Source organism: Thalassophryne amazonica, chromosome 2, assembly GCF_902500255.1.
Source record: "Thalassophryne amazonica chromosome 2, fThaAma1.1, whole genome shotgun sequence".
In the NCBI taxonomy this organism is placed as follows: Eukaryota; Metazoa; Chordata; class Actinopteri; order Batrachoidiformes; family Batrachoididae; genus Thalassophryne; species Thalassophryne amazonica.
In genome coordinates this window covers 64105588-64370323 of record NC_047104.1, presented here as the reverse complement: position 1 = coordinate 64370323, position 264736 = coordinate 64105588, and the positions used below count along the sequence as shown (strand labels likewise).

The 264736-nt window shown below is 41.2% G+C and overlaps 2 protein-coding genes and 3 long non-coding RNA genes across 6 annotated transcripts; 2 read left to right on the top strand and 3 right to left on the bottom strand.

The window, feature by feature from the left end:
- Positions 1-30422: 30422 nt before the first annotated feature.
- On the bottom strand, positions 30423-172765 carry fam214a (family with sequence similarity 214 member A). The gene is made up of 12 exons (XM_034186815.1): positions 171887-172765; positions 81526-81710; positions 66449-66645; positions 65225-65350; positions 62177-64043; positions 61596-61721; positions 60792-60880; positions 58155-58251; positions 57796-57954; positions 47163-47231; positions 33009-33208; positions 30423-31319 (listed from the first exon to the last, which is right to left on the bottom strand). Exons 1-12 carry the CDS (start codon positions 171915-171917, stop codon positions 31166-31168), a joined length of 3300 nt encoding a protein of 1099 aa, XP_034042706.1. The 5' UTR covers positions 171918-172765; the 3' UTR covers positions 30423-31165.
- LOC117525011 lies at positions 57618-67530 on the top strand. Its single transcript, XR_004564937.1, has 3 exons — positions 57618-57629; positions 62135-62137; positions 67378-67530. It is a non-coding gene; the product is annotated as an uncharacterized LOC117525011 (long non-coding RNA).
- Positions 108577-115803, bottom strand: LOC117525006. Its single transcript, XR_004564935.1, has 3 exons — positions 115794-115803; positions 111251-111254; positions 108577-108880 (listed from the first exon to the last, which is right to left on the bottom strand). It is a non-coding gene; the product is annotated as an uncharacterized LOC117525006 (long non-coding RNA).
- Positions 172766-214248: 41483 nt separating the features above from the next.
- On the top strand, positions 214249-230082 carry LOC117524991. Its single transcript, XR_004564930.1, has 3 exons — positions 214249-214260; positions 224940-224946; positions 229946-230082. It is a non-coding gene; the product is annotated as an uncharacterized LOC117524991 (long non-coding RNA).
- Positions 230083-234637: 4555 nt separating this feature from the next.
- onecut1 (one cut homeobox 1) lies at positions 234638-243342 on the bottom strand. Of its 2 annotated transcripts, none has more exons than XM_034186789.1 (2): positions 241555-243342; positions 234638-235395 (listed from the first exon to the last, which is right to left on the bottom strand). In XM_034186789.1, exons 1-2 carry the CDS (start codon positions 242624-242626, stop codon positions 235106-235108), a joined length of 1362 nt encoding a protein of 453 aa, XP_034042680.1. In that variant the 5' UTR covers positions 242627-243342; the 3' UTR covers positions 234638-235105. The 2 variants fall into 2 exon arrangements, with proteins under 2 accessions (XP_034042680.1, XP_034042688.1); XM_034186797.1 differs by having other exon boundaries at positions 241570-243342.
- Positions 243343-264736: the final 21394 nt, after the last annotated feature.

Genomic DNA, 264736 nt, shown 5'->3' with positions numbered 1-264736 from the left:
GCCACTAGATTATCACCTCCCCCCTGACAGATCCTCTCTACTTGAAGGTGGAGCTAAAAGAGGGCTAGACAATCGAGACTCGTTCCAGAACCACCACCACGAGCGAGTAGGAGGTGATGGAACTTGGAAAGAAAAATGATCTCAAACTCAGCTTCAGTTACAGGAAAACCTGTGGCATGACTGATAACACTGTGGATAATTAATATTTTTGTACGACATATGACGCTCGTATACACTACAGAATGTGTACAACATTTTTAATTTTAAAACGTGGGTAGTCAGGCATTCGGAAAACCAACTCAAGTGTCCTGCCCGCATTTAGAAGAACACCAGCAGCTAAAACGGAAAATACTGGCGCTTTAAGCATCACAGAGAGGCTACTGTATCAATGTCGTGACAGCTAGCTAGGGTATTAGTTAGCATGAGGTACTCAGTCCCACACCCGAAACAGAAGCTTTGTAACAGCTGAGAAGGTACGGAAGCTATTTTTGAAGGCAAAGTTCGAACTGGTAACACAAACCAACAAAGCAAGCAACACTCATGCTCGTTTTTTATTAACATGTCCCTAACAAGGAGTGGGAGGAATGACCATGCTATGCTAACAAGAAAACTAACACCCCAAAAACTTACTTTCTCTTCTGCCGGGTGTCTCCTCGACAGTTGTGTTTCGTCGATTTCCTCCGACATCTGTGGATTACTGTTATCTAATTATTCAGAAGAACGTTTCTGCCTGAACCAGTCTGCACTGACTGACTGCGTCTGAGCGCGCGCCCACCGCCTCCCACACAAGAAACTACGTCACCGCGCGCGCCCTGAAAGCGATCAATGTAGGAAATACGTGCGCGCGACACAAATCCAGATTTAAATCTTCAGATTTGCAGGCTGACGGATGCCACGCTGTTATCAGACGGCTGATTTAACATAAAAATGTCTAAAATAAAATTAATAAAATGTACAAATGTGATTATTATTACAATAAATGTTATTCTTGTTCAGCTGATTTACATTAGGTTTTTTTTCTTTCTATATTCTCATTTATTTAATGTTTGTAATTTGCTGTCTTTTTTGTGCTATTCATAAAGCCGTACTTTAGTCCTGTTGAGAGTCAGTATTATAAAGTATACGCTGCATTATTCCGAGCCAGAATCATTCGCACTTGACTCATTGTCGTGATTTGGTGATTAGGTTTGATTTTAGAATCTTGTTCACTTTTTTATTTTAATGTTTCTATATTCAAGTTGCTTTGTTCTTTATTTTCTCTGTTCTATAAAGTGTCTTTTAGCACTGTGTGAAGCGCTATATAAATATAATGTATTATTGTTATTGCTATTATATTGTCGTGATTTGGTGATTAGGTTTGATTTTAGAATCTTGTTCACTTTTTTATTTCAATGTTTCTATATTCAAGTTGCTTTGTTCTTTATTTTCTCTGTTCTATAAAGTGTCTTTTAGCACTGTGTGAAGCGCTATATAAATATAATGTATTATTGTTATTGCTATTATATTGTCGTGATTTGGTGATTAGGTTTGATTTTAGAATCTTGTTCACTTTTTTATTTTAATGTTTCTATATTCAAGTTGCTTTGTTCTTTATTTTCTCTGTTCTATAAAGTGTCTTTTAGCACTGTGTGAAGCGCTATATAAATATAATGTATTATTGTTATTGCTATTATATTGTCGTGATTTGGTGATTAGGTTTGATTTTAGAATCTTGTTCACTTTTTATTTTAATGTTTCTATATTCAAGTTGCTTTGTTCTTTATTTTCTCTGTTCTATAAAGTCTCTTTTAGCACTGTGTGAAGCGCTATATAAATATAATGTATTATTGTTATTGCTATTATATTGTCGTGATTTGGTGATTAGGTTTGATTTTAGAATCTTGTTCACTTTTTTATTTTAATGTTTCTATATTCAAGTTGCTTTGTTCTTTATTTTCTCTGTTCTATAAAGTGTCTTTTAGCACTGTGTGAAGCGCTATATAAATATAATGTATTATTGTTATTGCTATTATATTGTCGTGATTTGGTGATTAGGTTTGATTTTAGAATCTTGTTCACTTTTTTATTTTAATGTTTCTATATTCAAGTTGCTTTGTTCTTTATTTTCTCTGTTCTATAAAGTGTCTTTTAGCACTGTGTGACGCGCTATATAAATATAATGTATTATTGTTATTGCTATTATATTGTAGTGATTTGGTGATTAGGTTTGATTTTAGAATCTTGTTCACTTTTTATTTTAATGTTTCTATATTCAAGTTGCTTTGTTCTTTATTTTCTCTGTTCTATAAAGTGTCTTTTAGCACTGTGTGAAGCGCTATATAAATATAATGTATTATTGTTATTGCTATTATATTGTCGTGATTTGGTGATTAGGTTTGATTTTAGAATCTTGTTCACTTTTTATTTTAATGTTTCTATATTCAAGTTGCTTTGTTCTTTATTTTCTCTGTTCTATAAAGTCTCTTTTAGCACTGTGTGAAGCGCTATATAAATATAATGTATTATTGTTATTGCTATTATATTGTCGTGATTTGGTGATTAGGTTTGATTTTAGAATCTTGTTCACTTTTTTATTTTAATGTTTCTATATTCAAGTTGCTTTGTTCTTTATTTTCTCTGTTCTATAAAGTGTCTTTTAGCACTGTGTGAAGCGCTATATAAATATAATGTATTATTGTTATTGCTATTATATTGTCGTTATTTGGTGATTAGGTTTGATTTTAGAATCTTGTTCACTTTTTATTTTAATGTTTCTATATTCAAGTTGCTTTGTTCTTTATTTTCTCTGTTCTATAAAGTGTCTTTTAGCACTGTGTGAAGCGCTATATAAATATAATGTATTATTGTTACTTGCTATTATATTGTAGTGATTTGGTGATTAGGTTTGATTTTAGAATCTTGTTCACTTTTTTATTTTAACGTTTCTATATTCAAGTTGCTTTGTTCTTTATTTTCTCTGTTCTATAAAGTGTCTTTTAGCACTGTGTGAAGCGCTATATAAATATAATGTATTATTGTTATTGCTATTATATTGTCGTGATTTGGTGATTAGGTTTGATTTTAGAATCTTGTTCACTTTTTTATTTTAATGTTTCTATATTCAAGTTGCTTTGTTCTTTATTTTCTCTGTTCTATAAAGTGTCTTTTAGCACTGTGTGAAGCGCTATATAAATATAATGTATTATTGTTATTGCTATTATATTGTCGTGATTTGGTGATTAGGTTTGATTTTAGAATCTTGTTCACTTTTTTATTTTAATGTTTCTATATTCAAGTTGCTTTGTTCTTTATTTTCTCTGTTCTATAAAGTGTCTTTTAGCACTGTGTGAAGCGCTATATAAATATAATGTATTATTGTTATTGCTATTATATTGTCGTGATTTGGTGATTAGGTTTGATTTTAGAATCTTGTTCACTTTTTTATTTTAATGTTTCTATATTCAAGTTGCTTTGTTCTTTATTTTCTCTGTTCTATAAAGTGTCTTTTAGCACTGTGTGAAGCGCTATATAAATATAATGTATTATTGTTATTGCTATTATATTGTCGTGATTTGGTGATTAGGTTTGATTTTAGAATCTTGTTCACTTTTTTATTTTAATGTTTCTATATTCAAGTTGCTTTGTTCTTTATTTTCTCTGTTCTATAAAGTGTCTTTTAGCACTGTGTGAAGCGCTATATAAATATAATGTATTATTGTTATTGCTATTATATTGTCGTGATTTGGTGATTAGGTTTGATTTTAGAATCTTGTTCACTTTTTTATTTCAATGTTTCTATATTCAAGTTGCTTTGTTCTTTATTTTCTCTGTTCTATAAAGTGTCTTTTAGCACTGTGTGACGCGCTATATAAATATAATGTATTATTGTTATTGCTATTATATTGTAGTGATTTGGTGATTAGGTTTGATTTTAGAATCTTGTTCACTTTTTTATTTTAATGTTTCTATATTCAAGTTGCTTTGTTCTTTATTTTCTCTGTTCTATAAAGTGTCTTTTAGCACTGTGTGAAGCGCTATATAAATATAATGTATTATTGTTATTGCTATTATATTGTCGTGATTTGGTGATTAGGTTTGATTTTAGAATCTTGTTCACTTTTTATTTTAATGTTTCTATATTCAAGTTGCTTTGTTCTTTATTTTCTCTGTTCTATAAAGTCTCTTTTAGCACTGTGTGAAGCGCTATATAAATATAATGTATTATTGTTACTGCTATTATATTGTCGTGATTTGGTGATTAGGTTTGATTTTAGAATCTTGTTCACTTTTTTATTTTAATGTTTCTATATTCAAGTTGCTTTGTTCTTTATTTTCTCTGTTCTATAAAGTGTCTTTTAGCACTGTGTGAAGCGCTATATAAATATAATGTATTATTGTTATTGCTATTATATTGTCGTGATTTGGTGATTAGGTTTGATTTTAGAATCTTGTTCACTTTTTTATTTTAATGTTTCTATATTCAAGTTGCTTTGTTCTTTATTTTCTCTGTTCTATAAAGTGTCTTTTAGCACTGTGTGAAGCGCTATATAAATATAATGTATTATTGTTATTGCTATTATATTGTAGTGATTTGGTGATTAGGTTTGATTTTAGAATCTTGTTCACTTTTTTATTTTAATGTTTCTATATTCAAGTTGCTTTGTTCTTTATTTTCTCTGTTCTATAAAGTGTCTTTTAGCACTGTGTGAAGCGCTATATAAATATAATGTATTATTGTTATTGCTATTATATTGTCGTGATTTGGTGATTAGGTTTGATTTTAGAATCTTGTTCACTTTTTTATTTTAATGTTTCTATATTCAAGTTGCTTTGTTCTTTATTTTCTCTGTTCTATAAAGTGTCTTTTAGCACTGTGTGAAGCGCTATATAAATATAATGTATTATTGTTATTGCTATTATATTGTCGTGATTTGGTGATTAGGTTTGATTTTAGAATCTTGTTCACTTTTTTATTTTAATGTTTCTATATTCAAGTTGCTTTGTTCTTTATTTTCTCTGTTCTATAAAGTGTCTTTTAGCACTGTGTGAAGCGCTATATAAATATAATGTATTATTGTTATTGCTATTATATTGTCGTGATTTGGTGATTAGGTTTGATTTTAGAATCTTGTTCACTTTTTTATTTTAATGTTTCTATATTCAAGTTGCTTTGTTCTTTATTTTCTCTGTTCTATAAAGTCTCTTTTAGCACTGTGTGAAGCGCTATATAAATATAATGTATTATTGTTATTGCTATTATATTGTCGTGATTTGGTGATTAGGTTTGATTTTAGAATCTTGTTCACTTTTTTATTTTAATGTTTCTATATTCAAGTTGCTTTGTTCTTTATTTTCTCTGTTCTATAAAGTGTCTTTTAGCACTGTGTGAAGCGCTATATAAATATAATGTATTATTGTTATTGCTATTATATTGTCGTGATTTGGTGATTAGGTTTGATTTTAGAATCTTGTTCACTTTTATTTTAATGTTTCTATATTCAAGTTGCTTTGTTCTTTATTTTCTCTGTTCTATAAAGTGTCTTTTAGCACTGTGTGAAGCGCTATATAAATATAATGTATTATTGTTACTGCTATTATATTGTCGTGATTTGGTGATTAGGTTTGATTTTAGAATCTTGTTCACTTTTTTATTTTAATGTTTCTATATTCAAGTTGCTTTGTTCTTTATTTTCTCTGTTCTATAAAGTCTCTTTTAGCAATGTGTGAAGCGCTATATAAATATAATGTATTATTGTTATTGCTATTATATTGTCGTGATTTGGTGATTAGGTTTGATTTTAGAATCTTGTTCACTTTTTTATTTTAATGTTTCTATATTCAAGTTGCTTTGTTCTTTATTTTCTCTGTTCTATAAAGTGTCTTTTAGCACTGTGTGAAGCGCTATATAAATATAATGTATTATTGTTATTGCTATTATATTGTAGTGATTTGGTGATTAGGTTTGATTTTAGAATCTTGTTCACTTTTTTATTTTAATGTTTCTATATTCAAGTTGCTTTGTTCTTTATTTTCTCTGTTCTATAAAGTGTCTTTTAGCACTGTGTGAAGCGCTATATAAATATAATGTATTATTGTTATTGCTATTATATTGTCGTGATTTGGTGATTAGGTTTGATTTTAGAATCTTGTTCACTTTTTTATTTTAATGTTTCTATATTCAAGTTGCTTTGTTCTTTATTTTCTCTGTTCTATAAAGTCTCTTTTAGCACTGTGTGAAGCGCTATATAAATATAATGTATTATTGTTATTGCTATTATATTGTCGTGATTTGGTGATTAGGTTTGATTTTAGAATCTTGTTCACTTTTTTATTTTAATGTTTCTATATTCAAGTTGCTTTGTTCTTTATTTTCTCTGTTCTATAAAGTGTCTTTTAGCACTGTGTGAAGCGCTATATAAATATAATGTATTATTGTTATTGCTATTATATTGTCGTGATTTGGTGATTAGGTTTGATTTTAGAATCTTGTTCACTTTTTTATTTTAATGTTTCTATATTCAAGTTGCTTTGTTCTTTATTTTCTCTGTTCTATAAAGTGTCTTTTAGCACTGTGTGGAGCACTATATAAATATAATGTATTATTGTTATTGCTATTATATTGTCGTGATTTGGTGATTAGGTTTGATTTTAGAATCTTGTTCACTTTTTTATTTTAATGTTTCTATATTCAAGTTGCTTTGTTCTTTATTTTCTCTGTTCTATAAAGTGTCTTTTAGCACTGTGTGAAGCGCTATATAAATATAATGTATTATTGTTATTGCTATTATATTGTCGTGATTTGGTGATTAGGTTTGATTTTAGAATCTTGTTCACTTTTTTATTTTAATGTTTCTATATTCAAGTTGCTTTGTTCTTTATTTTCTCTGTTCTATAAAGTGTCTTTTAGCACTGTGTGAAGCGCTATATAAATATAATGTATTATTGTTATTGCTATTATATTGTCGTGATTTGGTGATTAGGTTTGATTTTAGAATCTTGTTCACTTTTTTATTTCAATGTTTCTATATTCAAGTTGCTTTGTTCTTTATTTTCTCTGTTCTATAAAGTGTCTTTTAGCACTGTGTGAAGCGCTATATAAATATAATGTATTATTGTTATTGCTATTATATTGTCGTGATTTGGTGATTAGGTTTGATTTTAGAATCTTGTTCACTTTTTTATTTTAATGTTTCTATATTCAAGTTGCTTTGTTCTTTATTTTCTCTGTTCTATAAAGTCTCTTTTAGCACTGTGTGAAGCGCTATATAAATATAATGTATTATTGTTATTGCTATTATATTGTCGTGATTTGGTGATTAGGTTTGATTTTAGAATCTTGTTCACTTTTTTATTTTAATGTTTCTATATTCAAGTTGCTTTGTTCTTTATTTTCTCTGTTCTATAAAGTGTCTTTTAGCACTGTGTGAAGCGCTATATAAATATAATGTATTATTGTTATTGCTATTATATTGTCGTGATTTGGTGATTAGGTTTGATTTTAGAATCTTGTTCACTTTTTATTTTAATGTTTCTATATTCAAGTTGCTTTGTTCTTTATTTTCTCTGTTCTATAAAGTGTCTTTTAGCACTGTGTGAAGCGCTATATAAATATAATGTATTATTGTTATTGCTATTATATTGTCGTGATTTGGTGATTAGGTTTGATTTTAGAATCTTGTTCACTTTTTTATTTTAATGTTTCTATATTCAAGTTGCTTTGTTCTTTATTTTCTCTGTTCTATAAAGTGTCTTTTAGCACTGTGTGACGCGCTATATAAATATAATGTATTATTGTTACTGCTATTATATTGTCGTGATTTGGTGATTATGTTTGATTTTAGAAACTTGTTCACTTTTTTATTTTAATGTTTCTATATTCAAGTTGCTTTGTTCTTTATTTTCTCTGTTCTATAAAGTGTCTTTTAGCACTGTGTGAAGCGCTATATAAATATAATGTATTATTGTTACTGCTATTATATTGTAGTGATTTGGTGATTAGGTTTGATTTTAGAATCTTGTTCACTTTTTTATTTTAATGTTTCTATATTCAAGTTGCTTTGTTCTTTATTTTCTCTGTTCTATAAAGTGTCTTTTAGCACTGTGTGAAGCGCTATATAAATATAATGTATTATTGTTATTGCTATTATATTGTCGTGATTTGGTGATTAGGTTTGATTTTAGAATCTTGTTCACTTTTTTATTTTAATGTTTCTATATTCAAGTTGCTTTGTTCTTTATTTTCTCTGTTCTATAAAGTGTCTTTTAGCACTGTGTGAAGCGCTATATAAATATAATGTATTATTGTTATTGCTATTATATTGTAGTGATTTGGTGATTAGGTTTGATTTTAGAATCTTGTTCACTTTTTTATTTTAATGTTTCTATATTCAAGTTGCTTTGTTCTTTATTTTCTCTGTTCTATAAAGTGTCTTTTAGCACTGTGTGAAGCGCTATATAAATATAATGTATTATTGTTATTGCTATTATATTGTCGTGATTTGGTGATTAGGTTTGATTTTAGAATCTTGTTCACTTTTTTATTTTAATGTTTCTATATTCAAGTTGCTTTGTTCTTTATTTTCTCTGTTCTATAAAGTGTCTTTTAGCACTGTGTGAAGCGCTATATAAATATAATGTATTATTGTTATTGCTATTATATTGTCGTGATTTGGTGATTAGGTTTGATTTTAGAATCTTGTTCACTTTTTTATTTAATGTTTCTATATTCAAGTTGCTTTGTTCTTTATTTTCTCTGTTCTATAAAGTGTCTTTTAGCACTGTGTGAAGCGCTATATAAATATAATGTATTATTGTTATTGCTATTATATTGTAGTGATTTCGTGATTAGGTTTGATTTTAGAATCTTGTTCACTTTTTATTTTAATGTTTCTATATTCAAGTTGCTTTGTTCTTTATTTTCTCTGTTCTATAAAGTGTCTTTTAGCACTGTGTGAAGCGCTATATAAATATAATGTATTATTGTTATTGCTATTATATTGTCGTGATTTGGTGATTAGGTTTGATTTTAGAATCTTGTTCACTTTTTTATTTCAATGTTTCTATATTCAAGTTGCTTTGTTCTTTATTTTCTCTGTTCTATAAAGTCTCTTTTAGCAATGTGTGAAGCGCTATATAAATATAATGTATTATTGTTATTGCTATTATATTGTCGTGATTTGGTGATTAGGTTTGATTTTAGAATCTTGTTCACTTTTTTATTTTAATGTTTCTATATTCAAGTTGCTTTGTTCTTTATTTTCTCTGTTCTATAAAGTCTCTTTTAGCAATGTGTGAAGCGCTATATAAATATAATGTATTATTGTTATTGCTATTATATTGTCGTGATTTGGTGATTAGGTTTGATTTTAGAATCTTGTTCACTTTTTTATTTTAATGTTTCTATATTCAAGTTGCTTTGTTCTTTATTTTCTCTGTTCTATAAAGTGTCTTTTAGCACTGTGTGAAGCGCTATATAAATATAATGTATTATTGTTATTGCTATTATATTGTCGTGATTTGGTGATTAGGTTTGATTTTAGAATCTTGTTCACTTTTTTATTTTAATGTTTCTATATTCAAGTTGCTTTGTTCTTTATTTTCTCTGTTCTATAAAGTGTCTTTTAGCACTGTGTGAAGCACTATATAAATATAATGTATTATTGTTATTGCTATTATATTGTAGTGATTTGGTGATTACGTTTGATTTTAGAATCTTGTTCACTTTATTTTAATGTTTCTATATTCAAGTTGCTTTGTTCTTTATTTTCTCTGTTCTATAAAGTCTCTTTTAGCACTGTGTGAAGCGCTATATAAATATAATGTATTATTGTTACTGCTATTATATTGTCGTGATTTGGTGATTAGGTTTGATTTTAGAATCTTGTTCACTTTTTTATTTTAATGTTTCTATATTCAAGTTGCTTTGTTCTTTATTTTCTCTGTTCTATAAAGTGTCTTTTAGCACTGTGTGAAGCGCTATATAAATATAATGTATTATTGTTATTGCTATTATATTGTCGTGATTTGGTGATTAGGTTTGATTTTAGAATCTTGTTCACTTTTTATTTTAATGTTTCTATATTCAAGTTGCTTTGTTCTTTATTTTCTCTGTTCTATAAAGTGTCTTTTAGCACTGTGTGACGCGCTATATAAATATAATGTATTATTGTTACTGCTATTATATTGTAGTGATTTGGTGATTATGTTTGATTTTAGAATCTTGTTCACTTTTTTATTTTAATGTTTCTATATTCAAGTTGCTTTGTTCTTTATTTTCTCTGTTCTATAAAGTGTCTTTTAGCACTGTGTGAAGCGCTATATAAATATAATGTATTATTGTTACTGCTATTATATTGTAGTGATTTGGTGATTAGGTTTGATTTTAGAATCTTGTTCACTTTTTTATTTTAATGTTTCTATATTCAAGTTGCTTTGTTCTTTATTTTCTCTGTTCTATAAAGTGTCTTTTAGCACTGTGTGAAGCGCTATATAAATATAATGTATTATTGTTATTGCTATTATATTGTCGTGATTTGGTGATTAGGTTTGATTTTAGAATCTTGTTCACTTTTTTATTTTAATGTTTCTATATTCAAGTTGCTTTGTTCTTTATTTTCTCTGTTCTATAAAGTGTCTTTTAGCACTGTGTGAAGCGCTATATAAATATAATGTATTATTGTTATTGCTATTATATTGTCGTGATTTGGTGATTAGGTTTGATTTTAGAATCTTGTTCACTTTTTTATTTTAATGTTTCTATATTCAAGTTGCTTTGTTCTTTATTTTCTCTGTTCTATAAAGTGTCTTTTAGCACTGTGTGAAGCGCTATATAAATATAATGTATTATTGTTATTGCTATTATATTGTCGTGATTTGGTGATTAGGTTTGATTTTAGAATCTTGTTCACTTTTTTATTTCAATGTTTCTATATTCAAGTTGCTTTGTTCTTTATTTTCTCTGTTCTATAAAGTGTCTTTTAGCACTGTGTGAAGCGCTATATAAATATAATGTATTATTGTTACTGCTATTATATTGTCGTGATTTGGTGATTAGGTTTGATTTTAGAATCTTGTTCACTTTTTATTTTAATGTTTCTATATTCAAGTTGCTTTGTTCTTTATTTTCTCTGTTCTATAAAGTCTCTTTTAGCACTGTGTGAAGCGCTATATAAATATAATGTATTATTGTTACTGCTATTATATTGTCGTGATTTGGTGATTAGGTTTGATTTTAGAATCTTGTTCACTTTTTTATTTTAATGTTTCTATATTCAAGTTGCTTTGTTCTTTATTTTCTCTGTTCTATAAAGTGTCTTTTAGCACTGTGTGAAGCGCTATATAAATATAATGTATTATTGTTATTGCTATTATATTGTCGTGATTTGGTGATTAGGTTTGATTTTAGAATCTTGTTCACTTTTTATTTTAATGTTTCTATATTCAAGTTGCTTTGTTCTTTATTTTCTCTGTTCTATAAAGTGTCTTTTAGCACTGTGTGACGCGCTATATAAATATAATGTATTATTGTTACTTGCTATTATATTGTCGTGATTTGGTGATTAGGTTTGATTTTAGAATCTTGTTCACTTTTTTATTTTAATGTTTCTATATTCAAGTTGCTTTGTTCTTTATTTTCTCTGTTCTATAAAGTGTCTTTTAGCACTGTGTGAAGCGCTATATAAATATAATGTATTATTGTTACTGCTATTATATTGTAGTGATTTGGTGATTGTTTGATTTTAGAAACTTGTTCACTTTTTTATTTTAATGTTTCTATATTCAAGTTGCTTTGTTCTTTATTTTCTCTGTTCTATAAAGTGTCTTTTAGCACTGTGTGAAGCGCTATATAAATATAATGTATTATTGTTATTGCTATTATATTGTAGTGATTTGGTGATTAGGTTTGATTTTAGAATCTTGTTCACTTTTTTATTTTAATGTTTCTATATTCAAGTTGCTTTGTTCTTTATTTTCTCTGTTCTATAAAGTCTCTTTTAGCACTGTGTGAAGCGCTATATAAATATAATGTATTATTGTTATTGCTATTATATTGTCGTGATTTGGTGATTAGGTTTGATTTTAGAATCTTGTTCACTTTTTTATTTCAATGTTTCTATATTCAAGTTGCTTTGTTCTTTATTTTCTCTGTTCTATAAAGTGTCTTTTAGCACTGTGTGACGCGCTATATAAATATAATGTATTATTGTTATTGCTATTATATTGTAGTGATTTGGTGATTAGGTTTGATTTTAGAATCTTGTTCACTTTTTTATTTTAATGTTTCTATATTCAAGTTGCTTTGTTCTTTATTTTCTCTGTTCTATAAAGTGTCTTTTAGCACTGTGTGAAGCGCTATATAAATATAATGTATTATTGTTATTGCTATTATATTGTCGTGATTTGGTGATTAGGTTTGATTTTAGAATCTTGTTCACTTTTTTAATGTTTCTATATTCAAGTTGCTTTGTTCTTTATTTTCTCTGTTCTATAAAGTCTCTTTTAGCAATGTGTGAAGCGCTATATAAATATAATGTATTATTGTTATTGCTATTATATTGTCGTGATTTGGTGATTAGGTTTGATTTTAGAATCTTGTTCACTTTTTTATTTTAATGTTTCTATATTCAAGTTGCTTTGTTCTTTATTTTCTCTGTTCTATAAAGTGTCTTTTAGCACTGTGTGACGCGCTATATAAATATAATGTATTATTGTTACTGCTATTATATTGTCGTGATTTGGTGATTAAGTTTGATATTAGAATCTTGTTCACTTTTTTATTTTAATGTTTCTATATTCACGTTGCTTTGTTCTTTATTTTCTCTGTTCTATAAAGTGTCTTTTAGCACTGTGTGACGCGCTATATAAATATAATGTATTATTGTTACTGCTATTATATTGTAGTGATTTGGTGATTATGTTTGATTTTAGAATCTTGTTCACTTTTTTATTTTAATGTTTCTATATTCAAGTTGCTTTGTTCTTTATTTTCTCTGTTCTATAAAGTGTCTTTTAGCACTGTGTGAAGCGCTATATAAATATAATGTATTATTGTTATTGCTATTATATTGTAGTGATTTGGTGATTAGGTTTGATTTTAGAATCTTGTTCACTTTTTTATTTTAATGTTTCTATATTCAAGTTGCTTTGTTCTTTATTTTCTCTGTTCTATAAAGTCTCTTTTAGCACTGTGTGAAGCGCTATATAAATATAATGTATTATTGTTACTGCTATTATATTGTCGTGATTTGGTGATTAGGTTTGATTTTAGAATCTTGTTCACTTTTTTATTTTAATGTTTCTATATTCAAGTTGCTTTGTTCTTTATTTTCTCTGTTCTATAAAGTGTCTTTTAGCACTGTGTGAAGCGCTATATAAATATAATGTATTATTGTTATTGCTATTATATTGTCGTTATTTGGTGATTAGGTTTGATTTTAGAATCTTGTTCACTTTTATTTTAATGTTTCTATATTCAAGTTGCTTTGTTCTTTATTTTCTCTGTTCTATAAAGTGTCTTTTAGCACTGTGTGACGCGCTATATAAATATAATGTATTATTGTTACTGCTATTATATTGTTGTGATTTGGTGATTATGTTTGATTTTAGAAACTTGTTCACTTTTTTATTTTAATGTTTCTATATTAAAGTTGCTTTGTTCTTTATTTTCTCTGTTCTATAAAGTGTCTTTTAGCACTGTGTGAAGCGCTATATAAATATAATGTATTATTGTTACTGCTATTATATTGTCGTGATTTGGTGATTAGGTTTGATTTTAGAATCTTGTTCACTTTTTTATTTTAATGTTTCTATATTCAAGTTGCTTTGTTCTTTATTTTCTCTGTTCTATAAAGTGTCTTTTAGCACTGTGTGAAGCGCTATATAAATATAATGTATTATTGTTATTGCTATTATATTGTCGTGATTTGGTGATTAGGTTTGATTTTAGAATCTTGTTCACTTTTATTTTAATGTTTCTATATTCAAGTTGCTTTGTTCTTTATTTTCTCTGTTCTATAAAGTCTCTTTTAGCACTGTGTGAAGCGCTATATAAATATAATGTATTATTGTTATTGCTATTATATTGTCGTGATTTGGTGATTAGGTTTGATTTTAGAATCTTGTTCACTTTTTTATTTTAATGTTTCTATATTCAAGTTGCTTTGTTCTTTATTTTCTCTGTTCTATAAAGCGTCTTAGCACTGTGTGAAGCGCTATATAAATATAATGTATTATTGTTATTGCTATTATATTGTAGTGATTTGGTGATTAGGTTTGATTTTAGAATCTTGTTCACTTTTTTATTTTAATGTTTCTATATTCAAGTTGCTTTGTTCTTTATTTTCTCTGTTCTATAAAGTCTCTTTTAGCACTGTGTGAAGCGCTATATAAATATAATGTATTATTGTTACTGCTATTATATTGTCGTGATTTGGTGATTAGGTTTGATTTTAGAATCTTGTTCACTTTTTTATTTTAATGTTTCTATATTCAAGTTGCTTTGTTCTTTATTTTCTCTGTTCTATAAAGTCTCTTTTAGCACTGTGTGAAGCGCTATATAAATATAATGTATTATTGTTATTGCTATTATATTGTCGTGATTTGGTGATTAGGTTTGATTTTAGAATCTTGTTCACTTTTTTATTTTAATGTTTCTATATTCAAGTTGCTTTGTTCTTTATTTTCTCTGTTCTATAAAGTCTCTTTTAGCACTGTGTGAAGCGCTATATAAATATAATGTATTATTGTTATTGCTATTATAATAAGGGTGCTGAGAGCTGCAGAGGGTGAAGCTTCAACATAACAGCTCCAAAGGTGTCAACAGTCACACACATATGGTCCAAGAGGAGACTGGAACGGAGGATGTTTTACTGCACCATATTGCCAAACTCGCATCTCGACCTGCAGAAAGGGAGCACGAGAAAGAAGCTCTGCCAAACAGTCCTCTTTCGGGGCTTTTAGCTGGAACACTTTCACGAGCAAGTTTGTAGATGTGTAAATATGGTTTGGGGCGGGGACGTGATGTTTTTGTGTTAATTTGACAATTTTCATTTACATTACATTTATTCTCTCTGCTTTGTACAGCCTTGGAACTCTCTCTTTCTGTCTTTGACCTGATATTTAGTATATTGATACAGAATAATAGTAGTGCTATGTGACTAAAAAGATTAATCCAGGTTTTGAGTATATTTACCTCCGCCAAAGAGGTTATGTTTTCGGTCGCGTTTGTTTGTCTGTCTGTTTGTCAGCAGGATAACTCAAAAAGTTTTGAACAGATTTTGATGAAATTTTGTGGAGTGGTTGGAAATGTCAAAAGGAACAAGTGATTACATTTTAGTGGTGATCCGGATCACCATCCGGATCCAGGAATGTTTTAAAGGATTCTTCACCATTGCGGGATAGGGGGAATTTTGACATTCTAGTTTCTAACTCCACAAAAACAAGGCAGAAAGGCTTGAAAAAAATTAGGGTGTAACATAGTCAAATGTTCTATCAAACAACAAAGATTGGTGATGATTGGATCCGGATTCCAGATCTGGTGATCCAGAATATGCAAAAATATAGGGAAAATAGAAAATGTGTCAGTGTGAGGTGACAAATGAAGCTAGAGATGCACAAATAACACCAAATTGTAGCTGAATCTGTACTGATTCAGTAAGGTGTCATCAGATTTGATGTAGCTTCAAATGTTATGGAGCTAGATCCAGAAGAAAACCGCCATTACCGAAAAATCGTTTTTATACAATAACCTTTGAACTAATAAAGATACAAAAGTGATTCCAAGTTCTAGTGGTATGTTTTCATGGTCAAGGATGTCAAATATAAAGGAAAGAAAAGTGTATGTATCATAGTTTTGGTTGTAACACTGAATTGTTGACTAGATCACTGTGCCAAGGAGGGAATCTCTTTAGGGTCAGTGACCCTATGGCCTTGTTTAGAGAAGTGTTTCATAAATGTTAAAAAAAAATTCATATATTTGCAGTTTAGTTGAATAATAAATTGAATTTTGTCTCTTGTTTTTGTCTATAAGCACATGCAATATCAATATCAGTGCTCAGATGACAGTAGCTTCTGGGAAAGGTGCAAGTTGCAATAAACTGTGATGCCTAGCGCTAAGGATACATGCTATCCAGTCACAGCAGATGAAACTTTTTTACTACTGAGCAAACATTGTTAGACTTTTTTAGGTTCAATGATTCCACGGCGTGTAGATGTTATGGCGTCAGTGACCCCATGGCCTTGGCGGAGGATTGCACTCTCTGAGTGCTTCTAGTTCTTATTGTTACATGGAAACAAGGTACCAGTAGATTCAGTAGATTCTCACAAATCCAACAACACCAAGCAGTCATGATATGCACACTCTTAAGGCTATGAAATTGGGCTATTAGTAAAAAAGTAGAAAAGGGGGTGTTCACAATAATAGTAGTGTGGCATTCAGTCAGTGAGTTCGTCAATTTTGTGGAACAAACAGGTGTGAATCAGGTGTCCCCTATTTAAGGATGAAGCCAGCACCTGTTGAACATGCTTTTCTCTTTGAAAGCCTGAGGAAAATAGGGACATTCAAGACATTGTTCAGAAGAACAGCGTAGTTTGATTAAAAAGTTGATTGGAGAGGGGAAAACTTATACGCAGGTGCAAAAAATTATAGGCTGTTCATCTATAATGATCTCCAATGCTTTAAAATGGGTAAAAAAAAAAAAAAAAAAAACGAATGGAAGAAAATGGAAAACATCCATCAAAATGGATAGAAGAATAACTAGAATGGCAAAGGCTCACCCATTGATCAGCTCCAGGATGATCAAAGACAATCTGGAGTTACCTGTAAGTGCTGTGACAGTTAGAAGATGCCTGTGTGAAGCTAATTTATTTGCAAGAATCCCCCACAAAGTCCCTCTGTTAAATAAAAGACATGTGCAGAAGAGGTTACAATTTGCCAAAGAACACATCAACTGCCCTAAAGAGAAATGAGGAATATTTTGTGGACTGATGAGAGTAAAATTGTTCTTTTTGGGTCCAAGGACCACAGACAGTTTGTGAGACGACCCCCAAACTCCAAATTCAAGCCACAGTTCACAGTGAAGCATGGTGGTGCAAGCATCATGATATGGGCATGTTTCTCCTACTATGGTGTTGGGCCTATATATCGCATACCAGGTATCATGGATCAGTTTGGATATGTCAAAATACTTGAAGAGGTCATGATGCCTTATGCTGAAGAGGACATGCCCTTGAAATGGGTGTTTCAACAAGACAATGACCCCAAGCACACTAGTAAACGAGCAAAATCATGGTTCCAAACCAACAAAATTAATGCCTCACAGATATGAAGAAATCATGAAAAACTGTGGTTATACAACTAAATACTAGTTTAGTGATTCACAGGATTGCTAAAAAAGCAGTTTGAACATAATAGTTTTGAGTTTATAGCATCAGCAGCAGATGCTACTATTATTGTGAACACCCCCTTTTCTACTTTTTTTTACTAATAGCCCAATTTCATAGCCTTAAGATTGTGCATATCATGAATGCTTGGTCTTGTTGGATTTGTGAGAATCTACTGAATCTACTGGTACCTTGTTTCCCATGTAACAATAAGAAATATACTCAAAACCTGGATTAATCTTTTTAGTCAAATAGCACTACTATTATTCTGAACACTATTGTGTATATATATGAATTATATTGATACTCTATGATTTATATATATTAGAATTTTCTCTGATACAGTGGGGCCAAAAAGTACTTAGTCAGCCCCTGATTGTGCAAGTTCTCCTACTTAGAAAGATGAGAGAGGTCTGTAATTTTCAACATAGGTACACTTCAACTATGAGAGACAAAATTAGAACAAAAACAAAAAAAATCCAGGAAATCACACTGTAGGATTTTTAAAGAATTTATTTGTAAATTATGGTGGAATATAAGTATTTGGTCACCCACAAACAAGCAAGATTTCTGACTCTCACAGACCTGTAACTTCTTCTTTAAGAAGCTCTTCTGTCCTCCAGTTGCTACCTGTATTAATGGCACCTGTTTGAACTTGTTATCTGTATAAAAGACACCTGTCCACAGCCTCAAACAGACTCCGAACTCAACCATGGCCCAGACCAAAGAGCTGTCAAAGAGCACCAGGAAGAAAACTGTAGATGTGCACCAGGCTGAGAAGAGTGAATCTACAATAGTCAAGCAGGATGGTGTGAATAAATCAACAGTGGGAGCAATTGTAAGAAAATAGAAGACATACAAGACCACTGATAATCTCCCTCGATCTGGGGCTCCATGCAAGAGCTCATCCCGTGGGGTCAAAATGATCATGAAAATGGTGAGCAAAAATCCCAGAACTACACGGAGGGACCTGATGAATGACCTGCAGAGAGCTGGGACCAAAGTAACAAAGGCTACACACTACGCAGAGAGGGACTCAAATCCTGCAGTGCCAGGCGTGTCCCCCTGCTTAAGCCAGTACATGTCCAGGCCCATCTGAAGTTTGCCAGAGAGCATATGGATGATCCAGAAGAGGATTGGGAGAATATCATGTGGTCAGATGAAACCAAAATAGAACTTTTTATAGTAAAAACTCGTCATGTTTGGAGGAAGACGAATGCTGAGTTGCATTCCAAGAACACCATACCTACTGTGAAGCATGGGGGTGGAAACATCATGCTTTGGGGCTGTTTTTCTGCAAAGGGGACAGGACGACTGATCTGTGTTAAGGGAAGAATAAACGCGGCCATGTATCATGAGATTTTAAGCCCAAACCTGGAGTGGCCTAGCCAGTCTCCAGACCTCAATCCCATAGAAAATTTGTGGAGGGAGTTGAAAGTCTGTATTGCCCAGTGACATCCCCAAAACATCACTGCTGTAGAGGAGAGGAATGGGCCAAAATACCAGCTACAGTGTGCGCAAACCTGGTGAAGACTTACAGGAAACGTTTGACTTCTGTCATTGCCAACAAAGATTATGTTATAAAGTATAGAGTTGAACTTTTGTTATTGACCCTCACTTTGAAGTTATCCAGCCGGACTCTAACTTGACTCGTCAGAGAAAAGTGCAGCGTTTGGAGCTGTGCGAACAGAATGGAGGATGATTCTCCTTTCTTGGCTGCAACAAGACAAGAGGCCCAGTTTGTAACTTTAATCTGCACAGAAGTGGCTCACGATTGACATTTTTAAACGGCTTTGAAAGGGGTTAAGAAGCGGACTTGTCGCTTCTGAAAAGCAGTGAAGCAATGAACCAATGAAGCAGTGGGTCGGAGCACTGTTGCTTCAAGAATAGCCACTGCAGAAGCGGTTGATTACAGACCCACTACAGGGTCTGCAATGATCATTTTCCCGATAAAACACCCTCAAAAGCAACAGCCGCTCTGAAGGCCCGATAAGGGAATCCTTAAGCAAAAAGGCTATTGATGTCGGAGGATCGAATAATTTCTTAACGATTCTTGAAAAGAACTGGTTCTCGATACCCGTCCCTTGCACCGCCACCCCCTCCCTGTTGAAGAACTCTGGCGGCGCCTCACAGCTTGAAAACCACTGCCCTAGAGCAAGCACACAGGCAACAGTGGTATGGAAAAACTCCCTCTGATAATTTGCGTTAAAAACTTCAAGCAGACCAGACTCAAAGGGGTGACCCTCTGCTTGGGCCATGGTACAAATACACTTGACAATACAAACATACAGGAAATTTTGTGAGTGCATGCTGGTGTGCAGGACGGGAGGCTTGCAGAAGAAGACACTCACTCCCACTTCTGGATGGAGTTGCACATCAAACAGAGAGAAAAAAAATAGAATCAGGCATCAGAAAGACAACAAAGAAGGTATAATTTGTCAGCATTAAGCAACAAGAAAGACAGAATAAATAATAAGGTGATCGCCAGCCACTAGCTGTGGAACAGTGAGACTGTAGAGGATCTACAGACATGTTTTTAAAAAATCGGACTAGGATGTGTTCAAGCCTGCCACAAACAGTCTGGAGTACACAGATGTTGTGACTTCATATATTAGCTTCTGTGAGGACTGCTGCATTCCATTATGAACCACGGTAAGGTATAACAATGACAAGCCCTGGTTCAGTCCTAAATTCAGACAGTTGATACAGAATGGGGAGGCTTACAAGAGCGGGGACAAAACCAGGTTTAAATACCCTATGTACAGGGTTGGGAAGGCAGACAGAGAAGCTAAATGGCTGTACTCTGAGAAACACCAGCATCAGTTCTCAGCCAGCCACTCCACTTCTGCATGGAAAGGTCTCAGACAGATCACCAACTACATACCAAACCTCCCCCACTCTACCAAGGACACTTGTTTAGCAAATCAATTTAATGAGTTTTACTGCAGATTTGAAAGGCAATGGGGCAGTCTTAAGGTGCCCTGACACTTGCACGACTTTGATCCGTGCACTTGCATGCACGTCATCGTGACGATCCCACCTGCTGTGGTCCCAGCTGGACGCCATGATTTGTTCCACCGGCTACCACGCGCTCTGCGCTGGATGCTGCATACATAAAATAATTATTTTGTAGTGGATTAATCATTTTCTCTCAAGTTGGCTGCTGAAAACAGCTCTAATTGCTTCCTGAATCACAGAGGACCGCTCCAACCAGAGCTGTTCGCATGTGCGAGCCAAACGAGCTGGAGTAAGCATTTGGAGCCATTTAAAAACAATTATGTCATATTTACATTGTTATGGCTTGGTCAAACAGTTGCATGTTCTTTCCTTCTTGTGTGCAGCTGTAAAAGTATGTTCGTTCAGACGAGCTGTGCGCTGATGCAACCACTCGCTCTGTTCAATTCTTTTTTACACGACTTGACGGGCTGTACAGTGTTGGTGAGCAGATCGCGCCACGTTGCACGACATTTATGTGTGAAATTTTTTTTTTTTAACATATCAAAATTCTCTTAGCTCAATTGCACGTGTCGGCGCCCCTCTCACATTCAGTTTACACCCGTTAATGACGAGTTTACTCTCCTGCATGACACAGTGCCTGCATCAAAGTTGTGCAAGTGTCAGGGCACCTTTACCACCAACTCCAATGACAACCAACAGTTCCAACCCACCACCCCACTCTCCATTCATGAGGGAGATGTCAACAAACTCTTCAAAAGACAAAACCCACGCAAAGCAGCCAGACCTGACTGTCTTCCCATCCATGCTGAAGAACTGTGCAGTCCCAAATGTCCCTGGTGTTAAGACATCTTCAGCACCTCACTGTTTGACTTCACTTCTTACAGAAGTATTTTTTTCTTTTTATTGTTGTTTATGTACCAATGACACCAGATCAAATCTCTTGTATGTGAATTCAATTCTGATTCTGCTCTGGAAAGTATTCACAGCGCTTCACTTTTTTTTTTCACATTTTGATATGTTATAGCCTTATTCCAAAATTAAGCAAATTCATTTTTCCCCTCAAAATTATACTCACAACGCCCCATAATTACAACATGAAAAACTCTTTGCTCAATATTTCAATGATTCACCTTTGGCAGCGATTACAGCCTCAAGTCTTCTTGAATATGATGCAACAAGCTTGGTGCACCTATCTTTGGTCAGTTTTGCCCATTCCTCTTTGCAGCTCCTCTTAAGCTCCATCAGACTGGATGGGAAGCGTCAGTGCACGGAGTCACTTTCTGATCTCTCCAGAGATGTTCAGTCGGATTCAAGTCTGGGTTCTGGCTGGGAAACTCAGGGACATTCACAGAGTTGTCCTGAAGCTACTCCTTTGATATCTTGGCTGTGTGCTTAGAGTCACTGGCCCGATGAACAGTTGCCCCAGTCTGATGTCAAGAGCACTCTGAAGCAGGTTTTCATCCAGAATGTCTGTACATTGCTGCATTCATCTTTTCCTTAACCCAACTAGTCTCCCAGTTCCTGCCACTGAAAAACATCCCCACAGCATGATGCTGTCACCACCATGCTTCACTGTAGGGATGGTGCCTGGTTTCCTCCAAACATGACACCTGGCATTCATACCAAAGAGTTCAATCTTTGTCTCATCAGACCAGAGGATTTTGTTTCTCATGGGCTGAGAGTCCTTCGGGTGCCTTTTAGCAAACTCCAGGTGGGCTGCTATCTGCCTTTTACTAAGGAGTGGCTTCCATCTGGCCACTCTACCACACAGGTCTGATTGGTGGTTTGCTGCAGAGATGGTTATCCTTCTGGAAGGTTCTCCTCTCTCCACGGAGGAATGCTGGAGCTCTGACAGAGTCACCATCGGGTTCTGGATCACCTCTCTAAGTGCCTTCTCCCCTGATTGCTCAGTTTAGATGGGCTCAAGGAAGAGTCCTGGTGGATCCGAACTTCTAAGATTTACGGATGATGGAGGCCACTCTGAAATATTTGTGTACCCTTTCTCATATTTGTACCTCGAGACAATCCTATCACAGAGGTCTACAGACAGTTCCTTTGAATTCATGCTTGGTTTGTGCTCTGACATGCACTTTTTCATATTGTCATTATGTTCTATTGCATGTAGAGTTGGGGGGAAAAATAATTTCATAAGGCTGCAACATAAAATAATGTGGACAAAGTGCTGTGAATATTTTCCAGTTGCACTGTACCTTTGTATTGGTCAAGCATTTGGTACCAGTATGGATCAAACATGGGAGATTGTGTACCAATCAAGAATGTGGTCATTCCATTTTGGAGAGAACTGATCCAACATTAAGACCTCACAGAACCGTACATTATTGCAAAATTTTATGAAAATTATCATTTTGTATAGCACTTGCGTAGCACTCTGATGCCTATACTTGTGACTGTACATGTGCCACTTCAGTTAAGTCACTGCCAAATATTTCAGCCAACATAGTAAGCTAGAAGTTTGTAGAAACAGGTTGCCTTCCTCACACACTTCCCTACAGCAATAAATATTACTTTTATTATTCTAACTTCCCAGATTGACATTTTGAAATTACCATTTTTTTCTGTCCAACTTAAACTCAAAATATATCCCATGTGCAATGATACAAAACAACAGCCTGAAGGGAATCATATTGTCTTTTTTTTCCATGACAAATGGCTAAAACCATCACGATTAAAGCCCCTTTCACACCGGGCCTACATAGAGTTGCATAATGCGGCATACAGACTACGTAGCTCTACACCGATCTTTATCAGATATACGGTGAGGAAAATAAGTATTTGAACACCCTGCGATTTTGCAAGTTCTGCCACTTAGAAATCATGGAGGGGTCTGAAATTTTCATCTTAGGTGCCATAAATGTATGATTTTTAAAATAATTTAATTGTATGTTACTGCTGCAAATAAGTATTTGAACACCTGTGAAAATCAATGTTAATATTTGGTACAGGAGCCTTTGTTTGCAGTTACAGAGGTCAAACGTTTCCTGTAGTTTTTCACCAGGTTTGCACACACTGCAGCAGGGATTTTGGCCCACTCCTCCATACAGATCTTCTCTAGATCTTTCAGGTTTGGAGTTTCAGCTCCCTCCAAAGCTTTTCTATTGAGTTCGAGTCTGGAGACTGGCCAGGCCATCCAGGACCTTGAAATGCTTCTTACAGAGCCCCTCCTTAGTTGCCTTGGCTGTGTGTTTGGGGGTCATTGTCATGCAAGAAGAAAATTTCAGACCCCTCCATGATTTCTAAGTGGGAGAACTTGCAAAATGGCAGGATGTTCAAATACTTATTTTCCTCACTGTACGTAGATGTTCTGCTGTCCTATGGGGCAGTATGCTGAGGGATGCAAAGGGGGTATGCAAGACGGACACAAAAAATTAAACATGTTGAATTTTTTCTGCGTCGAGCACTGAACTCAGAAAGTACACCATTTTTAAGCAAGTCTGCGGAACACTGCGCTACTACATGCAAGTCTGCACAACACTGTGAGACTGTATGCAAATCTGCACAACTGTACACATCCAAAAACTGACTGCATGCATCCAGAGTGAATCAGCTGGAGGACAACAGGTACAGCAAGTGTGTGTGGCTGCATAAAGCCCAGGTTACACAGACGGTTTTGTCGGCGGGCAGTACGTAGACCAAAGTTCGCGGTAGTTCCGGCTGTTTTTGCGGTGGAAAGGGGTGGAGCATTTCTCCGGCGTTTTGAGCGCCGTACTAGCCGCAAATGCGCGGATAAAACGCCGCTAAATCCGCCGAATAAAGCGGCGTTTTGACGCCGTAGCATCCGGCACACGTCAGGCAACGGGGGTTAATACCCAGTTCTATCCTTTACAATTGCAGGTTAAGGCGGTGTTCTGCTGCCGCCGATAATGCCCTGTGTACCGCTGGATTTATCCAGGCAAATCCTGCGTTACTCCAGGAACGTTTGCATATAGGCACCGCCCCCAGAGTATAATAGGCTGAAGCAGCTGTCAATGCAGGGGGAGGGAGCTCATCTCTCAGCCTTTTATTCTCCTTCCTTTTTCCCTCCTCAACGTGTTGCTCATCTCCACTACAGGGCTCTCCTCTGCTTCTGAACCAGACCTCTTGGTAAGTCCTTGCCGCTGCCAATTTACTTTTAGGAGGCATACTGGAGCTTCTCTGCAAAAATATCTGGAGCTGGCCGCGAGTGAGAGGCCTGCATGCAGCGCGCTAGCGTTTTGACCGCCGCCTATCGGCCGTTTGGAATGCCGTTAACCGGGAGGTGGCGTTTAGAACGACGTACTGTCTGCTAGCGCCGCTGTTTTGTCTGCCTCTGTCGCTGGTTAAAACGCCTTTGAGGACGCCGATGTGGGCTCTATCACCGTTTTACACGCCGTTGGTTAGGGATACAAGGCCGGCCGCCAATTACGGCGGTGTAAACTGCGGCACTACAGGAAGGAGCAGGATGACACGGCGATTAAAAAGTATCAAACGCCATTGTCCGCGTTGTCTCCGTCGTCACACAAATTCTCTGGGAGCGCTCCCGGAATTATTCGACATGTTGAATAATTTTTTCGACGATTCCCGGTAAAGCCGGAACTAAGCCACGCCCCCTAGTGCCGGCGTTGACAACGGCGTTTGATCCTTAAGACGGCCAAAAACTCTTCCGGGACACTTCCGGGAGCTCTTACCGTCTATGTGTAAACGGGGCTTAATCCATGCAGCGCCTGTGCATGCTTACAGCAGGTAATCAAACTGGCTGAACGAGCCGTTGCATGTGCATGAGCCGGTCTACGCAGGGATGCATCCGTTTACATGCACTTCTTTCAATTCTTAAATTGGATTTCTTTTGAAATCCAGAGAACAGAAACAGCCTGTCCTGAGAGAGAGAGAGAGAGAGAGAGAGAGAGAGAGAGAGAGAGAGAGAGAGAGAGAGAGAGAGAACAAGAAACGGGATGTTTAAGTATGCTTGTGAGTTTAAATGACAATATTTTCTACCTTTTTTGGGGGGGGGCACAACGTATTTTGAACTTTGCGATCTAATGTTCCGAGCCCTGACGAGGCAACAGCTTGTGTCCCGCTGTACATGTGGAAATGTGAGTGCTATTTTCTTTTGTACCGTTTTGAGAACGGAGCGCATTTCCACAATGGCCAAAAAACCCCCCCTAAAAGTAGGCAGGAGTGGACTGTGAGAGGGAGAAAAATAGCGGCGAGGACTACATATGTGGCAGCAAGCATACAGTAAGCAACTGTAAGCAAGACTAGGAACGCAACCATACGCCATCATACACCAGTCTACACAGGGACTACATCAAATATGCGCAATTTTCCAACGTACTCCATAAGCCCCTTTCACACTGGGCCAACAGAGTTGCCTCATGTGGCGTCATGATGACGCTAAAGTTATGCAGCTTAATGCCGCAACACGCTGAGGGTGACGTGAAATGGACACAAAAAATTAAAAGTTAAATTTTTTAAACATGGTTAATTTTTTTCACGGATCTTCAGCGTAGAGCACTGGATGCAGAAAGAAAGTTTTCTCGCAAGTTGAGGCAACGTAACGGTACTTAACGTGACTGGATGCCACAACCCACACAATACCATGCTACCCGACGCCTATTTATGATCCCTGCTGTGCTCCATTGTTCCCGAGCTATAAATCATGCAGGATTGTTGTTGAACTTTTTATACCATAACACAATGCAGTAAAACTATACCGCCCAAAGAGCACATGTGAACAATTAAAAGACAAAAATCCTCATTGCAACCTGGCTGCAGCTCCTCATTGCTCTCACCTTCTCACGACTGTGTTAAATAAAGTCCATAACTCCTGCTCACAGACCAATCGCCAGCGAGAGGACATGTCCACTCACGGAGGACATCTCCACATCCACTCATGGACGGGTCACGCATGCTATCGCTGGTTGCAGCTCCGCGGTCACAGGAAGAATGATAAACTAGAACAGAAATCAGAGTACACACCTGCAGCACTGCACAAGAAGAAACTAGAAATCAGAGTGCATACCTGGTCATTACAGCCTGGCTGCAGCTCATCAGCGCTCTAACCTCCTCAAGCTTCTCCCCCACCCGCTGCGCGGAACTGACAGACATTCCTACATTATTAAATATGTAGCATATGCAACTGTATGCAAGACCAGTGCAAAAGGGGCTTTAGTGACCTGATACACTGTATTTTATTGCAGCTGTCACCAAACAGACAGCTTGTGGTACGGCTCTCCAGGAAGCATGTTTTTTTTTTTTGGTTGGGAAAACACAAGCTTCAGGTATCATGCTACTTTTGTGTCATGAAATATTGGGTCACTTTTAAGGAAAATGTGTTGGCTAGTGCTCAATTTCCCCCTTTAAGACCCTACAAATGTTTGTGGCTTCTGGATTTTGAAAAAAAGTATAACTAAACAAGTAAAAACAACAAAAATCCTATTTAGAGTACAATAGTCCCCCTCATTAGTGGACGCCTCTCATGAGTGGCCACCCCTCAAATGCAGCCAGCAGCCCACTCAAAAGAATGAAAATTCTCTCAATAGCAGCCATTCCATGGAAATTCCCCACCGGGTTTTCACCACAGAAGTTGCATCAAAACTCTCCCGCAAACGCAAGCTTGCGAGATTACTCCAGTAAACAAAAGAACAAAGAAAAATGGCTCCTGTTGGCAAAACATCCATATCTCAGAAAAGAAAAGCTAACATTAGATGGTAAAAGTAATTTGTTTGAATGAGAAAGGAAGTGGTTCCTGAAAGTTAGCTGTTAATTTCAGTTTTGGTAAAACAGATCGACATTCATAAAAATGCTGTAGATGCACTACAGGAAGAAACTCTTGCACCATGTGTTGATGGTAATGCCTGACGTTTCCAAGGCATCAGATGTTGCCAGGAAAGTTAAAGATTTTATGTGCTTCGTTTTGTGGACTGATCTTGTTTTGATTTTGCATCATTTTTGTGACTTTAAAGGCTACAATTCTTGTGCTGTGAGGTTTTGAACTTAGACTGAGTGGAAGACATGGTTTATCTCTGACTGTACAGTAGTCAATAAATCTGACGTTTTCCCCCACATACTTCATGCTTGTAGCAATATGTTACCCTGTACTGTACTGCACGCATGCTGGATTTTGCTCCCCTTCAACAGAGGCCACCCCTCTGATGTGGCCACTTTTAGTCTGCAGTACCGGTGGCCTTAATAACGTATGTTGTGTTCACTGTTAGCTGGTCAGAAATGGAATAACTTTGTAGTTTTATCGGTTGATTCTGGACATCTGAACCATCTTCAAAGTCTCACAAGTCGATGAGTGTGCATAGTCTTGTGTCTTCCAGGTTGGTTTAAGCAAAATTTTGAGCCATGACTCACTTTAGACTTCTGTGACACATACTGTGAACAAAGAGTGCGAGTGAGTGACTGGACGAGGGGCATGGTCAGCATCAGTGCCTTCTCATTTATAACAGCCACAAAAAACGATTTTTAATGGGATCCCCCGCTACCAACCTAAATATGTTTGTAATACATATATTAACCTGATTAGACTGCACATAATACAACCCCTTTGATTATTATCAATCAATCAATTTTATTTATATAGCACCAAATCACAACAAACAGTTGCCCCAAGGCGCTTTATATTGTAAGGCAAGGCCATACAATAATTACGTAAAACCCCCAACGGTCAAAACGACCCCCTGTGAGCAAGCACTTGGCGACAGTGGGAAGGAAAAACTCCCTTTTAACAGGAAGAAACCTCCAGCAGAACCAGGCTCAGGGAGGGGCAGTCTTCTGCTGGGACTGGTTGGGGCTGAGGGAGAGAACCAGGAAAAAGACATGCTGTGGAGGGGGAAAAAAAAAAGAGAAAGAAACACTCAGTGCATCATGGGAACCCCCCAGCAGTCTAAGTCTATAGCAGCATAACTAAGGGATGGTTCAGGGTCACCTGATCCAGCCCTAACTAGAAGCTTTAGCAAAAAGGAACGTTTTAAGCCTAATCTTAAAAGTAGAGAGGGTGTCTGTCTCCCTGATCTGAATTGGGAGCTGGTTCCACAGGAGAGGAGCCTGAAAGCTGAAGGCTCTGCCTCCCATTCTACTCTTACAAACCCTAGGAACTACAAGTAAGCCTGCAGTCTGAGAGCGAAGCGCTCTATTGGGGTGATATGGTACTATGAGGTCCCTAAGATAAGATGGGACCTGATTATTCAAAACCTTATAAGTAAGAAGAAGAATTTTAAATTCTATTCTAGAATTAACAGGAAGCCAATGAAGAGAGGCCAATATGGGTGAGATATGCTCTCTCCTTCTAGTCCCCGTTAGTACTCTAGCTGCAGCATTTTGAATTAACTGAAGGCTTTTCAGGGAACTTTTAGGACAACCTGATAATAATGAATTACAATAGTCCAGCCTAGAGGAAATAAATGCATGAATTAGTTTTTCAGCATCACTCTGAGACAAGACCTTTCTAATTTTAGAGATATTGCGTAAATGCAAAAAAGCAGTCCTACATATTTGTTTAATATGCGCATTGAATGACATATCCTGATCAAAAATGACTCCAAGATTTCTCACAGTATTACTAGAGGTCAGGGTAATGCCATCCAGAGTAAGGATCTGGTTAGACACCATGTTTCTAAGATTTGTGGGGCCAAGTACACTTGTGGGGCCACTTCAGTTTTATCTGAGTTTAAAAGCAGGAAATTAGAGGTCATCCATGTCTTTATGTCTGTAAGACAATCCTGCAGTTTAGCTAATTGGTGTGTGTCCTCTGGCTTCATGGATAGATAAAGCTGGGTATCATCTGCGTAACAATGAAAATTTAAGCAATGCCGTCTAATAATACTGCCTAAGGGAAACATGTATAAAGTGAATAAAATTGGTCCTAGCACAGAACCTTGTGGAACTCCATAATTAACCTTAGTCTGTGAAGAAGATTCCCCATTTACATGAACAAATTGTAATCTATTAGATAAATATGATTCAAACCACCGCAACGCAGTGCCTTTAATACCTATGGCATGCTCTAATCTCTGTAATAAAGTTTTATGGTCAACAGTATCAAAAGCAGCACTGAGGTCTAACAGAACAAGCACAGAGATGAGTCCACTGTCTGAGGCCATAAGAAGATCATTTGTAACCTTCACTAATGCTGTTTCTGTACTATGATGAATTCTAAAACCTGACTGAAACTCTTCAAATAGACCATTCCTCTGCAGATGATCAGTTAGCTGTTTTACAACTACCCTTTCAAGAATTTTTGAGAGAAAAGGAAGGTTGGAGATTGGCCTATAATTAGCTAAGATTATTAGATGACACACTCAGAATTAGAATACTTGGCTTGATTTCCAACAGTAAACATTTGTTCCCCAAAAATACTTCTATACCTGTGTCACTTTTGTTACTGGAATTACAATCAATCATGACAATGTCACTACTTTGAGCTTTTCCTCATATCTTCGATAGCAGTGATGTTCATTTCATACAAATCTGAATAAATGTCATTATCAAACAGCAAAACATGCTACCAAATTACACCAACTGACAAAATGGATGTCTGGATGCTACCAGAAATGTATTGCCTACCAGCCTGAGCACCCCAGAAAAACAGAATGTAAACATTAACAGCAACCAACCATATCAAACTCTGATGATGAGTGATGAGTTGCTGCACCCCCATGAGAAAGTCTGAATGAGAGATTAAACAGATGGAGAGGACTTCAAATTAGCTTTAGAAGATATATAGATGTATTTTTCAGATTTGAATATTCATGTCAAAAATACTATGATATACAGTTTTCACTACATCCTCTTAGCATACAGATGCCACAAGTAGTAAGTGAAATATTACATTAAATATTAAATAAACAGATGGTTAAGTAAACTGAAAGTGAATATTTAAATGCTAAACTAAGGTTACTCTTTCTATTGCAACACTTCCAATAAAGTGGTTCTGTAACAGTACAAAAGTATTAGAATATTACTATCTTTTTATTTAATTTCCAGTTGTGATGGAGAAAGAGGGATGGGGGGTCCACAGTGCAGCCCTGATGTCCTGCTGTGATGTTCTCACTTGAATGTGGCTCGATTGCGTGTTTGTCGTCTTTACTGATCCATATTTTTTTGTTGTTGGTTTTTTTGGGCATGAGGATGGTGCTGTAACAGTCTCTCACCCAGTGAGCTTCCATATTCACACCTGTTCCCATCTCAGAAATCACAGGGTTAAAGTTTACTTCACTCTCAGTCCAATGCTTACTGCTCATTCTACACCCCCCCCCCACCCAAAAAAAAAAACTAAAAGTGTTTTACACTAAAACAGCCTTGTATTGCTTGCATAAATTTGAAATGTTACAAATTCTCATTAAGACAATTAGATGCCCATCTCATATTTTGATTTAGAGTGAACTAACCCAGTCCGATCAATGAATTTAATCTGTACCTGATTCACGAGAACATTGCTGTTCCCTACTCTCCTGCCTGGAAGTTCTGGAACAGGGAAAAAATGAAACAAATCTAAAATAAAACACACACAACAGCAATGAAGATCGGAAGGGGGGTTTGGGGCGGGGGTTAGTCATCAAATCTTTAAGTCTTTCTTGATCATGAACTGCATGAACGGAATCCTTCAACTCTGACCAAATCTCTTGGATACACAGTCATACAAAGATTCCATTTATGACTTCTGACAGACTTTTAGTCCATCCTTTATTTTGGGTGACAGAATAAAGTCAAATTTTTGGAGTACAGGGCAGGAGAGTCTTGCTGCCTGCTTGTCCTTAAAGCCATTTTTCCTCCCACTTGAACAGAAGCCACAGACAGTCCATCGCTGGCATTGGTGTGTGGTTTTAGCTTCAGTAGTGGGCTGCTGGGTAAGGGAGGGTGTCGGGCCTCAGCAGCGGGGAGAGAATGGAGGGTCAACAGGGGACTCTGTGAAGGACTGGAGCTCATAGGCAGCACCACTGTCCACCTCCATGGACTTCCTGGAAAAAAGCAAACGGATATCCCGATGGAGGTAGATCTTCCCAGATTTAGAGCTCTGGAACCTAAATGTAGAGACACAAATGACGGAAGAAGAAAGTTACAATCATGTTGTGTTTTAACAATGATATTCTAAGACAGTCAATACGGTGGTCACAACAAATGAAGGCAACACCAGCAATAGGAAAAAAACACAAATGCACAAAAACTTAAAAAACTGGAAGCTGCATCAAAAACACACACAACGCAACCAAATGCAGAAATGTTCTGCAAAGCTTCACAGCACAATGGAAGCTGTGACAACACAATGGATGCACTCAAAACACAAACAGTGGCTTTCTGCCTGGAGGACTATAACTGATGGATCATTCTGTGTATCGTGGAGCTGTACTCATTATCGCTACATGGTTGGCAGAGCAGAGTAAGTTATTTACTTTTTATGATTCTACTCTTACGTTAACTATATTTTCTAGTTTTGTTGTTCTACGTATTTGCATTGAACTGAAGAATAGACGTTAATTGAAGTCCTCTGGACAGAAATTTCTGTTTGTGCTGTGAGTACTCCTACTGTGTTCAGAGTGCTTACATTGTGTACTTCTGTTGTGTTGTGAAACTTTTCAAAGCATTTGTGATCACAACCATTAGCTATTCTTATTCAGCACTGCTCAGGTTTTAATATTTTACTCACAAAACAACTTCTAAGGGCAAACGTCCCACACCAACACCACTTTCTCACAACCAACACAAGATCTGCACTATTTATCACTTGGTTTCACCAACTCATCCGGCAGTCTTCATGGTACATGTTATGCAATTATTACTGTTATAATTATAATTATCAACTTTTCATCCTTACACCTGGATACATCATGTTTACAATCATACACAAATGTGATTGGTATTTCATGTTTCAGTTTATTGTTGTTATGGTGGAGCAGAATTGCCTCATAGCAATTAGATATAATATAAAAGATAGATAATATAGAAAAAATATATCAAAGTACTCATAAATATACATCACATGTAAGAGAACAATGTAAATCTGCTGGGAGGGGGGACGGGCAAGAGTGCTCTGAGATCACAATATTTGCTTCTGGCAAATGATTTGGTATAAGTGCTTACTACATTCTGATAACATTTCAAGGTATGTGACAGTTTATTCCAGAATGCAGACACCAACTCATGAACCTGGCACTGTCCAAATTTGTTAATCCAGGGCCATAACTCTGCCAAACTGTGTCAATGTTGTGCATTGACACATTTTGTTACAATACTCTTATTACCAAACTATAACAAGTAATTGTACCAAGTTTCCTGAAATCCCTAATAAAACTATGAGAGAAGTTGATTTTCAGAATGCGGGCACCCACTCATGAGTCTAGATTTCATAATCAAGGGCCATAACTCCAGTAAAATGGGCCCAACCTGAACAATATGCTAATATGCGTATTACCAACTTTTACCAAGTTTCATGAAATTCCTCCTAAAAGTGTGAGAGGAGTTGATTTCAGAATGTAGGCACCCACTCATGAAACTGACAGAGTCTAGACTTGTTAATCAATGGCCATAATTCTGGTAAAATGGGCCCAACTCAAACCAAACAGACGGACCAGACTTTGGGCCTTCGGCCAGCAGGGGATTAAAAACCCCAGCTGAAAAACGACTAAATAATACATTAATTTCTCGTGTACAAGAGGAAAGCCTCAGAAAATGATTGGAAAATCTATGACATAATAAAATAATCACTGTCTCACCTCAGATGAACAAGGTAGCGCAAGGTGCGCCCCTGGCCCAAGGTGAGGGGCTTCCTGTTGGTCTGACTGTTTGTGTCACGGCGGACGGGAACGGAGAAGGTCCTCTGACGTAAAAACGTCTGGTGGCCAGCTGGCATGGCTCGTAGGTCATACATCACAACAAACATCTTCACCACAGTCTTGTTAGGGTTGAATAAGGTCTGACCGGCAGAAGCAGAGAACATGGAAGGATTTATATATTTACATTCCAAACTTTATGAAACTTTACTGAAAACCCATCTTCATTAATCTTGACCACCTAAATGGAATACACACAAAGGAACCACAAACAATAACATAAGTGCCTTGTTGCTTGCCGTCTTCTCACGCCCACTGGGTTTTCAGGGATCCTCAGAAGTAAAGTACAGTGACGCAAATGAAGCCTGGTTCACACTGAAAGATTTTAAAATTGTCTGTAGGGTTCCAATACCTGAGAGACCACACACATGAAGATAAGAAATCATAGATCTGAACAGTTTTGGTCGTACAGTGTGTGGTGTGCAGCCACATGGTAAAGAAAACACACTACACACAAACAGATTTCACACACGAACATTCCCAGGTCAGACGGGAAATGTTGCAAAATCTCTCAAGATTAAACGTAACTTCAGAGAAAACAAACATGGTGGATGAGGAAGACGCAACAGAGAAAAGTTTGTGGCCTTTTCTAACGGAGAAAAAAAATGTACAAAAAGAAAAGGTGCTGGTTAAAGGAGTGGAGACAGCGTGACCATGATACTTTCTGGTAAGCCATAACATCCATTTAGATTTTGGATTCCGCACCTCACTTTCTGATTAGTTACACGTCACAATTTATTTTTCGTGCATTTGTTGTGTTTGTGAATGCAAACAGTGAGCCGTTACCTGAGTTAAACTGTGACTTTTAATTCTGTGATATACTGCTTTTATTAAAAATGATGGCTGTGTTTAAGATTTTAAATTTTTTTGTGCATTCATTTTGTGTGATGTTTACAGAAGCGACAAGTGAGCCATTTCTGTAACAGTTTATAAATGTAATACAGAGATAAACTGTGACTATTAATACTGTGATTTCCTGCTTTTGATTTTTTCCTTATTCCATGTGCAGTTGGAGGACTGCTGTACACAGAGAGCTCAGCAGGGGTAAATTCCAGGAACGGTTTAATGAATTGTTGTCTGAAATTAAAAAAAATTCTGAAACATTCAAAACATGCTGAATATGCACAGCTTTTGCATTTAGCCTTTCTTATTTCTTGCCTCCTCTCAGTGCCTGAAGTCCCATTAAGGTAGGGAACAACTTTTCCAACTTTAATTAGGCATTGTGCAATTTGAGTTGTTCGTTGTTGTGTTGTTACAGGCCAGTAACTAAGCCTACTTGTGCTTATTCTTTGCACATTTACTTCAATAATGCATTATTATTGTTAAAATTTTATTTTTGTGCCAGGAAATTGTGTGATTATATTGGTGCACAATAAGTTGCAGCTACGCTATGGTGTTCAATATGGCTTGGTAGATCTCGATACCCTGTCATCTTTAAAAGTAGATCTCTGTTCAAAAAAGGTTGGGCACCCCTGCACTACACCGTCATGGTTTAAAATCCTGCATGGTACACCAGGTCCCCCTGCTCAAGCCAGCACATGTTCAGGCCCATTTGAAGTTTACCAGGGACCATCTGGCTGATCCAGAGGAGGCATGGGAGAAAGTCATGTGGTCAGATGAGACCAAAATAGAGCTTTTTGGTATCAACTCCATTCACCGTGTTTGGAGGATGAGAACAACCCCAAGAACACCGTCCCAACTGTGAAGCATGGAGGGTGGAAACATAATTTTTGGGGTGCTTTTCTGAAAAGGGGACAGGACGACTGTACCATGTTGAAGGGAGGATGGATGGGGTCATGTATCGCGAGATTTTGGCAACCTCCTTCTCTCAGTAAGAGCACTGAAGATGGGTCGTGGGTGGGTCTTCCAGCATGACAATGAACTGAAACACACAGCCAGGACAAATAAAGAGTGGCTTTGTAAGAAGTATTTCAAGGTACTGGAGTGACCAACCAGTCTCCAAACCTGAACTCAATAGAAAATCTTTGGAGGGAGCTGAAACTCCAAACCTGAAAGATTTATGTGGAGGAATGGGCCAAAATCCCTGCTGCAGTGTGCAAACTTGGTCAAGAACGACAGGAAACATCTGACCTCTGTAATTGCAACCAAAGTTTTCTGTATCAAATATTAAGGTCTGTTTTTTTTCTATTGTATCAAATACTCATTTCATGCAATAAAATGCAAATTAATTATTTAAAAGTCATACAATGTGATTTTCTAAATTTTTTTTAAGATTGTCTCTCACAGTTTAAGTGTACCTACGATAAAAATTAATCAATCAACCAATCAATCAATTTTATTTATATAGCACCAAATCACAACAAACGGTTGCCCCAAGGCGCTTCATATTGTAAGGCAAGGCCATACAATAATTTTGTAAAAACCCCAACGGTCAAAACGACCCCCTGTGAGCAAGCACTTGGCGACAGTGGGAAGGAAAAACTCCCTTTTAACAGGAAGAAACCTCCAGCAGAACCAGGCTCAGGGAGGGGCAGTCTTCTGCTAGGACTGGTTGGGGCTGAGGGAGAGAACCAGGAAAAAGACATGCTGTGGAGGGGAGCAGAGACCAATCACTAATGAATAAATGCAGAGTGGTGCATACACAGCAAAAAGAGAAAGAAACAGTGCATCATGGGAACCCTCCAGCAGTCTAAGTCTATAGCAGCATAACTAAGGGATGGTTCAGGGTCACCTGATCCAGCCCTAACTATAAGCTTTAGCAAAAAGGAAAGTTTTAAGCCTAATCTTAAAAGTAGAGAGGGTGTCTGTCTCCCTGATCTGAATTGGGAGCTGGTTCCACAGGAGAGGAGCCTGAAAGCTGAAGGCTCTGCCTCCCATTCTACTCTTACAAACCCTAGGAACTACAAGTAAGCCTGCAGTCTCAGAGCGACGCGCTCTATTGGGGTGATATGGTACTATGAGGTCCCTAAGATAAGATGGGACCTGATTATTCAAAACCTTATAAGTAAGAAGAAGAATTTTAAATTCTATTCTAGAATTAACAGGAAGCCAATGAAGAGAGGCCAATATGGGTGAGATATGCTCTCTCCTTCTAGTCCCCGCTAGTCCTCTAGCTGCAGCATTTTGAATTAACTGAAGGCTTTTCGGGGAACTTTTAGGACAACCTGATAATGAATTACAATAGTCCAGCCTAGAGGAAATAAATGCATGAATTAGTTTTTCAGCATCACTCTGAGACAAGACCGTTCTAATTTTAGAGATATTGCGTAAATGCAAAAAAGCAGTCCTACATATTTGTTTAATATGTGCATTGAATAACATATCCTGATCAAAAATGACTCCAAGATTTCTCACAGTATTACTAGAGGTCAGGGTAATGCCATCCAGAGTAAGGATCTGAATTACATTTCTTTTACAGATCAAATTACAGATCTCTACTTTCTTTGTCGGTGGGAAAACTTGCAAAATCGACAGTGGATCAAATACTTATTTGCCTCACTGTACCTGCTCTGGAAGATGGACTTATCTCGCCACAGGAAAAGCCCCAGAGAATCCCCTTTCACGTAAAGGCATTGGACCCTCATAACTGAGTTCCTGCAGTGGAAACGAGCCTAAAGAAACTCTGTACCACTTAAACCATGAAAATACTTTTGCTTCCATAAGGAACATTAACATTTAACAGTGGTGTTTATGACACATACACAATTGTTAATTTTTTTCAACAGGAAAAACACAAAAAATTCAAAGTTTATGGACTAAACATGTTTAGAAGAAGAGTCTTTATTGTCAGTGCGCACACGCACACACACACACGAGGTCTATTAGATAATAAACCGACCCTTTTATTTATTTTTTTTTAACTATATGGATTTGAATGACGTGCGATTACACCAATCATGCTTGAACCCTAGTGCGCAGTTTTTTCAAGCGTGTCGGTGACGTAATTTCCCTGTGGGCAGGCCTTGAGTGAGATGTGGTCCCGCCTTCTCGGCTGAATTCCTTTGTTTCACATGCTGCTCGAGACGGCGCACGTTGCTTTATCAAAAATTTTTCTGTACCTGTGAGGAATATCCTAGTGGACACTATTCGAGAAATTAAGCTGGTTTTCGGTGAAAAGTTTAACGGCTGATGAGAGATTATGGGGTGTTTCTGTCGCTGTAAGGACTTCCCACGGAGCAGGACGTCGTGCAGCGCTTCCAGGCGCCGTCGTCGGCCTGTTTCGACCTGAAAACATCCTAATTTAAGGCTTAATTCACCCAGGACGTCGTGAGAGAACAGAGAAGATTCAGAAGAGGCCGGCATGAGGACTTTATGCGGACATTCCACTGTTTAAGGACTTTTTTAATGAAAGACGTGCGCGCAAATTCGCCGAGTCGTTTCCGTGACGACTCGGCAAATCTGTGTGCACCGCGACAGGAAAAATACCTCCATGTTGAAAACCATTTGTAAAATTTAGGCGGCTTTTGATGGCTTTCAACAAGTGAGTAACTGAGAAATTGTTTAACAGCTTGGGCATGTTCCAACTTGCCCATTAAGGTTTCCAACGGAGGAGTTTTTCCTGTCGCGACCCCCCGCTGTCGGGTCCGGCCCAACATGCGACTCTGCCCGCACGTTCTTTCATTACAAAATGTCCGTTAACAATGGAATGTCCGAATAAACTCATGCCGACTTCTTCTGAAAGTTCTCTGACGACTTACTGGGTCCACAGAGCCTGAAATGTGGAAGTTTTCAACTTGAAACGGCGAGACGCTGCCGCCTCGAAGCGCAGATCGCCGTCAGGCGCCGTGGGCCGTCCTTACGGCGACACTACCAGACCAAAATCTCTCATCAGACGTTAAAATTTTTACCGAAAACCAGCTGAATTTATCAAATGGTGTCCACTCAGTTGTGCCTTACAGTTTTGAAAAAATTTTGATCAAACAAAGCAGCAGTCTCTGAGCCATTCCTAAACAATGAAAAAAAAAAATCGACGAGAGGGTGGGCGACTCCTCACTCAAAGACTGCCCACAGGCGAATGACGTAACCGACAGGTGTGAAAAAACTCTCACACGCCCACGAGGGTTCAAGCATGTCTGATGTAATCACACGTGATTCAAATCCATATGGTTTTTGAAAAAAATAATAAGGTCGGACACTTTTCTAACAGACCTCGTATATATATATATACATACACACACACACGCGCACACACACACACAGGGTGGGCCACTAAAATGAAATAAGAACTTATTCGAAAATTTTATTTACAGACTTGTAACAGAAGCATCAAATTAAGTTTTGATCAAAATGGTTTCCCACTTTGTCTCTTGTTTTCCGCAAAGTTCAATAATTGATGACATGTTCAATCCACGCTCCTCTTCTTTGGATTATAGCCGCAACACGCACACTGAAGTTTGTGATGACATTGCAACACATCTCAAGAGGGATTCTCCGAATTTCCTGCGGATGTTGGTCTTCAAGGCCTCAATGGTCTGTGGGTTGTTGTAGTACACTCTCTAATTGTTCGAATTAAAAAAGTGGTAACATTTTATTAGCCCACCCTGTGTGTGTGTGTGTATATGTGCGCGCGCACGCACGCACACACACACACCGAAATTTGTCCTCTGCATTAGTTACAGTTACACAATCCAGCCACTAGGAGCAGTGGGCAGCCACAGTCCAGCGCCTGGGGACCAGATGTAGAGATGCTGCCTTGGTCAGGGGCAGCGAAAGGAGCATACTTTAAATAAATATGTTTTTGTTTGTGGGAGGAAACCAGAATACCCGGAGGAAACCCATGCACACACGGAGAAAACATGCAAACTCCACACAGAAAGGGTGAGAAGCGATCCCACAACCTTCTTGCTGTGAGGCACCATTGGTAACCACAAAAATTACCGTGCCGCCACTAGTATCACAATCTGGAAAAAACAGTGAGGTCATGGTGTGGTGTGCAGGGGTAACATGCCTCAGACTAAAAATAATAATTTCACTTACATTTAGACTTGGATTGGCACTGTGCATTTAACTGAGACAGGGATGAGAACTGGCAAAGAAAAAAAACTCGGCAGGGGCCGGGGTCGGCGTAGGCCCCCAGCAGGATCCAGGGGCAGTGTCCCTGGTGGGGGCCCACAGGCTCTGAGCATTTTAGAGGCATTTCAGGGCCACTAGAGAGACCTAAATTCATTAATTTCCATTTTATATTTTTTGCATGTTGGGATATATGGAAGCCTGACTGTAATAACAGAATCTGTCTTTGTAGACCTTCTTTCAGTGATACCTGCCTCGTGCTATATACTTACTATAAATGCCATAGCATTGGACATTTATCACTGAACTTGCCAAAACTATTCTTCAAGTGTCTTTCCTTAACCTGCAATTAACTCTGAAATACACTACAATTTCACCCAAGTATGTGTACATCATTAAAACCTATAAAAAAATTAAAACAATATTAAAACAATTAATATTAATTAATATTAAAACAACATTTGTGGTATGAAGCAGTGACTTTATTAATATTTACATGAAAAAAAGTATGCTTACAAATTATTGCTCCACAATAAATTCCTAAATCACACCATGTGAGTTTGACTACTTATGTCAGTCAGCAGGAAAACCCCACAGGCACATACAGCATAGCAACATTAAAAAAACACACATCCTGTGCACCAGCTGTACCACAGTGTATGAAATTCACCAAAAAATAAATAAAATAAAAAAATAAAAAATTGATGCAGCACAATTTCAGCATGCAGGCAAAATATGTCTCCTCATTTTTGAAAGGTTTATCTGTTAGAGAGTAAAAACTGAAGGAAACCAATTGTAAGGCCTGAAATAAGTTTATGGAGGAAGTATTTTAGTCATAAGGTCAAGTTATAGGGCAAAGAGTTGGCTTTTCAAATACATGAAAGACACTGGTGGGGGTCACAAATATAAACAGGGCTGTGAAATAAAATTTTGAAATAGGAGGAAAATTTGCAGGGGGTCTAGGAGGCATAGGCCCCCAGGAGCCGGAGTCTTGGGCCCCCAGGAGCCGGAGTCTTGGGCCCCGTGGGATCCCAAAAACCAAATTAATTTTTTATCTAATGATACATTTTCAGCATCTCCTGGAACAAAAAGTCTAAAAATGAGTGCATATTTAAATGACACCGTATTCAACCTTTCATTTGAACTGTCAATGATAATGTTGAAATAACAGAATATGATGTGGAAGTAGGACCTGGAATGATTTTCCTTTTAATTGTAAACCAAATTATGTATTAACTCAGAGCAATTAAACTACATGAAATTCATGAAGACTGAAAAGACTGTTACAGCATTTCAAAAAACCACAGCTAAAGCTCGGATGATATTTTGAAAATCGTGGCAAAATATCAATAACAAACCTTATAGTAAAAAGCCATATATTCTTGTGTAAATTCCTGTAAATCCACTCAAGAACAAGAAGAAGAATTCATGGACAACCACCTGTAGTTCGCTCTTCTTTTACAGCACAAGATTTCCTGGATTACTTTGAGAAGAAAACAGAAGACATTAGGTTAAACATACCCCAGCATGCCTTAACCCAGCCACTACACACTACTATTGAGGTGGGCGCCGTTACTGAGGTATTACCTAGATTTACAGAATTTAAGAGCATCTCACTAGGCATGCTGATGAAACTCGTAATGTCAACAAAAAGGACAACCTGTTTATTTGATCCTATACCAACAAAACTGTTTAAGGACCTGTGGCCCACTCTTGGGCCGATTGTGCTGGAAATTATTAATCTTTCTTTAACTTCTGGATCTGTTCCTAAATGTTTCAAATCTGCAGTGATTAAACCGTTACTTAAGAAACCTAATCTTGACCCTAGTGTATTGACAAACTATCGGCCGATATCAAATCTATCATTTTGCTATAAAATTCTGGAAAAAGTGGTGTCACGGCAGCTCGTAGACTATCTTACTGAGAATACATGAAATTTGGGGTTCCACAGGGGGCCGTCTTAGGCCCCCTGCTTTTCTCCCTTTATATAGCACCCCTTGGGCACATATTGTGGCGCTTTGGGATTACCTTTCAATGCTATGCTAATGATACTCAGTTACACATGCCGATAACTGCTGGTAATCTCATTCACATAAAATCCTTAGAAGATTGCCTTGCATCAGTGAGAAGTTGGATGTCAAGAAACTTCCTACATTTTTTTTCCATTAAATTTTAATTGAGGGCAGAATTTATCATACATTGACATATCAATAATACAATGAAAATAACTATTAGCCCTTTTTTTCCCCAAATAGATCAATTCACTGTACGTACTTAACAGTTTTACGTTTTAAACATACGAGGTCTATTAGAAAAGTATCCGACCTTATTATTTTTTTTCAAAAACCATATGGATTTGAATCACGTGTGATTACATCAGACATGCTTGAACCCTCGTGGGCATGCGAGAGTTTTTTCACGCCTGTCGGTTACGTCATGCGCCGATCTGCGCTTCGAGGCGGCAGCGTCTCACCGTTTCAAGTTGAAAACTTCCACAGGCTCTGTTGATCCATGAAGTCTTCAGAGAACAGAGAACTTTCAGAAGAAGTCGGCATGAGGAGTTTATTCGGACATTCCATTGTTAACGGACATTTTGTAATGAAAGAACGTGCGGGCAGAGTCGCATGTCGGGCCGGACCCGACCGCTGGGGGTCGCGATAGGAAAAACACCTCCGTTGGAAACCTTAACGGTAAGTTGGAACATGCCCAAGCTGTTAAACAATTTCTCAGTTACTCACTTGTTGAAAGCCATCAAAAGCCGCCTGAATTTTACAAATGGTTTTCAACACGGAAACGACTCGGCGAATTTGCGCGCACGTCTTTCATTACAAAATGTCCTTGGAATGTCCGCATAAAGTCCTCATGCCGGCCTCTTCTAAATCTTCTCTGTTCTCTCACGACGTCCTGGGTGAATTAAGCCTTAAATTAGGATGTTTTCAGGTCAAAACAGGCCGACGACGGCGCCTGGAAGCGCTGCACGACGTCCTGTTCTGTGGGAAGTCCTTACAGTAACAGAAACACCCCATAATCTCTCATCAGCCATTAAACTTTTCACCAAAAACCAGCTTAATTTCTCAAATAGTGTCCACTCGGATATTCCTCACAGGTCCAGAAAAAAATGTTGATAAAGCAACGCGCTGTCTCGAGCAGCGTGTGAAACAAAGGAATTCAGCCGAGAGGGCGGGACCACATCTCACTCAAGGCCTGCCCACAGGGAAATGACGTCACCGACGCGTGAAAAAACTCACGCATGCGCACGAGGGTTCAAGCATGATTGGTGTAATCGCACGTCATTCAAATCCATATAGTTAAAAAAAAATTATAAAAGGGTCGGTTTATTATCTAATAGACCTTGTACAAAGCAAAAAAACAAAAAAACAAAAATAGAAATTAAAATTACAAAAACGGGAACAATAACAGATACAATGCAATGGTTTCAGCAATAGCCTTCAGTTAAAGTCGGATATAAATGGGGTAATAAATTCTATAAAGGCTTTCCAGTATTTGGAAAATTTATCAAATTCAAGCTTAAAAGAAAAGGACAATTTTTCCATAACATAAATATCATGGACAGCATTCATCCACTCCTCCAGGGTGGGGGCAGTATCATTTAACCACTTCCGTGTAATACTTTTCTTTTCCGCTGCCAACAGTATATTATACATGTATTTCTTCCATTGTTCTACCACTTCAACTGGTCTTTTCCCAAGATACAGCGTTTCAAAATTGTGTGGTAATTTGAAAGAGATTATTTTTCCCACACTGCCCCCAACCAGTTGCCAAAAGGACGAAATCTTCGGATATCCCCAGAATATATGGTAATGATCGGCCCGATCAATCAATCAATCAATCAATCAATTGTATTTATATAGCGCCAAATCACAACAAACAGTTGCCCCAAGGTGCTTTATATTGTAAGGCAAGGCCATACAATAATTTCGTAAAAAACCCCAACGGTCAAAACGACCCCCTGTGAGCAAGCACTTGGCGACAGTGGGAAGGAAAAACTCCCTTTTAACAGGAAGAAACCTCCAGCAGAACCAGGCTCAGGGAGGGGCAGTCTTCTGCTGGGACTAGTTGGGGCTGAGGGAGAGAACCAGGAAAAAGACATGCTGTGGAGGGGAGCAGAGATCAATCACTAATGATTAAATGCAGAGTGGTGCATACAGAGCAAAAAGAGAAAGAAACACTCAGTGCATCATGGGAACCCTCCAGCAGTCTAAGTCTATAGCAGCATAACTAAGGGATGGTTCAGGGTCACCTGATCCAGCCCTAACTATAAGCTTTAGCAAAAAGGAAAGATTTAAGCCTAATCTTAAAAGTAGAGAGGGTGTCTGTCTCCCTGATCTGAATTGGGAGCTGGTTCCACAGGAGAGGAGCCTGAAAGCTGAAGGCTCTGCCTCCCATTCTACTCTTACAAACCCTAGGAACTACAAGTAAGCCTGCAGTCTGAGAGTGAAGCGCTCTATTGGGGTGATATGGTACTATGAGGTCCCTAAGATAAGATGGGACCTGATTATTCAAAACCTTATAAGTAAGAAGAAGAATTTTAAATTCTATTCTAGAATTAACAGGAAGCCAATGAAGAGAGGCCAATATGGGTGAGATATGCTCTCTCCTTCTAGTCCCCGTTAGTACTCTAGCTGCAGCATTTTGAATTAACTAAAGGCTTTTCAGGGAACTTTTAGGACAACCTGATAATAATGAATTACAGTAGTCCAGCCTAGAGGAAATAAATGCATAAATTAGTTTTTCAGCATCACTCTGAGACAAGACCTTTCTAATTTTAGAGATATTGCGTAAATGCAAAAAAGCAGTCCTACATATTTGTTTAATATGTGCTTTGAATGACATATCCTGATCAAAAATGACTCCAAGATTTCTCACAGTATTACTAGAGGTCAGGGTAATGCCACCCAGAGTAAGGATCTGGTTAGACACCATGTTTCTAAGATTTGTGGGGCCAAGTACAATAACTTTAGTTTTATCTGAGTTTAAAAGCAGGAAATTAGAGGTCATCCATGTCTTTATGTCTGTAAGACAATCCTGCAGTTTAGCTAATTGGTGTGTGTCCTCTGGCTTCATGGATAGATAAAGCTGGGTATCATCTGCGTAACAATGAAAATTTAAGCAATGCCGTCTAATAATACTGCCTAAGGGAAGCATGTATAAAGTGAATAAAATTGGTCCTAGCACGGAACCTTGTGGAACTCCATAATTAACCTTAGTCTGTGAAGAAGATTCCCCATTTACATGAACAAATTGTAATCTATTAGATAAATATGATTCAAACCACTGCAGTGCAGTGCCTTTAATACCTATGGCATGCTCTAATCTCTGTAATAAAATTTTATGGTCAACAGTATTAAAAGCAGCACTGAGGTCTAACAGAACAAGCACAGAGATGAGTCCACTGTCTGAGGCCATAAGAAGATCATTTGTAACCTTCACTAACGCTGTTTCTGTACTATGATGAATTCTAAAACCTGACTGAAACTCTTCAAATAGACCATTCCTCTGCAGATGATCAGTTAGCTGTTTTACAACTACCCTTTCAAGAATTTTTGAGAGAAAAGGAAGGTTGGAGATTGGCCTATAATTAGCTAAGATAGCTGGGTCAAGTGATGGCTTTTTAAGTAATGGTTTAATTACTGCCACCTTAAAAGCCTGTGGTACATAGCCAACTAATAAAGATAGATTGATCATATTTAAGATCGAAGCATTAAATAATGGTAGGGCTTCCTTGAGCAGCCTGGTAGGAATGGGGTCTAATAGACATGTTGATGGTTTGGATGAAGTAACTAATGAAAATAACTCAGACAGAACAATCTGAGAGAAAGAGTCTAACCAAATACCGGCATCACTGAAAGCAGCCAAAGATAACGATACGTCTTTGGGATGGTTATGAGTCATTTTTTCTCTAATAGTTAAACTTTTATTAGCAAAGAAAGTCATGAAGTCATTACTAGTTAAAGTTAAAGGAATACTCGGCTCAATAGAGCTCTGACTCTTTGTCAGCCTGGCTACAGTGCTGAAAAGAAACCTGGGGTTGTTCTTATTTTCTTAAATTAGTGATGAGTAGTAAGATGTCCTAGCTTTACGGAGGGCTTTTTTATAGAGCAACAGACTCTTTTTCCAGGCTAAGTGAAGATCTTCTAAATTAGTGAGACGCCATTTCCTCTCCAACTTACGGGTTATCTGCTTTAAGCTGCGAGTTTGTGAGTTATACCACGGAGTCAGGCACTTCTGATTTAAAGCTCTCTTTTCAGAGGAGCTACAGCATCCAAAGTTGTCTTCAATGAGGATGTAAAACTACTGACGAGATACTCTATCTCACTTACAGAGTTTAGGTAGCTACTCTGCACTGTGTTGGTATATGGCATTAGAGAACATAAAGAAGGAATCATATCCTTAAACCTAGTTACAGCGCTTTCTGAAAGACTTCTAGTGTAATGAAACTTATTCCCCACTGCTGGGTAGTCCATCAGAGTAAATGTAAATGTTATTAAGAAATGATCAGACAGAAGGGAGTTTTCAGGGAATACTGTTAAGTCTTCAATTTCCATACCATAAGTCAGAACAAGATCTAAGATATGATTAAAGTGGTGGGTGGACTCATTTACATTTTGAGCAAAGCCAATTGAGTCTAATAATAGATTAAATGCAGTGTTGAGGCTGTCATTCTCAGCATCTGTGTGGATGTTAAAATCGCCCACTATAATTATCTTATCTGAGCTAAGCACTAAGTCAGACAAAAGGTCTGAAAATTCACAGAGAAACTCACAGTAATGACCAGGTGGACGATAGATAATAACAAATAAAACTGGTTTTTGGGACTTCCAATTTGGATGGACAAGACTAAGAGTCAAGCTTTCAAATGAATTAAAGCTCTGTCTGGGTTTTTGATTAATTAATAAGCTGGAATGGAAGATTGCTGCTAATCCTCCGCCTTGGCCCATGCTACGAGCATTCTGGCAGTTAGTGTGACTCGGGGGTGTTGACTCATTTAAACTAACATATTCATCCAGGAAACCAGGTTTCTGTAAGGCAGAATAAATCAATATGTTGATCAATTATTATATCATTTACTAACAGGGACTTAGAAGAGAGAGACCTAATGTTTAATAGACCACATTTAACTGTTTTAGTTTGTGGTGCAGTTGAAGGTGCTATATTATTTTTAATTTTTTTATATTATTATCTTGCTTTTGTCCACATCCACCTCCCACTCCAAACATGTCCATTTAAACTTTTTTTTTTTTAAAACACCACCATGGATGTCTTTAAAGTGGCCTTTATCCTCACTGTAATTTTGGCCATGTTACAGATGCAGCTCAACAAAACCAAACTTGCATAAAACCAAAATGTCCACATCCGGGTACTTTCAGTGACTTTAGATATTACAGAGATCCTGATTGGCTAAAAGTTCACTGTTGTAGAAAAAGTGACCAATTACTTTGCGTGTTTTAGCTTGCAGTTTCAGCAATGTGGTTCCCATGCATGAGGAAAGGTTTAACAAGCACAGCTGGCCCCACGGCCCTCCCTCCTCCCAATTTTTCCTCAACGGATTTACGCTGATCTCAGAAATGGCCCAGAAATGCAAAAAAGTCAGAAATCCGCGGATCCACTGAGAATTCTCGCTTGTACAGTGCTTGTATGTAGAGACGCTGCCTTGGTCAGGGGCAGAGATAGGAGCAGACCCTAAATAAACATGTTTTTGATTGTAGTTACATCACTTATAACCATTCTTTGAAGCTTTTGGTCAGCAAAAGCAGTCGAGTAACATTTTGATTTAATCTTTGCTCTGCCATTTTAACCATCAGTAACAATGAGCTTTTGTCCAGTTTGAGATCTTTCCCACAAGGCCATTTTTGCTGTTGTTAGTGAAAAAATAAAGACTTGCCAAAAAGACGTCCTTGTACTCTGCATCTAACATGACAAGTTTGCCAGTATGTCCACTAGGGGTCTCCCACTCATTTTGTTACTTAAGAGGATTTGGCTCTTTGTTCTCATCAAGTTTTTGTTACACCTTTACAGAATAGCATTTGAAAGAAAAAGCAATCTCACCACTTGAATGGTTCCTGATGGAGGTACGCGGTAGCCTCTCTTCCCCAGAGATTCCAGGTTTATAACACCCTGTGAGAAGGCACATAATGGCAACAATGTCACAGCTCCACACACGTGATAAAGCTCGGGGGTTTCCTGCTGCCTGTCGCACATACAAACAGTGACATAATTTGTGTAATTTTCCCTTTGTACACAACCATGATTAAAAATTAACCCAATCAAAGATGTACTTGTGGTGAAGATTTTCAGCTTTAATTCAAGGGGAGATAACAAAAATAACAACAACATAACTTTAACCATTTAAGAGTTAAAAGCAACTGAGCACACAAGCCCTCCACTTTCAAAGACCATAAGTAGTTGGACAACCAACGAGCAGCTTCATGGCCAGGTGTGCCTCCCTTCCTTGTTGATCTACAGCCCCTTTCACATTGGCGTATTCGTAGAGCTGCTCATTGCGGCGTTGTGTTTCATTTAAATACACCCGAAATACGCGCATACTCAGCCTTTTTCAGTGTTCGTTTTATACTTGCAGCTGCGTGTGTTTGCATTTTAATGTGTGCACACAGTTGCGTGTACCATGCTGCTATTAAACCAGTTCAGTGCTATTTTTTAACATTATACACCACACACAGAGAGAGAGAGAGAGAGAGAGAGAGAGAGAGAGAGAGAGAGAGAGAGAGAGAGAGAGAGAGAGAGAGAGAGAGAGAGAGAGAGAGAGAGAGAGAGAGAGAGAGAGAGAGAGAGAGAGAGAGAGAGAGAGAGAGAGAGAGAGAGAGAGAGAGAGAGAGAGAGAGAGAGAGAGAGAGAGAGAGAGAGAGAGAGAGAGAGAGAGAGAGAGATCGTTCTCCAGCTGACGCACTCAGTTCTTGGTTTTGTACAGGAGCGCAGTGTTGTACAGACTTGCATGCAGTAACGCTGTGCTGCGCAGACCTGCTTCAAACTGTGTCCAGCGCTCTACATCGAAGAAAATGAAACATGTTTAATTTCTTCAGTCCTACGTGCATAGCCCTCAACATACTGCTGCGTATGGAGCAAAAACTCCATGTAGAGCTGCTAAAAGTGGGTGTAGAGCTGCTCAACTCAGCGTAGACGATACGCTGAGTTGAGCAGCTCTACGAATACGCCAATGTGAAAGGGGCTTAAGGCAAGTGAAACAGATTTGGTAGTTGTTCACTGGAACTCTCAACATGAGGTCAAAAGAGGTGTGAAGGAGGCCAAAAATAGGCTGGGGGGGAGATTAACAAACCCATCTGCCAAAATGCTGAAACATAAACGTGGCCAAATCAACAACACCACATTTTTAAAAACAAGGAATGTACTGCTCAGCTGAAGGCCTTTTCACACCGCACCGGGTCTGCGTAGAGTTGCATTGTGCTGTATATCTATTATACAGGATTAGCTGAGTATGTTGCGCGCGTGGGTGGGTGGGGGTGGGCTTCAGTTCAGCAGAGTCCAGCGGGATGAATAAAATCTGGTAGTGCAAGTACAGTGGGGTAAAAAAGTATGTAGTCAGTCCCTGATTGTGCAAGTTCTCCTAGTTAGTAAGATGAGAGAGGTCTGTAATTTTCAACATAGGTACACTTCAACTGTGAGAGAAAAATGAAAAAAGAAAAAAAAAAAAATCCAGGAAATCACACTGTAGAATTTTAAAAGAATTTATTTATAAATTATGGTGGAAAATAAATATTTGGTCAATAACAAAAGTTCAAGTTAATATTTTGTAACAATCTTTGTTGGCAATGACAGAAGTCAAATGTTTCCTGTAAGTCTTCACCAGGTTTGCACACAATGAAGCTGGTATTTTGGCCCATTCCTCCATGCAGATCTCCTCTAGAGCAGTGATGTTTTGGGGCTGTCGCTGGGCAACACGGACTTTCAACTCCCTCAACAAATATTCTATGGGGTTGAGGTCTGGAGACTGGCTTGGTCACTCCAGGACCTTGAAATGCTTTTCACGGAGCCACTCCTTCATTGCCCGAGCGGTGTGTTTGGGATCATTGTCATGCTGGAAGACCCAGCCACATTCCATCTTCAATGCTCTCACTGATGGAAGGAGGTTTTGGCTTAAAATTTCATGATACATGGCCATGTTCATTCTTCTCTTAACACGGATCAGTCGTCCTGTCCCCTTTGCAGACAAACATCCATATGCTCTCTGGCAAACTTCAGGCGGGCCTGGAAATGTACTGGCTTAAGCAGGGGGACACGCCTGGCACTGCAGGATGTGAGTCCCTCTGTGCGTAGTGTGTAGCCTTTGTTACTTTGGTCCCAGCTCTCTGCAGGTCATTAATCAGGTCCCTCTGTGTAGTTCTGGGATTTTTGTTCACCGTTCTCATGATCATTTTGACCCCACAGGATGACATCTTGCATGGAGCCCCAGATCGAGGGAGATTATCAATGGTCTTGTTTGTCTTCCATTTTCTTACAATTGCTCCCACAGTTGATTTATTCACACCAACCTGCTTGACTATTGTAGATTCACTCTTCCCAGTCTGGTGCACATCTACAATTTTCTTCCTGGTGTCCTTCGACAGCTCTTTGGTCTTGGTCATGGTTGAATTTGGAGTCAAACTGTTTGAGGCTGTGGATAGGTGTCTTTTATACAGATAACGAGTTCCAACAGAACAATAGTGTTCAGAATAATAGTAGTGCTATGTGACTAAAAAGATTAATCCAGGTTTTGAGTATATTTCTTATTGTTATATGGGAAACAGGGTACCAGTAGATTCAGTAGATTCTCACAAATCCAACAAGACCAAGCATTCATGATATGCACTCTCTTAAGGCTATGAAATTGGGCTATTAGTAAAAAAAAAGTAGAAAAGGGGGTGTTCACAATAATACTAGCATCTGCTGTTGACGCTACAAACTCAAAACTATTATTTTCAAACTGCTTTTTTAGCAATGCTGTGAATCACTAAACTAGCATTTAGTTGTATAACCACAGTTTTTCATAATTTCTTCACATCTGCGAGGCATTAATTTTGTTGGTTTGGAACCAAGACTTTGCTCATTTACTAGTCTGCTTGGGGTCATTGTTTTGTTGAAACACCCATTTCAAGGGCATGTCCACTTCAGCATAAGGCAACATGACCTCTTCAAGTATTTTGACATATCCAAACTGATCCATGATACCTGGTATGCGATATATAGGCCCAACACCATAGCAGGAGAAACATGCCCATATCATGATGCTTGCACCACCATGCTTCACTGTCTTCACTGTGAACTGTGGCTTGAATTCAGAGTTTTTGGGTTGACTCACAAACTGTCTGTGGCCCTTGGACCCAAAGAGAACAATTTTACTCTCATCAGTCCACAAAATATTCCTCATTTCTCTTTAGGCCAGTTGATGTGTTCTTTGGCAAATTGTAACCTCTTCTGCATGTCTTTTATTTAACAGAGGGACTTTGTTGGGGATTTTTGCAAATAAATTAGCTTCACACAGGCGTCTTCTAACTGTCACAGCACTTACAGGTAACTCCAGACTGTCTTTGATCAATGGGTGAGCCTTTGCCATTCTGGTTATTCTTCTATCCATTTTGATGGTTGTTTTCCATTTTCTTTCACGCGTCTGTGGTTTTTTGTCCATTTTAAAGCATTGGAGATCATTGTAGATGAACAGCCTGTAATTTTTTTGCACCTGCATATAAGTTTTCCCCTCTCCAATCAACTTTTTAATCAAACTACGCTGTTCTTCTGAACAATGTCTTGAACGTCCCATTTTCCTCAGCCTTTCAAAGAGAAAAGCATGTTCAACAGGTGCTGGCTTCATCCTTAAATAGGGGACACCTGATTCACACCTGTTTGTTCCACAAAATTGACAAACTCGCCACACTACTATTATTGTGAACACCCCCTTTTCTACTTTTTTTTTATTATTATTACTAATAGCCCAATTTCATAGCCTTAAGAGTGTGCATATCATGAATGCTTGGTCTTGTTGGATTTGTGAGAATCTACTGGTACCTTTTTCCCATGTAACAATAAGAAATATACTCAAAACCTGGATTAATCTTTTTGGTCACATAGCACTACTATTATTCTGAACAATACTGTTGGTAACAGGTGGAGGACAGAAGAGCTTCTTAAAGAAGACATTACAGGTCAGTGAGAGCCAGAAATATTGCTTGTTTTTGGTTAACCAAATACTTATTTTCCACCATAATTTACAAATAAATTCCTTAAAAATCCTACACTTGCATACAGTAGCAGAGCATTGCATAGACTTGCACAGAGCACTGCGTCCAGTGCTCTACGCAAGTCTGCAAAAATGTCAGTGAAAAAAATGTAACGTTTAATTTTTTTGCGTCAATTTCGCGGACCCCTTTGCGTCCCTCAGCCTATTGCCACATAGGGGTGCATAACCTAGGCGTAGGGCTGCATATGCACGGCGTAGTCAGTACACCGCATTACACAACTGTTGGGAAAGTATAGTGACACGGACCCACAACAGGGGGCGCAAATGAACGGTCAATAGATGAGCCAAAATATAACAATTTAATGTTGTGAATGTGCACAACGAACATACAGACAATCTCAGAATATCACAACAGTCAATACACAAAGGTGACGTGTGGGCAGGCTCGAGGATAGAAGACGTCTGTCCTGAGGAGAGCCGGAACCACACGATTTCCGCCGCCCCAGAACCTGGTGAATACTGGAGCCGCCAAGTCCCGAATTCCCAGGTGATCACCATCCACGACTGTCGGATCTGGTACTGCTGGCGAAGAACAAAGACAGTCAAGTGTGGGTGTGTGTACACCCAGTAACAATAACGGTGGGAATGCCACCTCCACCTCTCACTCAATAACTTGCAGAGTACTGAAGATTCCTCAGGGAAAAGAGTGCCTTCTAGCGCTCTCTCAGCTTCCACTGACAGCGGTACCGGTACTCCTGCAAACACTCACAATATACAAACAATATTGCAAAACGGCTGAGGATATTACCTCCAATGAAGTATGATATCTCGGCAACGAGGTGGAGATGACATCTGGTCTTTATGGAGTGAGATGATGTTGAGTAGATGGGTGACAGCTGTCAAGAGGTAATGAGCGACAGCTGTCACCCCCGGCTGTGTCCATGGCGGCAGCGCCCTCTCGTGCCTGAAGCCCGCACTTCGGGCAGAGCGCCCACTGGTGGTGGGCCAGCAGTACCTCCTCTTCTGGCGGCCCACACACAACAACAACTCTACGTTGACCCAGTGTGAAAGGAGCTTAAGCAACACCAAAGGGCTTTGAAGCCCACAGGGGACAACTAAAAGTGTATGATCAGGGATTTCTTCCCTTGATGAAGCAAGCTCTGGCTGAGTATAAATGGTAAATGGACTGCATCACACAGCACTTTTCCATCTGCATCAGACGCTCAAAGCACTTTACAAATATGCCTCGCATTCACCCATTCACACAGACACACTCACACACCAATGTGAGGGTGCTAACATGCGAAGTGCTCAATACACACCGGGTCCATTTTGGAATAAGGCAATAAGATAACAAAATGTGCAAAAAGTGAGGGACTGCGTGTAAAAATGACTGGAATGCAGTATTTTTTGTCAGACCCACAGACTGTCTATATCAGTGATTCTCAACCGGGGTGCCGCGGGGTGCCGCGTGATCGATCATCAGGGGTGCCGTGGGCAATTATCAAATATCACCATTATCGGGTGTATGTGCTGTAATAGTGTGGCAAATGGTGTAATGCTCTTTTATTCCAGTAGATGGCAGCAAAGCGCGCAGGAGCGCTGAGCCGTGTGCCGACAAGGAGGCGTGATCACCATTTTAATTCCGGGCAAGTTAGTGATTTGTGTGCATAGAAGTTCACTTAGTCTCGTCAAGAAACAGGTGGAATATGCCGGAAAGCTGTGCATGTTGGCAAAGTCACAAACGGAGGAACAAGGGAGACAATATTTCCTTCCATAAGTAAGTGCTTTTGGTTACTGTTGTCACTTTGACCGTGATATTTGGATGATAAACAGCTGTATGTCTCCTGCTGTACCTGTGTCGCCCGATGACACGGATCATTAATTTCACTTATGTCTAGTTGATATTTTCCACTGCTAGACCAATTTCTAGTTAAAATACTTGTCGTTAGAGACTAAAAATTGTTCGACAAGACTGGGGAGTTTTTTTTTTTTTTGCACCTTAAAATAATGAGATTAATAACCTGCGCTGTGCTGCCACACACACAGAGATGTGCACACACACACCGCTGACTTCATGAATGAAACTCGGTCAATAAAGGATAATTGTGTAAAAATATAATATATATAAATGTAATGGTTTTAGGAGCCGCGCTGCGTTGAACACAGCAGCAGCGCAGCTTATCAGTGCAGATCCGTGTAACTTTCAACACTAATATTTGTGAATGTGTGTGTGTGTCAGAGTAAGTTTAATACTTTCCTGACATAATTTAATGTAATTTAATTTTACTGGCTCGATATCCAGGACAAAATGGCATTTTAACACGTATTTTGCAAGCATTTTTCTGAGTGTGTTCAGTCGCGAATCTCCATTGAAAATGCTTTAACATCCATGTACTTTGTCAATATTTTGCCCGGTTAGGAGGCGTCATGTCGCTGTCCATGAAGGGACCTTTCCGTTTAGTGTGCAGCATTGGGACTGCGCTCTCTAGTTCTTATATACAGCTCCATGACTATAGTATACTATGTTACGTCATATCTGTACCGCACGTGTTGCTAACGTGCTAACGCACGGTGTAGACACAGTCGAGTTAGTGGTGCGTGACACGTGACACATGACAGTGGTGTGCCGCAGGATTTTGTAAATATAAAAAGGGTGCCGTGGCTCAAAAAAGGTTGAAAATCACTGGTCTATATACTGGACAAAGCCTGCTTGATTTCACACAGGTTTTCTTTAGACCTGGAAGAGCCAATATGAAGCCCATATCTAAGCGTTGTCACATTGGCAGCACGTATTCTGCTTAAAGCCTGGGTCCCACAGAATAATGAAGGATGAATAATGAGCCATGTAGCATGTTTTCTTTGCTACGAGAGGGTTTCTTCAACTATCGTGGGAGTTTTGTGGCTCTTAGAGGTAGTATCTTCAGTTAACGAGGCTTCTCTCTAAGAATGGCGCTAATTTCAAGAAGCTTAAAATTTAGCAACAGCAGCGTGGCGCAGTTTGTGTACGAGCTACTGCGATGACTTAGAGGCATTTGCGTGGTGCTTACGAGGCTGCTAAAAGCCCATTATCCGTGCGCCTGGCAGCTACGCAGGACCTGAGAGGCTATATTTGGAGTGTCTGCCCTCCTGTGCACACAATTCCACTTGCTCTGTGCGCTGGATGCTGTATATAAAATAATTATTTTGTAGCAGATTAATCATTTTCTGCCAAACCTTGGATGCTGAAAACACCTCTAATCGCTTCTGGAATCAAAGAGGATTGTTTCATCTGGACGCTTTTTTCCCCTCTCTCTCCTGCTCCATGTGGAATGTATTTTGAACAGCTTAAGATAATTATTTTTAATGTTTTTATAGCTTGATGAAACAGTTCCTAGCTGTAAAAGTATGTCTATAGTTGATTTAATATCTTTTTAATGGCTCACATGAGCTCCGCTGTATGTGTGCACTGCGCACTGAGGCAGTGACTCATCACGCTCCAAAGGGGCATTTAGACAGAACGTCAGCTCACAAAAGAGTGACTTTTCAGTCAATATTGGACGAACACAAAGTTAAAATTTGGATAACTGCGTGAAAGTGGATGTGTGTTTAAAGCCACGGAAGAAATAACTTCAGTGAAGCTGCTAAAAGCAGAGCAGAGCTGTGCAGCCACACAGAAGGATAGCGCACAAAAGACCGATTTTGAAGACATAACACAAAGTTAAAAGTTGTATCACGGTGGCTTGTAAGCTGTGGAAGAAATATATATATATATATATATATATATATATATATATACACTCAACAAAAATATAAACGCAACACTTTTGGTTTTGCTCCCATTTTGTATGAGATGAACTCAAAGATCTAAAACTTTTTCCACATACACAATATCACCATTTCCCTCAAATATTGTTCACAAACCAGTCTAAATCTGTGATAGTGAGCACTTCTCCTTTGCTGAGATAATCCATCCCACCTCACAGGTGTGCCATACCAAGATGCTGATTAGACACCATGATTAGTGCACAGGTGTGCCTTAGACTGCCCACAATAAAAGGCCACTCTGAAAGGTGCAGTTTTATCACACAGCACAATGCCACAGATGTCGCAAGATTTGAGGGAGCGTGCAATTGGCATGCTGACAGCAGGAATGTCAACCAGAGCTGTTGCTCGTGTATTGAATGTTCATTTCTCTACCATAAGCCGTCTCCAAGGCGTTTCAGAGAATTTGGCAGTACATCCAACCAGCCTCACAACCGCAGACCACGTGTAACCACACCAGCCCAGTACCTCCACATCCAGCATGTTCACCTCCAAGATCGTCTGAGACCAGCCACTCGGACAGCTGCTGAAACAATCGGTTTGCATAACCAAAGAATTTCTGCACAAACTGTCAGAAACCGTCTCAGGGAAGCTCATCTGCATGCTCGTCGTCCTCATCGGGGTCTCGACCTGACTCCAGTTGGTCGTCGTAACCGAATTGAGTGGGCAAATGCTCACATTCGCTGGCATTTGGCACGTTGGAGAGGTGTTCTCTTCACAGATGATGCGAAGGAGATGTGTTGCACTGCATGAGGCAAATGGTGGTCACACCAGATACTGACTGGTATCCCCCCCAATAAAACAAAACTGCACCTTTCACAGTGGCCTTTTATTGTGGACAGTCTAAGGCACACCTGTGCACTAATCATGGCGTCTAATCAGCATCTTGATATGGCACACCTGTGAGGTGGGATGGATTATCTCAGCAAAGGAGAAGTGCTCACTATCACAGATTTCGACTGGTTTGTGAACAATATTTGAGGGAAATGGTGATATTGTGTATGTGGAAAAAGTTTTAGATCTTTGAGTTCATCTCATACAAAATGGGAGCAAAACCAAAAGTGTTGCGTTTATATTTTTGTTGAGTATATATATATATAAAGTGATCCACAGGTGTATATAATTAAAGCGTTCACCTCATTCTGTATGGAGAACGGCACCGTGTGCAAAAAAGCAATTTTGCAGAAATAAACAGACAAACACAACGTTTAAAGTGGGATCACGGTGTAAAAATGACTGTGTTTAAGGCCAGGGAAAAAATAAAGCCAACAAGCCACGGATGGAAAAGAAGCCAGTGAGAAGGAGCACAGAGGCGGCTGTCCAAACGGACAAACAATGTTTAAAGTGGGATCATGGTGTGTGTGTTTAAAGCCAGGAAAAACAAAACAGGTGGACAGCAGCCTGGTGCACAGCGCACATCCAAAGGACTGTACTGGAGCGTCTATTTTGGACTGCATTTAAAAAATGTGACATCTTTAAATGCTGCTGTGAATGTGTGAATTGAAAACCCAGACTTTAAAGGGACCACAGGGCTGGAGGTTTGGACCAAACCCATCATGCGCCAACATTGCGTTATCACGGTGCTACGTGGCTTAGTGTGGCTGATGTGAGCCATTCGAGGCTCTAATGACAGGTCGGTCGTGGCTCACTAGAGGCTGCTACGTGGCACATCCGAGGTACAGAGAAGCACACAGAGGCACCTTCATAGTGGATACGTGACAGATGAAAACATGGGTCATTCTTCAAATAATCGCTGACACACCCATGCGTGACTCATTATTCATGGCTTATTATTCGGTGGGACCCAGGCTTAAGTCATGGCAATAAATGGATAAAGAGGTGGAGCATGGCATATGATGAAAGAAGCCCGGACACTCCCCTATCTTTGAGTCCAAACCAGCTAAGCTAACAGGCTAACCTTAGCTTTGGTGTTTAATAAATCTTATTTTTGGGGACTGCACGGTGGATTTTAAAAGTTATGAGCAGATTATGTTCTTAGTAACCATCCATTATGGGACCTAATGGCTCAAGCTACTAATAGCTACTAAAAGTGATAACGTCAAGAATTTCACTCAGTGTGGACACTGCAGCAGGCACATCCCAGATGATCCACTAGGACATTATTATTTGTAATACGGTGCTCAAAACAATAAACACAGCCCTCCACAACAATGACCACACCCCAATTATATATGACATCATGGCTTTTAATGTTTTAAATTATGTTACAATAAATACATAACTTCATCCATTGTACAGTTGTCACAGTGGGGAAAACTATCTATAAAGACCAAAACCGCTTTTTGGTACCAGGTTGTAAACTCGTTTATTTCTGCTCCAAAGTTGGATATATTAACATGGACTAGAATAGGAACCTGCTCGCTTTTGGAGCCAGCTTCAAGCGGCCAGTGAAGGAACTGCAACTTTTTTGTTTCTGGGAGGGCTTCATCTGAGACCATCAAAGCTTACTGCTTGGTCAAACCTCTTGAACTAAAGCTGAAAGTCTGTGCTTCAATCACATTGTGATTGCCTCAATTCAACTCAACTATTGTGGCATACAGAGGAAAAAATATTTAAAAAAATGGTGTCACTGCATGTTCAAATTCAAAGCATCCTTCATGCAGTCAAGCGCAAGAATGAATGGAATCATTCATTAAGTGAAAAAAATACTTCAAGAAATAAAACTACCATGTACGGTGATGGAGCGTTGTCATCTGAGATGCTGTAGAAGGACACATCAACAGGTAAGGTGAGGTGACTCGGACAGAAGGATCCACTGGCTCCGACCTCTGCTGTGAAACCCTCCACTGTCCCTAGAGGCTCCAGTCGGTAGTTCAGCACACACTCCTACAGACGGTGATAATTAAGATTTTTTCATTTCACACATGAACTGTAGTATACATATTTCATCCAGAGCCGAATCTAAACTTTCAAACCCTAAAAACTTTAGCTACTTCCTCTGAGTGTTCTGTTAATGTGCTTGACTGCAGCAGGAAAAATAAAAAACCCAACATCTTAATCTGAATGAAATGACTAGTGTGTATTACCTCAAAATTTCCCAGCAGACTGAGACTGGCGGGTGGTGCACTGGCACTGAACAGCTCTTGCAACTCATCCGTGTTTCCATCTCTCTTCGGACACACCCTGAGGGGCAAACTTGGTTAACTTGTTCAAATGAGTAACACATGAAAAGCCACAACCTATAAATTAGCGCTTAATTCTTAAATTACCTTTGAAACACAATTTTTAACAGACTGAAAGCATGATCAGTAGGCAGTTAAATTGTTATAAACACCGGTAAAACACACTGAAATGTTGGCACACAAACCATATATAAAGTGGCTGTCAAAAAACAACAACAAAAACAAAAACAATGGGTCCAAAAACACAGAATAATCAGGCTCCACCATGCCCTTTAAACCTTACACTGTCAATAGCAGCTTTGTAAACATGAAGAAGACAACACAGTTTGGCCGTGTGAATGGGAACTTTGCAGTTAAAGAATATGCAGATGGAACTGTTGATAGGAACATGTTCTATGGCATATCTGCAGGGATATTTTTTGTAGCACCTGAGTTTGTGAAGTCTGAAATACCATCTCAACTAAAAGCAAGGTGTTATATTCACTAAGCACTTGCACAGCACCTCTCTGATGCTGCCAGTGTCACTAAAATTGCACTCTCGATCAGGTGGTGAGACAGCGTCACGGTTGATTTCGTCAGGCACGGCTTTATGAAGCTGAGCATGTGCCGTGGTTTTAATCGGTTATGCGTGCAGCTTCAAATCCCAGTGGAAGGTTTTCAGGAGTGGTGCATTTGTTTACTGTTTGATTTGGACTTTGTGCTTCTACCATGCGTGAGTGGTCTATGTAATCATAATTCGGGTGTAATTTAATGATATTTAATGTTATTCTTATTATTGATGTGACATACAATCCATAGGCAGCACAGCGTGTTTTAGTTTGAAAACTGACCAGATTTGTGATGCTATTCACATGTCTGCTTGCTATGTGACATCAAACAATTATATGTGCAATTAATGATTACAAATTATACAAAGCACGTAGTTAATAAGATTTTTTTAATTGCCTGACACCACCACAGCAATATATACATTTAGATTTTACAAACACACGCACGTGTTTATCAGAATTTGGCTGGAGGCAATCATAAAATTCACTATGAAATCTAATCTTTTGAACCATCTGCTCCATCCCACTTTGCCTTCCTACATCTGTTAGCTGTAAAGAAGTGCAATGAATCTGTGTGTACATGAAACCACATAATGTTTTTCTATTTATCTAACATGATATGTGCAATCCTCAGAGCAGTCGCAATACAGCAGACATTCAGCAGGAAAGAGAGGGAGGAATCGTCAGTGGATTAAAGAATAGCACAGATGATTATCTGGAGAGAGGAGACAATTATGGCAAAAATGGTCTTGTGGAACCACACAATTCTATTCGCTGCTTGGGATGCAATTCATGACTGACCAAAGCAGGACGGTGGTATAAATATGCGTGAGTGCACAAAAAACAAAAAAAAAAGTTTTTATATCCCAGTCTATGAAGTTTTAAGAACTATTTTGTCTGTGGGGTGGACAGAAAAACAAAATAATACAAGCCGCCCTGGGCCCGGTTTCATACAGCGGTCTCATCTTTTCGTCTATTAAACTTGCTTGGTTGACTAAGGTTAGACACCCAACATTAGTCTAATCTCCGTTTTACATAGACAGCTAAACTTGTAGATTATCCGTCTAACGTTAGTCGATGATTTTCACTGGCATAAGTGGCCTCGCGAGTGCCGTTGCCAAGGAATGCCTCCAATGCATGAGAGTTTTGTTTACTTCCAGGTTGGTTATCTGCTACAACCATGGTTGAATCTGCCGCACCAGAAGAGAAGTGCTCCCGGAAAAAGACCCCTACCTTCTCCAAAGTGAAGGAAGCTCTCCTTTTGGAAGACTACAAGCAACGTAGGGGTGCTGTTGAGTGTGATAAAAGAACAACATTGGCCCTGGTGTGCCAAAAGACGGACTTGAGAGAAGATAGCAGTGTCCCTCAATAAGTAGCTGGACAAATCACCTAATGTGCAGGATAAGTGCCAAACTAACATCCCTCACGATTCGGCACATGGTCGACTTGGAGACGTGGATGGTGTTGCAGATAACCTGCTGAAAGGTCCCACAGGCTTAAAACCTCAGCACAATCAAATCCTGAAGAAGGGCTGGGAGGGCACTGTTCCTTCTTGTTTAGTGGATGATTACTGGAGCTATCATGTCCACGATGAAGAGGATTGTAGGCGGATGGAAGCGGTATCACTGTTGAACCTCGGCATCCGTAAACATCTCCAATGGATTATTCTGGTCCCGGAACACCCGCTCCTGCCACAAAGCTCTCCTTCTTTCCTGCTCCATCAAGTGGTGGAACATGATATCCACCATTTTTGAGGTAAGACATTGAAGTTTTGTCGACTAAAATAAGATTAGCCTCCTTTGTAGCTGGCTAAAAACTTTAGTCGGCTAAAGTGAAACTTCAGCCGACAAAGCGCTTTGAGCAACGACTAACGTCAAAAGATTAGCCGACTCAGTGAGTTTAGCCAACAAAACAAGATTAGACTGCTTCATGAAACCGGGCCCTGATTAAGTACAATCAAAGCAAAAATGTTCCTAGATCAGAAAATGCATACCTTTTCCCTGAGGCCCAAGGCAAACCCTTACAGCCAGTCAAAGAGGTGTCCAGGTCAAAGAACCCCGTCTGATTTTTCCTCTGAGGAACCTGCAGCACACATATGGGTCACAGTTACCCTCAGCAAAAAACAGACTACAACCAGTCAAAAAATTAAGATGGTTACTTCTTAAAATCACAATCTTTAATATTCTACACCCATCAAGAAATTTAAAGGTTTGCACATTTTTTGGGGAGGGAGAGGCTGCTGAAAAATTCTCTAAACCTGACATGAGAGTTTTTAAAGCTACACTGTATAGGATTTAGTGTCATCTAGTCTCACCACTAGATGACACTAAATCCCTGATATATACACTGACCCTGTATAATTTTGAGATATACAGCAAGTTTATGATGGAGGTAATGTTTTGAGAGACATGAAAGCCCCCCAAATAAATGAATAAACATAGCTTTTCTTTTTTGTGTTGTGTATGTCATAGATGGTCATCTATGAACACTGTTTGTAGAGGCAGGAAATTATACTGAGCAAGATACAATCACTCTAAATAGAATCAAGGCTGATGAGACATACATAAGTCACATCTTATCCGCCTGCATGTGCGCAATAACCATCCTGAAATATTTATTTGTGCAGTGGCAAAAACAGCTGACAGATATGCAGCATTCACAGGATCACTGCCTGAAAATCCTGTGACTCATGGTTTAGATGGCTGGAAATAAAAGCTCGTGAGTGTGGTGTTATGACCAACCACTACATGGACACTGTCAGTGCCTGTTGGTGAGAGTGTGCGTGTGTTTTTCTTACAGGGCTCGAGAGCAGAGGCAGGCCAGTACACGGGTGGAAGGCCTTGGTTGCTGTAGCGTCGAAAGAGTAGCGATTTTGTTTTTTCCAGCTGTTGCAAGGACGCAGGGGTGAAGAACTCTGATCTCGCTGGAGCAAAAAGATGGAAAGTGACTGGATAGTCTGCACATAAACCAGTATCACTGCCATTTATCCATTCACACAGTGCCTTACTTTTATTACATATTCACTGTTTCCCACAAGAAATTCAATAAAGTTAAACAGAGTGTAAAAACAACCAGGCGACTTCAAAACAAATCAATCTGAAAATGTGTGATGTCTGCTATATACTGGTTTTTCAGTAAAAATGGGTCTCAGTTTTGAGTTTAACTTTGCCACAAAGGGGGAAAAATATTTTTGAACAGTGTCATTTGTTATATGTAACATTTAGCATGCCATTGCTACGTGTGTAAGTGTTGCAACACAAAGTAAAATATCCCCAGTTTATTCCAAGAGCACCGACATGACCAAAATGGCTTTGACTAATAAGCATATAGAAACAGAAAGTACATAATATGTTAGTCTTAAAAATACTAGTCGCTTACCAGTGCAGTAGCAGGGGGTATCATGTCTGGACTAGGGGTACTGGAGTTGCTAGAACCCTGTGGTGCCTGGTTCTCATCCTGTGTGGATGTGGACTGTGCCGGTGCACAGGTCTGTATCTGAACCTGGGACTGAAGCTGATGCTGACGTTTGCCATGTCTGTAATGTACGTTACTGTCCCGGGTGGGGCTACTAGTCCTACTGCAGATATGAGAATTCTTGGGGCTGTTCTCAAGGACCGGGGTTGTAGGAGGGGTTTCGTGGCTGCTGGGTGACTGGATTCTGCACTTGTCCAGCGTTAGAGTTCGTAAACACTGGCCAGCCTGGGTGTGGGGCTGGCCTTTGAATGAGGAGTATTCAAGTGTAAAGTGAGCACCATTTTGGGCCCGGGGAGGAGGATGACATTCAGGCCCCAGGTCAACTCGGGGCCGGTCTGTGCAAACTGGCATTTGTGTGGCAGCGGTGTGCATGCCTCGATGAGGTTCATTGCTGGGTACATGGCCATTCGTGTAGCCATTGGAGGCAGTGTGTGATGTTTGTGAGATGTGCGTGGTGTGAGAGTATGTGCGGACCGTGTGCGTGACTGTGGTAGTGTGCGTTTGGTGCAAGGCACTGCTGCTTCTGCTGTGCCGAGGAGACAGTGGGGGGACAGACAGTCTTTCCTGAATCAGTCGAGTAATGTCTTGTACTGCCTGGGCAAGAAGGGAGTTGTCTTTCTCCCTCTCTTTTTCTTTCTCCATCTGCCTGCTTCTGTCCATCTCTTCATGTCTATCTTCTTCTCTGTCTCTCATCTCATTCAGAGTCAGCTTCCTGCAGGCTGTGGGCTTAGGGGATGAGCTCTCCCTTTTGCTGAAAGAAGTCTCAGTCACAGGTGTGTTGAAGGGGGTAGACCCCACACGATCTACAGAATCATACAGTGGTATTTCTGCCTCTTTGGTCTTACTGATATTTACGTCATCATGGTTACTGCCCCACATGGCTTTAGGGGGGTTTTCAGGAGCAAACAGGCCAGGTGGGAGAGGTGGTGCTGTTGGATCACAGAAGTTGAGCCTCTGTGCAATGCGGGCAATAACTTCCTGTCTCTCCTGCAGTAGAGAACCAATCAGGGGGTTTGTTTCTGTTGAACTTGGCCTGGGGGAGGAACAGCGAGGTGGATCAGCCACAGAGAAATTCTTGAAGGCCCTCAGCTGGTCTGTGATGGGTCCCTTTGTCCTCTCACTGGTGTTGGTGCTACACTTGTAGTCTTCAACCCGTACAGAGTCAGGTGACCCATTGATGGCCGAGTACAGCCACTTGCCAGTCTTACTTGTAGGTAGAGGAGAGGGGGAGTTTGAGCGGGAGGGTGTGGGGGAGTGGTTGGACCTGTGGAAAAGCGGGGAGCCCTGACGATGGGAATTATTGACCTTTGGAAGCTCTCCATTCTGGTACATGTGACCATGATTGTCAGCTAGCTCCTGACTCTTCTTGCCAAACGGAGGTGGCACAACAGTGTTGGGAAGGCTATTAATAGGAATATTGTTTATTGGAAGATTAGGGATTGGCAACCCATTCAACAGAAGGCCAGACATGGAATTGGAGTTTTTACTGTAGAATGGCAGTAGGTTGTCTTTGTTGGGGTCCTGGCTCTTCTTCAGGGTGGGCAGGCCACCATGGCTGTTTAAGTTTGGGCTGAGGTTAACGGTCTTTGTGTATAGCGGTGGGAGGCCAGTATGGATGCTGCATGCCAGAGTGGGGTAGGTGGGCTGCCGTGGGAGTGACTGGACTTGAACCTGCAGTGCAACACTCTGTGATACATTGGGAACTGGGAATATATGTTCTGAAGGAGGCTGAGAAAACTGCCACACCAATTCCTCATCAGCAGCACTGATCCTGTTTGAGAAGAGTGAAGCAGGATAGGACACCATTTAAAAAACTTTTTCAGCAAGGACAACTGGAAATCACTCAGATATAGCACACCTCCTTCAAGTTCCAAAACTCCATTTATATTCTCCCATAGAGTTCTATGCTATTTGTAGTTAGGAGAAACAGGGGGAGGTGATGGTCTAGGGGAGGTGATGGTCTAGTGGCTAAGGTATTGGGCTTGAGTCCAGAAGATCATGGGTTCAAATCCCCACCTGAGTGGAAAAATCACTAAGGTCCCCTATTGCTCCTGGTGTGTAGTGAGCGCCTTGTATGGCAGCACCCTGACATCGGGGTGAATGTGAGGCATAATTGTAAAGCGCTTTGAGCGTCTGATTCAGATGGAAAAGCACTATATAAATGCAGTCCATTTACCATTTAACAGCTCCCCCAGTGAGAGTTCAGCACACGTACAGCACATGTAAATCAACTGACACAGTTACACAAATATTAACTAAAAAATGGTCCTGATCCACACGTGTATTAAAATCTGACTCTCCCTAAACATAAGCCGGACCAGCGACTTCACTGAAATGTGTTTGCATCTTTTCAATGTAGCTGACAGTCAAACAAACCAACAAATAAGGTTGAAAACAATACATTCTTGGCAGATAAATGTAAGAACACTCACTGCATATCGGTGCCAAGGTTTTTTTTTTATATTTCTTCTTTTCACTTTTAATAGTTTTTTCTTTGCACTTCTACATGAAACTTGAGCAAACCAATTTTTCATATTCCATATTTTCAAAAATTAAGTACCCCTTTCTTTCAGCATCAAATGTCTGCTCTCGTGTAACATCAGCAAAAAGTAGGCTTATTAACAGCTGCTTGATTTGAATAGCACCAGGAGTGATGGCCTACTTATGACTCCTCTGCTGCATCTGACATACTCCTACAAAGCTACGCAAATTGCCTCTCTCTCTCCCTCCCTCTCTCTCTGGTGATAGTTATTTCTCAGGTTATAAAATTATTTTACTAACTTAAATTTATAAATGACATTTGAGACTTCTACATCTATTCTACAGTGTGCACATAAATGTACATCTAACACTAATATAACTTTAGAGAACCATTCTTTAAAATATGTGGAAGCAGCATGACTTAAAAAAACCATCAAGTTGTTTAAATATGAAGCAAGTGTTATGTCTGACCTGTACAGGATGTTTCTGGGTACAATGCCATGGGAGGCACTGAGCCAGGCACTGAGCTGTGAGAAGAAAACATAGGAACGAATAGCCAACAGCAATGTCTTCTCCTCAATGAATCGGTCCCCACTTCTATCAAACACAAAGTTAAGAGATGGAAAGGCGTCAAGAAAAAAAGAGGTCAAGGATGTGGTTTGGGTTTTTTTTTCTTTTGCTCCTATAAAACTGGGCCAGATTGCTGGGCTAATTAAGCTGAGAATAGAGGTATTTATCTACCACACTATTTTACTTTCTGCTTACAAGCGGAAGTATTTTCAAAACAATGGTGCACAGCAGTGTTTTATATTATGTAAAAAATAATTATTGCGTGAAATTACAGTAAATTTGGAAAAGTAGACAACAATCAACTGAAGACAGTTTTTTTAAGCCTACAGTTTCCCTGGTATAAAATTTGCTTGCATTTACCTGTTATCCTTGAACAATTTATTGTAGAAAAATCTGTGATCTATGCAAGCTATATATGTTAGACATGGGTATAGTGAAGAAAGTCAAAAAGTAAACTGGATAAGGGGAGGTGTTTGTATGTTTGAGAATACAGCATACTGTACTGAAAATAGACCTCTTAAACAGCCTCTTAAGCCATAGGGCCAATTTCACCTAAATCACATACCCATACATTATGATTTATTTCTCAGCTTGTACAAGGTCAAAAATGCAAAACTTTGGATCAGCTAAAAGACAGGTCCTAGAGGATGTTGTGGATGCAAAAAAAATTGAAAGTAAATAATACTTGGTAGGAGTAAATGAGTTTTTTTTTTGCCCAAAAAAATGAATTCAGATTTATGTCTTTATTTGCTTGGTGTTTCAGCTGTGGTTAGCTGATATGTGACTGAAGTGGATATTTTTGTAGAGGAGACTTCGCTTGACATTTGGATATATAATAAGTGTATGCTGGTGTCAGCATTGGTTAGTTATGAGCGTTCAAACGTTCCAAAAGGGGGCAAGTCCCCAAATTTGGGGATTCTCGGGTTGTTACAATTTTTCAACAAAACTTGATGAAAACTGACTTCCTGTAGTGCCCACATTCAATATTTACACTGACACATTTTTGGAGACAATTTTGCCCAAAGCTACGTACAGGTCAGGGAAAAATATAAGTCAGATGAATTCAGAGATTCAACTGAAAACAGTGACCACTGTAACAGATTTGCTTGTGCGTGTGTGTCTTACTGTCTTGGAACAGGCTGCAGGGTCCACCTCTCCAACAGCAGAGCATCTTGTTTGATGACCGGGTCACTGATGGGGTCACTTGGGGGGCACTCATCACCATAGCAACAGTCTGGCAGGAGCATAACCTCAATCATGATGGGGATGCTGTTCTTCCAAAGGAGGACAACCTCTGAACGAGTTCGCCTGGCCTGTCGACACTGGACAAACACACAAAGGTGGGGATTATTGTTCCTTTGTTGATGTCAACATTACGACCTTGAACCAAGCCACAAGAGTGAAAATAACTTCAATTTGCGATTGATTTTACAGTGAATGATACAGAAACTTATATGGCTATCATATCCCAGTTACACAACTTCTGATGCTTAGTAGCTACATTTATTTTTGCAATTTATCACTTTGGATTGACAACAAGCTATAAATGAGACAGAAGGACATATGACATGTTTACATAAATAGTATCACACATCAGGGGTGGAACAATATACTAGCTGTACAACGATACATTTATTGCAATTCAATACATAACACAGCATGTAATTACTTCACTGTTCATAGCAATTCGGGGACCTTTCTGCATAGAGAAATGTGAGGCAAATGTAGTGGGCACCTTGCATGGCAACAGCCTGGCATCAGGGTGAATGTGAGGCACTGATGTGTAAAACGCTTTGAGTGTATGATGCAGATGGAAAAGCGCTATATAAATGCAGTCCACTTACCATTTAACTTATGTTCTTGTCAAAAGCTTATGTACGCACGCACGCCCTCCTGCAGACACTGTTAAAGCGTAACTATTGCTTATGATTGATTGAGGGGCTTTAATGAATATGTACAAATTATACACAAGACAATAGGACCTTAATTAATGTAAATAATAATAAATGTTTAATCAATCTATATTTATTTATTTATTTATTAAGTTGGTCAAGAAAAACAACGTTCCACTTTTTCAAGGTGCTTCTTCATTTTTTGGTTCCTTTAGGGGTAAAAATAAATTGAGTAAAATTTTATGAGATTTGAAAAATAACCACTGATGCCAGGCCCCCGTTTTTAGTGACGTGCGAGTGACATTTTGAGTTACAAACTGGATAAATTAGTTCATTAGTGACATTATTGGAAGATTTATTTACATCTGTCTCAGGTCAAATTTTGAGGTATTCACCGTCAACATGGACTTCCTCATCAAAGACCCCTCAAAGTGGGATGATGACCCATCATTCCAGTAGTCTACAGCAGGTCCTGGATAACACTGCTGCTGTCAATGATTTTAATGAGCGAGGAGTTGCACTTATCCAGGATTATAATCAGATCCTAACGAAGGATGAACAGCAGCGCCAATATCTGCTGCAAGTTTTTGAGTGGCATTGATGTCAGTTTCCGAAGGTGAAGAAAGTCGGAACTGAACACCACTCCCTGTGCACCTATTTTCACCAAATAGGTGGACAGTAAATGGACTGTATTTATATAGCATCAGACGCTCAAAGCGCTTTACAAATAATGCCTCACATTCACACCGATGTCAGGGTGGTGCCGTACAAGCAGTGGTGGGCACAGATAACCAAAAAATTAACTTCGATAACAGATAATCAGATAACTTAAAAGTTATCTTTGATAAACCGATAAACCACCCAAAAATATATCGGAAGTTACAGATAACCAATAAATTCCAGTATTGTCTCTGGTACACTTACAACTACTAACAAGCTGATTTTGAGTTTTAACACCACGATCGCTTTTGGAAGCATTGACCCTCTGGGGTCGACGCCATCGTAAACGATGGCTAAGACCAAGCTTTACTACATTATAACAAGCTTTTGAATGATATGAGATAGAAACTTTTTTTTTTTTTGCTGAAAAGTTAACTCCACGGACTTTCGATCCACCGTCGGCCATCTTTGTACTCCTCATAGAAGCTGTGTGATGACATGCGCAATGTGAGTGTCCAATCGGAATTGCTTCACCGTCACATGGTTTTCCAAAATCCAATTGTAGGGCAGATTTACCTCACATGAAAAGCCAAAGATCATTTTCGGGAGTGATATGTTACTGGTTGGCCCGTTTGAATAGCCCCCTGGGTGCTCCAATGAGTACATACTATTAGTACATACTCAGTGTGCCCTGCACCATTACGCACAGCGATCAGTGAAAGCAGGAGCAGACAGAGAGCCTCTGATGACAATCTCACGTGCTCAAACAAAGAGTGTGTAACTATCAGGATTGCTCCACTAGTTTGCATGTGAATGTTACTGGATAACTGTTTCGTTCTCTGCGTAAAGCACTGTTTACCATATCAATGGACAACAAAACGCATACACCATTTTGTATATATTGTTCAAAATGTGCATTTGTGTTTATTGTTTGAACCTTTTTGTTGTTCAGTCTTTCACGCAAGACCTCAAATTACCTTTATAAAGTGTCAAAACAGTTGTTTATTATAGTTTGCTGTGTATTTTGAATAAATGTGTGGAAAATCACTTTTCGCTTTATTTTTTCCTTGCCTATTCTTGATTGTAAACCTTTATTACACGTATAAAACACAACAAAACATATTCTGAAAGCACAGGTTGTCCTGAAAAAGAGAGACATAAAACTTGATTGTGGGATGCAGGGAGAACTGTTAACAGCAATAATAAAACATTTATGACAGGTGAGTGAACTGTCCAAAATATGCCCTCGGACCTCAGAGGGTTAAAAGGGACAACAGACCCAAGCAATGAGTCAGCACTTCTGTCTTTGAGCGTCCTGCCCCCTGCTGGAAGCTCCTGTTTACTACATGGCTTCCAGCATAGACGCAAGAAGAGGAGAGCTATGAAGCTGTGATGATGCAATGATGCCGTGAGGCGGAGGACGTCTTGGAAAATAAAGCAATGCTGAGTTATGGTTTGGCGTATAAATAAAATGAATACTGACAGAATAACTGTCAATTCTGTCATTTGTACAAAGTTAAAATATAACATATATCTTTTAATGTTGAATAATGCACTAATTCTGAAGTTTTGTAACAAACACAGACAGATCACAAAGGATTCTGGGTAAAATGTGCCTCGGCTAACACTGATTGGTTTGACTCATACATTATGTAAACCAACACGTTAATGTGAGGTGTGTCCTGTGTTGGTGTTTACAGATAAATGTGCTTTTGTAAAACATTCCATTTTTTATTTGTAAAAAAAAAAAAAAAGCCAAGTTGTAATTAGATAACTGATATAACCTGTGTCAAAAATAAACAATAGAACACTGTCATGATCTACTGGTGCCAGATGTTCAGTACTTAAGCTGGGTTTACACTGTGCGAGTTTTGGCCCTTTTTCAGATGATTTTTCATTCGTGCGAGAATTTTTTGGATCGCACCGAGTTTCAGGTTAATCGCGCGTCCTGCATCATTTAGTATACATGGAGTAACGAGCTGCGTTTAACATCTCACGACCACCTTCTGATCGGCGATCGTATGGTCAAATGAAAATCAAACCTGTTTGATATCATTCTGGTCAGCTGTCGTGAGGGTATCCTGCTGCTGAAGACCTACAAGCATCCAACTGCTCACACTGTGCCTGTGCAAACATCGCAGACCTGTCTTGTAATGTTTTTTTTTTTGTTGTTTTGTTTTTAAACTTTGATGTCTCCCATCGAGAGTTTTTGTAAATTAAGTTTGAAAAAAAGCTTACCTTTTGCTTCTGGAAACACCAGTCCGACGTGTAGTTTTTGAACGTACAATGTGTGTGAGAACATAAATCGTGCGCTCTGAACTTTTACACCGTGCGGTTCTGTGGTACAGTTTGAACTGAAACCGAGTACAGTGATTAAAAATATCATACAGTGTCTCCCCAGCTTCAGGACAAATACTGCCATGAACACTACAGGCTAGTAGATGGCAGTAGAGACCGTGAAAACTTGCCAAAACAAAATTCCAGATAATCCGTGTCTGCTACACTTAAGATGCGTGGAATTTAACAAACGCAAACACAACAACGTCTATAAACCCAGAGAATATATTCATGACAGTTTTAGGCACTAGAGTTTAATGCTGTTGTCGTGGAGCCTGAACAGAGTGTCTGAAATGTATTTGTCCTGTCGTGAATGTACTGAGATTACCCTATCCTACCCATAATGCACTGCTGGGCACAGCATGTGCTCACTAAAACCTTAACAATTAGCACATTACTTAAAAACTAAAACATATATCTCATATTTTCACTTTATAAAACTTCAGACATGACAATAATTTTAAATAACTTGTCCGAAATTAGTTTGGTTAAAATTTGAACCATAAGTTAAAAATGTATGCCTCTGGATGACTTGGGTGATATTGCCAGTGTATCAGTATGGTGTTAAAGGAAATTAATTTTTTTTTTTTTTTTTTTTGTGACCAGATCTCCTTTGCCTGCAGGGGATAGAGCAGTTTCTCCTAGAAGCAGCTTTGTTCTGTTTGCAGAGGGAAGAACTATACATCTGCTATGAAACTTTTAACAGGTAGGTGCTCAACTGATTTTAAATTTTAAAAATGTTTGTAGCTGTTTACTATGTTAACGGCCTAAAAATTATTGGACGAAAATTTATCGGAAGATAATTAGCAGAGAGGATGCAGGTTTTCTTTGCAGCCACCCACTCCACCAGGTGATTTCATTGATTAACTGATTCCATCTGGTCAAAGTGACGTGACAAGGAACGTTCAGTAGTTGCGCAAAACACACCATGGTCTCCGTGGTTGCCGTGAAGTATAGAGCTGCACCTGACAGACGCAGATCAGTCTCTGAGGCTGAAGAAAACTCAAATGATGCAGGCAAAACACAAACAATGCACAAAAGATGCCATGACCGCCTAATGAATGGTGAATGATTGGGGCTGTTTGCTGTGATTTTTATGAAGAAAGTTCATTGTATGAAGCACTGTTATAAAGTACAAAATGAATTCCTTGTCAGCTGACGTATGCCGAGTTGGTCAAAAAGTTTTGTGCATGTTCAAATGTTTGAGTGGAGATTAAGTGGAAAGCTTTGTTTTGTTCTTTTCCTCCAGCTGGTTCATTGTGGGCTACTGAAAGCTCCAGTGTCAATTCAGCACAAGCTGACATGCAGAGCAGCTTCTGAAGTAATCTATACTCTGATTACGGTTGTGATGACAACCTGTAATGTTAACTAACTAAAGCCCTGGTCCCACTGAATAATGAATGATGAATAATGAGCCATGTAGCATTTTTTGTTTTTGTTTCAAGTTTTTCAATAAACGTGGGAGAATAGTGGCTCTTAAGCCCCTTTCACATTGGCGTATTGATAGAGCTGGGGACTGTGGTGTTGTGTTTCATTTAAATACCGCCAAAATGCGCGCGTACTCAGCCTTTTTCCATGTTCGTTTCATATTGCAGCTGCGTGTGTTTGGTTTTTAATGTGTGCACACAGTCGTGTCTACCTTGCCGCTATTTAAAACCAGTTCACTCCTCCCGGCTGTGCAGAACACATCAATGCACTTGGAAAACAGTGGACTGTATCAGGAGATTTTTATAGTTATGTAGCCAAAGCTGCTAATTTCTCCCTCTGTGGAAGACAGAGAGCAAGCAAGCGACCTGCTGTTTCTGGATTTCTCAGTTGAGGTTCGATTCCCTGTTCTGAACACACAGGTGCTGTGGGCTGTGTGATCATGTTTTCAGCTGATTCCTCTGGTTGCACGCAATCAGTTTTTCGTTGTGTACAGGAGCGCCGTGCTGTACAGACTTCCATGCAGTAACGCTGTGCTGCGCAGACCTGCAAAAAAACTGCGTCCAGCGCTCTATGCCGAAGAAAATTAAACATGTTTAACTTCTTCCCTCCTACACACGTAGCCTTCAACATACTGCTGTGCAGGGAGAAAAAACAACGCAGAGCTGCTAAAAGTGGGTGTAGAGCTGCTCAACTCGGCATAGACGATACGCTGCAATGAGCAGCTCTATGAATACGCCAATGTGAAAGGGGCTTTTGTAGCAGAATATTTGGCTAACGAGGCTCATCTCTGAGCATGGTGCTAATTTCGAGAAGTTTAAACTTTAGCAAAAACAGCATGGGGAAGTTTGCGTAAAGGGTACTATGAGAACAAACGAGGATGTTAGAGGCATGTTAGTGGTGAGGACAAGGCTGTTAGAAGCCCATTATCTGGGTACTTGGTGGCCACGAGGACAGGACAGGCTATTTTGGACAGTCTATTTTGGTTCGACACACTTGCGTACTTCGTTGTGACGATCTCACCCGCTTTGTATGCTGGATGCTGTATATAAAATAATTATTTTGTAGCTGATTAATCATTTTCACTCAGAGTTTGGATGTTGAAAACGCCTATAATCGCTTCCGGAATCACAGAGGACTGTTTCATCTGCAGCTTTTCTGTCTGTCTCCCTCGTTTTTGTCCGATAACACTATGTAACACAATTTTTGTTCCTGGGTTCTAAGTGTTATATTTCAACTGCTTATGTCTAAAGTCTATGGAAAAATGACTACATTCAGCACAAACTTTGATTAAATTTTTTTTTTACGTTCTAGAAAGTTCTAAAAGTTTCTTGAAATTTCTAGATAATTCTGGAAACTTCTAGAAAATTCTGGACAGTTCTAGCAGTTAAAGAATATTCTAGAAGACTACTCAGTAGTAGTGAAGGCGAATCGAGAATATTCTTGAAAACAGACAAATTTCAAAATATCATTGTCCTGATCACAGAAGCAAAGTTTCTGTGGAATAACAGCTATTTTCTATTTATTTAAGGCATAAGAGGTTAGGACACTGTGTACCCAGGAACAAAACAAAAATAAAAATTTGTTACATAGTGTAATGTTTAGACCGTTAACGTGGTAAACAAAGCTGAACAGCTACAAACATTTACAAAATTTAAAATCAGTTGAGCACCTACCTGTTAAATGTTTTGTAGCAGATGTGTACAGTCACTTGCCCAGTTCCGGATCATTGCCAGTTCCAGATCACTGCTGTAGTTTTTGCCGCGCCGTTTCTCATAATCAGCACGAATCAGCTAATACTTGGTACCAATGGAAAGATTGATGTTTTGTCTACAAACGACCACAAGTTCGACTGGATCCAGCCATCCTTGTGACCAGCAGAGGAATCAAAACATCCTGGTGTCTGTGGTGTGCGCACTTTTTCTGACTCACTCATTCCTGCAAGTTTTAAAGTAACGATCTCTAAAACGTAGCAAAGGTGAGTTAGCCGTTCGGTGTTTTTGGTTCTAGAGTGGGAAAATACTTACTTACTTGGGTAGAAATTGTCAGTGTGTTATGTCTTGCTGTTTAATTGCTGCGCGCATTTATCTCTGACGCAAAAATTTGCCGGTTGCGGATCACTGAAGCAGCAGCCTCATGTCTGTAGTTGTGAGCCTTGTGGACTTTGAGGGTCATCTCAACATCATGAATGGGCATGAATGTGAGGGCTTTTACTTTTTAATTCGGGAGAAATCTCACCTCCACACTTCATTTTTTGCTCGTAAAAACGTATAACGGCGCTTTTCGAAACAAAGTAAATTCTCATTTAATAAGTGTAATTTATATCATTTTGTGTTCAAAACACATTCTCAGGCACAGTGTGTATCATTCTACATTAGAAGTGCTCCAGCCAGATGCCAGGAATGCCCCCAAAGTGAGGCAGAGTGTCATGATCCAGAACTGGCAAAAGTGATCCATTTCTGGCGAATGTTTGCACCACACATAATGTGGCTTCACACTTTAAGTAGAAGCGCTACTCCACCTAGACTTTTTCAGTTAAATAACATCCAAATACCCAATACAACAATACACAATTAAAGGACATTCAGTTGCATTATGGCTCCGTATAGCGGGACTTTAAAAAAGGTGATCCGGAACTGGGCAACCGTCTGTAGTTATACTCTCTGCAAACAGAGGAGAGCTGCTTCTAGAAGAAACCGCTCTATCCTGGTCACAAAAAAGAAAAAACAAACAAACCTCATTTCTTTTAACCCCATACTGATAAGCGGGCGATATCACCCAAGTCATCCAGAGGCATACATTTGAAACTTATGGTTCAAACTTTAACCAAACTAATTTCGGTAATTTTCGGGTAATCTCAGTGCGTTCATGACAGGAGAAATGCATTTCAGACACTCTGATCAGGCTCCACAGACAACAGCATTAAACTCTAGCGCCTAAAACTCTCGTGAATATATTCTCTGGGTTTTGTTTTGGCAAGTTTTCACTGTCTCTACTGCCATCTACTGGCCAGTAGTGTTCATGGCAGTATTCGCCATGAAGCTGGGAAGAGACTGTATGATATTTTTAATCACTGTACTCGGTTTCAGTTCAAACTGTACCACAGAACCGCATGGTGTAAAAGTTCAGAGCGCACAATTTATGTTCTCACACACATTGTACGTTCAAAAACCACACGTCGGACTCGTGTTTCCAGAAGCAAAACGTAAACAGAAGCTTTTTTTTCAAACTTAATTTACATTTCTTATTTTTTTTTTTTTTTTTACAAAAACTCACAATGGGAGACATCAAAGTAAAAAAAACAAAAAAAAACAAAAAACATTACAAGACAGGTCTGCGGTGTTTGCACAGGCACAGTGCTAGAGGTTGGACTCTTGTAGAGCTTCAGCAGCGGGATACCCTCACGACGGCCGACCAGAAAATCAAACAGGTTTGATTTTCATCTGACCATACGATCGCCGATCAGAAGGTGGTCATGAGATGTTAAACGCAGCTCGTTACTCCATGTATACTAAACGATGCAGGACGCGCAATTAACCTGAAATTTTCACGCACATGCTCCGAAAATTTCCGGACTACAAGCTGCTACTTTTTTTATATGTTTTGAACACTGCGGCTTAAACCATGATGTAGCTAATTTATGGATTTTACAGGCTTTCATGTAATTTACTCATAAGTCCAAATACATCCGTCAATGCTGTCCACTGATTGGCTGAAAGCTGCAGTCTATCATGCGGACTAAATTCACAGACAGAGTAAATAAAATGTCTTACCTGTTTATTTCAGTGGAATTCATCATCATAGGATCCTGAAGAAAAATAATCCACACAAAGCCTCCTGAGTTTGGAAAACATCTGAAAATATTTTAATTCCTTGTGTGGCTGAAAAAAGTTCTCTGTGACTTCACCACTTTGTGTCAGTTCCTCCGTCAGAATGCAGATCACGGTTTCAGGGATGGAGGTTGGTGAGTTTCAGTCCTTGGTGTGGATGTTCAGGCCGATGGGAGACAGGCTCGGTCTGCTGCAGGTGTAACCCATTTGTGGAAAGTCTGTGGTGCTACATACGGAACCTCCGCTCTGCTTCTCGTTAATGGCTCAGTTAGCACAGGCTTCAGGCTATTCTTTGTGAATGTGAGGAAATTATCCCATGATCCACAAAGAAAAAAAATCTGCCCTCACATTCTCAAAAAAAGGCTTTTAGTCCTCACACACATAAACAAAGTTAGGGACAGTTTCAGTTCTGTTCCTGGTGTTGTATATTTTGTAGTGCTTAAGTCCACAGGTTGCATTTCAGTGAGATGTCTGGCAGTGTCATGTTTGTTAAGAAACACACGATTAATGTTAAAGGACAATTGGCTGTAATCAAAAAGTGATGTTATATGATTTAAGTGAAATGTGTAAATAAAAACAAAGCTAATAATATTGGTAGCAGTCACAGTCAAAAAGTAAGGAACAGCTGATGAATAAAACATGTTTTCAAAATCATCAGAAAGCTGTAATGGCATCATTAAGTATTTGTATCGGTACTCAGTATTGAAGAGTACACAAATGTATGTACTCATACTTGTACTCAGTCTGAAAAAAAAAGTAGTATCGGTGCATCCCTACATATGAGAATCATATAAGATTTTTTTTTTTTTTTTTTTTTTTTACAGAAACAGCTGTCTCGGACCATATTCCACTATCTTGGATGATTGTGTTCACACAAACAACCAAGTGACGGTACGTTACCTATTCACTCTGATTAGCAGTTGCCGTGCTGCGTCACTCAATATCAGCATCAAATAGACTGCAGGTCTGTTTTGGCCATGCCTCGCTGGCGGCAGAGCGACCACTGTTTCTTGCCACTGCAAAACACCCACTCTCATTAAAAATGAATGGCAAGTCGTCGCTTTGCCTCTGTCTCTTGCTATCGCTTGTAGCTAATGTAATAGCAGCTTTACTGTGCATCTGTTCTGTGGAACAGTCTGCCTGTTGAGATAAAACTGTCTCAAGTCAACTTGACACTTGCACAAGTTTTGACTCCACACTGCTGTGCAATTCATCGTGCCAATACATATCATTAGATGGTACATTTGAAAAGCCATCTTGACACTTGCACAAATTTGATCCCCGCACTGGCATGCAATTTTGCGTGATAATGAGTAAACTCATTGTAAACAGTTGTAAACTCTGCGTAAACTGTGCGAGGCTCTCTGCGCAATGACACGCAGTGTTTGTGAATAGGTTGTGCAATGTTCACAGCTAGTTCATGCAAGTGGCATGAAATTTATGAATGCCAGAAATTTTGAACATTTCAAATATTCTTTGCACACTGGCATGCAGCTGCACACAGTTCACGCAGTTTACAACAGTTTACATATTGGCACGCAAAGTGTCAAGGTGGCTATACTCTTGACTAGGGATGGGTATCGAGAACCGGTTCCTTTCGGGTATCGTTAAGAAATGATTCGATCCACTGACATCAATAAGCTTTGTGCTTAAAGGAGACCTGCATTGAAAAAAAATGCAGTCAGATTTTTTGAACAAAAAATGACTTACATTTACACATGATATCCTTCTGAATGTAGTAAAGTAAATCTGCAAGCCCAGATCTGTCATTCAACGGAGAAATCATTTGAAAATGACAAATTTACAGCTAACATTTAGCCCTCCGCAAATTGTCCCTCTCATCATGGACGCTGCCGAGACGTCACGGACAAGACCCTCTCCCAGCATGCATTGCGCCAATTGTAATTTGTGGATTTACGTCAGTTTGCATCTACACCTTTTTATTGTCTTATACGGAAGGATCTACTTTTTTTAAAACTTCATATTGTCTTGCGGCACGTTTGGTGAGTACACATTTCTTTTATTTGTGCTTGAAAATTATTTTGGGGGACTTTTTCATACGCCCGTTTGATTGAGTGGTGTAGCAATGAAAATCTACTGTCTTTCGCCTCCGGTACCATCGCGGGATATGGAGGCGAGACCCGCAAAGAATCCCAGTCATTAAAAATATATAAACCTCTCTCAGCGTCCATGGAGCTCTGCGGCTCCGATTGCCGAGAGGTGCGGTGCTGTGGATTTTGCCGCAAGAAGTCTGTCCTTGCAGCAACAGGTGTACCGGCCGCTTCGCATTAAAACAGTGAGTGTAATCTCAGGACTTGTGCCAAGTGTGCTGCAGGTCCATTCAGTAGACAGAGAGGCAATGCCGGTGTTGTGCGCTGAATCTGGCACAAAACCAGAGCCCAGTTTTTCACAGGTTGTGCTCACGTTCACGTGCAATCTGACTGACTGAGGATTACACTGACCGCATGTGCTTATGGCCCAGTGTCAGGGGAGTGCTGCGCTCCTGACACTGGGAAAGATCCAAAACTTGTAAAGATGTGAAAAAATAATTAACCAGGAAAACAGAAAGGGATACACTAAATCTGACAATCTGCATGATGGCGCAGTGACACTGTGCCATTGCTTAGGGAGAGCCCTGGACTATTGGTGTTGTTTAAAACGCATACGTACTTTTTATCAGATTACTCGATAAAATAATTGCTAGAATACTCTATTTCAAAAATATTCTATAGCTGCAGCGCTACATCCAAGAATTAACCAGGACCCACTCTGCTTAGCTTCCCAGACCCGACAGGATTAGGCACACTTGGAGCAGACTGGTTGCAAAAGATACTAATGTTGCGCTGCAGTTCCTCGCTCTCCTCTCCAAGGCTGTCATAATTGTGTTATAAGTCAGTCACCATTTGTTTTATTATACATCTGTGTAGTTAATACAATTATCTTCACGGACAATTCGTTCAAGCGCACACATGTGAACAACAACAACAAAAAAAAATGGCTGATGCAGTTCATTGCTCTCCTCTCCAACTCTGTCATAACTGTGTTAAATAAATAAAGGACAAAAGGGACATAAGTCCTGTGCACAGGCTGATTGCCAGAGACAGGACATGTCCACATCAAGTATAAACTCCAGACATTTCCGGGTCACTACATGGCCAGTCCCTGATTGGTCATCGCGGCTCGACAAGACAAAAAAGTTCAGATTTTTCAACTTGGGAAAGTGGGCGTCGTGACGCGACGTGATATTGCGCCACAAATGTGCCAATCGCCCAAAATCATTTTAATTGCGTTGCTTCATTCGCATCCACCACGTCACATTGCGTGGCTTGAACTTTTGTGGTGCCACAACGCGTCCTTCCATAGGGATTTACATGGCAACCTGTCGCCGCCGCCGGCGTCGCTCACGTGGCGTCCGGTGTGAACGCGGCATAAAAGGGGCAACGTTATTTGCAGATGGCTGCGGTGGACAGAAGCCTGTCTGAGGTTGCAGTCGTCTGAGGAAGAGTTTTGGATGACATATGCTGAAGAAATATAACATGACTGTAACCTCGGAATATAACGTTTCATTTCTTGTTTTGCTGGTTTGAAAGTTCTTTATTTGATCTTTCTTATTGTGAGCATGGTCTAAGTGGGTGGTCACCCTCCTGAGTCTGGTCTGCTTGTGGCTTCTTCCTTAGAAACACGTGAAGGAGTTATTGGGGTGTTTGGTATGGTTAGACCTTATCCTTGTGAAGTGCCTTGGAGCAACTTGAGCTGTAATTTGGCGCTATATAAATAAACTGAACTAAATTACAGGAATCGATCAAGACATAATCTTACTTGTGACTGAGGGATTGCCACAATGATAAAATTGTAATACTTAATGTTATCAGTTTACTATTTGCATACTTTAGAAATCCACTATGATTCTTTTGCAAGAGATCAATATTTCTTCAATGCAATATTAGACGTTTCATGGTATCACTATACCCATTAAAAAAAACAAACAAAAAAAAGATACGATTCAATATGGACCCCATGATGTCACGACGCTTAATGTATTGTTCCACCCCATCACATGTATTTCTGAGAGTTCTGTCAAAACTATACCTTAGCAGAAGGACAAATCTGTTCAAAGAAGCTAAGACTATATTCTAGCAAAATTACACTAGCCAATCAAAATTCCTGAAATAATTTTTTGGGCAAGAATATTCCATTGTTATGATATGACAATATGTGGGCAATCATAAGGTCAACTGGACAATACATGGTCTTTGTACTTGGGGACTGGCAGGTTGAACTCCAATTACTGTGTGGTCCAACTGATTCAGACATTTTCATTCTCTCATACAGCTCCTCTCGGTGATGTCACGACACATTATGGAGTGCAATGCTTGTGTGAAAGAGACTTGTATTCTGACAGGGGGCAGTGCATCTTACTTTGAGATGCTTTTATCTTCTAATTTCATCATTCCTTTTACACATTCAATAACTCAAGGTCCCAGCGGCAGCAATGGAGTCGCACAGCATGATAGAACCTCAAACATATTTTACTATATGTAAGAGGTTCTTTTACTTGATGGGTTCCACTTCACTGCCTATAATCAAAGTCAGGGGTGGCCAAGTTCGGTCCTCGAGAACCACCTTCCTGACACTCTTAGTTGTCTCCCTGCTCCAACATTCCTGAATCCAATGAAAGACTCGTTAGCAGACTTTTAATGAGCCTTTCATTGGATTCAGGTGTGTTGGAGCAGGGAGACAACAGAGTGTCAGGAAGGTGGCTCTCGAGGACTGAACTTGCCCACCCCTGATCAAAGTGATGCTCTGCATTCCCAAAGAGCTCTACTTTAGCTTCATCTGTCCGTAGAACATTGCCCCAGAAAGATTGTGGCTTAACTATAGGTGACACCACATTTTCTATGTGGAGGACTTTCAGGTTTTCCCTTTCGTGTTTCAACCAGTCAGATGTTTGTGATGTAGTCCGCTTTCATGTGCTTCGCCCAGGTGACATGCAGAGTTGTTCCATTTTGAAATGGAAATGCATTTTAATGCAGTACAGGTCAGTGCAGTTTCTGTAGTCAAATCAAATCAAATCAATTTTATTTATATAGCGCCAAATCACAACAAACAGTTGCCCCAAGGCGCTTTATATTGCAAAGCAAAGCCATACAATAATTACAGGAAAAACCCCAACTGTCAAAACGACCCCCTGTGAGCAAGCACTTGGCGACAGTAAGAAGGAAAAACTCCCTTTTAACAGGAAGAAACCTCCAGCAGAACCAGGCTCAGGGAGGGGCAGTCTTCTGCTGGGACTGGTTGGGGCTGAGGGAGAGAACCAGGAAAAAGACATGCTGTGGAGGTGAGCAGAAATCAATCACTAATGATTAAATGCAGAGTGGTGCATACAGAGCAAAAAGAGAAAGAAACACTCAGTGCATCATGGGAACCCCCCAGCAGTCTAAGTCTATAGCAGCATAACTAAGGGATGGTTCAGGGTCACCTGATCCAGCCCTAACTATAAGCTTTAGCAAAAAGGAAAGTTTTAAGCCTAATCTTAAAAGTAGAGAGGGTGTCTGTCTCCCTGATCCGAATTGGGAGCTGGTTCCAGAGGAGAGGAGCCTGAAAGCTGAAGGCTCTGCCTCCCATTCTACTCTTACAAACCATAGGAACTACAAATAAGCCTGCAGTCTGAGAGCGAAGCGCTCTATTGGGGTGATATGGTACTATGAGGTCCCTAAGATAAGATGGGACCTGATTATTCAAAACCTTATAAGAAGAAGAATTTTAAATTCTATTCTAGAATTAACAGGAAGCCAATGAAGAGAGGCCAATATGGGTGAGATATGCTCTCTCCTTGTAGTCCCTGTCAGTACTCTAGCTGCAGCATTTTGAATTAACTGAAGGCTTTTCAGGGTTGTAGTCAGATGGAAAAGCACCACTTGTCCTGTGCATCGCAAACTGTGGTGAACAAGCTGCAGCGCAGCGATAAGACACAGAGGAACAAAATCTATATTTAGCTTCATGTTCAAGAAAAAGCCGCAGAGGCTGTGTACCTGGATGTATGTGCACGGTTTTCTACCTGGGGTAGTTTGTCGCTGCACTCATGCTTGTGAAGAGGTGGCATGGCCGACTGGGCTGGCGGACAATGTAACCCCTCGGTTCTGCCCTTCACAGAATATTCTGGTGTCCTTCCCTCTGTGATGAGCAGGGTCAGGAACACCAGGAACTCCTCTGCATCATACTCAAAAAACTCCTCCGATGCATCTGGGGAAGGCAGAAACAGAAAGTTGGCATATGCCTTCAAAACACAAGATTACAGCAACAATCAAACATTTGTGGAAAAATAAATAAACAAGTATCAGTAATCTGCATACAAGCCCAACAAGTGACAGGTGCTGGATCCATTAAAACAACATGAGAGCAACGTCGACAAACATGAACAAACAAGCAAACATGAAAAAACAAACACACGTGGTGGCAACAATGCTAAAATTACTGCTGAGGTGAACATGGCTATTTAACTTTGACTGGGTTGGTTTCTTTGCAAATGGGGTGTGGACAAAGACTGTGGATGACAACATTTCCAGCTTGGCCTCTTGAAATAAATATTTTTAGACACTCCTGTCAGCTGAGGCTGAGAGGTAAAGCCACAAATGTGCTGTCAGAGTATCTCTGAGAGAGACACACAGACACCCTTACAAGTTTAACACCATCTCATTCAAATTAATTGAGATTCAGCGATACCAAAATATTTGGTTCTGCGTATCCTTAAAATTTCATCAATTCTCAATTCAAAACAGATGTACTTTAGACTTGACCCATATACAGCCTTTCCAACATGTTTACTCCATACAGGCATGTTTACTCAAAACATCTCCGTGTTGGAAACCATTCGGAAGATTCAGACGGCTTTCGGTGGCTTTTCAGTCGAGTGAGTATCCGAGAAATTGTGTAACAGCTGGCATGCCACAACATGTCCTGTGAGACTTCCAACACGGAGGTGTTTTTTGTTGTGCGCCATGAGCGGCTCCGTCCCGACGCGCAAATTCCTCCGCACGTCTTTCATTACAAAATGTCCTGTAACAGTGGAATGTGCTGCAAAAGTGCTGATGTCCACATTTTCTGCGATTTCTCTGGTAGTCACACGACGTCCCGGATCAACACAGCCTTCACTTTGGAAATAATCTGGTCGTTTCAGCCTGTCAATGGCCGCTCGGAGCGCGGTGCGCCCTCCGCCGCTGTGGGCCGTCTTTAATCCGGTTGTAATCCTCCTTAATCTGTGTGACGCCGATAGAATCTTCACCGAAAGCCATCTGAATTTTCCGACTGGTTTCCACCTGGCTGTCTCACACAGTTTCTGAAAAAATTTTCATGGAGCAAAGCGGCAGTCGCTCAGCCATTTCCCTGACAATGAAAATCTGACAAGGGGGCTGGACCAGTGCTCACTCAAAGCCTGCCAACAGGTGAATGACGCAACCGACAGGCGTGAAAAAACTCATGCATGTGCACGAAGGTTCAAGCTTGGCTGATGCAATCACACGTGATTCAAATCCATATAGTTTTTGAAAAATAAAAAGGTCCGTTACTTTTCGGACAGACCTCGTACAAACACTGAGCCCGTGGTGGTTTTTTGTTTCGTTTTGTTTGTTTGTTTTGTTTTTTACCTTCGGCTGTGACACTGATTTAACAGATTTTTGTCATACTCATATTACTTTATTCTCAGCTGACCCCCAATCATGCCACCAAATTTGTTAAAAATCATATCAAAACCACCTTTGGAGGTGTTCTCCAGTTGGAACTTCCAGTCAATCTTCAGCACAGCTGTTCCTGGACACTATTACTAGTATTTGGTTGTGCCTCTCAGTGTTTGTTGTACGAGCTTAAATCTTGCATTCTGTCACTGTGCCGGACTGTCTGAAGGACATCTTTGCACAGCTGGCACCTTGGGTCCTGTGTGCTAGATGGCAGATACCTGTCTCTATGGACAATCTGGTGCATAAACAATTTCAGCAGGGTGAATATTAGAGGTGAGCAAGATGACCTAAAAATTAATATCACATCATTTTTCATTTTTTGGACAGATGGAATTATATCAAGGCATTATTATCACTTACTGGCGACCCCGAGTGCAAACAAGGGAGCAGCCGAAGGGACTATTATTATCACTTACTGAGGCGTTGCTGGGCCGGTAGTATAGATTTACATTTACGCTACCTGCCTATACCTGCCCACAGTAGCGGGCGGGTATCCCAATACCCGCTGTGCAAAAACTGATGATGTCATAGCGTGCGCAGCCCAAGAACTGTCCGCAGAGGAATAGATGAAAAGGCGAGAAGTGTGTGTTGGTCCCAATATGGATATTACAGATGATTTTCTCATGGATAGTACAACAATGAACAGCAGCCAAAGCAGCCAGCTTGATGAGCTATTAAACTCGGGTGAATAGCTGTCATTTTGAGCGACTGGGCATGGACGTCGGGCCTCTTGAAAATGCTTACCACCCTCCAAAAGCATGTTATTGTATTAATACTAATTTTGCACTATATGATCCCTTTATCAATTATTTTACAGTTTAACATGGACTATTTTAATATTCATATTTGCTCCTTCAAAGTTAAAATCTTAATGAAAAACATAAATCAATGGGGAGGTGAGGATCTAGTGGATAAGCGCTGGGCTTGAGACCAGCGGATCCTTGGTTCAAACACCAGCCTAACCAGAAAATCACTAAGGGCCCTTGGGCAAGGTCCTTAATCGGCAAGTTGCTCCCGGTGTGCAGTGAGCACCTTGCAATGTAGCACCCTGACATCAGTGTGTGAGTGTGTTTGTGTGAATGGGTGAATGTGAGGCATAACTGTAAAGCACTTTGAGCCTCTGATGCAGATGGAAAAGTGCTATATAAATGCAATCCATTTACCATTTAAATACCTTTTAAGATTTTTTTTTTTTTACACAGTTTTAAATGTTTAAATGGTCCTTGGCTGCTTGCAATTCATGATTAGTGTTAATTTCATCAGACAAGATAAAATATATTTGTCAAGGACCATTTTTTTCATGATTAAAACAAGATGACAAAATTACGATGACACGCATTATTGTTGACGAAAAAACAAAACTAAAATGTTTTGCATGAAGTAAAAACTGAACTAAAATAATGTTTCCAAAATGCATTGCATTCAGAAGAGTTTCCACTGACTTCCTGACGCAAAAGCATCAAGATTGGACGCAACATACATAATGTACTGCGGGCGCATTTGAAAATGCACAGGACATCCCGCGCATTCAAAGTGTTCAAAAATTGCTTCTTAAAATAACACCGTCTCCATTTTGTTTGTCTCCTCTGTCTTGACTGAAGAGACTAAAATACACTGAGTATCCTCTTGGCTAAAATTACACTAAAATTAACAGACATTTTAGTAGACTAAAACATGACTAAATAAAAATAGTTTGTGAATGACTAAATATGACAAACTAAAAAGAACATTTGACAAAAGACCAAGACTAAATTAAAAAACAAGTAACAAAATTAATACTATTCATGAACGTTAAACCCCCCGTCACACATAGCAAGAATGTGCCGGAGCCATGCCCCACACAGCAAATATTGCCATAATCCACGCAGTCGGGAGGAAAAGAGGCGTGGTCAGCAGTGTCGGAGTGCAGACAGAGTGCCTTGCCCACACCTGTCAGACTGCATCTAGAACGTATGTAGATGACACAGACTGCTGTCAGACGGCCATTATTATACGTGGCACATGCAGGTCATACCGGCAGGCTTTGCGGTGCCAAATCCATCTTGACGTTCCCTCGTATGCGCTTAAATTGTCTTGGATCCCGTTTTGCCGCCATTAGAATATGTAAATTGCGGTCAGATGGTCCTCAGATTGCACATGGACCGCTGTTGGATATGTGCCCCATCTCAACGGGGCCTGGAGGGTTTTGAACATGTGTATCACACTCGGGGCCGCCTGACGGTGTCGACTTCCGCAGATGGCTGTCAGAACGTTCTGGAACTGAAATCCGACACTTTTCGGATGCGCGCCGATTCATAATTCCGATGCTATTCTGCATGATTCCGGCTATGTGTGATGGGGTATAAAGCTTAAACTAGATAGCAGCGCAACAAGTCCACTGGTTCACACATAATAATCACATTTTAACCACTTCTGTGACTGCTAAGTTATGCCATCTTGTGAAAATGAATTTATAGTGAGTTATAGGAAAAAGAAAAGTATTTAACAGGTACTACAATGGGGACTGATCTTCAAATCAAGGGACATTTGGTATTATTTTTCAATATTTTGTCCATTATCTTTTTCCAATGATGCAATGAAAAAACTGGGGGGTGGTGGTGGGGGCAGACTTTGATTTCTCACAGTGTTGATGGTATTACATAATAATATGGCTCACTATGACACTGGTGTACCACCCACCTCTAGTGAATATAGATAGCTGTGGCAGATGAATAGCTACTTTTGGGAGCTGGGGACGGACCAGTTGTCTGCCTGGGAGGTTGCCAACTGGGACCCAGGGTGGTTCTGTCATGTGGTAGAAACGGACATGTGCAGCAACGCACCGCACCAGCACATGCTCCAATATCTGACCTGAATATCAATGTACCGCATTTTTCACAGAATCAAGAATTTATGACTCAGAATTGGCAAAGTGGAACTTGTGCAGGAAATCAGAACCAATCTAATTTAACAAAAATGTATTCTTGGCTGAGTGGTTTGTCTCCTCCCACAACAAAAAGAGCAAAACCCTGCTCTGTTTACATTGTCAGTGAATCTCATATGCAAAGCCAGGTATTTTTAGTAGGTTCAAGAATCCGTCTTAATGCTTTCTCTTCCAGAGAAAACTCACAGAATCCCACAGGAGGTTAGCCGATCACAATAACACAGAATCACAGATTTCTGTTTGAACGTGCACGAATGGACCCTTTGACTCTGTATTCAAAGATAATTTTCATATTCTTGTCTCTGTGCGTTTGCCAGCTGTTGCAAAATGCAAACGTCATCTTCCTCCTATAAGATGGGCCAGCTAGAACTAGAACAGAGTCACTCTCAGCTGGCAACACAGTCTTGAGCTGGGCAGAAAGCAGTTTGTCTGTGACCGTGTCACAGTCAGCCAGCCAGTCACGTACATTCCTCCCAGGGAACTCCTCCCACGTGCCTCAGAGTTGCTGCTGCACATGGAGAGAGGTGCAGTACAACACAAAACATGAGGAGCGGGCGGTAGGGAGGGAGAGAAAGAGGGAATCTGTCAGCCAGCTGTAGGCTGACTGAGCCGGAGAGAGAAGCTATATTCGGGAACAAACACATTTTTCATGCTGCAGTCAAAAAACCTGGAACAAAGACTAACAGAAAGAGCAGGAGGGAGTGAAGACAAAACACATGAGGACGTCCCGATTCAAGGTCAGAGTCCACTGTGTTCACTTTTGAATGGAGTCATCGTGAACATCATACATCAGTTGTCCGTACAATCCCTCCGATACACAGCGCACACTGTGGAAGTCAGGTTGTTGTTTTCAAGGAAAGGCAAAGCCAAGAACACACACACACAAATAAATAAAATAATAATTATATATATATATACACACACAGACACTAGCCCATTGCCTGTGAGGATCCATGGGCTCTAGATTGGGTAGAATAGAAATTTTGTCATTGCACATACATACAATGAAACTTGTCCTCTGCATTTAACCCATCCTAATTACAGATAGACACAATCCAACCACTAGGAGGAGTGGACAGCCACAGTCCAGCACAGGGGACCAACTCCAAACGCTGCCTTGGTCAGAGGCAGAGAAAGGAGCAAACCCTAAATAAGCACGTTTTTGATTGTGGCAAGTTGTCACTGGCTTCCCTCTTTTCCTTTTCCCCTGTGGGTTTCAGTCCAATGCTTGCCGCGTGATGTTGTTCGGGCCTTGGCGTAGAGTGTGCCCAATCCATTTCCACTTTTGGGTCCCTATGATGTCTTCGACTGGTCGCTGCTTGGTCCTGCGCCAAAGGTCTTCATTGGCAATTCTGTCGGGCCACCTGATGCCAAGGATCTGTCGCAGGCCTGTGTTGATGAAGACCTGCAGCTTGTGCTCCAGCCCTTTGGTCAGTCTCCAGGTCTCCGTGCCATACAGCAGCACAGATCTCACATTGGTGTTGTACAGTCTCAGTTTGGTGGGAAAATGTATGCTGGTACTCTTCCAGATAGGTTTGAGGGTGGTGAATGCGAATCTTGCCTTGCTTATCCTGGCCTTAATGTCATCGTCAGTACCTCCTGTCTTGCTGACAATGCTTCCCAGATAGGTAAATTTGTCGACATCTTCAATTTGCTGTTCACCCAGGCGGACTGCTTCTGTCTGTCTTGTGTTGGCTCTCATTGTCTTCGTTTTCTCCGCGTTGGCCAGTGTTCTGTGCAGTGTTCCTTGCAGTGCTGCAGAGGCTCTCTGTCTTCTCCTGCGTGTGCTGAAGGGAGACCCAAACTACATAAGCAGACCAAGCTGTAAATGTCAGCTCTCCCCAGTTTCTGTGTGATCGAAGCCATACACACACGCAGGCATACACAGACCACTTGGCTATATATATATATATATATATATATATATATATATATATATATATATATATATATATATATAGTCTGTAACAATTAATTAGATTAATTTTGTATGGTAGTGTTAATGGGAGAGTGTAAGAGAGCTTTGTGTGTGTGGTGTGATTGGATGTGGGTGTGTGTGTGTATACGAGGTCTGTTAGAAAACTACGACCTTTTTATTTTTTAAAAAAACTATATGGATTTGAATCATGTGCGCTTGCATCAGCCAAGCTTGAACCTTCGTGCGCATGCGTGAGTTTTTTCACGGCTGTCGGTTGCGTCATTCACCTGTGGGCAGACTTTGAGTGGTCCATCCCCCTGGACCAGTTGGCACTGGTCCATCCCCCTCGTCAGATTTTCATTGTCAGGGAAATGGCTGAGCGATTGGAGCAGCGCTGAATCAAATTTTTCCAGAAACTGTGAGAGACAGCCAGGTGGAAACCATTCGGAAGATTCAGACGGCTTTCGGTGAGGATACTCTGGGCGTCACACAGATTAAGGAGCATTACAACTGGATTAAAGACGGCCCACAGCGGTGGAGGGCGCACGGCCATCGACAGGCTGAAACAACCAGATCATTTCCAAAGTGAAGGCTGTGTTGATCCGGGACGTCGTCTGACTACGAGAAATTGCAAAAGAGGTGAACATCAGCACTTTTGCGGCACATTCCACTGTTACAGGAGATTTTGTAATGAAAGACGTGCGGAGGAATTCTCGCGTCGGGACGGAGCCGCAATGGCGCACAACAAAAAGCACGCCCGTGTTGGAAACCATTCGGAAGATTCAGAGGGCTTTCGGTGGCTTTTCAGTCGAGTGAGTATCCGAGAAATTGTGTAACAGCTGGGCATGTCACAACTTGTCCTGTGAGACTTCCAACATGGACCAGTGCTCACTCAAAGCCTGCCCACAGGCGAATGACGTAACTGACAGTTGTGAAAAAACTCACGCATGCGCATGAAGGTTCAAGCTTGGCTGATGCAACCGCACGATTCAAATCCATATAGTTTTTGAAAAAGATAAAAAGGTCGGATACTTTTCTAACAGACCTCGTACATGTTTGTGTGTAATTAATTGTTTGCATCTGTATTGTCACCTGTTTGTATATGTTTTTTATGTATGTACTGTTGCATGCCTTGCCCATTGGACGTTTTTGTTGTTATTATTGAGGACCCCCTTGAAAACAAGATCATAAATCTCAAGGGGTTTATCCTTTCAAGTTAAATAAATAAGAAAATATAATATACACACAAGTATGTATGTATATACATACATACACACACTGATGCACTGTAGCATACACATAACTAGAATACATATACAGTTGCCCACAGGTCACCAATGAAATGCACAATGCCCACTCGGAACATAAATTCATGCATATCTCGTATAAGACAAAGGAGCAGTGATTGGGAGTTTTGTTGAGAGGCCTAGTGTTCTTACTAACACATGAGAGCTGTCATTCTTTAGATTGTTATGCCTGAACAGAACATTCCTATGAAGCCCACACACGTTAAACAAAGAAACCTAAATGAAAACCAGGATACAACCACAATGCAGAACAATGCAAAATGGCAGAAACACAGGATGCTCCTGCCATAGCCATGGAGAGACAGCACTAGTGCTGCATAAACCCAAAGATTTAAAAGCATTACACAAATTATAGTCCAACAATCACCTTCTCATTATTCTGCTGCTCCCGTTAAGGGTCACCATGGCGGATTATCCATCACCATCTTCCTCTGTCACACCAATCACCTACATATCCTCCTGCACCATATCCATGAACCACCTCTGTTATTGCTCCTCTTCTTCTGCCCGATGGCTCCATCCTCAGCATCCTTCTCTCACATCCCATTTCTACACATCCCAAAACCATCTCAGTCTTACCTCTCTCACTTTACCTTCAAACTCTCCCATCTGCACTGTCCCTCTGACGTGCTTATACCTAATCTTGTCCATTCCTGACTATCGTCAAAAACTGGAGCACTGGCCTGCTGTGCTAAAGGTGGTCGATTCCTGACCTGCAAAGCAGTGAGGGAAAGGAATGACCACCTTACCTCGTGATGCTGTGGCCTAGCACATGCTAGTTAGAACAGCACATCTCAGATGTTCAAAAATCAGTGTGCAGTTTATGTGCACACTTAGCTCTGCCACGTGTTTTTTTTTTTTTTTTGTGTTTAGTCAGCTCCACCATCAACACGTTATACAACATAGCTAGTTCTAACTGTTACATTACCTTGCAAGCAGATGTTAACAGTATACGGCTGACAAACAATATGAAAACTGTAAAGCAGGGGTGCCCATGTTCGGTCCTCGAGATCTACCTTCCTGACACTGTTAGTTGTCTCCCTGCTCCAACACACCTGAATCCAATGAAAGACTCTTTAGCAGGCTTTTAATGAGTCTTTCATTGGATTAAGGTGTGTTGGAGCAGGGAGACAATTAAGAGTGTCAGGAAGGTAGATCTCGAGGACCGAACTTGGGCACCGCTGCTGTAAAGTCAGCTGGTCAACCTCTATAGCATGGGAGCCTCTATAATCTATAGTCACAAAACTTGCCTTCAGTCTTTGAGAACTCCCTCACAGGAGTCTGACACAGACTTTTGACACAAATGCCCTTTCCATTGTGACCATCAGAAAATGCTGTGGAATCATACTTGTTGTATGACAGTGTTTCAACCAAAGTGCTGAAGTTGTTTTTGTTCATTATGTGTACTTATTTCCACAATTTTTTGGGGTCCAATTTTGTATAGTGGATCACATTGTTTTAGCCTTACAATGAATGTCAGTATTGATTTTGTTCTGAATCATACTTAAAACAACAAAAAAGACCTTAAAATCATAAGAATTGCCTCACAATAGAACTACAAACCTTTTAATTCTGTGCATCTGATATCTCCTGATAATCTGTGATGTGGATGATGCAACAGGTCAGATGTAGATTTAGGTGTATTATTAGACCTCTGACTGCCTGCCACCATGTCCAGCTGGAGTCCCGCCTACAGATCTGCTGGTTTGGCCGGTATGGACGGACACGGACACACACACACACGGACACACACACACACATCTCAGCTGTCTCTGTGTCCTCAGGCCAACAGATCCGTAAAACCCATTTGGGATGGAAAAAGCCCTCAGGGACAAGAGGAGATGGGTCAGCCTGAATATTCAACACAGGATTTCGGGAAAACACAATTTGGTACACAGTGACACAGACTTTGGCATAATTCATCATTCCTAAAGTCGAACTAAGAGACAAATAATCCAGTAAAATGTGTCAGCAGCAGGGCAGACTGACTTGTATGGTGCGTCTACGAGCTGTGTCTGCATTTCGTCAGGACAGTGACTGTGAATGTGCTGTGGAAACTTTAAGACTGACATGATCGGACAGCAGATGAGACCAAGCTGAAAAAGACAAATGGATTATGAAATCATCCCCCTCCACCCACCCCCCCTTTATTTTTCAAAGTTAGAAACAGTACTGAACTAGAGCATCGTGCTTGTGGAGCGCAAATGTCCACTGACACTAGTTTCCAATCCCACAAATTTTTACCTTGGAAAATATAATACAAAAAATATAGATCAACAGGGTTTTTCAATGTTAAAAAGAATCAAATATTCACTAAATCCGCAATATTGATCAGATACAGATCAAACAAACAGTCTGTTTAAATGGACTTTTCAATATTAAATTCAAATGTCTGCAAAATCCACAATGCGGATCAGATCCAGATCAGAATTTGTCAGGTTATATGAGCGTGACTGGGGCACGTTTGATTAAGATATAATGTAAAATATACATTAAACAGGGTTTTCGATGGTAAATTTAAATAGCCATAAAATCTGTAGTCTGGATCAGATCCAGATCAAACTTTGTCAGTCGAAAAAGGACACCATCCTACATAATGATCTCAAATATGAAAGACATCTGATCTTTTCTGACAGAGTTATTAATTTTTATATATTTGTTCAATGTTAAAGACAGGGATTTTTTCAATTTTCCTGACTTTGCACTTTGACCTATGACCTTGAGATTTGAATTACTAGGTGAAATGTGGGTGTCCCTTTGGCCTTTTCCAGCCAATAGGGTCTTCACCAGTGAGGTACCCGTTTTGAATCATACCAAAGAAACACACCACAGGCCCATAATGTCGTAGCAGATTTTCCCTCACCATGTAAGTGACACTTGTTTCAGTTGCAGACCATTTATTCGCCAATATTGGATAACCTGTTATGTGGGCCGCTGAAGAGGAGGTACTGCTGGCCCACCACGACCAGAGGGCGCCCTGCTTGGAGTGCGGGCTCCAAGCACTAGAGGGCGCCAGACCCAGAAGAAGTGACAGCTGTCACTCATCACACCAGCTGTCACTCATTTACACCACTACATAAGCCGGACTGCAACTCCACCTCCCCGCCGAGAAATCAACTACCGAAGAGGTAACCTTCTCTGCTGTAATTTTGTTGTATCTAAACATTGTTCTGTGTGCAGCCGTTTTCCTGTGGACTCAGTCTGAAGCTGGATTGGCGGATAGTGGGAGTGCGACGGTCTTCGCCTCTCACTCCATCCAGGGAAGAGACTAACAGGAGCTGCACGGGTGACATTGTATTGGAGGTGGAGGTTTCCCCTCCTAACTGAGTGCAGACTGTGGATTACTGAGTATGCGAATTCACACTCATCCATCCTGTCTTTGTTTTCTGCCAGCAGTACCAGGGTCGACAGCCGAAGACAGAGGCCACCTGGGGACTCGGGACTTGGCGGCTCTGGTGTTCTTCAGGCCGTTGGTGTTGGAAGCCGTGTGGGACGCGGCTCATCTCTCGTCGGGGGTCTTCTATCTTCGAGCCTGCCCACACGTCACCTGGTGTTAATTGACTATTCATATCTTGTGTGTTTAGTTGTGTGTTGTCACAACATTAAATTGTTACTTACTGGCTTATTCATTGTCCGTTCCTTTGCGCCCCCTGTTGTGGGTCCGTGCTACGACACCTTCCCAACATAACCCATCCAATACATCAAATTCAATTCCAGTTATCCAATATCCAATTCTGAGACATTTGAATAGGCAATTCTTACCATAGATTTGTGTTATATGGGCTCAGTGAATACTAAATTAATCTGAAAAATAGTGAGCAGATTAATTGGCGTCTTACCTAGTTGAGTTAAAAATAACCCTCCAGAATGCATCCCTATTATTCTCTCGTAACATAAATAATGGGCAAAAACACAGTCATTATTGTTGTCCTCATGAATCCCAGAAACACAAACGCCTGGGCCTGTGAATGTCTATTTAACAGCCAAAGGTGTCAAAGCAAATTACAGTCCAGCCAGCAGAGTGAGTGAATGATCAAAGGCTCAAGAGGAACACAACACTGATGAGCTCTATATTACCTGGGCAACTGGTCATCAAAGACTGACAACATACCGCAGAGCAAGAATGAGGCCGTTAATTTTAATGCAGGCTTTTGTGACCTTGAAAAAAATATGTCTCAGATGAGTGGGGGTGGGTGGTGGCATGGAGGGCAGAGACAGAGTGTGGAATAAAAGTCATTATCAAAGACAAATGACTGGGAAAGATTAACCAGTGACGTACTACAAACACATCTGAAATGCAGCCTGGCATAAATAGACACAGGTGTGCGACTGGTGTGTGCAATGCATACATCTGACGTGACTCGGCAATGATGCCGGAATGGGATCCAAGGGCCAGCAAAGAAAAAAGGTTAGACTGGGGCAATTTGTGAAGACTACATAATAATCCCAAAAACATAAATAACAGCTAGTTAAAAGGTAAGCAAGTGCACAGATATAAACGCAGGTGGTCGATTGGAGCCGTCAGCAGCTCTAGTGACTGCTATCTACTGCCATGGGAATTATTTGCAATGCCGTATTTTCTGTTCATGGCCTCTTCTGCAGTCTGACTATATTTGGAATCCAGCTGGTTTGTCAGACCAACTCAGCAAAAATCTGCTTTTCCTCTACATCCAAAAGATGACAATGCTAGCCTATGGCAAGGTATGAAGATATGTGAATTAAAAAAAAAAAAAAATTGTCTTTTTTTTTCCACATGTCTGACAGTATTCTCAACAATTCAACAAGTAAAAGCAAAACGCACTACTTACAATGGTGCTACACTAGAGAGAAGTTGTGTTGTCATAGGGCTGAAACGATTAATTGAGTAAATCGAGTAATTCAAATAATTCGATTACAAAAAATGTTCGAGGTAAATTCTTTGCCTTGAAGCTTCATTTAAAGCTATAGTACATATGCCAGGCCTGTGGGTTGCACTGTAAAGCTCCCACAAAAAAATGAGAAGACCGTAGAGCATGCCCATAATTAATGTAAGTGCTAATCAATGTAGCAGGCGATGCTACAAGTTTACAAAGCCACATGCTGAGTAAAATAAAGCCTCTTAAGAGAAAGGGTCTGTGCTGATCGTCTGAAGCGGACTTATTATGCATTTAAAGTGAAGCAGTGTGTTTATATATATATATATTTTTTTTTAAACGTGGTTTGCTCCACTGGCTGCTCTCTACCTCCGCAGATGAAGCGAAAGGAAGTGCACTTTAAATTAATCATGTTTAACTATTTAAAAAAATACCTATATTCAGATTTGATAAGAGTTTTTATCAACAGGTTGTAGAGTTAATTTATCAGTGCAGCTGTTGTGGAAATGTTGCACTCCACAGGCCGTTTTTTCAAAGGCTTTGTTATTCGCCAAGTATCCACAGAAAACAAGGAATCTGACTTTGGTTTGAGCTGCTCTGTAGGACATGTAGAAATATACACTAAACACTGAATAAATCACAGCAATAAAAGGTGCAAATGAAATGTGCAATAAAAAAAAAAGAATGTCCTGTCCGCAGACTGGAGATTTCACAGAGCACCTGGGCTTATGCCCTCCGCTTCGCGTTGTGGTGTTTTAGACTCAAACCGTATACTGCATGGCTTCTCATTGTTTAATCCTTACTTAAGGCACACTCCTGGATTCTTCTGCTTAAAATAGGAACATCGACAATAGACTTGAAATGACTCAGAGGACACCAGCATTGGCAATCAGGTAGGAGGCTAAGGTAAGCAGATAACTTTGCCATCTGTTATTTTAAAAAGCATCTTTGTATTTAGTTGAGCTAAACATGCACACGTCTACGTCTGTTGGGATCCTCTCTATGCTACCAGGCACTTCTAATATTTTATCCTATTCAATGGCAACAAGAAGCAATTTATAGTGACTGTTTTTATTTTGCCCCACACTACTGCATTGTCTAGCCATTTATCCTGTGACAGTGTTTGTATTCTTAAATCAATAGAATTAGAATTCCTTTATAACACTGGCAGGTCCTTAATCCCCTAGTTGCTCCCAGTCTGTAGTGAGTATCTTGTATGGCAGCACCCTCACATCGGGGTGAATTTGTGAGGCATAATTTGTGAAGCAGTTTGAGCATCTGATGCAGATAGAAAAGTGCTATATAAATGCAGTCCATTTACCCACTTCGAATTTAAAAAAAAATCTAAACATACAACAGGGTTTCCTTTAAAGTTCAAAATGGTTAAACTGCTCAGCAGCCATGTGACAAAGCACAAGCATACGAATAACAGTTTTCATACTGCAGCACAAAATGGAGATATACAAAATTTGGTCAGCTGACAAACCTGAGTGGAGAAAGGTGATCAATGGTTAGAAATGTTGACCAGAAAAGAATAGCAAAGGGGGATCAAGTGTTACCAAGGCAAAGGGCACATTGTGTTAAATATTCCAGTGATGGGGAATGAAGAGGGTCTGCGTCAGAATAAGCTACATCAATATGCCTCTTTGTGTGACAGCACTAGTTTGTCAAGGCATGGTTTAATGATAGTTATTGCTCCTGTGTCTGTGAATTGTGTTCATTGTGCTTTAACTATAAGTCCTTGCATTGTATGCAGAGACAGATGTGTTCATGTGATAATACCCTTTTGTGTGTAAGTGTACATGTTGGACCGAGTGTTTGTGTGAATATTCATGGACTTATTGTTTTCTACCCTTGTGATAAGACAGGAGAGCACTGTTGCTAAACTTTCCACAGCGCTGTACAGCATGAATCACACCAGTCTGCCAGCTCACCTATCCTGTTTGTATCACCCTTCTCTAGCAACAGTCAAAAACATTACACATGGTGGTGAAACTATAAAGTATGCATTTCAAGATGTAGTTTTTCCCATTTCTTAGCTGTACAAACTATGATAATACAGTTTGACATGTTTCTTTCCAGTTTATTACCTCACATTTATTAAAGATGAGTGTCAAATCATTAACCTCAGTCATAATCATAACAATAACTAAGAAGTAAGAGAAAACATTTTGTTTGTCTCACTATTATCTTGATGAAGTCTTACCTATCTATCAGCATATCTACATATACACTAGGGATGCAATGAATCAGAAAAATGACAGTGCAGGTGGGATCATGGTTTTTGTCACAGATTGGATGTTTTTGTTTTATACTTTTAAATCAGCAATAATATAAAATAAGGGGGGGGGATAAGACAGATCGAACTTTGCTTTCCATTTATTAAAGACCTTGAACACTGAAAGCCAGCACCACACTGCTTCGCTATGCTGCTATCGCAGCGCTGCTATAATGAGTGGCATCATCTCGTAAAGTTTTAGTGCAAGACTTGGTGGGAATCTGACTGCATGCAAACCCATCTTTGCAGGGAAATTTAACATCAGCAACTCCAGCTCTTTATTTTATCCTGTTTACATCCAGACATCACAACCCATGACAAAAAGCAAGTGTTACACAAAGACCGATGATCAGAGAACAATCTCTGCATTTTATGTTTCATCTTTCGCGGTGACAACAGCTTACACAGCCGAGGAGGAGCAGTCAGAAAAACGTCCCAAAATGCAGGGCACTGCAATCGACGGTTGGTACGGAGGGGAGGGGGCATCCCAGAGAAAAGCATCACGGAGGCTGAAGCAGGTGCACAACCGATTCGATCGATGCCGCCTGCCTCAGGATTGACCAGATCGGAGGCTAACAACAATGCTGCACCCCCTGTGATAGTGAATAGGGAGACCTTTATGAAGAAAACTTAAATTTAAAAATTTAAATTCTTGAGTTACCGAGACATACGTTCATTCTTTGAGATTTTGGTGCTGGATAGCAGTGTACATCATTTCCATTCTTCTATGTTTTTAAAGGACATGTGGCACTGAAATCTAACTTATGTGATTGTTTCCGACAGCGTTTACATAACTTTGAGGAAAACATTCCAGCACGCATGCTTGAATGGATTGTAGCTGCTAACATTAAGAACAGAGCCGCAGATTAATTGCAAAGTTTCTTAACTGTGATGTTGTGTTATAATGCCTTGTTTTTAAGTGATTGATAATTTTGATAGTCACAGTAAAAGCAGCAGCTGCTCTCCACTGTGAGAAGACTTATTGTGTGTGCACATTCATCATGAATGCAGCCTGTTAAAAACAGTCTGCTAGAGGCTCAGATTTGCGCACGCTTATAAGTGATGTCATCTATATAACTGAAAAATCTAAGAAAAACATCTGTGTGATCAGACAGCCTGAAAAACAGCAGCGAGTTATGCATGTGCATGCATGGTGGGAGCTATAATGCTGCGTTTACACATAATGATGACATGTCATGAATGCCATTAAGTATACATTCTTAGCCGCTGATCACAAATGTGATGATTCGGGACAGAGGCATCAGGTCTCCTCAAGAACTGCTGCAACCTGTTACCACACATTTCGATTAATGGCACGTGTTGTTAGCGAATTACCAGGACCCACTACGCCCGGTCAACAATAACGTTCCGTGCTGTTCCGCACTATTGCGCAATGTTGTGTCACACTGTGAATGAGGCAAACTGTCTCCACACACACACACACACCCATATTCATCCTACCATCAGCTGCTTGAGCAATTCAGATCACTCCAGTTTGCTCCTCAAAATCTAGATTAATCTACAGCAGAAGAACTTTGTGATTGCATGCTTAGTTGTGCTCCGTGTCATGGAGTGATGCAAAAAGGAAGAGGGGATGGACAGAGCCAGATGTGTGGCTCCACGCAGCTCTCGTCTCACTCGTTTACCCAAACATCAGGCACAGCAGCAGGTGGAACACCTGCAGGAGTGCTATGATGAGCATCAGAACGAGACTTTTAGCCGACTTGGCGTCACTGTCCTTCTTCAGTATACTGCAACAATGAAACTGAATGCGGTGCAGTAGGGTTTAATTGTGCACATGTCAGAGAAGAACACTGTCACGCTCTATTAAGGATCCCCACTAATCAAGATGGATCAACACTCTCAGCTGCGACCTCCACAACATGAGGCGAAATGAGGGTGGTGCGTGACATTCTTGAAAGATTTTTTGACAGCCAAAAACATGCTCCACGAAAATCATGCACCAACACGCACTAAACCAATTCAGATGCATTAAGTCACATTAAGAATGTCAGGAATGTGCCAAGAATGATGCAAATACGACATTCGTAACGCGTCCTGCCTATGTGTAAATGCAGCATAACAGGGTGAAAACAGCATGCTGCTCTGTTACAGACAACAGACTCTGCTTACATCTAGATCCAAAAATCTGACAGACTCTCTCAAAATAAAATAAAAAAATAAACCCTACAAGCTCCACTGAGAACAGAATACAAAATGAAAAAAAAAAAAAAAAAACTGAACAGGGCACTCACCCACTTGTAGAATCATTTCCAGGATTAAATATGTAAAGTCCACTCCACCAAAGAGGATGTCATGCATGGATCATGCGCAATCACCAGCCGGAGAACAATGTCCCACGGCAGCTCTGCCATCAGCTTCTCACAAAGTTCTCTCACGGTTCTGGCACATTAGCTAGAAAATTATCTCAGAAAAATAATGTATTCTGGCTTATTTCCCAATGTAAGAAATCTATGTGCATGTTCAGGCAGCCTGTAAAAAAAAAAAGTGTTGTGAAGACATTCCACATGCACATTCACAGCGGCAGTAAAATAGCATCCCGCGACACGAACAGCACTAGGGCTGCCACAAATGACTATTTTGATAGTCGACTAGTCAACGATTATTTTTGCGATTAGTCGACTAGTCGGATCATACATAATTTCCTAAATTAAGGCCTGCAGCATTTTCCGAGAAACGTTGGGATGAAAACATGAACATTTCCAAATCAGTGACTATTTCTTAGACTTCATTTACAGCAATCATTCAGAAATACAAACAGTGTGGTACTTTATAGTAAATCTGTGTCAGGTAGGCAGTTCTCAAAAACTGAATGTCCATGCTGGAAGGAGAAAAGTGAGGGAAGCCACCAAGACACAACTCTGGAAGAACTTTTGATTTCTGTGAGTGGAGAAACTGGGAATAGTGCAACATTTTTATTTTTGTCTTCATTTTACTTATAGTCCCAACTTTTTCTGATTTGTGGTTGTTTCTGCTGCATTTCTGAAATTGCAGAACTGCTATGAAGAAAAGTGTGAACATTTTATTGTGTTTTAAAACTTTGTGGAGCAAATGTAAACACCAAACTCCTATAAAGAAGGAAAAAATACACAAATGTGCAGGAAAACTTTGATATAAACTGAACAGAACAATGTAGGCTGATTTGACTCCCCCTATTTTTTGTAGAAATAAACGAGAATAAAATAAGAGGTAAGTCACTTTGAAATAATTAAAACATATAGCTGAAGCTTATAATAACTTTGAAAAATAACAAAAATCAGCAGCTTGTATTTTTATTCTGACTCCAGTTCATTTTAGTGTGAGTCATTTTTAAGTCATTTTTTCTCCTCAGTCACGTTTTGTGCTTGAACACTACATTAAGCTTAAGATTGAACAAATAAATACCTTTGGAAAATAGCTGTTAAATTTCAGAGTTCTCACCTGCTTTTTGTGATCTGTGCCTCTGAACATCAGCTTCTCCACAGCAGGGTTTTTTTAACCCATGAATGTGTAATTTTTCCTCAGTTGATTTATATATTCTCATTTTTTAAGGATGTTTTAAGGATATTTGACTGTTTATTTCATCTCATGATCTCATAAATTCAGTATACGACGCGCACATGGTGTGAACAGGACGGTGCCATCAGAAAAACACCGGTAGAGAAAGAGCAGAGAAAAGTAAAGGCAGTTCCACGTTTTTTTTTTTTGTTTTTTTTTACATGTTCACTCGGGTTAAAATCCTCTATGCTCTGCGCTCGCTGTATCACGTGCACTGATGGTTCTCAGCAGAATGTAACATCTCGTGCCTCCGTTCGCAGTCTGCAGCGAGTTGACTCCGCACGCACGCACGCACACCTCCTCCGGTAAACTGCACATTTTAAACGGCTTTGAACAAGACGGCCACTGTTTTAATCAGCCGTCTTATCCAAATTTGAACGTCCAAATGACGGCAGGACGGCTCGCTGCCTAAAACTACGAATTGAGAGAAAAACAAAGACTTAAATCAAATAAACGACTCGTCGACTAATAAATTAGTTGTCGACGGTTTCATTAGTCGACGTTGTCATGACCAGTCGACTAGTTGTGGCAGCCCTAAACAGCACCATCAGCATGTTAGGATCCAAAATCCAATAGACTCTGTAAAAAGGTAAGAGTTTCAGGGTGAAGTGTGTTGCCTCCTGTCTGTACATCCTCTGTAGAACCCCTGGCAAAAATTATGGAATCACCGGCCTCGGAGGATGTTCATTCAGTTGTTTAATTTTGTAGAAAAAAAGCAGATCACAGACATAACACAAAACTAAAGTCATTTCAAATGGCAACTTTCTGGCTTTAAGAAACACTATAACAAATCAGGAAAAATAATTGTGGCAGTCAGTAACGGTTACTTTTTAGACCAAACAGAGGGAAAAAATATGGAATCACTAAATTCTGAGGAAAAAATTATGGAATCATGAAAAACAAAAGAACGCTCCAACACATCACTAGTATTTTGTTGCACCACCTCTGGCTTTTATAACAGCTTGCAGTCTCTGAGGCATGGACTTGAGTGACAAACAGTACTCTTCATCAATCTGGCTCCAACTTTCTCTGATTGCTGTTGCCAGATCAGCTTTGCAGGTTGGAGCCTTGTCATGGACCATTTTCTTCAACTTCCACCAAAGATTTTCAATTGGATTAAGATCCGGACTATTTGCAGGCCATGACAGTGACCCTATGTGTCTTTTTGCAAGGAATGTTTTCACAGTTTTTGCTCTATGGCAAGATGCATTATCATCTTGAGAAATGATTTCATCATCCCCAAACATACTTTCAATTGATGGGATAAGAAAAGTGTCCAAAATATCAACATAAACTTGTGCCTTTATTGATGATGTAATGACAGCCATCTCCCCAGTGCCTTCACCTGACATGCAGCCCCATATCATCAATGACTGTGGAAATTTACCTGTTCTCGTCATCTTTATAAATCTCATTGGAACGGCACCAAACAAAAGTTCCAGCATCATCACCTTGCCCAATGCAGATTCGAGATTCATCACTGAATATGACTTTCATCCAGTCATCCACAGTCCACGATTGCTTTTCCTTAGCCGATTGTAACCTTGTTTTTTCTGTTTAGGTGTGAATGATGGCTTTCGTTTAGCTTTTCTGTATGTAAATCCCATTTCCTTTAGGCGGTTTCTTACAGTTCGGTCACAGACGTTGACTCCAGTTTCCTCCCATTCTTTCCTCATTTGTTTTGTTGTGCATTTTCAATTTTTGAGACATATTGCTTTAAATTTTCTGTCTTGACGCTTTGATGTCTTCCTTGGTCTACCAGTACGTTTGCCTTTAACAACCTTCCCAAGTTGTTTGTATTTGGTCCAGAGTTTAGACACAGCTGACTGTGAACAACCATCATCTTTTGCAACATTGCATGATGATTTACCCTCTTTTAAGAGTTTGAAAATCCTCTCCTTTGTTTCAATTGACATCTCTCATGTTGGAGCCATGATTCATGTCAGTCCACTTGGTGCAACAGCTCTCCAAGGTGTGATCACTCCTTTTTAGATGCAGACTAACAAGCAGATCTGATTTGATGCAGGTGTTAGTTTTGGGGATGAAAATTTACAGGGTGATTCCATAATTTATTCCTCAGAATTGAGTGAGTCCATATTTCTTTCCCTCTGTCTAAAAAAGTAACCGTTACTGACTGCCACAATTTTTTTTCCTGATTTCTTATAGTGTTTCTTAAAGCCAGAAAGTTGCCATTTGAAATGACTTTAGTTTTGTGTCATGTCTGTGATCTGCTTTTTTTCTACAAAATTAAACAACTGAATGAACATCCTCCGAGGCCAGTGATTCCATAATTATTGCCAGGGGTTGTAGATCTGAGCCATCAAATGAAAGCTCAGAAGCTTCATTATCGGACATAGCAGCATTTGTTTTATTGTGCGTCAGCCATTGGGTTGTTTCTGCTTTTCCTAAAATGTACATCACACCAGTGGAGGCTGGCCCATAGGGGGCACTCGGGCGCTGCCCTCCTAGATGTGGAGGGGAAAAGTCATAATATATATTTAAAAAGTATTATCAATGTCAGTTTTACTTAATAGTATGTGCCTACATGTAATATGAATGATTAAAACAACACTTCTTCCAACTGACTCTCATTCAACAGTGCATTTCCACTGACAGAAGTAGAGAACGTATCATTCCTTGTCTTGGGCGCTCATTCAAAGCGTCCTTGAAGTGCAGCGAAATAACCAATTGTATGTAGTTGCTAGGGAAAATTAATAAATATTTGGCAAATCAACATTGCCAAAATTAATGGCTTTGGGGCACCAGAATTTTAGCCCTTGCTACAAAAATGCAGGAACGTTAGATTGCTACAGTCAGTGATATACGTGACGCTACAGCTGCTGCTGTCAGTCAGTCAGGCAGGAAGAGATGATGGTGACGACGACGTTTGGGTTATATTTATTTATTTTTATTCTGTCTCCGTGTGTTTTGCTGGAGTAAGTTGAAGAACTCTTCGGAGGTTTAAAACGGGACAAAACTAATCAAATCAATGACACCAAAGTTTCGCGGGGATCCTTTTGGAGGCGCATGGAGGTGCGCACATTAGATCTTTCTTGTGGTTTAATGACAACTGCACATCCCGGTTGGAGGAGAGACATTTGACTCGTTATAAACCGTGTCAGGCTTCATTCACACTATCAGCGCGCACACGTCACGGAGGCTGCTGATCTGCGCTCTTTACTGCGGGGTGGAAAGGAGCGCGTCCACCTCTGCCAGCTGCGGACTGACTCCTCTGGATCCACTTCAGCTCAAGTGAGCTGACGAGCTGCTCGGATTTATTCCTGAATGTTGCTCCTGGTGTGGAAACAAGGATGAAAATTTAAGATAAAATGAATGAGTGATGTTTTTTTGTTTGTTTTAGGGGGTCAAAGCTGTGATCTTTATTGGGACAGCAGACCAGTTATAATGGTAATAGGGGAGGCCGGGGCTGTTTGTAACTGTTCAAAGCTGCAGCCATGCTGGTATTTTGATTTCACTTTACACGTTATGAGGATCAGTTCACAGAAGTGAAATATTCTTTGGAGTATTCCACACTCTAAAACAAATTATTTGCTCAGTTTAAAAACAAAACAAAACCCTAAAATAGCAATTTGCATGTTTTTTTAAAGAAATTCTAACTCAGCCACTGAGTACACACAAGACACTTATAGTAAGACAAACCCAAGTTTAGCAACGCATTTAATTAAGTGGTTTTGTATACTTAATTTGCTTTGTCCTCTACACTGTTAATTAATTTTAACCAATTTAATTTAAAGGTTTTGGTGTTATTAGTCAGTCAAGTTATTTAAGTTTTTCAAGCTTCTTTAGTTTGCCTCCATTCCACTCAGTAATGTTCATGCAAAATATAAAATAATAATAAAATAAAATAATTTTCTCTCTCTCTCTCACGCTCTCTCACACGCTCTCTCTCTCACACACGCTCTCTCACACGCTCTCTCTCTCTCACACACGCTCTCACACACGCTCTCTCTCTCTCACACACGCTCTCACACACGCTCTCTCTCTCTCTCTCTCTCTCACGCTCTCTCTCTCACACACACGAAGACTTTCTCTCTCTCTCTCTCTCTCTCACACACGCTCTCTCTCTCACACGCCCTCTCTCTCTCTCACACACACGAAGACTTTCTCTCTCTCTCACACGCTCTCTCTCTCTCTCTCTCTCTCTCTCTCGCTCTCTCTCTCTCACACGCTCTCTCTCTCTCACACGCTCTCTCGCTCTCTCTCTCTCACACGCTCTCTCTCTCTCACACGCTCTCTCTCTCTCACACGCTCTCTTTCTCTCTCTCACTCTCACACGCTCTCTCTCTCACACATGCTCTCTTTCTCTCTCTCACACACACACGCTCTCTCTCTCACACATGCTCTCTTTCTCTCTCTCACACACACACGCTCTCTCTCTCTCACACATGCTCTCTTTCTCTCTCACACACACAAACACTCTCACACACACACACAAACATTTTCTCTCTCTCTCTCTCTCTGAAGGCGGTGTGAACATTGTAGTATGTACATAATGTTCTTTTGTCAATTGAAGAATTTTTCCATATTTTGAAAGAGTGTAAATTTGGTGATATTTTCTATTTTGTTAAGGGGGTGTCATTGTGAACCCCAGGATCTGTTTGAAGATGATGGCACTGCAGTACAGTTTGGTGTACTATGTGTGTAACGTGTCAAATGGTGAAATGTTCTTTGCTCAAGAACTTGAGTGTTGTATTTGATACTGTTCCTTTCCAAAGTAGAAATGGGGCCTAATATAGCTGTAAATGGTTAACTTTATCTGTAAAACTGCTGATTTTGAGAAGGACATGAAATGATTATTGTGGAATTGTAGCAATTTTCCGACTGTTCACTTGAAAGTCTGTACTGGACAAGGCAAGGGAATCTATTGGCACAGCAGCCCCACCAAGACTGTTTTTCACCAGCCGCCACTGCATCACACACTGAGAAATGCTGAGTAAGACATTTTCTAGAAATGCACCTGCTGATTCGTGGAGTGAGAGTGATAATTAGCAATAAAATATATTGGCATCCACTAATTATTACCGCATGTGCACAGGTAGATGCAGTGTTGCTAACTGGGATGTTAAATAATGTCTAACGTCCTTGTTTTTGTACTTGTTTGTGACTTAATTTTTTTGTTGTTGTTGTTAAGATCTAAAGGATCATTTTTGGGGTTATTTTTCCGTTCCATTTTCCATTCTTCTTGTAAGAAGGAAGACAATAAGTACTTTGTACTTTGTCAAATTTAGCTATTTCTTATGTTTTAAGTCTGTCATTAGCATGTTTTTCGCAGGAGGAAAGCTGGACGTTTAATCTTTTTTTTTTTTTTTCTTTTTTTTTGGACAGTGTAGAGTGTCAAAATCTGAACCACAAGGACAAGGTTTCACACTTTGAACTGAATGCTCCCAGTCTGGCGATATTGTGACTTGGGAATTCAAACTTTTTCAATAGAAAATTATGCAGGCAGGAGAAAATGTGTAAAAAAAAAAAGTGTGGAATTTCTAACATTTTCAATTGTCTTTCTGTACATTTTTTTCTTTCAAATAGTTTATTAGTTTATTGCACATTCATAACATATATAGTGTGTCAATGAAATTAATTTCACTAATCAACAATTTCTGAATTAATTTCACTAATCAACAATTTAGCATAGAGTCAGATCAGAAATAGTTCTAAAAGATTTTCATTTTTGTTTTAGGTCTTCAGGACATAAGGTCGGATGGGACCCAGAGTTTCTCCACGTCCACTCACGGACTGCTCATGCGCGTGAACGCCGGCTGCAGCTCCGGTCACAGGAAGAATGATAAACTTTAACAGAAATCAGAGCGCACACCTGCTCATTTTACAGTCTGGCTGCAGGTGAGATCCTTACAGCGCTCTCACCTCAAGCTTTGCCTCCCCTGCGCACAGTCCTGCGTTGTCATGGCGCTGCATGAAGCAACTTGAAGCAGGCCCGGTGTGAAAGGGGCTTAAAGCCTGCTTTGAGTTGCTTCATGTGGCGTCATGACAACGCAGGAATGTCTGCGTCAGGTGCGCGCAGCAGGGGGCAGAGAGGAGGTGAGGACGCAGCCTGCAGGTTCTCTGCACAGAGAAATCAGAATGCAGTTTGGTTGCAGCCAGACTGTGCGCTCTGATTTCTCTTCTAGTTTATATTTGTTCTTGTACTGAGCTGCAGGTCTGTGCTCTGAGTTCTGTTATAGTTTATCTTTCTTCCTTTGATGGCGGGCTGCGTGCGTGCGATAGTTTGGGCGTGCAGAGGAGGAACCCAGGGTATATATGGAGAAGGATGCTGAGGATGGAGCCACCAGGCAGGAGGAGAAGAGGAAGGCCAAAGAGGAGGTTTATGGATGTGGTGAGGGAGAACATACAGGTGGTTGGTGTGACAGAGGAAGTTACAGAGGACAGGATGGGATGGAAACGATTGATCTGCTGTGGCGACCCCTAACAGGAGCAGCCGAAAGAAGAAGACAAAGACCTGTGTGTCCTGTATGCATTTTTTTTCCTGTCAGTTATTTTAGCCTCAGAAGTTAGCTCTAGTCAGTGAGTTTATGGCAGATGTATCATATAGTAAATATTTACATTTAATGATGTTGTCGTCCATTCAGCTGCTCCTGTTTAGTTTGGGGTCGCCACAGCGGATACAGCCAGTTCCGCATTGGCATTTGGCACAGGTTTTACGTTGGATGCCCTTCCTGACAACTCCAGTGTAACCCAGAGAAACACACACAGCCGCTGGTGTTCCAAAGAGGTCTCCCATCCAAGTACTAACCAGGCCCCACACTGCTTAGCTTCTGAGATCTGACGGGATCAAGCTTACACAGAGCAGATCGGCTGCTAAATATTTGCATTTAATAACATGAGGAAATATGTTGCAAGTACAGCTGTCAATCAGTTAATTGTGATGACTAGCATGATTGTCCATAGACAACTCACAATTTAAATGCAAATTAATTGCACATTTTTATCTTCTATCCAAGCTGCTTCTTAAGATTTGTAATCATTTTTTTAATTAAATAAACTTTTTAATGTCTCAAGTTCATTTAATGCAGAATAGTAGTAGTAAAATAAAGATGCTCTGCGTCATAGTGACTGATTGATGTTTTAGGTGTTAAAACTATATTTACTGTCATTTCTACTATTATTTTTGTGGTTGCATGTAAAAAGATGCCTTTAAAATGTCATCAAAGTGGACCTTTACTCTGACAAGGGGGAGCAGGGCCCTTTCAACTGCTCTGTCTGGATCCGTGCCTGCACATTGTTGTTATAAAATGAGTTAAACACACGATGGTGAGGAAAAAAGGAGCTGTATGGATGTGGTAAGGGAGGACATGTAGGTGGCTGGTGAGACAAAGGAAGATGCAGAGGACAAGGTGAGATGGAAACTGATGTGCTGTGGTGAACCATGAGGCTGTGGAGGTTTAAGAATTGCATGGTTCAGTGTGTACGCACGTGCATATGTGAGAAAGATTGCGCATGTCTGTGTGATCAATGCGGTCATGATACTTTGACAAAGACTTCATGTTTCACCTTGAAACTTGGCATACTATGTCACCCACACTATGTGTATTTCAGTTTCAATTGTGTTCACCAGAGGGCCAAGTCTCTGAAACCTCGTGTATGCAGTAACTTGACAAAGACTGTGTAGCAAGGTGAATTGTGGTACAAAGGTACCAAGATGTGAGATGAGTTTAATTTTGGACATGTTTCAATTCCAATTGTGGTAACCAGGAGACAGTATCTAAAACCTAGTATATGCCAGATCACAATGACTTCATGACTCATGAAACATGTTAATTCAGATTATACCCTGTTAAGGTAGTGCAAGAGGGTTAGAGGATAAGTCTGAAGACCTGGGTTTGAATCTTGGTCATGCCACCCGTCTGTCCCCTTGGACAAGACACTTAATCTGCATCGTCTCAGGGTACCTGCTTTGTCTGGTGTGTCAGACTCCCGTCCCTTCCCACTGGAGTTGTATACTCTCATCCGCTTCATGCTACGGATTCTGGAGATAAGACCTGCTCTAATGGGCCTTTGGGCCTATATAGGACTTATTCTTTATGCCTTGAGAAGATGATACAGGTTAGGATAGGTATTGCCCTTGTTTCAGTCAGTCATCTAAATAGTAATTTTTTGTTTCATATGTTCATTTCAGACAAATTCACTCCCAAATACATGAAACAGGAACATTTATTTTATGCTGAAAAATATTCATATACACTTTTCTCCAGGTCTTTACTTGATTAGCCGTTAATGGAGATGCATTTGTGTTAATCAGTAGTCACATTTCAAAAGTTGCCTGGAACCACAATCAAAAGAATGACCCCTACATGTCCAGGTTATGTTCATCTATGTCAGCTCTAAGTGTCCTTGCACTCACCGTTATGCCCACATGAAGTAAACCTCAGGCCTTAAACAATGCTGAGTAAGGTAATATTTGCACAGCACTATAATGACTTCAAATTCTACCCCTCTGTCACCTGACTTAAGAGGTGCCAGGATTTATGACCATGCAACTGTTGACCTTAGTGGTTGTGTACCCATCAGTCATGACTGGATTTTAGCAAATGTTTTTGGCAGATGAGATGGCTTTCTTGGTATACAATAAATGATGAAATTTGGTAAAGATTCTAACGTTTCACTATTTTTTTTTTTTTTCTTTGATGGGCTGTTTTACAATCAGGGTAAAAAAGTTAATTTTAATGATAAAGTTTGGTTTAATGACAAGGTTGAAATGACCAACAAAGTTTAGTTTTCCATACATGGACAACTGCTACTGGTCTATCAGCAGCAATGGTCATTTGGTTTGATATCCCCATTTGTTTACCAGCAGAACTCTAATTATACTACTTTTTACCAAAATATCTGTCACTTCCATGATGTCAAATTTTGATGGGCTGCCAGAACTATTACTTATTTATTAGCAGGTAACCACTAAATGGACTCATTTCCCTATCAAAATCTACTGTATAACACTCTAACTCCCAGGATCATTGCCCAGTGGGGAAACGACTGGCATTCAAAATTAAAATGTCTTGTCTGTCAAAAATGTTCTCTCCGAAAACAAGAGCGCATTTCAAACTCAATCATCAGTGTTATGTGAACAATAATTTTTTTTGTTTGAAAGAGGTAATCACTATCTGTAATGCCACAAAAGGATATGTACCTAATTAGCTCAAATGTTTTTAATATTGGGGTGTAATTCTCTGTCGCAAAAACTGTGATCTCCAGAAATGCTTTTAGTCCATCACTATTCGAGAATGCAGAAAAACAATAGCAGTTGTATACTCTGAGTACATACTTCCCATCAATTGTTTCTGGTAGAAAGTATATATGGGTAGATTGCACTAATCTTAGTCTGTATAATTTACACAATAATTATCTTAGTAAAATAAAAGTCCTCTTCAGAAAGGTTGAACTTATTCATTTCAATCTTAAAAGAAATATATATGCAAACATGGGGCAGGTCTGAAACTTTGGGCATTTAAGTACCCCAGTCAGCAGTTAGATATGAATGAATAACATGACCAAAGTAACTACTCTGATTTTTTTGGTGCCACTGAGACATATTTGTGTACCCTGACTGTAAAACAGCCCAATGTCTTTTAACATTCTGAAATAGGATTTTTCTTTTTTTTCAGGACTTAGCCAGATGGCACCCCAAAATTCTACAAATATGCTGCTGACAGCGCCCTGGACCTTGACAGAGGTATGAGCTGTCTGATTGCTCACTACTTTTTTAAAATTCATATCTCATTGATTAGCCTGGGGAGGATGGGTTAATAGCATACGCTTTAAACAGTTGCAGGAGCTTCACTTATCTCTCATTCAGCCATCATTACTTACATGATATGCTGCACATGCAAAAATCCATTTTTAACACCCCCTGTACTAATCAGGTTTGGTACAATCGCAGCTCAATACGATAAGAATAGCTGCATTGCAGACTTCAGTATCATGCAAAAGAACACTAATAGTGTGCATGTTTTTTTATTTCAGGCAAGCACTATACCAGCTGTATTTACAGATTACTGCATTTACAAGCAGAAGGTAGGAACCCCGCAGCAGCTCATTTAATCTCTGATTGTGGGATATTTGTCGGGGAATATGATGTTTGAGCCATCTTCAACAACCATAGCAACTGGAGTCCTCAAGTAAAGTAGTCCTTAATCCTCTTATTATTCAGATGAGTTGCTCTGTGACTAAAAGCAGAAGCCTAGATTTGTTTTCAGCAGAATCTATCTCCAGCAGACTGCAGCTGAAATAGAAGGAACATACTATTAAGTTTCCAAAGATTAAAAAAAAAGGCAAAAACAAACTAAAAATGCACTATTAGTATTAAAGTCACATGAATATACACTTCCCACTGATGTCACCTGATTGTGGCAATTGTGGAAGACAGAAATGGTCTAGTGATGTTAATATAGCAAAGAATAGCTATTTTGTATGTTTATGTGCTGCAGACAGGAAGACATATGGACATATGTGGATGGAATTAATTCCAGGAGCAATGAACCATCATGGCGAGAAATGTGCTGCCAAATTCATATATTGGTAAAGCAGGTTTCAATCAGAGAATGACAGAAAACTCAAACACCGCTGACTGTGAATGGCATCACTAAAAGAGGCTGCGTCATTGAAGAAAATAAATAAAAGAAAGTTGAACTTGATTCTCCTTCACTTTAAATACACGTCTTTTATTCACACAGATCATCAACAGTGCACTTCAATAATCACTCAGTTTCTTAGCATGATGCTGAGGCAGTGATAGCTGTGAGGCAGCTGTGGGTGAAAGTTTTAAAAACAGATTTCACTCTCCTTTTGTTGTGTGTTATCCTGGTTCTGTCTCTCTCTCTCTCTCTCTCTCTCTCTCTCTCTCTCTCTCTTCCCAGGTGGCATCCCTTGTGGAACTGATGAGCATACCTGCCTGCAATCAACATGCGTCCATATAAGCCCTGGTTCAACAGCTCATCGGTGCCAGAGACTCGGTGTTCACAACCTGGTACCTGACCTCTCTATTTCTGCATAGAGCCTTTTTTGCCTGTGTTCCGTTGCTGTGTTTTTTGACTCGCTGTTTTGCTAACTGCACTTTTCTAGCGATCTGTTTAGTTTTGGTCTGAGTGATTGTTAGCAGCCTTTCTCATAGTATTTCTCCTCCTTCACAGTGACCTCATTCTCAGTCAGCTCCACAGGGGGCCACCTGGACCACGGACCACCCAGCTCCTCATCAAGGACCACCACCTGCACACCAGTTCTACGTGGGCTGCGACCACCTGATTCCACCGCAACGCGGGTGAGGTTCCCACTCTGCCAACCTCCGAATCAGTAATCACTATTCATGCAGCATTAGTCCTGTGACACCATTCTGGTACAATAAATCTGTCTTTCCATTCAGTCTCCCTGCTTTGGGGTCCAAGCCTGGTTTTCGGGTGAGAATCATAACACCTTTGCTGTAAATACACAGCACACAGTCTGTTTCTGACAGATGGCGCATGTGATATAACATTTCTACCAGTCAATCTGATAACACTTTCCACATAAATAATTTTTTCTTCTCATCATGTCTGTTGTCCTCCAGCTCACAGAGACTGTGCAGGTACATAGCAAGAGGGACAAGGACTTGATGGCTGAGGTGTTGGTGTGGGCCGATGATGAAATCGAACTTGTGCTTTGAGTCACACTGGATTATAAATCGGCTAAACTACACGACTGTTTGCTACTCGTTGTAGTAAAAGACTAGAGGGTTTTGATGTAGCAGCCCCAATAAGCTCTGTAGCACAAAAACAAGTCTGTAGGCCACCACTGTTGTTAGGCGATGTCTTGCAGTTGGGGTTAAGGTTGAGGTTGAGGTTAGAGAGGTGCGGCTATGACGTAATCGTTTCACAAAATGTATGCATTGGTTGTACACAGGAAAATGCAGATGTGATGTTTTGAGATTTATCCTATTTGGGACCCATTTTCCCCCCCTCTAGCTGCCACCTTATCGTGGTGGGGGAGTTTGCGTACCCGGATGATCCTAGGAGCTATGTTGTTGGGGGCTTTGTGCCCCTTGTAGGGTCTCCCAAGGCAAACAGGTCCTAGGTGATGGTTCAGACTAAGGGCAGTTCAGAACCTCCATGACCAGTAAAAAAAATCAAGGACCGAGACGTCACCCGGTATGGCGGAGCCGGGGCCGAACCCTGGAGCCATGCCTGGGGTTGGGGCTCACGCGGGAGCGCCTGGGGGTCAGGCCTTAGCCCATGGGGCACGGCCGGGCTCAGCCCGAAAGACCGACGTGGGCCCGCCCTCCTGTGGGTTCACCACCTGCAGAGGGAACCACGGGGGTCGGGTGCAGAGAGGATTGGGTGGCGGTCGAGGGCGGGGTGACCCGGCGGCCCGGTCCATGCTCACAGCCCCTGGCTGTTGGGACGTGGAATGTCACCTCGCTGGGGGGGAAGGAGCCTGAGCTTGTGCAGGAGGTTGAGAGATACCGACTAGAGATAGTCGGGCTCACCTCCACGCACAGCTTGGGCTCTGGTATGCAACTCCTGGAGAGGGGCTGGATGCTTCATTTTTCTGGTGTTGCCCACAGAGAGAGGCAGAGAGCTGGGCTCGCATTGCTTGTTGCTCCCCAGCTCAGTTGCCATGTGTTGGAGTTCACTCCAGTAAACGAGAGGGTCGCGTCCCTACGCCTTCGGTTCGGGGACAGGTCTCTCACCGTTGTCTCAGCCTACGGGCCGAGCAGCAGTGCAGAGTACCCGACCTTCCTGGAGTCCCTGGGAGGGGTACTAGATAGCGCTCCGACTGGGGACTCCATTGTTCTCCTGGGGGATTTCAATGCCCACGTGGGCGGCGACAGTGAGACCTGGAGGGGGGAAGCACGGCCTCCCCGATCTGAACCCGAGTGGTGTTCAGTTGTCGGACTTCTGTGCTAGTCACAGTTTGTCCATCACAAACACCATGTTTGAGCACAAGGGTGTCCATAAGTGCACGTGGCACCAGGACACCCTGAGCTGGAGGTCGATGATCGACTTTGTAGTCGTATCATCTGACTTTCGGCCACGTGTCTCAGACACTCGAGTGAAGTGAGGGGCAGAGCTGTCGACCGATCATCACCTGGTGGTGAGTTGGATGCGCTGGGAGGGGAGGAAGCTGGTCAGACCTGGCAGACCCAAACGTATTGTGAGGGTCTGCTGGGAATGACTGGCGGAACCCTCTGTCAGCGAGGTCTTCAACTCCCACCTCCGGGAGAGCTTCTCCCAGATCCCGGGGGAGGTTGGAGACATGGAGTCCGAGTGGACCATGTTCTCCACCTCCACTGTCGATGCGGCCGCTCGTAGCTGTCAAGGTCTCTGGTGCCTGTCACGGCGGCAATCCCCGAACCCGGTGGTGGATGATGGAAGTAAGGGATGCCGTCAAGCTGAAGAAGGAGTCCTACTTATCTTTGTTGGTAGGTGGGACCCCAGAGGCAGCTGACAGGTACCGGCAGGCTAAGCATGCCACAGCCCGTGCGGTCGCAGAGGCAAAACAGTGCCTCTGGATTGGCAGACCGGGGTGGTGGGACCGGAGGGTGTGTTCCAACTATAGGTGGATCACACTCCTCAGCCTCCCCGGTAAGGTCTATTCCAGAGTACTGGAGAGGAGAATTCGACCAATGGTCAAACCTTGGATTCAGGAGGAGCAGTGTGGTTTTCGTCCTGGTCGCGGCACACTGGACCAGCTCTACACCCTCCATCGGGTGCTCGAGGGTTCATGGGAGTTCGCCCAAGCAGTCCACATGTGTTTTGTGGATCTGGAGAAGGCGTTCGACTGTGTCCCTCGGGGCACCCTGTGGGGGGTGCTCCGGGAGTACGGGGTCCTTTGCTAAGGGCTATCCGGTCCCTGTACGACCGCAGCAGGAGCTTGGTTCGCATTGCCGGTAGTAAGTCAAACCTGTTTCCAGTGCACGCTGGCCTCCACCAGGGCTGCCCTTTGTCACCGGTTCTGTTCATTATTTTTATTTATTTCTAGGCACAGCCAGGGTGTAGAGGGGGTCTGGTTTGGGAACCACAGAATCTCGTCTCTGCTGTTTGCAGACGATGTGGTTCTGTTGGCTTCGTCAAATCAGGACCTTCAGCGTGCACTGGAGCTGGGGGAGGTGTGTGTGTGTGTGTGTGTGTGTGTGTGTGTGCATCGGGAGGTCTGGGCGGCTTTGCTTGAGCTGCTGCCCCCGCGACCCGACTCCGGATAAAGCGGAAGAAAATGGATGGATGGATGGATGGGACCCGTTTCCAAAAAGTAGTGTTTTCAGGCTCCAAAAATGGCGGTTCTATGTGGACGAAACACAGACAATACAAACTTTTGCAGATATGCCTTGACTCATCACAGTATGAGTGGGCCATAAGTCATATGTGGCACAGCTCAGCTGTCCCAACAGCTCTATCCTTCCTGGCCCAAACAATCCCATGGGTCTTTGCATAATTTTTTTTTCCTCCCCAACAATTTTTTTTCCTCCCAAAAAAAACAAAAGGGACACTTTTAGGCTACAATTACAATTCTAAATAAGTAATATTTAAAAGTAAAGCATACATAAGCAATGAAAAATGATTTCTGAACTACAGGTTACACCCACTATGCTAATTTGGCACCTGCAGCTGTCAAGGTTGCCAAGCGACAGGAGATACGGGTGGGGAAACGTAATGATGCAACAGCAAAACACGCCATGGGCTAGACTGTCTAATTTCAGAACAGTTTGCTCGAGCCTCCGCTGTGTCTAAAACACAAATTACTGGTGCAGATGACAGCAATTCTGCTACAACTACTATGATGGGTTTTCTACTATCAGCATGTGAATCTACAAGACGGGGGTTTTAGCATACACAATTTGAATGATTGTGCCCAAATTCTGCCACGCTCCGTCATAGCCGCTGACTTGTTTTCTTTGATTTGTAAAACTGCTAACACGCAAATTAAAATATGTACTCTTGCTATGTGTTCATCTTCCAGTATGGCAATGCCTCTAACTGCAGCATCATATGTGAAGATTCTTAAACAGAATCCAATGTGTCAGAAAACATTACTTGTTCATAGTCTGAAATCACACCCCTCTTCAATCTTCCAATTTCTTAAAATGCCAGAATAATTTTCAGATGCAGTGAAGCAAAAGTACATGTATCCTTTACACTGCCCTTGTTGACTAATGCCTTCCCACCTGCACACACAATATGCAGTCTCCTTGAGCTCCTGCTATTCAACAAATGTAGCTCACTGCAAGCTGTGTGTTATATAACCCGGAGTGGAATGAATACAGCAGCATTGGACAAGGGGATTACTAGAGTCCACTTGAGCTCACAATCTGTCAGAACTGCCTACTTCATCCTAAACAAGGTACAGTACAGGGCCTTTAAGAATTACTGCAAAAAAAAAAAAAAAAAAAAAAAAAAAGAAATCCAAGATTCAGGTGGCTTGCTATTAGCTCTCACACACACACACACACACACACACACACACACACAAAAAAAAAAAAAAATCACCAAAATTATTCTAGATTTAGTCATTCTTTCCAAATAGAGCAATTTTGGTTCTGTATGAAAATTCATGCATTCTTACACATCCACAGACTGTATTTATGCTGGACAAACCCTGCGTGATGTCACCTGTAGGTTTTCTACAGAGACCTGGAAAAGCCCCAAAATTGTTGCTCGTTGTATCACCATGTTTGAAGCACTTACTCTGCCTACATACCAAATAGACATGGGCCAATAACCGGTTTCACGGTATACCGCGGTATGAAAAAGCCACTGTATCAAAACCACTCAAATTTTCCATTATACCGTCCCTACGGTGTGTGTTGTCATTTCGGCAAGGGCTGCAGCTATCCAGCAACTCCAGCTTTGCACAGATAAACTATACCGTCCCTACGGTATGAGCGGGTTATGAGAATTCTTAACAGGCAGAGAGGAGGCCGCTGCTGCCACCCTTCCCCCTGGCAAACACCTCTTTCTCTGTTTACAAACAGGCAGCTAACGTTAGCTAGCTCTGCATCATGACTGAAGGAGGTGAAGCCTGCACTGAACTTTTACCTCTGTCTAAAAGGATCAAGTTGGCTTTTTATTTTTATTTTCTGCAGAATAGCCCTTCAAGCCAAAAACGGTGGCAACAAAGCACCGTAGCTATGGCCTGTGGTGGACGTGGAGCGATTGAAGGATTACATGGAAGGAGTAAACGTTATCCCATCCTTGAAACCACTGAGAAGTACAAGCGGTGAACTCGAGTCGTGCTTGTGGTCGACCAAATTTCTCCCACAAACATGTCAAGAAGGACAAATACATCCGGAGTTCCAGACGTTATTCCAGCCACGTTTCTCCCTAAGCAAGTAAGTCATATTTCCCACGGGGCAGATACTACATGTCTAAAAGACACAGCGGTAGACATCGCGTCAATTAGTGCGCCTGAATAATGCGCGCTTCATATGCAAATAGCCATAATGTTGCTAAAGCACATTTTAAAGCTATACATAATACTGTGAAACTGTGAAAACACAGTATTTTTGCCCATGGTTATCATACCATCCAAATCTCATACTAGCCCATGCCTAATAACAACCAACAGATAAATAGTTAAAAAGGTGGAGCATGGATGAGACCTTGGGTGACCGGGGGAGGAGGGTGGGACGAATGACACCCAAACATACAACCAATGTTTGGGTCACTAGAGAAACTAAAGCTAACACACTAACCTGTGTTGAGGAATGTATTAAATCATCTTTTTAGGACGGGGTGGTGGTTTTCACCATGACTAGCTTTGGTGTGGGCATTAAAACTTATAACCTGCTTATTTCCCCAGTAATCATGGATTAACTGGACGAAACGCTATCAAGCTACCTATAGCTGCTAAAAGTGCTAATGCGAGACCGACTGATTATGCAATTTTACCACCGGGCAAAATACTTAACTATGTAACTAATCATTTTGCTCTGTCATGGTGTGACACGGGCTTAAATAACATGAAAATTTCACTCAATGGATATACTGGAGCACAGGTGTCTTAAATAACCCATTAGAACAATTAGCCATACAAAAAGCCATATTAAAAATATCTGTAACAAACTATTAAGCAAAGACAGCCAGTCCTCCGCAACAACCATCAACCGCAGGTAGCGGCCTCTGTGTTACTAAAGCGCCAAGTCTGAGGTTGACTCACAGCAGTGCTACACTAGCTGCCACTCAAAGTGACCACACCACTAATTATACTTAAGTTTATGGTTTAAAATGTCTTACACTTATGATTAATTAAAAATAAATAAATTAATAAATAAAAAAATCCACCCTAGTATAGTGGTCCCTCGCTATAACGTGGTTCACCTTTCGCGGCCTCGCAGTTTGGCGGATTTTTTTTTTAGTGCAATTTTGCAGGTTTTTTTTTTTTTTTTTACAGCGCATTGTGTTCTGCGTCCTTATCAGGCAGGCCGGTTGCGGCACCGGTCGACATCACCACAATTGCTCTCACTGCCTCCAATGCGCTTTCTGCAGGCTCGGTAAATGCAACAGCGGGCCACTCACCTCCTCTCTGCTGTGCGGAACTGCGCCTCTGGCAACAGGTCCAGAGACTACACTCGCTGTTTTGATGCGGATGTTGATCGCAGCTGCAGACCTCCGTGGCCACCGAGAGAGGACTTGGATTCTTTGCGGGTCCCGCATCCGTACCCCCGGAGGCAATGAGCAAATGGAGAGCACGCGCATTGTGTTCTGCGTGTGTCTGTTTATAATCTTCTCGCACAGAAGAAAAAAGAGTGTGTTTACACAGGAGAGAAAAGTGAGAAAATGTTAATGCCTGTTTGAGAAAAGTGTATAAAGTGTGTACTGAGGGGTTTTACAGCCTTAAAACATCTATAATAATTGCAAAAAATAGCGCTGACAACTTTGCAGATTTCGCTTATCACGGGTTATTTTTAGAACGTAACTCCAGCGATCCTTCCATTACTCAAAGTGCCAAACGAAGCTTAGACCTGAAGCCAGACCAATGAATTATGCTGCAGGACCTCAGAGAAGCCCTGCAGCCTTTTGAGTGTGCAACTGTGTTTTTAAGTGGGAAAAGTTATGTTACAGTCTCTGCCTTTCCATCCCTTAGTCAGAGGGCTTTTAAAATCCTCCCAGTCTGTCTTCGAGTCAACGCCTGTGGGTCATTCCATATGAAAAGACCAAGGCTTCCAGTTTCATGGTCTCAGAATTGCTCTGTTTTTTTATATTTTGTGGTATGAGGTGTAAGATGAAGATTGCACTTCGTTCCAGTTAAATATCTCCACCCATTCCGATTTTATAGGCTGTTGAAAAAGGGGGCATGGCAACGTTAACCCTTTGTTATTGGTTTGTAAGATTTTTTAAGAGGCTCTTACTCAAAAACTAAATAAGATATCAATTTGATTTTTTCAGAATGTATTAACTCTGTCTTAAACTCTCAGAAAAAATGATTTTTACAAACATTAACCCTCCACTGGCCATACAGGATCAGGGTGAAAATTGAAATTTGAACGGTACTGAAGCAAAATCAGCCAAATATAGGCTCAATTTTCTCACATACCATTGAAGATAGTGCTTTTGCTTTTAGTTTTCTGGAAAGCACATGCCAGGGGCTTCCAAAGGAAGTGAACTCCAGACTGATGCTGTTATTTATTTCAGAGCAATGTTAACCCTTTTCAGCCTTGGTTGCCGGGCGGGGCACTTTTGGACCCTCTTTTTCACCATGTGGGTATCTTCTGATTTTCAAAAACTTTGTATCACCTAAAAGCCCTTGATATGTGCTGCTAGAAAAATTACACACTGATATAAAACAAACACCCCTACACATAGAATTAAAGTCCTCTTTTCAGGGTATATCACACTTTTTGCATATATTCTAATGTACAGTAATATGTACATAAATGTACACAATACACAGGTTTGCAAAACTGTTAAACCATACCCATGCCTCCATCGGAATGTCCTTCTTTTCAGGCACTTTCCCACATTTGATAGTCTGTGACGGTGCTGAAAATGTTGCTTCATTTTTAAATGGCAAAGGCCGTGCGTATGCAGGGACTATGACATCTTCTTGGATGAGCTAAAGATGAAAGTGGATGCTGCATCAACAAGACTAAAAATACAACTGCTTACATGTGCCCCTGTTTCCTGGAGTAGGAATCAGATTGTGAGCAGGTTTGGTGTTACAAACTATGTTGTAAGAAATGCTGTAAAAATGCGGAAACAGAATGGAATTCTTCCTGACTTAGTCAATAAAACTGGCAGTCGGCAAATAGCTTTAGAAACAATTAAGGTCTTGGCTTTCTATGAAAATGACCAATTTACTAGAATGCTACCAGGGGCAAAAGATTTTGTAAATGTGAAAGATCTGAATGGGGAGAAGCAGCGGGTGCAGAAAAGACTTAATTGTTGAACTTAAATGAATTGTACATTCAATTTAAAAAGCAGTACCCTGATGATAAGATAGGCTTGTCCAAATTTTGTGAATTGAGACCCAAGCAATGTGTTACTGTTGGTGCAAAGGGGAACCACTCAGTATGTGTTTGTACTATACACCAAAATGTCAAATTAATGCTAGCAAGCTTGCCAGGTGATAAAATTGATTATCATGAGTTGATGTCAAAGATGGTCAATTGATTATCATGAGTTGATGTCAAAGATGGTCTGTTCAGTGCAGTCAAAAACTTGCATGCTTCACCGATGTGAGCTATGTCCGGGAAATGAGGCACTTGTCTCTTTTCTAGAGGAACGGTTGGCTGTGGCAGGGCTTGAGGAAATTAGATTCAAGCAATGGATTACTGTTGACAGAACAACTATTGTAGAGCATGTTCTTGATTGTCAGGCCTACACTGAGAAGTTGGCTTCCATGGTTGATTAACTACCCATCACTTTATTGCTAAGAATCAGGGGGATTTTCTGGAAAAGCTAAAAACTAACGTGGGGGAAGATGAATGCATCATTCTGCTTGACTTTGCTGAGAATTACTCGTTTGTAGTACAGGATGCAGCACAGGGTTACCACTGGGATAATTCCCAAGCAACCCTGCATTCCTTTACTGTGTACTACAAGATGAATGATTCCCTGCATTGTCGAAGCATATGTGTAATCAGCAATCACTTGCAACACAACACAATTGCAGTTCATTATTTCCTCACTCAGGTTGTGCCCCTGATCAAAACAGGTATCCCGACAACTTTAAGCAAAGTATATTACTTCAGCGATGGGGCAGCCTCCCAATATAAAAATTTCAAGAACTTTTGCAACCTTTTCCATCACAAGGAAGACTTTGGCATGGAAGCAGAATGGCATTTTTTTGCCACTTCTCATGGAGTCCTGTGCAAGCCTTCCAAACTGCTGCACAACAAGAAATTACAACTCGTTGGTACAAAAATGTCACAGTTGGAGAGGACACACACTCAGCGAAGAAATGATAGCTGCAGCACTAGATCCACGGTTTCGAAAAATGAAGTTTCTCACACCTGAAGAAAAGTTCACAGTTCAGGTAAAAGTACAATCTCTGGCCCAAAACTGCAAGCCTGACTGTGCTGCAGGACAGGTCCCAGACACAGACTGTGGATGATAACTCACCTCCAAAGGGACAATCTGCAGAGGCAGCACTGGATCCCTGCTTGGCAACAGCGATTCAACTGACAGTGAGGGTGAAACTAACCAAGATGTCCACAATCAAGCTGTTACAATGAGGTATGGTAAATAACATAAACCCAGTATTTGATATAAACCTTTTTGTGTTGCACTTCTTACAATATTTTTCTTTTGTTTTTGTGTGTTTGCAGGTGTACTTTGCTGAACCCCAGATATCAAGATCTTCAAATCCTCGGTCTTGGTGGAAGGCAAATCAGGGCAAATACCCCACTCTTGCATACCTTGCAAAGTGTTTCCTCAGCATACCGGCTACCTCAACTCCCTCAGAGCGCTTGTTCTCAGCAGCAGGGAACATTGTATCAAAGAAAAGGGTTAGCCTCACCTCAGAGCATGTGAATATGCTCACTTTTTTGCACCAAAACTTAAAGTATGCATAAACCGTTTTGGTTTAATTTCACTTAAGCAATAGGGGTGTCAGAAAAAAATCGATTCATGTCCGAATTGTGATTCTTATTTATCACGATTCTGAATCGATCCAAAATGTCCAAGAATCGATTTTTAAAAAACATTTTTTTAAAACATTTTCTTGCTTACTCGCTGCGTGTACTGTTTGTCAGTGGTCTGGCATGCTTCAAACACTCGTGAGCTGCAGAGTTCAGTGGCTGTAGCTTAGCATGGCGGACAAAGAGCTAATTCAGCCAGCACCGTCTTTGCTGAAGACAAATGTTTGGGTGCATTTTGGATTTTATTATTTGCTGCGTAAGAAGGAGACTGACATGACTTATGCAGTGTGCAAAATCTGCAAAATGAAAGTCAAATACTTCGGAAACACTTCAAATCTGCAAGCCCACATGCTACGCCATTATCCGGAGCTAAAAGAGGGGAGCAACGGTCTCTGCCGACTACTGACCAGCGCTTCACTAAACTGCCAGCCAACTCCGAACGAGCACAGCAGATAAGTAAATTTACAACTAGAATCACTTGATTAACCTTGTAAAGCTGCATTTTCTTAAACATAAACATTTTTTAAGTAATATAACTATTTCTCAGAGCTCTTTGAATCGAAAATCGATTCTAAATCGAATTGTCACCCCAAGAATCGGAATCAAATTGAATCATGAGTTGTTGAACGATTCACATCCCTATTAAGCAATGTTGCAGTTTGCACTTTATAACCATTAGCAAATGTTGCCATTTAAAACAACTAGTTTGGGAGAGTTTTCAGTTGAGATTTTGTGTCCTCCTCATCATACCTCCTGCTTTGTTCTTGTGAAGGAGTCAGTCATCACAAATGCAAAATAGAATATGCTGATTTAACATAACCAGTGGTGGAAGAAGTACTAATTTTTCTTAAGTAAAAGTACAGATAGACGACTAACACAATTCAGTAAAAGATCAAAATTCTACTTGAGTACAAGTACAGTGGTATACAAAGTACAAAGTAAATGTACTTCAGGAAGATATTTAGGAAGACCCAGGACTGAATCAATTCTTAACCAGGACTAATCTAAGGATAAACCTGGTCTAAACCAGGCCTAAGTCAGGACCTTGTCAGGTCTCAAAATAATTTTTCTTTTAATATAGTTCAAAATTGTGGAGAAGAAAGATACAAGCATCAAAATGTAGTAAAGTAAAATATCCTTAAGTTCTTAAAAATGTGTACATTTAACTTTATTACTTTTTCCACCACTGACTAAATCCCAATGCAATATGATGCCTAGTGTAAAGACCTCACAGCTCATTAATTTAGCAGTTATGTTTACTTTGAAGTAAGGAATTGCCACATTATGGCATTTTGCACAGTTTTTGTTAAATAATGCAGCAAGTGAATAAGGGAGCTGCAGTTTAAATTGTTTACAAGCACTTGCACTGTTAAACTTGCACTTGTTAATATTTGTGTATAATAAAATGCACACTTTTAAGTTAAATGTCTGTTTTGTTTATCTGAATTTATCATAAGTATTTTGATTAAGGTTCATTAAGTGGACTTAAAAAGTCAATTGTAATGCACAGCAGCTTGATGCATTTTTAGCAAGAAAAGAAAATAATCGTTTAAGTCGATTAATCGAAAAAAGAATCGCCAACTAATCGACAATGAAAATAATCGTTAGTGACACCCCTATTATATTTATTCCCCCTTTTGACAGTTTTGTTATAAATCAATATATATGGCTTAGTAACATAATAGTGATACAGCAGTGACAATGGCACACCAGAGGGGGGGGATTTTTTTGTTTGTTTTTTTTAAATTGGAGCAAGACTGAGCACGCAGCGTGTCAATAGACAGTGAGGATTCTGATGACGAAGGAGGTGATCCCTGTTTTGTTCTGGAACCAGAGCAGGTGGGTCTACCGACGTGCACGCAGATCTCCACAGCTTCTGTTTGCAGTTCTTCCAGGACTCAGGCGCTATGCGCTCCGTCCCAGCGCCGAGTCCTGGATCACAGAGATGCAGACACACACTGCTCCAGCTGTGGCTCCAGGCATGTTTCAACATTAGCTTTGTTCTCTTTTCGTTTCTCTTTTGTCCCTTTTGCGCTCCTAATTCGCAGGCTATTCGGTGATAAAGCTCATTCATCCACCTTTTCTCAATGAATTGTGACTTTTTTTTTTTACTTTTTTCCCCTTTGTTCAGGAATCGTTGCATGCCATGTGACTCGGCCATAAGTATGGGTGTCACTTATCACAAGAGCCTACATTCAGATCAAATGCAGTTTTGAAGTCACAGGTAGGATCATATTCATGTCAGAAAAAAAGACAAATGCTTGGCAGACAAATGTAGTGTTTTACATAATACAGTGTGAACAAAAAAACACTACTTGGTTTGAAATATGTATTATATCAAAAGTCGCATGAATAATTTTCCAATTTTGGAATCACCAGTTGCAGAAACTCCCAAGGTTTTTCTCTTTTACAGATTCTCTTCAAAATTGTAAAATTATTTATGTGACTTTTGATATTATGAATATTTGAAACCAAGGGGTGTTTTTGTGTTCACCCTGTATTTAAAAATAAAATATTTGTTATATTACATTGAAATATGAACAGTATAAATGATATATAAATGAATAACTTCAAATCTTTCTTTTTTTTTAATGAGGATGTCTACATTGTCTGATGAGAGGGTAACGAGAATTTTTTTTTCCCTAAGGCTGGGCTTACACTGTGCGAGTTTCAGCTTAATCATGCATCCTGCATTGTGCAGTCTACATGGAGTAACGAGCTGCATTTAACATCTTACGACCACCTCCCGATCAAGGATCTTATGGTCGGATAAAAATCAAACCTGTTTGATATTTTGGTCGGTCGTCGTGACTCGTGAGGGTTCCGCACTGTTGAAGCAGCACTACAAGCGTCTACACGCTGATTACTTCGTGTACTGTCCACGAGCAAACACCGGAGAGAGCAAACGGTGATCTCATGTAAAGTCTTTTGTTTTGTTTTGTTTCATTGCGTTCCCTCGCAATAACCTAATATATTAAAGTTCATGCCTATCAGTGCACACAGTGAGTGGAATCAGGTGGGGGGAGACTGAACGTATATGCGCGCAGGCACACACACACACACACACACACACAGCAGGCAACAACAGGATTTACGACAGATAAGGGAATAAGTCGCTACACCTTGCACAGCCGTAAGAAATATATTATACAACAGTGTAAGTAGCAACACCTGTTATGAATGTTTGTTTTCTTTTTTTACCGTCCTCTCGTGAATCATGTTGCTGTTTGCTGTGTGCGCACGCACGCGCATATGCGCTCAGTCTCCCCCCACCTGATTTCACTCACTGTGCGCGCTGATAGGCATGAAATAAATTTTTTTTTTTAAAGAAAAAAAAAAGCTTGTTACGTTTTGCTTCTGGAAACACGAGCCCGATGTGTGGTTTTTGAACGTACAATGTCAGCAGTCAGATAGCATCAGAGCATCGGGCCGTACAGTGTGAGACCATGAATCTTGCGCTCTGAACTTTTAAACCCTGCAGTTTTGTCGCACAGTTTGAGCTGGAGCCAAGTACAACGATTGAAAATATCGTACAGTGTATGCCCAGCTTAACCCTGTATGGATCATAGATAAACTATATCCTGTTTCACCACTAGTACAAATGATAAGTGAAGATGTTTATTTAATACAAGTGACAAGGTAATAATTCACTTGTCGCTTTGTCAATTTCAGGTGTGATGAACAATATTCAGCAGAAACAATGAGCACTACAGAGAAGATGAAACTGTATCCAATGTGGGCCAATCATGTCTGGGCAGCACCCAATCCACTAAATGGCACTCCTTGGAAACTGCCACAGATGTACAAAAATATTTTTGTTTTGGTTTGGAAGATATGGGCATTTATGCTGTGTTTACACATAGGCAGGAGACGTTACGAATGTCATATTTGCATCATTCTTGGCACATTCCTGACATTCTTAACTTGACTTAACGCATCTGAATAGGTTTCTTAATAGTGCGTGTTGGTGTGTGATATTTGTGATTTTTGTAGAGCATGTGGCTGTCAAAATATCTTCCACAAATGTAACGCATCACTCATTTCGCCTCATGTTGTGGAGGTCGCAACTGAGTGTGTTGATCTGTCTTGATTGGTGGTGATCCTTAATAGAGCGTGACAGTGTTCTTCTCTGATGTGCGCACAATTAAACCCTGCTGCACTGCATTCAGTTTCATTGCTGCAGTATGCTGAAAGAGGACAGTGAATCATCATTACAGTTCCCCGTGTGTTAAACTGGACAAAGTTTCTGCCTCCATATAAACAGTACATCAGCTTAAATAAGTTTCAAATCCCATGTGTGAAAGTGTGTCAGTTTTCACAGTTTTACTCTGCCCTTCCCCACACCTCGCCCAGCAGTCCAAATTTTGCCCCCTGACACTTGGACGACTTTGATCCGCGCACTTGCACGCACGTCATCGTCATCATGAAGATCCCACCTGCTGTGTTCAAAGCTGGACGCTGTGCTTTGTTCTACCAACTGCCATGGGCTGAGTGCTGCGTATAAAAAATAATTATTTCGTAGCGGATTAATCATTTTCTCTGCAAGCTGGCTGCTGAAAACAGCAAAAATAGCTTCCTGAATCACAGAGGACTGCTCCAGCCAGATCCGTTCCTCCACGCACCGAACAAGCTGGAGAAAGCATTTGAAGCAGTCTAAAAAGACAATTATTTGTCATGTTTACATTGTCATGGCTGGTAAACCAGTTGCATGTTCTTTCCTTCTTGTGTGCAGCTGTAAAAGTATGTTTATGACAGATTTAACATCTCGTTATAATCAATCAGACCAGCTGCGCTCTGATGTGGTGCTCTGACGCAACCAATCGCTCTGTTCACTTCTTTACTCCACTTGACAAGCTGCACATAGTGTTGGCAAACTGATCACACCACATTGCAAAACATTTACGCGTGAATGATTTTTTTAACATTTCAAAATTCTCTTTGCGCAATTGTGCACGCTGACGACCCTCTCGTGTTCAGTCTGCACCCGTTAAAGATGAGTTTACTCTCTTGCATGACACAGGGCATGCAAGTGCATGCATCAAAGTCGTGCAAGTGTCAGTGGGCCTTAACTATTGCTCCAGCACACTCTGAAGCAGTTTTGAAATGATTAACCAGGGAATTGATTTGCCAATCATTAGAACAATAGTTAAATATCGTAAACACTGATTTGGTTGTCCCTTTGAAAAGAAAACCGACCAATTCAAGCATCTCTTTCACATCACTCTAAATTGAATTTCTGGAGGAATTCTGCCATTTGATTCACTAAAACTGACACAGTCATCTGACTGCTCTGGGTTTTGGGAAACTAATGTGAATTTGGTCCCATTTTCTTACTGAAGACTAAATAAAAAAAATCATATAAGTAATGAAAAGATTAAGAAATGATTAAATTAATCACAAGATGCAGCCCTAGTTGGTGATGCAATAGCATATGTTCATGTAATTACTGAATGTCCCATTTATTTTTCCACTGTCAGTATGAAGACATAATAAATTAATTCTTATAGTCCATTAACATATGGCTTCTACCATGAACAAATAAACAAACAAATAAATACGTCTGAACACTACTATAGAGGTTTAGTAACATAAAGAAGAGCTAGTAATATTAAGTTATGGAGAACTGCCACATATAGAAAACAGCCATGTACCTCGACACTAAAATGCGAGCAACCTTTTATTACTTTCTGTGAAGTTTTTATGCACTTATCTCATGGAGATAATTCATACCTTGATTTCTTTTCAATCAACACACTGCAGTTTGCAATATGTAGGTTAATGTTTTTCCCCACAAGACTGCTGACAGGGGCCAACCATGAAGAAACAGTACAAGCCAAGGCAAAACCAGCTGTGACCGCATTCCACTACTGTAAATTATTGCCAAAGAGGAGGTAGAGGTAACACAGAACAAGACAGGTGACGTACAGGACAACAGTGCAAGTGTAATGTTTGCTCGGTGACTGAGTCCACTCAGATCCAACAGCATTTTTCTGGGTCATATTAGGGCAAGTGAATCACTATAATCTGTCAGAGCACGGGAGAAGGCAGGCAGTGACATGGTGCAACAGCAGCCAAACAAATGCCTACAGTTATTACTCCCCTTCAAGCACTAATGCCTCAAAAGAGGAAGAGCCTCCATACAAATACACCAAATAACATCACAGAGAGAAAAAGCGCAGTGCTGAGCACTGCCAGTTGACTTACTTTCTCGAAAATGAATAGCTCTGACGTCATCTCTATTTGCATTACTTTATGTGTGTCTGATGCACAGAAAGGAACAAGAGCTGCTGTTGAGAGCTTAAATGAAGATGTAGCCAGTCATTAATCTTGGCTTTCTGCTCAAAATGTGTCATCAAATGACCACAAGTCACCATCGAAAAGTAAGCTCTACTTTTATCCGCAATGTGGCTTCACTAATTGGATGAGGGAGGAACACAACTGAAAGAATATACACACACACACTATATATACACAACCCCAATTCCAATGAAGTTGGGACGTTGTGTAAAATGTAAATAAAAACAGAATACAAGGATTTACAAATCCTGTTCAGTGTATATTCAATTGAATACACCACAAAGACAAGATATTTAATGTTCAAACTGATAAACTTTATTGTTTTTGTGTAAATATTTGCTCATTTTGAAATGGATGCCTGCAACATGTTTCAAAAAAGCTGGGACAGTGGTATGTTTACCACAGTGCTACATCACTACTGCTCAAAGAACACCTGTTTAGAACATTCCACAAATGAACAAGTTAATTGGAAACAGGTGAGTGTCATGATTGGGTATAAAAGCAGCATCCCCAAAAAGCAAAGATGGGGTGAGGATCACCACTTTGTGAACAACTGCGTGTAAAAAAAATAGTGTAAGTTTAAGAACAATGTTTCTCAACGTTCCAAGAAATTTAGGGATTCCATCATCTACAGTCCATAATATAATCAGAAGATTCAGAGAATCTGGAGAACTTTCTACACGTAAGCAGCAAGGCCGAAAATCAACACTGAATTCCCGTGACCTTCAATCCCTCAAGCGGCACTGCATTAAAAACCAACATCATCGTGTAAATGATCTTACAGCGTGGGCTCAGGAACACTTCAGAAAACCATTGTCAGTTAACACAGTTCATCGCTACATCGATAAGTCCAAGTTAAAACTCGACCATTCAAAGCGAAAGCCATACATCAGCAACATCCAGAAACGCCGCCGCCTTCTCTGGGCCCGAGCTCATCTGAAACGGACAGACGCAAAGCGGAAAAGTGTGCTGTGGTCTGATGAGTCCACATTTCAAATTGTTTTTGGAAATCATGGACGTCATGTCTTCCGGACAAGAGGAAAAAGACCATCCAGATTGTTACCAATGCACAGTTCAAATGCCAGCATCTGTGATGGTATGGGGGTGTGTTAGTGCCCATGGCATGGGCAACTTACACATCTGTGATGGCACCATCAATACTGAAAGGTACATCCAGGTTTTGGAGCAACACATGCTGCCATCCAAGCAACATCTTTTTCAGGGACGTCCCTGCTAATTTCAGTAAGACAATGCCAAGCCACATTCTGCACGTTTTACAACAGCGTGGCTTCATAGTAAAAGAGTGTGGGTACTCAACTGGCCTGCCTGCAGTCCAGACCTGTCGCCCACTGAAAATGTGTGGCGCATTATGAAGCGCAAAATACGACAATGGAGACCCCGGACTGTTGAACAACTGAAGTCGTATATCAAGCAAGAATGGGAAAGAATTCCACCTACAAAGCTTCAACAATTAGTGTCCTCAGTTTCCAAATGCTTATTGAGTGTTGTTAGAAGTAAAGGTGATGTAACACAGTGGTAAACATACCACTGTCCAGCTTTTTTGAAACGTGTTGCAAGCATCCATTTCAAAATGAGCAAATATTTCCACAAAAACAAAGTTTGTCAGTTTGAACATTAAATATCTTGTCTTTGTGGTGTATTCAATTGAATATAGGTTGAAGAGGATTTGCAAGTCATTGTATTCTGTTTTTATTTACATTTTACACAACGTCCCAACTTCATTGGAATTGGGGTTGTAGGTACCGTTATGAAAATTGTTGTACAAAACGAAGTGGATTTGGGCACGTCAAAAGGTTTTTATTTAAAAACAAGATAATTTCAGTGGTGTCAGGCTCCAGTCTTTTCCTCTTCTTTGTCACTTCCTCTCCAGTTTTGGAGAAGACTTTCTCACACGGCACAGACGTTGCTGGCATATGAACGAAGATTTTGTCCAGCTTGGAAAGAGTTGGATAAACAACAGTTTAGCAGTTTGGCTTTCCTTAGGGTCTATGTTCTGTACTGAAAGAGCTCTATTATAATTTATATATCGTGATATATATCATTATCGCAAGAGGCTGCAATGTATATCACAATATGGATTTCAGGCCATAACGCTCATCCCCAGCCTCTATCCTAAATTTGATCAGTTACTTGTATGAAAGATGTACACAACAAAGCGGTGACTGGTGGTGCAACAGACAGAAGTTGCAGCATATACGGTTTTTCAAACTACAGCCACAGATGCCTATTATTTCTTCAGAATTATCATGGGTGTTTTGGTGCCTTCTCTCATTTGTCCTGTTCTTGCACACTCACCCAGTTTTTGAAAACAGATGTAACGTACAGTACCATGCACTTTGCATTTCTCAATGATTAATACAAGTAGGCAATGCAGGTGCTAGTGCGTAAACAGGCCATAGAGTTATATTATACAATGGCCAGTTGGGCAAGTGACGAAGACTAGCAGATGCCAGTTAAACCTCGGTCCCACCAAGTGAAGAACGAGTGAAGAAGGAGCCATGCACCCTGTTTTTTTTTTTTGTTTCGTGAGTTATCGTGGCATTATAGTGGCTCAGAGTGGCTCTTAGAGGCATTATCTTCAGTTAACGAGGCTCCTCTCTGAGCGTGGCGCTAATTTCAAGATTTTCAAAATTTAGCAACAACAGCGTGGCGCAGTTTGTGTTCGAGTTACTGCGACGGCTTAGAGGCACTTGCGTGGTGCTTACGAGTCTGCAAAAAGTCCATTATCCGTGCGCCTGGCACCTTCGCAGGACCTGAGAGGCTATTTTTGGAGCAGCTCCTCCTCTTGCGCACACAACTGCACCTGCTCTGTGCGCTGGACTCTATATATTTTGTAGTGGATTAATCATTTTCTGCCAAACCTTGGATGCTGAAAATATTTCTAATCACTTCTGGCATCACAGAGGACTGTTTCATCTGGACACTTTTTTTCCTCTCTTTCCTGCTTCATGTGGGATGTATTTTGAGCAGCTTAAGGTAATTATTTTTAATGTTTTTTATAGCTTGATAAAACAGTTCCTTGCTATAAAAGTATGTCTGCATGTTGATGTCTGTTGTATGTAAAAGTATGTTGATTTAATATCTTGTTAATGGATCACTGTGTGTGCGCACTGAGGCAGGAACTGAGAGGCTATTTTTGGAGCGGGTCTCCTCTTTTTTGCGCACCAAATTCCACCTGCTCTGTGCGCTGGACTCATTAATTATTTTGTAGCGGATTAATCATTTTCTGTCAAACCTTGGATGCCAAAAATACCTGTAATCACTTCTGGAATTAATGTATTACATGAGCTCCGTTCTGTGTGTGCGCACTGAGGCAGTAGTGACTCCTCATCACGCTTCAAACGAGCATTTAGGCAGAACGCCAGCTCACAAAAGAGTGATATTTCAGTCAATATTGGACGTACACAAAGTTAAAATTTGGGTGACTGCGTGAAAGTGGATGTGTGTTTAAAGCCATGGAAGATAAATCCAGTGGAGCAGCTAAGAGCAGGAGCTATACGGCAACACAGGTGGAGAGCGCGCAATAGAGCGATTTTGAAGACACAACACAAAGTTAAAAGTTGTATCATGGTGACTTGTAAGCTGCGGAAGAAATAAAGAAATATATATATTGAAAATGATCCACAGGTGTATATAATAAAACGGCCACCTCATTCTATATGCAGAACGGCACTGCGCGCAAAAGAGCGCTTTTGCAGAAATAAACAGACAAACACAAAGTCAAAAGTGGAATCACGTTGTAAAAATGATTGTGCTTAAAGCCAGGGAAAAAATAAAGCCAGCAAGCCACGGATGGAACGGAAGCCAGAAAGAGCAGAGAGGCGGCTGTCCATGAAAGGACAACAGCAGTGCGCGCGCAAAAGAGCGATTTTGCAGAAATAAATGGACAAACATAAAGTTTTGTGTGTTTAAAGCCGCAAAGCAAAAAAAAAAAAAGCCAGAGAGCCGCGGAGCCAGCGAGGAGCACAGAGGCGGCTCCCCAGGAACCCGTGGTTCGAGTCTAGTTGGTCTGGTGCATTACAGGTGGACTGCAGCCTGGCGCACAGCGCACAACTGCGGAACTGTGATGGAGTGTCTATTTTTGGACTGCGTAAAAAAAAAGAAAAAAAAAAAAAAAGAAGGGATATCTTTAAATGCTGCTGTGAATCTGTGAATTGAAAACCCACACTTTGAAGGGACCAGGTGTGGGAGGGCTGGAGGTTTGGACCAAACTCATGCCTAAACGTGCGCCAACATGGCGCTATCATGGCGCTATCATTAGTGTGGCTGATGCGAGCCATTCGAGGCTGTAATGACAGGTCGGTCATGGCTCACTAGAGGCTGCTACGCGGCACATGTGGGGTACAGAGAGGCACATAGTGGCACCTTCATAGTGGATACGTGTTAAGATGAAAACGCGGGTCATTCTTCAAATAATCACCCCACACCCATGCGTGGCTCCTTCTTCAGTCTTCATTATTCGGTGGGACCGAGGCTTTATACCTTAATCAGGGAAAGAATATCAGTGGATCTTCCGCTTATTACTTTCCCATGTGATAGGGTAGGAAAAAGATATTCTTTTATGAATACATTTAGTACAGTGATAATGGAGAGAGTCACGATCAGACCTGGCTCTGAACACAACCTCACCCACTTGTTTAATAGACTGATCATTGATCAGGGGGAGAGCCAGAGTTGGAGTCTTAATACAATACAACGGCCTGACACAGGAAAATAGTTTTGCACTCGGCAGATACACCACCGTCTTTCAGGCTGAGGTGTTTGCTGATATTCAGTATATGGAGCTCCTGATTAACCTCGGTTTTAGGGGTTAAAGTTTTTATTTACTCAGATACTCAGGCGTGTATAAGAGCCATTAAAGGGCCACTCTACTTATCAGCTTGGGTATGGGAGTGTGACCAGGCACTAAATACACTGGGAGACACTAACAATGTAGTTGTAGTGTGGGTACCTAGTTATACAGCCATTCCAGGTAATGAGAGAGGGGGCCGACTCACAAAGTCAGGGAGCTCAACTAAATTTGTGGGTCCAGAGCCCGTTGTAGGGGTGTCAACTGCTGTGCAGAAGACCACCCTCCACAACTGGATGAGGAAGCAGCACCACAAACGATAGCAGTGCTTGGAAGGACCAAACCTAAAGCCCCTTTCACACTGGCGTATTCGTAGAGTTGCTCATTGCAGTGTTGTGTTTCATTTAAATACGCCCAAAATACGTGTGTACTCAGCCTTTTTCAGTGTCGTTTCATACTTGCAGCTGCGTGTGTTCGCTTTTTAATGTGTGCACACAGTCGCGTGTACCATGCCACTATTAAACCAGTTCAGTGCTATTTTCTGTCTCTGTGGAAGTGCGCTCTGTTCTCTACTGCAGGTGTGGTGCGGCTCAAAAACAGAGTCATTTAACATTATTATTTTATTTATTTATTTATTTATTTTGTCTTGGGGGATCACTTTCATTGTGTCCAGATGCTGCTGAGTCTGGCTGTGGTAAAGGCTGCCCTGAACAAAACGCTGTGACTCGTTAAACTTTTAAAGCTGCAGTTGCTCTGATCAGGTCGTCTGATGATCGCACCGACATGCAGCGAGTGCGCTTTTATTTTAAAGTCACAGGTGTGATCAGACATGATCGATCAGGGCATTTGATGAGCGCACCGACATGCAGCGAATGCACTTTTATTTTAAAGTCACAGGTCTGATCAGACCTGATCGATCAGGGTGTTTGATGAGCGCACCGACATGCAGCGAGTGCGCGTTTATTTTAAAGAGTCACAGCTCTTTTCAGGTTTGATCAGACCTGATCGATCAGTGCATTTGATGAGCGCACCGACATGCAGCGAGTGCATTTTTATTTTAAAGTCACAGGTCTGATCAGACACACGGCGAGAGAGAGCGAAAGAGAGAGAGAGAGAGAGAGCGTGTGTGTGTGTGTGTGAGTGAGTGAGGGAGAGCGCGCGAGCAACCGACCTGCTGTTTCTGTTGTGTTTCTGGATTTCTGAGTTGAGGTTCGATTCCCTGTTCTGAACACACAGGTGCTGTGGGCTGTGCGCTCATGTTCTCATGTTCTCCAGCTGACGCACTCAGTTTTTGGTTGTGTACAGGAGCGCCGTGTTGCACAGACTTGCATGAAGTAACGCTGTGCTGTGCAGACCTGCTTAAAACTGCGTCCAGCACTCTACGCCGAAGAAAATTAAACATGTTTAATTTCTTCCGTCCTACACGCGTACCCCTCAACATACTGCTGCGTACAGAGCAAAAACTCCATGTAGAGCTGCTAAAAGTGGGTGTAGAGCTGCTCAACTCAGCGTAGACGACACACTGCAATGAGCAGCTCTACGAATACTCTAATGTGAAAGGGGCTTAAGGTTTTCCAGGGAGCTAATTGGCCTGCCTAGAAGTATAGTAAGTACAGTGGTTGGGACTCTCACAGGTCCCAACCTATTGAACAGCCTGTGGGGAGGAACCTGAGATGTCACTTCCACATTTTGGGCAGTGTCCAGCATGGGGTAGACTGAGGCAGAGGTTTTTGAGTTCCTTTATTTTGGAACCTGACCAGATTAGGAAACTAAAGTTAAGAAACGTGGTATGCTTCATCAAGGGTACCAAAATGTTTAAATAGGTTAAATTTGAAGGAAGCAATGGGCCCTTTTGTGGCCTACGCTCTGCTGGGCTGATAGTCCACTCCCTCTTCTCTAACCTGACCTACAAAAGGTCAGAGAACACATCTATCACATTGGCCTGTGCTGGCGAGGCTGCCTGGCCGCCATTTTGTAAGTGGGCAAAAAGTCCATACGGAACTTGGCTCTCTGCTGCAGACATAAGGTTTTAAAAGGATATATATCCCAGCTGAGACATTGGAGACAGGATGCCAAAGACTTGTGCATAATTATGGTTGCACAAATCAGAGCAACAAGACCAAAAACGTCTCGTTTCACAGGAGAGTGAAGGCCTGTTTACTTTAAAAGTTTTAAAGTGTTACTGTAAAAAGAATAGATTTTTTTCCAGTATGCATTCAAGTGCAAATGACAGGGAAAACCAAACATTTATCACAGAACTGGAAGAAAATGTGTGTGTTGTAAAACTATAACATATAAGATGTACCTGTCACAAATATCAGTTATTGGAAAATGTGCTTTTTGTAAATAAATGAGCTGGGAAGATGCACCTCTTGCAAATATCTCTACAGGAAAGAGGATATGCCTAAAGTTTGTAAATTATTTTTTGGAAATAATTTCATAAGAAAGCTGTCCCTTTTGTAAATATCTCTACATGCCTTTAGTAAATAACAGAACAGGAATGATGGGTCTTTTGAACCTGAACAGAAGGCATGCCACTGTAAATACCAGTACATATACTCATACATGTGCATATATTTTATGAAAGGTTCTGGGTCGATCTGGAGTTGTTTGAGTATGTAAGGGATTTTTATGTTAAGTGTGTAAGTTAACTGTGTACATTTGGGCATTTTACTAAAGAAAAGGGTTACAGGGTGACACACTGTGCATGTAAAATGGTGAGTGTGCTCTCTAGCCTTTCTATAATATAACTCTATGTTACAGACCCTGTGTTGACTGGAGCCTCTACATAGCTGTGACTGGCAGCTATGTAGAGGTTTTCCTAACAACTGTCACCTGTGTGCTTGCAGTTTGGGGTTGGTAAGGTTAGACCTTACTTGTGTACAGCACCTTGAGGCAACCTTGTTTTGATTTGACACTATATAAATAAAAATTAATCGAAACTGAATTGGCAACAGACAAAAAAAATAAATTAATTAATAAATAAAAAATCTGGCAAATATATGGCGCACTTACCATGACACACACACACACACACACACACAGAGAGTGATATTACTTAAATACATTTACCTTAGGAGACTAAGGGTAGGCACTTATTTTTAATAGCTAGTAGAGTGACTGATTCAGTAAATAGTTGTAAAAGAAATGGGTGGAAAACAAAGTGATCCTAGTTAATGCACCTGTGTTTTTATTGTTCGAACACCAAATCAACTGAAACTTTTCAAAGCATTTGTTTTGAATCATTTGCTCATGTATTGAGGCTCCATTGTCACATGTTGTCCTTTTGATACAGACTATGCAACAACGTTTGAGACAGTTTCCGAAATACTCAGATCAATGTTTTAAGTTGGTTGTTTGTAGAACTGACAACCACCACCCACACCTTACATCCATTGCTTCTTGCTCTGTTGTACATTTTGCCTAGTGTTTGCCCACATAGTGACGTCTTCCTTTTGATACAGACTCCAGAACAATGTCTGAAACAGGTTTCTAAAGACTCAGGGCAATGTTTCAAATTAGCATCACTAATTTGTAGAAAATGACAAATTCGTTTAAAAATGACAAATTTGCTGCTAAAACTTGGCCCTCCGCGAAAACTGTTTGTACATCTGGGACATTGCCGTGACGTATGGGAGAAGACAGAGTGCTAGTGCCTTCAGTCTGATCCCGCGCGTTGAGTGAAAGCAATACTAGCTATTTCTCAATTGAAATTGATTTTATCTGTTAGTAATGTTACTGTTATACACATCCTGGTTTCAATATCCAAAAGTAAGCTGCAATGAATGCAAGATACAGTTCTGCATGCTCAGATCAGCGGCGGCATCGACAGCGGGCAACGTTCTTCCTGACCCTTACTGCGCCAGCCCGCTCACATGCTGTGCCAGCGAGCAGGTCGTCACGGTAACGCAACCCCAGCCCCGTGAAAAAATATTGGTTTGCATGGAGTGCCTCTGTCCGTTCACTCATACTGAAGCTACATTGATCATGCAGATCCTACTTACATTGCAAAAAGTCCCGAAAATATCATTTTTATGCAGTCCACAAACATTCAGTCTTAGAGCAAGATAATATATAACTCACCAATAATTGTTTTTTTAACGGGGAAATAGGATCGAATATAGATCTAGTCTAAAGGCAAAACAATCATAAACAACCTCGAAATGGCGGTAGGCTAAAGACAGTAGATTTTCAATGCGACACCACTCAATCAAATGGGCGTATGAAAAAGTCCCCAAAAATAATTTTCAGGCAAAAATAAAAGAGATATACTCACCAAACGTACCGCAAGACAATATGAAGTTTTAAAAAAAGTCGATCCTTCCGTATAAGACAATAAAAAGGTGCTTTGTAAGAGATGCAAACTGACGTAAATCCACAAATTACAGTTGGCAGGCGCAATGCATGCTGGGATAGTGTCTTCTCTCTTACGTCTCGGCAACGTCCTGGATGTGATGACAGTTTTGTGGAGGGCCAAATTTTAGCTGTAAATTTGTCATTTTTTAAACAAAGATTTCTCCGTTGAATGACAGATCTGGGCTTGCAGATTTACTTTATTACATTCAGAAGGATCTCATGTGTAAATATAAGTAATTTTTTTGGTCCAAAGATCTGACTGCATTTATTTCAATGCAGGTCTACTTTAAGTAAGCCATTTTTCGCCACAGAACTCCATGGACACTGATCTGTATCTGTTATACAGATCAGTGTCCACGGACTTATCAAACTTGCACGATGTCATTAAAAATAAGAAAAAAGAAAAAAAAAAAGAAGAACGCTTTGTGACAGGCATTTTAAAAACTCAGTCATGATCACAATTACACAGTACAACATTAACACCCATCTCCCATGATGAAATCCGCAGAAGTCCTCAGATCCAAGTTTTCACAGCTCTGTAAAAGGGGGCAATGCACAGTATTAAGAACTGAGGCATGTAAACTTTTGATCAGGGTCATTTGGGTTGTTTCTGTTGTCATTATGATGTAAAAAGAGTAAAACAGTTGTTTGACAATAAATGGCTTCACCCAATCAGAAACCATGAGTGGGGAAAAAAAAGCTTGCGTTATCATTCATATTCTCTGAAAAATGGCCAAAAATAAAAAAAATTCTGCCAGGGTATGCAAACGTTTGAGCACAACTGTATATTGTTCTCAAAGGCATAAGTGAGAATAAAGTCCACTGTGCGATTCTGTACCCATTCATTTACGGTGCGAGCCAGTAAACCAGAGCGATAATGAAAGAGTGAGCCTTAAGCAAAAGCAAAGCCCGAGTGAAACATCAGAGAGACAGAGCCAATGCAGAGAACCATTAAGCTGAAGGAGCCAGTTTAAGAGAATGGAGAAAGGACTGAAAACAGGCTGACTTAATTTTTTACTGCTGCTGTGCCTGTTCAGACTGATAAATTTAAAATGTGCGACTAGGGTTGGGTACCAAACTTCAGTTCTTTTGTGGCACCGACCGAAATGCTTCGGTAGTACCGAGTATCAAAACATGCCTCATCTTGTGGTGCCAAGTTTCGGTACCCAGAGGTTAATCACGTGCAAGAAGAGCAGTCTGCAGTCGTTCTCCTCTCAGCATTCACCTATCAAAAACAATCCTGACAATGTAGTCCATAGTGGATGCTGTGTGATGACTTCTTTGTGTACTACATTTCTCAAACCAGCAAAAATTTGCAAAGGAAATTTGTCGAGCTCTTCATCCAAAAGTGGTTCTACTTTAGCTAAATACAAAGTTGGTCTTTTGTATAGCTTTTTCTGAATACACCACAAGTTACAAAGAGGAAATATGTTCATTGCAAAATACAAGAATTTGATTTGAAAGCCAAATTAACAACATATTATATTTGGTGACAAAAAACAGCCCAGACTGACTGTGTGTACTGGAGTAAGTCATTAAGTGGACACAGGTTCAGTGACCTTCAGGCAGCATCTTAGGTTATATCACTTTTATGGCAAAAAATAGCTCTGAATCTGTATGCATTTTTCAGAAGCTATATGGCTAATTTTATTTTATCATCTACATCAGGAGTCGCACAAGTTAAAGAGTTGGGAGTAAGGATTCGTAATATGGCAGGGTTCTCAGCAGCACAGATGAGACTAGGGGGCCCTTATGCTGTGATTTGGATACCCTATGCTGTGATTTAACAAGCATAGAGGGCTTTTTTTTAATGTCACCTTTTTAAAAAGGATGTTGCACATTATTTAACGTCCCAGTTAGCAACAGAAAGTGGCCCTCAAAATGCAGGAAATAGTGTTTCAAAGGGTTATAAAGTTATAAAGTTGACTAACCTTGATATATTTTCTGTCTTAATCTGATCTGTTCTGGATGACAGCCAATTCAATTGGGTGACAGCCAATCCGACAAGGGTGACAGCCAATCCGAGTAGAGCTCTTCAAAACCGCTTCGTTTTGTGTATTTATATACATTTTACACGCACGATTGCTCTCCGACCCATCCCACAAACACCATCATAAAGTTTGCGAATGACACCACTGTGATTGGGCTCATCTCAGGGGGGGATGAGACTGACTACAGAGACGAGGTCAATCGACTGACAGCGTGGTATTCAGCTAACAACCTGCCGCTGAACACCACAAAAACAAAAGAAATAATCCTGGACTTCAGGAAGAACCGGGCTGACCCAGCCCCGCGCTACGTCCAAGGAGACTGTGTGGAAAGGGTCAGCTCCATCAGGTTCCTGGGAGTGCAGCTCTCTGACAGCCTCTCCTGGACTGCCAACACCACAGTGGTGGTGAAGAAAGCCCAGCAGCAACTCCACTTCCTGAGGGTGCTCAGGAGAAACAATCTGGAGGAGAAGCTGCTGGTGTTGTTCTACAGAACCACCATCAAGAGCATCCTGACGTACTGCATCACAGCGTGGTACAGGGGTGCTCAGCAGCAGACAGGAGAGAGCTGCAGAGGGTGATCAAAACGGCCCAGGGGATCGCTGGTTGCTCTCTGCCGGGCCTGGAAGACATTGCCAGCTCTCGCTACCTCAGCAGAGCTGCCAACATCAGCATAGACACATCCCACCCCAGCAACCACCTGTTTGACCTACTACCCTCCGGCCAACGGTATAGGTCAATCAAAACTAGGACAAACAGACTCAGGGACAGCTTTCTCCCCAGAGCGATCACTGCACTGAACAATAACAAATCACTCTACTCCGCACCTTTCAAGTTTCTTGTGCAATATCTGTAAACCATGTGCAATTTTCCCGTGCAATATGATTCCACAGCTTTATATAATTCTCGTTTTACATTTTATTTTATTTCATTTTACCTTATGTTTATATTAGTTGTACATATACTCTGAATAATTTACCGTTAAATTTCACTATCTTTTATATTGGCTAAAAATTACTCACACCACGGAAAGCACCTTTTTGGAGTTGCACTCAAATTTCGTTGTAATGCAAATTACAATGACAATAAAGGCAATTCTGATTCTGATTTTTCTTATATATTATGTAAAAGCTAGGGAGAAACAAATCCTTCTAAAACTGAAAACACTGTTTTTGGAACCTAACAACACCTCTGAACTTATTTACAAGACATCGCTCAGGTTAGCATGGTGACGTCATTTGCTGGCTAACAGCTTTGTTTCAGGATTATTATGTACAACCTCAATTCCAATGAAGTTGGGACGTTGTGTAAAACGTAAATAAAAACAGAATATAATGATTTGCAAATCCTCTTCAACCTATATTTAACTGAATACACCACAAAGACAAGATATTTAATGTTCAACCTGATAAACTTTATTGTTTTTGTGCAAATGTTTGCTCATTTTGAAATAGATGCCTGCAACACATTTCAAAAAAGTTGGGACGGAGCAACAAAAAACTGGGAAAGTTGATGAATGCTCAAAGAACACCTAAAGATGAGTGTCATGATTGGGTAAAAAAGGAGCATCCTCAAAAGACTCAGCCACTCACAAGCAAAGATGGGGCGAGGATCACCAGTTTGTAAACAACTGTGTGAAAAAATAGTCCAACATTTTAAGAACAATGTTTCTCAATGCTCAATTGCAAGGAATTTAGGGATTCCATCATCGACAGTCCATAATATAATCGGAAAATTCAGAGAATCTGGAGAACTTTCTACACGTAAGCAGCAAGGCCGAAAACCAACACTGAATGCCAGTGACTTCGATCCCTCAGGCGGCACTGCATTAAAAAACCAACATCACTGTGTAAAGGATCTTAACGCATGGGCTCAAGAACATTTCAGAAACCCATTGTCGGTTAACGCAGTTCGTCACTACAGCTACAAGTGCAAATTAAAACTCTACCATGCAAAGTGAAGGCCATACATCAACAACATCCAGAAATGCCACCGCCTTCTCTGGGCCCAAGTTCATTTGAAATGGACAGACGCAAAGTGGAAAAGTGTGCCGTGGTCTGATGAGTCCATATTTCAAATTGTTTTTTGGAATTCATGGACGTCGTGTCCTCCGGACAAAAGAGGGAAAAGACCATCCAGATTATTACCAGCGCAAAGTTCAAAAGCCAGCATCTGTGATGGTATGGGGTATGGCATGGGCAACTTACACATCTGTGATGGCACCATCAATGCTGAAAGGTGCATCCAGGTCTTGGAGCAACACATGCTGCCATCCAAGCAACGTCCCTGCTTATTTCAGCAAGACAATGCCAAACCACATTCTGCACGTCTTACAACAGCGTGGCTTCATAGTAAGAGTGCGGGTACTAGACTGGTCTGCCTGCAGTCCAGACCTGTCGCCCACTGAAAATGTGTGGTACATTATGAAGTGCAAGATACGACAACAGAGACCCCGGACTGCTGAACAACTTAAGTCGTACATCAAGCAAGAAAGGGAAAGAATTCCACCTACAAAGCTTCAACAATTAGTGTTCTCAGTTTCCAAATGCTTAAGTGTTGTTAGAAGGAAAGGTGATGTAACACAGTGGTAAACATACCACTGTGCCAGCTTTTTTGAAACGTGTTGCAGGCATCTATTTCAAAATGAGCAAATATTTGCACAAAAACAATAAAGTTTATCAGTTTGAACATTGTATCTTTGTGGTGTATTCAGTTGAATATAGGTTGAAGAGGATTTGCAAATCATTGTATTCTGTTTTTATTTACATTTTACACACAGTGGTAAATGTACCACTGTCCCAGCTTTTTTGAAACGTGTTGCAGGCCATTCTTTTCTCTATATGCTATGTACAGAAACCAAACATTTGCAACAAAATACAAGACACCCCAATAAACATATATGTTATTTGTCAATACTAAAAAGGTTGTAACCTTACACTATTGTTGTAATTAGATATACACAAACTAAAAAATAGGAATCCATGTTTCATATGTTGTTCAAAAAATTATGGATGGGAAAGAGAAAAAAATTACTTTTGCTGAAAAATGTCAAAAGATAGCATTAACCATGCCAAAAGGTCACAACCTTGACCTATTACAGCAATGCCAATAGAATAATTGGGTTTGCCATACCCAAAAACATAGGAAACCATGTCTCATTTGTTGTTATACCATTTTTAAATTTTCAACTATCTCACCATTCTGCTTTGGTTCATCCACAAAAATTTCCTCAACCTTAGTTTACATTACATGTGACAACTTGCAACAGCTACTCTTCTCAGATGGCCATCACATATCATTGAAAAGCTTGATTTCAGGCTTTCAGAAAAGGTATGGTAACCTTTGCCTCTTTTCGTTAAGGACCAACCCCTCTGGCTCACGGTCTGTAACTCCAGTCCCATTACTGCCAGAGTCTTCAAATTGAATCAGAATCAGAATACTTTATTAGTCCCTTAAAGGGCAATTCATTGCAGACCCCCTGGCCAATCATAAAAACACAAACATAACATTTAAATAAGTATATGCTAAATGACAATCACGGAATCAAGGTTAAAAACAAAGACAAAATCCTCAGCCAGTGTTGAGGAGTCTAATCGCTTTAGACTAGACTCTAATTTAGGAGTCTAGTTTAAATTGGCAGGGAACATTCTTGTGTCACAGACCTTGGACAAGTTCAAAGATGGCTACCCTGGACGTATTTTAAGAGATTAAAAAGTCACAAGCAAAGCGCCAGTCTCTCAGGAAGTCCTCAGACAAAGGAATTCCGACGGGAGGGGTGGACCAGTGCTCACTCAAAGCCTGCCCACAGGCGAATGACGCAATCGACAGGCGTGAAAAAAACTCACGCATGCGCACAAGGGTTCAAGCTTGTCTGATGTAATCGCACGTGATTCAAATCCATATAGTTTTTGAAAAAAATAAAAAGGTCGGTTTCTTTTCTAATAGACCTCGCATATTATGTATAAGCTAGCAACAAACAAAAACTTCTAAAACTGGAAATGCTGTTTTTGTAAACCGATAACACCTCTGAAGTGATTTAGAAGACATATTGCAGAGTTTAGCATGAATGCTAACTTCCGCTGACTCAAAGCTAACTTCTGCTCTTGTTTAAAACTCATAAACATAAATAATGTTTATGAATGATTGACTGATAGAGTGGCTTTACTGAACATGTACAAATTGTAAGGAAGACAATAGGATCTTAATAATTAATGTAAATAATACACACAATATATATATATATATATATATATATATATATATATATATATATATATATATATATATATATATATATATATATATATATATATATATAATAGAAGACAATGCCCATATGGACGAGGGTAGGATTTTCCTGCATTATTAAAAAAAATTTAAAAAAACAACCTATCAGGAGCTCTCTGAATGTTCCTCTGACACAAATTTCTGCATCTTGTCCACTGTGTGGAGCAGCTTCAATTTACACAATCATAACCAGAACATAACTCTCAGTCAATGCTGTCAATGGTGAACACAACACATAAGGTGGTAGTCTCTCCTCAAACCAGAAGTTCTCAATTTCTTTCCAAATAATTCTTCATCATGTGTTTCAGTACCCACTGTCCACTCAAGTAGTACAACACAATACAGCAGTGTCGACATTTACTGTCCACGTTCAACCAAAACCCTGTACTGCATGATCAAGCTAAAGTTACACAGTGGAGTGTCAGTGTACCCTTTACCCTGGTGAACCACCCAAATGGCTGGATCATTAGTTTTATATCAAGGTTTATGGTTTTACACACAGAGAAATGCTTGGGTTAAAAGCCCTGATTCGTAAAGGGCACGTTTATGCTATATGCTGTGCTGCTAAATTCCATTGTTTGAACACTGTGCTTTAGCAAAATCCCACTCTGCAAAAGCAGCAGCTTGAAAGCAATCTCACAGCCTTTGCAAACGCACATTTGATTGATTGCTGTTAATGTCATTATGTTAGAAAACAGTGGTCACTCAATGTTTCTTGGTCTAGTGCTACAGAGTTATTCACAACAGTTGAAGCCCTTCCCCCAGGATTAAGCAGCAATTGTGAACATTACAAAACAACTTTAGGTTGAGACACCGCTCAGATTTCCATTTGTAAAGTAATGCAATCATGACATTTGCATAGTTGCATCAAAACAAACAAGGGCACTCCCTCTTTCCCTGTTTTGTGTTACTGCACATGACATGTGATATGTTAACAGGTAACGGAGCACACAGGAGGAGCCTCATTTCCACAGAAAGGTGTGTGTCAACCACATTTTACACTGGGGAAAAAGGGCTGTGGGGGGGGGGAGTTCTATTCACCATGTTGATCCAAAAACAGGGTAACAGTTAACGTGTGTTAATAATGGAAAGCAGTACAATCAATGTGACCTTGCTTATCAGAATCAGAATACGTTTATTGCCATTGCCAGTGAATAGGATTCACAGACTAGGAATTTGCTTCGGTACAATGGTGCAACATTAAGAAGAGATAAAATGCTAAGATAAAATACAACATGTGTGTCAAAATAACATAAAATATAAGATAAAAAAAAAGAAATATGAAATATGAAAGGCTGTGTGCAACAGAAAAACAGAGAAACAGAAAAAACAGTGTAGTGGGAGGAGTGTAAGTAAGTAAGTAAGTAAGCTTTATTTATATAGCACTTTTCACAGACCAAGGTCACAAAGTGCTTCACACGATATAAATAGACAATAAAAACAACACATACAAATATAGAACAATAAAATAAATTGACACTAAAATGCCAGTTTAAAAAAATGTGTCTTTAGTTGCTGTCTAAAAACATCCACAGAATCTAGTGAGCGAAGAGAACAGGGAAGCTCATTCCAGAGGCGAGGTGCCACAGCTTTAAAAGATCTGTCCCCTCGAGTTTTAAAACAAGTTCGGGGAACCATCAGCAGGTTCTGACTGGAAGACCTCAAACTCCTGCTGGAAACATAAGGCTGGATCAGGTCCTTAATGTATTCCGGTGCCTGCCCATGTAGAGCTCTAAAGGTCAGCACGAGGATTTTGTAATTTATCCTGTAAAAAACAGGGAGCCAATGTGAAGACTTGAGGACAGGAGTAATATGCATTCTCCTGTGGGCGCGGGTAAGAAGTCGTGCAGCAGAATTTTGCACTACCTGCAGGCGGGCCAGCTCTTTCTTACTGAGGCATGTAAAGAGACTGTTACAATAATCAAGTCGTGAAGAAACAAATGCATGCACAATCATCTCTAGCTCATTAAAAGCCACCATTTTGCGTAATTTGGAAATGTTTCGAATTTGGAAAAAACAGTTCTTAACGAGCTGCCTAGTGTGATGTTCCAAAGACATCCCTCCATCCAAAATGACACCCAGGTTACGCAGGCTGCCTTTAACAGAGCTGCTCAGATTACCAAGGTGATTCTTAATGACAGACATAGCACTATCTGGAGCTACAATCAATGTATCAGTCTTATTAGAATTCAACTGCAGGCTGTTTTCAGTAAGCCATTCTGTAATTTTAGTGAGACAACTAATGAGAGAACAAATTTTCTGTGCTTCAGTTGTCTTAAAAGAACAGTACAGCTGCAAGTCATCGGCATACAAATGGTAGGACACATCGCAGAACTGCTGGATCAGCTTACCAAGAGGAAGGATATACAGCAGGAACAAAATCGGACCCAGGACTGAGCCCTGCGGGACACCCCACAAAAGATCAGCAGATTCAGACATCACATTGTTCACAGAAACACTAAAAGTTCTACCAACCAAGTAAGAGCTAAACCACTCTAATACAGGACCTGACATGCCAACCGTATCCCGCAATCTGTTAATCAAAATGCCATGGTCAACGGTATCGAATGCAGATGACAGATCCAATAAAACCAGCACAGAACATTTACCACTATCAGCGGCCATCATAATGTCACTAGCCACCTTCAACAGGGCAGTTTCAGTGGAATGAAACTCACGGTACCCGGACTGAAATGTGTCATAGATGTTGTTAGTCTGCAAAAATGATTTAAGTTGGACACAGACCACCTTTTCCAAGACTTTAGCCAAAAAGGGGGTCGTTGATGTTGGCCTAAAGTTCTTCAGTTCCATAGAGTCCAATCCTGCTTTTTTTAGCCGTGGTTCCACAACAGCATGTTTAAAAGAACAAGGAAACACACCAGTCGACAAAGACATATTGAAAATTTTAACAATACAAGGCCCAATAGAGTCAAAAACATTCATAAACAATCTAAAAGGAACTACATCCAAAATACCAGAGGTTGGTTTCATTATGTTGATGACAGATAGAATGTCCTCAATTGTAACAAGCTTAAAAGAGGTCCAGCACTGAGTGGGAGGTCCCAAATACCGGGAATCACAACAAGAGGGCAATGAGAGCGGCAAACTATCTTTTATGACTCTGACTTTGTCAATGAAGAAATTAAGGAACTCATCACTACTTGTTTTAGGAAGAACAGGAGTTACAGCAGCAGCAGGTGACACAATAGAGCTGATTGTGTCAAAGAGCACTTTGGGATTTCTCTTATTTGAGGCAATCAGCCGATAAAAATAGCTTTCCCTGGCCTCCTCTAACATCTTATTTAAGGAGGATATTAGATCTCTTAAATGTAGCCTGTGGACCTCCAATTTTGTTGATTTCCATAAACGTTCAATCTGGCGACATAATCTCCTTTGATTCATAATCACATCATTGATCCAAGGACAGAATCGGCCATGGGAAACCTTATTAGCTTTAAGTGGTGCTACCTGATCCAAAATAATAGCACAATGGCTGTTAAAACAGTGCATAAAGCCATCAATTTCAGTAAATTCACTAAAAAGTAAAGGGTCAAATTTATCACAGAACTGCATAGCGACTGCGTCTGTGATAATCCTCCTCTCCACCCCAGTAAGTACTGATCTAGGCTCAGGTGGGGCCATCAGATGAAAGAAAACACAGCAATGGTCACTCAGAAAAACATCCTCCACACACACATTGGCAATATGCAAGCCCAATGCAAAAACTAAATCCAAGGTGTGACCTTTAGTGTGGGTGGGGCCTGACACGTACTGCTTAAAATTAAAAGCCTCAACCATTGATATAAGTTCCCTAGCTGGGCTGAAGTGTCATCATCAATGTGTAAATTAAAATCACCAATAATCAAAACCTTTTCCAGACAAATTATAGACGTTAAAAAAAAAAAAAAAAAAAAAAAAAAAAAAATCAGTAAAATCCTTAAGAAAAGTCCCAGCATGACCTGGAGGGTGATAAATCAATATGCAATAAAATTTATTTGAGGAACCAACTTCCATCATAAGCGCCTCAAAAGAGGGGGCGTGTTCTGCGCTCGTGAGTCTGCATGTGTACCTGTCCCGGTACACCGCAGCCAGTCCTCCACCACGGCGGCAGGGGCGGGGCTTCCCAACAGCCAAGCAAGCCACAGGACAGAGCTCATTTAAATGAATGAACTCATTTTCCCTCTGCCACGTTTCTGTGAGGTAAAGAAAATCCAGGTTTTTTTTCTGACGAAAAGCTCATTAATAGAGAGCGCTTTATTTGCTATGGAGCGGGCATTCAGTAGTCCAATCCGACTCAGCGTTAACGAATCCGTCGAGCCGACAGGGCGCAGCGGGATTGCCTGCAGACATCTCCCACGATCACGTGACGCCCAGCTGTACCAGCAGGACCGACACGGCTCCGTGGATGTACACACAGAGAGCCAAGATGAACCCGAAGTCCAGGCACATCCATCAAGAATCCAGGGACGTACAGGCTGAACCTCGTTATGCAGATGGGTGGTGGGATGTGTAAACAGGGCAGCACAGCCAGCCATATCCTGCAGGAGGAGGACCGGGCGCAGTCATCTACACCTCCGATGTATACGGGCCACCGCCCATACTTCATGCCTGACCTGCAGCCTCTTCTTCTCCTCCTTTTAGGATTACCTGGACATCGCAACAACATCAGGTATTCCTGGGAGGAAGTAGGGCAGACGAACGGGGGAGGAAAAGTTTGTTTGTAGCGATCCCAGTCATTAAAGAGGCATTCCATTGACTCTTTAATTTTGAAAAGACAGCTGCGGTCGTAAGTCCTTACAGCACAAACACAACCGCTGCCTGTCAAAGCTAATATAATGGCACACACGATCAGAACCAAAACAAAAATTTGACGCGGCAACAGACGAGCAGCAGCCAAAACAAACACAGGCGCCATCTTGTCCCAAGTGCAATTAAAAAACAAAGTACATTGTCTAAAGTGACCCGTGATAAAATGATAAAGTGACAGAGTTAAGCTTAAGGTGACTGAGTTATGAGGTGTTCATGAATCTAACGGCAGAGGGGAAGAAACTGTTCTTATGGCGGGAGGTTCTGGTCCGGATGGACCGTAGCCTCCTGCCCGAGGGGAGTGGTTTGAACAGACCGTGTGCAGGGTGAGAAGGGTCAGCTGTGATCCGACCTGCTCGGCACAGAGTCCTGGAGACGTAAAGGTCGTGGAGAGATGCAAGGCTACAGCCGATCACCTTCTCAGCAGAGGCCACAATGCGCTGCAGTCTGTGTCTGTCCCTGGCTGTGGCCCCGGCGTACCACACCGTGATGGAGGAGCAGAGGATGGACTCGATGATGGCCGTGTAGAACTGCACCATCAGCTGGACAGGCAGCTTGGCCTTCTTCAGCTGCCACAGGAAGTACATCCTCTGATGGGCCTTCTTGATGAGGGAGCTGATGGTTGACTCCCACTTGAGGTCCTGGGTGATGATGGTGCCGAGGAAGCGGTGACAGACCACAGTGGTGATGGGGCTGTTGGTGAGGGTGAGGGAGGGCGGGAGGGCTGTGGCTTTCCTGAAGTCCACGATCATCTCCACTGTTTTCTGGGCGTTGAGCTCCAAGTTGTTGCTGCTGCACCAGGTCACCAGCCGGTCCACCTCCCTCCTGTAGGCAGACTCAACCCCATCCGAAATGAGTCCGATTAGGGTGGTGTCGTCTGCAAACTTGATGAGCTTTACAGAGTCATGGCTGGAGGTGCAGCAGTTAGTGTAGAGGGAGAAGAGCAGAGGGGAAAGGACACAGCCCTGTGGAGATCCTGTGCTGAGAGCCCGAGTGTTGAGACATTTTTTCCCAGCCTCACACACTGACTCCGGTCCGTCAGGACGTCTGTGATCCACCTGCAGGTGGAGTTGGGCACGTGGAGCAGAGAAAGCTTGTCCTGGAGCAAAGCTGGAAGGATGGTGTTGAATGCAGAGCTGAAGTCCACAAACAGGATCCTAGCGTAGGTTCCTGGGGAGTCCAGGTGCTGCAGGATGGAGTGCAGGGCCAGGTTTATGGCGTCATCTACAGACCTGTTGGCTCTGTAGGCAAACTGCAGGGGGTCCAGGAGGGGGTCGGTGATGGACTTCAGGTGGGATAAAACCAGGCGTTCGAAGGTCTTCATGACTACAGATGTGAGAGCCACAGGCCTGTAGTCATTAAGTCCAGTGACGCGTGGTTTCGTGGGGACTGGAACTATGATTGAGGACTTGAAACAGACTGGAACATGGCATGACTCCAGGGAGGTGTTGAAGATCCCCGTGAAGACTGGGGCCAGCTCATCAGCGCAGTGTCTCAGGGTGGCAGGAGAGAGACAGTCTGGGCCCGGGGCCTTACGTGGATTCAGCCTTTTGAAATGTCTCCTCACGTCCTCCTCTTGGACCAAGAGGGCAACAGGGGGAGTGGGGAGGGCAGCAGTGAGAGGGGGGAGGAATATCCAGTTGTGTGGGGGGTGGGGAGGTGTGAGTCCTTGTCTTCAAAGCGTGAATAGAAGACGTTCAGGTCGTTGGCCAGCTTGAGGTCGTCAATAGAACGAGGTGCTTTGGGCTTGTAGTTGGTGATCTCTTTCAACCCCCTCCACACAAAGGCCTAGTCGTTGGCATTCTGCAGACGTGAACTGTACATGGATTTAGCCTTTGCCACCTCCTTGCTAAATCTGTACTTTGCACCTCTATAGCTGTCTCTGTCTCCTTCTCTGAAAGCCACCTCTTTCTGCTGACGGAGCTGCTGGAGTTTAGGTGTGAACCAGGGCTTGTCTTTGTTATATCTCACCCTGGTATGCTGTGGGATGATGCTGTCTTCACAGAAATGAATATATGACGTCACAGTGTCCGTGTAGTCATCTAGACTGTCTGTTGAAGCCTCAAACATATCCCAATCCGTGGTGGCCAAGCACGCGCGTAGCTCCTCTACAGCTTCATTGCTCCACACTTTAGACGTCCTCACAACAGGTTTAGAGAGTTTAAGTCTCTGTCTGTACGTGGGGATCAAGTGGACCATCACGTGATCTGAGAGTCCAAAAGCTGCGCCGCTCACTGTCGTGTAACAATGATCTAATGTGCTCCCTTCTCTAGTCGGGCATTTAACAAACTGTATTTTGGTAATTCCTGACTGAGATTCCCTTTGTTAAAATCACAGAGAATTATAACAGAGTCCGGAAAGTCTCTCTCCACGCTCATAATCTGATCCGCGAGCGCGCGCTCGGCTTCATGCACATCCGCGCTCGGTGGAATATACACAGAGCAAAGTATGAAAGAGTTAAACTCACGTGGAGAGTAGAACGGTCTGCAGTTTATGAGGAGATATTCCAGAGAGGGACAGCAGTGTTGGGAGATCATAGTCACATCGGAGCACCAGGCGTTGTTGATATAGAAGCAGAGTCCTCCCCCTCTAGTTTTTCCACCAGAGAGTGCTCGGTCTCTGCCTGCGCGGAGGAGTTGGAATCCCTTTAGTTGGAGCGCGCAGTCCGGTGTCTGTGCATTTAACCAGGTCTCCGTGAAGCACAGTACACAAGATGAGGAGAAATCTCTATTCTTCTTCATCAGCAGTGCCAGCTCATCCATCTTGTTGTGGAGTGAGCGGACGTTGGAGAGAAATATCCCAGGTAGGGGCGTGCACGTGCCCCTTCGTCTGAGGCGCACGAGAGCTCCAGCTCGTTTTCCTCTCCGCCGTCGTCTCACTTTTTTGGCCAAAAAGTGAACCAGTTCAGCTGCAGGCACTAAAAAAAACTGGCGTAATGTCCGTGGGTGTTGATGATTTGATGTTTAGAAGCTCCTCGCGGGTGTAGGGACACGATGACACACGATTCACGCACAAAAACAGACAAAATAGGGAGCACCAGAATACCAGGTAACTCTTGAGTTCAGTTAGGAGTGTGATGATGTATTCAACTCAAAAAGTAAGTCCCTTCAGCTACTCTCTTGTTTTCACTCGGAGTCGCCACAGCAGATCTGAGGTGGATTTGCATGCTGATTTGGCAAAGGCCTTTCCTGACGCAACTCCACATAACATGGAGGCAGGGGGTGGGGTTTGAACCAGGAACCTTCCGAACTGAAACCAAGCATACTAACAATTTTGCCACCACCCCTATGCACTCAACTCAAGAGAAGAGATAATACTTGATATTGGGTCCACAAGCAGGGTTCTCCAGACGATGGAATAATGACACCATGCTACTATATTGAGTAGCGTCATCTCGCAATGTTTTACGATGAGACTTTGTTGGAATCTGACCGCGGCCAAACCCATTTTTTCGGGGAAATTTCACATAAACAACTTCAGCTCTTTATTTTACAGTGATGAAAATGGGCCATTGCTCAAAGTCATTAATCTTGTGGTTTTGATTCGCATCTCACATCTGTATGTTAATGGAATTAGCAATTTTAGCAGATGGGATCTTCACCCATTATCTCCACTTAGGAGGAAAAACGCAGCTCATAACCTTTAATGTCCACAACTAGGGTTGGGTATCGAGAACCGGTTCTTTTCTGGTAACGTTAAGAATTGATTCGATCCACCGACATCAATAGCCTTTTTACCTTTTTGATTCCCTTATCGGTCCTTCAGAGCGGCCATTGTGTTTGAGGGTATTTGTATTTGTCCGGAAAATGATCATTTCTCTACATTGATTACAGACTCTGCAGCGGTTCTGTAATCAACCGTTTCCGCAGCACGGCTCTGCTTTGAACCTTGAACCGATGAAGCAGTGCTCCGATCCACTGCTTCGTTGGATCTTCGCACCTCTTCAAAAAAGGCAACTCCACATCTTAACTCCTCTCAAAGCCATTAAAATGTCAATCGTGAGTCACTTTTGTGCGGATTAAAGTGACCGAGACTCCCATCTTGCTGCAAGAAAGAAACGAGAATCGTCCTCCGTTCCATTGCTCCAAATGCTGCGCCGCTCTCTGCTGAGTCAAGTCCGCTCATAATTTAAAACTTCAAAGCAAATCACCGTTTAAATCAAATGACACCTCTTTCCAAACATTCATTGTAAAACAAACAAACTGCAATCCATCAAAACATGTTTTCCTCCCAAAATGAGAAGTCCTGCACTGGAGCAATCCAGCACTGTATGGCTGCAGACTCCAGCAGCCGTATGAGTTCAGCTCAGATGTATGGAGAGACTTCCATGCCAATAATGTCTGAAAGGAAATGCTTTTGACAAAAACTACAGATTTTGTTTATTTCTATTTATGTCCAGAGATCACGGATCCACCATGTAGAGTTTATTTCTGTCTGGAGATCAAAGATCCAGTGACCAATTTCATATTTATTTATTTTAAAACTAAATAAAATGTTGTTGACATAGAAAACCTGTAAAGCCTACTTGTAGTACACAGAAAATTCACAGGAGGTATCGATAAGAAAATCGATACGGAATTGGATCGATAAGCGGAATCAATAATGGTATTGATAGATCTTATCAATACCCATCCCTATCCACAACAAAGTAAACCATTAAAGTGGACACTTAAAGACAACATAGTCTTACTACATGTAACAAAGGTTATATAATTCGGTCAACCTAAGCGTTTTGGGAAAATGGACGTGGTTGTCCCGTTATATACAACATTTGAACGTCACGCCACTGAAAAATGTGCACGCCCCATGACCAGCTTCCCACTAAGCACCAAACCTGAAATACGAAATCACTGCCTGTGGACCATATCAGCTTGCGCGCTTGGTGCCCATTGTTTATACTTTGATTAAACACAGCTCTCAGGGACTTGTTTGTCGATATGCCTGACCAGTGTGTCGCAGCATATTGCACAAACACAAGGGCGAAAGGTTTTAGCCTTTTCAAGTCCAGGCAGATTGATCGAAAGCCGCGGTGTTGTGTGATGCACAAAATGTCAGGCTGCCGCTCCCTCCGCTCGCACACCTGCATTTGCTCCCAACAGCAGACACTTTCCTCTACCGTCTCAATGTTCTCTCACTGCTCACAGGAACACCTAAAATGTCAACCCCAAATAGTATGTTCACAACAATCTTGAAATGGTCAAGGAACTTGCAAAAATATCAGTGCAATACGTAGTAAACACGGCGGCAGCATGTTCATTGTTGTTTTCGGCTATCTTTTTCGAAACTTTCACCATTTATTTCCTATTCTTTCATGAAAATAACGTAACTAAACACTGATGAATGCAATGCCAGGCACTTGAAAACGGCAAAAACCCGAAGGTAATGACGGTGGTCCACAAGTAGTAACTACACTATCGCGGGTCCGTAAACATAAAGGCAGTAAACAGACGCTAGAATCGAAAATGCTATAATTACAGTGTTATAAACAGCAGCAACAAAAATCAAAGCCTCCCTTACCATTCCGTATTCTGCAGCCTTTTAAAAGCCATCGGAATTGGCACGTCTCCTGCCTCTGCTTCGGCTCCGCCATAAGCACCATCGGCATTATTTTCGCTGCCAGAATGCTCCTGGTTTGAATGTTCGACCAAAAGATACGGCTCGAATCTGTAGGGTCTAATCACTGCTGCGACATCCTCAGGATCCGAGTCAGTCTCGATTTCCTCACAGAAATAATCCACACTTGAAGAGGAGTCAGAAAAGTTCTCGATATCATCACTGTCCATGCTGAGGTCTATCCTGTTCCTGTTGTCAATCTAACAAAGATGGGACTCTACACGCTGTGATATCACTGCATCATGTGACCGCTGATGGAACGCTGCCAGCGTGCTTTCCAAGAAACACACTTTTGAGAAGCTGTACAAACTTTATTTCTCAGTGATAACGATTAAAACCACTTTCACGTTACTATACTGTATGTACATTTTTGATATATCAGTTTTACCTAATTGTTTACGTGTCATATCCACTTTAAGAGAACCATCGCCCAGTTCCCCAAAATATGACTTAATATACTTTCAAAACCAAAACAAAATAACCCTTCTTCTTTGGAAATTATTGGCGGCTTGCAAACCAACATGGTGCATTACCGCCACTAACTGTTTTGGCGTGTAACTGAAATAAATTGAATGAATGGATTCTTGTGTATGTTGTCAAAAATAACGCGGAAACGTTCACCACGTGAGTAACAACCTGAATTTCCGGTAATTTCCGGAAAACTTTCATCACTGATTTTGTCCTGTTTACATCCAGACGACACAAACCATGTCAAAACATAAGTGTTACACAAAGCCCGATGATCAGAGTACGATCTCCGCATTTTTTGCTTCATCTTGGCGGTGAGCACTTTTTGTAACCAGAAAAACATCCCAATGTACAACCCCTGGCAAAAATTATGGAATCACCGGCCTCGGAGGATGTTCATTCAGTTGTTTAATTTTGTAGAAAAAAAAGCAGATCACACACATGACACAAAACTAAAGTCATTTCAAATGGCAACTTTCTGGCTTTAAGAAACACTATAAGAAATCAGGAAAAAAAAAATTGTGGCAGTCAGTAACGGTTACTTTTTTAAACCAAGCACAGGGGGAAAAAAAAAAATATGGAATCATGAAAAACAAAAGAACACTCCAACACATCACTAGTATTTTGTTGCACCACCTCTGGCTTTTATAACAGCTTGCAGTCTCTGAGGCATGGACTTAATGAGTGACAAACAGTACTCTTCATCATTCTGGCTCCAACTTTCTCTGATTGCCGTTGCCAGATCAGCTTTGCAGGTTGGAGCCTTGTCATGGACCATTTTCTTCAACTTCCAAAGATTTTCAATTGGGTTAAGATCTGGACTATTTGCAGGCCATGACATTGACCCTATGTGTCTTTTTGCAAGGAATGTTTTCACAGTTTTTGCTCTATGGCAAGATGCATTATCATCTTGAAAAATGATTTCATCATCCCCAAACATCCTTTCAATTGATGGGATAAGAAAAGTGTCCAAAATATCAACGTAAACTTGTGCATTTATTGATGATGTAATGACAGCCATCTCCCCAGTGCCTTTACCTGACATGCAGCCCCATATCATCAATGACTGTGGAAATTTACATGTTCTCTTCAGGCAGTCATCTTTATAAATCTCATTGGAACGGCACCAAACAAAAGTTCCAGCATCATCACCTTGCCCAATGCAGATTCGAGATTCATCACTAAATATGACTTTCATCCAGTCATCCACAGTCCACGATTGCTTTTCCTTAGCCCATTGTAACCTTGTTTTTTTCTGTTTAGGTGTTAATGATGGCTTTCGTTTAGCTTTTCTGTATGTAAATCCCATTTCCTTTAGGCGGTTTCTTACAGTTCGGTCACAGACGTTGACTCCAGTTTCCTCCCATTCGTTCCTCATTTGTTTTGTTGTGCATTTTCAATTTTTGAGACATATTGCTTTAAGTTTTCTGTCTTTACGCTTTGATGTCTTCCTTGGTCTACCAGTATGTTTGCCTTTAACAACCTTCCCATGTTGTTTGTATTTGGTCCAGAGTTTAGACACAGCTGACTGTGAACAACCAGCATCTTTTGCAACATTGCGTGATGATTTACCCTCTTTTAAGAGTTTGATAATCCTCTCCTTTGTTTCAATTGACATCTCTCGTGTTGGAGCCATGATTCATGTCAGTCCACTTGGTGCACCAGCTCTCCAAGGTGTGATCACTCCTTTTTAGATGCAGACTAACGAGCAGATGTGATTTGATGCAGATGTTAGTTTTGGGGATGAAAATGTACAGGGTGATTCTATAATTTATTCCTCAGAATTGAGTGAGTCCATATTTTTTTCCCTCTGCTTGGTCTAAAAAAGTAACCGTTACTGACTGCCACAATTTTTTTTCTTGATTTCTTATAGTGTTTCATAAAGCCAGAAAGTTGCCATTTGAAATGACTTCAGTTTTGTGTCATGTCTGTGATCTGCTTTTTTCTTTTTCTACAAAATTAAACAACTGAATGAACATCCTCCGAGGCCAGTGATTCCATTATTGCCAGGGGTTGTAAATATAGTAAAAGCAGCAGCCACTCACCACTGTGAGAAAACTTAGTGCATGTGCACATTCATCATGAACGCAGCCTGTTAAAAACAGTCTGCTAGAGGCACAGCTTTGTGCACGCTTGTAAGTGTTGTCATCGATATAACTGAAAAATTTAAGAAATGCATCTGTGTGATCAGACAGCCTAAAAAAAAAAAAAAACAGCGGAGAGTTCTCTCAAAGTAAAATAAAAATAACAAAGCCTACCAGCTCCACTGAGAACAAAACACACACACACAAAAAAAAACAAAAGACAATATAGAGAGGTGTCAAAATCTGAATCACAAGGACAATAGCTACGTTTACATGGACACTTTATTTCTGATGTGATTGAATTTTATCCAATTGGTGGATCAGCCTGTCCTGTTTACATGACCGTGCACTAAAGTGATCCGCTTGCTGTGCGTGTTTACATGCACCGTGATTACGATCAGATTCAGTCAGTAGAGCAATCCCATAATGCTTTGTGTTGTGACGTCTGCCGTTTGTGACATACGCAAATGAATTGTACCCGGAAGCCGCCCGTATAAACAATGGATTTGTTTTCTGGAGTAATTAAGATTACTGTTATTCTTTGCGCGTTTCTTTTGAAACTGCAGCATCAGAGGAACATGCTTCTTCTTCAGGACTTGTTCAGAAAGAAAGAAACGAGCGCAGAGGAATGTGTTTTTACGGTGTTGTAGAACAGAGCACGGTTAGTAAAGCCGTAATGAAAACACCGACGGATTAAACAGCTGATTTACTAGCCAAATGAAAATGAAGCCTTGGAGATCAGGCGGAGCTTTGAGGAAACGCATCATATCCCTCAAATATCTGACGGGACACACAGACACATGCAGGTAGGTTATTTCTGAACGTCTGTCGTTTTCATTGACCCACAATCAATAACATCACAGCTACCACTTTTATGACTTCTGCTAACTTTTTTCTGTGGCCTTTACGTAGAGCCCACTATGAAATCTCACAAAACTTATTTTAAACAATGAACTTTTTCAAAATATGACAATAAAGCAGTTTCATGAATAAATGAAACAAACCTTGTGTGTGAGGTCTTTTTACATTTCGTACTTAATTTACTCAACTAAAACAAGTTGTTTGCTTTTAGATTTTGCAACATCAGTTGCAAAATGCCTGGAAAAGCCTGAGATTCCAATGTTTTGGGTACCTAACTAAAATTATACATTCCATACATTAATTCCATTCGTTAATTGATGACATTGCCAAAGGGACCTTTGGCAATGTCATCAACTGCCAAAGGTACCTTTCAAACTTTTAAGAGTAAAAAAAGTCATATCCACTACACTATGTGCTTTGTTCGCCTGATTTATTCTTAAGGATATAATGACTCATTAAGCATCTGAATTTTAAAATACATAACCATTTTCTGTTTTAGGGTGTGGAAAAACACTGAGGGCGAAGACATACAACTACAAATCATTGGTGACCCTGCAGATGCACTCTGACTGTTTGCTGAAAGGCTGCATAAATTCAACACATCTGACCCGAGTAGAAATCTGTTAATGTGAACCTCAGCTCACTCTGTGTAACAGTAGAAAACATTTTAGGGATTTTGAAGTCAAGGTGGAGGGTGCTATTGAAGAGAAGAGATTTTCACTTCACCTTTACACCAGCTGTGATAGCAACCTGCTGTGCACGTCATAATTTCTGTGAGAATGAGAGGAACAACGCAAGCAACAACTGGTTGGAGAAAGCTGGTCACTTTGATGACATCTTGCCTCAGCCTGGACCACAGGTCTTGATGCAGAGCCATTCCAGTGGGAGCAGGACAAGGATGGCATTAAAGGAGTACATGTTCAATCACTTCCCTCTCCGAAATGGTCATCTCCATTAACAAAATAATAATTAAAAATAATCTGACAAACACATTTTCTCTTTTTTTTTGTATTAACGTGAAAACAACTTTCTTCCATACACATATATAAAAACAAAAACCTGGCAGCACCACAACAATTTGGTTAAAATAAAATATAGTGCTAAAAACTTTTATTCACTTACATCAGAGCTTGGCATTACGTCTTAAACTGGCATTACTGTGATGTCAGATCATAAAACCAAACCCTAAAGGCGGCTCTTTGTCAGCAAAATAACATACTACCAGGAAAAATTTGAAGAAACTAAACAGCAGGACCAGTTTCTTATATTCAGTTTCTACATGTTGTGTGGGCTGTAGTCAAAGTTTCCACTGTTATTTTGATTATTCTGAGTGTGCCAATGTGGCAGGTGGTAACTTGGGTTGGGTGGTCAGGTGGCTCGCTGTGATTGGTGATGAATCAGTGGACTTAGTAGAGGACAAAGCTGAGACGTGTGAACATCTTTTAAGAGAGATTAACTCACCTGTTCCAGACTAATATGATCCCAATGAACAACTTGAGATATGTGCCAAAATCTCTATCCAGGACAAACAGCCCAAAATGCACACGCACTTTTTCATCCCAAGTGTTACTTCAAATACAGATGTATTTTCTAAACAGCAGCAGCTAGAGATTTTCCAAGGTGTTGAACATACTGAAAATGACCAGTACATCTTTGGGAGGGTCAAACAAAAGTGTAAAATTTCTATTTTGATATTTTAAGAGAAAATGGCTAAAATAAGTGAGTCAGCGTATTACCACACATCGAAAGAAAATGAACAATTTCCAAATATGAAATTTTTATTTTCAGTCCTACTGTTATCAATGGAATATGCATTTAAAGTGGAAAATACAAAACAAACCTTATATCTTTGACAGACAGCAGTATCTAGAGGTCTTAAATGTTTTAAAGATTATCAGGGAACACCCACAACAGAAACTTTAAGATACTATATATGTGGTGATTCCAGACGGTATGTAGGTCTTTTGACCTAATGTTTTTTTCTTAAAATGTAAAAATTTTACACTCTTCTATGACCCTTCTAAACATGTACTGGTCATTCTGAGCATACCAAGTACCTTGGAAAACCTACAGCTGCTGCAGTTTAGAAAATCCAGCTGTATTTGAAGTAACACTTGGGACGAGTGGTCATTTTCAGGCTGTTACATGCTTGTCTCAGCCTAGACTAACTTTGTTCATGTAAATGTAGAGCTGATGAGTAGGACTGAGAAAGGAGAACTCGAAGACCATCAAACAGTTTCCCTATAATGCTTTCAGTTGAGCGGGTACTTTCTTCCATAAACCTGGAAAGAAGCCTCTCTTCTCTTTCGAGATTCCTCTCGTGCTGCTCTTGTATATTGTCCAGGAAAGATCTCTGCTGAGCTGACCAATCACCCAGGAGCTTGGCATCACCAGATGATGGCTTTCGATCTAGAAAGAATGTATAATTTCAGTTAGCAAAGAAAAAAAGGTTTATGTTTTTCTCTTTTTTCTCAGTCTTGTATTATACCAAGGAATCATCCTGCTTCTATATTCAAATATGCTGGAACTTTGTAATATTACCATTTCTAAAAAATAAAGCACTCCAAATAAATAAATAAATATGCAATGAGTTGAACATTATTTTTTTCAACAAGCTCCACAGGAAATTTCAATAACTCACTGTGGTCTTATTTTGCAGCATATTACTCTTTAAAAAAGCTCACTTTTTTGTCTGGAGCCTACTCTGTGTGGTCTTCAGGATGTGTTAAGCTGCTGTCATCAATCTCCTCCGACGTGCTGTTTACATCATCATTATCTGTATATATGAGAGCACAAATTAACGTGATGTACTAAAGTGAACGAGGATAAAGAGTGTCGGTTAACTCAATGACAGAATGTGTTCATGCACTTTACTCTGAGAATAAATTTATGGGATAACTTAACATGAATCCCCAACATTAACTTGAACTAAAGCCACATATTTGGCTCAAAGTACGTCTCGTTAAAAAAAAGAAAAGAATGTTGAGTTAGAGTGATTTTATCAGGACTTACCTCCAGGCTTTCCGGTGTCTCAGGTGAACTTTCCTCCGGTGGAAAACCGACTTCTACTCCAGTGTGCTCCTTGGAGAGCGGTCGTCCTCCGATTATTACTCCATTAATTCATAATAAATGAAGCTGGTTGGAGCCGCGCAGCTTCTACTCGTTTAGCTTCTCCTTGTAGAAAGCGCTCGTTGCTTCCCAGCGGCTTTTAATTTGCTCATGACGTGCTGACTCCTGACACAACAAGTCTGTGCTGCTAACTTGCGTCCGTCAAGCTTTTCCACTTAATTTAAATTCTTTAAATACGTTGAGGAGGAGTGTTGGCTCTTGTAAAGTCCAGTGGAGAGTTCAGTGTTTTTTTCCATTGCCATTTCCGTGAACACAGAGCAGGAAGCGTCATGTGGTGATGTGACGTGACAGACATGCGCAGTAAGGCTCCTCACAGAAGAACAATCCAACATGCCGTTTACATGGAACGCAATCGGGTTAAAAACAGGGTTACACCACCTCCTCTAACCCGATCGGAATTTTGATCGGATTGGGCTATTCTAATCAGATGGAGCTGTTTACATGGTGTGATTTTGATCTGATTGTTCAATCTGATTGTTCAATCAGATTACTTTTGGTCCATATAAATGCAGCTAATGAGAGAATTTCACACTTCGAAGTGAATGCCCCCAGCCTGGTGATTGTGACTTGGGAATTCAAACTTTTCAAATTGAAAATGATGCAGGGGAAATTCGAACATTTTCAATTGTCTTTCTGTACATTCTTTTTCTTTCAAATAAGTTTATTGCACATTCTTGCACAGTGTGCAAATGAAATACAAACAGCTAAGATTAATTTAACTAATCAACAATTCAACATAGAGTCAGACCAGAAACAGTACCATATTTTCCGCACCATAAGGTGTACCTAAAAGCCTTAAATTTTCACAAAAATCGGCCGGGCGCCTTATAATCCGGTGCGCCTTATGTGCGCACTGAATTCCAAAATCTGTAAAAACGACCGACGTTGTCTTTGACTGTCAGAATATCGGACCATTTCCTGCTGACAGGGACGTAATACTTAAGTACGTACGCTGGCAGCGTAGAGTACGTACCCTGGCAGCGATAAACCAATCGGAGAACATTACGTAATGCGTAAAGTACGTACACTGGTAGCGTTGAGTACGTACGCTGCCAGCGATAAACCAATCAGAGAAGAGTCCGTGAGTCCGTGGTACGTACACTTACCTCCGCCACTCCTCCGGTAGTTACCGTATACTACAGATATCCTGCAAAAACATTTGTTTGTCTAAGGACCCCCGAAAATGGCACCAGCGAAGAGACATGCTTACGAGGCACAAGTCAAACTGCAGGCTATCAGTTACGCAGTTGTTCATGGGAATAGAGCAGCTGCGAGAGGAAACAAGAAAATGAACTGCGCCAAGTTAAAAAGACCAAATGGAGTTTCCACGGAAACAAAGCGAGGTGGCCACAGCTAGAAGACCAACTCGAGCAATGGGTCATTGAACAAAGAACAGCCAGGAGAAGCATTTCTACAGTCACCATTCGGCTGAAGGCAAAAACGACAGCGATGATGAGAGGGAAGATGAGCAGGAACCTGGTGTGTTTGACGGAGAAATTGCTCAGCTGTTCAATTCAGACACAGAAGATGAGGACTTCGATGGATTTGTGACAGAACCATAATAAAAAATAATGTGAGTACCATATTGTTGAATACCGGTAGTTCAAAGTTGTTAAAAAGTTCAAATAAACTCACCGTTTTGCTTCCGTGACCTTTTGTTTTTTTTGTAGACTATATGTTTTAGCGTGCACCTTTTGTCAGGGTTAAGTACCCGCTAATTGAGGCCGCGCCTTATAATGCGGTGCGCCTTTTGTAAGGGTTAAGTACCCGCCAATTGAGGGCGCGCCTTATAATCCGGTGCGCCTTATGGTGCAGAAAATACGGTAAGTTAAGTCCCTTCGGCTGCTCCCTTCTTTTGCATTCGGGGTCGCCACAGCAAATCCAAGGTGGATCTGCATGTTGAATTGGCACAAGTTTTACACCAGAAGCCCTTCCTGACGCAACTCCACATTACATGCAGAAATGTGGCAGGGGTGGGATTTGAACCTGGAACCTTCTGAACTGAAACCAAGCGCATTAACCATTTGGCCACCACCCCTGCAGACAATTTTCATTTTTGTCTTAGGACGTCAGGACACAAGGTAGGATGGGACCCCAAGTGAACATGTTGTGCACTGCTTCGGGTGATAGTTTCCAACAGCACTGCTATAATAAAAAAAATTCTGGGGAGAACACTGACAAGAATGAGACATCATCATCAAAGCTTTGCAAGGTAGTTAAATTTATTGGTCAGTCCCATGTACAGTCTCAAGTTACTGTACTTGTAATTAAAGCACCAAAGTTATTGTTTCTCTCCTCATCATTTACCATCTGCCACAGCAGTCAAAAGGAATTCACAGGAGTGTACGAAGAATTGAAATTAGTGGATCAGTGAGGTTAACTTTAAAGTCACAATTTTCAGGAACACGAACATGACTCTCTTGTAACCTGGCTAAATCAGCATGGTAACACAGGCTGCAAATTTAACCTGGTCTATAGCAGGTTACGTCAGAGCTGTCCCTCTGATATGTTCATTCCTAATCTTGTCTATCATCGTCACTCCCAAAGAGAATCGCAACATCTTCAGCTCTGCTAACTCCAGCTCTGCCTCTTTAATAAACAGTTTTGACTGTTTTGAATGCTTGGTCTGCAAAGTAAAGGTCAAACAATGCCGCCTTCCATTGTATTTTAGAACATGTGACATACGTTACCCCGTAACATGAAAACTAAGCATGACACATGGTGCAAACTATTCCTTTTGTTAACCCTATTAACCAATAAATTGCACCACTTTTTTACCAAAACTACAAAAACTTTAACTTTTGACCCCTGTACAAACTGAAATTGACATTTGTCACAATTCTTGCTGTTTTACCCCACAACTCCATAACATTCAGTCACAGATAGTCCAAACTATACTTTTTTGGAGTATTTGTGATCAGACAAATAATCTAATCTAATATATAAAGCTGACCATCTGTGTGTGCATGTGTTCGCTATGCACAGCCACAGTAATTAAGCAATCCACACCAAACTTGATATGGTGACTACGTGCACCAAGGGGGAGGACACTGAGGCTCTTAGGTTGAAAGCATATGTGACATGGCTAAAATTCTTCTCTATTACCCGTGCGTAGAACGGGTAACTCAGCTAGTGTGGTATAGTTTTCAATATGATAGGAGTATCTTTTAATTTTGACCTCTGTGTAATTCTTCAATTGACCCCTGCCTGGCTGCCTACTGAAAATTCAAGGGGCCAGTTGTTTTTTCAAAAGAGTAATGTCTAAGGAGTATGTGTGCCAATTTTGTTGTTTGTTTCCAGAAATGAACGATTGTTACTGTTGTGCTCCACTAACTTTCTTTTTGTTAGTGCTACCATGTCTAAGCTGTACAACATAGCTAAATGGACTGCATTTATATAGCGCTTTTCCATCTTTTCCAATTATACCTCACATTCACCCCGATACAAGGTCATACAAGGCGCTCACTACACACTGGGAGCAATAGGGGATTAAAGGCCTTACCCAAGGGCCTTTACTGATTTTCCAGTCAGGCGGGGAGTTGAACCCATGATCTTCTGGACTCAAGCCCAACACCTTAACCACTAAACCATCACCTCCCCTAGCTGGTCTCATTACTGTCTTGCAGCCTCTCTCCTTCACTCTTGCAGATATTCTTCAGTCACAAATCACTCCTGTCACCTTTCTCTACCCTGCCTGCATTCTACCACACTCTCCATTACTTTGGATAGTTGACCCAAAGTATTTAAAATAGATATTGTGCAGGTGATGTCACAGATCATGTGATGTGTGTTTACCCAGCCATACTGGATGGCAACTTTCACATGGCATGGACGGCAAGTGATTGAACTTTATGTTTGTCAGTTGTGCTTTTTGCGTTATTTACAACTGTCTATACAAATTATATCAACATGGTGTTTCAGTGCTGTGCATACGATTGCACGAGCAGTCAGAAGAAGCGCTCCGGGGTAGCCTACATTTTTTTTTAATTTTCCCCGCTGATAAAGAGCGGTGTAAAAAGTGGATGGCTGCCATGAGGAGAGAGGCTTGGCACCCGACTCAGTATTCCTGACTATGCAGCAAATCTTTGTTATCAGGTGAGTAGCCAGAATTTCAGCCTTGGAGTATGACCACATTCTGCACCCATCCAGCCGCGAAGAAGCTGTAGGCATCCAAGCTTTTATATGCCTTCAGGGCTTCTCCTGTGTAGGGTGATGGAATACTGATAAAGTAGTTGACAATGTCTTCATACCGCACGTCTGGTTTCTGCTGAGAATCAATAAAACTGCCGAAAGTCTCGAGGGACATATTGTAGGGATCAACAATGATTGTCTGTATTTTCTCTAAATATCTCTTGATGTTCAGGATTGAGCACTTCTGCTATATCAGACAAAATAACTTGGTCATCCACCAACGATCTGGCATCAGCCATGCTGTGGTGTACACAGCACTTGCCGTCCATTAAAGATGTGTAAACATAGCACTTGCCGTCCATTAAAGATGTGTAAACATAACCTCATGTTATGTGTGACATTAGTGCGCATTGTCTATTGCTTGCAACTGCACTATTCACTAGGTTCTCTTTCATTCACACACGTACTCAAGCTTGCTCCTACTGACTTTCATTCCCCTTCTTTCCAGTGTGTAGCGTCACATCTCCAGGCTAGACTCAACCTGCTCGCTACAGATCACAATGTCACCTGCAAATATCATATTCCATGGAGACTCCTGTCTGATCTGAAACACTGTAGTAGTACATATGCTAGGACTGTATTTGGTGCTGTAACACCTCCACTGTGGAAGCGTTTCATGGAAGTTCCACAAATAAAAACTGAGAAGAAGAGGGTTGTAAGAAGCTAGTCAATGTACCTGTGAAGCTACAACTTTTGGAAAGTGGCTCACTAACTAAAATAAAGACTTTTTTTTTTTTTTTTTTAAAAGAAGGTCTGTGCGGATCATCCGAAATAAACTTACTGCCTATTTAAATTGAAGCAGTGTATTTGTGTGATTTTTAAACACGTCACTGTGTGTTAATCCACTGGATGATCAACTTGCAGATGAGAAAGGACATGCATTTTAAGTGAATCAAGTTTAACAATTAAAAAAAAAAATGTCTATTCTGGTTCAATCAGAGTTTTGATCAATCAGGTGAACATGAGATTTATCAATGTGGCTTTTGCAGAAAAACTGTATTCTACAGCTGTTTTTCCACAGGCTGCATTCACGTTCACATGCAGCCTGTCCTGTGTCGTGTACTGGTATTACCCCCGTACCAGATTTGTGTTTTGACTATCTGTGCATGGGTGAAAAACAGGACGTTTGTTCTGTACTAAGTTAACCCTTTCTGTGTGCAGACTAGGGCTACCACAATTAGTCGACTAGTCATAATTATGTATGTATTTATATATCAAAATCATCGGCGACTAATTTAATCCCAGTGCCTTGTGTTCAGCCATCAAAAACAACACAAGTTGGGTTTTTTGTGTTTTTTTTTTAAACTGAAGTTTAAAACTTACATATTTCTAACATCAGGCCAGCGAGCTGACTCTAGCAACATGTTACTTTATGAGCACATAATTTTACATGTTACAGTATTCTTAACTTATAACAAATGCTAAAATACCCTCGGCCATATGAGCATGTAATCAATGAAAAAGTGTGTAGACAGGATGTGACCTTTTGAACCCTTAGAATATGTCAAGGTTACCCATCTTTGAACTTGTCCAAGGTTTGTGTCCCAAGAATATTCCTTGTGAATTTGAAGACCCTGGAATAGGACTGGACTTATGCTACGGACAGCCAGACAAACAGGCGGATGGACGCAAAGTCTTCGTATTACCCGATGGCCATTTTTTGGCCTTGTGTAAAAGTAAGTAACTACAGCTGGCAAAAAGAGTGAAAGGACAACAGCTCCTTCTGAAATGTAATGAAAGATCAAAGTATCAAGTTTCACAAAGCATCAGTAATTAAAAGCTAGTCCAACTAATGTACTAGTTACTTTCTACATCTTAATGGGCCTTTCACACTGAGTACGTCAGGCCAACCAGTCAATGCCTTCCAATCCGTCGCGTCTGACGTGTGACATCAGATGATTCGCTTCAGAAGCGGCAAGGGGGCGGAGACTGCCACGTCACACTCTGGCTTTTTCCACAACCTGAAAAAAGTTCACCGATCGCCATCTTGAATTTGGGTCGCCTAAACCACAAAAAAAGCTTTAAAAAACAGCAGTAGAAAGATTCTCCCATCACCCTGCTGGGAGAAGCTTTTTTCCAGCTACTTTTCGGAGTGACGCCGACCAAAGGAGGACTGACGACTTGGTGGGATATCGATCGAACCGCGACAGCGGGCCGACTCGCACGGAGAAGCTGGCCTTCAGGCATCATCACTGGGCAGACCGAGGCAGGCAGCCGGGGTGATGGAGCAAACCCACTCAGTCCGAAATCTCCCACTTTTTGGATATATGCGAAGTCCCAGTTTGCCCAACAGAGTTTAGCTCTGCAGCTTTATCGAGGTGAGAATAATGTAAACTGTTTACTGAACTGCTGTGAAGGTTTAATGATCGGCTAACGTTAGCTTAGACTTTTAGTACAGTTGATCTGAGTGAATGCTTTAATCTGTAAATGGTTCAGTCTTTTTTATTTTTACCAAATAAAGCTACAACTTTTTTTTCCAGAGACCACAAAAGCTCAACTTTAAATAACTTTTTTCGGGCGTTTTTTTTCCATCGTTTTTTTTTTTTTCTTTTTTATATATATAAACTGTTTAATGTTTCTTAATATTTTTATTTGTCCCAATCAGGAACATTTGCTGTGCACACAACCAAACTTCCATTGATGAGCTGAACACTATGAAGTCCAGCCGAAAGAAAACATCTCTGCTCTTCAAAATAGGACAAAAGTGTCTTCAGCAACACCACCAGAGTTCAAAGCTGCAGAAGAGACCTTCATCTGGTCCTGAGAATCCAGCATTAACATCACCTGCTTCTAAATAAAAGGCTCTTTCAACAGCAACTATTTTATTATTTTTTAAAAAGCTGTTTCATTTTATATTTTAACAATAACTGAACGGATCATTAAAAATGTCCATGAATCAAAGTCCAAAGACATTTGCACAGATAGAAGCTCTCCATTTATTGCACTCAAATTCATATTTTTAGAAATGACTCTGTCCTGATAACAATATTAAAGGCAATTACATATTTTGGCAAAATTACAAGTTGAAATGACCATAAAAAAAAATCATCATGAGGTTTATGTCACAGAAATCCTACTTTACAATCACACTGCAGTCACTGTTAAATTATTTCCTGTTGCATTTATAATAAAAAACATTTGTATTTGTATTTATTTACAGTGTCTGTTTTTCTGGTTGAAATGAGATATAAATAATCTACCACACTTCTAAAAATGTACAAGTTTCCGTATTATTGTATTTGTCTAAAAACAAATGTCCAAGGTTCCTTATGTTAAGAAATGATCTAATCTGAAATAACAGGTGGTTTTAATTTACAGATGAAAGGTTTCTATAGAACCATTTATTGATTTATTTAGCTATTTTAATTACAAGTAGGGCTGTCACAATTATTACAATATTCGTCAATCGCGATTATTTTTCATATTCGTGATTATTTTTCATATTCGCGATTACCGTGAATTATTTATTTTATCCACAAAGCATAAAACGACTCCGAATCTGACGTCATTGTGCTGCAGCCTCACTCTCGTCTTAAGGCGGGACAATAACAAGGAGGCTGACGGTCGATTAAAACAGTGCCATCTTCTTCAAAAGCCGTCTAAAATGCGGAGCTGTCGGGGTGTGTGTCTGTGTCTGTGCCTCTGTGTGCGCGCGCGCGCGGAGTTAACAGGCTGCAGACTGCGAGGGAGGGGGTGGGTGAGGGAGATTCCTGAATGCAGGCGCGACACGTTCAGTGCGCAGTGAGCGCGGAGCAGAGAGAGGATTTTAACCCGAGTGAACATGTTAAAACGAAAATGTGAAGCTGCCTTTACTTCTCTCTGAACTTTCTCTAAAGGTGTGATTCTGCCGTTACCGTCCTGTTCACACCATGTGCGCATCGTATGCTGAATTTATGAGATCATGAGATGAAATAAACAGTCAAATATCTTTAAAAACATATTTAAAAAATGAGAATATATGAATGAACTGAGCCACAAAAAAAAAAAAAAACCCTGACATGGAGAAGCTGTGGTGATGTTCAGATGCACAGATCACAAAAAGCAGGTGAGAACTCTGAACTTTAACAGCTGTTACTTTCCAAAGGTATTTATTTGTTCAATATGGGCTTAATGCAGTGTTTAAGCACAAAACGTGACTGATGAGGAGAAACAATTTCAGAAATGCAACAAACAACCACAATTCAGAAAAAGTTGCGACTGTATGTAAAATGAAGATAAAAATATAAATGTTGCACCATTCCCAGTTTCTCCACTCACAGAAGCCAAACGTTCTTCCAGAGTTGTGTAATTATACTACAATAGTAGAATATAAAGAAGGGAAAAAAAAGAAAAAAAATAGACAATATATTCGTCAATCGTAATTATTTGTCTGACAATTAATCATCTCCAGAAATTCTTAATCGTGACAGCCCTAATTACAAGTGTTCTAAACTTTTTGTAATAGTAATCAGAAATTCTGAGGTAACAAACAACAACAACAAAAAAACATTTCCAAGGATTTTTCTTCAGAAAACTGCTCTATAAATGAGAAGGCCTGTGACACGCTCCTGTTTTTGTACAGATCAGTGGTTTCTGCACCAATCCGTTTTGTACAGATCAATGGTTTCTGCACCGATCCATTTTGTACAATCAGTGGTTTCTGCACTGATCCGTTTTGTACAGATCGGTGGTTCTGCACCGATCCGTTTTGTATAGATCAGTGGTTTCTGCCACTAGTCTTCCGTGTTTTGGCCCGACGCGTCATTCCTACTGGACAGCGTGAAGCTACGTCACGGCTCAGCGCGTCGAAAGTTGGATTGGATTGAACTTTGACCGCGTCAGCCTGCCGACAAGCGGCAATGCGCGCTCCCGTCAGAAGCGTCGCATCAAAAGCCGAGCTAAAACGACGCTTCTGACGCGTCTAAAAAGCAATGCATCTCATTGAAAATAATGCTTTTTAGACCAATTTTTGACGCTTCTGATGCTTTCAGTGTGAATAGTACGTAACTCAAGAGGTAGCTCATTCCACAGTCTGGGGCCAGCTACCGCGAAAGCATGATCACCCCAGCGTTTATATCTTGACCTTGGAACATCTAAGTAAAGCTGGCCAGACGCCCTTAACGTCCTACTGTAGGTGCGCAAAGTTAAAATTTCAGACAAGTAGGGAGGTGCAAGGCCATAAATAGCTTTAAAAACAAACATTAAAATTTTTAAATCAATTCTAAAACGAACTGGAAGCCAGTGGAGTGAGTATAGGATGGGCGCAATATGCTCACGTCTAGAAGTGTTTGTCAAAAGACGAGCAGCAGCATTCTGCACCAACTGGAGACGCGCAAGAGTATATCCACACAAAAGATTAATTCTGGCCTACGTAAGGTGCCTGAGCTCATTGAAGCTGACCCGCCACACAGATGAAAAAAAAAATCCAAGCAAACAGGCTGAGTTTGCCCTGTAATTTCCTGTAATGAACGCAGCAGCAGCCTCAGCACTCACAAACCGGCTTCTGCACTGTGTGAAAACATTCAGCTGCTCCAACAAAGTCAAATTAAACAATAACATTACAAAAACTAAAACAATTAAAAAACATTACGAACAACAGCAAAACTAAACACAGACGAACTGAGGTTTTCGTTGCCCTTCATTCAAATTTTTCAACAGTTTAAAAATCCTGACGAAGTGCCAGCTGCAGGAACACAGCTGTGCGAAGGTTAAACGATGTCAACGAAAGTCCAGATTTCTTGTTTCGTCAGGGCTTCGTTGCCCTTCTTTAAGTGCCATGTGACTGGGCCATTAAAGTAAATAAATATGAAATTGGTCACTGGATCCTTAAACTCTAGACATAATAAAATCTACATGGTGGATCCTTGATCTCTGAACATAAATAGAAATAAACAAAATCTGTAGTGTCATTTTATTTAAAGCAGCAATTCGTTTTGAAGTTATTAATCCCGACCAGACTCTGTCTCAGCAGAGAGCCGTGCAGCATTTGGAGCTGGGTTAATGGAACGGAAGACGATTCTCGTTTCTTGACTGCAACAAGACAAGAGTCCCAGTTACTGACTTTAATCCACACAAAAGTGACTCACGATTAACATATTTTAATGCCGTTGAGAGGGGTTAAGAAGCAGACTTGCCGCTTCTGAAGAGCGGCGAATCAAAGAACCAATGAGCCAGAGGATCGAAGCATTGCTTCATTGGTTCACGCTTCAAAGTGGAGTCACGCTGCAGAAATGGGTGATTACAGAGTTGGCGCAGAGTCTGCAACTAATTAACATCACTTTGATCAGGTGGAATCAGTTAATCAGTGAAATCACCTGCTGGGGTGGGTGGTTGCACAGAAAACCTGCACCCTCTTGGCCCTTTCTGGAACCTGTTGGAGACCTCTGCTTTAAACTGATGTGTCAGTTGCATAGCAATCTTGCAAATGACTTTCTTTTAAATGGTCTAGGGTTTAGTTTCTCTGAAGTACACAAAAAATCTGGAAAACTGAACAATAATTCCAGATCCTGATGACGGCTTTGCACACTTACGTCTCTCATACTGGGACAATTATGCCATGGCCTGGGCACAATTCTGGAATTTTTTACATTTGTATGCTGTGCAGACCAGCAAGTCCAGTCAAGTGCATGCACTGATGCCGCATTCACACCACAGAACTGTCCCAGAGCGCAGATGGCATCCACTAAGGCAGACACTGAATCCATCTAGGGAAAATGGTCATACCAAGCACATGGCTGCAGAGTTGCTGTCATAGATCCAAAGCTATAAGAGCGTTCCTGATGCCATCAATACTTTGACCTGTTCCCCATATCTTTGTCGATCATCGGTGTCCAAAGATTAAAAAAAAAACACAATTAGCAGTCATACTAATTTCAAGCAAACAGAATAGAAAGTGCCTAACTTTGTAGCTAAGGTAATCATTCCACAGAGTATCATCACTTCAAAACTTAATTTTGGCCCTACAGACGCACTAGGGATGGGTATTGATAAGATTCAAAGAACTAACGAGCCAGCAGATCGAAGCATTGTTTAATTGGTTCACACTTCAAACTGGAGTCACGCTGCAGAAACGGTTGATTACAGAGCCGCTGCAGGGTCAGTAATCAATGTAGAGAAATGATCATTTTCCTGACAAACACCCTCAAAAACAACAGCTGCTCTGAAGGACCGATAAGGGAATCGTTAAGTAAAAAGTCTATTGATATCGGTGGATCGAATCATTGCTTAACGATAGCCGAAAAGAACCGGTTCTCGATACCCAACCATAATATGCACAGAAAACACAAGTAAAGGCAGGTAGGAAAATGTTGCTAAATGACACCAACAACTGACTGCAATAGAAAAGAATGCCTTCTTACGGTATACTAGGAAATGGTTATTTTTTTGTATTTTATGTACATGTACTTTTATTGCCAAATAAATCTATTCTAAAATGAAGGTCTACTCTGACATACCACTACCAGAAATGGTTTGCCTACCAGGCAACGCACACCAGAAAAACAGAATGCAAACAATAACAGCAATCAATAGTATGGACATTTCGAAATATCAATTCGAGTTCACACCAGAAAAACAGAATGTAAACAATAACAGTGAGCAATCATATGGACACTTCTAAATAGGCAGCTGATGAAATCACTTGCACAGATTTTACAGATGTTACAGAAATCATGCTTTACTGATAGTGAATCTCTCAAAACTGTCAATACCATACTGGCACCTGCAGTACCCTTGAACACTTTCCACACATGCATGCCCTAATTTATCTGAGTCAAACTTTATTAATCCACATAACCAGGCCAAGACAACCAGCTGTCATGTAATTCAACTCTCTCATAGGGGAAAGGGGAATGGTAAAGCCAGAGAAGCCCAACTTGGATTGTTCTGTGCGTTTCACATACCTCGCTCCGGCTTCATGTTGTCCAGGGTCATCAGGGATCTCTCTCAAGCTTCTGTGTCCTACTCTCTCTGTTACTCCTAGGCTTGACAGCAGCACAGGGTGGACCTGGGTGAGGAGGATTTCACTGTCCTGTTGTATTAGCTAAGCAGCGATGTCAGCTGTGAAGCCTGACTGTTGGTGCCAGCTGCCCCCTATCCAACAACAAAGCGCTGCTTTGTTAGCATGCCACTGTACGCTTCCATCAGTCGCAGCCGAACCTCCGAGTGGCTACACAAAGACAGCTTCCAGGACCGGTGCCGTACGGTAAACGGTGCTGTCAGTCTGCTTGCTAGCGAGTAATCGATTTGTCGATTTAACTAGCAAGCTGGCTGCTCGTAAATTCCACCACCTGAACCATAGTTGGGTCGAAGGAGCATTTCAGTCTCTGACGACGTCAAATAACGAGGCTTGCTAACTCAGCTGTGGCAGCAAACACATTAGCCAAGTAACACCACAATGTTACTCAACGGTTCCACTGTGGACGACGACCGAACATCCCAACCCCCAACCTAGCGCAGGTAGCGACGGCTCGGCTACGCCAAAACCCACCAACGACATATTCACGGTATAATACTCCCGACGGTATCAGTCGGACACGACTAACTTTCCACCCGTCGCCATTTACTTAACGGTACAAACTCCACCTGTACTCACTTCTTTTGTGGTCTTCATTAAAACTTTTCAAACATATAACCGTGTTTCCTTTCACGACGCCTTTTCGTGAATATTCATCTCGTCGCTTTAAAAAATAGGGCAGAGACTTGGGAAAGAAGTAATATTTTGATATTTTAGAACGGAACAGTAAGTCCTCCTCGTCGTGATGCTTCCAGTCTGCCTCCCTGCTGCTGCTTGTCAAAACAGATCAGTGCAGCTCCAGTCACGTGTCCCAACAACAGCCAGTGTCGTCACTTCCCTTTCGAACAGCCTCGCGTGAACTTGCAGCCATGGCAACCGCCGACTGAGTTTGAAGATCGAAGATAAACTTTGTGTATGTTGTTCATGTAAAACAGACACGTGTTTGATCCCTTTAAAATCTCTCTTTGTCGTCCCGTGACGTCCACGACATTGGAAAGAGATAATACGATACACTTTGGAAGGTGATTAGTGAATGGAACTCCGCGCGCATTCATGAGCACGAGGACCGTGAACATTTTGTTCTTTTGGCATGATTATAAAGTCACCGACACTCTGTCTCTCTCTCTCTCTCTCTCTCTCTCTCTCTCTCTCTCTCTCTCTCTCTCTCTCTCTCTCTCTCTCTCTCTCTCTCTCTCTCTCTTTGCGAATAGAATCGGCCTATTTAGATTAGTGTGTGTGTGTGTGTGTGTGTGTGTGTGTGTGTGTGTGTGTGTGTGTGTGTGTGTGTGTGTGTGTGTGTGTGTGTGTGTGTGTGTGTGTGTGTGTGTTTGTGTTTGTTTCCGGGATTTCTTTCACGTTAGTTTTATAAAATGTGATTTCTAGTGTTGTATTTCTAGTTACTTTAATAATAACAATGACAACTTTATTTGGAGCATATATGTGAATAATACTGAGGTCCATTAAAAACTTTGAATAAAATGATTCAACAAAATTATTTTATTAACTTGTATGTCTGATCAACCCAGCTAACACAGAACGTCCTTGCAACATTGCTGGGAGGTTACATTTTCGTTGCACAATTAGGAACGTTCTGTCCACCTCCTGGCAACTTCCATCAGGAACGTTTACTTGTTACAGTTTTTGGACGTTTCTTTGGAACGTTGTACTTAACGTTGAGGGGACGTTCTATTAACTACATAATTCACCAGCCTTATCAATCTATATATTGATTGATATACCACCAGTAAGGCTGCAACCACAGCTTCTTATCGTGCCAGCCGTGTTCTGGCAAAAAGAAAGAAATCATTCAAGGATGGTGAAATTGTGAAAGAAGCTTTCATGGAAGCTGCAGATGTGCTCTTTGCCGATTTTAAAAATCAGAAGGAGATCGTGTCTGCAGGATGTGCAGCTCTCAAGAAAGTCTGTTGCACGACGATGCGAGTTAATGGCGGAGGATATTGATCGGCAACTGAGGAATGATATTGAGGTATGTGAGTGTTTTTCAATGCAATTCGATGAATCCACTGATACTGTGGACGTGGCTCAGCTATGTGTATTTATTAGAATGTTTTTTGACAACATGAATGTAAAAGAACTGCTGAGCATTTTACCTTTGAAAGGCCACACGAGAGGCACAGATATGTTTCAGGTTTTTATGGAATTTGTTAATAAGAGCCAGCTGCCCTTCTACAAACTCATTTCTATAACCGAGCTGCCATCTTAATGTATTTATACAAACAACCATGTCATCAAATTTCATTGCATGAGAGGCCTATTAACTGATCGAGTAGTTCTGTTGTGTTTATATACGTGTTCCTGCTTTCAGCAGCATTGTAGCTGTTTCATGTATACTAAACTTGAAGCAACTTTGTAACAGATGGTACACAGCAACGACTCGACAGACTGGAGTCAAAGGTGGACCGCATACTACAACTACTGTGGAGGAATCAGGCTGCTGAAGAAGCTGACTGCATTGGAGATAATGCAGGCCAGACTTAAAACAACGGAGGAGCTGGACCAATTCAGCAAAACGCTGGAGGACCAGGAGTTTAGGAGGACAGTGGTAAATTATTGTTCCTAACACTTTTGCAGAAGTGGTTATTTTCATGAAAGTTGCATATTGCCATTGCACACATACTTCTTTTTACTCTGTCATAGGTGAATCTGCTGAAATAGCTATCTGGATCAATGCTGAACTCCTTTGCCAGGACGATGCTCAGTGAAATTGGGATGTGGCGGTTGTGGGCTGGCGTCAGCCTCAAAGGATGGAAAGGGAAGAAAGCCCTGCAGCCTCTCACTCTCTAGAGTTTTGAAGAGTAAGTTATCAAGGTGTCTCACTGCATCATTTAATTTTAGTTAGCAATTAAAAAGAATTTTATCGTTTCTCCAGTTAAAAAAGAGGAAAATACAAGACCGTTTTTTATTTTGTTTTTGTGACAGAAGCGTTCAGCAACAAGATGGAAATTTTACCAGATGCTATCGATGATGCGTTAACTGAAACACTGCACCATGCAGCAAAGAGGGTACGTAGTTAAACTTTTATGGCATCAGCAACTCACAGGTGACTTGTACTAGCACCATGGCCACACCTAGTCATTCCCTTCAATCAAATCCCGGTCCAGTGTTGACTGTTTCAAGAGTAAAGACCGTGACTGGCTCACATGCACCCCAGCTCTTTGGAGCAATCTCTCTCTCTCTCAGTCCGTTCCTCACATTCTGTATTCTCTTTCCGCAAACATCTTAAAACCTATCTGTTTGGGCTCACCTTCCCTCCATAGTGTAACTGTCACTCGGCTGTGTTGACAATTGGAATTCATTCATTCATTATTGGTTTATTTGACAGGGACAGTGCATATTAATGAACGTACAATTGTTTATAGACAGTATATATACGAGGTCTGTCAATAAAGTATAGGTCCTTTTAATTTTTTCAAAAACTAAATGGATTTCATTCATATGTTTTTACGTCAGACATGCTTGAACCCTCGTGCGCATGCGTGAGTTTTTCCATGCCTGTCGGTGACGTCATTCGCCTGTGAGCACTCCTTGTGGGAGGAGTCGTCCAGCCCCTCGTCGGAATTCCTTTGTCTGAGAAGTTGCTGAGAGACTGGCGCTGTGTTTGATCAAAATTTTTTCTAAACCTGTGAGGCACATCGAAGTGGACACGGTTCGAAAAATTAAGCTGGTTTTCGGTGAAAATTTTAGCAGCTGATGAGAGATTTTGAGGTGATACTGTCGCTTTAAGGACTTCCCACGGAGCGGGACGTCGCGCAGCGCTCCCAGGTGCCATCGTCAGCCTGTTTCAAGCTGAAAACCTCCACATTTCAGGCTCTATTGATCCAGGATGTCGTGAGAGAACAGAGAAGTTTCAGAAGAAGTCGGTTTCAGCATTTTATCCAGATATTCTACTGTTAAATGAGATTTTTTTTAATGAAAGACGTGCGGACGGATTGCAGCGTCGGCTCGCAGCCGCCGCGACGCTCCGCCACAGGAAAAACACCTCTGTTGGAAGCCTTAAGGACAAGTTGGAACATGGCCAACTGTTAAACAATTTCTCAGATACTCACTCCACTGAAAGCCATCAAAAGCCGCCTGGATTTTACAAATGGTTATCAACACGGAGGTGTTTTTCCTGTGCCGCCGCACCGCGCCGGCTGCATCCCGACGCGCGGACCTGTCCACACGTCTTTCATTAAAAAATCTCCTTTAACAGTGGAATATCCGGATAAAATGCTGAAACCGACTTCTTCTGAAACTTCTCTGTTCTCTCACGACGTCCTGGATCAATAGAGCCTGAAATGTGGAGGTTTTCAGCTTGAAACAGGCTGACGACACCGCCTGGGAGCGCTGCGCGACGTCCCACTCCGTGGGAAGTCCTTAAAGGGACAGTATCACCTCAAAATCTCTCATCAGCCATTAAAATTTTCACTGAAAACCAGCTTAATTTTTCGAACCGTGTCCACTTCGATGTGCCTCACAGGTTTAGAAAAAACTTTGATCAAACAAAGCATCAGTCTCTCAGCAACTTCTCAGACAAAGGAATTCCGACGAGGGGCTGGACGACTCCTCCCACAAGGAGCGCTCACAGGCGAATGACGTCACCGACAGGCATGGAAAAACTCACGCATGCGCACGAGGGTTCAAGCATGTCTGACGTAAAAACATATGAATGAAATCCATATAGTTTTTGAAAAAAATAAAAAGGACCTATACTTTATTGACAGCCCTCGTACACACACACACACATATATATATATAGGGCACACACTTTAACGTAAATATGCCAGTTTTAGCATAATACTAATTTCCATCCCTAGTCTCCAGACATAAAATATAAAACACAGAGCATTTAACAAGCATAAAAACATTGATAATTTACAATATAATACACTGTCATATTTTAATATAACCCAGAGCCATATAAAGGAGGAGTTAATCTGTTCCTGTCAAGATGGAGGTTAAAATGCTGTTGTCTCAATATAAAGTGCAGGAAAGTACTGAGGTAGAATTCAGTTGTAGGTGTGTACAGGTACAGTCAGTTTTATTATAAGATGCTGAATTAAAGTGCTTTGTCGTGATAGTAAAGTGCTCAATACAGCTGCAGTATCTCTTTGAAGTGCTGGTGTGCATAAGCTTACCTATGTGTTGTTGTGTGCGTGTATATGAAAGTATATTGCTTTCGCATGTCTTTAACTCGTAATGATTACAGGTTTGGTTATCTTTCAGTCATGTTTTAAGCTGTGTCTTGAATAAAGCAAAGGTGGGGCTGAACCTGATTGTCGTTGGCAGAGTATTCCATGTGCTATTGCCCCTAATAGAGAGTACATTTTGAGCAAAGACAGTTTTTCAAAATTTGATCTCGCAATCACACCTAGCAGAGGATCTGGTGTTAATTTCATTGTTATTTTTCCTGTTAATATTGTTCCTCAGAGGGAGTGGGGCCAAATTGTGTAGGGACCTGTACACAGCACAACACATTTTAAATAGCATGAAATTCTCAAAACTTAAAAGCTTATATTTTTCTAAGATTGGACGGTGATGAGAAATCGTTTTTTTTGTTTGTTTGTTTGTTTTTTGGTCCAATATTTTTATGGCTTTTTTGTACAATTGTTCTACTGGTTTCAGTACAGTTGTTCCTGCAAAGGACCATGTTGTAATGCAATACTCTATATGTGACATGAAGTGTAAGTAAGATTTGGCCGCATCTATTGTAATAAACGGTCTTATCTGTTTAAAATTAGATCGATTGAACTTTACAGTGTGATTTTACCTTTTTGATACGTTTTTTGAATGTAAGATTTGGGTCTAATATCACTCAGAGATATTTGAATTGGTTCACAAGCACAGTTCTTCCCCTTCCAAGAAAACATGGGATCTGGCTAACTTAATTGGTCTTTTGGTGAACATCATACATACAGTTTTTTGGTCTTGAGCAGAAGACAATTTTTATGTAGTCATTTGTGTATTTTACATAGTGCATTTGTGAGGTCTACAGATATTTTGTCACTCTTTCCCTGGGTCAAGATTACTGCGTCATCTGCATACATTTGCATATTTAGTTCAGAGCACACATCAGGGAGATCATTTCTATACAGAAAGAATAATAGAGGGGCTAATATTGAGCCTTGTGGAAGACCAACATAACTAGGGAGATACGAGGATGTGGCACCATCCACAACAACACGCTGCTTTCTGTTCGAAAGATAGGATTGAAACCATTGAATGGTATCCTCTGAAAAATTAAAATATGAATTGTAAAAATTGAGATATTGAATTAAGGATTCTGCATATTAATACATGGACTGGTTGAGCGCCCTTGAACTTCACTGTGCTGAGGGGACTGGCACTATAGAAGTTATTGTATAGTATTTTTATGAATGGTTTTCTTTGTTTTTTAGGCAAAGAAGGAGGATGAAAGAATTGGTACTGGTGTTAATGCTGACTCAGATGCTGGGGTGGATGAAGCCCTGGGCGACGATGTGGATGCCGATGCCATGGGCGACGATGTGGATGTCGATGCCATGGACCATTGTGTAGTGAATGATGATGCCATGGACGGCAGTGCCATGAGTGATGATGCCACAATTAGTCATGGGTCAGATGAGAAGTGATTCATTTTATACTGAGAACTTATGCCTCCCCCTCTGTAAGGTGCGGGGGAGACATGAAATAAGTGCCCAGTTTTCCTTGCACAACTTTTTTCATGGATGCCATGATAATCAACTCGACTGGACTGACGCTGTGTTTGTTTTGATCCACCTTTGTGATCCACCCACCATTGTGGGAACAAATCAAAAGCTGTGTTCACCACGGGGACACGTTCGGCACTATTCAGGATTATTTGAGTTTTTTTTTACCGATGACGAACAATGCGCAAAAAAAAATCTGACCGATGCAACTACATCGGTCCAAACCGGTCTGGATCCGGGACTGATGTTGCTGCTTTAAAGGATGGACGGTGGCGACATCTTCAGTTTTTGTTTAACGTTGACCCTTCTAGTTCATTTTATACTGAGAACTTATCCATGGCTTAATGCTATTGTAACTGTAATAATACTGGATGATGTCACCTGGCTTAGTACCTGAGAGATTGGAGTGTATTTTACCTGTTTCTATGACTGTATTATTTTATGTGTTTATTTATTTATGTAAGGTAAATTATTCTATTGAAGTTTTATTACACTGAAGTCACTGATTGAGAAAAGAAATTTCATTTTCTAGTGTATACAATTGCACAGTGAAAATAACAACAATCTTTAAACCTTAGTCATGGGTCACATCACGGATGAGAACTGATCCCTGGCTTAATGCTATTGTAATTGTAATAATACTGGAGGGCGGATGAGAACTAATCAAGTTACTGAGAACTTGTCCATGGCTTAATGCATTGCTATTGTAATAATACTTCTAAAGTAATAAACTTGCAATTTACACTCATGCAATGTTCACAGTGTTCCTTCGTGTTGGGGGACATTGCAACAACGTTGCAGCAATGTTGTGTCACAACCTCCTGAGAACGTTCTAGGTTGGTTGGTTGGCAACGTTCTTGGCAACATTCCTGGAACGTTCTGGAGAGTCTACAAATGAACGTTCCTACAACGTTGTGATGCAACGTTACTGCCACTTTGATGTAACGTTCAGGCAACGTTCCATTGTTAGCTGGGAAGATGGCGGCGCACGTAGACAGCGGCTCTGCTCACCCTTTTTTTGTTTTATTGTTTGTTATGGGTTGGCGCAGATACAGTCACTTCCAGCGAAGTGGCCAATCCGAAGTTGAGAATTCGTACCTCCGCAACTGGCCGCCCGATGAAAACAAGCTTGGGCTGCATTGTCTATTGAAATCAGCTGGTTTTGTTTAATCTCTAACTTGCTTCTAAGAGCTAGCTGATAGCTCTCATTGCCTGATGAGATTTATACCCCAAGCTGACCTGAAATTAACCATCCATCCATCCATTTTCTTCTGCTTTATCTGGAGTGGGGTCGCAGGGGCAGCAGCTCAAGCAAAGTCGCCCAGACCTCCCTATCCACACACACCTCCCCCAGCTCCTCGGGGGGAACCCAGAGGCGTTCCCAAGCCAGCCAAGAGACGTAGTCCCTCCAGCGTGTCCTGGGTCTTCCCCGAGATCTCCACCCAATGGGACGTGCCCGGAACACCTCTCCAGCGAGCCATCCAGGCGGCATCCAGAAAAGATGCCCGAGCCACCTCAGCTGGCTCCTTTCAACGTGGAGGAGCAGCGGCTCGACTCAGAGCTCCTCCCAAGTGACCGAGCTCCTCACCCTGTCTCTAAGGGAGTGCCCAGCCACCCTGCGGAGGAAACTCATCTCGGCCGCTTGTACTCGCAATCTCGTTCTTTCTTTCATGAGCCAAATCTCATGACCATAGGTGAATGTCGGAACGTAGATCGATCGGTAAATCAAGAGCTTTGCCCCCCCTGCTCAGCTCTCTCTTCACACGATGGTCCAATACAGCGACCACATCACTGCAGACGCTGCACCGATCCGTCTGTCGAGCTCACGCTCCATCCATCCCTCGCTCGTGAACAAGACCCCGAGATACTTAAACTCCTCCACTTGAGGCAAGGACACTCCAATTGAAATGAACCATTGTACATTAAATTGACTTTATTGATGAGCGGCCGGGAACAACTCACGGTGGAGGTGCATGAAGTGAGGTGCACACTGAGGGGTGTCAACCCACACAAAGCAATGGGCTCTGACGGTGTATCTGGATGGGTCCTGAAAGACTGTGCAGATCAGCTTGCTGGGATTGTCACCAAAATCTTCAACCAGTCCCTGACACAGTTTGCTGTCCCATCATGCATGAAGACCTCCACCATAGTCCCCCTCCCCAAGAAATCCCCCATAATCAGCCTCAATGATTACCGCCCTGTTGCACTCACACCGATGGTGGTGAAGTGTTTTGAAAAATTGGTTGGAAGTCACATCATTTCATTCATCACCCCCACTTCAGACCTATACCAATTTGCTTTCAAGGCCAACAGGTCAACAGAGAATGCCGTGACGCCTGCCTTCCACACCGCGCTGACCCACCTGGTGCAACAGGGTAACTACGCTCTTTGTGGATTCTACAACCCCTGGCAATAATTATGGAATCACTGGCCTCGGAGGATATTCATTCAGTTGTTTAATTTTGCAGAAAAAAAGCACATCACAGACATGACACAAAACTAAAGTCATTTCAAATGGCAACTTTCTGGCTTTAAGAAACACTATAAGAAATCAAGAAAAAATAATTGTGGCAGTCAGTAACAATTACTTTTTTAGACCAAGCAGAGGGAAAAAAATATGGACTCACTCAATTCTGAGGAATAAATTATGGAATCACCCTGTAAATTTTCATCTCCAAAACTAACACCTGCATCAAATCAGATCTGCTCGTTATTCTGCATCTAAAAAGGAGTGATCACACCTTGGAGAGCTGTTGCACCAAGTGGACTGACATGAATCATGGCTCCAACACGAGAGATGTCAATTGAAACAAAGGAGAGGATTATCAAACTCTTAAAAGAGGGTAAATCATCACGCAATGTTGCAAAAGATGTTGGTTGTTCACAGTCAGCTGTGTCTAAACTCTGGACCAAATACAAAACATGGGAAGGTTGTTAAAGGCAAACATACTGGTAGACCAAGGAAGACATCAAAGCATCAAGACAGAAAACTTAAAGCAATATGTCTCAAAAATCGAAAATGCACAACAAAACAAATGAGGAATGAATGGGAGGAAACTGGAGTCAACGTCTGTGACCAAACTGTAATAAACCGCCTAAAGGAAATGGGAATTACATACAAAAAAGCTAAACGAAAGCCATTATTAACACCTAAACAGAAAAAAACAAGGTTACAATGGGCTAAGGAAAAGCAATCGGGGACTGTGGATGACTGGATGAAAGTCATATTCAGTGATGCATCTCGAATCTGCATTGGGCAAGGTGATGATGCTGGAACTCTTGTTTGGTGCCGTTCCAATGAGATTTATAAAGATGACTGCCTGAAGAGAACATGTAAATTTCCACAGTCATTGATGATATGGGGCTGCATGTCAGGTAAAGGCACTGGGGAGATGGCTGTCTTTACATCATCAATAAATGCACAAGTTTACGTTGATATTTTGGACACTTTTCTTATCCCATCAATTGAAAGGATGTTTGGGGATGATGAAATCATTTTTCAAGATGATAATGCATCTTGCCATAGAGCAAAAACTGTGAAAACATTCCTTGCAAAAAGACACATATGTTATGTGCAGACGCAGGTTGAGGAGCGGACCAACGTCTGACCGAACCCAGCGCTAAATAACCAGAAAGCGGTTCCACAAACAAAACGATTTTATTTCCCCCTCCAGTGCAATAATTAGTGTACAACATAAATATTTGGTTTGTCTGGCGGAGTGAAGGACGGCGCGCTCTCCAGCGCCCAAAAGGATCGAAGCCTCGGCGCTTCTGGACTCAGATTCACCGCCAAACACCCCCCAGGTGGACACGACAAACTGACTCTGTGAAGGATGGAAAAGGTGAGGTAAGTCAACAGAGCTACAGCAAATATCCTTCAGAGGCACACACTATCAGCAACACATTCAGGTCTGAATTTAAGCTTTATGTAAATGAACAGCTTCTCACAACAGGTGGAGGATCATCAGTCCGTACGCCACGGCAGTGAGAAGCAAACTGCACAATTCTCATCAATGTTCAAATATACTGCGTAACAGAATGCCAAATTACTATTAACAATCATTCAGACAATAATCACCTCTGATGTGTGCTGACAGCATGTGTCCCTCACCCGTCCTCCTTCACAGGCACGATGTGTCAAACCCTGGCGTGGTCCTCAGCGTCTCACAAACAAACGTCACAAGGTCGAGTTCCCGGCAATTCTGCTCGAATCACTCATGGCTTAAATGCAGAACGCCATCTCATTATCTGCTTCAGCTGAAAGTCTTTGAGTTTGCACGTGAGCATCATCCACAGGTGCTGCTAATAATGCTGATGAGGGTGAAGGACTCTTCTGCCAGCACCTTCTCCACAGACAAAAACCAGTTTGCATACCACCTGGAGAGCAAAGAAAAGAAAACAACACCAAAATGTCCAGCCAAACCCCCCAACACACAACAGTACCCCCCCATCAACGGGAAGCCTCCCGGCGACCGAACAGACCAGGCCCGAGAACAGCACCTCCCTCCGGGGTCCACGTCAGGAAGCAGATGGCGTAACGCTCCCAAGGTCCACCGCAGACAGCAGGACAGGGCACCGCAGCTGGAAGGCCAGCTGGCATCAACAAAAAAACCCCAAAAAGTCCCATATATAACCCAACATACAAGAAAAAACACAAAACCCACCCAAACCCTCCCCAGGGGACCGTCCCATCTAACCCCGGGAAGAAAAGAAAAACACCCAAATCCAACAACCCAACACAGCCCCAATAACACAATACAAACATAAATTCACAAAGAAAAATAACAAACAACCCCCCCAGAACGACTTGCAGAGCCCAACACCCCCCAGAAGACCTTTACCGCCAGTTCCAGGAGAAACAGCCAAAATCGGAATCCCACAGAGGTCCCCAGGTACACATGGAGCAACAGCGCCCCCCAGAGGACCGTACCATCAACCCCAGGAGGCACCCTCCCCACAACCCAGGAACCCCAGACCCGGCCACACTTGGCTAGTCGGCCCCACAAGCCAATTCCCCCCCAGAGGACTGTTCCATCAACCCTGGAGGTGGAACCTGGAAGGAAACAAAAGAAACACAAAAATCCAACCCCCAGCGGACTTCATTAAACCACCCCGGGGGCAAATAAAACAACCGACAAACCCTGTTACCTCCCCCAGCACCCCGAAAGACCCCAGATCACTCCCAGAGCCAATCGTCGGCTCAATTTTGGTGAACGGCACAAAACTACCAAGCTGGGAAGGAAACAGGAAAAACTAACCCAGTCCCATCCCCTAGGCGCAGCGGAAAACCGGAAATACGTCCGGTGCCCCAAACCGACCATACCACCAGCCCATCGGGAGGGGTGGAACTACCGAAATGGCGAACGGCACAGATCGGCCCACCACTCCGACTGAGGTACGTTCCCGCTGCACCACACCCCGGTAACACCAATGACGAACGGTCAAAGGCCCACCGGGGCTGGAGTGGAACCGGGAATCAGCCAAACCTAAAAAAAACGCCCCCGACACCCCCCCCCCCCCCCCCCCCCCCCCCCAGGTGCAGAGGTTTTCTGAGAAACGCTCAGCGTGACCAACCTGCACCACCCCACAACCCAAAAGACAAACGGTCTTGGAGCATGTGAGGTTGGGGTTAGGGAAGCAGGGAAATAAAAAACAACAAAACAAAAAGACCCAGTCCTCAAACAAAAATTACCTAAATTCAAATAATGATTACCTGAGTCCAGCCGAGCTCCGAACTGCCAGTCGTTCACTCCACCAGAACCGCCTCTAAATCCCCAAACAATTTATAACCCCTTACAAAAAACAAAAACAGCCCAAATAACTAAACAACCAAAGATCTGCCCCCCCTTTTTTTTTTTTTTTTTTTTTTGTGTCCATTATTATGCCTGTCCAAGAACACCTGGAGATACGTCATTGTTATCTTTCTTGACGCTTATGTGACCGGGGCAATATGGCGGCTTCAGCTCGTCCAAGCTGCATGGGCTCATCCGCAAGAGCAGCCAGAGGTCCCGTCGGAGGAGTCTCAGTGGAGCGAAGAAGAGGCAGCCCTGATCTGTGTCGGGGAAAGCCCCGAGACAAAAAGACCCGCTCTGATGTCTGCCCTGTCTCGCGTCCACGCTCCTTTATCCGATCATCTAGACGAATAGCCAAAGATATTAGCTCATCTAAATCTTTTGGTTCGTCACGGACTGCTAGCTCGTCTTTTAATGAATCGTTCAAACCATCCACAAACACTCCTCTCAAAGCTGCGGCATTCCAACCGGACTGAGCAGAAAAAATTCGGAAATCCACGGAATAATCCGCCGCACTCCACCTCCCCTTGGGTGACCGAGTTATCTGCACCGGTATTGATAGTGCCGCAGCTGGAGCAGCAGGAAGCAGAACGGCTTGCGCTGCAAGCTCCGTAATGCGAGCATCTGTTTGTTTAATTTGATTTGCGAGAGGCCGTAATTGCTCCCATATCTTCTCCAAGTATTCTTGAACTTTTTCAGCAAAAGGAACCGCTTCTGCCACTGGGTCCATTTTGGAATGGCCGGGAACTACTGTTATGTGCAGACGCAGGTTGAGGAGCTGACCAACGTCTGACCGAACCCAGCGCTAAATAACCAGAAAGTGGTTCCACAAACAAAACGATTTTATTTCCCCCTCCAGTGCAATAATTAGTGTACAACATAAATATTTGGTTTGTCTGGCGGAGTGAAGGACGGCGCGCTCTCCAGCGCCCAAAAGGATCGAAGCCTCGGCGCTTCTGGACTCAGATTCACCGCCAAACACCCCCCAGGTGGACACGACAAACTGACTCTGTGAAGGATGGAAAAGGTGAGGTAAGTCAACAGAGCTACAGCAAATATCCTTCAGAGGCACACACTATCAGCAACACATTCAGGTCTGAATTTAAGCTTTATGTAAATGAGCAGCTTCTCACAACAGATGGAGGATCATCAGTACGTACGCCACGGCAGTGAGAAGCAAACTGCACAATTCTCATCAATGTTCAAATATACTGCGTAACAGAATGCCAAATTACTATTAACGATCATTCAGACAATAATCACCTCTGATGTGTGCTGACAGCATGTGTCCCTCACCCGTCCTCCTTCACAGGCATGATGTGTCAAACCCTGGCGCGGTCCTCAGCGTCTCACAAACGAACGTCACAAGGTTGAGTTCCCGGCAATTCTGCTCGAATCACTCATGGCTTAAATGCAGAACGCCATCTCATTATCTGCTTCAGCTGAAAGTCTTTGAGTTTGCACGTGAGCATCATCCACAGGTGCTGCTAATAATGCTGATGAGGGTGAAGGACTCTTCTGCCAGCACCTTCTCCACAGACAAAAACAGTTTGCATACCACCTGGAGAGCAAAGAAAAGAAAACAACACCAAAATGTCCAGCCAAACCCCCCAACACACAACAACATAGGGTGAAAGTCATGGCCTGCAAATAGTCCGGATCTTAATCCGATTGAAAATCTTTGGTGGAAGTTGAAGAAAATGGTCCATGACAAGGCTCCAACCTGCAAAGCTGATCTGGCAACAGCAGTCAGAGAAAGTTGGAGCCAGATTGATGAAGAGTACTGTTTGTCACTCATTAAGTCCATGCCTCAGAGACTGCAAGCTGTTATAAAAGCCAGAGGTGGTGCAACAAATACAACCCCTGGCAAAAATTATGGAATCACCGGCCTCGGAGGATGTTCATTTCAGTTGTTTAATTTTGTAGAAAAAAAGCAGATCACAGACATGACACAAAACTAAAGTCATTTCAAATGGCAACTTTATGGCTTTAAGAAACACTATAATAAATCAGGAAAAATAATTGTGGCAGTCAGTAACAGTTACTTTTTTAGACCAAGCAGAGGGAAAAAATATGGAATCAGTCAATTCTGAGGAAAAAATTATGGAATCATGAAAAACAAAAGAACGCTCCAACACATCACTAGTATTTTGTTGCACCACCTCTGGCTTTTATAACAGCTTGCAGTCTCTGAGGCATGAGTGACAAACAGTACTCTTCATCAATCTGGCTCCAACTTTCTCTGATTGCTGTTGCCAGATCAGCTTTGCAGGCTGGAGCCTTGTCATGGACCATTTTCTTCAACTTCCACCAAAGATTTTCAATTGGATTAAGATCCGGGCTATTTCCAGGCCATGACATTGACCCTATGTGTCTTTTTGCAAGGAATGTTTTCACAGTTTTTGCTCTATGGCAAGATGCATTATCATCTTGAAAAATGATTTCATCATCCCCAAACATCCTTTCAATTGATGGGATAAGAAAAGTGTCCAAAATATCAACGTAAACTTGTGCATTATTGATGATGTAATGACAGCCATCTCCCCAGTGCCTTTACCTGACATGCAGCCCCATATCATCAATGACTGTGGAAATTTACATGTTCTCTTCAGGCAGTCATCTTTATAAATCTCATTGGAACGGCACCAAACGAGTTCCAGCATCATCACCTTGCCCAATGCAGATTCGAGATGCATCACTGAATATGACTTTCATCCAGTCATCCACAGTCCCCGATTGCTTTTCCTTATCCCATTGTAACCTTGTTTTTTTCTGTTTAGGTGTTAATGATGGCTTTCGTTTAGCTTTTCTGTATGTAAATTCCATTTTCTTTAGGCGGTTTCTTACAGTTCGGTCACAGATGTTGACTCCAGTTTCCTCCCATTCGTTCCTCATTTGTTTTGTTGTGCATTTTCGATTTTGAGACATATTGCTTTAAGTTTTCTGTCTTGATGCTTTGATGTCTTCCTTGGTCTACCAGTATGTTTGCCTTTAACAACCTTCCCATGTTGTTTGTATTTGGTCCAGAGTTTAGACACAGCTGACTGTGAACAACCAACATCTTTTGCAACATTGCGTGATGATTTACCCTCTTTTAAGAGTTTGATAATCCTCTCCTTTGTTTCAATTGATATCTCTCATGTTGGAGCCATGATTCATGTCAGTCCACTTGGTGCAACAGCTTTCCAAGGTGTGATCACTCCTTTTTAGATGCAGCCTAATGAGCAGATCTGATTTGATGCAGGTGTTAGTTTTGGGGATGAAAATTTACAGGGTGATTCCATAATTTATTCCTCAGAATTGAGTGAGTCCATATTTTTTTCCCTCTGCTTGGTCTAAAAAAGTAAGCGTTACTGACTGCCACAATGTTTTTTCGTGATTTCTTGTTTGTTCTTTGTTTCTTAAAGCCAGAAAGTTGCCATTTGAAATGACTTTAGTTTTGTGTCATGTCTGTGATGTGCTTTTTTTCTGCAAAATTAAACAACTGAATGAACATCCTCCGAGGCCAGTGATTCCGTAATTTTGCCAGGGGTTGTAGTTCAGCATTCAACACCATCCTCCTCCATGGCCTTGTGAGGAAACTGCTGAACCTCTCTTTGGAATAAAGACTTTGTCAGATCGCTCACAGAGTCGGGATTGGCCCCTACATATCCACAGCTCTCACACTCAGCTCCGGGTCCCCTCAAGGCTGCGTGCTGAGCCTGCTGCTCTTCATCCTCTACACTTCTGCCTGCACCCCTATTCACATAAGCAACACCTTCATTAAGTATGTGGATGACACCACAGTGGTAGGCTGTATCAGTGGAGGAGATGAGTCTGCTTATCGAGATGAAGTGGAACAGCTGACGGTGTGGTGTAGGGAAAATGACCTGGTACTGAACACATCCAAAACCAAGGACCTAATTATAGACTTCAGGAGAAACAAAACAGACATTCAGCCCATTATCATTGGGGGGGCCTGTGTGGAAAGGGTCAGGGACTTCCATTTCCTGGGAGTCCATATAGGAGAAACTGACAGGAACACCACACACTTGGTAAAGAAGGCACAGCAAAGACTCCACTTGCTGATAATCTTCAGGAAAAATAACATAAACCAGAGATTGCTTGTGTCTTTTTAATGCTCTACCATGGAGAGCATCCTCACATACTGCCTCTGTACATGGTTTGCCTGCTGTAGGGTGGCAAACAGAAAAGCGCTCCAGAGGGTTACCAAAATGGGAGAGAAGATCACTGGGTGCCCTCTACACACACTGGAGGACCTTCATTGCTCTTCCTATCTCAGGAGAGCCATCACCATCCTAAAGGACTCATCCCAGCCTGGCCACTCTCTGTTTGAGCTATTGCCATCAGACAGATGGTACAGGGCCATTAAAGCAAGTACAAATAAATTGAAAAACAGTTTCTACCCAACTGCTGTTAGAGCTTGAATGCCACTGGAACCAAACAGCCATGTCACATGCCACACTTGAAATTAGTGCAATATTTGTTTATGTGCAATATCCACTGAAATATCCACAGTTTTATACATACTTTTCTCTTTTTATGTATACAATCTCATTTTTGCTACTATGTACTTTTAGTTTTTTTTTTCTTTTTTTAATTTGTGCTTTGAACACACCGTTTTCATTCTGTTAAATTTTATGTTTATTTTCTTTTCTTCCACAGACCTTTTAAGTCTGCATGTGGTTTACTCAGGTTTATATTTGCACTGAAAGGCTTGCACCTTACCTTTTTTTGTACTTGTTACAATGACAATAAAGAATCTGTGATCGATGATATCCTTGAGGACCACAATGGAAACAAGCATCCTACTAGAATCTTCATTTTGTGTGTATATGTGTGTGTGTGTGTGTTCCTCAAGCTTGGGTCCTCCACTGTCTGGGAGTTTGAGGGGTGTCCGCAGTATCTTAGCTGTTCCTACGACTACACTCTTCTGGACAGAGACCTCTGATGTTGCGCCTGGAATCTGCTGGAGCCACTCTTCCAGTTTGGAGGTTTCAGCTCCTCATGCTCCTATTGCCACTGGGACCACTTTCAGCTTTACCTTCCACATCTTTTGAAGTCCCACATGACCTTAGCCCTGTCATTTTCAACCACCTTTGGAGGTGTCTCCCATCCAGATTTAGGGACTTCTAATCCATACATGGCACAGATGTCCCTCTACACTATTTCTGACACTTGGTTGTGCTTTCAATGTATGCTGTCCCAGATTGCATGTTGTGTCCTACTGCTATGTGCTGGACTGTCTCTGGGACACATTTTCACAGCCTACAACTTGGGTCCTGTCAGGTTTGATAGACTGCTGCCTCTATGGATCTAGTGCTTAGGGTTTGTTTTTTGTGCTGCTATGATCAGAGCCTCTGTGCTCTCCGTGAGGCTGACCTTTTCTAGCCAATGGCAAGATTTCTTGATGTCAGCCACTTTCTCTGTCTTTTGATGATACAGCTCATGGAGGTCTTGGTCTTCCATGATACCTCTTCCTGTTCTTTATCACCCTTTGTTTTCAGCTGTCTGAGGCAATGTTGTAGCATCTTATCTTTGATTGGGCCACATCTTCCTGATGTATTCATGGATATCTATCATATCATCTTTATTTGCACATTTCACATGTGGCACAAGTATACAGATAAAATAACATAAATATAGGTGAACCATAAAAGAAGCAACAGTACTGCAGAATGTAGCAGACTTAGCGCTGACATGAATATGTTGAAACAGTTCCAACACTCAGATACCCTTTTGCATTGATACCTATATCAACAGCAGACAATTCATGACCTAAGTGTATTTTAACAAGATGTAATTTAAATACAAATTACCATAAAATCCTCTACACTCACAACCTTTTAGATCGATCGATCTATCTATCTATCTATCTATCTATCTATCTATCTATCTATCTATCTATCTATCTATCTATCTATCTATCTATCTATCTATCTATCTATCTATCTATCTATCTATCTATCTATCTATCTATCTATCTATCTATCTATCTATATCTATCTATCTATCTATCTATCTATCTATCTATCTGTTATGGTCGACGCGGGTTGAGGAGCGGACCTGCGTCTGACGGAACCCAGCGCTAAAATAACCAGAAAGCGGTTCCAATAACAAAATTTATTTTTTCCACCCCCTGGTGCATAACAAAGTGTATGAACAAAAGATGCATCAGTTGTGGAGGTGAAGGCTGGCACGCTCTCCAGCGCCTAAAAGGATCGAAGCCCGGCGCTTCTGGACTCACTTTACCGCCAAACACCCCCAGGTGGACACGACAAAGCGACTCTCTGCGAAGGATAGAAAAGGTGAGGTAAGTCAGCAGCTACAACCAATATCCTTCAAAAGGCACACACTATCAGCAACACATTCAGGTCTGATTTAAGCTTTATGTAAATGAGCAGCTTCTCACAACAGGTGGAGGGAGAGGATTTTAACCCGTGAACATGTTAAAACGAAAATGTGAAGCTGCCTTTACTTCTCTCTGAACTTTCTCTAAAGGTGTGATTCTGCCGTTACCGTCCTGTTCACACCATGTGCGCATCGTATGCTGAATTTATGAGATCATGAGATGAAATAAACAGTCAAATATCTTTAAAAAAATTAGAATATATGAATGAACTGAGCCACAAAAAAAAAAAACCCTGACATGGAGAAGCTGTGGTGATGTTCAGATGCACAGATCACAAAAAGCAGGTGAGAACTCTGAACTTTAACAGCTGTTACTTTCCAAAGGTATTTATTTGTTCAATATGGGCTAATGCAGTGTTAAGCACAAAACGTGACTGATGAGGAGAAACAATTTCAGAAATGCAACAAACAACCACAATTCAGAAAAAGTTGCGACTGTATGTAAAATGAAGATAAAAATATAAATGTTGCACCATTCCAGTTTCTCCACTCACAGAAGCCAAACGTTCTTCCAGAGTTGTGTAATTATACTACAATAGTAGAATATAGAGGGAAAAAAAAAGAAAAAAAAATAGACAATATATTCGTCAATCGTAATTATTTGTCTGACAATTAATCATCTCCAGAAATTCTTAATCGTGACAGCCCTAATTACAAGTGTTCTAAACTTTTGTAATAGCAATCAGAAATTCTGAGGTAACAAACAACAACAAAAAAACATTTCCAAGGATTTTTCTTCAGAAAACTGCTCTATAAATGAGAAGGCCTGTGACACGCTCCTGTTTTTGTACAGATCAGTGGTTTCTGCACCAATCCGTTTTGTACAGATCAATGGTTTCTGCACCGATCCATTTTGTACAATCAGTGGTTTCTGCACTGATCCGTTTTGTACAGATCGGTGGTTCTGCACCGATCCGTTTTGTATAGATCAGTGGTTTCTGCCACTAGTCTTCCGTGTTTTGGCCCGACGCGTCATTCCTACTGGACAGCGTGAAGCTACGTCACGGCTCAGCGCGTCGAAAGTTGGATTGGATTGAACTTTGACCGCGTCAGCCTGCCGACAAGCGGCAATGCGCGTCCCGTCAGAAGCGTCGCATCAAAAGCCGAGCTAAAACGACGCTTCTGACGCGTCTAAAAAGCAATGCATCTCATTGAAAATAATGCTTTTTAGACCAATTTTTGACGCTTCTGATGCTTTCAGTGTGAATAGTACGTAACTCAAGAGGTAGCTCATTCCACAGTCTGGGGCCAGCTACCGCGAAAGCATGATCACCCCAGCGTTTATATCTTGACCTTGGAACATCTAAGTAAGCTGGCCAGACGCCCTTAACGTCCTACTGTAGGTGCGCAAAGTTAAAATTTCAGACAGTAGGGAGGTGCAAGGCCATAAATAGCTTTAAAAACAAACATTAAAATTTTTAAAATCAATTCTAAAACGAACTGGAAGCCAGTGGAGTGAGTATAGGATGGGCGCAATATGCTCACGTCTAGAAGTGTTTGTCAAAAGACGAGCAGCAGCATTCTGCACCAACTGGAGACGCGCAAGAGTATATCCACACAAAAGATTAATTCTGGCCTACGTAAGGTGCCTGAGCTCATTGAAGCTGACCCGCCACACAGATGAAAAAAAAATCCAAGCAAACAGGCTGAGTTTGCCCTGTAATTTCCTGTAATGAACGCAGCAGCAGCCTCAGCACTCATAAACCGGCTTCTGCACTGTGTGAAAACATTCAGCTGCTCCAACAAAGTCAAATTAAACAATAACATTACAAAAACTAAACAATTAAAAAACATTACGAACAACAGCAAAACTAAACACAGACGAACTGAGGTTTCGTTGCCCTTCATTCAAATTTTTCAACAGTTTAAAAATCCTGACGAAGTGCCAGCTGCAGGAAACAGCTGTGCGAAGGTTAAACGATGTCAACGAAAGTCCAGATTTCTTGTTTCGTCAGGGCTTCGTTGCCCTTCTTTAAGTGCCATGTGACTGGGCCATTAAAGTAAATAAATATGAAATTGGTCACTGGATCCTTAAACTCTAGACATAATAAAATCTACATGGTGGATCCTTGATCTCTGAACATAAATAGAAATAAACAAAATCTGTAGTGTCATTTTATTTAAAGCAGCAATTCGTTTTGAAGTTATTAATCCCGACCAGACTCGTCTCAGCAGAGAGCCGTGCAGCATTTGGAGCTGGGTTAATGGAACGGAAGACGATTCTCGTTTTGACTGCAACAAGACAAGAGTCCCAGTTACTGACTTTAATCCACACAAAAGTGACTCACGATTAACATATTTTAATGCCGTTGAGAGGGGTTAAGAAGCAGACTTGCCGCTTCTGAAGAGCGGCGAATCAAAGAACCAATGAGCCAGAGGATCGAAGCATTGCTTCATTGGTTCACGCTTCAAAGTGGAGTCACGCTGCAGAAATGGGTGATTACAGAGTTGGCGCAGAGTCTGCAACTAATTAACATCACTTTGATCAGGTGGAATCAGTTAATCAGTGAAATCACCTGCTGGGGTGGGTGGTTGCACAGAAAACCTGCACCCTCTTGGCCCTTTCTGGAACCTGTTGGAGACCTCTGCTTTAAACTGATGTGTCAGTTGCATAGCAATCTTGCAAATGACTTTCTTTTAAATGGTCTAGGGTTTAGTTTCTCTGAAGTACACAAAAATCTGGAAAACTGAACAATAATTCCAGATCCTGATGACGGCTTTGCACACTTACGTCTCTCATACTGGGACAATTATGCCATGGCCTGGGCACAATTCTGGAATTTTTTACATTGTATGCTGTGCAGACCAGCAAGTCCAGTCAAGTGCATGCACTGATGCCGCATTCACACCACAGAACTGTCCCAGAGCGCAGATGGCATCCACTAAGGCAGACACTGAATCCATCTAGGGGAAAATGGTCATACCAAGCACATGGCTGCCAGAGTTGCTGTCATAGATCCAAGCTATAGAGCGTTCCTGATGCCATCAATACTTTGACCTGTTCCCCATATCTTTGTCGATCATCGGTGTCCAAAGATTAAAAAAAAAACACAATTAGCAGTCATACTAATTTCAAGCAAACAGAATAGAAAGTGCCTAACTTGTAGCTAAGGTAATCATTCCACAGAGTATCATCACTTCAAAACTAATTTTTGGCCCTACAGACGCACTAGGGATGGGTATTGATAAGATTCAAAGAACTAACGAGCCAGCAGATCGAAGCATTGTTTAATTGGTTCACACTTCAAACTGGAGTCACGCTGCAAGAAACGTTTGATTACAGAGCCGCTGCAGGGTCAGTAATCAATGTAGAGACAATGATCATTTTCCTGACAAACCACCCTCAAAAACAACAGCTGCTCTGAAGGACCGATAAGGGAATCGTTAAGTAAAAAGTCTATTGATATCGGTGGATCGAAATCATTGCTTAACGATAGCCGAAAAAAGAACCGGTTCTCGATACCCACCATAATATGCACAGAAAACACAAGGTAAAGGCAGGGTAGGGAAAATGTTGCTAAATGACACCAACAACTGACTGCAATAGGAAAAGAATGCCTTCTTGCGGTATACTAGGAAATGGTTTATTTTTTTGTATTTTATGTACATGTACTTTTATTGCCAAATAAATCTATTCTAAAATGAAGGTCTACTCGACATACCACTACCAGAAATGGTTTGCCTACCAGGCAACGCACACCAGAAAAACAGAATGCAAACAATAACAGCAATCAATAGTATGGACATTTCGAAATATCAATTCGAGGTTCACACCAGAAAAACAGAATGTAAACAATAACAGTGAGCAATCATATGGACACTTCTAAATAGGCAGCTGATGAAAATCACTTGCACAGATTTTTACAGATGTTACAGAAATCATGCTTTACTGATAGTGAATCTCTCAAAACTGTCAATACCATACTGGCACCTGCAGTACCCTTGAACACTTTCCACACATGCATGCCCTAATTTATCTGAGGTCAAACTTTATTAATCCACATAACCAGGCCAAGACAACCAGCTGTCATGTAATTCAACTCTCTCATAGGGGAAAAAGGGGAAAATGGTAAAGCCAGAGAAGCCCAACTTGGATTGTTTCTGTGCGTTTCACATACCTCGCTCGGCTTCATGTTGGTCCAGGGTCATCAGGGATCTCTCTCAAGCTCTGTGTCCTACTCTCTCTGTTACTCCTAGGGCTTGACAGCAGCACAGGGTGGACCTGGGGTGAGGCGGATTTCACTGTCCTGTTGTATTAGCTAAGCAGCGATATCAGCTGTGAAGCCTGACTGTTTGGTGCCAGCTGCCCCCTATCCAACAACAAAAGCGCTGCTTTGTTAGCATGCCACTGTACGCTTCCATCCAGTCGCAGCCCGAACCTCCGAGTGGTACACAAAGACAGCTTCCAGGACCGGTGCCGTACGGTAAACGGTGCTGTCAGTCTGCTTGCTAGCGAGTAATCGATTTGTCGATTTAACTAGCAAGCTGGCTGCTCGTAAATTCCACCACCTGAACATAGTTGGGTCGAAGGAGCATTTCAGTCTCTGACGACGTCAAATAACGAGGCTTGCTAACTCAGCTGTGGCAGCAAACACATTAGCCAAGTAACACCACAATGTTACTCAACGGTTCCACTGTGGACGACGACCGAACATCCCAACCCCCAACCTAGCGCAGGTAGCGACGGCTCGGCTACGCCAAAACCCACCAACGACATATTCACGGTATAATACTCCGACGGTATCAGTCGGACACGACTAACTTTCCACCCGTCGCCATTTACTTAACGGTACAAACTCCACCTGTACTCATCTTTTGTGGTCTTCATTAAAACTTTTCAAACATATAACCGTGTTTCCTTTCACGACGCCTTTTCGTGAATATTCATCTCGTCGCTTTAAAAAATAGGGCAGAGACTTGGGAAAGAAGTAATATTTTGATATTTTAGAACGGAACAGTAAGTCCTCCTCGTCGTGATGCTTCCAGTCTGCCTCCCTGCTGCTGCTTGTCAAAACAGATCAGTGCAGCTCCAGTCACGTGTCCCAACAACAGCCAGTGTCGTCACTTCCCTTTCGAACAGCCTCGCGTGAACTTGCAGCCATGGCAACCGCCGACTGAGTTTGAAGATCGAAGATAAACTTTGTGTATGTTGTTCATGTAAAACAGACACGTGTTTGATCCCTTTAAAATCTCTTTGTCGTCCCGTGACGTCCACGACATTGGAAAGAGATAATACGATACACTTTGGAAGGTGATTAGTGAATGGAACTCCGCGCGCATTCATGAGCACGAGGACCGTGAACATTTTGTTCTTTTGGCATGATTATAAAGTCACCCACACTCTGTCTCTCTCTCTCTCTCTCTCTCTCTCTCTCCTCTCTCTCTCTCTCTCTCTCTCTCTCTCTCTCTCTCTTTGCGAATAGAATCGGCCTATTTAGATTGTGTGTGTGTGTGTGTGTGTGTGTGTGTGTGGTGTGTGTGTGTGTGTGTGTGGTGTGTGTGTTGTTTGTTTGTTTCCGGGATTTCTTTCACGTTAGTTTTATAAAATGTGATTTCTAGTGTTGTATTTCTAGTTACTTTAATAATAACAATGACAACTTTATTTGGAGCATATATGTGAATAATACTGAGGTCCATTAAAAACTTTGAATAAAATGATTCAACAAAATTATTTTATTAACTTGTATGTCTGATCAACCCAGCTAACACAGAACGTCCTTGCAACATTGCTGGGAGGTTACATTTTCGTTGCACAATTAGGAACGTTCTGTCCACCTCCTGGCAACTTCCATCAGGAACGTTTACTTGTTACAGTTTTTGGACGTTTCTTTGGAACGTTGTACTTAACGTTGAGGGGACGTTCTATTAACTACATAATTCACCAGCCTTATCAATCTATATATTGATTGATATACCACCAGTAAGGCTGCAACCACAGCTTCTTATCGTGCCAGCCGTGTTCTGGCAAAAAGAAAGAAATCATTCAAGGATGGTGAAATTGTGAAAGAAGCTTTCATGGAAGCTGCAGATGTGCTCTTTGCCGATTTTAAAAATCAGAAGGAGATCGTGTCTGCAGGATGTGCAGCTCTCAAGAAAGTCTGTTGCACGACGATGCGAGTTAATGGCGGAGGATATTGATCGGCAACTGAGGAATGATATTGAGGTATGTGAGTGTTTTCTCTGCAATTCGATGAATCCACTGATACTGTGGACGTGGCTCAGCTATGTGTTTTATTAGAATGTTTTTTGACAACATGAATGTAAAAGAACTGCTGAGCATTTTACCTTTGAAAGGCCACACGAGAGGCACAGATATGTTTCAGGTTTTTATGGAATTTGTTAATAAGAGCCAGCTGCCCCTCTACAAACTCATTTCTATAACCGAGCTGCCATCTTAATGTATTTATACAAACAACCATGTCATCAAATTTCATTGCATGAGAGGCCTATTAACTGATCGAGTAGTTCTGTTGTGTTATATACGTGTTCCTGCTTTCAGCAGCATTGTAGCTGTTTCATGTATAAACTTGAAGCAACTTTGTAACAGATGGTACACAGCAACGACTCGACAGACTGGAGTCAAAGGTGGACCGCATACTACAACTACTGTGGAGGAATCAGGCTGCTGAAGAAGCTGACTGCATTGGAGATAATGCAGGCCAGACTTAAAACAACGGAGGAGCTGGACCAATTCAGCAAAACGCTGGAGGACCAGGAGTTTAGGAGGACAGTGGTAAATTATTGTTCCTAACACTTTTGCAGAAGTGGTTATTTTCATGAAAGTTGCATATTGCCATTGCACACATACTTCTTTTTACTCTGTCATAGGTGAATCTGCTGAAACAGCTATCTGGATCAATGCTGAACTCCTTTGCCAGGACGATGCTCGTGAAATTGGGATGTGGCGGTTGTGGGCTGGCGTCAGCCTCAAAGGATGGAAAGGGAAGAAAGCCCTGCAGCCTCTCACTCTCTAGAGTTTTGAAGAGTAAGTTATCAAGGTGTCTCACTGCATCATTTAATTTTAGTTAGCAATTAAAAAGAATTTTATCGTTTCTCCAGTTAAAAAAGAGGAAAATACAAGACCGTTTTTTATTTTGTTTTTGTGACAGAAGCCTTCAGCAACAAGATGGAAATTTTACCAGATGCTATCGATGATGCGTTAACTGAAACACTGCGCCATGCAGCAAAGAGGGTAAGTAGTTAAACTTTTATGGCATCAGCAACTCACAGGTGACTTGTACTAGCACCATGGCCACACCTAGTCATTCCCTTCAATCAAATCCCGGTCCAGTGTTGACTGTTTCAAGAGTAAAGACCGTGACCGGCTCACATGCACCCCAGCTCTTTGGAGCAATCTCTCTCTCTCTCAATCCGTTCCTCACATTCTGTATTCTCTTTCCGCAAACATCTTAAAACCTATCTGTGGGCTCACCTTCCCTCCATAGTGTAACTGTCACTCGGCTGTGTTGACAATTGGAATTCATTCATTCATTATTGGTTTATTTGACAGGGACAGTGCATATTAATGAACGTACAATTGTTTATAGACAGTATATACGAGGTCTGTCATAAAGTATAGGTCCTTTTTATTTTTTTCAAAAACTAAATGGATTTCATTCATATGTTTTTACGTCAGACATGCTTGAACCCTCGTGCGCATGCGTGAGTTTTTCCACGCCTGTCGGTGACGTCATTCGCCTGTGAGCACTCCTTGTGGGAGGAGTCGTCCAGCCCCTCGTCGGAATTCCTTTGTCTGAGAAGTTGCTGAGAGACTGGCGCTTTGTTTGATCAAAATTTTTTCTAAACCTGTGAAGCACATCGAAGTGGACACGGTTCGAAAAATTAAGCTGGCTTTCGGTGAAAATTTTAGCGGCTGATGAGAGATTTTGAGGTGATACTGTCGCTTTAAGGACTTCCCACGGAGCGGGACGTCACGCAGCGCTCCCAGGTGCCGTCGTCAGCCTGTTTCAAGCTGAAAACCTCCACCTTTCAGGCTCTATTGATCCAGGACGTCGTGAGAGAACAGAGAAGTTTCAGAAGAAGTCGGTTTCAGCATTTTATCCGGATATTCCACTGTTAAAGGAGATTTTTTTAATGAAAGACGTGCGGACGGATTGCAGCGTCGGCTCGCAGCCGCCGCGACGCTCCGCCACAGGAAAAACACCTCTGTTGGAAGCCTTAAGGACAAGTTGGAACATGCCCAACTGTTAAACAATTTCTCAGATACTCACTCCACTGAAAGCCATCAAAAGCCGCCTGGATTTTACAAATGGTTATCAACACGGAGGTGTTTTTCCTGTGCCGCCGCACCGCGCCGGCTGCATCCCGACGTACGGACCTGTCCGCACATCTTTCATTAAAAAAATCTCCTTTAACAGTGGAATATCCGGATAAAATGCTGAAACCGACTTCTTCTGAAACTTCTCTGTTCTCTCACGACGTCCTGGATCAATAGAGCCTGAAATGTGGAGGTTTTCAGCTTGAAACAGGCTGACACCGCCTGGGAGCGCTGCGCGACGTCCCACTCCGTGGGAAGTCCTTAAAGGACAGTATCACCTCAAAATCTCTCATCAGCCTTAAAATTTTCACCGAAAACCAGCTTAATTTTTCGAACCGTGTCCACTTCGATGTGCCTCACAGGTTTAGAAAAAATTTTGATCAAACAAAGCACAGTCTCTCAGCAACTTCTCAGACAAAGGAATTCCGACGAGGGGCTGGACGACTCCTCCCACAAGGAGTGCTCACAGGCGAATGACGTCACCGACAGGCGTGGAAAAACTCACGCATGCGCACGAGGGTTCAAGCATGTCTGACGTAAAAACATATGAATGAAATCCATATAGTTTTTGAAAAAAATAAAAAGGACCTATACTTTATTGACAGCCCTCGTACACACACATACATATATATATATAGGGCACACACTTTAACGTAAATATGCCAGTTTTAGCATAATACTAATTTCCATCCTAGTCTCCAGACATAAAATAAAACACAGAGCATTTAACAAGCATAAAAACATTGATAATTTACAATATAATACACTGTCATATTTTAATATAACCCAGAGCCATATAAAGGAGGAGTTATCTGTTCCTGTCAAGATGGAGGTTAAAATGCTGTTGTCTCAATATAAAGTGCAGGAAAGTACTGAGGTAGAATTCAGTTGTAGGTGTGTACAGGTACAGTCAGTTTTATTATAAGATGCTGGATTAAAGTGCTTTGTCGCGATAGTAAAGTGCTCAATACAGCTGCAGTATCTCTTTGAAGTGCTGGTGTGCATAAGTTTACCTATGTGTTGTCGTGTGCGTGTATATGAAAGTATATTGCTTTCGCATGTCTTTAACTCATAATGATTACAGGTTTGGTTATCCTTCAGTCATGTTTTAAGCTGTGTCTTGAATAAAGCAAATGTGGGGCTGAACCTGATTGTCGTTGGCAGAGTATTCCATGTGCTATTGCCCCTAATAGAGAGTACATTTTAAGCAAAGACAGTTTTTCAAAATTTGATCTCGCAATCACACCTAGCGGAGGATCTGGTGTTAATTTCATTGTTATTTTCCTGTTAATATTGTTCCTCAGAGGGAGTGGGGCCAAATTGTGTAGGGACCTGTACACAGCACAACACATTTTAAATAGCATGAAATTCTCAAAACTTAAAAGCTTATATTTTTCTAAGATTGGACGGTGATGAGAAATCGTTTTTTTTTTTTTTTTTTTTTTTGGTCCAATATTTTTATGGCTTTTTTGTACAATTGTTCTACTGGTTTCAGTACAGTTGTTCCTGCAAAGGACCATGTTGTAATGCAATACTCTATATGTGACATGAAGTGTAAGTAAGATTTGGCCGCATCTATTGTAATAAACGGTCTTATCTGTTTAAAATTAGATCGATTGAACTTTACAGTGTGATTTTACCTTTTTGATACGTTTTTTGAATGTAAGATTTGGGTCTAATATCACTCAGAGATATTTGAATTGGTTCACAAGCACAGTTCTTCCCCTTCCAAGAAAACATGGGATCTGGCTAACTTAATTGGTCTTTTGGTGAACATCATACATACAGTTTTTTGGTCTTCAGAAGACAATTTTTATGTAGTCATTTGTGTATTTTACATAGTGCATTTGTGAGGTCTACAGATATTTTGTCACTCTTTCCCTGGGTCAAGATTACTGCGTCATCTGCATACATTTGCATATTTAGTTCAGAGCACACATCAGGGAGATCATTTCTATACAGAAAGAATAATAGAGGGGCTAATATTGAGCCTTGTGGAAGACCAACATAACTAGGGAGATACGAGGATGTGGCACCATCCACAACAACACGCTGCTTTCTGTTCGAAAGATAGGATTGAAACCATTGAATATATCCTCTGAAAAATTAAAATATGAATTGTAAAAATTGAGATATTGAATTAAGGATTCTGCATATTAATACATGGACTGGTTGAGCGCCCTTGAACTTCACTGTGCGGGGACTGGCACTATAGAAGTTATTGTATAGTATTTTTATGAATGGTTTTCTTTGTTTTTTAGGCAAAGAAGGAGGATGAAAGAATTGGTACTGGTGTTAATGCTGACTCAGATGCTGGGGTGGATGAAGCCCTGGGCGACGATGTGGATGCCGATGCCATGGGCGACGATGTGGATGTCGATGCCATGGACCATTGTGTAGTGAATGATGATGCCATGGACGGCAGTGCCATGAGTGATGATGCCACAATTAGTCATGGGTCAGATGAGAAGTGATTCATTTTATACTGAGAACTTATGCCTCCCCCTCTGTAAGGTGCGGGGGAGACATGAAATAAGTGCCCATTTTCCTTGCACAACTTTTTCATGGATGCCATGATAATCAACTCGACTGGACTGACGCTGTGTTTGTTTTGATCCACCTTTGTGATCCACCCACCATTGTGGGAACAAATCAAAAGCTGTGTTCACCACGGGGACACGTTCGGCACTATTCAGGATTATTTGAGGTTTTTTTTACCGATGACGAACAATGCGCAAAAAAAAATCTGACCGATGCAACTACATCGGTCCAAACCGGTCTGGATCCGGGACTGATGTTGCTGCTTTAAAGGAGGGACGGTGGCGACATCTTCAGTTTTTTGTTAACGTTGACCCTTCTAGTTCATTTTATACTGAGAACTTATCCATGGCTTAATGCTATTGTAACTGTAATAATACTGGATGATGTCACCTGGCTTAGTACCTGAGAGATTGGAGTGTATTTTACCTGTTTCTATGACTGTATTATTTTATGTGTTTATTTATTTATGTAAGGTAAATTATTCTATTGAAGTTTTATTACACTGAGTCACTGATTGAGAAAAGAAATTTCATTTTCTAGTGTATACAATTGCACAGTGAAAATAACAACAATCTTTAACCTTAGTCATGGGTCACATCACGGATGAGAACTGATCCCTGGCTTAATGCTATTGTAATTGTAATAATACTGGAGGGCGGATGAGAACTAATCAAGTTACTGAGAAACTTGTCCATGGCTTAATGCATTGCTATTGTAATAATACTTCTAAAGTAATAAACTTGCAATTTACACTCATGCAATGTTCACAGTGTCCTTCGTGTTGGGGGACATTGCAACAACGTTGCAGCAATGTTGTGTCACAACCTCCTGAGAACGTCTAGGTTGGTTGGTTGGCAACGTTCTGGCAACATTCCTGGAACGTTCTGGAGAGTCTACAAATGAACGTTCCTACAACGTTGTGATGCAACGTTACTGCCACTTTGATGTAACGTTCAGGCAACGTCCATTGTTAGCTGGGAAGATGGCGGCGCACGTAGACAGCGCTCTGCTCACCCTTTTTTGTTTTAATTGTTTGTTATGGGTTGGCGCAGATACAGTCACTTCCAGCGAAGTGGCCAATCCGAAGTTGAGAATTCGTACCTCCGCAACTGGCCGCCCGATGAAAACAAGCTTGGGCTGCATTGTCTATTGAAATCAGCTGGTTTGTTTAATCTCTAACTTGCCTTCTAAGAGCTAGCTGATAGCTCTCATTGCCTGATGAGATTAACCCCAAGCTGACCTGAAATTAACCATCCATCCATCCATTTTCTTCTGCTTTATCTGGAGTGGGGTCGCAGGGGCAGCAGCTCAAGCAAAGTCGCCCAGACCTCCCTATCCACACACACCTCCCCCAGCTCCTCGGGGGGAACCCAGAGGCGGTTCCCAAGCCAGCCAAGAGACGTAGTCCCTCCAGCGTGTCCTGGGTCTCCCCGAGATCTCCACCCAATGGTGACGTGCCCGGAACACCTCTCCAGCGAGCCATCCAGGCGGCATCCAGAAAAGATGCCCGAGCCACCTCAGCTGGCTCCTTTCAACGTGGAGGAGCAGCGGCTCGACTCAGAGCTCCTCCCAAGTGACCGAGCTCCTCACCCTGTCTCTAAGGGAGTGCCCAGCCACCCTGCGGAGGAAACTCATCTCGGCCGCTTGTACTCGCAATCTCGTTCTTTCTTTCATGAGCCAAATCTCATGACCATAGGGGAATGTCGGAACGTAGATCGATCGGTAAATCAAGAGCTTGCCCCCCTGCTCAGCTCTCTCTTCACACGATGGTCCAATACAGCGCCACATCACTGCAGACGCTGCACCGATCCGTCTGTCGAGCTCACGCTCCATCCATCCCTCGCTCGTGAACAAGACCCCCGAGATACTTAAACTCCTCCACTTGAGGCAAGGACACTCCAATTGAAATGAACCATTGTACATTAAATTGACTTTATTGATGAGCGGCCGGGAACAACTCACGGTGGAGGGTGCATGAAGTGAGGTGCACACTGAGGGGTTGTCAACCCACACAAAGCAATGGGCTCTGACGGTGTATCTGGATGGGTCCTGAAAGACTGTGCAGATCAGCTTGCTGGGATTGTCACCAAAATCTTCAACCATCCCTGACACAGTTTGCTGTCCCATCATGCATGAAGACCTCCACCATAGTCCCCTCCCCAAGAAATCCCCCATAATCAGCCTCAATGATTACCGCCCTGTTGCACTCACACCGATGGTGGTGAAGTGTTTTGAAAAATTGGTTGGAAGTCACAATCATTTCATTCATCACCCCCACTTCAGACCTATACCAATTTGCTTTCAAGGCCAACAGGTCAACAGAGAATGCCGTGACGCCTGCCTTCCACACCACCGCGCTGAACCCACCTGGTGCAACAGGGTAACTACGCTCTTTGTGATTCTACAACCCCTGGCAATAATTATGGAATCACTGGCCTCGGAGGATATTCATTCAGTTGTTTAATTTTGCAGAAAAAAAGCACATCACAGACATGACACAAAACTAAAGTCATTTCAAATGGCAACTTTCTGGCTTTAAGAAACACTATAAGAAATCAAGAAAAAATAATTGTGGCAGTCAGTAACAATTACTTTTTTAGACCAAGCAGAGGGAAAAAATATGGACTCACTCAATTCTGAGGAATAAATTATGGAATCACCCTGTAAATTTTCATCTCCAAAACTAACACCTGCATCAAATCAGATCTGCTCGTTATTCTGCATCTAAAAAGGAGTGATCACACCTTGGAGAGCTGTTGCACCAAGTGGACTGACATGAATCATGGCTCCAACACGAGAGATGTCAATTGAAACAAAGGAGAGGATATCAAACTCTTAAAAGAGGGTAAATCATCACGCAATGTTGCAAAAGATGTTGGTTGTTCACAGTCAGCTGTGTCTAAACTCTGGACCAAATACAAAACATGGGAAGGTTGTTAAAGGCAAACATACTGGTAGACCAAGGAAGACATCAAAGCATCAAGACAGAAAACTTAAAGCAATATGTCTCAAAAATCGAAAATGCACAACAAAACAAATGAGGAATGAATGGGAGGAAACTGGAGTCAACGTCTGTGACCAAACTGTAATAAACCGCCTAAAGGAAATGGGAATTACATACAAAAAAGCTAAACGAAAGCCATTATTACACCTAAACAGAAAAAAACAAGGTTACAATGGGCTAAGGAAAAGCAATCGGGGACTGTGGATGACTGGATGAAAGTCATATTCAGTGATGCATCTCGAATCTGCATTGGGCAAGGTGATGATGCTGGAACTCTTGTTTGGTGCCGTTCCAATGAGATTTATAAGATGACTGCCTGAAGAGAACATGTAAATTTCCACAGTCATTGATGATATGGGGCTGCATGTCAGGTAAAGGCACTGGGGAGATGGCTGTCTTTACATCATCAATAAATGCACAAGTTTACGTTGATATTTTGGACACTTTTCTTATCCCATCAATTGAAAGGATGTTTGGGGATGATGAAATCATTTTTCAAGATGATAATGCATCTTGCCATAGAGCAAAAACTGTGAAAACATTCCTTGCAAAAAGACACATATGTTATGTGCAGACGCAGGTTGAGGAGCGGACCAACGTCTGACCGAACCCAGCGCTAAATAACCAGAAAGCGGTTCCACAAACAAAACGATTTTATTTCCCCCTCCAGTGCAATAATTAGTGTACAACATAAATATTTGGTTTGTCTGGCGGAGTGAAGGACGGCGCGCTCTCCAGCGCCCAAAAGGATCGAAGCCTCGGCGCTTCTGGACTCAGATTCACCGCCAAACACCCCCCAGGTGGACACGACAAACTGACTCTGTGAAGGATGGAAAAGGTGAGGTAAGTCAACAGAGCTACAGCAAATATCCTTCAGAGGCACACACTATCAGCAACACATTCAGGTCTGAATTTAAGCTTTATGTAAATGAACAGCTTCTCACAACAGGTGGAGGATCATCAGTCCGTACGCCACGGCAGTGAGAAGCAAACTGCACAATTCTCATCAATGTTCAAATATACTGCGTAACAGAATGCCAAATTACTATTAACAATCATTCAGACAATAATCACCTCTGATGTGTGCTGACAGCATGTGTCCCTCACCCGTCCTCCTTCACAGGCACGATGTGTCAAACCCTGGCGTGGTCCTCAGCGTCTCACAAACAAACGTCACAAGGTCGAGTTCCCGGCAATTCTGCTCGAATCACTCATGGCTTAAAATGCAGAACGCCATCTCATTATCTGCTTCAGCTGAAAGTCTTTGAGTTTGCACGTGAGCATCATCCACAGGTGCTGCTAATAATGCTGATGAGGGTGAAGGACTCTTCTGCCAGCACCTTCTCCACAGACAAAAACCAGTTTGCATACCACCTGGAGAGCAAAGAAAAGAAAACAACACCAAAATGTCCAGCCAAACCCCCCAACACACAACAGTACCCCCCCATCAACGGGAAGCCTCCCGGCGACCGAACAGACCAGGCCCGAGAACAGCACCTCCCTCCGGGGTCCACGTCAGGAAGCAGATGGCGTAACGCTCCCAAGGTCCACCGCAGACAGCAGGACAGGGCACCGCAGCTGGAAGGCCAGCTGGCATCAACAAAAAAACCCCAAAAGTCCCATATATAACCCAACATACAAGAAAAAACACAAACCCACCCAAACCCTCCCCAGGGGACCGTCCCATCTAACCCCGGGAAGAAAGAAAAACACCCAAATCCAACAACCCAACACAGCCCCAATAACACAATACAAACATAAATTCACAAAGAAAAATAACAAACAACCCCCCCAGAACGACTTGCAGAGCCCAACACCCCCCAGAAGACCTTTACCGCCAGTTCCAGGAGAAACAGCCAAATCGGAATCCCACAGAGGTCCCCAGGTACACATGGAGCAACAGCGCCCCCCAGAGGACCGTACCATCAACCCCAGGAGGCACCCTCCCCACAACCCAGGAACCCCAGACCCGGCCACACTTGGCTAGTCGGCCCCACAAGCCAATTCCCCCCCAGAGGACTGTTCCATCAACCCTGGAGGTGGAACCTGGAAGGAAACAAAAGAAACACAAAAATCCAACCCCCAGCGGACTTCATTAAACCACCCCGGGGGCAAATAAAACAACCGACAAACCCTGTTACCTCCCCCAGCACCCCGAAAGACCCCAGATCACTCCCAGAGCCAATCGTCGGCTCAATTTTGGTGAACGGCACAAAACTACCAAGCTGGGAAGGAAACAGGAAAAACTAACCCAGTCCCATCCCCTAGGCGCAGCGGAAAACCGGAAATACGTCCGGTGCCCCAAACCGACCATACCACCAGCCCATCGGGAGGGGTGGAACTACCGAAATGGCGAACGGCACAGATCGGCCCACCACTCCGACTGAGGTACGTTCCCGCTGCACCACACCCCGGTAACACCAATGACGAACGGTCAAAGGCCCACCGGGGCTGGAGTGGAACCGGGAATCAGCCAAACCTAAAAAAAACGCCCCTGACACACACACCACCCCCCCCCCCCCCCCCCCCCAGGTGCAGAGGTTTTCTGAGAAACGCTCAGCGTGACCAACCTGCACCACCCCACAACCCAAAAGACAAACGGTCTTGGAGCATGTGAGGTTGGGGTTAGGGAAGCAGGGAAATAAAAAACAACAAAACAAAAAGACCCAGTCCTCAAACAAAAATTACCTAAATTCAAATAATGATTACCTGAGTCCAGCCGAGCTCCGAACTGCCAGTCGTTCACTCCACCAGAACCGCCTCTAAATCCCCAAACAATTTATAACCCCTTACAAAAAACAAAAACAGCCCAAATAACTAAACAACCAAAGATCTGCCCCCCCTTTTTTTTTTTTTTTTTTTTTTTGTGTCCATTATTATGCCTGTCCAAGAACACCTGGAGATACGTCATTGTTATCTTTCTTGACGCTTATGTGACCGGGGCAATATGGCGGCTTCAGCTCGTCCAAGCTGCATGGGCTCATCCGCAAGAGCAGCCAGAGGTCCCGTCGGAGGAGTCTCAGTGGAGCGAAGAAGAGGCAGCCCTGATCTGTGTCGGGGAAAGCCCCGAGACAAAAAGACCCGCTCTGATGTCTGCCCTGTCTCGCGTCCACGCTCCTTTATCCGATCATCTAGACGAATAGCCAAAGATATTAGCTCATCTAAATCTTTTGGTTCGTCACGGACTGCTAGCTCGTCTTTTAATGAATCGTTCAAACCATCCACAAACACTCCTCTCAAAGCTGCGGCATTCCAACCGGACTGAGCAGAAAAAATTCGGAAATCCACGGAATAATCCGCCGCACTCCACCTCCCCTTGGGTGACCGAGTTATCTGCACCGGTATTGATAGTGCCGCAGCTGGAGCAGCAGGAAGCAGAACGGCTTGCGCTGCAAGCTCCGTAATGCGAGCATCTGTTTGTTTAATTTGATTTGCGAGAGGCCGTAATTGCTCCCATATCTTCTCCAAGTATTCTTGAACTTTTTCAGCAAAAGGAACCGCTTCTGCCACTGGGTCCATTTTGGAATGGCCGGGAACTACTGTTATGTGCAGACGCAGGTTGAGGAGCTGACCAACGTCTGACCGAACCCAGCGCTAAATAACCAGAAAGTGGTTCCACAAACAAAACGATTTTATTTCCCCCTCCAGTGCAATAATTAGTGTACAACATAAATATTTGGTTTGTCTGGCGGAGTGAAGGACGGCGCGCTCTCCAGCGCCCAAAAGGATCGAAGCCTCGGCGCTTCTGGACTCAGATTCACCGCCAAACACCCCCCAGGTGGACACGACAAACTGACTCTGTGAAGGATGGAAAAGGTGAGGTAAGTCAACAGAGCTACAGCAAATATCCTTCAGAGGCACACACTATCAGCAACACATTCAGGTCTGAATTTAAGCTTTATGTAAATGAGCAGCTTCTCACAACAGATGGAGGATCATCAGTACGTACGCCACGGCAGTGAGAAGCAAACTGCACAATTCTCATCAATGTTCAAATATACTGCGTAACAGAATGCCAAATTACTATTAACGATCATTCAGACAATAATCACCTCTGATGTGTGCTGACAGCATGTGTCCCTCACCCGTCCTCCTTCACAGGCATGATGTGTCAAACCCTGGCGCGGTCCTCAGCGTCTCACAAACGAACGTCACAAGGTTGAGTTCCCGGCAATTCTGCTCGAATCACTCATGGCTTAAATGCAGAACGCCATCTCATTATCTGCTTCAGCTGAAAGTCTTTGAGTTTGCACGTGAGCATCATCCACAGGTGCTGCTAATAATGCTGATGAGGGTGAAGGACTCTTCTGCCAGCACCTTCTCCACAGACAAAAAACAGTTTGCATACCACCTGGAGAGCAAAGAAAAGAAAACAACACCAAAATGTCCAGCCAAACCCCCCAACACACAACAACATAGGGTGAAAGTCATGGCCTGCAAATAGTCCGGATCTTAATCCGATTGAAAATCTTTGGTGGAAGTTGAAGAAAATGGTCCATGACAAGGCTCCAACCTGCAAAGCTGATCTGGCAACAGCAGTCAGAGAAAGTTGGAGCCAGATTGATGAAGAGTACTGTTTGTCACTCATTAAGTCCATGCCTCAGAGACTGCAAGCTGTTATAAAAGCCAGAGGTGGTGCAACAAAATACAACCCCTGGCAAAAATTATGGAATCACCGGCCTCGGAGGATGTTCATTCAGTTGTTTAATTTTGTAGAAAAAAAGCAGATCACAGACATGACACAAAACTAAAGTCATTTCAAATGGCAACTTTATGGCTTTAAGAAACACTATAATAAATCAGGAAAAATAATTGTGGCAGTCAGTAACAGTTACTTTTTTAGACCAAGCAGAGGGAAAAAATATGGAATCAGTCAATTCTGAGGAAAAAATTATGGAATCATGAAAAACAAAAGAACGCTCCAACACATCACTAGTATTTTGTTGCACCACCTCTGGCTTTTATAACAGCTTGCAGTCTCTGAGGCATGAGTGACAAACAGTACTCTTCATCAATCTGGCTCCAACTTCTCTGATTGCTGTTGCCAGATCAGCTTTGCAGGCTGGAGCCTTGTCATGGACCATTTTCTTCAACTTCCACCAAAGATTTTCAATTGGATTAAGATCCGGGCTATTTCCAGGCCATGACATTGACCCTATGTGTCTTTTTGCAAGGAATGTTTTCACAGTTTTTGCTCTATGGCAAGATGCATTATCATCTTGAAAAATGATTTCATCATCCCCAAACATCCTTTCAATTGATGGGATAAGAAAAGTGTCCAAAATATCAACGTAAACTTGTGCATTTATTGATGATGTAATGACAGCCATCTCCCCAGTGCCTTTACCTGACATGCAGCCCCATATCATCAATGACTGTGGAAATTTACATGTTCTCTTCAGGCAGTCATCTTTATAAATCTCATTGGAACGGCACCAAACGAGTTCCAGCATCATCACCTTGCCCAATGCAGATTCGAGATGCATCACTGAATATGACTTTCATCCAGTCATCCACAGTCCCCGATTGCTTTTCCTTATCCCATTGTAACCTTGTTTTTTTCTGTTTAGGTGTTAATGATGGCTTTCGTTTAGCTTTTCTGTATGTAAATTCCATTTTCTTTAGGCGGTTTCTTACAGTTCGGTCACAGATGTTGACTCCAGTTTCCTCCCATTCGTTCCTCATTTGTTTTGTTGTGCATTTTCGATTTTTGAGACATATTGCTTTAAGTTTTCTGTCTTGATGCTTTGATGTCTTCCTTGGTCTACCAGTATGTTTGCCTTTAACAACCTTCCCATGTTGTTTGTATTTGGTCCAGAGTTTAGACACAGCTGACTGTGAACAACCAACATCTTTTGCAACATTGCGTGATGATTTACCCTCTTTTAAGAGTTTGATAATCCTCTCCTTTGTTTCAATTGATATCTCTCATGTTGGAGCCATGATTCATGTCAGTCCACTTGGTGCAACAGCTTTCCAAGGTGTGATCACTCCTTTTTAGATGCAGCCTAATGAGCAGATCTGATTTGATGCAGGTGTTAGTTTTGGGGATGAAAATTTACAGGGTGATTCCATAATTTATTCCTCAGAATTGAGTGAGTCCATATTTTTTTCCCTCTGCTTGGTCTAAAAAAGTAAGCGTTACTGACTGCCACAATGTTTTTTCGTGATTTCTTGTTTGTTCTTTGTTTCTTAAAGCCAGAAAGTTGCCATTTGAAATGACTTTAGTTTTGTGTCATGTCTGTGATGTGCTTTTTTTCTGCAAAATTAAACAACTGAATGAACATCCTCCGAGGCCAGTGATTCCGTAATTTTTGCCAGGGGTTGTAGTTCAGCATTCAACACCATCCTCCTCCATGGCCTTGTGAGGAAACTGCTGAACCTCTCTTTGGAATAAAGACTTTGTCAGATCGCTCACAGAGTCGGGATTGGCCCCTACATATCCACAGCTCTCACACTCAGCTCCGGGTCCCCTCAAGGCTGCGTGCTGAGCCTGCTGCTCTTCATCCTCTACACTTCTGCCTGCACCCCTATTCACATAAGCAACACCTTCATTAAGTATGTGGATGACACCACAGTGGTAGGCTGTATCAGTGGAGGAGATGAGTCTGCTTATCGAGATGAAGTGGAACAGCTGACGGTGTGGTGTAGGGAAAATGACCTGGTACTGAACACATCCAAAACCAAGGACCTAATTATAGACTTCAGGAGAAACAAAACAGACATTCAGCCCATTATCATTGGGGGGCCTGTGTGGAAAGGGTCAGGGACTTCCATTTCCTGGGAGTCCATATAGGAGAAACTGACAGGAACACCACACACTTGGTAAAGAAGGCACAGCAAAGACTCCACTTGCTGATAATCTTCAGGAAAAATAACATAAACCAGAGATTGCTTGTGTCTTTTTAATGCTCTACCATGGAGAGCATCCTCACATACTGCCTCTGTACATGGTTTGCCTGCTGTAGGGTGGCAAACAGAAAAGCGCTCCAGAGGGTTACCAAATGGGAGAGAAGATCACTGGGTGCCCTCTACACACACTGGAGGACCTTCATTGCTCTTCCTATCTCAGGAGAGCCATCACCATCCTAAAGGACTCATCCCAGCCTGGCCACTCTCTGTTTGAGCTATTGCCATCAGACAGATGGTACAGGGCCATTAAAGCAAGTACAAATAAATTGAAAAACAGTTTCTACCCAACTGCTGTTAGAGCTTTGAATGCCACTGGAACCAAACAGCCATGTCACATGCCACACTTGAAATTAGTGCAATATTTGTTTATGTGCAATATCCACTGAAATATCCACAGTTTTATACATACTTTTCTCTTTTTATGTATACAATCTCATTTTTGCTACTATGTACTTTTAGTTTTTTTTTCTTTTTTTAATTTGTGCTTTGAACACACCGTTTTCATTCTGTTAAATTTTATGTTTATTTTCTTTTCTTCCACAGACCTTTTAAGTCTGCATGTGGTTTACTCAGGTTTATATTTGCACTGAAAGGCTTGCACCTTACCTTTTTTTGTACTTGTTACAATGACAATAAAGAATCTGTGATCGATGATATCCTTGAGGACCACAATGGAAACAAGCATCCTACTAGAATCTTCATTTTGTGTGTATATGTGTGTGTGTGTGTGTTCCTCAAGCTTGGGTCCTCCACTGTCTGGGAGTTTGAGGGGTGTCCGCAGTATCTTAGCTGTTCCTACGACTACACTCTTCTGGACAGAGACCTCTGATGTTGCGCCTGGAATCTGCTGGAGCCACTCTTCCAGTTTGGAGGTTTCAGCTCCTCATGCTCCTATTGCCACTGGGACCACTTTCAGCTTTACCTTCCACATCTTTTGAAGTCCCACATGACCTTAGCCCTGTCATTTTCAACCACCTTTGGAGGTGTCTCCCATCCAGATTTAGGGACTTCTAATCCATACATGGCACAGATGTCCCTCTACACTATTTCTGACACTTGGTTGTGCTTTTCAATGTATGCTGTCCCAGATTGCATGTTGTGTCCTACTGCTATGTGCTGGACTGTCTCTGGGACACATTTTCACAGCCTACAACTTGGGTCCTGTCAGGTTTGATAGACTGCTGCCTCTATGGATCTAGTGCTTAGGGTTTGTTTTTGTGCTGCTATGATCAGAGCCTCTGTGCTCTCCGTGAGGCTGACCTTTTCTAGCCAATGGCAAGATTTCTTGATGTCAGCCACTTTCTCTGTCTTTTGATGATACAGCTCATGGAGGGTCTTGGTCTTCCATGATACCTCTTCCTGTTCTTTATCACCCTTTGTTTTCAGCTGTCTGAGGCAATGTTGTAGCATCTTATCTTTGATTGGGCCACATCTTCCTGATGTATTCATGGATATCTATCATATCATCTTTATTTGCACATTTCACATGTGGCACAAGTATACAGATAAAATAACATAAAATATAGGTGAACCATAAAAGAAGCAACAGTACTGCAGAATGTAGCAGACTTAGCGCTGACATGAATATGTTGAAACAGTTCCAACACTCAGATACCTTTTGCATTGATACCTATATCAACAGCAGACAATTCATGACCTAAGTGTATTTTAACAAGATGTAATTTAAATACAAATTACCATAAAATCCTCTACACTCACAACCTTTTAGATCGATCGATCTATCTATCTATCTATCTATCTATCTATCTATCTATCTATCTATCTATCTATCTATCTATCTATCTATCTATCTATCTATCTATCTATCTATCTATCTATCTATCTATCTATCTATCTATCTATCTATCTATCTATCTATCTATCTATCTATCTATCTATCTATCTGTTATGTGTCGACGCGGGTTGAGGAGCGGACCTGCGTCTGACGGAACCCAGCGCTAAAATAACCAGAAAGCGGTTCCAATAACAAAATTTATTTTTTCCACCCCCTGGTGCATAACAAAGTGTATGAACAAAAGATGCATCAGTCTGGTGGAGTGAAGGCTGGCACGCTCTCCAGCGCCTAAAAGGATCGAAGCCCGGCGCTTCTGGACTCACTTTACCGCCAAACACCCCCCAGGTGGACACGACAAAGCGACTCTCTGCGAAGGATAGAAAAGGTGAGGTAAGTCAGCAGCTACAACCAATATCCTTCAAAAGGCACACACTATCAGCAACACATTCAGGTCTGTATTTAAGCTTTATGTAAATGAGCAGCTTCTCACAACAGGTGGAGGATTACCACTCCGCACGCCACGGCAGTGAGAAGCGAGCTGCACAATTCTCATCACAATTCAAATCTACTGCGTAACAAAATACCAAGTTACTATCAACAATTAGTCAAACAATTAATCACCTCAGATGTGTGCTGACAGCATGTGTCCCTCACCCTTCTTCCTTCACAGGCACGATGTGTCAAACCCAGGCGCGGTCCTCAGCGTCTCACAAACGAACATCACAAGGTCGAGTTCCCAGCAATTCTGCTTGAATCACACATGGCTTAAATGCAGAACGCCATCTCATTATCTGCTTCAGCTGAAAGTCTTTAAGGTTGCACTTGAGCACCATCCACAGGTGCTGCACATAACGCTGATGAGGGTGAAGGACTCTTCAGCCAGCACCTTCTCCACAGATAAATCAGTTTTCATACCACCTGGAGAGCAAAGAAAAGAAAAGAACACCAAAATGTCCAGCCACACCCCCCCCAACACACAACAGTACCCCCCCTTTAACGGGAAGCCTCCCGGCGACCGAACAGACCAGGTCCGAGAACAGCACCTCCCTCCGGGGTCCTCGTCAGGAAGCAGACAGCATAACGCTCCCAAGGTCCACCACAGACAGCAGGACAGGGCACCGCAGCTGGAAGGCCGGCTGGCATCAACAAAAACCCCAAAACAGTCCCTAGTACAATCCAACATACAAGGAAAAACATAAAACCCACCCAAAACCTCCCCAGGGGACCGTCCCATCCAACCCCGGGAATAAAAGAAAAACTCCCAAATGCAAAAACCCTACACAGCCCCACAAACACAATACAAACATAAATGCATAAAAGAAAAATAACAAACAACCCCCCCAGAACGACCTGCAGAGCCCAACACCCCCCAGAAGGCCTTTACCGCCGGTTCCAGGAGGAATAGCCAGAACCGGAATCCCACAAAGGTCCCCAGGTATACATGGAGCAAACGGCGCCCCCCAGAGGACCGTACCATCAAACCCCAGGAGGCACCCTCCACACAACCCCCGGAACCCCAGACCCGGCCACACTTGGCTAGTCGGCCCCACAAACCAGAGGACCATCCCATCAACCCTGGAGGTGGAACCCGGAAGGAAACAAAACAAAATCAAAGTCCAAGCCCCGGAGGACTACCCTAAACAACCCCGGGGGCAAATAAAACAACCGTTAAACCCTGTTACCTTCCCCGGCACCCCGAAAGACCCCAGGTCCCTCCCAGAGCCCCTCGGCGGCTCAATTTTGGCGAACAGCACAAAACATCAAGCCGGGGAAGGGAACAGGAAAAACTAACCCAGCCCCAACCCCTAGGCGCAGCGGGAAACCGGAAATACGTCCGGTGCCCCAACTCGACCATACCCCAGCCTCTCGGGAGGGGTGGAACTACCGAAATGGCGAACGGCAACAGATCGGCCACCCCTCCGACTGAGGTATGTTCCCGCTGCACCACACCCCGGCAACACCAATGACGAACGGTACAAAGGCCCACCGAGGCTGGAGTGGAACCGGGCCCTAACCAAACCAAGAAAAACGCCCCTAACAACACCCCCTAGGTGCAGAGGTCTTCTGAGAACGCTCAGCGTGACCAACCTGCACCACCCCACAACCCACAAGACGAACAGTCTTGGGGCAAGTGAGGTTGGGGTTAGGGAAGTAGGGAAATAAAAACAACAAAACAAAACGACCCCAGACCCAAACAGAAAATACCTAAATACACATAAAAAAACAACGATCAAGTGAGTCCAGACGGGCCTCTAACCGCCTATCATTCACTCCACCAGACACGCCCCTATTCAAAGAAACAAAACATTAGCCCATACAAGTTGTTTTTTTTTTTTGTTTTTTTTTGTGTGTATTATTTCGCCTGTCCCAGAACACCTGGAGATATGTCACCATTATTTTTCTTGACGCTTATATGTCGGGGCAATACAGCGGTCTCAGGTCGTCCGAGCTGCATGGGCTCGTCTGCAAGAGGAGCCAGAGGTCCCATCGGAGGAGCCTCAGTGGGGCGAAGAAGAGGCGGCCCAGATCTGTGTCGGGGAAAGCCCGAGACAAAAAAACCTGTTCTGATGGCCGCCCTCTTTCGCGTCCACGCTCCTTCATCCGATCATCTAGAGGAATCACCAACGATATTAGCTCATCTAAATCGTTTGGCTCGTCACGGACTGCCAGCTCGTCTTTTAATGACTCATTTAACCCATCTACAAACACTCCTCGTAAAGCTGCGGCGTTCCAACCTGACTGAGCAGAAAAAATCCGGAAGTCCACGGAATACTCCGCCGCACTCCGCCTCCCCTGCCTGAGATTCAGCAACCGTTGGGCAACGGTATTCGTTTTCACCGGATGGTCAAAAACCAGTCGGAACTCCCGGGAGAAATCCTTAAAGGATCCTAACAATGGCGAATTGTTACTCCACAACGCTGTGACCCAAGCTAAGGCGTCACCTCGGAGCAAATTTGTCACATATGAAACACGGCTCCCATCAGAAGAGAAGGAAGCCGGTCGCTGAGCAAAAACCAGAGAACATTGCATCAAAAACGAAGCACAAGCTTCAACGTCTCCCGCATAAGGCTCCGGATGACAAATAATCAGTTCGGACGCCGAATCTCTGGATGACGGAGTTATCTGCACCGGTATCGATGGTGCTGCAGCTGGAGCAGCAGGAAGCGGAACGGCTTGCGCTGCAAGCTTCGTAACATGGGCGTCTGTTTGTTTAATTTGGTTTGCGAGATGCTGTAATTGCTCCCATATATTCTCCAAGTGTTCTTGTACTCTTTCGGCGAAAGGAACTGCCTCTGCCGCTGGGTCCATTATGGAATGGCCGGGAACTACTGTTATGTGTCGACGCGGGTTGAGGAGCGGACCTGCGTCTGACGGAACCCAGCGCTAAAATAACCAGAAAGCGGTTCCAATAACAAAACAATTTATTTTTTCCACCCCCTGGTGCATAACAAAGTGTATGAACAAAAGCTGCGTCAGTCTGGTGGAGTGAAGGCTGGCACGCTCTCCAGCGCCTAAAAGGATCGAAGCCTGGCGCTTCTGGACTCACTTTACCGCCAAACACCCCCCAGGTGGACACGACAAACCGACTCTCTGCGAAGGATAGAAAAGGTGAGGTAAGTCAGCAGCTACAACCAATATCCTTCAAAAGGCACACACTATCAGCAACACATTCAGGTCTGTATTTAAGCTTTATGTAAATGAGCAGCTTCTCACAACAGGTGGAGGATTACCACTCCGCACGCCACGGCAGTGAGAAGCGAGCTGCACAATTCTCATCACAATTCAAATCTACTCCGTAACAAAATACCAAGTTACTATCAACAATTAGCCAAACAATTAATCACCTCAGATGTGTGCTGACAGCATGTGTCCCTCACCCTTCTTCCTTCACAGGCACGATGTGTCAAACCCAGGCGCAGTCCTCAGCGTCTCACAAACGAACATCACAAGGTCGAGTTCCCGGCAATTCTGCTTGAATCACACATGGCTTAAATGCAGAACGCCATCTCATTATTTGCTTCAGCTGAAAGTCTTTAAGGTTGCACTTGAGCACCATCCACAGGTGCTGCACATAACGCTGATGAGGGTGAAGGACTCTTCAGCCAGCACCTTCTCCACAGATAAATCAGTTTTCATACCACCTGGAGAGCAAAGAAAAGAAAAGAACACCAAAATGTCCAGCCACACCCCCCCAACACACAACACTATCTATCTATCTATCTATCTATCTATCTATCTATCTATCTATCTATCTATCTATCTATCTATCTATCTATCTATCTATCTATCTATCTATCTATCTATCTATCTATCTATCTATCTATCTATCTATCTATCTATCTATCTATCTATCTATCTATCTATCTATCTATCTATCTATCTATCTAATATAAAACATTACTGCTGACACACACAGCATAATGCTTACAATTTCGATTTGTCATTTCAAGTTATTTGATGCAGTTTAAAATGTACTTTAAATTGTTATTTGCATTTGGTAATAGTGCACAGCACAGTGACTGGTTAATGCACTTGGTTTCAGTTCAGAAGGCTCCGGGTTCAAACCCCACCCCTGCCACATTTCTCCATGTAATGTGGAGTTGCGTCAGGAAGGGCATCCGGCGTAAAACCTGTGCCAATTCAACATGCAGATCCACCTTGGATTTGCTGTGGCGACCCCGAGTGCAAAACAAGGGAGCAGCCGAACGGACTTACTTACAGTGACTCAGAGATTATAGGTCTGCAAAGTACAAAATATCAGTCAAACATTTACTGAAAGGCTTTATCTGGAATAAGAACAAACTTTAAAAGTAAGTGCTGTCATATGTTGATGCAAAAATAAAATATGATTAAGATGTTACAGTGCATAGTTTTTGACTGCCTCCTCACAGGATCTGAGCCAAGTCACAACCATTGCTGACAACTAAGAGGCTTCAAATTGTTATGCCTTACTCCAAAACAACTGCAGTATTGACAGCAAAATTACATAATACGCTGTAAATAACACTACCTTGCAAAAAGGATTATTTGTCTAAATCTATCATATAACTGAAATTACAAGTTTATTTGCAGTCAGTACATTGTGTTCAAATAAAACTGATTTAGATTCTCAAGATTTATCTGAAATATAATACATAAGGTTTCTCCTTCATGATTTACTGTTTATCAAAGCAGTGCCCATGAATGAAACTTTAAATTGTCTGCAGGTGTGAATATGTTTGTTTGTCTATTTGTGACCCTGTGACAAACTGGTGTCCAGTCCAGGATGTAGACCACCTCACGGTCTATTCTATACTGGGCTGCCTCACGCCCTATGACTGCTGGGATAGGCTCCAGACCCACCTCCCTAACCAGTTGAAGATGTGTGTGTGTGTGTGTGTGTGTGTGTGTGTGTGTGTGTGTGTGTGTGTGTGTGTGTGCATGGCCGTGGATGAAAAGAACCCATCTTCATACTACAGCACCATCTTGTGGCAAATTTTGAGTAATGTACCCTAATAAAATCAAAGAAATCACTCGCTGTGCACACAATCTTTAACATTTACCAGTTCTGTGTATTTTAATATTTCTAAAGAAATATAAGAAGGTGATACGGAAGGTGATACTTTTAAGGAAGCAGATAAGCCAGTGACTTGGATTGTGAGACTTGGACGGTAACCAGTGAACTAAGGTGACAATTGGATGTCTTTGGTATTAGGTCTCTTTGAAGGATCCTTGGATAGCACTGGGATGACTTTGCATCAAACAAGCTTTTACTAATAGAGACTAATATGAGAACTATCATGCATTGTAAGGTAGCGTCAGCTATGACATTTTGCCCCAGTGGTGCCTTTTTCTGTGCATGATCCAGTACACAGGTGAGTGATGAGGAACCCTATAGCTGTAGAAGGCCAAAGGGATGCCCATGTTTCACCTGGCTGCTGGAGACAGATTTTTTGTTGTTGTTGTTTTTTTTTGTTTGTTTGTTTTTTTTTTTTAGAGCTGTGGGAATAGACCAGTTGTCTGCCTGGGTGGTTGCTATCCAGGACCCAAGGTGGTTCCATAGTGTCATTGATGCAGCAAAGTGCGGCACCAGTGCCTGCTCCAAGACTTGACTTGGCAAGTAGAATAGTAATAAACAAGAAAATAATTAAAATGTCATATTCTAGTAAATATAAAACAAATAGCTGAACGTACAAAAAAAAAGGACTGGGGAAAAATATTTTGGAATGCATTGCCTGAAGGAGATAGACCACACTGTTTGCACACCCTAAGGCCAAAAGACAAACCCCACATTTTCATTCCATATTTATTTTCCTCCTATTTGCATGTAATGATTTGACTCCAAGTTTGAATTGGTGGAGCACTTTAGCACCCCTGGGTGATGGATGTGCGTGCGTGTGTGTGTGTTTGTGTGCGCACGTGTGCGTGCTTGTGTGCCTGTGATGGGGATACCAAACACCAAGAAAGGAAACTGGAAAGGAAACTCTAATTCTGTCTTTTATTGCAGTGTTACTGAGTTGAATCAATGAGAATGCTGATGAGCTGATATTGACTCAGGTTGGCCTGCTTCATTTGGGATTCTGTGCAACTGAAAGGTATATAATGGTAAATATATAGTTAAAAATGCAACAGAAGACTTTGCACATTTTGGTATTATTATTTATGTTAAAGTAGTCTGCAGTTTGTATGTTATATGACCAAATATGTCAATTGTATCTATGAAATTGTTAATAATAATTATAGTAATAATGCAATATTAATACCAATCCTTGCACAAGTGTTGAGTATACATTATGAGTGCAGCTTCCAGGGACTAAATGTTGCTGGACCAATTTTCATGGACACTACACATAAAATTTATTACATGTGTGGGATGTAAACTTCAAATGACACAGTAGTGTAAACATACATGGCTAAATGAAGAGTAACAGATCATTTTAACAGCTCTAGCTCTGTAAAATTAGTCAAGACAAGAGAGTCTTCTGCAGTCCTCCGGTTCTCTTTCATTGTGTCCTCCAAGGAGGTCATGATTTCACTGGTGTTTCTCTTTGTTTGATTGTCAGCAGGATATCTTGAAAGGAAACTAGAGCACTGCCCTCATAGAGCGCAAACCTTCACCAACACGTATTTCCAATTCCACAAAATTTGACCTTTGAAAAAAATTAAAAGTCAAAGTCCTGTTAGAAGTGGCTTTTCGTGAGCTAAATTAGATGTGATCAAATGTCAGGAGTATGTATTTAGTTCATGCACTTGAATCAAAGTTTTTTTGTGATGTCAGGTTTTTTTTTTTTACTTTTTTGATTTCTGAATTCATTTTCAGATCATTTTCACAGAACATTGGTTATCTCTGCTATGCACAATTTGTCATTGCTTTTTGGCACTTGGTTTCCGACTGATAAATGGAATATAGAAAAAACAGGCATAAAATTGGAACCTCCAATCAATTTTGGTGGTGTAGGTAAATCCAGTGTACACCAAATGGGCTTTTCAAGACTAAATTCAAATGTCCACAAAATCCACAATCCGGATCAGATCTGGATCAAACTTGGTCAGGTGATAGTGAGTGCCAGTCTGCACCTCACTTTCAAATATGAGAGTGATTGGGGTATGTTTGATTAAGATATAATGTAAAATGCACATTAAATGGGGTTTTCAGTGTTAAATATAAATGCACACAAAATCTGTAATCTGGATCAGATCTGGATCAAACTTTGTCAGTCAATAAAGGATACCATCCTACATAAGGTTCTCAAATATGAAAGAAAATTGATCTTTCTCGGAAGAGTTGTGAATTTTTTAAAATTTGTTCAATGTTAAATTTAGATTTTTCCAATTTTTCCAAGATTTTTCCTGACGTTGACCTTTGACGTATGACCTTGAAAAATGAATTAGTTCTTGCCTATCAGAACACGCATCTTCACTAAAACGTTAATGAGGATATATGAAAAATTGTGGGATCCAGGCTGTTCACAAACAGACAAATAAACCAACAAACAGGAAAAAAACATAACCTCCTCCAACTTCAGAGGTAATGAACAGATATAAGTAAAAATTGATGGAAATGTGGGCCTTGGATCAAAAGAGAGCTGATTTGATTGAGAAGATCTTGCCTTTGAATTTTGATCCAGATTCCTTTGATCCTGTGATCATTAATTCCATTTAGTTCAGTGATCAGAATCAACAGTCAGGATTTTTCCACTGATCCTTATTCTTTCATTCCTGGTCAAATCAAGACAGACAGACAAATGGCAATGAAAAGATATCCTTCTTGACGAGGATCAAAGATTAGTGATTCAGATGAAAAATTGGGATCAAAATTCAGTAATAATGATGGGTGCTCAAAGAACACCTTATTGGAAACAGTTGAGTGTCATGATTGGGTATAAAAGGAGCATCCCCAAAAGGCTCAGCCCTTCACAAGCAAAGATGGGGTGAGGAGCACCACTTTGTGAACAACTGCATCAAAAAATAGTCCAACAGTTTAAGAACGATGTTTCTCAATGTTCAATCGCGAGGAATTTAGGGATTCCATCATCAGTCCATAATACAATCAGAAGATTCAGAGAATCTGGAGAACTTTCTACACATAAGCAGCAAGGCCGAAAACCAACACTGAATGCCTGTGACCTTCGATCCCTCAGGCGGCACTACATTAAAAACAAACATCATTGTGTAAAGGATCTTACCACGTGGGCTCAGGAACACTTCAGAAAACCATTGTCAGTTAACACAATTCGTCACTACATCTACAAGTGCAAGTTAAAACGGTACCATGCAAAGCGAAAGCCATACATCAAAAACATCCAGAAACACCGCCGCCTTCTCTGGGCCTGAGCTCATTTGAATGGACAGACGCAAAGTGGAAAAGTGTGCCGTGGTCTGATGAGTCCACATTTCAAATTATTTTTGGAAATCATGGACGTTGTGTCATCTGGACAAAAGAGGAAAAAGACCATCCAGACTGTTACCAGCGCAAAGTTCAAAAGCCAGCATCTGTGATGGTATGGGGGTGTGTTAGTGCCCATGGCATGGGCAACTTATACATCTGTGATGGCACCATCAATGCTGAAAGATAATGCCAAGCCACTTTCTGCACGTGTTACAACAGTGTGGCTTCATAGTAAACGTGTGTGGGTACTAGACTGGCCTGCCTGCAGTCCAGACCTGTCACCCATTGAAAATGCATTATGCATTATGAAAGTGCATTATGAAGCGCAAAATATGACAAGGAGACCCCGGACAGTTGAACAACTGAAGTCATACATCAAGCAAGAATGGGAAAGAATTCCACCTACAAAGCTTCAACAATTATTGAGCATTGTTAGAAGGAAAGGTGAGGTAACACAGTGGTAAACATACCACTGGCCCAGCTTTTTTGAAACGTGTTGCAGGCATCCATTTCAAAATGAGCAAATATTTGCACAAAACAATAACGTTTATCAGTTTGAACATTAAATAGCTTGTCTTTGTGGTGTATTCAATTGAATACAGGTTGAAGAGGATTTGCAAATCATTGTATTCTGTTTTTATTTACATTTTACACAACATCCATCCATCCATCCATCCATCCATTTTCTTCTGCTTTATCCGGAGTCGGGTCGTGGGGGCAGCAGCTCAAGCAAAGCTGCCCAGACCTCCCGATCCACACACACACATCCCCCAGCTCCTCCGGGGGAACCCCAAGGCGTTCCCAAGCCAGCCAAGAGATGTAGTCCCTCCAGCGTGTCCTGGGACTTCCCCGGGGCCTCCTCCCAATGGGACGTGCCCCGAACACCTCTCCAGCGAGGCGTCCAGGGGGCATCCGGAAAGGATGCCCGAGCCAACTCAACTGACTCCTTTCGATATGGAGGAGCAGTGGCTCGACTCTGAGCTCCTCCTGAGTGACAGAGCTCCTCACCCTATCTCTAAGGGAGCGCCCAGCCACCCTGCGGAGGAAACTCATCTCGGCCACTTGTACTTGCGATCTCGTTCTTTCGGTCATGAGCCAAATCTCATAATCATAGGTGAGGATCGGAACGTAGATCGATCGGTAAATCGAGAGCTTTGCCCCCCTACTCAGCTCTCTCTTCACCACGACGGTCCGATACAGCGACCGCATCACTGCAGATGCTGCAATGATCTGTCTATCGATCTCACGCTCCATCCGTCCCTCACTCGTGAACAAGACCCCGAGATACTTAAACTCCTCCACTTGAGGCAAGGACACTCCACCGACCTGAAGAGGGCAAAACACCTTTTTCCGGTCGAGAACCATGGCCTCGGGTTTGGAGGTGCTGATTTTCATCCAGAACGCTTCACACTCGGCTGCAAACCGCTCCAGTGCACGCTGAAGGTCCTGATTTGACGAAGCCAACAGAACCACATCATCTGCAAACAGCAGAGACGAGATTCTGTGGTTCCCAAACCAGACCCCCTCTACACCCTGCCTGCGCCTAGAAATTCTGTTCATAAAAATAATGAACAGAACCGGTGACAAAGGGCAGCCCTGGCGGAGGCCAATGTGCACTGGAAACAGGTTTGACTTACTACCGGCAATGCGAACCAAGCTCCTGCTGCGGTCGTACAGGGACTGGATAGCCCTTAGCAAAGGACCCCGGACCCTGTACTCCCGGAGCACCCCCCACAGGGTGCCCCAAGGGACACGGTCGAACGCCTTCTCCAGATCCACAAAACACATGTGGACTGGTTGGGCAAACGCCCATGAACCCTCGAGCACCCGATGGAGTGTGTAGAGCTGGTCCAGTGTGCCGCGACCAGGACGAAAACCACACTGCTCCTCCTAAATCCGAGGTTCGACCATCGGTCGAATTCTCCTCTCCAGTACTCTGGAATAGACCTTACCGGGGAGGCTGAGGAGTGTGATCCCTCTATAGTTGGAACACACCCTCTGGTCCCCCTTCTTAAACAGAGGGACCACCACCCTGGTCTGCCAATCCAGAGGCACTGTCCCCGATCGCCACGCGATGTTGCAGAGGCATGTCAGCCAAGACAGTCCCACAATATCCAGAGACTTAAGGTACTCAGGACGGATTTCATTCACCCCAGGAGCCTTGCCACCAAGGAGCTTTCTAACCACCTCGGTGACTTCGGCCTGGGTAATGGATGAGTCCGCCTCTGAGTCCCCAGTCTATGCTTCCTCTTTGGAAGACGTGACGATGGGATTGAGGAGATCCTCGAAGTATTCCTTCCACTGCCCGACAACATCCCCAAGTCAGGGTCCACAGCTCCCCACCTGCACCGTAAACAGTGCTGGTGGAGAGCTGCTTCCACCTCCTGAGGCGCCGGATGGTTTGCCAGAATCTCTTCGAGGCCAACCGATAGTCCTCCTCCATGGCCTTCCCGAACTCCTCCCAGACCCGAGTTTTTGCCTGTGCGACTGCACGGGCTGCGGCACGCTTGGCCTGCCGGTACCTGTCAGCTGCCTCCGGGGTCCCACCTACCAACAAAGATAAGTAGGATTCCTTCTTCAGCTTGACGGCATCCCTTACTTCCGGCGTCCAGCACCGGGTTCAGGGATTGCCGCCGCGACAGGCATCAGAGACTTTGTGACCACAGCTACGAGCGGCCGCATCAACAATGGAGGTGGAGAACATGGTCCACTCGGACTCCATGTCTCCAACCTCCACCGGGATCTGGTAGAAGCTCTCCCGGAGGTGGGAGTTGACAACCTCGCTGACAGAGGGTTCCGCCAGTCGTGGCGGAACCCACGACTTCCGACGACCCTCCTTCCAACACAACATCCCAACTTCATTAGAATTGGGTTTGTAAGTGATCAGGATCAAAAATCAGCTGTCAGCATCAAAGATGATTGATCTGGATAAAAACAGGATCAGCATTCAGCAATGAAGATCAAAGATGAAGATGAGTGATAAGGATCAAAGTTCAGCAATCAGGATCACAGCTCTGTGGTCAGGATGAAACATCAACAATCTGTATTTAATATGAGTGATCCAGATAAACCATTCCAGAAACAAAATTCAGAAATCAAGATAAAAGGTAGCATAGAAATGAATGCTAATAATAAATGGTTAGACAATGGTTAGATTTTTTTTAACATATGTAATATGTGAAAAAGCCATAATGCCACTACGAGGTCTATTAGAAAAGAAACCGACCTTTTTATTTTTTTAAAAAACTATATGGGTTTGAATCACGTGCGATTACGTCAGACAAGCTTGAACCCTCGTGCGCATGCGTGAGTTTTTTCACGCCTGTCGGTTGCGTCATTCGCCTGTGGGCAGGCTTTGAGTGAGCACTGGTCCAACCCCTCGTCGGAATTCCTTTGTCTGACTTCTTCCTGAGAGACTGGCGTTTGCTTGATCAAAATTTTTTGAGAAACTAAGAGACACATCCAAGTGGACACCATTTGAGAAATTCAGACGGTTTTCGGTGAAAATTTTAACGGCTGATGAGAGATTATGGAGTGTTACTGTCACTTTAAGGACTGCCCACGGAGCCGGACGGCGCGCCGCGCCCCGGGCCGCCGTCATCAGCCTGTTTCAAGCTGAAAACTTCCAAATTTAAGCCTCTGTTGACCCAGGACGTCGTGAGAGAACAGAGAAGTTTCAGAAGAGCTCGGGATCAGCAGTTTATCCGGACATTCCACTGTTAAAGTAGATTTTGTAATGAAAGACGTGCAGACAGATTCGCGCGTCGGCAGGCAGCCGCTCATGGCCCGGCGCCACAGCAAAACACCTCCGTGTTGATAACCATTCGTAAGATTCAGGCGGTTTTCGATGGCTTTCAGTCAAGTGAGTATCCGAGAAATTGTTTAACAGCTGGGCATGTTCAAACTTGTCCTGTAATGCTTCCAACGGAGGTGTTTTGCTGTGGCGCCGCGCGATGAGCGGCTGGGTGCCGACGCGCGAATCCGTCCGCACTTCTTTCATTACAAAATCTCCTTTAACAGTGGAATGTCCGGATAAACTGCTGATCCTGAGCTCTTCTGAAACTTCTCTGTTCTCTCACGACATCCTGGGTCAACAGAGGCTTAAATTTGGAAGTTTTCAGCTCGAAACAGGCTGACGACGGCGGCTCGGGGCGCGGCGCGCCGTCTGGCTCCATGAGCAGTCCTTAAAGCGACAGTAACACTCCATAATATCTCATCAGCCGTTAAAATTTTCACCGAAAACCGTCTGAATTTCTCGAATGGTGTCCACTTGGATGTGCCTTACAGTTTCAGAAAAAATTTTGATCAAGCAAAGCGCCAGTCTCTCAGGAAGAAGTCAGACAAAGGAATTCTGATGAGGGGGGGTGGACCAGTGCGCACTCAAAGCCTGCCCACAGGCGAATGACGCAACCGACAGGCGTGAAAAAACTCACGCATGCGCACGAGGGTTCAAGCTTGTCTGACGCAGTCACACGTGATTCAAATCTATATAGTTTTTGAAAAAATAAAAAAGGTCGGTTTCTTTTCTAATAGACCTCATATAAACACTTTGCTTCTGCTCACCCCCTTTTTGGTCACATATGTCACTGTGGAATTGTCTTGTATATCAGTTTTTGTTATTGACAAGTTGTGTGCCAAATAAATAAGTTCAAGTTCATAAAGATGTATATTTTTATTTATAACATCAGTCCATGTTCTGATGCTGCTTATCATGCAGAGTCACATCCAAGACAAACTCATGTCTGTCAGGGCCTAATAGATAAGACTTTATCTTGTCCTCTGCTTCCGAGTTGATGTTTTTTGTTTACATTTGCCAGTCAGAACCATAAAACTGCATATTTATGCAAACAAAGATTAAAAAATGAAGCTAAAAAAATGAACTGAGATTCAAAAGCTGGAAATACCAACATTTTATTGTCTAATTTTTGTGACTACAGAAATGTTGAAACATTTGAACACTGAAAAAAGCTGGATGACATCATATCTTGCTTCTCCATTTTCTTTCTTCTTTTTTCCATTTGCTTAGCAATCACAACAGATGATATTGCACGGCACTGAGAAAGCAGTAAGCAAAGTCCGGGAATTAGCAATGCCAAATCAAGTCATGGGTTATATATGGAGTTATACATCTGAGAGTAACACCAACAGCATTGGCTCTCTGGCACACGCACACATACACACGCACACATGCACAATGAAAACTGAAGAACCAGTTGGAGTGGACAGAGAGGTTAAAGAAAGACAAATCAAGCAATGAGATTTTACTTTGAAATGCAAGTGCAAGATGAACTACAACCATAAATGACAACAAATGCTTGTTTATCAAAACCCTTCAAGCATCTTTGTATATGAATCACTGGAGAACACCCCATCATGGGCATCAAGCTAAACTCCCCAGCGTAAGAGATCCAGATGATTGTCTTAGGCGCAGCAGTATTGATATGAGACTTGTAGCCAAGCTGTCCATCATATGGGAACTCATGGGCAAAAGTAATCAATAGAAAAAGTGAGGATGAAGACAAATCAGTGCAACAGCATTATCTATTGCCTCCGTTACGTAGACATATGCAACTGTTATGCAGACTTAAGCACCTGGAATGGCTTTTCAGTCTCTGTTCTATGATGTTATATGATTGCATAATCTTTTGATGGGATCTTACATGGAGATCTTTAGCACATGGATGCAGCGTGCACACTAAGGCCCTCGCAAACCAGAATGAGTCAAACTTACCATCGTGATGCACCAATCATCCACAGTATGCTCACACTGATTCCTCACTAAAAGGTTGGTGCAGCTTTATTAGACTTTGCTGATCGTCATCAAATGCACCGAATGGCAATTAAAACAGACCGCCCTTTCGTGGCAGACCAGCTGCCCTCCTGCACTCCACCTTATTCTGTGCATGAGACAATAAAGTGAATGTGACTCTCAAAACTCTTGTTTCAAATGCTTCAGATTGTACATTAAACAGGAAATTCCCCACATGGTGGAGGAAGCTTGTCTACACAGTCCTACGCCTTCTGCATTCTATACCCGTGCGAATGGCAAATAAAATAAAATAATAAAATCCAATTCTACCTCACAAATGCCAGTGCTCTTCAAATTTATAAATAATTTCTTTCCCCAATTTTTGTTTTAAAAACCTTTGGACGTGCATTAATAGCCATTAAAATAATATTTTTTTAAAAAGTCAAAAGAAGAGAAAAAGACACTTTTAACCACATGCACGCACGCACGCACGCGCGCACACACACACACACACACACACACACACACACACACACACACACACACACACACACACACACACACACACACACACACACACACACACACACACTGCTTTTTTCCCTTTTTTTGCGAGATGTTCAAGAAAGTAGAGCTTCTTTCTAACTTTGCACTGGCAAATCATCACCTCTGGGTTTCTGGCAGTGTTTAAAACACATCTTGAAATGCCAGCATTTAGCTGACGAATTACAAACTATTTGTTATATCCAAGTGTGAAAAATCAGGCTGTAACATAAAGCTGTCTTTTTTTCCCCCTTTCTTTCTTTGTTTGTTTCTGGGGGGCTTGTCCCCCCAAAACCTATTATATACAAATCTAGAATTTCTACAAATGCATAAATTAAAGTAGTGGTCAAACAATACAAAACAAAACACAATTAAATTAAAATCACATCACAAAAGTAGAGAAAAAGGAAATTATGAACACAATATCACAGCAGTTGGTTTTACCCTGTAAAAGCAATAGTCTACAATTATAATATTGGTGTAATCCAGTGGCTGATAAAAAATAAGCCTCTCCCTCCATCCCTTAAGTTTCAACCCTGAAACTTTTCTTCCATAACCGGAAGCAGATCATTTCTGCCCCCCTCCCAACCCCTGACCCCGAAAGAAAATCTTTCAAAGTAGATAAATTATACAGTTTTTTCTTTTGATGTAAGAATATCAATTACCATATGATAGGATTTCTGCCACACTCACAGATTGATGTATAAATGCAGAACTCAAAGGAAATATTACGATGAGGTATTCAAAGACATTAGTTAAACACTTGCACGGCCAGAGTGCTGGATCTTACAACACACATCAGAGAGATTAGGAAGGTTGCAGAGGAAGGGATGGAACATTTGGGGCTAAAGGGGCAGTGGAGAAGAAAAGGACCTTTGGTTTTCTATATAGAAGTGGACAACAGAAACTCCTTTGGTATGTTTTCATTGCATGGTTGCACTGGTGAAAGCACCACAGTATGATTAAAGAAAACCCTTTTTCTTGTTTCTTCGGTCGTGGCCCTTCTTTAGGCTGAGGTATTCACAGAGTCATAGGTGAGAGAGGTCAACAGCGGTTTAACACTTTGGTTCAAGCAAGGCACTCGTCCTGGGAGTTTTTAGAAAGATTGCAACGCGTCTGCTTCTACTTTCAGGAACATGTCTGCCTATAAGTTCAGTCAACAGTTCTGCCCATGGCTATATCAGCTTGTACGCCTATATGATATCATAAAAATGTCTGACCTGTTAGTGGATACGTATTAAGCTTCAGATACACACGAGACAGGGCCAAGCAGAGGAAATGCAAACAATAGAGACAGGCAGTCCGCAAGAAAAATATAACCTCTTCACAGGTAATGAAGCAGGATATTCACGTCATCAAAGAGTTTTTTAAATGCACTAATGCTACATTCACAAGTTGGAAGTAAGTGGCAAATGGGAAACTGGATGTTGCATTATTTTCAGCCAGGGGATGACAGAAAATTACGCCACTGTTGGCTGTGTCGGCACCAGTATGTGCCATCAAAAATGAAAAGTGTTCTACTTTTTCAGCTTGTTGCATCAACAGCAACAAACCAGAGGCTGCTTTCCAGCAAGATATGACTAATGCAGGAAAAAGTTGTGTGATAGTATCAGGAGAAGCTGTAACATGTATTACTAACTGTATTATTATAACACTGTGTCAAACACTAAAATGCTGTTGTATCTTTTAATTAAGTAAATTATGTGTCTTCTTGGCACTCCTCAACTATCTGCCACTGCACGCTGGTGAGTCTGCTTTAACGGCTGCCACTTTTCTTTTTTTTTTACCATCAGCATGTGAATGTAGCACTTAGAACACCCTGAAACCTAAAACCTTGTCATAAAGCAGTGTATCTCATATATGCAAACTAAATGACAGAAAACCAAAACTGGTATTGCTAACCACCACCACCACCACCACCACATATTTCTAGTGAGTTAGCTGTACTCCACAGGCCCTAAGATAACGAGTTGTGTGTATGTATGGCTCGATCCACATAGTGTAAAACCTGGTAAGTTAGTTCAAACTTTTTTCAGTGAGGAAACATATTAATTTAAACTAATTATGTTAACTGACATTATTCAATCATCAATAATTATTTTTCTTAAGTAACTTAGAGTTAAATAAACTTAAATATATAAACTTAATGGTAATAATTCCATTTACTGTGTGGAATGTTGTATTTTCAAGTATATTGCACTCACTGATTATATCAACCCTGCATCATTATCAGGTGGATGCATGGATCAGACTTTTAGCTCAAATTGGCAAACAAACAAAAACAAACACGTAAGCTTTTGTACAATAAACTGATAACATTTTTTTCCACAGATCTTAACAACAGCAAGCATCTCTCTCTCTCTCTCTCTCTCTCTCTCTCTTTCTCCCTCCTTTGCACAGCCCCATTCCACTGTTATATTTGATAGTGAACATAGTTTTGGCTATTTGTCTATTTGACTCCTTTACTTCTTACAGAAGTATTTTTTCCTTTTCTTTTTATTGTTGTTTATGCACCAAATGACACCAGATCAAATTTGTTTTATGTAAGAACTTACTTGGCAAAAAAAATTTGGTTCTGATTCTGAAATATGTCTTAATGGTTGAATCAGTTGATTTAACCAAACTTAAAAGCTTTGAGGTAATCAGTTTCCTCAAAATGTTTGAGTTGAACTAGCTTCTCAGGTTTTACGGTGAACACCAACGTTAGCATGACTATCTATGGCGCAATAATTGAAGCACGGATGACGTAAAAGCACACATAGCAGGTGACACGGAATGCACGTGGGGAGAATCAGGAGAAGACAGGGAAAGAAGGAAGAGATGGAAGGAGGGAGACAGGTATTATCTTTTACACCACTCATAGAGGCCGTGCAATAAGAAAAAAAATCTTTGGTTATCTTTGGTATCGTCAAAGTGATAGAAATCACGTATGGAACTTGAGTGAGGTAGCATCTTTGGTTCACACTATAAAACATCAGCAGGTCTTGACACATTTTTTTCTTCTTTTTGGTTTTCATTCTGAAATGAAGAAGCAGCTTGCCTTCACTTCTTCCGTGCTTATTCTGATGAATGCATGACTGCTAACCCCAGGCATTGGCAAGGGGAGGCAAGGAGCCCAGGTGACATATACGTTGCCCTGTGTAGTGCTTTCCTCCTGTTGCTGCAGTGCATAGCTTTAAAGTACAGTGGGGACAGGATGGGGCCGACAAACGCTCACCGTGAGTTTTTATGTTTGGGTAAAGAGATGAATGACATACTAAATGTGTAAGCACTGAAAAGTGAGTCAGTTACTGATGTCATCTCCTCCATGTCAACATCTTCGATGGGGAGATAAAACCAAATATGTTGGAAAGCAACAGGGACACTAGGTTATTATTGGTCCGACACCCAATCACAGAAATACGATCTTGTGTTTTTATTTTTGTAATAGAAATCAGACTGCCAAAAGGGTTTGTCTTGCCAAATTTAGCATTTTGCACTATTTATAACAAAGAGCTGTGCTGTATGCTTAGCCTCCTGTGAGAACATATATATATATATATATATATATATATATATATATATATATATATATATATATATATATATATATATATATATACACACAGGGTTGGGTAGGATTACTTTGAAATGTAATCCAAAAGTAATCAGATTACAAGTAAATGTATGTACATACATACATGTAAACCACATGTATTCTTTCAAAGTAATCCTACCCAACCTTGTATATATATATATATATATATATATATATATATATATATATATATATATACACAGTTGTGCTCAAAAGTTTACATACCCTGGCAGAATTTTTGCTTTTTTGGCCATTTTTAAAAGAATATGAATGACAACACAAAAACTTTTTTTTCGCTCATGGTTAGTTGGTTGGGTGAAGCCATTTATTGTCAAACAACTGTTTCCTCTTTTTAAATCAAAATGACAAGAGAACTACCCAAATGAACCTGATCAAAAGTTTACATACCCCTGTTCTTAATACTGTGTATTGCAACCATTAACATCAGTGACAGCTTGGAGTCTTTTGTGGTGGTTGTGGACGAGGCTCTCTGATGGTAAAGCTGCCACTGAATATGTTTCAGACTTTATTTACATCAATTGCAAAGAAATACAAACAGTATGGCACTTTATGGTAAATCTGCATGGAGTAGACAGTTCTCAAAAACTGTGAGTGAGGAAAGCCACCAAGACACCCAGACAACCCAGAAGAAGTTACAGGCTTACATGGCTGTGATTGGAGAAATTATGCACAGTGCAAGCTTTGCATTTTGTATCACCAGTTATCCATCTTCATGATGAAGTGGTATAGAGGAGGATTTTCTTAAAAAGAAGACTTGAACGTTTAGCTACAAATTGCCAGAAGGTACATCTGAGATGCAAGCCTGGATTTGATCTGTTTTGGTGAAAGAAAATTCTTCTCTGCTCTACTCCACTATGAAGCTAAGAGTAGTGATGCAAAATGCAAAGCTTGCACTGTGCACAATTTCTCCAATCACAGCCACATAAGCCCATAACGTCTCCTGGGTTTTCTGGGTGTCTTGGTGGCTTTCCTCACTCTTCTCCTTCTTGCACAGTCACTCAGTTTTTGAGAACTGTCAACTCCATGCAGATTTACCATAAAGTGCCATACTGTTTGTATTTCTTTGTAATTAATGTAAATAAAGTCCAAGACATATTCAGTGGCAGCTTTACCATCACAGAGCCTCGTCCACAACCACCACAAAAGACTCCAAGCTGTCATTGATGTTAAAGGGGGCAATACACAGTATTAAGAACAGGGGTATGTAAACATTGGATCAGGGTTATTTGGGTAGTTCTCTTGTCATTTTGCTTTAAAAAGAGGAAAAACAGTTGTTTGACAATAAATGGTTTCACCCAACCACTAACCATGAGTGAAAAGTTTTTTGTGTTGTCATTCATATTCTCTTAAAAATGGTCAAAAAAGCAAAAATTCTGCCAGGGTATGTAAACTTTTGAGCACAACTGTGTGTATATATATATATATATATATATATATATATATAGTGGAAAACAATGTTGCAGTATTTAGTGTGATTCAAGAATGTGTCTGTAAGGCAAACATAAATAATAGTTCATTTGGAGGGTTGTCACATAGAATGTCCCATTTGCAAAATAAACAGGTTCACAGTACTGTGCAAAAAGGCTACAGTTTCCTTGTATTTCTGTGTAAGTGCATTTTATGCTTTCATTCATTCAGATGCCATTAAAAAAATCAAATTTTAAATTTTCTAATCTTGAATAATAATAATAATAATAATAATAATAATAATAATAATAATAATAATAATGTTGCACATAAATGTGTCTTTTTTAATAAAGAAAATGTCATATTAAAGATAAAAACGTTTTTGAATTTAAAAACACCAGATTATTTTGTACTGTTTCAGCCTTCTGCGTGGTTCCACACAAACCCTACAAACAAAATAAGAAACAAAAAAGGAAGGGGGACCTCTGAACTCCCATGTTCCTATGCCCATGTGTGACACCAGTCATTAGCCCAAAATAATTCAGTATTAAACTTTAAGTGTAGTTAAACTGGATACATTTTGTTTAGTTTTTCATGTTTTTCACCCTTTATTATTCTTTATTTTAGATAGAAAAGCTTTTCACTATTTTTGCAGAATCTTTGCTTTATGAGTTTCTCATGTCTAAGATTTCTGCACAATATTTTTGGTATCACCGAATATGTTTATAAGGTTCAAATATATCTTTGGTTTACTTGTCTGTAGTGGTAAGAGGCTTTATTTCTGGGTGAGGGTGCACAAGGCTTCAGCTTTTGTTGAGTTAGTCAATGCTTCAGCATGTCAGGAGAAAGCACTACCATGTGGGCTCAGGTTTGTGTTTTGTGTGGGTGGGTGATTGGTATTTAGTTTGGGGTTAGCAGTCTGCACTGGGCATCTCGTCTACAGGTGTGTGATAGAAAAACAGACAGCTGAACAGACAGACACGTAGACAGTCCACTGATCCAAAAGGTTGCACAACAATCCAGTTGCTCCTGCAGGATTTTCTCTTTATCTTTTTTTAAGATGATTGGCTGATCCCAGCAGAGCTCCACATTCTGCCTGCTTTCAAGAGTGTGGACGGCTGCAGAGCAGACTTCCGAAAGGCTGATTAAACCTCCATTTAAGGGCACGTCATTTAACCCAACCAATCAGATTAAAAGTGATGGCGAACGCTAGATTGACATTTGTTGAGGGGGTATAAAGCTGTGCGACCAGTGATAGTGTGTGTGAAGATAAAATTATAGTCTGTTTGCAGTGTGTTACACACAAATGTGTTGCTGAAACAAATCTTTCAAAGCAGGTCAAACAAGGGGTCTTTGGTTTGTTTTTTCATCTTTGGATACTATAAATATCAATATAGTACAGGTTTAAGGGCAAAATGTTGCTTCAAGGTCTTTTTAAGTTTCTCTTTGTTTCTCTAGGTTTTAAAGCTTTTCCACCGATGTTGAGTCAGTCCATGAGTTGGTCAAATCAATTCATCTTCAGGCTTTGGTGCAGGAGTTGGGGCCAGAGGTGGCTGAGTGACCGGAGCCGTCGTCCACCCATTTGTCGAGACTCCGACGACGTGCGTTCATAAAGAAGTTGCTGACTGTGGCCAGCTCGAGGCCCAGCTGCTGGGCAATGGTGATCTGCAGCTCTTTGGATGGACGCTTGTTCTCCTTGAAGATGGCATGGAGTGTCCGTCGTTGAACATCTGTGAACACCAGCCGGGGCTTCTTGGTCACATTCCCTCGTTCGCTTCTGCCGTGATCCTGTTCCTTACGCTTACATGCTATAATATAAAAGAGAGGAGAAGCTTTTATCAGAAAATTCACACTATAATACTGAAATTTTTGATGAAGCCACATTCTGAATAAAGAATGACTGCATGGACATGAAATCATGGAACACCTCAGTGGATGGATCCAGATTTGATCCAGAAATCTGCAGGTGGAACAATGTTGGACACGTTTTTATTATTTAAAAGCCAAAGATATTTTCAATCCAATTCAATTCAATTTATTTAATTTATATAGCACCAAATCACAACAAAGCTGCCTCAAGGTGCTTTACACAAGTAAGGTCAAACCTTACCAACCCCTAGAGCAAGCACACAGGCGACAGTGGTAAGTAAAAACTCCCTCTGAGGATATTGAGGAAGAAACCTCAAGCAGACCAGACTCAAAGGGGTGACCCTCCACTTGGGCTATGCTACCAACACAATTGACAATAGAAATATACAGAAAATTTTGTGAGTCCATAATGGTGAGCAGGATGGGAGGCTTGCAGAAGAAGACACCCACTCCCATCTCTGGATGGAGCCGCACCTCAAACAGATAGAAAAAAACAGAATCAGGCGGCAGAAAGACAACAAATATGGTATAATTTGTCAGCATTAAGCAACAAGAAAAACAGAAGAAATACTAAGGTGATCACTGGCCACTAGCCCAAAGTTTCACTAAAAGACCCAGACTTTACATAAAGTTGAGGCTGAGTCCTGCTCTGTTTACTAATAAAATGAATTTAAAAGGTTAAACAGCATATAACATACTATGCCAGTATGCTAGCCATACGAAAGGGAAAATAAGTTTGTCTTAAGTCTGGACTTGAAAGCCTCTACAGAATCTGACTGTTTTATTGATGCAGGGACATCATTCCACAAAGCAAGAGCACGATAAGAAAAAGCTCTGTGACCCGCAGACTTTTTATTCACCCCAGGGGCACAAAGTAATCCTGCACCCTGAGAATGCAGAGCCTGGGCCGGTACGTAGGGTTTCAGCAGGCCAGCTAAGTAGGGAGGTGCTAGTCTGTGAATAATTTCATAGGTTACTAGCAGAACCTTAAAATCTTATCTCACAGGGTCAGGAAGCCAGTGAAGAGATGCCAAAATGGGTGTAATGTGGTCAAACTTTCTGCTTCCTGTCAAAAGTGTGGCAGCAGCATTTTGAACCAACTGGAGACCCCTAATGCTGGACTGTGGTAAACCAGAAAATAGAACATTGCAGTAGACCAATCTAGAAGAAACAAATGCATGAATCAGGGTCAGCCATAGACAGGATGGGACGAATCTTCACTATATTTCGCAGGTGGAAGAAAGCAGTCCTCATAATATCTAATGTGGAGGTCAAAGGACAATGTAGGATCAATCCCTTTTAATTTAAATTTATTTTCATCTTTTAATATCACAATTCAGATTTGAACTTGACATTTGCATCAAATGTTTCTAAACTCCAAGATAAGAAAATATGTCATTTCAAAAGTGCCAAATTATCAGCAGAAAAGGTCATGCTTGATTCATTATACGTATTAGAAAGGTTATGTTTTCACCACTGTTTCTTTGTTATTTTGGCTAAGGAGGCTATGTTGTTTGTCTGTTATGCCAAACTGTATTTCTCTAAATCCTAACAAGCAACAGTGGTCTTCACTCACCACCATGACCCCGTGATTAGCAGCAAGGCTTTACATGCAACTTGATCAGCCTGCCTGCATTTATTTTTCATGTTAAAAGATGCTGAGCTGAATCTGTCGTACAAAATTTCCTCTGGGACAAACAAAGTATTCTGATTTTGAGTTTTTATGTCATCACTTACAGATGTTTTGCAAACTCCCTCCCTCCCTCACTGACTCCATTAATCCTGTGGATTTCTTGCAGGGGTTTGTCTGACTACATATGTGACTTTGTGATAGACTGGCGTACTGTTCAGGGTGTACCCCACCTCACGCCCTTTGACTGCTCAGATAGGCTCCAGGCCCCCGTGACCTTGACTGGAGTAATTGGGTACTGAAAATGAAATAAATTAATGTATATTGTGATTATGATTTTATAACAGCTGTATAAAATATAAGATGTGAGTAGAAAGTCTTGTGCATTTTTTGTCATGTCTGTGGATGGAAAATGAAAATAAACAAGGTTTAGCTTGGTGTTCCCAAGTTGTACTAACTTATCACCTGGGTCATGTGAAATAGGGGTTGCACAATAGCTAAGAAAGAAGCCATTGCATTTTAGAGCATATCCTGGACAAGATGTAGACCAAACAACTTTTTTCACCCAGTTTCTTAAACATAGACAGATTTATTATTATGATTATGATTATTACTACTTGGCACAGACACAAGGGCCCGTATATGACTGCTTGCAGTCCTAGTTATTGTTATTATTATTACTATTATAACATGGTTGAAATGCTTATTCCACATTGGTAGAGGTATATGTGCTCTACTGAGTCTCTCTCTCATTCCAATATTACTTTTGAACTAAGTACAACAACAATAACAAAACTGCAAACCAGCCAAAATGTCTCCATCTGGAATGAAATGATTTTATGTGCTGACATGCTTCTTTCCATCATTAGACAAAAGAAACCTGATATCAACACTAACGATGTATCAGTGGGCCTCTACAATCCAAACAAAACCAGCAGCAATGAAAATACAAGCTTCCGATTATCAGTTGTGCATCGATATACTGTGTAGATTTGTAGATAGATTAGATTAGTTTCCGTTTTGTTTACTACGTCCGCCAAGGATTGCATCAAAACTACTTCACGGATTCTCACCAAATTTACACCACAGATAGATATTAGGGCATGGAAGACTCTGCTGAATTTTGGAGGTGATCCGGATCGAGATTGGCAGATGTCAGAATTCTCTGTTTGCTCTTGTTTTTTAAGGCTTGCTAAGGATTTCCATACAGAAATTAAAAGTAAATTTCACTAGTTATATTGTCATTGTCATACTGTGCATTTTACTCAATCTCTGAGTGTAAATTCTAATAATGAAGTAAATGTATGACCATTATTACAGCTTCTGCCACCACTTGATCCTGCTTGATAGATAGATAGATAGATAGATAGATAGATAGATAGATAGATAGATAGATAGATAGATAGATAGATAGATAGATAGATAGATAGATAGATAGATAGATAGATAGATAGATAGATAGATAGATAGATAGATAGATAGATAGATAGATAGATAGATAGATAGATAGATAGATAGATAGATAGATAGATAGATAGATAGATAGTTTAGGTGGTCAACTGACATGTTGGTAGGTATGCATAATATAATCACAAATCTGCTAACTCTTCATTTAACAGATAACCAAAAGGCTTTGTTCAGCCACAACTGCACCGTACAGTTCAGTCCAACATTTAAGTGTTGACGGCTATATTACCTCCTCTGTTATTTGCGCTGAGTGCTTAGATGGCAAAGATATCTCTTAATAAATGGGGTGGATTGATACCTGGCTACATGTAAAAAGAAAGCAAGAGATGAAATCGCCTGCTGTGAGTACACTATACTGTGAGACTAATTTTGCTTAGAATTTCTTTCTGTAAAGTGTTGCCAAGCTTTATCTCCAAATAAATTTCACTACTTTTTTCTTTTAATATCACTGCAGGACTCACGGGGCCCACAGCCGCCCTGAGACCAGGTGGAGAGCAGACAGACAGCAGGCCTGTTAAACAAAGAGCGCTGTCCATGGTGCTGAAAGCTGCTGGACGCCTCAGCCACAGACTGCTGAAAAAAAAACAACCAAACAAACAAACTCACTAATATTACAATAACGTTTATGGATTCATTTTGACAGAAAACTAAACTTCCTCTCAGATTATTGCGTTGCTATCTGATTTTTATTTCTATTTTAATTCATCCTAACAAAAATCTGTTGTGAGCAGAAGCCAATAGGGGGCAGACTTGGGCTGGAAAATGTTCTGATCACAAAGCTGGTGCTGATTAATTTCCCAAAACACAATATTTTTTTTATTAGAAAGTACACACTTAATATATCACAGAAAAGAAATTGCGAAATTAAGAAATGAATGTAGTATGTGTCGGCTAAAATCATATTTTAGAGCGCGGAGTTTAGAACCATTGAGATTAAACCGTATGTGACGATATGAAAAAAAAAAAAAAACTGCTGCATTCATAATGAACTTGAAGTGGCTCATTTTGCTTTTGAATATTCATAATGTAATACTTTAAAACTTCATTACAGCGGGCAGCTTCAGAAAAGACCAACATCAAAAGAATGAATCAGTTCGCTGTCACCTGGTTTAGTGGGTGACAACATTATATTCTCCTCCTCAAGCCACTTCCTTTGATATATGCTGAAATACAGCGCGACGGCCTGTGCGCCATAAAGCCGTGCGTAATTACGCAGAGTATGTGAGCAGCTCGGTGTCTCTAGTGGCGGTAAATATTAACAGAGGCGCAAAGGACCTCGTGTACGCGCTGTTATAAATCAGCACAAATGAAGGCCACTCAGACAGCAGGAGCCAACACGGAGCGGCTCCGGCTCCGCACAGGAGGCCCGAGGACAGCGAGGAACAACGGCCTCCTTATCAGTGGCGGTGACCGGGCTAATCATTACTAAACCAGATAAGTCCACACACTGGGCCCACTGACACACAGTGACGACACAACCACGTTTCATCACCTCACAAAAACGCCCCCCCCCCCCAAAAAAGAGAATAACATCTGACTTATTTTATTATTCAGTTACTTTAATCTGGGCCAAATATTCTATTCTATTCTATTCTATTCTATTCTATTCTATTCTATTCTATTCTATTCTATTCTATTCTACTTTTTTCAAGAAACCCCATGTAATAAAATACGTGGGAAAACGAGAAAAGACTCGAGATTAATTTCAGAAGCCTGAAATCAATAAGTATATCACACCTACTTCAGCGCACGCCAGCACATATCTGGTTCAGAAACGAATGGATCAATACAGCTGCGCCCGGTTGTTAATAAATCTGCGAATTATTTTGGTTCGGGGTTTTTTTTTTTTTATCTCCTCTCCAAGATTTTTTAATCACCCCGTCCCCATTTTTTTTTTTAAAAATTGTTTAGCTAACACACAATATTAATGGACACAAGAAGAACAGGCCAGAGACATTTGGTGCATTTTAGTTTTTGAAAGAATGTCAGATATATTCATCATTAGGCCGCTAGATTTTTGGAAGATGTAATTTTTAAAACATTCAAAAACGAACTTTTTACAACGAATTTTACAACAAAAACGCGGGATCATGGGCAGATGACAAAACTGCCAAACATCAATTTGCACAAGCACGCACTTTGTACATTAAAGCTGCGGCCTCCCTTTTCAAAAAGAAACATTTTTTTTTATTTCTACAAACATTGGCTCGTGCGTGCCTCAGGGACAAACCTATCAATTAATTGTTAATTCGAAAGAAAGACGTCAACCAGGGTTTACGATCAAACACAAAAAAATCTGTTTTATTCTTCCTTCAAATTAGTTTATCACTGAATCTCAAGTCCACGCTCTCTCTCTCTCTCTCCTCTCTCTCTCTCTCCTCTCTCCTCTCTCTCCTCTCTCTCTCTCTCTCTCTCTCTCTCTCTCTCTCCTCCTCTCTCTCTCATCTTTCTCTCTCTCTCTTTGTTTACATCGAGGACAACATCAAGAAGGTCGATCAGTTGCAGCTACACCAAAATAAACACATTCCTAACGATTTCTGGGCCGAGGATCGGCTTACGGTGCAACGGTCGATATTTTGAGGTAAAATGTCACGAGTGCGTGTTTCACGTGATCCTCCAAAATCTGCGCGAAGACAAATCTGCGCAAAGTGATCTCTGTCAGCACGTTTGGTGTAGGACCACTGAATATTTTAAACGTCTTGAGTTTGACCTGATTCAGAGGGAAAGTCTTTAAATACAAGAGGGTTTGTCGCACCTTTACGTGCGCCCTAATGGTGCACGCACCCAAAAGCCACTTTCGGTGAGTGCAACCGCACATTGTCACCAAAACGCTCTCTCTCTATCTCTCTCTCTCTCTCTCTCTCTCTCTCTCTCTCTCTCTCTCTCTCTCTCTCTCTAACACACACACAACACACACACACACCCACACACACACACACACACACACACCACACACCACACACACCACAACACAATAGATGAAATCAAAAAGGGACTTTACCGAGGCTTCGCTCACCTGCGAGCCTGAGCGCGCTCATGCGTTGGAACTCAGGCTCCTGCAGCCACTTCCACATGCGCCGGAACGTCTCTCTGCCGGACTTGAGCTTGGACCAGGGTTTGGGGTTTCTCAGCAGGTCGGACAGAGTGCCCTGAGACCTGCACAGGACGCGCTGGGCAAAGATGGCCTGAGGGATGCTGTAACGTTTCAGCTCCGTGGTGATCCTCTGAGCCACCTCTTTGGTATTCACCTCTTCCATCTGTCCCCCAGAAACCCCGACCCCTCCGGCGCCGCCCCCTTGATGCCCGGGTCCAGAGGCCTGCTCCCGGCTACTCCCGAGCCCCTGGCCGTGCCCCTGAGCGCCGAGGTGGGCGTGCGGATGGTGGTGAAGGCCGTTGATTTGCACCATGGCCGCCGAGGAGCTCATGTGCTGCTCCGTGTGTCTGCCGAGCATGGCCGGGTGGTGCGCCTCAAACCCGCTGGGGGTGAGCATCTTTTCACCGGGCATGGCGGCGCCGGGGTGTGCGTAAGGCGGGATGCCGGCCTGCGAGGTGTGTATGCTGGCCAGGCCGGAGCCTGACAGCGGGGACAGGCTCTGGCCCATACACGGATCCTTGTGATGGTACGCGGGATACAGACTGTTCATTGGTGCCAGACTCCGGTCCTCGCGCATCAACGTGAAACTGCCGCTGACATTTCCCGGGATCCTCTGGTGGGGATGAGGGTGAGGATGATGAGGATGGTGGTGGTGATGATGCGGGGGGAACTTGTCGGACACGGTGGAGATGGGGGGCAAGGGCTGCAGGGGGGTCAGGGTAGTGTAGGTGCTGCTGGCGCTCATGCCAGGCGGAGCTTCGCACATGCTGATGGCCGGGTGCAGGTGTCCGGGGTGACCCGGGTGATAGTCCCCGCTGTCCAGTAGCGTCGCCATGCCCATAGCGCGATGGCTCAGACCCCTGGGGCTCGGACGGGAATGCGGACTGTGTCCACTCAGCAGCTCCCCGTGACCGGACACGGACTCATGGCTCACTCCGTGCAGATCTCCAATATTCTCCATCGACAGATGTGCGTTCATGATCCGGGCTTCGCTGTGGCCACACCATCTATCTGTCCTACCACAGCGAGCGGATCTCCAGGAAAGTTCAATTTTCTTTTGTTGCGCTCTTTTTGTCCCTCCTGACACCAGCCCCCTTCCCTTTATTCTCTCTCCTCAGAATTGGCTTTTATCTTCTCACCTCTGATGATGCTTTGCAGAATGGGAATTCCTTTTCCAGCTCCTTTTCCCCCTTTAAGTTTTTTTTCTTTTATTTTGTGATCCTCTTTATAAAATTCAAGCCCCCCCGCCGCCAGCCAGCTGTCCTTGCGCTCCGGTCGGGTGCCGCGCCATCTCTCTGGCTGTGTGTCACCAGCCGCTGTTCCACCGCAGCACAGATCCCCGCGTGCACATGCGCAGTGCAAGCACCCACCTCCTCCCATTCTTCTCTCTCTCTCTCTGAAACACAAACGCGCACGCCCCATTTTACCGACGTCACCAGTTTATTAAGGAAAGAAGGTCCGCTAAATCTATTCTTTACATATACCTTCCTAAAAATAAGGGAAATGCAAAAGCACACATGCTCTTAAAAAATGAATCAGACTTGTGTTATAGGATAATTTTCGGGTTTATGTGCAATTGACAGATCTTATTTTGAAAAGTCATTAAAACATCAATAAGCTTCAGTCTTCCTTAAATAATTAAGATCAAATGAAGTACACTTCCGGGTTCATTTGGAGTTGATTCTTCTCTTGGTGGGTGGGGAGAAGCTAAACCGCATTCTTTTGCAAATATTGGCACGCAGCTACACAAATTACAGACGTGCACAATTACTTAATTTGCACGCAGTGCTCAAATAATTCAGGGGCGTAGCCAGATTGCGTGCTGCTGGTGCCTCAGTCCCCCTTCCCTCAGTCAAACATCAAAGCGTGAAATTAATGTATGTTTCAAAATCCTAACAACCTCAATCTTTTTCTTCTTTAACATCACATCAAAGAACCACAAATGATTCTCACCTTTTTCATGTTTTCTACCCCAACATGTAATTTATGTCACTTTTGTAACCTGTGTGTGTGTGTGTGTGCATAGATGCCCCTTTCTGACATGATATTGACAATCGAAATCATGTCAAATAACAGACATTTATTGCCAAAAACTAGCACAAAAACCTGCATTACAACAAATGAACAAAGACGTGCGATACATGCTGCTAACAAGATATTTTAATACATCAACAACATCATTTACGATTCTTCAGAAATCAAAGGCAAAGTTGCAATTTTTATGAAAAATACAGTTTTGACAATGAAGAGGCTACATTCAGGCATCAATTGGGATTGTCAAGGAATAAAAATTAAAAAAAAAACGACACATTTTGCATGAGCAAATATAATGTCTACATTTTTGGCAATCACATCACTCCCTACTGGCAAGGGGGATTACAAAGCCCTCAGACTCATTGCCTTTGTGCACAACTAGTGTTTGGCATTTTTATTTTATTTATTCATGTTTATTCTTTGGTTTGTTTTGTTTTTTTTTACTGTGTGACCAAGTAAAAGGCCAAATCCGAGATTTCCAAATGTTAAAATTTAATTAATATGAAAATAAAATAAAATTAACAGCAGAAAAGTATGAGACTTTTTGAGGGTAACACAAATGTGATTCCTCTGTAGCTTTGCAGCCCAAAGCATGATTTCACAAAGAAAGCAAACAGGCTAAACTAACCAATGAATTGATCAATATGTTTTCATAAAAACATGGGGGGGTTAAAGTTTTAAAGTTGAAGGGGCGACACAACATATTTAGTTTGTTTAGTTTTAGCACTCTTTTTCATAAATTATTTTATCTTTTGAAGCCTTTCATAATTGTTTAGCATCGTTGCTTCATAACAGAAAGTAAGTCCCTTTGGCTGTTCCCTTGTCATATGCCCCAGCAGAACAGAGGTGGAGCTGCATGTTGATTTTGGCACAGGTTTTACACCGGATCCCATTCCTGACACACCTCCACATTACATAGTGAATGGGCAGGGGTGGCCTTGAACTGGGAACCTTCACAGCTTAATAATAATAATAATAATAATAAATTAGGAGTTGGACATAGTACTGAACACAGCCTATTTACATATGAGACAGAATAAAATGTAAGACGCAATTTCATAGTTCAACCTTGTGTTTAAAAGTAAATTACTCAATATCTTTTAATAACATCATTTTGCCTGTGATCAAAGCAAATCTTGCAGAGATAATTGTGCCCCCCTCTGCCCCCCACACACACATACAAAACACTGCCGAATATGTGGCAGTTTAACCAAAGGAAGATGAGTGTAGTACCTTAGCTTTTGAGAGAAAAAGATGAGCAGATGTGTCTATTGTTCCATCATTAGGCTTAACGAACCAAGCCTGGCGTGTGTGTGTGTGTGTGTGTGTGTGTGTGTGTAAGCGTGCGCATGCATGGGTGGATGCTGGCACATCTCTGTTTGAATATTTAATCCTTAATTATGAAATTAAGACAAAACATGTGAGGGGTGCATTCTTTATAGTGACAAGAGTGCAGTTTATTGTATTTTTGTGTGCAGAAACCACTGCATAGAGAATCCAAACACAGTGTGACATTTTAGCCAGAACTTGCTGACGCATAACAGCGCGTAAAAGTTGGCACCTGCTTCCACGCGAGGTGCCGTTTAGCCTAATAGAGCGTCCTCAGCCGGCCAAGGTGACAGCTTGCAGCGGCCAGTGTCCTGCTGGACCCCCTGCTGAATGAGGGACATGTCAAAGGTGACGCTTCAAGACTCCAAAAGCCAACATCTGCGGGGGGACAGATTAACCTTTCAGACTTTTTCCTGTCCTGGACCTGCTAGGGGCCCTGCATCTGTCAGGGTCCCCACAATAGAGTCTACGCTCGGTTGAACGAGTTAAATAAAAAAGAAGAAAAGAAGAGAAAAAGAGTTAAATTGTCTCTGATGTGAAGTCAGTGTCAACGGCGTGTGTGACGTGTGTCGAGAACAAAAGGACACTAATAGCACCAAGTGAGGCTGTCCAACCGTGAAGTCCACTGTGCATAATAGACAGTGTGGACACAATTACATCTTCATTTCAAGCAGATTTGCTGCACACGCTTAAATGATCTATATGGGTTAAAAATCTCTTTAAATTAAAATTTTTAATTTCTCTAATGCATGCAGTGCTATGAAGTAAAATGAAAATAATTTTACATTTTTCCACATTCAGTTATAATGACATAAAACTTTACAGGTTTTTACCGGTTTTTACAGGTTTTTAAATACCATTAATTACATGTTTTAAGCCAATTTTAAATATAACATTTAGGTTCACACACATTTTTTTTTTGGTCAAGCCATAAAAATTGCAGTAGAAGGATAGTTCTTGTTTACTACTTGGGATGAAAAATAATTACTTTATGTATTAAAATATTACTAAATATTTAGTAGATATTTTAGTCAAACATTTAGAAAAATATTTATTAAAATGTTATCCACATATGTAATTACAGCTAAATATTCCCATACATATTAAAAAATGTCAAAAAAATGAATTTACAATTTGTCTAAATATTTAGATATAATAGAATAAACATTTATTTGAATAGTGAAATAAATATATAGCTAAACATTTCATGAAATGTTTACTGAGCTTTTTAATTAAACATTTAAGTTCATGTTTAATACAGCATTTAGCAAAACATGGGGAGAGTATCTACTTAAATATTTAGCTAAATTAGCTAAATATTTAGGTAGATAGCAAAAATATTCATCTTAAAGTTTTTTAAACACATTTTCTTGATATTTATGTTGCAAGATAATTTTTCATTCTATAAAACTAGTCATGTTTTATACTCAGGTTATAAAAAATGTTGTATATGTAGACAATCTGGCGTCCTGTCCAGGGTTCACCCTGCATCACGCCCTATGACTGCTGGGATAGGCTCCAGCACCCTGAGATCTAATCTTGGATAAGTGATTGAAGATGAGTGTGTGTGTGTGTGTGTGTGTGTGTGTGTTGCATATGTATCTTCAGACTGAGATAAACATAACTGACTATGTATATCCACTTAAATATGTATATATATTAGCTACACAGTATTTAATTTGACAAAAATAGCTTACAATTTTAATATATAGCAAAACATTAATCTAAAATGTTTTAAGTCATGTTTCCATGACAAGAGTGAAAACTAATCTTTCGTTCTAAAAAAATGCAGTTGTTTACTGAGTTTAAAAATAATTGCATATTCATCTCAACACTAAGCTAAATATAACTTAAATAAATGAGATAAGTATGTAATTTGACTAAACTAGCTCATTATTTAAGTAGATAGCGAATTCATCTTAAATGTTTTTTACTCAGTTTTTCATGACTCTTCTCCTCTCATTCTAAAAAGTGCATGTTGTTTATTACATTTAGGAAGATAAATATTTAATTTGGGTAAACTGGCTAACTATTTTGATAGATATTAAAACATTCTTAACACATGTTTTTAACTCACTTTTTGCTGACAGTGAGTTGAAACTAATTTTTCATGCTAAAATGTGATGCAAGAAACGTTATTGTTTAGACAAAGTTTATTTAATCTATCTATCTATCTATCTATCTATCTATCTATCTATCTATCTATCTATCTATCTATCTATCTATCTATCTATCTATCTATCTATCTATCTATCTATCTGCTAATAATTTAAATAGACAGCTTTTTAAAAACACAAACCGTATAGTATAACCTTTCATGCAATGATAATTTGAGCATGGAAAAATTATAGTTTTCAACCTCACTGCCACGAAAAAGTGATCCAAAAGCGCAATATATATATATATATATATATATATATATATATATATATATATATATATATATATATATATATATATATATATATATATATATATATATATATATATATATATATATAAATAAATAGAAAATAGAATTTGGAGCTAAATGTGGAAATTTCGAGCTGTTAATTTGCACTTTCCAAAGGGAGTGGAGACAGACAAACGACATGGGATATAAAAGGCCAAAGTTTGGCCTTATGGCTGCAAACCTCATGTACACGTCCTCATCCTAATCGATCGGTTCCTGCCATGTTTATGTGTGTCGGCTCTCGGTGCCTGTTGTGCCGAAATAGGCTTGTGACATTTGCTTTGCAGAGAATATAAGGGACGCGGCTCAAACACGATCTATTCACTTCAATTACAAAGGAAACAGCACGAGCGGGCCTCCAATCCATCTTTTACAAGAGTCTTAAAGATATTTGTCGTTGTCAAAAACTTAAAGGACGCCGGAGCAGGGTGGGTCGGTTCTGCTCGGTCCGTGGATGGGTGGGTCGCACGACACCGTGTCAGTCACATCCAGGTTTAAAGCCGATTACTGGCGGCAGATACTGAAGCACCACGTGATCCTCAGAGAGGATCGAGGATCGATCGACGTGCAGCGACGCAACAAAGCTGCTCCAAGATGTACAAAATGACAGCTTTTGTCAACGAAAATGGCCCGTTTGGCCTATATATATATATATATATATATATATGAAGGCGGATGAAACGTGAATGAATGGATTTTTATGATGCAAACCTTATTTTTAAACTTAATTATTGCATTATATATATTTTTAAACAAATCAGCACCAAATTGCACGATTTAACCTGAATTTCCTCTCAAAAAAGAATGCTCCATGCAGGTGAAAAAAAACAAAACAAAACAAAAAAAAAACAAATAAAAATGAAAACATATGAAACGAGTGCAGCGTTGGTGGCTGACCTTTATATCCCATTTGAAGGCCTTGAAAACCCACCACACTGCGCCAATCAATACTGAATAAAATTATCATTCCTTGAGGAACATAAGCCTTTGATTTGTAGGAATAACAAACCTAAAAAACACGTATTCTGTGCGGCATTTGTTCCAATACATCGCCTGTTTTTTAAAATAAAAGCCCACCCTCTCCACCAAAACATAAATAAATAAGAAAAGCTAACAAAGCACAAATCTATAAATGAGTGCAGTGTTTTGTGGAACGAAAGATAAAAATTACGCAGAATAAAAAGTAATATTTTGGAGCACAGGTGAATTCATTTTAGAGAGCTTATGAACTTTTTAATTCGTTTAATTTTAATAAACTAATATAATTTGAAACAAATTATTTGAAATTATACTCGAACAAATTAAGTACTTAAACAATAATAAAAAAGATATTAAGTTATTTGACAGTGACTGTTTTCCATAATGAATAAAAATGCCTTCATGGCAAAGCAGCAGATGTGTCTGATGCCTTGCTCAGGGGTGAACTAACTGCCTCTTCCCCCGTGTTTTTGCTCTGATTCGTGCGTTCACGTGAAATGAATAAAGTATCACTTTACGTTAAGGAGTCCATATGCCGGACAAATAAATTTGATGAGACTGCAAACCATGTTAGCGATATGCAAACTGGCCCGTGTGCACGGACAGTGCGTGAGATAGGTGACAAATTCAAAAAAGACTCACGGATGAATTTAATAAGTAAATTTAGAATAAAAAATAATACATTTCCATTTCGTTTTATCTGACACAATTTAATATATCTTTAACATTTAACATATTTTTTCTCGGATGGTTTCACATTATGAGCACTTTCAAATGATTGCGTCCGACTATAATCCAGATTAAGACACCAGTGTGCTTTCTAATCGTGGCCGAATGATTCTGTATTTAGTGGTAAGAATTGTTTTTTTTTTTCCCTTTATCACATTAAATTAATTGAGTGTGGAAATAACAGCAATGTAAGGCTGCTTTTCAAATGTTCAAGCACCTAAAATTTATTTATATACTTTGTAAACGGTGATGCACGAAATCAAACAAATGAGCATAATAAAAAAAACATGAGATAAAGTTCGAGTTTCTATATTCATCTTTTAAATACTATTATCATCACAACATTTTATTGCATTTCAAACAAATCTTTCATCTCTTAAAGAGTTCTTCAGACGATCTGTTTCTTTTCTTTAACAGGTGTGCCTGCGCGTGCGTGTGCCGCAGCTGGCGGGTTTGTCCGTTGCCGTGCGTCAGACTTGGTTTGCGCTCTTCTGTCCGCGCATCTCGTCTACGGGATTCCGCCGAACGAAATGTCTGCATTTAAACTCCTGCGACACGCACACGAGCACGTACACGCGCCAGCCACGCACACGCCTCTTTTTTTTTTTACCGCAGGATCTGTCATCCATCCTTAACATCACCGGCTCACTGCCGCAGATCAACGCACAAAAAGTCACCTTTTTTATACGTTTGCGCTCCATCGGTACAAAAGAAACATTACGCGCTCGGATCCGCGCCTCTCCTCCGCGTCTTTGCCTTCGTCGTCCTCCTCCTCCGCTTCGCTTTCTCCGGAGCCGCTCCAAATCTAAGCCCGAGGTAAACATCCTCACGCCGCTGCGGGCGGCAGCTTTTCCGGCCGCAGACGTTCCGTCGTGCAGAAATCCTCGTTCCCTGCTCCGGTGCCGCGCTGCTCTCCGTGCTTTTCTCGATGCAGGAGCATTTGAATAGCTGGCCGCTGTTATGGATCCCTGCGCACTGAAAGAGAATCAGTATGCAAATTGTTTCAGTATCAATCGAAAGGTTCGATCCGGCAGTGCGTCAGCGCCTTTGGCACGAGGCGCTGCTGCACTGCATAAATGTTTTTTTTTTTTTTTTAACGATCTCTTCTATTAACCTACTCAGAAAAATTAAGGAAATACTTCAGAATTATAAAGATGACTCCTTTTTTTTTCAAGATGAAATATTTTTTTAAGGAGATAGAATGATAGTCAAGTTCATACTTTGGCTGAATTAAACACACAATCACCAAAATAATTTCTGTTGATACATCTTTAATTCATTGTTGAAGAACCAAATTCCTACATGTTTTAGTATTAAGAGCCACAATTTGAATGAAACAGTGATTTGAATGAAACAGCTATTTAAACATGTTTATTTTTTGATATGAAAAAATGGTGTTGAAATAAAGAAATAAGAGGAGCATAAAAGGAGAAACAGCAGTAGTGTTGAGTCGGAGCACATGCAAGTGAAGAAGACACGAGTGGATCTCTGAGTTTTTAAGCAGGAAGATGAAGGAAAAGTGAGGTGAAAGGAAAGAGGGCAGGGTGAAGGAGAGTGTGGTCAGGAGGTGATAAAGGAGACAGTCCGTTATCCATCTGGCTCAGGGTTAGAGTTTGACCAGCTGAGGGGTCAGGGGTGAAGGGTCAGTGACCCCTTGGCTCTGTGGTCAGAGTGCTTGCAGATACACAGTGTAGACAGGATTAAAAGGCAAATAAAAAATAGGCGGATGCTTTCCTGAGATTCTTGTTTGGCAAGAAAAGTGATTTTCTTTTGGAATCACATGATGTAGTTTATTTATGATCAAGGATAAAACCAATTGTAATTGGATGAAGTTTGCTCCTTTTCAGCTATGAAAATGATTTGTCTTCCCCTGCAGGAAAACACATTAAATGTTTCCAGTGTGCAGTTAGATTGCGATTTTCTAATTTATTGCCTTTATTTAGTGAAGTTTAAGTTTGAAATCACACATTCACTATTTTTTTCTTTATCCATGACTGAATGGTAATATATATACGTATAGATAGACTTTGTCACTCTGCGTCCTCAGCCTTTGATATGGAGTGATGTGTGGGAGGAGCTCATGGAGTCATCACGTTGTTGGACAGAGGTGTTGTCCTTCGGCAATGGTTATACTTTTGCAGAACAATGAAAGTCTTGTGGTTCTTGTCTTACTGAATGGTTGTTAGACTTTGACACTATGAGTAGATGCCTCTGTTACTCGGTCTCTTGGGAGGATCCTTGACTATCACTGGAATGACTTTGTGTCAAATGAGGGGTTACTTAGGGAGAATAAAATGAGGACTATCACTTGCATTGTGAGGTAAAGTTAATTATGCCATTTTGGCCATGTTGGTCATTTTTCTTGGGCATGACCTGGCACACTGTGGTATCACCTGTCTGCAGCAGATAGATGCTTACATACTAGTCGTCTGCATGCTTGCCATTCATCATCCAAAGCGATTCCTTAGTGTGGTGGAGGCGGAATTCTGCTGCACTGCACACACTCCCAGACCTGACCTGCTGATGCTGGAAAATGCCAAATCTTGTCCCTCCCAGGTCATGCCTACACGCCGCCCCTTCAACCTTTTATGGGTTGAACACTGCTGTGCAAAGTCACGTAGCAAGATGGTTTTGATCTGATGTGCTACTTCAGAGCAGGTTTGACATCTTCAAATTATAGAGCTAAAACCGATTTGCGTAATTTCTCTGTATGTTAAAAAGTTTGTTTGTAAAAACACCACAGGAACGTTCATGTGCAGATATCCCTGTTTAAACTTTAATAATGGTTTGAAGCAGAACATCCCTCTTGATCAGTTAAGATCCTCTCAGCCATTTACAGTATCAAGTGCCATATGTACAAAAGAGGCTATGTCAAAGAGAAGTGCACATGTAGATTTAACAAGGCGCTCAGTGGATAGGCCAAAGATTCCTCTCCTTTAGTCGCGTCTGAAAATCTATAACTGAGAAAGCAGATGGGTAATATATTTTATGCCAACAAGGGACTGTGCTGTCTTTTATATGAGTGCCAGTGTGTTCGTGAGAGGCTCAAAATGTGCACATATTTTTCTTGTGTGCACAAAAGTCTGCTATTTGATTAAGAATATTTCTGGTCTACACATTATAACAGCACTATAATGCATGTTTACAAAAAACATGATTGCAAATTCTTTTACATCTAGCTAATATATTGTCACAAGAACAAATCATAGAGGCGGAATCAGTTTATTTACACAGTGTATACGCAATTCAACCACACCTGCTCCTAATTTCCACCATGGCTACAGGTCGAAACGCTATCTTTATGAAATTTTGACATCTGCAACAGGAGTGTGTGATGCTGCATTTTGTAATTTTAAGACGATTTTTTTTTCCCCTGCATTTTTTCTCTAGCATTTGTGGTCACTAACAGGGCAAAATGAGAACATGTGCCCATCCCAAAGCTGTTCAGTGTGATGTACATATGAAGAGTTCAGATGCAAAACCCAGTAAGTACTTCTTTTTTTAATGGAGAAAAATGCAGTTGAAAATGGGGATTTAAAGGAAACTATATTGGAAAATGCACAGACTTTCATCAATAAAATGAAAACAGTTTGTTCAAATTCTTTCATAATTTGCACACTGACAGTCCCCTTGACAGCCAAGTACATGTTGGTCTCAACTAAAAATTTATGGTTTTGGAGATACTGGGTTTTGCATTTGAACCCTTCATATGCTAACATATGACTTCCAGGCCAATGATCCTGGTATAGGGAGCTATAGAAGTGATGGTAAGATGTTCAATCTGCAGCATCCACAAGCAAAGACCAAGGTCCACGTTGACTGGCTCAAAGAATTCCTGTTTGCTGGTGACTGTGCCCTCAGTGATGTATGCACAACCCAGTCTCACGGCAGTTTGTGGTGGCATTACGAAAAGTACATTCATCTATGGGTTAGTGACGGGGTCATGAAAACAGGGCGCTTTTCATGATGGGGCATGAAATGTGGGGTGACGGGGGAGTCTGGGAGGGATATGGTTAGGGTTATGGGAGAGTAGACACCAAGACTATGGTTATGGTTAGAGTTAGGAGATGGGGAGGATTATAAATAGCAAAATAAAAAACTGTGTCACGAAAATCAGGCACATTTCATGATGGGGGCATGAAAAAAATGTGAGACTGGACTGTGTATGCAACACTCTGTGGACTTGTTCTCCCCTGCCTGAAATAACTTCAGATTGGCAGTCATCACTAAAAAGACTGAAGCAATGTCCCAGCTTGCTTCAGAGAAACTATACCATAAACCAGAGGTGATACGAAGTCACCATCATGTCACTCTCAAGTCATGAACCAACAAGTGTCAAGTCATAATGACCACCAATAATTTCAATTAAATTCAATTCAATTGATTAAACTTATATAATCACGACAGTGTCACCTGAAGGTACTTTATAGGAAACAACTCACCAGTGAAACCAGAACAACTTAAATAAAAAAAAAAATCAAAAAGCATGATTAAAAGCATGATAAAAAAGTTAAAAAGTTCAAAAAATAAAAAGAATAAAAGCATAGTAAACAATATGTTAATAGAAAACAAATGCATCTTCAATCTCAATAGAGTCCGACTGCCTCACTAATATAGGGAGAGCATTCCATAGGACCGGGCCACGATAGGAGAAAGCTCTACTTCCCGCAGACGTTTTATTCACCCTAGGGACACAGAGCAACCCTGTGTCCTGTGGATGCAAAGCCCGGGACGGCACATAGGATTTAAGTAGATCAGCCAAGTAGGGCGGTGCCAGTTCGTGAACAATTTTATAGACCAGTAGCAGGACCTTAAAATCTGATGTCACAGAGAGAGGAAGCCAGTGAAGAGACGCCAAAATAGGAGTAATGTGGTCAAACCTTCTGCTTCATGTCAAGAGTCTGGCAGCAGCATTTTGAACTAATTGAAGACCCCTGATTCTGGACTGCGGCAACCCAGAAAATAAAACATTGCAATAATCCAATCTAGAAGAAGCAAATGCATGTATCAGGGTCTCAGCATCAGCCATAGACAGGATAGGACAGATCTTCGCTATATTTCACAGATAGAAGAAAGCAGTCCTCGTGATGTCTTTAATGTGGAGGTCAAAGGACAATGTAGGATCAAAAATTACCCCAAGGTACCTCACTTTGTCCTTATGATGTGTAACACATGAACCTAAACTAAACACTAGCTGGTCAAACTGATGCCGATGTCTTGCTGAACCAAGAACCATCATTTCAGTCTTATCAGAGTTCAAAAGCAGGAAATTCCTAGACATCCAGCTTCTCACTGATGTAAGGCAATCCTCTCGGGATTTTATATGAATGAGATTACCAGCAGTTATCGGCATGTACAATTGAGTGTCATCAGCATAGCAGTGAAAGGCAATCCAAAAATGCTGCAGAATATGCCAGAGGGGTGCAAGATAAAGGGAGAAAAGCAAGGGGCCTAGGATGGATCCCTGTGGAATGGCAAATTTCATGTCACTAAGGCTAGAGGTAGTGTTATTGTGCAAGCCACATTGAGAACGACTGGACAGGTATGACGTCAACCATGCAAGGGCACTTCCAGTAATCCCAAAATAATTCTCCAGCCTATCGAATAAAATATGATGATCCACGGTATCAAACACAGCACTAAGATCTAACAACACCAAAACTGTAGTGGTGTCCGAGTTCATTGCTCGCAGAAGGTTATTGACTACTTTAGTGAGCACTGTCTCTGTGCAGTGATATTTCCTAAAATCAGACTGTAATGGCTCAAAAAGATTATTCTCAGTAAGGTAGTCAGCGAGCTGCCATGATACCACTTTTTCCAGAATTTTAGAACAAAATGACAGATTTGCTATTGGCCTTCAATTTTTCAGTACACCAAGGTCAAGATTAGATTTCTTAAGTAATGGTTTAATCACTGCAGAATTGAAACATTTAGGAACAGCTCCAGAGGTTAATGAGAGATTAATAATTTCCAGCACAATTGGCCAAGAGTGGGCCACAGGTCCTTAAACTGTTTTGTTGGTATAGGATCAAATAAGCAGGTTGTACTTTTTGTAGATGTCACGAGTTTCGTCAGTGCGCCTAGTGAGTACTATCAAATTCTGTAAATCTAGGTAACATCTCAATGGTAGCACCCACCTCAACAGCAGGGTGCAGTGGCTGGACCAACTTTGCAAGCTGACTTGAGACTTGCAGATTGATGACTTGAGAATGACTTGACAGTGACTTTGTTCCCATCTGTCATGAATCCATTGTGACAGTGAACAGGCAAAAGTTGACAGCTGTGGACAAATTCACATACCGAGGTAGCATGTTCTCTTGCTATGTGCATATTGATGCTAGAATCAGCCAGGCTAGTACTGTCTTTGGTCGTCTTTGATCACCAGTGTGGGAAAGCAAAGGAGCATCCTTCACTACGGAACTGAAGGTGTACAGAACCATTGTCCTTACTATCCAGTTATACGCAAGATTGTCTTGAACTATGTACCTGAGACATGCAAAGACACAGCCAATTCCATCTTAAATGTCTTCACAAGCTGCTCAGTGTTAATGGCAAGACAAGGTTCCAGATATGGAAATCCTTGAGTGGACAGGCATGTCCAGCATTTTAATTCTGCTCCATAAATCACAGGTCATTGGGCTGGTCACATTGCAAGATTGTCTGATGAGCACCTTCTCAAACGTGTCTTTTATGGAGAGCTAAAAACTGGAGCACACTCAAGGGGGGGCAGGAAGAAATTGTTCAAAACATCTTGAAACCATAAAAAAACTTTGACATAGATTCTAATTCTTGGGGGACTCTTGTGCAGAATTAATCAGCATGGCAAGAAGCAGTCACAAAGGGTGCAGCAGCATTTGAGGAATGACATATCAAGGATGCTAAGGCAAAGCGTGTAACTTGTAAGGTCTGTAAAAACAGCAGCCCATCAGTAATGTCTGATTCTTTGCCTGTTCTTCATTGTGCCAGAACAGTTTGAGTGTGGAACAGCCTGATCTGTCATCACTGCACTTGCTGTCCCACTGATGTTTCTTGATGATGAAATGATGAAAATGGTCATCTTTCTGCAGGAAGGATGAACAAGATGATTACCTGCAACATGTCCAGCAGGTGGCAGTGTTCAGCACATTACATAAGTAAAACAAAGCTACTTTTTGGATTGATCTGGTGCATCAAAGTTAAGTAACATGTAATCAGTTTATCCTCATTATATGGTCTTTTCATTTGCTAAGTTACAAGATAATAACTTTGATTGTTTTTGAGTTATTGGGTTAGTAAAGAGGATAGGAATTCATTCATTCATTCATTCACTCACACACACACACACACACACACACACACACACACACACACACACACACACACACACACACACACACACACACACACACACACACACACACACACACACACACACACACACACACACACGACTCGTCCAAAATAACTTTTCTGAATCCAATATTTCTCTATGTTGGACGACTTGCCATCCATCAATTGTTATGTTCGCCACCCCCCTCCCAAATTAAGCAAACAACAAAGAGTCAAGTAAATTAGATCAATTTATTTTGTTGTGAACAGCAGATGAATGCTTCTAAAACATCAGTAACGTGCTTGTCTACCTTCTTAGTGTTTTTGGCATCCTTGGAGTTCAATATTTCCACCAGTTCCTCCTCTGTGAACTCAGCAAACCTCGCTGACAGACGATTTTCTGCTGTTGTTGACATGTTTGTTGCCATTTTTTCAACCAGCGTCTGTCAGCAAGTTCCTGACCTTCGTATGCCGCGCTCTGATTGGCTAACTATTGGCAGTAAGCTCTAACACTATTGGTCAGTGGGAACCGATCCAATATAACTTATGGTCCTAGCCTTTTTGGATCCTTTTGGATCCAACATAACTTTCTGGCACCAAGCATGCCAAAATACAGGTACATGATGAACAGAAAGGCTAATCTGTGATTGGCTATTGCAATCTGAGTGGAGAACATATATATATATATATATATGTGTGTGTGTGTGTGTGTGTGTGTGTGTGTGTGTGTGTGTGTGGTAATAGCACTTTTCCAGATAAAAATCACATAGTGCTTCACAGTAAAAACAACAACAAAACAAACAAACAAAAAACCAAAACAAAACAAAACAAACCATAAGAACACAGAAATTAAAAACAGCAGAAACATAAAACTAGATAAAACTAGGTAAAAGCAAGCCTATACAAATGGGTTTTTCTTCTTCTTCTTCTTTGCCTGTTTGCTCCTACGTGGAGCATATAGGCCACTGAGGAACATCTTCCATCCCTGTTTGTCTTGTGCTTTTCTTGCTACGGAATGCCAATTTTCCACATCTCTTTTTATTTCCTCTTCTAGAGAGAATTGCCAGGTGCTGCATGGACGCTCCCTGTTTCTGTTTCCTTGAGGGTTCCATCTCAAAGACTGGTGTGTGATGTTGGAATCTGTTTTCCTTAATGTGTGGCCTAGCCAGTTTCATTTCCTCTTCAGGATTTCGTTTGTTGGCGGCATCTGGTTTCTCCAGCATCCGGCATCTTCCATAGACTTTTATTGGAAACAATGTCTGGCCCTCTCACTTGTAAAATTCGGCAGAGACATCCATTTATAAAGGCCTGCATCTTTTGCTTCAAAGCTTCGGTAATTTTCTAAGTTTCCAACCCATAGATGAGTAAGGACTTCACATTTTAGTTAAAGAGCTTCAATTTCATAGGAAGTGTTATTTCTTGAGACTTCCACACTTTGGAGAGGAGGTTAAAAGCGATTCTTGATTTTCCTATTTGGACTTCACTGTCTTCCTCTGTACATCCCCCTTGAATTATAACACTTCCCAGGTAGGTGAAGGATGTAACTTCTTCAGTGTCAGAGTCCTTAATCTTTATGGCTTCATGGCTCTCAGAGTTTGGGTCTTGGGCTTCACTTTAAAAGTTTCAACAAAGTCCACTTAGCATTGGTCCAAAGGAAGTACATTCCACAATTTAGGTGCCACAACCTCGAATGCACAGTCTCTCCTGTTCTTCATTTGTGACATAGGCACAACCAATAGACCCAGGTCCGAAGACCTGAGAGACCTGCTTGTAATGTAAAAGTGCAGTGGTGTAAGGTGGCATTTGACCATGCAGAGCTCTAAAAATCAGCACCAAGATTTTAAATTGCAGTCTGAAAAGGATGAAGAAGCCAGTACAAGGTGGACAGAATTCGTGTTACGTGGGACCTCTTTGATGACCCTGTAAGAAGCCTTGCAGCTGCATTCTGGACCGTCTGTAAGCAGTCCAGAGAAGACTTGCTAAAGAACAATTTACATTAATCAAGACAATAGCAGACAAACACATGAATAATCAACCAGTATTCACATAGTGCATTTTACATAGCATGTCTAGCCTTGTTTTTTTTTTAACTACTGTACCTGCTTGACATGTTGGGTACTGTAAATTCTTTTTTGTGTGCAAGAATGTGTATCTTTGGAGAAACAAGGGTTTTTGTAGCATGTGGGCAGATCAATCAGCAAAGTGTCTGTATTAAGGACAATCATTGCTGCATTTTAAAGAGGATTATATGGGTTTCTCCAATAATAACCCGACTAAGATGTTAATCAGTAATTAGACATTACCAGCATAAACAGCAGTTTCTGATTTTCTGTGGTGACCCTGAGAAAAAAGGGACAAGCTGAAATAACGTTATTGTACACTTCTTCCCACTAACTGTTGCCACAGCAGATCATCCTTCTTCATCTCATCTCACCCTGTCTCTGCATCTCTCTCTATCCCACCAACCACCTGCATGTCCTCCCTCTCTACATTCGCAAACCTCCTCTTTGGCCTCCCTCTTCTCTTCATGCCTGGTGGCTCCATCCTCATCATTCCTATTCCTGTCCATTCTCATCACTTCCAAGGAAAATCACAGCATCTCCAGCTCTGCCTCCTGTCTTTTTGTCAGTGTCACCGTCTCTAAGGCAAGGCAAGTTTTTTGTATAGCACCATTCATACAAAAGGCAATTCAAAATTCTTTACATAGACACAGAAACACAAGCAGAAAAACACTGAAATTAGAACAGAAAAGCATCTTACTAAAAACAGTAAAAGTGCAATTTAAAATCAATAAAGCAAGAAGATGAAATAGCTAAAAGTTAAAGGAATTAAAATTAGCTTGACAAGAAAGCTGTAGTAAACAATGTTTTCAGCCCTGATTTAAATGAACCGACAGTTTGTGCATGCCTCAGGTCTACAGGGAGTTTGTTCCACAGGTGGGGAGCATCTGTGGAACAGCATAGAAGCTAAAAAGTGCTTCACCCTACTTGGTTCTAACCCTGGGAACACTAAGTAAACCTGTTCTTGATGACCTATGGGATCTGGATGCTTCATACCCCACAAGCAGATCTGAGATACATTTAGGCCCAAGACCATTCAGTGACATATACACCAGTAACAGGATTTTGAAGTTTGTCCTTTTACACACGGACCCAGTGCAGTGATCTAAGGACGTGGCTGTTAAAATTCAGGTCTGAGTCCATAACAGCACAGAGATTTCTGGCATAGTCTGTAATTTTCAGTGTCATTAGATCAAATGGATCACTGATCTCGTGCCTTGTATTTTTGGGACCAAAAACAATGACTTCTGTCCTTTCTGCACAACAAGCTCTACACTGTAGCTGGTTTCACTACTGTTTCGTAAACTTTCCCCTTCACTCTTGCAGATATCTTCCTATCACAAATCACTCCTGCCACCTTTCTCCAGTCACACCACCCTCCCTGCACTCTGTTCTTCACCTCTCTACCACACTCTCCATTACTTTTGATAGGCGACCTCAAGCATTTAAACTCGTCATCCTTCACCACCCTCTAGTCCTTGCAACCGCATTTTCCCACCATGCCCCCAGCTCATTCACACATTCTGTTTTGCTCCTAGTGACTTTCATTCCCCTTCTCTCCAGAGCATATCTTCATCTCTACAAGCTCGTCTCAAACTGCTATCAACTGTCACAACTGATCACATTGTCAGCAAACACCATACTACATGGAGACTCCTGTCTGATCTTGTCTGTCAACCTGTCCATCACCATCTACATACTATTGAGAACTAATGAGAAAAGGATTTATACAGGACAAAAACAGACACAAATAGACTTTATGAAATACAGGTACTGGTCATATAATTAGAATATTATGAAAAAGTTGATTTATTTCAGTAAATCCATTCAGAAAGTGAAACTTGTATATTATATTCATTCATTACACACAGACTGACATATTTCAAATGTTTATTTCTTTTAATTTTAATGATTATAACTGACAACTAATGAAAATCCCAAAATCAGTATTTCAGAAAATTAGAATATTACTTAAGACGAATACAAAAAAAAAAAAAAGGATTTCTAGAAATGTTGGTCAACTGAAAAGTATGAACATGAACAGTATGAGCATGTACAGCACTCAATACGTAGTCAGAGCTCCTTTTGCCTGAATTACTGCAGCAATGCGGTGTGGCATGGAATTGATCAGTCTGTGGCACTGCTCAGGTGGTATGAGAGCCCAGGTTGCTCTGATAGTGGCCTTCAGCTCTTCTGCATTGTTGGGTCTGGCGTGTCGCATCTTTCTCTTCACAATACCCCATAGATTTTCTATGGAGTTAAGGTCATGAAAATGAAACCTGCATTCCCATAATGTTGGTCAGCAGCAGAAAGCATGGAGTGCTCTACAACTTCTTGCGTTGACCTTGGACCTCAGAAAACACAGTGGACCAACACCAGCAGATGACATGGCACCCCAAACCATCAGTGACTGTGGAAACTTTACACTGGACCTCAAGCAACGTGGATTCTGTGCCTGTCCTCTCTTCCTCCAGACTCTGGGACCTTGATTTCCAAAGGAAATGCAGAATTTAATTTCATCAGAGAACATAACTTTGGACCACTCAGCAGCAGTCCAGTCCTTTTTGTCTTTAGCCCAGGCAAGATGTCACGTCAGCAGTCATCCCCATGATTGTGTAGCCTACAGAACTAGGTGTCTTCAATAATGAACCTTTTCACAAAGGTTCTAATTTTCTGAGATACTGCATTTTGGATTTTCATTAGTTGTCAGTTATAATCATCAAAATTAAAAGAAATAAACACTTGAAATATATCAGTCTGTGTGTAATGAATGAATAAATTATACAAGTTTCACTTTTTGAATGGAATTACTGAAATAACAACATTTTCATGATATTCTAATTATATGTCTAGCACCTGTATAATTTTCTATATATTTTTTGTTGTTTTTCCATGTTTTTTTTTTCTTTAATTCCCCTGGTTAAATGGAAGAAGTAAGCCATACATACCCCCTGAGGCCCATTGGTGGCGGTGCTTATCCCTGGGTTCTGAAGTCGTTGAGAGTCCATAGATCCCCATAGATGTAAAGTCAGTCAGATGCAGGTTACTTGTAGCTCATTGGACTGAGACAAACCAGATGAAATGTCTCGTCCAAGGACACAGCCAGTAGCATTACTGGGATTCAAACCCAAGTCTACAATGATGTACTTGCTTGACCTGGTAAAAGACAATAAATACATAAAATAAAGTACATATTGATGATTGACTGTTTCAATTAAAAATTCAGCAGCTGAAGACAAAACAACACAAGAATTACTTGAAACTAGTCAATTGCTATAGACCCCTTGCAGTCACGTGATCCGGACACTTCCTGCCCACTCCCCATTGTCACGCTGCCGGTCATACACAGGGCTTCCAGGATTATTTACACAAGGAACAACGTACATACTGCAAAGTGTGGGACAAGCTTAGAGATAAACTCATCATGTCTGAACCTGATAGTGATGTAAGCGAACATACAGGGCATCTTTCTGGCACTGAATTACTGTGGTACAAGGAGAAAATTGCTGTTTTTGGCGCTTGTACACAGCACCAGGCGTGTTGTTTTCATTAACTCCAGCTTGAAGACATTACCACAGCATGTGTAAGTACTCTCAGGACTTAATAAGTTAATTGAACATTGCAGACTTACATATTTATAATATTATTTAGTGATAATGTTCATCATTAACTTTATTTCATTTTGTATATGCTGCTGTGGGATTGTGGAAGAAAACTCAGCTGACTCACTTTTTTTCATTGTCCCGCCACGACTTCCATAACAAAATAAGTAATGTCTTAGCGGCGCTGTTTTTCTTTATTTTACTATTTCTATCCATACCCTCGGTGATAATGTCCGTCATTAACTTTATTGAATTTTGTGCACGCAGTTGTGCGATTGTAGAAGAAAACTCAGCTGACTGTTTTTTTATGGGCCCGCCATTGCTTCAGAAACGAAATAATACTTTACTCTTTCTAAACGTACCCATGGTGTAATGGTGAAAAAAAGGTACAAAACAGAGGAAAGACGAGTTGAGATGGCTTGTTTACACAAGTGTATCGTGATCGGCTAAACCTGACCTTCAGCTGCATGTGGCACCGCCCTGCACATGACCTGTGACATCACGTGCAAAGCCTCTATAGAACTTGGTGTAGCCATCACAGGCAGCAATGCATGCTGGTCATTATAGGATACTCAAGCATCTATGTCCAATAATACGGAAGATAGATGTTTTAGTATATGAGGTCTGTGATAAAAGTAACGGACCTTATTATTTTTTTCAAAAACCATATGGATTTGAATCACGTGTGATTACATCAGACATGCTTGAACCCTCGTGGGCATGCGAGAGTTTTTTCACGCCTGTCGGTTATGTCATTCGCCTGTGTAGACGGGGGGTCGCAACAGGAAAAACACCTCCGTTGGAAACCTTAACGGGCAAGTTGGAACATGCCCAAGCTGTTAAACAATTTCTCAGTTACTCACTTGTTGAAAGCCATCAAAAGCCGCCTGAATTTTACAAATGGTTTTCAACACGGAGGTGTTTTTCCTGTCGCGGCGCACACAGATTCGCCGAGTCATCACGGAAACGACTCGGCGAATTTGCGCGCACGTCTTTCATTACAAAATGTCCTTAAACAGTGGAACGTCCACATAAAGTCCTCATGCCGGCCTGTTCTGAATCTTCTCTGTTCTCTCACGACGTCCTGGGTGAATTAAGCCTTAATTAGAATGTTTTCAGGTCGAAACAGGCCGACGACGGTGCCTGGAAGCGCTGCGCGACGTCCCGCTCCGTGGGAAGTCCTTAAACCGACAGAAACACCCCATAATCTCTCATCAGCCGTTAAACTTTTCACCGAAAACCAGCTTAATTTCTGGAATAGTGTCCACTGGGATATCCCTCACAGGTCCAGAAAAAATGTTGATAAAGCAACGCACGCCGTCCGCAGCGGCTATTCAGACAAAGAGATTCCGACGGGCGGGGTGGAGCACTCCTCACTCAAGGCCTGCCCGCAGGCGAATGACGTCACCGACATGCGTGAAAAAACTCACGCATGCGCACGAGGGTTCAAGCTTGTCTGACGTAAAAACATATGAATCAAATCCATTTATTTTTTGAAAAAAATAAAAAGGACCGCTTTTTTCATCACAGACCTCGTACAAATAATGAAAAGCACAAGACAGACAGGGATGGAATAATGAATGAATGAGTTCAATGGAATGAATATTTCATGAGGTGAAAGCTGGAATATTCCATTCAATGATTCCAGCTTTCACCAAATTAAATATTTGTTCCAATGAAAGAATGTAAAAACATTCATTTGTTTTATATAAACGGCTAAAATAAATCCTTGTCATTTGCTTTAATATTAATTTATAAACAACAGAAAAGGGACTTACATTTTGGTGTGCCACTGCTGCTTTGACATCAACAATCCAACACGAACTTAAAATGGGAGTCCAAAAGTAATTCTGATGATGTAGTCCATGATGCCGGCAATGACTTCATGTACTTCCAAAACAAAACAAAAGAAGACTTTGTGTATTTCCTTACTCCAGCAAAAATCAAATCAGAAATTTGTCCAGCTTTTCATTCTAAAGGCCCTCTCACACTTGCATGAGTTTGATCCCTGCACTTGCACGCAAGTCGTCGTGAAGATCCCACCCCCTGTGTTCCCAGCTGGACGCCACGCTTTGTGCGCTGGACGGTGCGTATATAAAGTAATTATTTCCTAGAGGATTAATCATTTTCTCTTCGAGTTGGCTGTTGAAAACGCCTCTAATCGTTCCGGAATCACAGAGGGCTGTTCCAGCTGCAGCTATTCTAGTGCGCACACTCTGAACGACGTGGAAAAAGCATTTGGAGCTGTCTAAAAAGGTAATTATTTGTCATGTCTATATTGTAATAGTTTGGTAAACAGCTGCATGTTCTTTCCTTCTTGTGTGCAGCTGTAAAATTATGTTTATGACAGATTTAAGACCTCGTTATAATCGTTCAGATGAGCTGCGCTGTGATACGGTGCGCTGACGCAATCACATGCACTCATGCACAGTGTTTTTGACTTGTTTGCGCAATGTTCACTTGAAGGTGTAATGGAGAGCATTCAATGGTACAAACATATGGAATCAAATTGCACGCTAAATGGAACGAATAATCTATGTCACGTGACATACAAAGCACCAATCAAATGACAAGGATCCACTCAGCCGTTATATAAT

Bases quoted from the DNA above. Each gene is read 5' to 3' on its own strand.
- fam214a (XM_034186815.1), bottom strand. From the start codon at position 171,917: ATGACCCTGGACAACATGAAGCCGGAGCGAG. The intron at 64,044-65,224 runs GTCAGACATAAC...CTTCTCAAACAG, and splicing joins CCCAGAAACATCCTGTACAG to GATCAGTGCTGCTGATGAGG. The intron at 60,881-61,595 runs GTAAGAAAAACA...TGTGTGCTGCAG, and splicing joins TGCCTCTGCTCTCGAGCCCT to GTTCCTCAGAGGAAAAATCA.
- onecut1 (XM_034186789.1), bottom strand. From the start codon at position 242,626: ATGAACGCACATCTGTCGATGGAGAATATTGGAGATCTGCACGGAGTG. The intron at 235,396-241,554 runs GTAAAGTCCCTT...TTTATATTATAG, and splicing joins CGCAGGTGAGCGAAGCCTCG to CATGTAAGCGTAAGGAACAG.